This window comes from Podarcis melisellensis (genome assembly GCF_964234715.1).
Source record: "Podarcis melisellensis genome assembly, chromosome: 12".
Classification (NCBI taxonomy): Eukaryota; Metazoa; Chordata; class Lepidosauria; order Squamata; family Lacertidae; genus Podarcis; species Podarcis melisellensis.
In genome coordinates, this window is record NC_138544.1 from 33,560,743 (window position 1) to 33,849,100 (window position 288,358).

The 288,358-nt window shown below is 42.2% G+C and overlaps 3 protein-coding genes and 2 long non-coding RNA genes across 8 annotated transcripts in view; 3 read left to right on the plus strand and 2 right to left on the minus strand.

Moving 5' to 3' along the window:
- Nucleotides 1-27,330: 27,330 nt before the first annotated feature.
- Nucleotides 27,331-166,666, plus strand: CALCR (calcitonin receptor). Of its 4 annotated transcripts, none has more exons than XM_081931249.1 (13): nt 27,331-27,720; nt 97,354-97,440; nt 103,751-103,904; nt 107,932-108,042; nt 114,872-114,984; nt 116,850-116,941; nt 119,420-119,546; nt 135,442-135,595; nt 139,474-139,534; nt 139,633-139,699; nt 146,684-146,902; nt 151,435-151,476; nt 160,997-166,666. In XM_081931249.1, exons 2-13 carry the CDS (start codon nt 97,393-97,395, stop codon nt 161,216-161,218), a joined length of 1,410 nt encoding a protein of 469 aa, XP_081787375.1. In that variant the 5' UTR covers nt 27,331-27,720; nt 97,354-97,392; the 3' UTR covers nt 161,219-166,666. The 4 variants fall into 4 exon arrangements, with proteins under 4 accessions (XP_081787375.1, XP_081787374.1, XP_081787377.1 ...); XM_081931248.1 differs by having other exon boundaries at nt 97,357-97,440; XM_081931250.1 differs by lacking the exon at nt 27,331-27,720 and adding an exon at nt 56,368-56,398.
- Nucleotides 166,667-185,568: 18,902 nt separating this feature from the next.
- Nucleotides 185,569-187,059, plus strand: LOC309381019. Its single transcript, XR_014173264.1, has 2 exons — nt 185,569-186,229; nt 186,597-187,059. It is a non-coding gene; the product is annotated as an uncharacterized lncRNA (long non-coding RNA).
- Nucleotides 187,060-187,104: 45 nt separating this feature from the next.
- On the minus strand, nt 187,105-260,830 carry VPS50 (VPS50 subunit of EARP/GARPII complex). The gene is made up of 28 exons (XM_081931234.1): nt 260,677-260,830; nt 257,463-257,531; nt 245,705-245,827; nt 245,349-245,420; nt 243,300-243,353; nt 242,586-242,656; nt 240,946-241,063; nt 240,824-240,859; nt 240,048-240,130; nt 234,343-234,385; nt 234,059-234,157; nt 232,176-232,316; nt 230,783-230,915; nt 229,775-229,866; nt 228,726-228,820; nt 227,876-227,974; nt 223,667-223,757; nt 222,127-222,303; nt 218,623-218,741; nt 216,397-216,503; nt 210,421-210,542; nt 207,680-207,760; nt 195,333-195,481; nt 194,200-194,296; nt 193,925-194,083; nt 192,244-192,365; nt 190,672-190,861; nt 187,105-187,828 (listed from the first exon to the last, which is right to left on the minus strand). The coding sequence occupies exons 1-28, from the start codon at nt 260,707-260,709 to the stop codon at nt 187,709-187,711; spliced, it is 2,895 nt and encodes a 964-aa protein (XP_081787360.1). The 5' UTR covers nt 260,710-260,830; the 3' UTR covers nt 187,105-187,708.
- Nucleotides 260,831-262,121: 1,291 nt separating this feature from the next.
- HEPACAM2 (HEPACAM family member 2) overlaps nt 262,122-288,358 on the plus strand; it is a 32,196-nt gene continuing 5,959 nt past the window's right edge. Inside the window, 5 exon segments of the mRNA XM_081931258.1 lie at nt 262,122-262,594; nt 262,597-262,641; nt 269,472-269,825; nt 272,926-273,210; nt 280,547-280,846. Coding sequence (XP_081787384.1) covers nt 262,573-262,594; nt 262,597-262,641; nt 269,472-269,825; nt 272,926-273,210; nt 280,547-280,846 — 1,006 coding nt within the window. The 5' untranslated portion in view covers nt 262,122-262,572.
- LOC309381018 lies at nt 269,683-273,121 on the minus strand. The gene is made up of 3 exons (XR_014173263.1): nt 273,036-273,121; nt 270,506-270,641; nt 269,683-269,792 (listed from the first exon to the last, which is right to left on the minus strand). It is a non-coding gene; the product is annotated as an uncharacterized lncRNA (long non-coding RNA).

The window sequence follows — 288,358 nt, forward strand, 5'->3', positions numbered from 1 at the left end:
GTTTCTCTCCTTTTCTCTTTTTCCCAGTCTTAAGTTCTCCACACTTCTACGTCAGTTTTCTTTTAAAAAGTCATTGGGAAAATTCAGCAGCATTTTAGCGGAAATTTCTCTTAGTAGGCACATATCCGTATGCACTTGCCTAATATAGCTTTGCAAAGCAATTTCCCATACTATAATGCATTTTTGTATGTTGGTTTCACCAATATATGCATTTGTATGCATAATTTATCCTAGTATGTGTACTTTAGTACACATTACCTGGCTTAGTTGACTGAAGAATTGCATTACAAAATTAAGAGGTCAAATTTCAATGGTTTGTTTGTTTGTTTGTTTGTTTGTTTGTTTGTTTGTTGAAAGTGTGAGATTAGGTAGGTTCACTTTTAGAAGCCTGTGGCCCAAGAGCTCAGAGGGTTAGACTAGATGACCCTCAGTGTCCCTTCCAACTTTACAATTCTATGAGTCTATGATTCTAAGTACAAAATGAATCAAATTTCTTCTCCATTCCTAGTCCTATCAGAAGTGAATTCAGAAAGTACATTGAGGGTCCCGCTCCACTACACTATATATTTTAGGTTGCAATCCTATTCACATTTAGCAATAAGTAAGTGTGCTCCACAGTTATCCTGAGGATGCTAGCAGGTGTTGACGCAGCCTGTTGTAAGGCTTCAAAGTGTTGCATTGAAGGGGGGGGGGAGCCATTGCATCATGAAAGAAAATGAAACAATGAAATACTTGATCCATGTCATTCTCTATTATGAGGTGGGTTCTGGAAGAAGTAAGCTGTCTAACGAGACATATTTCTATAGACCGTTTCGTAAAGTAAGTTTGTTCTTCGGCAAAGTGGGTGCAACACCAATTAATATAAAACAAATGTCAACTTTCACCAAGAAGGACAGCTTCATTAAAACATATTACAAGTGGTTTTTAACATTTGCAGTATTGCTTTTGACAGAGGGGGCACATGGGGTTAAGAACGTCCATGAGGGAAGTTGCATGCAGCGGCTGCATTTGTTAGGAAATGAAAACTTTCCCGTAGTTAGAATTCATTGCAGATCTTATCCGATCGATTTAGGTATTTCACAAACTCACCCAATGCAAGTTTGCCGTTTTAGAAATTGAGATTTTTGCAGTCCTAAATGGTGCCCTCTTGACATGTTAGCCATCCTTGTCTTTCCCCATCAGTATTACAGTGGTACCTCAGGTTAAGTACTTAATTCGCTCCGGAGGTCCGTTCTTAACCTGAAACTACAGTGGTACCTCGGGTTAAGTACTTAATTCATTCCGGAGGTCCGTTCTTAACCTGAAACTGTTCTTAACCTGAAGCACCACTTTAGCTAATGGGGCCTCCTGCTGCCGCCGCGCCGCCAGAGCACAATTTCTGTTCTCATCCTGAAGCAAAGTTCTTAACCTGAGGTACTTTTCTGGGTTAGCGGAGTCTGTAACCTGAAGTATATGTAACCTGAAGCGTATGTAACCCGAGGTACCACTGTACCGGGGTTTTTTTCAGCTGGAACTCACAGGAACCAAGATCAGCACCTCTCAGGTGGGTGCCATTGCTATCCTAAGAGAATGAGGGAGGTGTTCATGGTGAGTTGTGACACTTCTTTTTCTAGAAAAATACCACCAAGTATTACCTCTGCAAAGATAAGGTAGGTTTGCGTATGTAGTTGCCACATCAAGAGCTATGATATTGTTTGGTGGTGTATTCAAGATGAGCGCCACACCCCATAGTTGCCTTTGACTGGACTTAACCGTCCAGGGGTCTTTTACCTTTACCTATTCCCAAACCATTGATGTTGGTTAATAATAATAATAATAATAATAATAATAATAATAATAATAATATAAATAAATAAATACCCCACCCATCTGGTTGGGTTCCCTCAGCCACACCAGGTGGCTTCCAGCACATATAAAAACAGAATAAAACGTCAAACATTTAAAAACTTCCCAATACAAGGCTTACTTGTATGGCATAGGAATTCTGGTCACAGGTACATGTCTAATCACCCGTCTGCTTCTAGCCTTTCACTCAATTCACTACATTATAGTTGCTGCGCCCTGTGGCACCCCCAAGGCATGGCGCACATTGCGGCAGAACCAGTCGCACGGCCCTAAATCCACTTCTGCTTAAGAGTATGGCCTTTGCACATGCACTGTAGCACATACACAGGTAACAATATAAGCCAAATTTTTTGCTGGCCTGGAACTAGTAAAGATGCTCAAAAGCTGTTGATGAGTTCAGGGTGTTGCGTTAGGGCTGCCATATGTCCTCTTTTTCCAGGACACACCCTCTTTTTCATGGGTCTGTAAAATAGAGTCATCATAAAGATACATAGTTAAAAGTAGAAGTTGGCAAATGTGTCCTCTTTATTGCTCTTCAAAATATGACAACCCTACCTTTCATTGTTCCTGTGGTTAAGTTGCACAGGACCAGCAGTAATGACCGCACCCTGCATAAAAACGGGGGGCGCCCTTTGCATGGATGCACGCAGCCCCTGGATTTGGAGTGGCTCCATCAGCATAGGCTTGGCTTCGCCTTCCCTCAGGTGGGATACCTGGAGGTCTCCGCCTACCTCAGTCAGTTGTCCAATCCTGCCTGGGGGAAGCGTTGCCAAGGAGATCAGGCCAGGTAGGGGAGGGATTACCTGCCCGTACAATAGAGGGAGGATCTTAGCTAGGAATCCTCACTTGGCTCCAGAGCTTCTCCCACCCTACCCACCCTCAGTTAATGTCTTATTTTGCAGGTTAAATTTTCTTCACAGGTTTTGCAGGTTAACCTTTCTTCACAGATATGCAGGCGCTGCTACGTTAAGGTTGCTGTTAAAGGGCCGGAAAGGAATTTCCCTGCATTGGCAGGTTTCGCCCTTCCCGTAGCAAAACCTCACAACTTTGGCGGTATCAGGCCTTGGGTGGAATCCTTTAGTCCATCTTCCTCTTTGCAGCAGCGATACCAGGGTTCCCTGTTAAAGGGGTTTCTGAAGGGAGGCTTTGACCGTACGCTGAAAGGTCGTCATTGCTCTCCCCTGCGGCGGCAGCTTAACGGGGGCGGCTATCTCTGCTTGAACATATGTTCTCCAGAGCCGGCCCATTCCCCCCCCCCCACTGGATAACCCTGATGCTCCCTAGGTCCCCGGCTGGGGACTGGGGAGGAAGAACACCCAATGCCTGAGCCAAGGTCTACCCACATTTGAAATTTAATAAAGTTGTGGCCAATTTAATCCCATAGCACGTTGTCTTGAGTCGTTATTCCACATGACGGGGGGGGCGTTCGGGATCTGGGGGACTCCGCCTGTCGACGCAAAAGTTATTTCAACAGTAGCTGATGAAACAAGCTTGGACTAAACCTTGGTTTGCAGCTGATTTTATAGATGGAAGGAGGCGAGTTAAAGTTGAAATACAGTGGCTTGTGAGTTCGGTTGCTGGCATGAAACTGCAAAACTGGACCATCGTCCTCTATAATTTTGTATGCTAACATTAATCCTACATGCTGGAACAGGATCCAGGCAAGACAGCTGGCAATCCTGATGAAATTATATGAAATCAGCACAGATGGTAAGAAATCCTTCAGAGCTCAACGAAGTCCAGGGATGCAACCAACAATGAATAGTTCTATCTTCTTGCAAAACCCCATTCATTTCAGAGTGGGGGTAAGTCTTTTGGCTGGTTGTGCTTCATGATTCCAATAAAAAAAGATACAATACATCAATAAAATGAAAATATAAAATCTTATAAATAAATATTTCTGAATGTTATGATGTTTTAATGGATTGTAACCAACTAAGTTATATTGAAATAAATGGGCCAAAGATAGACATGTCCAATAATTTCAATTCCCTTTTAAAATGACCTTGGACAAACCCAGAATGCCCTGCAAAATGTCCTGCTTCCATTCAGGATTCATCTGAATCTGCTGCACAAAATATATAGATAGATGTTTTTGCTGCCCTTTGGGAAGAAAGGTGAGATATAAATTTAGAGAGCAGCCAGGTGAGGACTTACAATTTTTTATTTAAGAGGGACCTTTTGTACTACTTTTCCACATCCTTTCCCTCATTATTTTTTGCTCATATAAATATTTAATTTCTGGACCTTAGACCTCCAGTAATATTCTATTCCTGCCAATCCAAGCAATGCGGAAAGATTTCCAGCTAATATATTACTGTACATTCTACTGGAGGTAGAACAACTTATTTATTTATTGAGTCCGGCCCCATCAGAAATGGACCCATAACTTCTTGAATGCCTGATGAGGGATCCCCTGATGTCATCCCTGAATGTGGTCATTTACTTTTGGTGAATTAATCCAGAATGCTGCAGCTAGACTGGTGACTGGGAGTGGCCGCCGAGACCACATAACACCGGTCTTGAAAGACCTACATTGACTTCCAGTACGTTTCTGAGCACAATTCAAAGGCTTGGTGCTCACCTTGAAAGCCCTAAAAGACCTCGGTCCAGTATATCTGAAGGAGCGTCTCCACCCTCATTGTTCTACCTGGACACTGAGGTCCAACGCTGAGGGCCTTCTGGCAGTTCCCTCACTGCGAGAAGCCAAGTTACAGGGAACCAGGCAGAGGGCCTTCTCCGTAGTGGTACCCGCCCTGTGGAACATCCTCCCACCAAATGTCAAAGAGAACAACAACTACCAGACTTTTAGAAGACATCTGAAGGCAGCCCTGTTTAGGGAAGCTTTTACTGTATTTTAATATTTTGTTGGAAGCCACCCAGAGTGGCTGGGGAAGCCCAGCCAGATGGGAGGGGTATAAAAAAATAAATTATTATTATTATTATTATTATTATTATTATTATTATTATTATGGATGGGGAGGAGAACTCCAAGGAATGTCCCAACAGGACATAGCATTTCAATCGACTGGATCCTGAATTCAGGTTAATTGTGAGGGCATCTAGCAGACATCCAGGAATTTAACCTCGGTACTCTAGATGAATTATGAAATAGATTTGGTTGGATCTGCCCATTACTCTTCACAAGTCTCCAAGCATAGCTTGTGTATTCCAGTTCTGATTTTTATATTAGCTAGAACCTCTCTTCAGGCATGGGAGTGATTAGCAATTAATTATTCAAATGGTGATGGCAAAAGTAACAGTCTGCAGATGTCAGCAGAGTCCAGGCCAACACTCCTCTGGTGCAGAATGCTACATCAAGACGGGGACCATGTTTTTACCGTGATGGCAATGCATGAATAGCACAATAAGCAGAAATGGAGGCTTCATGTCATAATTTTGCTTCTTGAATATCAATTATTCCGACTGCTACTGCTGAAGCAGCCTCATTGAGCTGAATGGCAATCACTCTCCTGATCAGCTTCTAGCAGATGAATGTGAGGCACCAAAACAATTATTCAACTCCTATTTGCATCTCCTGGATTACTAATTAGCTCAGAGATAGACTTATATCTATTCACGCTGCTGGCCCAGCTTGCAAATTGCTCGAGTGATCTCCTTGAAATCAGCAAATCTCTCCCATGCAGGGTACTGAGTGCATGGCAGCGATTTGGTTTCTAACATTTTAAAAGACCACAATGTAATTCCTTGTTACAGCTCATGATTTAAAAGTCTGAAATTACTAAGATTGGACTGATCATTTACAACCCAAATCTTCTACATGTTTACTTGGAAGTATGGCCCACATGTTCAGTTGGGGCCTTTATCCAGGTGGATGAGCATTGGATTGCAGCATCAGTCTCATTCAGGGAACCCCAGATGTTTTGCTCTGCAAAATTCACCAAGACCAAAGGCAAGATGGAAAAGGTATGACTGTTGTAGGCCTTCTAAAAACCAGTAAGGAGGAGGAATGAAGAATTTGCTTGTCCATAGTTTTGGAGAAATTGGTGGAAAGGCTGTGCTTCTAAGACTGGGCTAAGATCCTCCCCAATTCTCCCAAAATATTCTCAGCCAGGGAAAACAGTAGCCATTTTTCTGCTCCAATTTTGTTTTGTAGGAGAGTTGTCTCTTACTTTACTGCAGTGGTGGCTCATCTGTTGGTGGCAGACTACATCCAGCGACAGAGTGTTATGCCCCCCTCCAAATTTGTCAATTTTTAGAAAAAACAGCAACTGCTCCTATAGTTTACGGCTATGTTGCCTTTTTTCTGACTTAGTTCCTTACGTGAACATGAGTGATGAGAATGATACCTTCTGCCCACCACCGCATGTTCTGTTGAGTCAATCATGACTGTAAATAAATAAAAGTGTGGCCTTGTGATACTCCGAGACTAGTGTCCATCCACCCCTTTCTTGATGATCACAAAGACCTCTTATACTTATACTGCATACAACACTGATGTCTCACAACAACTGATCTGTAGAAAACACAACCTGGAAAAAGAGACAATGCACGTACTTTTGTAAACTAGGAAAATCTTCAATAAAAATTATTTTTTTAAAAAAGAGGACCTCTGCTTGAGTCCCAAGAGAGCTGCTGGCAGTCTGAGTTGACCATGAGCAGATAGATGGACAAATAGCAAGGCAGCTACTCTGTTCATGTGGAGTTCGAAAAATGACACAGAGCCTGCTGAGGTTACTAGAGTTGACATAAGGACCAGTATCAGGGAGATGTGATCTCTGACATGGCATGGCCCCGGACAAAACAAAGCAGATACATTTTGATCCTGAAAAACCACACCGTTACATTAGCAATAACGTAGCAGGAGTAACTTAAAAACCCTGTCCTCAGATCTACCATGTATGCAAAAGGGCCAACACAGGAAGGAAAATGTCTCATCGCAAGCATAAGTCTTTGGGATAGCCATGAGAAACATACTGCAAATTCCTCAGATATGCTCTAATTGCTACCGGAGCCACGTTTGTCGGGCAGCTATAAATAATATACATTTTTTCCTATCTAGTAAAGACCCTGGACTAGGGATCTTGGTGGAGCTGTATAAATCATGACGTGTTATTTAAAATGTACTTTAAACAAACAGAATATATATATACGTATCATATATCACAAAGGACTTGTCAAAGCAGTAGAACCAGCATGTAGCTTATCTTGTTTAAAGACACAGATGCAAATATAGCTGGAGAGGCAAAAGTCAAGAACCAACATAATTATAAATGTTATGAAAAATAATGTTACCAGAAATATTCGTACCAGAAGGGTAGCTGCAGCAAAGACAAAAACAAAACAAAACAGATTCTTCTGGTATCTTTAAGAATCACAGAGTGGGCATGGAATCCTATATACACTTTCATGGCAGTAAGTCCCATTGAATTGAATGGTACTTACTTCTGAGTATATAGGTCTAGGGTTGCATATTGTAGCAAAGGTTTTTGTAGCTTAGAGTCATTTCTGGGCTCTGGCCCATAAAAACCTGGTTGGTTGGTTTTATTGATCAGTTTTCCTGGCAGAGAGGCAAACTTTGCATTAGGAACATGAGATCATGGATCATGGCAATGGCCCATCTAGTCCAGCATTCTGTTCTCACAGTGGCCAATGAGATGCTTATGGGAAATCCGTAAGACCTGAATGAAACATTCTTCTAAACCAGGGGCAAAAGGTAAAAGTAAAGGGACCCCTGACCATTAGGTCCAGTTGTGACCGACTCTGGGGTTGCGGCGCTCATCTCGCTTTATTGGCCAAGAGAGCCGGCGTACAGCTTCCGGGTCATGTGGCCAGCATGACTAAGCCACTTCTAGTGAACCAGAGCAGCACACGGAAATGCCATTTACCTTCCTGCCGGAGTGGTAACTATTTATCTACTTGCACTTTGACGTGCTTTCAAACTGCTAGGTTGGCAGGAGCTGGGACTGAGCAATGGGAACTCACTCCGTCGTGGGGATTCGAACTGCCGACCTTCTGATCGGCAAGTCCTAGGCTCTGTGGTTTAGACCACAGCACCACCCACATCCCATAAAACCAGGGGTGGTGAACCTTTCTATACCTACCGCCCACTAATGCATCTTTCTTGATGGTAAAATTAACTTACCACCCACCAGCGCTCAATAGAAGGAGGATTCAGCTTGTGCCGTAGAACCCCCTACCGCCCACCTAGACTCCTGAAATGCCCACTAGTGGGCAGTAGTGACCAGGTTGACAACCCCTGTTCTAACTCAGACAGTGGATCTTCAATGGGATCCTACAGTATCATTGTTGGCATTCATCCATCTCTAGAGAAAATGGAGTGCACCTCCAGGAATGAAGTGAAACCGCTACATTAGCAGCAGCAGCCCAGGGCATTACCCCTCCCCTAACACTCCATACACCCCTACAGTATAGGAACAGGAGAAATCATAACATATCCCGATGCAACTCGATGAATCATTGCTGTGAGCCATCCTTACAGTGCTAGGAGTTAAACAACTGATTGAAATGTATGTTGCTTCTCAGAGGCACACCATCACGCAGGGCAATCCATCTCTACCTACACAAAGAAATCTTAAGCCATGGGCATCAATTGGTTGCAGAGGTTATTATTTATTCTGCAGATACTGTAAGGAGAAAATTACTTCATGCTGGAGAGCCCACATTTAATATACCACATCGTAATCAATTACTTGAACTTAAAGCAAGCAGTGCAATGCAGCTAAAGGATGAATTTGCCTGGATGTAAGTGTTTTGATTACATTTAAGTGAAGTTAGTTTTCTTAGCTGTTTGCCAGACAGAAAACAGGATTTTCTTCAATGTCCGCTTCCTAGGTAAGGAACTGAATAGATGTCTGCCCCCAGTTAAATGTCTACACAAAATTGCACAGAACAGGGGTATCCAATCTGGTTCTTGCATCAGGCCCAACTAGCGTGGCTAATGGACAGGTATAGTGAAAACTGTAGCATACAACTTCTGGAGGGCAACACTTTGGTACAGAAATTCCATTCATTTTCAGTTGAGTTCTTGCTGTGACAATGGTTATGCTTAAGTTACTGAAAGTTAATTGCACATCATGTATTCTGTGAACTTAACTGCTGCAAGGATGATGAAAAAGGGTAGAAGTGTGTTATGTCTAGAATATCCAGCCAGAAGCCAAAATCTAAGAAACTGAATTTAACATATATGAGGAGAAGGGCTTAGCTGGAGAGGTGTCAGGGAAGCCCTGGAGTTGCAGTCCCCCATGTCCGCCTAGTTACTGGGTAGATGTGGGGAACAAGTGTGACCACTGTTGTGGTATCCTCCTTGTGTTTCCTCTGGAGGGGGTAAAAGGTGGGCTGGAAGGAGAAGCCCAGGATTTGCTCAGCGACACAACGCCTGGGACTTAAAGCTAGCAGGATGAGAATCTCAGGGTGTGGGTTGGCTTGGAATGCTACGGTGATGCGTCTAGAGCAGGTAAAGCAAACATGAGAGGAATAGGGAAATTGAGAGCCTTGTGTGAAGAGGAGATCGAGGTTATGTGAGGGAGAGAGAGCAAACTTAGACACAAGGTGTGTTGGGGTTGCCAATAATGCATGGTTATGGAGGAACCAGGAGAATCAGACTAGAAGACTCTTTCTGGAGAGTGGAAGGAGGATGGAAGGAAATAGAAGTTGCTTGGCAAGGCAGGAGTCTGAACAATATGCTCCGTTAGTGAGCCAGAGAAGTATCTGTAATGTAAAGAAGCCTACTGGCAGAAGAAGTCAGCTGATGAACTAGGTTCTGAGCTCCTTCTGGAACTAGGGAACCCACCAGGTGAACTGTGAGGAAAGGGAACTGTTTACTAGAGACTTTTGAAATATACTGAATAATCCTGCTTTTAGAAAACAAAGAACAAGGGCGTGGCTCATCGTGGATCCACCCCTAAACAAAATTGCCTGCCAACAAATGTAACCAGGCTTCCCTCCTCATCAATGAAAAGGTGCTTGCTATTATTTTTTTCTTAAAGATTTAACATCACTTCATTTATCTACACTATACGCCTTCCATTCCAATTGGCTGCAGTGACACCTGCTGGAGAGGAATGCAATTTCACCAAGCGGATCACAAGCGGAGAGATAATGAGGATGTGTCCCAGCGACTCCAACAAACAACCCGTCAACCCTGGTAGCAGATACAAACATCAACATGACCCCCGGGGCAGCCCCGAAGGCCACCGTCAGCTCAGTTCTTGCAGCAAACTAATGGCTCCACCTCAGTGTGTTTGAAAATTGCTGCAGCAATAAACTCAATGGGAAATGATAAACACAACACTAGAGAGCAAGTTAACAGTCACTCAGTGAACTTTCATGTGTGTACAGACCAATGAAACTATAAAAGGAAATCATGTCGTATTACATGACTTGCACTGCAATGTCCTTTAGTAACAGTTTTTCTCTCTCATAAACCAAAAGAACCCCAATTCTTTAAATGTGCTTTTACATCTTGATAGTGTCAATAGCTATCCTCTCTGCTGTACAGATGTCCATATGCTCTGGAAGACAGGAGCAGTACAAACTGCCTGTAACTGACCACCTCCAAACACACAATTACCTTCTTGCAGTGATGGTAGTTATGCAGTCTGGGATAATGTATTATCCTAGAGTCGGTACAAAGAGGCATAAGTGGTCCTGAGAATACTAAGCCTCTTGTTGTTCAGCTCAAGTATGGAGCTTTCCAAAGGGCAGTTTCCCCTTTATGTTTTGCATACCTGATTCAATAGCTCCTTCAGAAACAGAGCCTGGAAAGTAAATGCAGAACACAATGATTGTGACATGAACATTGGTGAACTAGAGCTTATTGCAATTGAATGTGTTATCCTGAGCTGGCAGATATATATTTATATCAGAGAGAGTGGGGGAGGAAGAAGAGGGGAGCAGGTGGGGAGATACGGCGGGTATAAAGAATTAAGTTGTAAATCATAAAAATGGTTTACCTGAACTGCAATAGATATGGTCTGAGTCATTTGTTTGCAAAGCTTGAACAAAATGTAAGTAGTGCCTAGGAACTAACTTTCTTGTCTACAGTGGGCTGTAGTCAACGGTGACACCAATAGGAATTGGACACATTCAGCCACATTATTAATTACATTGCCTAGCAATTGCAGCTAAGCAAATCAAGGGGACCTAAGCAAGCTATGGGTCTCTTCTGACACAGGTCATGTTCAGAGATTCACCCATAGCTTCATAAACCATAGTCTGTGAACGAACCCCCATGACAACATGCGCTGCCCTGGCCCACTCCCCTTCCTTCCTCCCATTGCACACCAGTGTGGGGTGCTGGTTTGCATCAAGCCAGAGTTCACCATAACACCTGAGCCTGACTTATTGCCCTGGGTTCTTAAGGAACATCAAGGCAGAGTTCACCAGTTTGGACACAGCAAGGAACTCTGGCTTTAACACACAGCAGGATCTTTGCACTGCAGCTGCCAAGTGCCAGAAAGGTAGAGGAGGGAGACAGAAGGAGCACATAGCAAGGGCCCAAATGGTCCAAACATAGCCCCCCATGCAACCAATATCTCTTGTGTGTTTTTATAGGGAATGCTGTTTTGAAAACTGAAGGAGTCTCCTGAACACGGGGCTTTAAGAACAGGCACGGGAAATAAAGGAACAATTGATTAATCATAATTGTTGTGGAGAAAATATTGGGATTAATACTGTTAATTTTGCCCTAAAATTCTATGTACACACACACTACACATATTTATGTATAGACTAAAAGCTAGTCTGTAGGCTAGATATACCTGGCAGCCGCCTGGAACTTGATTTATGATCTCTTCAGAGTTAAGCAAATTGGGAACACTGAAGTTAATATTATACATGAAAGATTTCTCCCCGCCTGACCCTAATGTAGTAAATTTGACTGATAAAGTGGCTTCTGTATACCTCTGTTACATTGTTTCCCATAAAAAGTCCAGTGATAAGATTAATCTTCATCTAAAGGAAGCCCCATGGACAAGGTTATGGTCACCCAGATCAAATTATAGAAGAGTGATATACCTGTGTGGCTCTGGAGCAGATAGATGGGAAGAAACTAAGCACCACAGACAGGACCAAACCATTCTGTAAGTGGATGCACAGAGGGAAGCAGTTCCAGGAAAAACCAACACAACAGTCCTTTTAACTGTGTAGCAACTGTTGCACAATGCAGCAGAGTTAGGTCCTAGTGATGGTCTGTCCCAGTTAACAGTATATCTGCTGGAAGTGTAGCAGAAAAGATCATTCAATTTGTAACTTAAGGATAACTTCTGTTAGTGTTAAAGTCAAACAGCCAAGAGGGCTCGGTGGAGGTGTTGCTTGTTGACCAAGCAGCGTGGAATAAGCTTCACTGAGGTAGCACATGCTCTGATAGGTTGCGTAGTTCTGAGGGAGTTGTCCTCTGTATGTTTGGTAGAATGTCTTCCTGCTATGTACAAGGCCTGAACAAAGAGAGTTCTGTTTATTTCTTCTCAAATTATACACTGTTTCACGTGCCCGGTAAAGTCTTATCAGGACTTCTCTCTCTGCATTTGCATTATTTAAGTGAGTTTGCTAACAAAAGCACTGTTTAAGGCAGTGGAATTTCTCATGAAGGAAACCTGGAAAGGAAACTGGGAAGCTGTCCTTCTAGAATGTACGCTTGAATAAAAGGCCAATCCGTGTTCAAAATATGAAAGAGCAAAGGGTCAAGCTGCAGTAAAACTTCAAGGTTACAGCAACTGCTGATGGATGATTAAACAACTTTAGTGAAGGTTACTCAAGGGGTTTGGGTAGGGCGCCAAATAAGCCCACGATAAAATTAGATAATTGGTGTACTGGAAGACAACTTAGATGAATGCAAGTAATTATATTGCAGAATCAGTTTAAAGTAAAGACTTTCCTGATAAATAAATTTGAAAAAAACCAAAAAACTTTCATGCCGGGCAAATCTACAATGACTTCTTGGGCTGGATTAACCCTCTCCTTGAGTGTATGGAAACTCAAGGGGAAAGGAATGCAAAAGAGGGCAGTTTTCCCACACTGAGGTGGGCTCAGCCTCTTAAACTTCATGGGGGCGGGTGCTGCTTCAGCAAAGTCACTGGTCTTTGAATGGTTTCTTGGGGGGCTTGTGCCAGAAAGAGGGAGGCTGCATATTCAAAATCATTCTTGCATAAATCTCTCTCCGATTCCCTACATACTACAGTGGGTATGAGGTTAATAATCACAATCCCATGCTAAAGAACATACTAATACAAACTTATACGCAATGTACAAATCAAAACGTCATTTTTCCAGATGCTGGTTTCCCTGCCTTGTATCCTTCCAGTCACCACCAACTATAGACTGAGTTAAAGGTAAAGGTAAAGGTACCCCTGACCGTTAGGTCCAGTCGCAGACGACTCTGGGGTTGTGGTGCTCATCTCGCTCTATAGGCTGAGGGAGCCGGCGTTTGTCCGCAGACAGCTTCCAGGTCATGTGGCCAGCATGACTAAGCTGCTTCTGGTGAACCAGAACAGTGCACAGAAACATCGTTTACCTTCCCGCCGGAGCAGTACCTATTTATCTACTTGCACTTTGACGTGCTTTCGAACTGCTAGGTTGGCAGGAGCAGGGACCAAGCAACGGGAGCTCACCCTGTCGCAGGGATTCAAACCGCCAACCTTCTGATTGGCAAGTCCAAAAGGCTCAGTGGTTTAGACCACAGCGCCACCCGCGTCCTGAATAGACTGAGTTACAGTAGGGCAAAAAAAAATATGTTTACCAGATTTGATGGGAACTATGCCTTACAAAGGGTGCTCCCACAATTCCCTCTAAATCTCACCGATGCCACGCCCTACCAAACTGTGAAGACCCCTCTTTGATTTTGTTCCTGGGTTTGTTTTGATGAAGAAAGTTAGCAGCATAAGGAAATACAGCTTGTTCATATCAACATTTCTTCCAGACCTTTAATAATATGGGATACCATCACCTCCTGGCAAATAGAAGGGGAAGAAATGGAGGCAGTGAGAGATTTTACTTTCTTGGGCTCCATGATCACTGCAGATGGTGACAGCAGCCACGAAATTAAAAGATGCCTGCTTCTTGGGAGAAGGGCAATGACAGGCCTAGACAGCATCTTGAGAAGTAGAGACATCACCTTGCCAACAAAAGTTCATATAGTTAAAGCTATGGTTTTCCCAGTAGTGATGTATGGAAGTGAGAGCTGGACCATAAAGAAGGCTGATCGCCGAAGAATTAATGCTTTTGAATTATGGTGCTGGAGGAGACTCTTGAGAGTCCCATGGACTGCAAGAAGATCAAACCTCTCCATTCTGAAGGAAATCAGCCCTGAGTGCTCACTGGAAGGACAGATCGTGAAGCTGAGGCTCCAGTACTTTGGCCACCTCATGAGAAGAGAAGACTCCCTGGAAAAGACCCTGATGTTGGGAAAGATGGAGGGCACAAGGAGAAGGGGGCGACAGAGGACGAGATGGTTGGATAGTGTTTTCGAGGTTACCACCATGAGTTTGACCAAACTGTGGGAGGCAGTGGAGGACAGAGGTGCCTGGCGTTCTCTGGTCCATGGGGTCACGAAGAGTCGGACACGACTAAACGACTAAACAACAACAACAACAACAACCGTTCTCTTACTCTTTTGAGTCCTTAAAGCAGTGGTCTCAGGAGGGCATGAATGTTATTTTAAATCCCAACATCAATCCCTCCTGCTCAAATATATTTCACTACCCCTTCCCCTTCTGGAAAAAACCCATTCAACTAACACCTGGCCTGACAGATCTGACAGCCTAATTTGATGTTAGGCAATCCCAAAATACTTGTCATAAGGGCTTCCACAAATTATGTTTAGCAACTCTAGAATGTTCATGTGACTTTAGTGTCATATCAACCCATTACTTCAGATAGTCAGTTTGTATTAATGTTAGAAAGAATATTACAATGTCTTCTTCTGGGCTTCCAGGAGCAGCCCAAAACATTTTGATGTAGAGCCGCAATTGTCTGCCCCACCCAAGTCAAGGTGCACAGGATACAGGAGGACCAGTCAAGTTATTTTGGCATGTGAGGTTAAAAAAAGGGGGGGATGCTTGTCCCCTTCTATGGCAGCCAATCATTTGTTGCCCTGTCCTAACACAAAAAAATTAGCTGCCTGAGGTAGATTCTTCACCTTGCCTAATGGTAGAGCCGGCCCTTTTGTGTTACACGGAAATTATCAGGAACAGGAACCATCAATGTGCAGACCTATTCATTTAAAGAAAGCTAGAATAAAAGTTCAAAATAAGGTTGGCTGGTTAAAAATAGTAATCCTAACCTGACACAGCCTCTTTTCACACTTAGCTTGAACTTCTTTAATTATTCTTCTTTCCTTTCGAAAGGGATCCCTTCTTTCACACCTGAGTTTTTAAACAGTACCTATTACTACCAGAAGAGCTGGGAGGGTTTCAAATTCAATAAACAACTTTAAGTGGCAAAATGACTTACACTCATGCAAGCTGCAGCTGAGTCACCATGGGGTTGTTAACAGTAGCAATCCTCTCCTTATGCTGAAGGGCTTGAGAGTCATCCATTTTTCTAAATTATGCTGACAGCTAGGACTGCTTTTGCTTTTCTTCTTCAATTTGCTGTACAATAATCTAATCGTTAGCAATGTGCTAAGAGCGCTTTTTAAAAAAGTGACAGGGAGGGGACGACATGGCTGTGATGTTTTGGGGAGATTTCCCTTTGCTATTACCAAGGTGTTTTCTTTTCCTAGAGGGGTATCTTGAACACCAGATGATCTGATGTAAGTCCCTATGGTGGAGGAAATCACTTTCCTATTCCTAGACATGGGATATGAAGTGTGTGGATAAGATTTGCCTACCCCAAATCCAGAGCTATGCATATGTAGACGTGTGCATAAAGACAGCCAGTGTGGCATAGTGGCTAAAGTGTCAGACTAGGACCCAGGAGACCTGGGTTCAAATCCACGCTTGGCCATGAAGCTCACTGGTGACCTTGGGCCAATCCCTAACCTACTTCACAGGTATGTTGTAGGGATTAAATGGGGGGGGGGGAGAACTATGTATGCCACCTTGAGCTCCTTAGAGAAAAAAGTGAGATATAAATGCAATAAATAAATAAATAAATAAGCTCGTGTGTATGTGAGTTTCCCCATTCAGTCCTATGGAGGACAGGTACTTGAGCGTGGGCCTGCCGGGCAGTGGCGTAGCGTGGGTTGTCAGCACCCGGGGCAAGGCAAGTAATTTGCACCCCCTAACCCGTGGATTTGCGCCCCCTAACCCGTGGATTTGTGCCCCCTAACCCTACCCCCCAGATGTTGCGCCCGGTGCAGCCGGCACCCCCACGCTACGCCACTGCTGCTGGGTTCCCCGCACCACATTGAATTGCACTGAAGAGCCCCTTACGCAGCCATAGCAAATCACATTGAAAGTAATGGTCTTTTCTCCAGTACTCTGGGCTGCTGTACCGGATGTGAGGCATACTGAGAGTAGACCCACTGAAAGCAATGGCTGTGACTAGAGTAGTTAGGAGACCCTTCCCAGAGCTACAGGCCTCAGCACCCTTTCTTTGGCGGAAGCGGGGTGTTGTTGTTGTTTTGTTGTTGTTGTTGTTTGCAAAATGGCAGAGGAAACCCTTAACCCCAAAACCATAATCCCTTTTCAAGTGCATCCCTTGAAAAAGGAGGAGCAGGAGGAGGAAACATCACGAGATGGTGGCTCTCCAGCATTTTGTCTAATTTGGCCCCTAGACAAGGTTACAGGGCTTTCTAGGATATGGGCATTCGGAGCTTGCTGGTTTTGAGCTAGTTCCCATGTAATGTCCATGATTCAGCAGCAGCAGCAGCAAAAGAAGAAGCCAGTTTCAGCTTGCAGGGAGAGGGTGGTAGTGGTGGAAATATTGAAAGTATTTCAATACTTTCCCCGTAGGAAAAATACATGGACAACTAGGCAAGAACCCACCTGCTAGGGTTTTTTTTAAAATGTGGTTTGATTTTATTTTTAATGGAGTGGCATTGCAACATATCTTCTTCCACCTGCAGTTTAAAATTGTGCACACCACATGCTTCTCCTGACCTTGTGTCTCCCAGCTCCAGGTTTACTAATTTCTGAGCTGTTTGTTCCATCATCACTGATGTTTAATCTGTTGGTTGAGCTTCCCAGCCTTCAGCCTTGAATGAACACGTTTTCATTTATTTTCCCTAGGATCTTGGGAATTCACTCTTTCCTGAATTCTCTGCCTTGTTCATATTTAGAAGGAATGTCCTTGCAGATGTGACTTCAAAAGTTTGCTGCTCTGTGCAGCCATGAAACAGATGATAATGCCCCCCTGTGCCTTCTTTTCCAGCTATTAGATCGAAACTAGTGTCATGCTGGCTGGCCTCCTGTTCCTGTTATAACTTCATTATAATGTGTGTGTGTGATCTGTACTGTATTTGGCAATGAGTACCAGGCTTCTTTACAGGGTCAAATAGATTCTGTGTGTAGTGTACCCAGTTATTTTCAGAATGATATTAATGATTTTAAAGAACATTTATTTAGTTTAAAAGATTCATTTTTGTATGACCCAGCATATTAAAAAAAAATTATTAAAGATTTCGTGGGTCACATAAAAGTACATATATTGTCTCTATTTTCAGTTCATAAAGTCCTTATTACAGATCAGTTATATTCAATGTGAGACTTTAATGTTGTATACAGTATAAGGTTTGGGGAGGAAGAAGGGAGAGAAAAATACAGTCAGTCAGTCAAGTTTATTGCTTATAGCCAAAGGCTGCTGCAATGTATACAATGTCATTCAATAAAATATATACTAGTTTGATACAAAAACCTAAAACATTTACATTGTCAAAACATGACCTTAATCTGCACAATGCTATAGAAACTCCTTAATATACAAATGGAAACATTAGACAATAAACATTTATAAGCTAAAATCACCGCAGGGCCCCTAATATATTAAAAGTAATATTAAATAATACAATAGACAATTATGTTCAAAGTTTAGTGAGAAAGATACAGCTTGGTGTAGATGGGGTCAAATAAATTCATCTCCTTTACAATTGATAGCTATCTTGGGTATATAATTTTTTCTAATTTTCCTGGCGGCAGTTGCAAAAAGTGCTACACTCCAGGTCACATACTTATCTATGTCTGCAAGAAGATATAGAATCATGTCAGAAAGAATTTGGCCAGGGAACCTTATCATTATAGGTGTCAAAAACCGTTCTCTTGCTTCAATATATAAGGGGCAGCACAAGATATAATGCATAAGATCCCATAATTCCGGGCATCCCCTAATACAAACACGATCAATTACTGGTATGCCTCTATGGAGAAGAATACACTATGTATTCTTTTACATAGTGTACGCGCAAGGTTTTTGTGTCAGCATCATGTGGGTGGGTTCGCTTTCTTTTCATTAATTAATTTTCATTGGCATTGAGAGAGGTTTGGGGGCCCAGGGCATGGTTGGTTGCCTTCAGTTGACTACAGTGAGTTTTGTTGGGGGGGAGGTAACCCAACACATTTTTATTCATCTTAATCACTAACCTCTTCCAACTGAGCTCAAGTTGAGTTCTCCTCGTCTCCTTTGTAACATGTAGGAATGCTCACCTCAAGAATCTAATACTATCAGGGCTCCCATCCCAAACACTGCAAAAAAGGCTGTTAGGTATAAGAAAGAAGGCTTTAGTCAAAGCTCGCTCCTGTACAAGTCAGGCTACAGGTAAGAGCAGGTCTGCATGGAAATAACACAGAGCAGGGTCCAAGATGAAGCCAACAGCTCGCCTGTTCTGCTCACCTGGCTGTGACACCTGATGTTCCAAGTGCTTGCTCTTCTATAATATTGAGAGGTTTTGATCTTGCTCATTTTTATTTTTATTTTGAACTTTGGTTAGATGCCCTTACCCATAGCTATTGTTTATGAGGTCCTGAAATTCTCCACAGGATCATCAGAAATATATCTTCACTGAATTTTTGTGTTTTGGAAATTAATACTTATTTTCCCCATATTAATATTATTTATTTCAATACATTTCTAAACCACTGGGGGAAAAAATTAATTCCCTAAGCAGTATGCACATATATGACATAAAAAAACCCAAACAGCATTATAAAAGCAGATTGTTGTTGTTGTGATTATCTGACAATTTGATAAAGCTAGGATAATTATTCAAACACCGTCAAATGCATCCGCTTTCTTGAGCATGGTCTGCTGTACTCTGCATTTTCCTAGGATGATCAGTGCTGAGTGAGGTGGAACAATCCCACAGAGATTTAGAACTGTGAATATGCTGGTGGTTCTCTGAGCATCTTTGGAAATTGAATGCTTTCCCTACAATAGGATTATAAGATTCAGTCACTTCTCCATGCACAGCTATTCCTCCAGGGCCGAGTATGCTATTAGGCTCACACAGCTTGATCACCGCCACTACAAAAGCAACAGATAAATCAGATAAAGCACATTGTGTCCATTTATCTAGGCTCCCAAATGATTCCTTTTTTAAAATCTCACATTTTGGAGAATCCGAAAGGGGGCAAAAAATCAGCTGGAGCTGCACATTTTAGAATATGTTTTCTGTGGTTATACAATTAATGTTAAGAACTCTCCATCAGGGATGTGTGAAATATATTTTTGGAAAGGTCCCCCATGGGGAAAGGTTTTCACAGTCACTCCTGCCAAGAGACGGGGGGCCTCCTTATGCATAAAGGGATGTTTATGTGTGGGGCTTCCCCTGCTAAGGAAATGAATGGGGAGGGTGTGCTAAGGATGAGACTACATTTCTTTGCACAGACATTTAACCACAATCTAATTCTTACTTGGCCTGTATCCTTGATTCACAAGGAGTGCAGATGAAGTGTAGGTAGGTTCCCATGAGGCAAGACACAGTGATAACAGCAAGAACCATTATTGAATTAGCAGAACTCGACAACAGGGGCAAAGCAACTGCTTATATACATTTCTGAAGCCCTGGGCCACTCCCAACTTGATTTGCTGTCTAAACGTCCAAGCTGCGAATCATAGCTCAGAGTTTAAGGGCCAATGGCAAAGACCCAAATCCTGAAATGTGCTGTGATTGGATATCATGTATCGAATCAGAACACAGGAGCTCAGAATCCTTAGTCCAGGCAAACACAGACCACTGAATACATAACAGCAGAGTTTACTCTTTTACTAGGCAGTGTAAAGCAACTGCCTCAGACAGGGCAGCAGCAGACCTTGGCTTTTGTTCCTGAAACCCACCCCTATCCCCTTCTCCCAGCCATTCCCTTTTGCCATCACACAACTTTTCCTGGAGGCCCTTATCTGGCCTGCTGCCTCAGTCTCCAGATTTGGAAGCCTCCAATGGTCCCCTGTGAAGAACCTGGAGAGCTGTTGCGAGTGAGAACATGTTACTTTAGGCTTGATGGACCAAGGGTCTGACCTAGCAGTTATTTAGTGTCAGGAGCTGGAAGACTCTGAAGAGTGTGGGGTGGAGGCAGGGGACCAGGAAAGTGACCCAGAAGAGGGGACCAATGATTCATGGGGTTTGACACCACCCACAAAGCAGGAGCCAGGGGAGGGGGGTGAGTTAGGACACTCTGAGACAGAGGAAGGTGTGCCAGATGTGGTGGAAGAAGAAGAGGCTGTTCAGGCGACAGATGAGGCAGTAGACTCCCCACCTTCCCCTGCCTTGCTGTCTCCTAGAACCAGGAGGGGCCTGAAGTGGGAAGAGCAGTGGCAACTTCTATACGGGAGAAGTGTCAGGTTGCAGAAGCACAACCCATCAGAGGAGGGTATATAACTAGCAGGAGGCAACTGCTCTGCAGGGCCTAGACCTATGGACAGCTGCCTAAAGGCTAGAAGTGTGTGTGTGTGTGTGTGTGTGTGTGTGTGTGTGTGTGTGTGTATCTGGAGCCCTGGAAGCCGCTGTAAGGGCTTTACTTGTCAATAAAGATGTTAACTATCAGAAGTGTGCCTTCCTTGGCCGGGGAGGGTCAGGACATTTAGACGTAAAACACACTCTTATTTCTATCAATGTCTAAAAAGTGTAGAATGGTAGTTGTCAGCAACGGGCAGACAGAAGTTTTATTTTCAGCTTTTAAAATAAACCTTAACTACTATTTTTAACATAAAAAACTATGATTATTACTATTATCACTTCTGCTATAACTACTAATATTATTATTAGTGGAATCTGCAACAAAATGCTGGAGTACAACATTTCCAACCCATCAGCCAGCCACACCCTCTTCCTGGATAGTCCGTTCCGTTCTGTTCCATTCCACTACCCTCTAATTTTGGTCACCCCCAACAGTCAGTCAGCATTCTTTAGCTCACTAAGCCCACTCAGTCCTCATTGGCTGCCTCTCCCTGCTGTTTGTGTTTCTCTCCCACCTAAATATGCTTTTGTAAAATCTTGGGGTTTCCCCAAGCCCCTCCTTTTGTGCCTGGGTGCTGCCATTTTGAATACATAAGGGCCAGAACTTGGAAAGCTGAGGTTGCTGTGGTGGAGTAATCCTGTCTAAGGTTTGTGAATGAGATTCCATGATGGATTGCCTACTACATCCACCACAGCCTGGGATGGAAATGGAGAGGCACATATTTCCCCCTCCCTTGTGTTGACTCCAATGGGAGGGGAATAATCCTTGATCCAGGGCTGGCATAGGTTTGGGCCAATTTGTTGGGTGTCCCAGGGAAACAAGTGGGCTTTGCATTCTGGTGACTATAGGTGCCCTTGACATACTCTTCCAGCCTCCCACTGACACCAGCAGAGCTTTCAGCAGGTATTCCACAAGAGAGGCCTCTGGCAGCAGTATCCTGCCCACAGACCTCACCCTTCACCAATGGCGCAACATCATCTAGCCGTAATAAGATTGTGGTCTAATTATTATTCTGCTGCTTTTGTTATTTACTCATTTTGAAACTGTGTTCTACGCAAGATGAGGGTTTTTTTCTGACAGTGAGTATAAATGTCAAGTTAATCAAATGGTATCTGGAAGAATTTAACATACTTGGCACCTTCTTCTCCAAGAAGGCCCAGCTCTTGAATAGAAAAGATATTTTAGCCTGGGACTGAAGTGCATTGGCAGAGCGATGTGTGGAAGCTTCCAGCCTTCTCACTGCTTCAAATGCTGCTTGTACTTAAAATAAAGAGACTTCATTTCTCAGAACTATAATTCCATTTCCTCTTTGCCAACAGCTTTCTTTTTGGGAGGAAGAAATGTCCATGGGAGAAAGTGCTGACAATTCTGTACGATATGATTAAAACCAGGAGCATCGATATATTTTCACATGTTTGGAACAGAAAGGACCTACAACACTTGAGCACAACGGGAAGAGGTCAGGCTGTTCAGCAAACGTGTTGCATCCATCAACTAACCAAGAAAGAAAAGTTCCAACAAAATTTATGAGAAACCTTCAAAAACTTACATAACAGATGCTACATAACTCTGAAAACCTCCAGTCTAGACACAGGCTGACTTCCACTCTTCTTTTTGACATCTCTGAACAAGTAGAGCTTTAAACTAGAAGTACGCATGCAGATGGCCTCTCAAAATTATCCACTCTATTTGTAAGCAGATAAATTGAGTGGCTGGGGTTAACATTTCACCAAATTTCCCTTTGGGTAACAGAAATTCTCCAACAGGATGGGACTCACGATTAGCATTAGCATTAAGATAGTTCTGGTTTTTTAAAAAAAATATTTTACTAAGCTTTCCTCCCCAGAATCACCTAGTGAATTTCATGACTTGCCAGATGTGAACGAGCAGTTTCTGGCTCACAATCTTATTCATATCACCTCTTAGTAAGCCCAAGACATTTTGTCACCTGAGGCAAAGTTCTCCATGTACAGAAGCTAATTGGAGTGGCAGCTGAATCTTCCTGGTGATAGAGCCACTGCCACATCTGAGAAAAACCAGACTGGTTTAGGAGCTGCAGGAACTGCAGTATGTCACACACAGCTCTGTCCTTCAACGGAAGAACATGACTGGTGGCTCAGGAGGAACAGCTGGGAAGCTGCCCCTGCTGCCCCCAACATTTCCTTTCTCTACCATGCGGTAGGGCTGGCCTTGATCATGGCATTCATTGTTCATTTTCTGAAAAAAAGAAGCGCTGGAGCTCAAGATTGTAGTGGCTGGCTGTTCCTAACCTAGTACAGTGGTACCTCGGGTTAAGAACTTAATTTGTTCCGGAGGTCCATTCTTAACCTGAAACTGTTCTTAACCTGAAGCACCACTTTAGCTAATGGGGCCTCCCACTGCGCCGCTGCTCCGCAATTTCTGTTCTCATCCTGAAGCAAAGTTCTTAACCCGAGGTACTATTTCTGGGTTAGCAGAGTCTGTAACCTGAAGTGTCTGTAACCTGAAGTGTCTGTAACCCGTGGTGAAAGCTCTCTGCAGATGCTCAGAGGCCCCCTATTTAATTTTCATTTTTCACAGGGTTTAAATTATTCTCTGACATTAATTTTCTACTGCCTTTGATTACGGTTTTCTACCATTCTGCTGCAACATGTAAAAGTCCTTCGTTATCACGTGACTCCTCATCATATAGACTGTTTTCTCATCAACAATATGTTCCTGTGAACAAGGCATCCCCCACTACAATGCACTTGTTCCAGCAGCTATAATGAAGTGACAAATACTTTCTAAGCACTGCACAGGAAGGAGGAAAGCAAGTACAAAGGCAGCTGCTCCTTCACTGGCCAGTGGGCAGGACCAAGGTGGTCTCTCCCTTGCCATAATCTTCTTTGCTGAGAGGCAGAAGGTCTAGTCTTTCTGTGGCCTCAGGTCTCCTGGCTGGTGAAGGTCAGAGTGTGCCAGTTCTTTATCATATTCACAATATCAATTCCAAATGACACTTTTGCTTTTGAAAGCCTTCATGCTTTGGGAGCTTGGGACCAGCCTGGCTAGCTCAATTGGTCAGAGCATGGTGCTGATAACACCAAGCTTGCAGGTTCAATCCTTGTATGGGACAGCTGGATATTCCTGCACCTAGCCCTAATAAGCATCAGAGTCCTTCAACAAGTATGCCCACCAAATGAGGTTTGGTGCACAGCCCCACTTGAGAGAGTCTATTTTTAGCAGCAGTCCCTCAGCTGCCCTCTCCAGAGAAGTCCACCAGGCACCTTCTTTAATGTCATTCTGGCACAATGCAAAAATCACTTTGGTTTCCTTTTTCCTTTCTTTACAGAATTTATATCCTGTCTGTCTGAGGCAGTATGAACTGAGGGTGAGTTGCAGCCATGTAAAATACAATAATCAATAAGTCAAATCATGAAATATGTTTGGAATCATAGCCACCAGTCCTTATGTTAATACAGTGGTACCTCGGGTTAAGAACTTAATTTGTTCTGGAGGTCTGTTCTTAACCTTAAACTGTTCTTAACCTGAGGTACCACTTTAGCTAATGGGGCCTCCCGCTGCTGCCACCATGCGATTTCTGTTCTCATCCTGAAGCAAAGTTCTTAACCCAAGGTACTATTTCTGGGATTAGCGGAGTCTGTAACCTGAAGCGTCTGTAACCCGAGGTACCACTGTATTGGAATACAGTGGTACCTCAGGTTACAAACACCTCAGGTTACAAACACTTCGGGTTACAGACTCTGCTAACCCGGAAGTAGTACCTCGGGTTAAGAACTTTGACCCAGGATGAGAACAGAAATTGTGTGGGGGCGGCAGTGGGAGGCTCCATTAGTTAAAGTGGTACCTCAGGTTAAGAATGGTTTCAGGTTAAGAACGGACTTCTGGAATGAATTAAGTTCATAACCAGAAGTACCACTGTATCCACAAGATGCCCCAACCCCCCCAGGCACATTGTGGATATACACAACCAATTCAGAAAGCCTGTTGGCAGAGGCCTTGGCTCCCTGCTGTTTCAACTTTAGAAAAAAGAAATATATATATTATTTTGCCTTGTGCTTTTAATTGATTTGAGTTGTGCTCATCTATTTTCTGTGTTTAGTGCTTCCAAACTAAAAAGTATCCCAATAAGTAGTGTTTATAATATGTCATAGTTTGCTAATTTTATATCCATACTTATCTGGACATATCTGGACATATCTGGAATCCTGCTGTTGGCACCAGTGTCTGGATGGAAATCAGACAAATGGTCGGGAAAATCCGGACGTATGGCAGCCCATGTCGGCCATGCCGTTTTTGCCGATTTCCCATTTAAAAAAAATAGCTCAAAAACAGCAAAAATCAACAACTTTGCCAACAACATTTCTGTCTGGATTTTGAAATACTGTTTGAAATATGGCAACCCTACCTCTGGCTCCCGAGTTGTATTCTTTTGTAGAATGCTTTCCCTGCCTTTCAATGAATGATTTTTTGCCAGGCTTTCATATACCACCTCGTACCATAAGCTTAGATGGGTCCAGAGAGCCTTCACTTTCTGAAGCACAGCTGGAAAATACCTGCTGATGCTGAGGCAATCGGAAATAGATCTCTTGGAAATTCTCACCACTTTTTTTAAATAAAAAGATACTCATTATTCCTATCCTCCATTCAGTCCAACACCTAATTGTGTGTTTGTGACATCCCCAATTTTTGAAATAAGGTGTACATTTCTGAATTACATAATGCTTACCATAGTATTTTTCGTTCCGTGCATCTTAATATAAATTACATTGGAACAGCTTGAGTCCTCTGGATTCTGTGCCAGCAAATACAGTGAACATGAATATGTATGAGCCAAGCACATTTATATTTTTTTAAAGGGTCATTTCTGTATCACCGCTCTATTCCTTCCCGAGGATGTCCTCGTTCCTAAGGAAGCAAGTAGGTATCCTTGAGATACTGCAAGTTGTTTTTGTTTGTTTGTTTGTTTTTAAATCTGTCGCTCATAATCATTATTTTATGCACTCAATTTCCTCAAGTGTTAGGAAGTTTCACAGTGGCCTTTTGTGGGGCATGGGTTTCTGATTTGTTTTGTTTGTTTGTTTGTTTGTTTTAAAGAGAAAAGGCTTGTGTTTTTGTAGTATTTTGTAATTTACAAATATAGTAGCAGAGCAGAGAGACATAAAAAGAGGCAATTCTACCCCACCCACCCCCGCACCCACCTCCAGCAATATCAAAGCTTTGCAACATCTTACAATTGCTGTTTGGGCAGCTAATTCTAAAAACAGGCAGTCTTGTTTCACAAAACGTTTTAAATGTGTTGTAAAGTGCAGTATACAAATATGGCACTAGATGGCGACAGTGAGCTATGCGAAATTCAGTGTATTTTTCAAAACGTTTTATCTTAAAAAAGCATTTTCACTGCATTTTTTATCTGTGTGCAGATTCCACCTCTTTTTCTGAGGAGATTGAGACTGCAACCTACACACACTTACTAGGGAGTAAGCCCTGATACGGTTGTTTAGAAGGCAATTAATAAATCATTATGGATGATAATAGCATGGTCATTTAAAGGTGTGGCCTCAGACTATTCAAGTCCAGGGTCTAAAATTACTTTGCTGCATCCCTGGGCCCCAGCATGCTGCTGTTTCTCCTCACACAGGTCTGCCTGCTTATTTAGAGGCACTCTGTGGTGTCACAGTGATGCTTTTCTCCTATGATGATGATGGTTTTGCCCTTCTGCAAACCTTACCTTAGGAACACGGGTGGCACTGTGGGTTAAACCACAGAGCCTAGGGCTTGCTGATTAGAAGGTCGGTGGTTTGAATCCCCACGACGGGTTGAGCTCCCGTTATTTGGTCCCAGCTCCTGCCCACCTAGCAGTTTGAAAGCACGCCAGTGCAAGTAGATAAATAGGTACCGCTCCGCCGGGAAGGTAAATGTGCGCTGCTCTGGTTCGCCAGAAGCGGCTTAGTCATGCTGGCCACATGACCCGGGAGCTGTACGCCGGCTCCCTTGGCCAATAAAGCGAGATGAGCGCTGCAACCCCGGAGTCGGCCATGACTGGACCTAATGGTCAGGGGTCCCTTTACCTAAACCTTGCCTTGGGTAGCCTTTTGTGTGTGCGTGAAATGAATTGTGGCTACACTCATACAAACCATTCAGGTTGCATCAGGCACCGTCTTCCTGCCAAGAGGAACAACTGATTGATAGGTGTCAAGGCAAGAGCAGAAAGGGCTTGCAACAAGGCTGCAACAGGAGGGTTGCAAATGCAATCTCTATTTGTCTTTGTGAAGGATTTGCTAGGTAAGTTTGGACTCAATGGTTTGTTTTTGTTTTTTTCTGGGGCGGGTACGGGCACGGGGGTGCCATTGACTCCATCTCCCCATGAAAGATGGCTGGTTTCTCTCTCCTGTGTGATCAAGATCCTTTCATTCTGATCGGCTTGGAAAGGAAGCTCCGCAGAGAGCCAAGGTGGTTTCTGACTCGGGGAGGGGTGTGTGTGTGAAAGGCACTTCACACGCGCTCAGAGGCTCTCCCTTTGTCTTTCTCCTTCGGTTTTGGACTTTTGGAAAGGGGGCGTCCCTCAGTGCTGGGAATAACCGCGCTCCGGCTCTCGGCCCCCTCCTCTTCCCGAGGGAGCCCCCGCCCCTCTCGCCCCCGTGACGGCCGCTCGCCGAGCTCCTGAGCCATTCAGCAGCGCTCTCCCGTCGCCGAGCGTGCGGCTCCTTTAAAGCGCAAGCGGCGCCTGGCTTCTTTGGCTGGGACCGGGGCGAGGAGGCGCTGCTCCTCCTTGGCTGCGCGCTGGCCGCTTGGTGGCTGGGCGTGCAAGCAGCTCGCTTGAGCCTGCAAGGGCTGCTGCCGAGTCTGCGGGAAGACCCGCTGGGCTTGATCTCTGCCCCTGGTCGGTCTTGGGGGCTGGGGGTGCCGGAGCAAGGGCTGCTGGCAGTGGCGATTCCCCCCGTGCGCTCTCTTTGTATGGGATTTAAGGAACCAACTCGCGCCACGACCACTCGACTCTCGGCTTCCTAGGCGGGATTGCAACCAGCTGCTTCGGCGGGGAACCGGAGAACACCGACTCCCTCCTGGCGGATCCATGAGAGCGGTGAGTCCTCGCAAGTTTTCGCCGTTTTCGTTTATTTGGGGCGGAACTAATGTTGGGAAACGCCGGCGATGGGAGCCGCAAGCGGTCGTGCAGGAAAGAGCCAGTGGAGCAAATATATACCTGAAGTATATATTTACCTGAAGACCGTTCTGCCTCAGCTTACCTGATCGCACGAGGGCTCTTTAGTAGGGAGCCTGTTTCCCTTTGAGGAAGCTGGATCTGCAGGTATAAAGGAGATGTGGACGATATCAGGATGCCTGGTGGATTCTCTAAGGCAGTCTTTCCCAGCCTGACGATTTGGGAGTACAGTTCCCATCAGCATGGTCAGTGGTCAAGGATGATGGGAGTTGTAGTCCTTAACATCTGGAGGGCACCAAGTTGGGGGGAAACTGTTCTAAGGTCAGTTCCTGGAGGGGGGAGTTCTTGGTTGGCTATAGTTGCAGATGGATCAGAGTTAACATCAGGCAGTCTGCTGTTGCAGATCCTGGCTGACCTTTTCCTCCTGGAAGTGGGGTGGGTGGATTTTGTTGAGGAAACTTATGCCTTGATGCCCAGACCTTGATGCTGCTCTTTGGTGCCTCTCCCTTGAGTCTAACTTGGGTGAGGATTTCCCAGTGTTGATGTTTACTCTGATCCATCTGGGGAGATGATCTGTGGAGGCAGGTGCCAATCATGTTGAAAACAACTTGATCTTTCTGCAATGCTTAATCAAGGCATGGCAGCCACAGTCTTGGGAGGCACTCACCAATGTCGCACCGTTTGTAGAATGTAGATGGAAATATTAGCAAGCAAATGCTTGGTACGGTTGGAGCTGTGTTAAATGTTGCTCATGAAAAGGAGTTAGAACTGCTCCGTGAAGAAGACTTCAGAGGCAGCAGTGAAGAAAGCGATGGCTGCATTGGCAGGTTGCAGGAAGGACATCATAACTTAGGGGATGGGGGACCCAGCTGAACCTTGCAGTTTTAATCTTGCTTTTGTGACACAGATGCAGAGCAAACTACAGGTGGAAGCAATCTCCAATCACAGGACATTTAAGTGGCACCAGGTTAATGCACAATGACTTGATATTTCACATCTAAGATGATTATTATTATATTACATTTATTCCAGCCACTTAGCAAGCGTCAGTATGTTACATTTTTAAAATAGTATCATTTTATTGTTCGCATCATTCTGCATTTAGCATCTGGGTATTTCTCTTAATGGCAAATAGATTCCACATGTGTGTTTTGTTGCGTGTTCAAATTACAAGGAAAGCCCCTTTTGTGATCCTGGCTCCCTGTTGTTGGGCTTCCCCCTTCCCACCTTCTTCATAAATGGCATTTGAGCAGATTTCTAAGCAAGGGTGTGTGTATATACAGTACTGCTTTAGAAGGAGCAAGAATTGTGTGAGCAGTTGTGAGTTTTGCTCTTATATCGGATACAAAAACCTGGTTCAACCACAGACCACCAGATTTTTAGTTACTTGGTTTGTTTTCTGCCTTTCCATCTGGACCAGACCCACTTGGCTGCTTACCGTGAAAATAACATATGAAGGACTTGCTCCATTGCACAGACTCCTTATGTCAGTGCTCAGTAGTCGGCTTATCACATTTTTCTGTGTCTGACTGCTGCTCTTTGTGTTTATACTCTGAATATGCTTGTTGGCATTCGTGTCAGTTAACAGTAGTAGAGTCCCTGCTACTGTTACCAGAAATATTAGTTCTCTTTGTAGCTGTTTGCAAGATGACTTGAGTGAAATGAGGACAGAATGGGTTTAACAATTGAATTTGCCCGTACATATTCCTCCCTAACCCCTGCAGAAATGGCATAGAGTCTTCTTTTCCTGTGGCTAGGATATGGTGTAGAGGACTGTTCCAGTCTGTCAAAAACTGACTCGTTTGTGGAAATGCATTCTTCTGGAGCTCTCTGCATTTGATGTTTTTATGGGGCTGTTAATAACTTCAGCATAGCTGATCTTTCTTGCATTGTCTTGGTTTTTCCGCTTACTGGGGGAAAAAAATAGTTTTATAGATGGTGACACTGAATAAACCCAGTATTTTATGTCCAGAATTAATTCTTAAATAACATAGCTATTTTAATAAAGTTATCTCTCCTCTGTGAAAAGGCACTTAATATTTATTTCTATTCCAAAACTACTATAATGTCAGTAGATGGTATGCAAACTTATTCATAAAGTTCTACAATTTTTCTTCTTTTTTTAAGAGAGTCCCGCTCAATAAACTTTCTCCCACTTTGATTTCTTCTTGTTGCTAAGAAAATAAGTTCTGAAATTTACACTAGCTGCAGAAACAGCAAAGGTTGATCCTTAAAAATTATACTACTTGCTACAACCATAATTGTATTTCTGGGAGATCCAGCTGTGAGATGACCGTTTGTTACTATCTTTCTGAAAAAATAGTGGGAAAGAGATTATCCCTGCCTGCAAGAATTTATTACATTAACTAGATGGGACAGAGAAGCAGACAGACAGGATATGTACTCAAGAAAGAACACCTAGATGAGAAACCTCTTCTTGAGAATACCAGTCTCTCTTTATAAAGTTACATGGGGCTTGGAGTGGCATTTCATCTAGGGGACTAAACACTCACTGCAACCTGACATCTCTAAACTACAGTATTGAATTACAATCCATCAAGAGGTTCAGTGCTGTTACCTGTGGCTTGAACTGGGACAAAGGTGTTTTGTTTTTGTTTTATCACAGTCTCTGTTAACTAGCTTTCCAATGCTAGGATGCCTTTGTTATTCACAATACTATTGATTATGATCACTGTTTATGATTCAATTATCACTGTTAATGATTGTGCTTTCTGCATATCCTTTCCTTCTGATCTCACTGTTTACAACCTTACTCCAGCCATGTTCCCATAAATCTGTATCTCAGGATACAGATTCTACACTTTCTATATCTGCTGAAGTGGACTCATGTCCATGAAGGCTTGTGACATCATTCATTTGTTAGTCTTTAAGGTGTTACAAGACTAACACTTATCCAAACTGAGCTTATCCAAATTGAGCCTTCAAATTTTCTACAAATTTAAGTACTGTAAATGTAATGCAGGCTAATGAGCACAGTGTGTTCCAGTTGTGTATGTCAAGATGTGTCTCTGGTCTAGAACGCTAATTGTTTCTTAAATTTGCTAATTGCATTTCTGTTGAAAGGAACTCAAGGCAACAGACATAATTTGTGTTTTGTTTTTTTAAAGAACCTCATAACAAAACAGTGTTAAGAATAAAAAACAGAATGTGACAGCATAAAGGGACAGGGATTTATTTATCTTTGAAGTGATTTGTTTTGCACTAAGACGCTAATCATGAGGTCTCTTGGTGAGGCTGCCTGGGATAATTTCAAAGTAAGATGTCTAAACTCAGGTTAGAAAACCAGCATTCTTCAAATGGAGACCTTTTGCTCTGTGACTGGATATTGATTGGCTTTGGGACTTTTATTCAGACTTCAAACTTTGTTTGTGTGTGTGTGTGTGTGTGTGTGTGTGTGTGTGTGTGTGTGTGTGAGTGTTGGTGCTGCAGGAAGAGCCCAGACTGAGAAGACGTTTTCATATCTTGAGAGGAAATAGGGATAGACAGCTATGTTCAGAAGAATATACTATGGGAATATGATGTGCCTTTGTTTCACATCTGCCACTTGATTGTGGCGAATGTGGCCTCTCTCCTTAAGAGACATGCCTAGTCTGTAGTAGAAACTCCTCTTCCTAGGTATAGTTCCTTCTAAAGCTGAGTGGGAATGGGCTGGAGTCTTAGTCTTGCCTGTGTAGCAAGTCCTAGCTGCTGTGCTGAGTAGCTGATCTGTAGTTTACTAATAAATACAGCTACTTGACTGCCTCCTGGCTACTGACTGCTTCTTGGCTCCTGCTGCTTTCTGGTATTGGGGAAGGCTCACTGCAAGTCTTCCTCACACAGTGAGTACGCTTCCCAGATCCACAGATACCACACTGACATTGACTATAGGAAAACCTTGCCTGCTGCAACACCTTCTGGTGTTCCCCACACTCTTGGGATTCCCCCTGAAATTTTGAGGTTACACACGTCCTCTCCCATCCAAGAAAGCCCAGATCTTTGTGGCTTTCTTTAGAAGCATCTTGATATTCCGCATTTGAGAACGTATGCAGTTTTATGGTGTGAAAGGCAGGGGGGCCAACAGTAGGAAGAGCCAGAACCAATGATCCGAGACCAGGGAGAAGAGTCGGTGGAAGAAGATTGGAAGAAATTTACATAAATACTGCAAAATTAATGAATGTTAGAATGATGTCGGAATAAAGTTAAGTGGTTTTAGCAGCAATGTTATAAAGGAGTATGTAAAAATGGATTGTTATTAGGTGAGAATGCAAAGTTATAGTACATTAAGATAAAAACAAGGAGGGAAAGGATTTGCTGAATTAACTAACTGAACTGGAATACAAAAAAGGGAGGTGTGTGGAGGTCAGGGAAACAAGCAAATGAAAGATAAGACATGAAAAGATTGATTTGTTTTTAACTGTTTTTTATTTTTCTGTACTTTGTATTTTTTCTTTTTTCCCCTTCTTTTTCTTATTCTGTAACCTTTTTGAAACTTTAATAAATATCTTTTTTTTAAAAAAGAGTCAGAACCAATGATAGGTGGAGCCAACAGAGTTTACTTTTGTCCCCATCCTCCCAGACTTTCCAAGTGTCCCCATTTTCCAGGGAAAGTCCCAGATTTACAAAAGCCATCCCGGTTTCTGATTTGATCCTAGGATGTCCCGCTTTCCCTTAGGGCATCTCTATTTTCACCAGAGAAATGTTAGAGTACGGATCTCCCACTTGCACCACAGTCCCAACCACAGCACTGCGGCCACCACTTCCAGCGGCTGCTTTGAAAAGGTAACAACACAGAGATGCAAGTGTGAAGACTCATTTAACGTAATGTGTAGTTTGGCTGTCGGGCAGCCATCTCCTGTTGCCTCATAACAGGGCTGCTAATGGGCCCAAGCAATTACTTGGAAGCACGTTCCAAGTATATTTAAAGCAAAGACCATTCTGCTTTTTTGTGTGCGAAAAGGTTCTTTTTATAATCTTGCCACACATTCTACCCAATAACTGTTTGGGCCCCATTAGCAGCCCCAAGCAATCATTTGGAAGCACGTGCAGCAGGATCATAAAAAGAACATTTAAAAATAAGTAGAATGGCACATTATTTGATTTAAATGCCCTTGTTTGCCTATAGCTATTGGGACAGTTAAATAATAGACTTAATTTGCCAATAGCAGTAGGTACAATTAAACAATAAGGACTAATTTGGAGGAGAGGGTATTTCAAAGGAAATGATTTACTTCTGAACATTCAAAGATAATTTTCCCGCCAAAAAGTCCTGGCAGGAGGAAGGCAGGAGAGAAAGAACAATACCATTAACTCAGAGGGGTGCTGCTTTAAAGCTTCTGTTCTCTGTGGATTTAACCTCCAGTATGCCTCAATTACAGGGCCAGCCAAGACATTTCGGTACCTGAGGCGAACCACAAAATGGCTCCTCTCCTGCCACCTGCCAGGGAACAAGGAGAGAGAATCAAATCAACCGTTGAATCAAAGGCCATGGGGGGGGGGGCGAGTTTCCTCACTTTGCCTCATGGGCGGGCCGGCTCTGCTCAAATAGCAACAGTTTGTGAACAGAGCAAGTAGGGCTGCCATTTTGGTTTCCTTGGCGGAAAAAAACCCACCCTTAATATTATCTAAAAGTGAAACCCTGTAGTTTGTCTCACTAGGAGATACCCGTGATAGAGAAAATGGTAGTTTAAAGTAGGGGTGACTAAGGCTGAATGTGGCCCTCAAGCAAAAAACTATTAGTCAACTTTCCAGGGTCTAGCATTGGGTGTTGCCACCCAACACTCTTGCAGGCGTTCCCCTCCACAGGACCCCCACCCACTGCCCTATCTTCGAATAATCAAATGATCAACCTTATCAGCAGAAAGGGTCTACCCAGTATTAGATGGGGTGGGTGTGTTAACTTCTCTGGGCCTCCCAGTGCTGTGTTTACTTTATTCATTTTTCTTTTTACCACTGCTGCTAAAATTGGTAGGGTCTTGGCATTCCAGAAAAAAAATTCTTGGAAGGGTATATCAAACACCTGGGTTGGGGTCTAGCATCCCCTGTTTTAGATTAATAATAATGACACACACACACACACACACACACACACACACACACGTATTAATTCTCTTGGATGTGCCTTGGGGTTTTTTCCTATATCTTTGAGGCCCATGGAGGAAATGAAGAGAAGTGCCTTTTGGTGATAACAGCTATCTCTCTGTGATGCTTGAAGTTTTGGCTGTGTGGCCTGTGAACTGCCCAACTCTGTTCATCACTGCGAAATCTTCCTTTTTTTAGATACAAGAAATTAGACTCTACTTCCACTCTCCATAAACAGCAGCAGAGCCAAAGGGCTGACCCACAAAATTAAGAGCCACATTGTGCCATATTAAAGCTACACCGTTGTGTAGCTTGCAGGAATTTCAGGTTAAATATGGAAAAACACTTGTGGAAGAATCATGCTGAATTATAGGGGCCTAATTAATGGGAAAGCCATGATCAGGTATCCAGGTGTCTTTTTCATCTGTTAAGATCGGCTGTGGGAAGGAGGCTGAGCAAAAAAAATAATTCCAGGGCTGTGGCACAGTGATGGGTGAGGGCTAGGCAGAGCTGATGCTTAGACTGGTCTACCACCCTCTATTCAGTAGCTATTGAACCACAGAGCCTAGGACTTGCTGATCAGAAGGTCGGCAGTTCGAATCCCCACGACGGGGTGAGCGCCCGTTCGGTCCCTGCTCCAAGCCAACTAGCAGTTCGAAAGCACATCAAAGTGCAAGTAGATAAATAGGTACCACTCTGGCGGGAAGGTAAACAGCGTTTCCGTGCGCTGCTCTGGTTTGCCAGAAGCGGCTTAGTCATGCTGGCCACATGACCGGGAAGCTGTACGCCGGCTCCCTCGGCCAATAAAGCGAGATGAGCGCCACAACCCCAGAGTCGGCTATGACTGGACCTAATGGTCAGGGGTCCCTTTACCTATACTTTATTCAGTAGCTATTAAAATTATAGTAATGGAGGATGTTAAGTTTTCTAGAGCAGTAAACTACAATTACCAGTTAGTCCTAACCTTGCTCGTTGTCACTGTGGGAAAAAATGAAACATGTTCGCCTTTTCAAGCAGTGTTTTCAGAGCAACCCTGCGGTGATATTTCATCTCATTTGTTTGTGAGGGTGACATGAGTCAGATTCTACCAGGTATTGCAAAGAGATTAGGTTTTGCAGCACCACCCTAATCAACACTACTCAGAAGATCGCCCATTGAGTTCAATGGAACTTCTTCTCAAGAAAGTAGATACAGGATTGCAGCCTTAAGATACATTTGGCCACTTATGAATTATATTTTCCACTCATTGCCATGCCACAGAGGTTATAACGTTGGTTATATTTATGTTCCTATTCTTTCATTCTATAAGTAGTTCAGGGGAATCCCTGCGCCTGGCAAAAAAAAAAAGTTATCCTCAAAACAACCATGTAAGGTATGCTAAAGTGAGGGAAAGTAACTGACACATGGTTACGTTTCATGGCTAAGCAGAGATTTGAAATTGTCTCCTTGATCTTTATCCAACACAGTATCCACAGTCATAAAAGGCAGTGGTTGGCATGAACAAGAACATATGGCAACAGCTTTATAGAGGTTAGCCAATCACCCAGTTTCATGCCTCTGAAAGTGATAAAACAACTCAATAATGGTTAACAATACTCTATATTAAATACCCTGATTACCAACCTTTCATTCAGCCAGTTTGCACAGCTGGCTATCCTGGGATAATTACCTCTGAACTTACTTAAACCTCCGTATTTTCAAAGCAAGAATGAGATGCTGAATTGATAATATTAACTTTACTATCTTTCATCATGGGGTAAGTGAACATATAGTTCATGGATGAATTGTTTCTTTTGGGCAGTAGTCAGGACAAAGGTGAGTGCTTCCTTGTAAGAAACATCCTTTTATTTATGATGGTTTAAGAAACTGAATTATACACTCCAGATTAAAACAGGCTTTCTTAAACATAAGTACTGTTAATTTTCATGGAATATGATTTCCAGTAAATAAATGCATATGATCACAGCCAGATGCCACTAGGGACATAATTTAAAGGCTAACAATATTGTAGGGATAAAGGTAAAAGGTAAGGGTAAAGGACCCCTGGACAGTTAAGTCCAGTCAAAGGCGACTATGGGGTTGTGGCGCTCATCTCACTTTCAGGCCGAGGGAGCCGGCGTTTGTCCACAGACAGCTTTCCAGGTCATGTGGCCAGCATGACTAAACAGCTACTGGTGCAACAGAACACCGTGACAGAAGCCAGAGCGCACAGAAACACTGTTTACTTTCCTACCGCAGTGGTACCTATTTATCTACTTGCACTGGTGTGCTTTCAAACTGCTAGGTTGGCAGGAGCTGGGACAGAGCAACAGGAGCTCACCCCGTTGCAGGGATTCAAACCACCAACCTTCCAATAATAGACTGGATGGTTTAGACCACAGCGCCACCAGCAGCCCATTGTAGGGATAATCCTAGCAAGAACATCTACATTAGCAACAGTTCCCATCCAAGTAAATTTTATTGGGAATAAAGGAAGGTTAAATTCTCTGTATCTTCCAGCCATCCATAATGAATACAGTACTGCTGAATCTAGCTCCCCAGCTAATCATCTACAATAAGAGCTGAGAACACATCAGATTTCACTTTTACAGGTGAAGAAATGGAGCTGAATACCTGGGTAATTCTCTGCATCGCTTGTTTAGTCACTGATGCTGAATATGTTTAATTATGTTTCAGGGAGTTTATTGGAGTTTTTGGTTTATTTCAAATGATAAATAAAACAGATGTTAAGAGAGTAGGCTGAGATTTTTGCCTCCCCACCTGAAACACCTCAATAGTGTGGCAATACTGAGAACATGCAACTATTAGGTATTTATTTAGATCTAGCTGATTTCTCAGTGGTTTTCCCAGTAGTGATGTATGGAAGTGAGAGCTGGACCATAAAGAAGGCTGATCGCCGAAGAATCGATGCTTTTGAATTATGGTGCTGGAGGAGACTCTTGAGAGTCCCATGGACTGCAAGAAGATCAAACCTATCCATTCTTAAGGAAATAAGCCCTGAGTGCTCATTGGAAGGACAGATCCTGAAGCTGAGACTTCAATACTTTGACCACCTCATGAGAAGAGAAGACTCCCTGGAAAAGACCCCGATGTTGGGAAAGATGGAGGGCACAAGGAGAAGGGGACGACAGAGGATGAGATGGTTGGACAGTGTTCTCGAAGCTACCAGCATGAGTTTGACCAAACTGCGGGAGGCAGTGGAAGACAGGAGTGCCTGGCGTGCTCTGGTCCATGGGGTCACGAAGAGCTGGACACGACTAAACAACAACAGCTGATTTCTCGGTGCTGTGTAAGGCAGAAGTCACACAGACCTTTGCTAGAAGGCTATCATCAAGGTGGCAGAGAATTAAGGAGCACTGTTTTGAGAAGGTTGTGCTGGGTCTTCAACAGGATTTTGGAGGAAGAAATGGCGACAGAGAAAGGCAGAGACACAAAAGTGGGCAAAAGCAACAAAGGGTTAGCTTGAGGTTTAAGAGAGGGAAGGCGTTTATGTAGATAGGAGTGAAGAGAGGCTGTCAGAGATGAAGGAGAGCATTAAAAAAGAGGATTAGAGGAGCAGGAACCTTGAAGTTGACACAGGCGATAGGTATGGTGGTTGCAGCTGTTGAAGATGGTTTAGCAGAGGCATGCTGGAATGAAGCGGGCAGTGCGCTGCAGGGGCCTTTGAGAATATAAACATGAGTACTCTACGCTTTGCCTCTGTGGTTGGAGGCAGTAATCCTTCTGAATACAAGTTGCTGGCAACCAGAAGAGGGGAGAGTGCTCTTGTGCTCAGGACGTGTTTGGGAGTTTCCCAAAGGGATCTGGGTGGCCACTGTGAGAACAGGATGCTGATCTAGCAGGCTCTTCTTATCTTCTCATATTAAACCTGATACAGTTACTCCCACAAACATTTTTAGAGCATCTTTGGTCACTTTGAAAGCGTATGGTGTCAGGTGTGTGTGCAGGAGCCAGGCCCTGTGACCAATAGGACTTTGCAGGACTGGGGCCTTCCTAAGTTTGTTCTGAAGAGGCAAGGGACAGCCTCACAGGGTGAGGCCGATTGGTAACTCACAGCACCTGGTGGCAAGAGCTGGGAAGGGATATAAGGTCAGCATTTCCCTTTGGCTCTTTGCCACAACAACACGCTTCCTGCCTTGCTGCGTTTGGCTTCTTGCTTCCTGATCCTTGAACCTTGGCTTCTTGACTCCTTGCTTCCTGACCCTTGGACCCTTGGCTTCTTGACACCCGGCTCTCTGACCCTCCGACTCTTGGCTTCCTGACTCCTGGCTTCTAGACCCCTGTTCCTTCTCCCACCCCACCATCTTGCCCCCAGTCCTGATGTCCCCAGCTGGGACTTCGATCGCCCATAAACCGGACCGTGACATATGGCTCCCCCCCAAAAAATCCTGGAAACTGTACCCCTTACAAAGCTACAAATATCAGTATGCGTATCAAACTACAGTTCCCAGGACTCTTTGGAGGGAGGCCATATGCATTAAATTGTTTGCCATATCATGTTTAGTCATGTAGCTCTCTTAGAGTCTCCTAAACTGTTAGATTAAAAGAAGCTGGCTCACAATTTACATTAAAACAAGTCTTGCCTGGTGGCAAGCTATTTCTCCCTTCAAGGATTGAGTGGCATGCATTGTTTTGGTAAGCATTCCATAGCAGATGGTGATAGTGATTATGATAAGGATAAATATAAATCTGGCATATTGTAAAATACAAAACGGCATGCTGGGCCAAAAGAAGTATGTAGTGATGGCTGGAACATAATGAGTGATGAGTTGTCTACAGGCTTCTATAACTGAGATTCTTTTCAAGCAACAATAAGTTACCGGTACTTAAGCAAGCATAATTCTTGCAAAGGAGGTGTCTCACCATGTGAACATATCCTTTCATAACTTTTAAGATTGACTACTGTTGGGTACCCCATGTAGGGCTCCTGCTCATAAAGACAACTTGGAACTACAGTTGGTTCAATATGAAGCTGGGTACTGGAGGGCAAGAGCATTTTTATTTATTTTTTGCAGCAAGCATACTGGTTCCCTGTTTAATTCCAGGATGAATTCAGAAGACTCATGCTTCCTTTCACAGCCTGGGCCTATTTATAGTTTGATTATAAAAGTACCCCTATACCATTCTCTCGCAAAACGCCAGGTCACCGTGTAACAACGTAAAAACATGTAAAAGCAAATTGAAGCCATTGCTAAAATAGTTGAGACTGCTTTTGCATGCATGAGCCCCCTTGGTAGCTATTCTGGGTTGTGGTGGGGGTTTTTTTGGACCAAGCAATTTCAGGTTTGAGGTAACAACATTGTCTTCTGTGAGGACCAGGATCTTGATCACAGTTGCCTCAAAGTCCTGGTACCTTCTCTCCAAAGAGATGTGAGGTTGCTCCTTCTCCGTGAACTTCCATAAAAGTTGTAAAAGGTATCTGTTTCAGAAGGCATGTGGCTACTGACTCTAGAATTTGTTGTGTTCATGTTGGTTTGTTTGTTCTGGTTGCTTATGCTTTTCTAACGTATCATTGAAACAATGATTGAATATGTATTTGTGGCACGCATTATGCTTACTGACAATCATCTTGAGCGCTGGAAACATGTTCTAACAATAATTTAACAAACGGGCTGGATTTCAATATTTCTGCTTTCCTACTTCTATTTATTTATGCAAGGTGCTCTTTTCTGAAGGGTCCTTCAGCACAAGCCGTCTTGAAAGCTATAGAGAGGGAGCAGTGCTTGGTACATTGTACTCGATTCATTTGTAGTTTCTAGTGCGATACTTGTGTTTCCTTTTCGTTAGGCAATGCCTTGAGCTGAAGTAAATTTTGTACAGTGGTACCTCGGGTTACAGACGCTTCAGGTTACAGACTCCACTAACCCAGAAATAGTACCTCGGGTTAAGAACTTTGCTTCAGGATGAGAACAGAAATCGTGCAGTGGTGGCGCGGTGGCAGCGAAAAGCCCCATTAGCTAAAGTGGTGCTTCAGGTTAAGAACAGTTTCAGGTTAAGAACGGACATCCGGAATGAATTAAGTTCTTAACCCGAGGTACCACTGTATTTGGATAAATGGGAGAAAATGATTAAGTAAGGTGGGGTTGAGAAGAAAAAAAAACTGAGGTGGAATCTGCCTACTTACTTGCTTTTAATTCAAAAATGGATAAAACACAAAGTGCGTAACTAGAACTCTTCTAGCCTTATCCTAAAATTTGCCTGCAAAGTTTAGGATGGAGCTGACTCAACAACAGTTATAACATGCAGAGGGGCCATAGTTCAGTGACAGAGCACATGCTTTTCCTGTAGAAAGCTCCATGTTCCATTTCTGATATCTCCTGTTAGAAGGATCAGATAGCAGGTAGTGCGAAAGACTTCTGCCTGAGAGAGCTGCTGAAAGCTACTACCAGTCAGAATAGACGAAAATAGAAACAGGAGCAGAAATCAACAATGTTTGCTTATTCTTTCTATGTTCTGCAATGGAAATCAATCCATGGATACAATTGACATTTGCTGTTATGGTTGCTTTTAATCGGCAAATGATATGTAATTAATTATACCCAGCTCATTGGCTTGGCTTTGCACTGAAATGAATGGGGTGGAATAACATAATGGTAACCATAGTTTACGCAATTAATTATACAAATCACAAAATTTTGCTCCAGCAGACAGCAAGACAAACTGTAGTAGAATGGAAACAGTGCTGCGTGTGGCAAATACAGGACAGAATGGAAGATGATACATGTACTAGTAGAAATCCCTAGTAGACAAGACTGGGCTAGATGGACAAATAGGTGACCTGGTAAAAAGCAACTTCCTATGTTCTTCTTGAGCTTCTCTGCCTTGTCAGTGCTCCTCTCCAATAACTCTTTTGATCTTTTAAGAGTCAGCAGAAGCTCTTTGCATTGGGTGTGTGGACCAGTAATCTCTGTCCACCAGATGGATAATCATCACACATACATAACACTTGTTGCAGAAGGAAAGATTGGCCCCACCTTGTCTTTTGGAGTTATATCCGCATTTCAGGTTCTGTCTTGACAGCGTTAGCTTTACATATTGGCTTATAAAAGAGTGTCAGGAAAGTTTAAAAAATACTCTTCATTAATAGGTAGGCTAGAATTGTGATGTCTATATCCCGCACATCTTCCCCTCTTGGCAGTCAAGCTATAATAATTGTATGGCATTTTCTTAGTTGAAGAGAACACTCTGTCCTGCAGTTTAATGCTGGAGCTCTCTTTTCTTGGAGATTAAGTCTTGTGAAGGACTTCATGCCTTCCTCACTGGCACGTTCATTCTATGGTTTTCCTCCTATGCTGAAGACACCCCTCTTTACCCTGGTCACAAACACCCGAGATGTGTGTTTTTAGGACCCACTCTATTCTTTCAATTTCCGTACAATGCTACCTCAGGTTACATACGCTTCAGGTTACAGACTCCTCTAACCCAGAAATAGTGCTTCAGCTTAAGAACTTTGCTTCAGGATGAGAACAGAAATCTTGCTCCAGCGGCACGGTGGCACCAGGAGACCCCATTAGCTAAAGTGGTGCTTCAAGTTAAGAACAGTTTCAGGTTAAGTACGGACCTCCGGAACGAATTAAGTATGTAACCTGAGGTACCACTATATTGTATTTTTCACATTGCTATAACCAGCCCTGAGATCTTATGGTGAAGAGTGGGTGAGAAGTCTAATAAACAGCAACAACGTTACAGTGGTACCTCGGAAGTCGAATGGAATCCGTTCCGGAAGTCCGTTCGAATTCCAAAATGTTCGGAAGCCAAGGTGCGGCTTCTAATTGGCTGCAGAAGCTTCTTGCAGCCAATTGGAAACTGCGGAAGCCCCGTTGGACGTTTGGATTCCAAAAACAGTTTGCAAAACGGAACACTCACTTCTGGGTTTGCAAGGCGTTCATGATCCAAGGTCTGACTGTATTATTAACAACAATAACCAGTGGTTAACTGAGTCTAGGCACCATAAGATAAATAACTTAAGTAACTTTTTCATTAAATGGCATTCTTAGGCACAGTAGATGTCTGCTGTGCTGCATCTTCCAACTTGTATAGTATTGGTTGACCTGTATTGTACTTCTTTTCATTCTTTAAAGCTTGGAAGGGGAACTTGTGGCCTTCCAGGTGTCTTGGGACCGCAACTCCCATCAGCCACAGCCAGTGTGGCCAACGATCAGGGATTATAGAAATTATAGTTTGGCATCTTCTGAAGGGCCCACCAGTTCCCCACTTCTTTTTAAATATGTTACTAAAGCTGGGCCAAGGCTTTGCCAGAGTAATTGCCTTATTTCATCCCACTAGTAGACAATTTGCTTATTCGCCTACGTTGTGCTTTTCTTTTTCTCCTCCAGGGAAAATACCAGCTTTTTTTTTTTTTTTTTGGAGGGGAGGGATTATTTTGCACAAGAAAATGGTATTGTGGGGGAGTGTTAAATACATCACCTTCCTGTATACTGCTGCTTCAGTCAAAGCTGCTTTGATGGAAAAAAAGAAAAGGAAAATGAGACCCGACCACTTTGTCCTTATCGTCGTTTGCTTCAGAGCAATGCAATTTGATCTGTTTTAAACTGCAATATTCAGTGGTACCTAGAATAATTCCAAAATTATTATTTTTCTTAGGACAGATGCTGTTGGCTCAGCTGCACTGGTTAATTGAAGGCAACTTGGCCAGCTGCATCAAAAGCATTTAAGGCTGCAGTGGAGTTCTATTGGTAAATTCATAATGACACAGAGCCCTTAAGTGCTACGATGCCACAAATAAGCAGAATCTTAAATGCTTCTAATTTAGTTGACCTTAGTTGGTCAGCTGCTTTCTTGCCAATTGTTACAGCTTAAAGAAAGAAAATAGGCTGGCCCCATAGAAAACAATACAGTGCTTGGCATTGCTTTGCTTCCAAGCAGTTCCATTTGGAACTAGGCATTCAGCTGCTGTAAAAGGTGTGTATGACAACATGGATCCTGACATTATAGAAAGAGAGAACTTCTGGTTTAATTGGCTTTGAGGTTTTTAAAGAATGCCCCTTGCTGCTCAAATTGATGGCAATTAGAAAATGGATGCAGTAGATACAGAAAGCTATAAAAGCTGCACTTAAGCAAATAGAAATTACCGGTGGCTTCTACAGCTGGGAAGGGTAACAGTATTCTGAAGTTACATTAAAGTGGGTCAAATAATGGAGAATGGTTAAACCCCTAAATCTACTACTGTGTCCTATTGTTTTTCATATGTCTAAGGGGGAGAGTCCTTGAATAGCTTGTTTCTCCATGAAACATTTAGTCCATCATAAGAGATGCACGTTTCAGTCTCATTTTCTCAATTAATAAGCCCAGCTGAACAGAGAAGTGTTCCTCTTCTCTTCTTTTGATCACCATAAATGAATGTTTAATGTCTCATAAGAGCAGGACAGGTGAGAGGAGCACCTCCATTTTATGTGATGTTCATTTCCTAACAAACATTTAAAAATAAAGCTCTGTGTGAATTGTCCCCGTCATACCCCAGTTAAATTACCTTTTGCTCCATTCACAGAAAGAGAGTGGCATTCATGGAAGAGGTCCTTCCCCTCACAAAAGGATCCCTTCCATGAGATCAAGTTGGAGCAAGAACCTGAGATCTAAGCTATTGTCTGTATGGGATTGTAAATTCCACCGTAAGACTTCTATAGCTTCTGTTTTCATCCGCTGGGTTATGGAGTTTGGCTGATGGTTGCAATGGGATGACTATCCTTCCTTTGTCTGATCCTGGCTCTTTCCTTGGTAAAAGGGGTGCTTTTGTCTTCTCCCATTGTCTTGCTGCTGATGGTGTTTGGGATTTAAGCCCCTGTTTGAGGGAAAGCCATGAGAGCTTGTGGCTGAAAACACCCATTGCTGTCGTCTTCTCTACTAGACTGTGGAGTCTTACAAATTGTGTGATCTAGTTCTGGCTATATTCCTGATTTGTAGATGGAACTACAGTCTGTGTAGGGAGGTTTTATTGAGGCATTTGTTCCTTTGTTGTGTGTTGATGGGTACCTTCCATGCAGGTGGTGACATCGGTGTGCACTGTTTTGATTGACAGGTAGCAGCCAAGTTGCCTGGGATACTGTCAGAGAGTTGCTTTAAGAAGTGAGAGATGACATAACTGGTCTTGTGCTTTCTATTTTATTTCTTGCTGTATTTAGGATTGTAACTAGGCTTCACTAACATCCTGGTATAGTGACTGTCAACTTAGCAGAATTTTACGATTGGTCTGCCAATCTCTCCGAATCCCACTCTCCCCCTTTTTTTTCTAGTTTCTGCCAAATTATCACATGTATAACTAAAAACATAAAGTTCTACGTTTATAAGAATAGAATCTTAGAATTGAGTGTTGAAAGGGGCATTCAATCTACTCCCTTGCAATGCATAGATACCCTTGGTTTAAACTGGGTAGAAGTCTAGTACTGTAATGTTCTCATGAATGAAAGAATGTGGGTTTGTGAATAATGTACTGTTTCATTGGTTTAGTTTTATTGATTTGCCTTGATCCTTGGAAGTTCACAGCGGCACAATTTTTAAGCTGCTTACAGAACAAAATATAGGCCTACTTATAGTGACTTTCTTGTCCATTCAGGGAGGGGTGAGAACAGAAAAGGTGTAGATGTCAAAGCTTCATTCCAGCCCGTTTAACCAGCTCTATTTGTCTGCTGCAAGCTCATCCTAATTTCACATCTTCTGATAATATATCACATCATATACTGGTTTGGAATTAGATGCTTAGTTTCATACAGCATAGCAGGAAAGGGTTGCAGAGGTGGCCTTTTCATTGGAATTAATATTGTGTTGGCTATTCTATGCTGGCTTGATTCCCAAGCCTTATCCTAGATGTTGTCTAAGTTACTATGGTTGCTGGTGGCACACAAAAAATAACATACACTGTTCATTTCCCAGCAGCCTAGGGAGTGTGTAGAAGCTTGTTACTTAGCTTCATATAATGAAAGAGTTCTGGGATAGGCAACAGTCAGGCTCTAGGAGCCAGATCATGAGTTTATCTTCCTGGTGTAGCAAAAAGGTCTGATAGTAATTTTGAAGCTATTATTTGTCCGTGTTCACCAGTCTTAAACATCATATGTTATTGTGCATCGTAATGTAATTGTAATTACTCTGGCATTCATTCTCTCTCGTAACTCCAGTCTACAAGTTAAAAATGATATTATTTTGGCAGTTTCATTTTATTTGCTATAATTTATATGCTCATATGCAGCCAAATCTGTAAGTCTATGCAAATGGATTTATATTTTTTTGAACTTAAAAAATCAATAAAAAAGCAAATTTTTAAAAATATCTGATGGTTGCCTGTTGTGGTCCCGTGGCACTGGCGAAAAGCAATATAACTCAAGGTGAAGAGCATGTTGGGAGAGCACAGGTGAGATTAAACTTGTGGGCAACCTGCTCTTTAACAGGTTGGGGGGCATGGAAAAGAGTCCATTTATCACAAAAAGCCATTATTTTTCCACTAGAAATAAGAACTGTGATGCTTATTATTGCAAAAACCAAAAACCAAAACACACACACACATTCTGAGTTAGGTTTATAAATATTATGTAGTACTCTGAGCATGCTGCGATCAGTACGTCACTCAATGTACTTCAGTGCTTTCTGTTTGGAGTCTAAACCTCAGTGTATGGATTTATGGAAGACGTTATCTTGATTTTTTGTTGCTGTGGAAACTAGTAATATATACTCAAGATGTCCCTGACTGTACCCCTTGATAATCCACATGCAGGATCGTGTGTTTGATCTTATTCATGTCAAAATCTCTGTGCACATAAAAAAAAAAAGTTGGCATGATATGTGACTCTGCCTCTGAAGGGCTTTGACGTTCATGAGGTTTCTTGACAAGATAAAGTATTCAGATGTGTAGCTCTAGGGTGGGTGGGTGGGTGAGTGGGTATATGTATCCCAAAGTCTCAGGCAAGTAGGTGCCAACTTGATGGGGCCCTGGTCCCTTCGCCACCCATAAAATATGTTGGTAATACATCTGTAGCCACAGTGCTATTTTTCTTGAAAAGGGGGTGCTGGAACTCACCATGAAGACCTTGTTCTTTTATTGTGGCAAAGGAGCCCAGCCAAGAGGTGCCATTCCAGTGAGTTCCAGTGAGTTTCAGATGGGGAAAAAAGCTCTGTGTAGCCACCTTGCATGGAGCTGAGGTACTGCTTCTCCCTCTACTGCAGTCAGGGCCATTGCGCCCCAAAGCACCCGAGCCCCAAAGTTCCCAGGAGAACAATAAATCACACTGACACGAAATATTTGGTTTATGCATTCAAATAGGCCACAACTTTATTGGTTACAGATATGAGCGGTTTGGCTTAGGCATTGTGGTGAATCCTGCTCGTCTGCAGGGAGTCCATGTAAGGGTAAACCACCAATGGGGGTGCCCTATAGGTTATGTCAGATAGTGACACCATGAGGGGTCCCCTTAGGGGCTGTGACATGGCCCAGGCCATGGGACAGGATTCACACCCCGGATCCCTTTAGTGGGATACCCTTACTGAGGAGGGGCAGGTGAGGCAACAAACTCCCCTCCAACCAAACGAAGGCTTATACTTAACCTCACAAAAGTTGTGACGTTTGCTACTAGGTAGGTGAAAACCCAAATGGCCAGTGCCAGTTTGCCAAGTGGGAAAAATTCCTACCCAGCCGCAACAACACGGCGACCGACAACTGCCATAGCACGGTCATATCAGAGCAAAGCATGAAAAAGAGGTTGGGTGGGTTGGGTGATCCGATGAAGAGGAAAGGAGGAGGGAGCCAGCTGGCCGCACCGAATTTAAATGGCCCGCGACGACACCTGCTCTGCCGGCTGATAGGCTGGGGCTGCCTCAAAAGCTGGGGCTGCTTCAAAAGCCGGTGATGACGTAGGGGTGAGGTAGCGTACCTCTCCCCCCCCCCCACACACAGAGGAAGACTTTGAGGCTCGGCTGCCTGTGCACAATCCCACATACAGGAGAGCAGATTTACTTTTAAAAGTCTTGCTGCTCCATCCAAGTACCAGTTACTTCCTGTATCTATCTGCATAATGCTGTCTGAAGCAGGTCTCTTCACCCTGCTGTATGACAGAGCCAGCCCTGATTCCAGCTAAGCTCAGTCTAATCCTGGTTTGGATGCATCAGGGCTACTACCGTCCTGTATGTGACTGTGTTCTACAGGAGATGGGATGGACGCATTCAAACTTGTCAATGAAATACCAAGCCCAGTAGTTTGTATATATATTTTTATAGAGGATAAAATTCTGCCTACTGTGAGTGTGGTTTATCTTATACACAAAGTTGATTTTTGTATTTAGTGTATTTTTTTAAAAAAACTTCTGTTTTTAAAGGGAAATACTTCCCTTGTTAAATTTTATATTGGTTAGGTCCTATATAAAATTCTATAAATATAAATGCTATATATATATATATATATATATATATATATATATATATATATGCTTTCGTAGATTTTCACGGGTACAGGAATGCAGGTTTTGGTGTCCTCGGGTGTCTTCCCGTGTAAAAGTTGGGGTGTCTAGGCGACGTTTCGACGAGGTCTCACTCGTCATCTTCAGGCTGGTGCTTTCGGCTTCTTGCTACTGGAACAGAGCAGGATCTCAGTGTTTGAGTTCCTATAAATACTGTTGAGGGGGTGTGGTGTATAGCCTCCAATGTTCTGGGCAGAGAGGAAGTTCCCAGGCTAGTGTGCCTTTTCTTCTTTTGTTCCTTAATTACTTGAGGGATATCTTGAGTGATTTCTTGAGTGATATCCTGAGTACCACTTAGGTGGGTCATGACCCACCTAAGTGGTACTCAGGATATCACTCAAGAAATCACTCAAGATATCCCTCAAGTAATTAAGGAACAAAAGAAGAAAAGGCACACTAGCCTGGGAACTTCCTCTCTGCCCAGAACATTGGAGGCTATACACCACACCCCCTCAACAGTATTTATAGGAACTCAAACACTGAGATCCTGCTCTGTTCCAGTAGCAAGAAGCCGAAAGCACCAGCCTGAAGATGACGAGTGAGACCTCGTCGAAACGTCGCCTAGACACCCCAACTTTTACACGGGAAGACACCCGAGGACACCAAAACCTGCGCATATATATATATATATATATGAATAATAGAAAGCAGTTACTATTTTGGAGTAAAATATTTGACAGTATCCCTACCTTAGAGGTTCAGGAGGACAACCAACATTCTTTCTTTTTTCTTTTTCTTCTTTTTCTTCTCGCAAGATTTCACTTCAGCGGCTCATTATTTCAGCTTAGCAGATGGGAACACTGAGGTGAACAGCAATTTCTCCAAGGTCGGCCAACAAGAAAGTACCAGGCTGAGATGGAATTTGAATCTTAAGTTTCAGTCCTGGGCCTTTGGCAAAGCGTTTATGCATTTATCTATTTTGGCAGACCTATCAGTGTTTTGTTTGTGATGCCTTTATTTATTCTCCCTCCAAGTCAACATTTTGACTTCTCATTTACCCACATGGCTGAACCCTGGAAAAGTTTCTCCCCCTTCATTTTAACTAAGTCAAAACCCTCCTCATAGAACAGGAAGGAAGATGTTAAATGAATAAATTCAACCATGAATACTTTCCCATAAATAACTACTGCAAGATTGAGAAAAGAGATATGTGTGAGAAAAGCTGCTGTGAAAATAATAGCTAGCTCCAGACTCTAAGGAATCTCATAGCAAGGAATACCGAGAGCTTCCTTAGAAAATATATATATAAATGTAATGCATTTCTCTGCCAGACTTATTTAAAAAACCCTCCAACCCTCTCAAGTTTATTCCTAACCTCTTATAGGAGGGTGATGAAAATGTCCAGCAGGTGGCAATATATTAACACACTGTGTTTTTTGTATTATTTCAGAACTTTGGTTGAAGAATATTTAGGATCAGACTTAAAAATTTAGGCTTACTGATGCAAAAGGATGTTGATTATATTGTATCAGATTTTTTTAAAATAAACTTTATTACCAAAGTGTTTTAGATCATTTTAACTTGCAGCTTCAAACTAGTGCTTGTACTGTGGTACCTTGGTTCCTGAACAGCTTAGTTGCCGAACAAATCGCCTCCTGAACACCGCAAACCCAGAAGTAAGTGTTCCGGTTTGCGAACATTTTCAGAAGCCGAATGTCCAACGCGGCTTCCGCTTGAATGCAGGAAGCTCCTGCAGCCAATCGGAAACCGCGCCTTGGTTTTCAAACCGTTTCAGGAGTCGAACGGGCTCTCGGAACACATTAAGTTTGAGAACCAAGATACCACTGTACTTGGATTTAAGTAGATTTAGTCTAAGTAAACTATAATTGATTTTAAAATTCCATGTTCTAGTTTATGAAGTGGGCTATAAAGGACTGGACAAAAAAGGACTGGCATTCATACTGTGTTCTTTATTTCACTTCAGATTTGTTTGGACTAGGCTTTGGATACTGCATATTTTCAGATGCCGCATAGTTCTTTAAAGTAAATTTATGGCAATTATTTCACAAATAAAATATAACTATCAAGTTCTTTGGGAAGTATTGTCAAATAGGTGGAAATTAAAACTGGGTAACTAAACCCAATATGTATCAGTCACATAGCTCTGTATTGTTTTGCTAATCCCCTAAATCACTTCTGACATATTTGTGACTTTGTTTCCACTGTGGCTTGACACTGATAACAATGAGCATGAATGCTGCCTCTCTAGACATTCTCTGCTGCATATGAATTATTCTCAACCTTGCAAAAGCGATGTGTCAGATTGTTTGGGAGTCTTATTGACTGTCTAGCCAGGTGTTTAATGTTGCTGGTGCACTTAGCAGGGGGAACTGACCGGAAGCAAAAGAAGTAAAGTCCCAAAATAGTATTGAAAAATGTTAAAAACCTTGCTTAAAGTTCTGAGACTTTGCTTAATCTTCTTTGTGAAACAATGAAATGCTCAACGCAGGTGGTAAGGTCAGGTAGCCTGCTGTCTTTTCAGTCAATAACTCCACTGGACTACTCACAAGTGAAATTCAGATCTATCCCGAAGTATTAGGAGTATATAATATGGGGAATGGATTAACTGATTGTGAATATGCTGCAGCACAAGCTAGAAAATTGCAGATTCAAGTTTTTCCTTCCCTAGCAACATGAAATTGGAAAGAGAAGCAGAAATGGGGGGGGGGTGAAGGGAGTAATCAGACTTTCTTATATCAAAGTTCAACATTTTAAATGAAAACTGGGAATCTTGAATATTATGGTTCATTGGGTGAGGGCAGACTGCCCTTTCCCCATGGATGCCCATGGCAGTGGATTGACCACAAGGAAGGTAATTGTTACCCAACCCCATTTAATAACCATTTGTTGAGAAAATGGGACTCATGAGGCAAGATGCTTGAATATATAGCAGTAAAGATTTATTTGTGAAAAGGCATGCTTAGGATATGATAATATACGGTACATCAATATTTTCAATACCATTTTGTTGCCTCTGTGTTGTGAAGAGAAAATCACAATAGACTCAAGTGATCTGTGGGCAGACAAATCAAGTCATTGGTTGCGCCATGTGTGGAACTCCAGACCCTCCAGCAGGGGTAACACACATGGCGCCCTCCATATGCTTTTTTAGACTACTCTCCCATCATTCCTGACCATTTTATTGATATGAGTGGTATGCACATTTATACATAATATAAATAATGAGCTCTCATAAGGATGATTCTTTAAAACATGAGGCCACTGTAATACTGAAACTTCATTCCTTCTGATGACAGTATAAATATATACACTGGCTACAAACAATAAAAATCTGACTGACAGGCTGACATATATATATGAAGAAGGGAGGGTGAAACATGAATGTAAGATAATTGATCCTGACTGAAAACTGAAAGTATTGTCTCTTAGCTGCATGTATATATTTCTAGCCGTGCTACTAGGCAAGTAAGCATCCTTTTATGCTGTCTTCATATGAAAAACAGAAGCAAAGTCTTGGGAGGACAGAGAGAAAAGGTTCTAAGCAAATATAAATTGGTTCAAGGTTGAACTCCAGAAGGAACCTGGGGAAGCAAGGGGCCAAGTGTGCTGATTTCTAAAGTTGTACTTCAATGCAAAATGGAACAAAAGCTTGAAAGGCAAGTAAAGGCTTAAGTGGTTTAGAGGATCAAGCTGAAGGACTTGTGCTTTGTTCCTATGGTGATATGACCTATCCCAAGGTAAGATGTTTTAACTATTGCAGAGATTAAAGTACTACACTGAGTTTGTTATGCTACCGTGTTGTGGAAAGCTGCTTTATGGAGTGAACATAAGGACAGAAGACAAGGCCTCCTGGAACAGACCAAAGGCCCATCACAGTCCAGCATCCTGTTCTCGCAGTGGCCAGCCAGATCCCTGTGCGAAAGCAGGCAAGCAGGACACCGGAGGGAGATTTAGGGGAGCGCAACCAGTTCTCACTGGGCACTGAGTCAAGAGGACACTGCGAGGTACACCACAACAATGACGAACAATGGAAGTTGAGAGGTGGATGTGGTCTGCTGAATTTTGGCATCGCACAGGGCACTGCTGAAATTTGAAAGCCCAAAGTCCACAACAACACCCTCCCTACTTGTGCTTCCCAGCAAGTGGTATTTAGAGGTATACTGGGCTTTTTATAGTGGAGATTACACATAGCCATCACATCAAGTAGCCATTGGTAGCCTTATCTTCCATAAGTGTCATTTTAGAGGGATAGATGAGCACTAAGACTGTAAATATATCCCCCCCCCAATTACTCTTCAGTGGCTCAAAATGGGCAGGTGGGGCACCAGTGATGTCATAACCACCATGGGCCCATGAGATTCAGGCAAGTCGCATCCCATACAGTCACAATTACAACAGATGCTCTAGAATGGATAGGAGCAAATCACATTTTCCCAGTGGCAAAACATTGCAGTTCAAGTGTTGGGAATATGCTGTTTTCCCTGTTATCAAAAAACACTGCCTGGAGAAAAGACTTTTGTTTTTCAAAATTGAAAAACCTATTATCCGGAAAGGCCTTTAGGTGCAACTTGGCTGCTGAAGGTGTTATGTCACTGTTCATCTTTTTTGATGCTACAGATCAACACTTGCTGCTCTCCTGGAACTTGCTGATATCTGTTGACCCCCAAAGTGCTTGGAAGCAGGCAGGTGGGCTGTTGATAACATCAGGTTGGTCTAATCTGTGGAGAGCTGTGTTGCTGCATGGACAGAAGGTTTTGAGGACTGAATGTTTATGTAACTTGGCTCAAGTTCAAACTGCTGCAACAGTCCGCTAGGACCTAGCAACTAGGAAATCCCATTTGGATTGAATGGAGCTAGTGCAAAACAGTTAATCTCTTATATCCCTCTGGAACACCTATCTGTTTCAAGGGGATATTCAGAGGAGAAATCTGAGGTGCATTTGTTATGGCCAGAGGACCTGGGATTTTTAGAAATTAGAACCTGGATGCGGAATATGCTTAATAGAGTTTATTGTTCCGATTCCTCCCTCATATATAGCCCACAAAAAGACTCCCGTACTTCCTTCTACAATTATCCTTCCTGTCTCTAGAACAGACTAGCTAGCTTCTGACTCTAAAGTACAGGTTTGGATCAATGAATGGCTCTGTCACAAACATTGTGGTGAAGCTGATTGTGCCCACTGCTGATGTGGTAATTGGTATTGATGCGGTAATTGGTACACAACATTTAGAAGACATCTGAAGGCAGCCCTGTATTGGGAAGTTTTTAATGTTTGACGTTTTTATATGCACCGTAAGCCGCCCAGAGTGCCTGGGGAAACCCAGCCAGATGGGCGGGGTATAAATAATAAAATTGTTATTATTGTTATTACTGGCTTTCTTACCTTTTGAGAAGCACAGGATTACAACACTGTTTTCTGTTCAGTTGTTACACAGGATGTGACAGCCTGTTGTTTAGAAAAGTCGGCCATGGGAAGAAATCAGAAATTATTTTGATCACACCCTTAGTTGTGTATTATTTCAGATTCCTTGCAAGCAACTGCATGGCAACCGCTGCATGGTGGCCTTTGGAAACCACTCCTTTTCTTTGGAAAACGCATCTCTGTGCTGAGCATTGAATTTGGAGTGACCTTCTTGCCATGCAAGAAAGCCTAGTGTGGAACCCTAACCCCACAAGCCCTTCAAAAGCAGCTGCCTGCCACAGCTTCTCTGTTTTGATCTTTACTGGATTTCAATAAAACTGATGTCGGGTTTCCACTAGGCATAAGGTAAAAGAATCGGTTTCTATGGAAATCCATTCAGCACTATTATATTCCCTAACTACTGCTTTGTGGAACATTTTGCAGAAATTTGAATAACTGTTAATTTAATAGCATTCAGGTTAAAAAATGAAGTGTTTCTGACTGCCATGCAGCTGCTATGGACTTCATGTTACCCAGTTAATAGCCTGTTTTCTTTCAGTGTAATTTAGCAGCAGGATCAAGAGAACTGGAACATGGGAGAGGGAAGAGAGTTCAAGGCTTTTTAAATAGTTTAGTGTTGTATTTGAATGAGCCCTTCGTTGGTGCATCCATCTCAAACCAGTTTACTTTGGGGAAAGAGGGAAGTGCATATTATTCATTTCAAATCCTAAGGCATTCATGGCAAGAAATATCAATGCCAACTTTTCTACGAAAATGCATTTGTCTCTAACCTCTCTCTTAGTTTATGTGAAAGGAATGAACAGCATATTGTTACTGCAGTTTTTAAATTTACTTTTTGCATATGGTGCTTTGATGTTGGGATGAGCAACTGTCCTCCTCTTCACACCTAAATGAGTCTGTGCTTTGCGTGTCTTCCAAGCAAATGCTTACCAAGCCTCAAGGACCCTTCAGAAGTGTCTTCTGCTCCCACCAAGTCAAAGAAACTTAACCCAGGCACAGGGGGAGACAAAGACAATGGGCACTTACCTAATTCTCTGGATCACCTTTTCCTGCCAGATAATGGCTTACCCCAATCCTGCTCACAAATATTCCAGGAGGGGTATGCAAAAGTACATGGTCAAGAAACCCTACTTAAAAGTCAGGCTATCTATTCCTTATAAGGGTTCAGTTCGTTGGCCTTCGGCCTTCTGTGGTGCAGATGTTAACAAGGAACAGAATGTGACTGATGGCGACAGGTGCTGGTGAATTTCCAGCTGTGAACACATATTGGAACAGAAAGATTCTGGAAAATGTTTCTTGGTGTGCCACCAGCACTGCAGTTTTTATACTGAGGCTTACCTAAAAAATAGGGCCTTAAGGTTAAGTCCAGGGGTTTTCATTAATGTGCCACAGCATGACACTGTCACATCAAGTACCCAAAGGACTTAGACCATACATAATTCAGACCACAGCTGAATGTGTTTCTCAAGGATGATACACAATGTAAAAAGGTAAAGGTAAAGGTACCCCTGCCCGTACGGGCCAGTCTTGACAGACTCTGGGGTTGTGCGCCCATCTCACTTAAGAGGCCAGGGGCCAGCGCTGTCCGGAGACACTTCCGGGTCACATGGCCAGTGTGACATCGCTGCTCTGGTGAGCCAGAGCTGCACACGGAAACGCCGTTTACCTTCCCGCTGGTAAGCGGTCCCTATTTATCTACTTGCACCCGGAGGTGCTTTCGAACTGCTAGGTTGGCAGGCGCTGGGACCGAGCAGCGGGAGCGCACCCCGCCGCAGGGATTCGAACCGCTGACCTTTCGATCGGCAAGTCCTAGGCGCTGAGGCTTTAACCCACAGCGCCACCTGCGTCCCGATACACAATGTAGTTGCCTGTAAATAAATTGGGTAAACTGGAGAGCATGTTATTCATTGGCAAGCTGTGTTGTCTGGTCTGACTTGGATATTCCACATTAAAATTAGTTTTCTGATGTGGCTGCACCCTTGTAAAAATTGATTTATTGTATTTCAGAGGTTTTTACAGTGTATTTTGTCTGTGGCCACTCATTCTGCAGGGTGAATTTATAGCAGGGTGGATTTAATTTATAACTGCTGCTATTGGAGGAATTCCAAACGGATGCCTAAGTAAGCCATGCTTATTTGGGGTCAGAAAGGACTTCTCCCCCCACCCTTCCTGCTTTCTTTCCGAAATCAAAGAGCTCCACAAGATAAATGTTTGGTTTTGTTGACATTTTTGACTGATCACACTATACTTATAGGAGACATGCAAATCAGTTGTGCAGCTCACCTCACCTCTTTGAATCACTGCTTGTTCTAGGTATGTGAGGGTGTTTCATCAAACTCACTGGGTCTCTGGGATGCCGATTCAGTCACACTTAGCTCAGTCGGCTGTTGACTTACCTGCTGCAAGGGGGTAGGATTTGCTAGCGAATGCTGGTCTGTAACAAGTGGAAGCACAAATTGCTTGTTCTGCAGTTGGCCAGTGGAGAGGTACACATACACATACCCACACACCCACACCCACACCCACACCCCTACACCTCAGAATTTGACCGATGAAGACATGAAGCAGCAACTCTTGAGGGCATGATTATTATTACTCCTGTGCAATTCCCATCCATTGCTTGTTCCTCCTCTTCCTCTTCCGGTCCACCTCCCCACCCAGACTGACCTGATAGTGCACAGCCACCAATAAAAGCACAGCATCCAGCTGCCCCACTGGGAGGAAAAGGCACAATGCACAGGTCTCCCAAAATCACAATTGCAACATTTATGGGGCTTTGAGGAAAATATCTGGAATATGAACCCTGTTAGCCTATAGCTGCTGCTTTATGGGTGGGTGGAGAATGGTTAGAAAAGTGTTATGTACTGAAGTTCTCACCCTGGGCCAGCAGGGGGATACTGTAGATAGTTTTCACTCAGGTCCACATATGCAAATAAGGGATTGAAAGTGACGTTCAGTGATTGGATAGTTACAGAAAGTGGTTACTGTTGCATTCTAGTGGAGCTCTATATAAGCAGGCAGGCTGAACCCTTCAGCTCAGTTCCGTTCTGGCCTGTGAATAAACAAGAGCTGTTTGAAGAATCGCTGTGTCGTCTGATATGTTCACCCACAACTTAACAAAAAGGAAGTCCCGATAGCCTATTTTCTTGCTATCTTAACAACAACAACAACAACAACAAAGATGCTCGGCTTAGGAAAGATGAGAGTTGTCCCCTCCCCCATTCTTTATAAAAACTTGATAAGGTAAAGCAAAACAAGAGCAGCCGCCAAAATGTTCTTCTGTGGTTCTGCGCTGCAATGATTCATTTTATTTCCACTGACTATACTGTCTGTTTGGGTACACACAAATTAATGCCTCATTTGGGAGCACTTGCCTCCTGACAGCTGAGAGAGAGAAGAATATGTTCACAAGTGTTAGGACCTGAAATATAAGGAATGCGCAGGAACAATAAATGTCTGCAGATGCTGATAGCTCCTCTGGAGCATGTTTGGCTTAGGAAGCCTCTGTGAAATCAGGACTAGAGTTTCCCAAACTTAACATGTTGGTGTTCCCATGGAGCAAAATCTCCTCCTTACTTCCAGCTGCTCAGTTGCGATGCAGCTAAAAATATATCATCGCCTCCCATAGTGTTCCCTTTCTTATGCCAGCGACTGATGGAGATGTTCCAGGGGAATGCGATCAGTAAGTGGGAAACTGTGGAAAGTATTGTATTATTGTGATGTACCTTGATAAGAGGGAGGCTGGTGCGGGAAGGGAGCCCAGGCTCTTAAAATGTTTTTTAAGTGTGCCGCTGTGATTTTGCATTATTATTAATATTATTGTGTTTTTGCTTGTGGCAGTGAAGGAGGTGGGAGGAAGGAAACAGTGCTGGGGACTGACACATAAATAACACAGAGAAGAAGCAGGGAGTTACTGAAGTCTGGAAGCATCCTGGGTTGCAGTGTGTCCCCTCTGGAAATCTGATGTGCAGTAGATGATCTGCTGATAGAAGTGTCCTGCTTCTGCCCTCCACCTGTGCTCACCTTTGAATAAGTCAAATAGTGCAAGCATGCCATAAGTCTCCGGTGATCTTATCTCCTCCTAAGGAAATCAGGACCTGTTGCCCCTGGAATGTCTCACCATTCAGAAGTCAGGAGCACATAGCAACTGCAGCCAGAGAAGAGTTCCTCCATTATCGAGCTGATACTTGCTATGCTGCTTCAACCGTGACTGAGGTGCCAGGGACCCTGAGAAATACAATTTTCGGGGCATTTGGATCTTACAGCAGTATATGGTGTCGTTATCTGAATAAGTGTGAGGCTAAATGAAATATTATCAACGCCGGCCTACGGATTTGACATGCTCTTTGACTAGTGAATAACAAGTGCGACCTGAGATAAGCAGTCTACAGTGCATTGTGCAAAAAAAAGAGCTTGCCTTCCTTGGTTCCCAGCTTCATGTTACAGGAAAGGCCGTGCACATGAGTGACTGGCCATGCCTACTGCTACTCTTGCAGTTGATCCCTTAAGCCTAGAGCTTCAATAGGAAAGACTGTAGCCAGAGCCATCTTTAGCATATGTGCTGCCTTTGTGCAAAGATCCGCCCAACGCCCCCAAATTTAGTGCTGCCCACGTCTATAGCCAGGATATACTTCTCTGCGGTTGCAGGTGAGGCCATGGTGATGGCGGTGACCTGCTCTTCTGCGTCTCGCTGCCGTTGCCCCTCAAGAACTGGGCACCCGAGCTCCACAAAGCGCACAGCTTCACATCCAGGTGCTTTTAAAATCTCCCCAGGAGGAGGAAGGAGAAGAGGGATGCAGCAGCCACGCCAACGGCGGGCAAGAGAGCAAAGCCTCTCCGTGCAAGGTGGGACTCCGGGGAGGAGAAAGCAGCCAGGGTAGAGACGGCAGTGGCAGACGGCTTTGAATGTCAGCTTGATCAAAATTATTTATTATTTCATAACAGGTAGATAGTTAAGAGCTTAGGCGGCTTCAGTGGCAGGTGCCGGGCGCTCCCCAGAATTCAGCACCCGGATGCCCCGCACCCCTTGCACCCCCGGGTAAAGACGGCCGTGACTGTACCTCAGTGGGAGAGTATCTGCTTTGCGTACAGATGATCCCAGGCAGGACAGGGAAAGGCACTGGTCTGAAACTTTGGAGACTGCTGCCAGTCAGTGTAGAAGAAGAGTTTGGATTTGATATCCCACTTTATCACTACCCGAAGGAGTCTCAAAGTGGCTAACATTCTCCTTTCCCGTTGTTCCCCACAACAAACACTCTGTGGGGTGAGTGGGGCTGAGAGACTTCAGAGAAGTGTGACTAGCCCAAGGTCACCCAGCAGCTGCATGTGGAGGAGCAAGAAATCAAACCCAGTTCCCCAGATTACGAGTCTACAACTCTTAACCACTACACCACACTGTAGACAATGCTGATCTTGAGAGGCCTATGCTCTGACACAGAATAAGGCAACTTTGTATGTCTACATTCACTTGATTTTTTGGGGGGTACAGCAGTTCAGATAGCCAGAGGTAAACCCCAATTTAAACCAAACAGTGGTTTGCCTTTAAAGCAGTAAGAATGCTCTGAAGAAAATACTCAGGAAATCTTTGACAATGTACAGAGGTGTATTTATGGTGCCTGTCACTCCTGGACAGAATAGATTTGTTGCCACCACCCACTCTTCCAGAAGTCACTTTGCCTTCCCTTGCCCAGCAATCCAAGTCTGCTTTTTCTTTTTCTTGAAGCCCCCACAGGTCTGTTGGCCTTTTCTCCTTTCATATTTCCTTCACCAGTCCTTTGCAATAAGAATCTCTTGTTGTCCCTTTCAATCTGACACGGCTCTCATCCATACGTGCATATAATCACTTGTTGGATGCCGATTGTATTCTTGTGTATTGGCCAGGCAGTTGACCATCATTAAGCAACATAATTTGAAGAAGTAATTCAGGGGCAGATCGTAGCTTGGGTCATAAATATGATGGAACTAAAAAACGCAGATTGGTTTTCTTCTCCCCCCCCCCTTCCTTTTATTTTTACCAGGGCTTTGTTGGGAAGACAAAACAATACACAAAAAGACAATAAGGGTAAAGAAGAATCCTTATGAGTGGAGTTGGAAAACTTCATTCATCTACAGTTTTGTACACGTTACTAAATATTCAGCAAGTATAACTCGTTTGTTAGCTGGAGACCTTCTCTTGTCCAAACTTGGAGGATTGGCTCTGCTTCATTTCATAGACTTGGTTTTCATTCTGTCATGCCACATGTTTCCTTCCCCGATGGGGCCATTACTCCTTTTCAGTAGAAAACTGCCGTATTCCAGGTTACCATTCTGTTTGTCCATCTAGGCCAGGCATGTCCAAAATCCATTTTGGGGGCAGAATCCAGCCCGCCGGTCGATTTAATCTGGCCCCTGGGGCAGTATATGCCCTCCGGTAAAATCCTTAAGAAAGCTCAACAACTTTGGCAGTTATCTATCAGGGGATCTCCAGTATTTTAGGCAAAAGTCTTTCCCATCACCTTTCACCTGATCCTTCCTACCCGGAAGGACTAGCAGCTGAACCCAAGACCTTCTGCATGCCAAGCATGTGCTCTCCTCACTGTATTACGGTTGGAAAGGATGCATTATGGTAAGGAAGAGAGAATACAAGAATCTGGCAGAAGCATTTGGCTTTATATGGTGCAGGCAGAAATAACACCTTTTCTCTTGCTTGCAGCCCCCCTGAATTAAAACCCCTAATTTTATTAGATGCCTGCCTACCAAAAATTGTCCCCAAGTTTGACCTTTTATTTCAAAATGTTTATTAAAAATGTTTCTAAAAAGGCACAATTTGTTTTTAACCCATTTGTGTTATTTGTCATCAATGCTGAATATTAATTAAAAAGCTAATGGGTGTTACTAAATGTCACCCACTGACCAGATGACCAGTGGCTGTTAGAGAGTCTTATCCTTCCATGATAGCAAGAGATCCATCCCAACTGGCAGCTTCTCTGCTTTGCATTCTTTTCTTTTCTTTTCTCTCCCCCAAATGGAAATTGTAATTGTAAAATGTGTGAGCCACTCAAAGCCCCTGGGATAAGGATGAGAAAGGAATACAAATGGAAAAGATCAAGCTCTTAAAACCAGAATAGCTGGCTCCGTGCAATTTACATAAAGTTTTCAATTGATTCCATATTGGGTAGTAGGGAAGGATCCTGGATACAGAAATGCATATATGTAGTGTTACTGTGAGCATCCACAAGCACCTGCCTGCCCGACAGATTGTTGGTCTGTCAGCTTTTCAATTGGGGGAGCTTATGGGTCTGAAGCCAAACCTCATTCCTGCACTCAGATAGAAAAGGTAGGGTTTAACAATAATTTCCCTCATGGTGACAGGATATCTTAATTATGACATGTTTTAGTGAATGTAGAGTTCCTTTTGCCAGAACAAAACATGCTCAGAATTTTCCCGAAGTGTAACATTTCTCCTCTCTAGCTAGCCAAAGCTGTGATTATTTAAATAGGTGTAAATTACTGAGACAAGAATGTTACAGTGTTCCACAAAGTTGTCAAGTGATTCTGCAGCTTTGCACACTCGATCTCCATGGATAGAGAATATTTCTTCAATAAAAAAAGGCTACTGCTTGCTGAAACTAGCTTTCTGCCAGATGGGAAATAACTCGGTGGTCACATAAAGTGCCCCTAAATATATAGAGTGATGGTGCGATGCACAGATTTCCATAGACTGTTCTTTCAGAAATTGATCCTTTCGCCCTCCCTTTCACCCTTGAAAGGGAGAATACAAACATCCTCAGCATTGGCACCAGTAATTTTGCAAGTTGAAACAGCATCTTGCCTTCCATGATGGCAGGGCCAGCTCTACTATTACTAGGATGAAGTAGTTGCTTCAGGCGGTAGATGCTGCTGGGAGTAGCTGCAAGTCATTGGAGGGCAGAGCTGTGTGTGCCAAGTGTTAAGTTGTGGGTGAATATATCAGACGACACAGCGATTCTTCAAACAGCTCTTGTTTATTCACAGGCCAGGACAGAACTGAACTGAAGGTTTCAGTCAGCCTGCTTATATAGAGCTCCAGTACAATGTAACTGTAACAATTTTCTAAAATTATCCAATCACTGAGCATCACTTTCGATCCCTTATTTGCATAACTATCTACAGTATCCCCCTGCTGGCCCAGGGTGAGAACTTCAGTACATAACACCAAGTGGTCTGGTCTTTGCCCCTTAAGCTATAGGAGAAGGGCATTAGGTCAGTGGTAGAGGACCCATTTTAAGATTGTAAGAACCAAATGATTCAGCCTTTTGATGAATCATGCAAAAGACCCATCTAGTCTATTATGCCATTCTCACCATGCCCAGCCACACATGTCCGTGGGGAGCCCACAAGCCGACCCTAAGCACAATGGCGCACACACCGCCTCTGATTTCCAGCAGCTGGTGTTCAGAGACATACGTTCTGCATGCAGAAGGTCCCAGGTTCAATTCTAAGCATCTCCAAATAGGACTGAGAGAGGCACCAGTCTAAAACTTTGGGGAGTCACCGCCAGTCAGCACTGAGCTAGATGGATCGGTGCTCTAATTCAGCATCAGGCAACCTCTGCTATGCCCAGTTTCTGCCTTAAACCAGTTAACTGCTGGATGAGCTCAGTCCCATTAAAGTGGGATTTTGGGAAAATATAACAAATTGAAAAAGATGTTTAGATTTTCATTTGGGGAAAAAAACCCAGAATCCTTTCTCCTAGGTATCATGTCAGAGGATATAAAAAGAACGGTCAGACCAATATTTATATAAACAACTACGGCGGCAAGCTTATTGATTGCCAAAAATTGGAAAAGCAGCAGCGTCCCAACTAAAACAGACTGGTCATCTAAAATGATGGAATACTTCCATATTGCCAAACTAACAGGCAGGATAAGAGGAGATACGGTACAAAAAGTGAATAAGGAGTGGGCTATCTTTAAGGAATACATCAAAATTTATGTGGAAAAAGTAGAATTTCTGACAGATATTGAGAGAATCCAGAAAATGATTAGAGTGAAAGGAGAGTGAAGTCAAGAAAGAAGAAGAGATTAAAGAAATAATGAAATGTGTTTAAGCTAGTTGGAAAAATAAAGTAGAGTAACAAGAACAGCTGGAAGTCAAGTCGCTTGGTGGGTGTCCGTGTGGGGTAGGTGTGTAGGTATGTTGATATGTATGGTATAGGTAGGTATTATACAGAGTAATGTAGGTATGTTTTATGTTATAAAAATAAGGTAGTGTGTTGTGTATGTGTATTGTGTAAATGTATATGTATGTGTTTTATATGTTAATAAAATTAAACTTAAAAATTTAAAGAGAGATCAGCCCCATTAACTATTTAAAATAGGAGGCTCTTATAGAGCAGAATGCCAGAGACTAAACACACAGCTATATGCTGCGATCAATTCTTTATTCAATAACCTTTTTCATGAAAACAGTTCCCATAACATACCGCTTCACCTTTGACAATCCCCAAATCCTTCCAATGCTCCCAGCTTTTCTATGGGATTTGTCTGAATCTAATGCACACCCCTGGCAACTATCACTGTGCGCAGCTGTTAATATCCCCAGTGGACAAGCCCATGGATACAACTGATCTGTCCAGTGGTTTAAAATCTGGCTCTGTGAATCTGCTTTCAACCTCCTTCCTAGTCTTGTTTGTTGTTCTTAAATTTGTTACGCTAGCTCTCCCAAAATGGTTGGACAGTTGAGCATATAGATGGCTCAGAAATCCAGCTGTGCTTTGTAGCCAAGCATATCTTAGGATCCTGTTTGTTAAATGGCTGCCAATTCTCGTCCCTACACCAGAGATCCGTTGGTACAATTTAGTGCTATCAATTCTCCTTACTAGGACTGCTTATCTGGAGGAGGGAGGATCTCCCATTGACCTTAGTGAGAACTTTGCTCAAATAAACCCTGCCTCATCAAGCCTCAGAGAATGCTACTCAATAAATCAATTTTAATGAATTCATCAGAGATGTGCCACAAACTCTGATTCAGTTCATATCTCCCACAATCTAATTATAAATCATTAGCTATCTAATCATGAAGGTAATTAAAATAGAATTAATAGCATACATCACTGCAGTCCCCAAATCCTAGGCTTACTTTGTTAAGCTAAATTATGGATGGCAAAAATTGATGGAATAAATATTATTTATGGGCCACTAAAACAAGGGAGGGATATGTATATACACTGTTGCTGTATGTAGGTTTTATTTTATTTGTTTTTATCATATATTTTGGAAATGTACATCCACGTTTTTTTCCTTTAATTTTTTTGGGCCGGCCCCCAAGAGAGTGGGGCCCTAAGCTATAGCTTGTTTAGCTTATACGTCAATCCGGCACTGGCTGCCAGTATTGAATAAATGAATTAAAAGTTTATAATGTCATATCTTGACTAGTTATATAAGCGACATTATTACCCTGAATATAAGATGACTGTGTTGAGTTTTGTTGTTTTTAGCCGGGACCCATTTGACTATGTATGCTGCAGGGACATTTGATTTGTTTTTCTTAAGAGAACAGCCTCCCTGTGGCCAGGCACAAGATGGCTTTTGACAAACTGCTTTCAGAATTAGTTTGTGTTGGTCCCGTGAGGTTTCTGCTGTTTAAAGTTTTAGAAGACATTAAAATCCCACCTAAATTAGTTCTTTGGGTCTTAGCATATGCTTTCCATGGATCCTAAGATGGGATTGTTGACGCTTAATGTACCAGTATAAGTACTTTTGAATACTGCATAAGGCACTCGCCGTTTAATTCACATAAAAGTTGTTTTCCTTATTGCTATTTTGCATTGTTGATGCAAATTTCTTTAGGGCCAGAGCTTTGTACAAAGCCGCAGTGATGCATGCCAGATAAGGATTTGGCTCCAGCTTCTCAGTATAATACTTTTTCCTTCACACTAACCTTATATGTTAAATGATGAATAAATGTGGATAACTTTCTGAATTGAATGCACCGTGGTATGGGAATATAGTTACTTTTATTATGGAAATGAGAAAATGAATTATTTTCTATGGGGACTTGCATTGACTATTAAATTGGGAGTGTGATATTCACCCTAGAACAGTACACATAATTTATTCACACAAAACTTTGCTGAAATATGTAAAATGACAGCCTGGAAAGTATCTCCTTAATTAACATTTCTAATTCTTTTTTTTTTTTTTTAAGGAACAGTTTAGAATATAAGGCTGTTAGGACGGTTTTGATTCAGGCTTCTGTGACATGCTAGTAGAATTGTGTTTCCCCACAGTAATCTTACAGGATTACATTCAAAAACTCTGAGCATTGAGGCAATTCAATATGAAATTTCAGGCTGCAACTGAGTCTGCAAAACAAGTCTCTCAACTGGCTGATTAGACAGTTTAAGCATTGGGAATTGATTTATTTAAAAACTAGAGAATAAATTGGATGTACATAGAGTGGTAACTTATTATACAGAATAAGGACTATTGATTTGTTAGAAAATTAACTTTCTCTTGGTTGTGCTCCTGTAATTCTGCCCTGTTTCTGCAAAGCAAGATTCCCCCACTGTTGGTAACAGCAGAGAAACACATCTTGCATAGCCAGCAATGAGAACTTTGAAGATATGGATATAGATATAAGGTATACATATCTGAATGGAAGATACTTGTTTTAGACAACTTGATAACTACCTGTATACAGGTAAGACAAAATAATTCAGATTTTGTCTGCTTGTTTGTTTATGCAAGTCAAATTGTATTTTCTGAAAATTATGCAGAATAGGTAAAGGTAAAGGGACCCCTGACCATTAGGTCCAGTCATGACCGACTCTGGAGTTGCATGCTCATCTCGCTCTATAGACCAAGGGAGCCGGTGTTTGTCCGCAGACAGCTTCTGGGTCATGTGGCCGCATGACTAAGCCGCTTCTGGCAAACCAGAGCAGCACACAAAAACGGCGTTTACCTTCCTGCCGGAGCTGTCCCTATTTATCTACTTGCACTTTGAAGTGCTTTCAAACTGCTAGGTTGGCAGGAATTATGTAGAATATTAGCATCTAAATGACAGCAAGAATCAACATGTAAATATTATAAAATGTGTAATTTTTAGGAGCTTGAATTAGACTTATGTAAACAGACAGAAGTTTAAGTCTAATGCTTGAACCCTTTTCTAAAGCTGTTGCCTGTTATGTAGCTGGACACTCGAGCTTGGTGTGCTACTATAGCCAGTCAGTCCATAGGTGCCAGCTCCGTGGGACGCCGGGTGCCCGAGCACCCACAAAATTCCCCATGAAGGGGCTGGGCACCCACAAATTTTGGTGCCAGGGCCATGCACGCTGCCCTAGGTACCCACAGCTGTGTGACACACCTGCCAGTCACTAACCCAAAATGTCCCACTACATTCATATAATCGTAACTGGCTCAGTTAATACTTGCCTACTATTCAAGTAAAGTATTGGAAGAAAAGAGAAGTTAGATGTTCAATGGTGGTACCTGGATGTTCCACCTACCTTTATCATGAGAGATGTGTTGATCTGTAAGAGATACAGTGGTACCTCTGGTTACAAACTTAATTCATTCTGGAGGTCTGTTCTTAACCTGAAACAGTTCTTAACCTGAGGTACCACTATAGCTAATAGGGCCTCCCACTGCTGCCAGGCCACCGTGCCGCCAGCGCACGATTTCTGTTCTCATCCTGAGGTAAAGTTCTCAACCCGAGGTACTACTTCTGGGTTAGTGGAGTCTGTAACGCAAAGTGTTTGTAACCCGAGGTGTTTGTAACCCAAGGTACCACTGTAGTAAGGTAAGGACAGGTTTGTTTTAAAGGTTAAAGGGTCTTGGGAGGCAGGATTAGGAAGGACTTCTGCTTCTTGAGTCCTTGAATATCAATTGCTAGTCAGACTCGGCAGCATTGGGCTAGATCCAGAATGGGGAACCTTTGGCCCTCTTGATGTTGTTGAACTACAACTCCCATCGTTCATAGTCATTGGCCATGATGGCTGGAGCTGATGGGAGTTGTCATTCAGTAACATCTGGAGGACCAGAAGTTCCCTACACCTGGGTCTAGATGGAACATTTACCCAACACGGCATATGAAGCATCTTCAAACATTGGTTGTCTGCAGAAACCAATAAGATGTTTCTGGCATAAAGGCTTATTGTTGTACAGGTGCTTAATGTAAAGCTTACTGAAGAAGATGGGGAAAGGGGGGTGTTGTTGTTTGTTTAAAAAAACCCTTATAGAAAATGGGTGAATAACCCCAGTAATCAAGATATCATAGTACTTAACAATTGAGTTGACCTCAGTTTCAAGAGATACTTACAACCTTTATCAAGATGTCTGTGATGATGTGTTAGTCCCTATGGCTTACTTGGATAATAAGTTATGCAGAACATTTTTATAGAGAAAGCTGTTAAACAAAGAATGCTGAAGAAGCAACCGTTTCCCTTTTGGGTATTGCTAACAGCTGGAAGCTATGAATATTCTTCCTTGATTTACTAGAATTCTGTTGAAAACTTTAAACATTTATTCTTTTTTACCATTGTTTTGGTGCAAAATGAAACCTGCCTGAAAAAGTAACGGAGGAGGGAGAGGAACATTTTTGGGACGGGCTTCTTCTTTTTTAAAATAATATTTATGACTTTTAATTGGGAGGGGCTTCCTGCTTATTGTTATTTTTAATCTATAACATTTATTACCCGCCTTTCACAATGGGCAGAGCAACATCAATTCAGCAAAACAGATAAATTATTATAAATTATTTAACAAAACCTATTTGGCAAAAGCTGTACAATGAAAGTGCTAGACACACTTTTGTGGGGAGGGAGTTCCACAATTTAAGGGCTGCGACAGAGATAATTTTTTCATGGGCTGCCATTTCCCACACAGAGCCTCCGAAGTGGAGGTTAAACATAGCCGTTGTGGCAAATACTTCAAAAATTCAGAGACATTTCCTTTCTCCAAGAAAGAAGCAAAAAATAAATTGGCTCTTGTTTTCACAGAGAATATTATAACTGTATTTAATATTTTGTTGCAAGGAAACCCCCTCATGCAGAATTAAGGCATATGCAAAGAGCAGAGTAGGGCGAAACCCCTCACCTCATCCTATGACATTTTGTGTCCTTTAAGGTAACGCTTGATTGGCCCGCCATTTTTAAAAGCCACTTCATTGCACTAGTTTTGAGCTTCTGGTTTCAAGGACTAGTGGTGTGGAAGTATGTTGAAAGGGAAGGAAGGCACAACACAGCACAGCCACCCAAGCAATAAACAAAAGATAATCACGATTCTGATTAACTACTGTATTTTTTTAAAACTGCTGTCCCTAATAAATGTCACATTTGGCTAATAATAAATCCGGAGACTTCTGATTTTTTTCTTTACCCCAGTAAAGTACTTATCACAGAGCAGCCAAAATAACTTTCTGACCTTTCATCAAATCAGTCCAATCAAATATCTAATGGCATTTTAAAGCTTCTCAAAGGAAAGATGTTTCTTCACAATTAAGTCTCAGCAATATTAATAAATTTGATATCACATTAGTATTCCAGAAAAATCAAAAATTCCTCCCCCATACTCTCTGTTCCTGTATGCATCATGCATTCATTAATTGATGAAATGGATTTCTCTAACAAAATAATAATGATAACAAGCTTTCCCGTAAAACCCAAAGGGGTGGCTGTAGCTCCCTCGCCCCATAATTCTATGGGAGTTAAATTGTTTTTAAAAATATTCTTGTTTTATTTAGGAATGATGTCTGAGCCTAATTTGACTATCTTTTGAAAATTACAGCCAAGCCTTCTAGCTTTCTGGTGACCCTATGATGGGGAGAAGGGTGGCATTCATTATGATTCAATGGGAGAGGGAGTTTAAAGTTCTTGCAGGAGCAGCCAGGTAGGCATATGTGATTTCATAGATGGTGTGGGTTGGCCGGCAGGCATTGCAAGTTTGCTGCTCATGAGCTGCAAGAGTCCACATAACACCAAGGCTGAACTTGCTCCAGTTATAGTCAGAACTGGATATAATTTGGTTTGGGGCAAGCTTCTTTCTCCCTGTCCCCCACATGCCAGTGGTGGGCAGGGCCAGGGGCAGAAGTGGGTGGAGCAAAGAATGTAATTTTTACCTTTGTGCAGCAGGTTAGTTTCCACACACACACACACACACACACACACCTACTTCTGTTCTTCATTCAGGCAAGCAGGAGTCATAATCACGAACACATTTCCAGTCAGGCAAAAATATTCAAGGAAGGTGTGAAGCATGGGCTGTGGTGGGGCAGTGGTGGAGAGGGGTGAGATAGTAAGGCTTTAAGGACCACATTTGTACTTTGGGCCTGAGGTTGCCCAGCCATGTTCTGTGGACTGGGCCACCCTAGTGACTGGTGTGGGTGGGTTCATCCTACCCTTATCTTTCTCAGTTCTAGGATCTATCTCAGGGATGAGCAATCTTTATGCCACCCTCCTGATGATGAGGTTGAACTTCAACTCTCATCTTTCCTGCCCATTGACCATGCTTTTTGGGCACATAGTCCAACAACATCTGTAGGCGATCTAGTGTCTCCCTACTCTATAGAGCCATGACAGGTTGTAGAAAAATTGCCAGTGGCAAAGACTTCAGAATTTCCAAAGAGGACCACTACCCAATGGTATGAAGCTCTAGGAATTTGACATAAATGCTATAGGTTCCCGTCACACAAAGTGACCAGCTGTGTGTTATCAATGCCAATTGATGCACAGGATAAATATTATATAAAATATCACACACACAAACATTCCAAGTGATCAAGGGTCACTTGGATTGAGCGTAGATTGCGTTTCCTGACTTCTGGACTTTGCTTGTGTGGATTGACCTTCGGACTTTGAACTTTGGACCTGGCATACTGACTTGCTGCCAGGTAGGCCAGGGTTTCAGGATATAGTGCTGGAAAACTTCCTAAGCGGCAAGGAAGCTTCATAGGTTAGGGAAGAGCCATATGCTACCTGGTACTAGACAATTCATTGACTGAGGCTGCAATTCTATACTCACTTACCTGTTCCATTCAGGGGCAGACCTCTAGCTCAAAAATATGACAGGACCCACAGACAATATGATTAGGGGTCCCTCTTTGTCATCCATTGTTAAGCACCCAGACCAAGAGGTGAACCAGACATACAACAACAAAAGTCTGAGGTTCTTGAGCCTATTGTTGTCTATTTGACTGTGTGTGTGTATACACACTTTGTTTACAATTTAAAATTTTATTAAATTTTCTAAATATTTCTATTTCTGTTAACCTAACACAAACAGAGCTAAAATACTGAGACACCAAGATAATAATAGCCAGATAGACTGGACTCATCCTTTAAAATACAGTAACTAGATAGGCCAGGCTTGCCATACTGAACTTAGTGGGACTTAATTTTGAGTAAACATGCATAGAATTGCACAGAGGCAAAAACCCATCATGCAGAAACACTTGGCTCTGTTAATTCAACCCGTAGAGTGCCTCTTAGAGGTAATGATCTGTAATGACTCACCATAGAGCACCATTTTGGGCATACGGAGCTGATTTTCAACTGGTTGTGTAGCAATGCTCAGCTTGTATTCATTACTGCGTATGATGAAATAGTGGTTTGTGCATGAACACTCTGTTACTTTCTGGTTCTTCTTGCAACCTCCTGCAGTTTTTTAAGCACATTATTTATCTTGCTAGACCCTTTGAGCCATGAATCATGTCAAAGCTTCAGCCGAAGCAACCTTAGTCTTCTAGTTAAAAAAGGAAAGGAGGGGGGAAAAGAGCTCTTTGGATTATTTCTCCCTCTGACTGACCTTTTGCAAATGCTCGAAGGAGATTTCTTTCCCTTCCACCATTGACCAGAAAGCACCAGCAAACATCTGCTGAGGCAGCAGGACCTGAAATTCAGCCAATACATTTTCAGTTTATATTCTTCCATATATCGTACTTACATATCTGACAGGCCTTTGCACAGCAGCATAGCTGGAAATATTGCAATGCATTGTCAGTGAGCTGTGTCTTACCCTTGGAGCAAGCGCCAACTGAAGCATCCAAGGAAAGCTATTTTTAATAGCATCATTAGAAGGAGATTTATCTTGAGCACCCTTCAGTGTGAACAGGCTGCAGGATTATTTAAAAGGCAATTAAGCTCACCATAGTAATGCTGTTGTGTTGTTGTTGTTTTTTTAAAAATAGAAAATATTAAGCCGATGTGTGGACATTTTTTTCATGTATATTGACACACAAACTAAGTGAGCTGCAGTTTAGGGCAGGCATCCCCAAACTCAGCCCTCCAGATGTTTTGGGACTACAACTCCCACCATCCCTAGCTAGCAGGACCAGTGGTCAGGGATGATGGGAGTTGTAGTCCCAAAACATCTGGAGGGCTGAGTTTGGGGGTGCTTGGTTTAGGGTCTCAGATTATGAGGAGCCCATGAATGAATGAATGAATGTCCCTAAATTTCAGCTTTTACAGAATTGGGTAAAAAATATAAACAGGTTAAAAAAGACATCATTCTGATGTGACAAAAAATATACTTAGAGGCCGCACAATTATTAGCCATATTGTACTGATAATTCTTTGTAGAAATAGCTGTAATTTATATTTTAAAAATTCATTAAGCCAGGTATCTATATGCTGCCAACCAGCACTGGTGGCAGGTGAGGTCTGGTTCAGGCTCTGGAGCATCTTAAGAGCACCTTCTGTACTCTGGGGCACCTTCTGTAGTGTGAATCTACTCTGTCCACCCGTCCTTCCTTCCCCAAAAACCTCCTCCACCCACCTTGGCGCGCTCGGGTCAGCAGCAGCAGGTAGCGGAGCTCCGCTGGTCCCGTGCCCCCGCCCCGCGCTCAGAGAATGTATAAAATATTTCCTTTTTCCCCCATTAACAACATTCACACATTTCACAAATGGTATGAAAGAGACTCAGGCACAAGCCCACTTACCTGGGAGTAAGTCACATTGAGCTGAATAGGCCGTTTTCTGAGTTTGTAAATCACCCAAAGGACTTACGGTATATGGATAGTACAGTACATAAATATAATACATAAAAATATAAATTAAAAGGAGATGTAGGATCATAGAATTGGAAGGGACCCATCTAGTAATCATCTAGTCCGGTGTAGGAATCTCAACTAAAGCATCCATGACAGATAGCCATCTAACCACTGCTTAAAATCCTCCAAGGAAGGAGAGTCTACCACTATTTGAGGGAGCCCTTTCAACTGTTGAGCAGCTCTTATTGTCAGGAAGTTATTCCGTATGTTCAGTTGGAATCTCTTTTCTTATAACTCGAATCCATTGGTTTGGGTCCTGACCTTGGGAGCAGATGCTCCCAGGGGCTCTTGTGTGGCCCTAGCCCCTTGACAGGGGTTCGGACAAGAGCATGGTGAACCCCTGGATTCCTTTAATGTAATAAATAGCCTTGCAGCAGCAGCATTGGAGGAGCAGGCACAGCCAGTCCTTACCCCTCCACCAACCAAATTTAACCAATGCCTAACCACAGCCTTACAAGTTGTGATGATTTTGCTACGCAGTAGGCAAAAAACCAAATGGCACTGGCCAATCAGCCAAATGGAAAAAATCCTACCAGGCCCCTGCCCCAACCCAAAGCAGACGACCCCATGACAGGCATAGCAAGGTCAACGCAAACAGCCCTAAATATAGGGAGGGTGGGCGGGTGATCCGATGCGTACAGCTCAACACTTCACGCAGGGAATAAATAGCCCCTTGGCCGTCAATCATAAATTGCAACATCAGATTCTCCCCAATGTCCAAGAGGTGCCCAATAAGATTTGTTGCCATCCAAACTAACCTGCGCAGCAACAGAGGGATGTCTTGTTTACATTCTGCCCATTGGCCCAGCTTGCATGCCTCCCCAGCTTTCAGACTCTATTCTCATACATCCCCTTGCAATTTCAATATTACATTATGATTTGCAACATTGCACTCTAGCTGCACAGTTACATACTCATCTCTTTCCCCAATATACCTGTTTGCTTGTAGAATGACCTTTCTGCTGGAAAATGTCGGTTCAACGTATGCATGGTGCATACAAAACAAGAAGTGTTGTGTCTTCATTCTATTTCTGTTTGAACGCTGTTATATAAAGGTAATCTTTTTAAAAACACAGTATTTTTGCAGTCCATGTATACTCCAGGCAGTGGGGAAGGAGGGAAGAGATTAAATGTCTTCCACCAGCTGCCTAAACATATTAGTTGCAGTGAGGATAATATTTAATTTCACCATAGACCTCCAGATGTTTGCATTTCACATGGTGACCTTTTACTAAAAGTTCATAGTTTTGGGGGGTTATATGGTATTCTTTACCATGGTTAATTTTCACAAATGATTTAATTTAAGCCATAAAATGTTGATCAGTAGGTCTACAGGAATGAAATGAGCAATCTTCCACCTGTTCCTACTGCATTCATTCCCAAAATACCAGCTTAATTGGTCCCCACTAGAGATCTGTCATTATAGCTGAAGTGCAAATCACTTCCGGCCAGCAGTTTAGCCTTCCCCTTTACTCATTAAAAGAACTTATGTCAGAGTACTTTAGGAAATGCTGCAGGGATTGATCAAATATAATCTGAAGGTGCTATTGCTGCAAGACCCACCCCATAAACCCAAGGCAGTGTAGTTTGATATCATGCATTGATGATGATGATGATAAATTGTTGTTATTGTTATTATTTCTAACCCGCCCATCTGTCTGCAAAACATCTCATGGAGAGCCACATGGCAAAGCCCACACATTTGTGATAGTCACTCACCCCAATTTATCTATGACAAATGCAAACAATGGAATATTGAAATGACAAATGGATCATAATTCCATTACTACAGCAGGGACGCTGAAAGAAAATCAAATGACTAAACATAGCTTTCACTTCTAAGTAGCATGCAGTTATCCAGAAGCTTAAATTCTATTTTGTAATATCCACCCCATCTGGCAGAGTAAGATGAAAGCAATGCTAAACACAGTTCTTTATTAACACTGGCCCAATAGCGACCCAGTAGTGTAAGCCTGTTTGTTTCGTGAGTCATATTATTGCACCCAGGTCTAGTCACACTAGTTGACCCAGTGAGGCAGTGGCGGAAAGCTCAGAAAGGTTCCTCACTCCCTGTGTCCTCACTCACTGCCCTCTCCAGATGACCCAGTGTATAGATCTATAAACATTTCATGGAACTATAGACCAGGGCATTGTATTTTAGGAAAAGTAAACTGGTGAGCAGCCACCACAAATGGGAGTCAAGCACCCATTTAAAAGTGGCTCTGTTGCCCACCCAGCACTGACATGGCACATGGAAGGCATTCAAGGGAAGAGGCGATGAGTTATGTTGTTGCAGTGGTGGCAGCTGTAAAAAAAAATTAAAAATTCTGCACAATTGTAGATGTTGGAATGGATGAAAGCCTCATTCCAATGGCCCCCTGGAATCTGCTACTGGCCCTGATAGTACCACATGGTATCTAGTGCTTTACAGACTACGGTATGTTCAGACAAAGCGTGTTCTCACTAAAGGAGAGCATGTGTTGCGGATGGGGCCGGACAAAGCACCCTGTAGTAATTAGGCAGGCTGGAATTAAGGCGCCTAACGTTGGTTGGTGTTGTTGCTGGGGCAAATTTGATGTTTCAAATTTAGGGGTGGGATCAGAGGATATTTAAGCAGGGTCCACAGCAGGCTACTTTCTCTTTCGCTGTGGACATCGGATCACCCGCCCGCCCTCCCTTGTTTTGGGCTTGCGCCTTGACCTTGCTATGCCTGTCATGGGGTCGTCCGCATTGGTGCGGGGGCCTGGTAGGAATTTTTCCAATTGGCTGATTAGTGTGTGCCTTTTGGGTTTTGCCTACTGCTTAGCAAATCGTCACAACTTGTAAGGTTGGCGGTTAGGCATTGGTTTAAATTGGTTGGTGGAGGGGTATGGATTGGCTGTGCCTGCCCCTCCAATGCTGCTGCTGCACGGGAATTCCGTTAAAGGAATTCAGGGGCTTACCATCCTTTCGTCCAATCTCCTGGAATCAGGTTTGGGCCGTGTAAGCCCCTAGGAGCATGCGGGGAGAAGCTGAGGGTCTGTGTCGCAGCTCCAGTTATCCCTGAACTTGTTCCTCCACACTGGCTTTCGCTGGAATCTGGGAGCCAGTGCTGTCCCCAAGGTGGGGGGGGGGACAGATAGTCATAACCAATGCCTAAGCAACCACTCACAATTTGTATGCTAATAAAGTTGTGGCCAAAATTATGCCAAAAACCTTAAACAAAAATTATGTGTGATGTGTGAGTTATTGGGGTAAGGGTGTTTTGGGGGACCTCAGCACGCAACTTCATTTTAGTTTATTAAGCCCAGATATGATCAAGCCTTTTGCTTGCCCCTTCACTCCCCCCTTTGCCAAAAACTGCAATTATGCTCTGAGCAGGACTAGGATTGAATGCCACCTACAGGTTTCTTATCTCTCAGATAAACTCTCTGCACTCGTTCCTAGAGTTTTATCCATTTCCTGTTCTCCTTGAAGTGTTTGAATTTTCTCCTCTTCTTTAACATAATTGATTGCATCTTGCATTCCCCCCCCCCTCCATTTTTCTCCATGGCTTGGTGGGGGGAATTCGGGAGGAAAAGTGGTTTAAAAATAAATGTTGGCTTTCTTCCGTTTATTCTTCTGCTAACTTTTTATAGATATTTTTAATCACTCTTTGATGGATCAGAAGCCCATTTTACATATTGTCTCAAGACGCCACTTAGCAAAATCTGAATTTTACTTTTCCTTCCTGATTCTTCACAGTGAGTAGCACCAACAGTTTGAATCTTACCCAGAAACTAATTGACAAAGGGCGAAGTTCTCTCAACCATGAATTAATACGGTTTTTATTATTTATGCCTGTTAGTTATTTAGCTGCTATGCTTTTAATAGTTGAAGTTTTGGAGTGTCTTATTCCATATAGTGCATATTGCACTTTCCTAATCTGAAGTTTCTCAGGTATGTATGACAGAGACAAGGTCTCCCAGGAACGCGGCTATGAACCAACCTATGCCAGTGAAATGCACTTAAGAGGTAGCCATTAGTGTCTCTATTCAGAACAGGCAAAACACGAACTACCTGTGGATTTTGCTACCTAGCAGGAACAATATTCTTTCCAAGAGTTTTTTTAAATAGAATTTTCTGGGAAATAACCTCACACTGACTTAATGGCCCAGAGAAGTTAACAAATTACAAACTCACAGAATCTTTGTACTAGCAGTTTCCTGTTTGTGTAAGTTTAGGGGCTAATAATGGCTGAAAGAGAAAGCCTTGCTTTGTGCAGAAGCAACTTATCAGGTGGGGTGGAGCTGCTATGCGAGCTTACCAACAAGTTGGTCACTGTTGCTTATCAGGAGGATAGCGCAGTGCAAATGCACCAGCAGAACCAATCCGGCACTTGTGCCAGTGGGTTTGCACCACACTGATCTCCTTGTTGCCTTGCACTCTTCTTCCTCCTGGAAAGCAACAGTGACCCACCTGCTAGGAAACTAGCAATGTGGCTTTGCCTTAACCTGTAAGTTACTTCTCTGCCCCTATGCTACCCCTATTGCTAGGGTGGCCATCTCTTCTGATTTACAGGGTCACTTCCTCTCTTCGAAATACAGAATCTGCCATGTGTGCCTGTGCAGAATGCCTACTCAGAAGAGTGACTGCTGTGGGTTTTTCTGGAGCCCTCATTGACAGCTCTGGGTTTTAGGCATTACTATCAGTTGGATACTCCTTTCTTCACAAAAACACCATTCCAGGCATGTGGGCATTGCTGGGCACACTGTAATGTTTGGCCAATAACAACTATGTGTCCAGCTGTTACAGGCTGCTTGAGCACTTCAAGAATGCTGCTAGGATAATTTCCAGTGTTTAGGCTGGAGGATGTTATATCACTTGAACAAACTATTCTCCCGTTCTGAGTTGTGTTTTGGGCCAGCGATGATATGTCATGCAGAGCGGAAATTCCTATTTAAAGCGTGGAAGCTTCTGGAGAAGGCCCATTTCTAGGTTCTCACACAGATAAGCCAGATTATTTTTGTGTTTATCTGCTATCACACTTTTTACAAGAGAGGTTTGTTCCCTCAGGCTGAACAATGTGTCCCTTTCAGCTTTATAATCTCATAGTCATAACCACCAAACCACTCAAGTCAGTTTTTAATAAGAGCTGTGGTGGCAAAAGACATATATTTGTATCATGGGAGAATCGTCAAATGCCTCCATGGAGGAGAAAATTCAAAAATACTTACAAAAGACACGCGGGACTTAGCAGCTGTAGGTCTTAAAACGAAGTGAAGGAATGCAAAACATTTCTAATAGCAGTGAATTAGAATAAACAAGTTGAAGCTGACGTACCAAGTGTAAAATTAGTAAATGTTTTATGCTGCGTTCAAGTATTATTTCCTAGTGAAGTTGATTGAAACTGCTGGCTACAGGTGTTATTTATGGGAGATCAAGTTCCAGTAGGAAGCTGTGTGCTTGGATTTAGCTTATCAGCAACTTAAATGTAGTCAGCCTGTGTGTGTGTGTGTGTGTGTGTGTGTGTGTGTTCAACAACTCCCCCCCCCCCCCAGCTTCTTTATTGTAGAAGAAAATATTTTCAATTACGATTCTGACAGTAACCCAGATTGGATTATTTCAATGGACTCTACATGGAGCTACCTTTTGAAGAGGCTTTGAAGACTTCAGTTCATTCAGAATGTGACAGTAAGGGTGCTAGTGGTTTACCCACACACCCCAGAATGTATTAGATTACATTTATTTTACAGCAGCTCCATGGGTTGTCAATTCATTTCTGGACGCAATTCAGTGTGTCAGTGATTACCTAAATGACTTGGTTGCAGGAGATTTCTCCGATAACCAGCCTGCCCACTCCCCAAGAACTCATGGCGAGCCTCTCTCTCTTCTTCGTATATGTGGCCAAGACATAGCTGATTTGGATGCAGAAGATGGATTTAGTGGTGCACTTTGGCTCCCAAATATCAGTGGCACCCTGTATGTTGCTAAAATTTGGCGCCTCCCTCCCTCCTTGTATTCTATTATTGTTGTGGCGCCTCCAGTGGTGATAGTGCCCAGTGCGACCAAACCAGTCATGCTAGTCTAAAACTGCCTCTGATGGATTTATCTGTGTCTCTGACTAAACACCCGACCTCATTGTTAGGTGGTCTCTTTCTCCTTCCTCTGCCCTTCCATTCCCTTTTAGGTCTCTTTGCATGAATTTTCTGTTCCAGTAGGCTTGCTTGAGAATTCTTTTGTGTCTGATTTTGGTGTGTGAAAGACAAAGAATGACCCCCCCCCCGGTTCATATTTTTATTGTTGATTAATTTTTGCTGGATTTTATTGTTTTTCGATATTTTAGCAGCCGTCTTGAGAGCTGCAAGTGCAGTGACAGGGTGGGTTGTAAATATTTCAACTAAAGAAATCCAAAAATGACAGCCAAATATGTTGTTGATTTCCAGGGAATGCATGTCTAAAATGGAGGGGCTACATTCACAGATTATACGAGATGCTTTGGATCGATTGCAGATAGTTGCAAAATATCAGCTATTCTATTTTTAGCTGTTGCAGCTTGGGGAAAAAATGGGATGCTCCTCATTCTCCCTCTCCCTCACCCCCCCCCCTTGATATGTCTATTTCATATCTGATAAATTTGCCTCACTATTACAAAGGCATTGTAATTCACATTTTGCAAGAGGCAGTTCGTTTGCCACCGGCCATCATCCATCAGTAAACGTCTCTCTTAACTGTGCTTCTGCTATCAAGCTAAGCATCATTTTTTATCCAACTTCATACAATCACTCTAGACACCCAGAGATTGTTCCTTTCTGTGGTGAAAAAATACACTTGGCTACATATCTGTTTTTGCTCAGGCTTGTAGGAGAAATGGAGCGATTGTCCCCTGGCCATTTTAAACAATGCAGGACTGATATTTGAATCCAGAAAATATTTTTGGAAAAGAAAGGTTTTTGTTTTTTTTTCTAAAATGTGGGGGGAAAGTTCTCGAAGGAAATTCTAGAATAAACAGCTTGGGTTGGGGAGAAATTGTCAAGCCAACATTTCTCACCTGTCTAGTTACTCACTACTAGTTATGATGAGCTAGACATTCCTCCTTCCCCTGAGTAGGACAGGATATAAACATGGTGCTGAATTTTAGAATGTGGCTTTGGGGGGGTTATTGAGTTACTGCTTTTGGTTCAATTTTATATATTGTGGTATTTTTGGGAACCACCCTGAGGCCTCTGGGTATAGGGCGGTGTATAAGTTAAATTATTATTATTATTAATAATAATAATAATAATAATAGAGTACCTTTACAGGCTGTGTTCAAAGAAGGTTTCAGTGGATTTCCTGTATTGCCAGTTAACAGTTGTTTCCAAATCTATCATTTGAAGACTGGATAGACTGTCAGAGGGAATGATGAGTAGATAGGGTAGGTCCCAGCTTCAGATCATGACGTTACTGCAGGTCAAACCACAGAATTCCTACTTGTATGCTTATCAGCACAGCAAAAGTATAAGTTCAGGCTGTTCAAGCACTATTAAATAAGACAGATTATCTGTGCTACCTGCACCCTGCAACAGGTAAAGGTAAAGGGACCCCTGACCATTAGGTCCAGTATTGGCTGACTCTGGGGTTGTGGCGCTCATCTCGCTTTATTGGCCGAGGGAGCCGGTGTACAGCTTCCAGGTCTTGTGGCTAGCATGACTAAGCCGCTTCTGGTGAACCAGAGCAGTGCACGGAAACGCCGTTTACCTTCCCGCCAGAGCGGTACCTATTTATCTACTTGCACTTTGATGTGCTTTCGAACTGCTAAGTTGGCAGGAGCAGGGACCGAGCAACGGGAGCTCACCCCATTGCAGGAATTCAAACTGCCGACCTTCTGATCGGCAAGTCCTAGACTCTGTGGTTTAACCCACAGCGCCACCCGTGTCCCTTACCCTGCTACAGAAGTAACATTAAATTGTACATAATAAGGGAGCATATGAGTGTAACGATTGCATTTTTTAAAGAGGTCGCAAGAAAATCAGAATTGTGCACCACAGGAGAAGAAAAGTTGAGGAAAAACCATTTGATAGACAAGTCTGTCCTGCATTTTATGTAGTTGTGTGACTGGATCCTTTAAGCGTGACCAATGAGTTCGTGAACTCAGTGTGTTTGATGCGGCGAGTCAATGTTCTTTGGTGGAGTGCTTTTCACACATAAGTGGGTGTAAACTTTTGCCACATTTAGCCTAGCGTATTGATCGCTGCTTTACTCGACTCAGTAATGGAGAGGACAGCAAAACTGTTGCACATGGGTCTTAGCAACCCAGCAGCTTTGAGTGCCTCAAAATACTTCCAAGCATTGAGCTACTTTTTTTTTTTTTTAGGAGAATGCTCATTACATTAGAAACTGGAGTTCATACAGATGCTTGAAGCAAAACTTAGCACTACAGAAACCACTTGGGCTGCTTTGTATTGCGTCTCCTTGACAGGACAGCAGATAGCTTTAATATGTGTGCACTGATATAGCTGATCATGGTCTGAAAGGTATTTTGTTTTCTTTCATTTTTCTGTTCATTTCAGGCATCCTTTCTGCCATGCTTAGAAAAGACCTTCTACACATAATCTGACACAGGAACATTTTTATTTGGATTGGATTTTCTTCTTTTTCCACAGGTTTATGATTTCCAAGCTGCAGAAACAACCCAGCATGCTCTGGGCTGCTGACTTTAATACCACTAGAAAGCAAAGTTGGATCGTAGAAGTTTTCTATAACATGGGTAGGCAAACCAAGGCCCGGGGGCCGGATCCGGCCCAATCGCTTTCTAAATCCAGCCTGCGGATGGTCTGGGAATCAGCGTGTTTTTACACGAGTAGAATGTGTCCTTTTATTTAAAATGCATCTCTGAGTTATTTGTGGGGCATAGGAATTCATTCTTTTTCCCCCCTTCAAAATATAGTCTGGTGCCCCACAAGGTCTGAGGGACATTGGCCCGCCCCCTGCTGAAAAGGTTTGCTGACCCCTGGTCTATAAGAACAAAGCAGATATTGTTGTTGTGTGTGTTTTTGTGTGGTTCTCTTTCTCCCTGTAAATATTTGTAAGCATCTAAGGGTAAATGCAACCTAACAGTTCGAAAGCACGTCAAAGTGCAAGTAGATAAATAGGTACCGCTCCAGCGGGAAGGTAAACAGCATTTCCGTGCGCTGCTCTGGTTTGCCAGAAGTGGCTTAGTCATGCTGGCCACATGACCCGGAAGCTGTATGCCAGCTCCCTTGGCCAATAAAGCGAGATGAGCACCACAACCCCAGAGTCGGCCACGACTGGACCAAATGGTCAGGGGTCCCTTTACCTTTACCTATAAGGGTAAAAAAGACAGTGAAATTAATGGAGCTAACTTATTCATATTCATAAATTTCAGTGGGTGCAAAATTTAGCTGCTCAGTCTTACAGCTACAGCATGCTTGACATATGGCCACCCAGCCTCAGCTTCAACACATCCAGTGAAGGAAAGCTCACAACCTCCTGCAGCAAGTCTGTTCCACTGTTGAACAGCTCTTACCATTAGGAATTTTCTCCTGGTATTTATCCAAAATCTGTTTCTTGAAAATTTGGCATGGAAATTCTAATGCTTCTGAGGTCAATTATACATTGCCACACACTGTCAGGAAGCTGTTATGATAGCTAAGAGGTTGGTTTATATGTAATACTCTAAGAATACCACGATACTGGGAAAAGATTTGGCTCTTTAGCACTTCTTTTGCTAGAAAGGTAAACAGTAAGTCAGCATTAGACACATACCTTCTGCATAGCATAGGCAAACATGATAAAGCAACTTCCTTTTTTGTTTTGCTATTGTCTCCCTCAATATTATATGATCAGATCTAGTCACTGGAATCATTGGAAAACAGAGTTTGACAATACAGAAGCAGGACAAGGTAGCAAAAAATGGAAAATAGATGTATTGTATGGGTAAGATAAGATTTCATCAAGCTGTGTTATTTAAAAATCTTAGCTGCTTTATTGTGTATCAAAATAAATAAAAAACCCACAGTGTGAAATCTGCCAGACACAGGAAAGCTATTTTACTCATAATATAGCAATCAAAAAGGACAATCTCTGAGAAAAATAGAAATTCCTTTTCTCAATTTGATTTTTGCTAGGGAGTTAAAATTGTTTTCTTGAGTCATATTTTGTCTGTATACCATATCTGTAATTTTTTGAAAATGGGGGTGGGGTGGGGGAGGGGAGGGGAAAATCCATGCTTCCTTGGGAAGGCAAGAGCACAGAAGGTTTACAAAAAACATAAGTTATTCAATAGCATTAACAGCCTTGAGATGTAATAATGATGGAAGGTTTGAAGAATCTTCCCTTCTTTGATGAGATATATTTGATATACATGTCGCCAGGAACTACTAGTTCATAGTAGCGTAAAGAATGGCAAGCTTTTAGAGATACATGATACCAAGTCAGGGCATTGGAACATCTAGCACATTACCATGAGCTCTGAGTCTCAAGACATAGATATTTTCCAACCATCTTCAAGTATTTGAAGGGCTTCAGAGGCTAAGACCAGATCCAGTGGGTTTAAATTGCCAGAAAAAGAATTCAGGCTAAACTTTAGGAAGAACTTCCTGATGGTGTGAGTTGTCTGAAAGTAGGAACAGACTGCCTCACAAAATGGTGGAGTCTTCTTCTTTTGGGGTGTCTGCCTATTTGGGGTGCTGTATTAGTGGGCGTCCTGCATCAGGACATAAATGGTGTCATGGCTCTGCATCCGGGTCCCAGGGTTGCCCTGACGAGGACTCAGATTCAAGTCGCTTCACTTAGGAGGGAGCCATCAACACCCACTTCTATGCTATTCCAGCGTGAAGATGTGGTTCTTCCATAATCCTCAGATTTTGAGGTTGACTCCCCTGCAACTTCTCCTACTGCACAACCATGTCACTATGTGACTGCAGAATGGGTTACAGACCCTTTAAGTATTGCAGATCCAAGGGGGCTGAGTCATTGGAAGGCAAGACTTTGAATGCCTACATAAACCTTCAGATGACTCTAGTTCTTTGCCAAGTTCAGCCAAAGTTCTTCTGAAGTTCAGCCAGCAGGCTCCCGTGGGAGCTATCCAGGGTCCTGATTTGACTTCATTTGCCTTTCTTGAAGAGACTGGCAATTCCTAGTACAGTGGTACTCGGTTTATGATCTTAATCCGTTCCGGAAGTCTGTTCTGCCCTTCCACCATTCGGATTCCGTTCTTATACCGAGGGAAAGTTCAAAAACTGGGACACTACTTCTGGTTTTGCGGAGTTCATAAACCGAATAGTTTGTAAACAGGGCTGTTCTTAAACCGAGGTACCACTGTACTTAACCATCAGAACAGGAGCTGGGTTAGGTCTCTACCAAGCCTTTTCCAACTGTATAATTGTGCTGCCTATAACTGCAAAATCAAAGAAGGAACTTGATTAGAGACCTACTTCTTGTGAAATATGTTGCTGAACACAAAAAACAAACAAATTTACACACATTTATGGATGCAGTCAGTGACTGTATAAAACAGTGCATTTTAAAACATAGAATTATGGGGAAATTGCTTCTCTGTCCATCTTCTGCCCCTTGTCAACAATCCCCTTAAGTGCCCTTTTCACATCACCCCCTCCAAACTATTGCTCAGTAGGTCTCTCACATTACCCAACATGCTTTTCAAAGAAACAGCTTTTGTTTTCTGTTTCAGTTGTAGATGTCACACATTCAGGCCTCTATGCATTTGCATTTATATTTTGCCAGGTTTCTCTTTGTGTTAGGTGGCAACACTCCTGTTTTCTTCACGAAGGCCAGAATCCAACAAACCCTTTTTGGTGCGTGGTAGAGAGTTTTCAGGCACTTGTATAGTTTTCTCTTGTCTTTTTGTGTGTTGGGGTTTGCGGGTGGGTGAAACTTCCAAGGCTGCATTTGAAATTTCAATAGCAATTTGAGAGGTGAAGCAAACCATTATTCCCCTCCCCCAAAAAGAGAGTATTTCCAGAGTCACTAGTTTTCACTACATTGACATAGCTTCGATGCTGAACTTTGGGCCCAGGGTGGTTCGTAAAATGCAGAAAGACTTTCTGCTAATTTCATTCTTGACTTGCCTGCTATGAGATGGTTTGGTTTGGTTTAGACCATTTGGTTTAGACATGTGTGTTGTGGCATTGAAGAAAGACCCTATCAGATGCTGGAGGTGAGTTTTCAAGTAATATTAAAAAATCTAGAGGTTGACTGCATTAGCATGTAACACTAAACAGTGGTTTAGGACTACTTGGATCACCTTGTTACCACTGGGAGAAGAGTAAGGACTAACTGACTGCATTCACACTAATGCTAAACTACAGGTTAGTCCTCTGTGGGTGAGCTGCAGCAAGTCTGAGCATGCATGGTGTCAAGCTTACATGCAGACCTCCTAGGAAATTAGCTTCCATCTCAAAGAACATCAGCTTTTCCTGTTACAGGGGCCAGGATCCCTGCCTTGCTAGAAAATCTGGTTGGTTTCATAACAAGCCAACTTCACACCATGGGTTATGAAGCTGGGTAGTTTAACTAACCGAGTCTGTTTTAATTCAGGATTCCTGTTTCATAGGACACAACGGGTAGGCATTATTTGAAATTGAAACAGATCTCTGCAGAAGTCTTCCTCCAGTGCACACAGGGGAAAGGGGAAGAGTGCAGGCTCCAAGCTGAGCTTTCTGCAGCTCTTTGCATTGCAATAAAGCTCAAGGACCACCTCTCCCCATATGGACCGACCCAGACCTGTGGTCATCATTGGAGGCCCTTCTTCATGTGCCTCCTTCACAAGAGGTCGGGAGGGTGGCAACATGAAAGTGGACCTTTTCTGCAGTGGCTCCCTGTTTGTGAAATGGTCTTCCTAGGGAGGATCACCTGGCACAATCATTATATATCTTTAGGCTCTGGGCATTATATATCTTTAGGCTCTATAACCAGGCCTTTGCCCTTTACCTATTTGTGGTCTTTTAGAAGTGGTTGGGATGTTTTTTAATGTATTTATTTTCCTCTTGGTTTTAATGTATCTATTACAGGAGGGGTTGTCTGTTTGATTGATAGTCATCCTGGGCTGCCCTGGGCAAGATATGGTAAATAACTACTTCAATAAATAATGATACTGTTTTGCATTACATGCAAATACAGCCACTGTTTCCATACTTTTCTCCTAGCAGTAACAAAATCAAGCAGAAAGTAGGTTGAAGTGCTTAAAATGGGTATTACAAAGTTCAGATACCTGGAAAGACTGGTGCCTTTGACATGAGATGAAATGTCACACCTGAAAGCTGCAAGCATCCATCCATAATGAAGTGTTACTTGATTAGTATGTTCCTTGACCACTTTCATCTGCAGCAATGCAACTTAAAATTAGGGTAGTGTTCAATGCTAGCCCTATTCATAGCAGACGTGACTAACTTAGTTGAATTGACCCATTGAAATAAGGAACCTAAGTCCTGACTTAGGACTTAGTTGAACACAACTTGTGTAATTTCTCTCTCTCGTGTAAGGCACATGATGACTTGATGCTGCCCATTGCCCATGCTGACCATCTGGAGTGTTGGAAGGCAGAATAAGGAAGCATGCTGCTTTCCTTTTGCTGTGTAATGCAGGGAATAGTATAGCTGGGTCACAGATAGACCACAGAACTAAAAGAGCCTAAAGATGAATTGCTAATTAATTGTGTGTGTTTGTAAGAAAAGAAAAGAAAACTCTGGGCAGATTAAGTGAGTGTAAATTGGGTATATTTCATGTGGCATCCATAAAAGTTTGATGGTTTGCTTTTCCATTTTTTAATTTAAAAAAAAATGTTATCTGCTTGCCAAAACTGTACTGCTATGCATACTGCATATCCATCTCTTTTAAATCTGAATACCAGTGGAAGCAGCAGTTGACCTACCTGTCATTTGTTTCTGCATTTGGGTTATACTGCATGTTATCTTAAACATGCACTAGAAAGTGTGTGCATGGTTGCAACTGCCTGCTGTCTGTCTTTTACAGAAAGCAACCATGGGGATCTGAACCAATCTGGGACCACGGCATGGCAATGGGAATGTTAACACTACTTTCCCCATATCATTTATCTTTTTCAGTTCCCCAAACGGGGGTCAGTAAAACATAGGCACCATAATCAATACCATAAAATAATGGATTCCCTTACATTTTTGTCTGCAGTTGGATGCCTTTTGGAATTGGTGCCTGTCCCATTCATGTTTACTCATGCAATTAATGGACCTAATTTAGTAATGCTCATTAATTTCAAGAGGTCTCCTTTGAGTTTGACGAGTATTGGATAAAACCCATTGATGGCGCTTGTTTCCAGGTAGATGGATAGAGGGCAGCAATCTTAGAATAGCTGAGAGTTTCTTAACTTCCAGTAAAACCAGCAGGACTTGCAAGCACTTAACTTTGACAAAATCAGGCCCAGAATCATTTAAAAAAGGAAAGGCTATTAAATCTGTTGCTTCCATTCTATCATTCAGCCGTCTCACAGGACTAAATACAATACTAATGGTTTCTGCAGTGAAGCATTAATGTCTAACTTTCAGTGCTAATTTGCATTTGATTTTAATTATATACTGACAGGCTGCTCCAGTTGGCAACATTTCCCTTAATTTGTATTGCCTTCTTACTCCCTTTGCCGTGCCCTGTTACCCACCCCCACTCCCCTACACCAGGCATAGTTTATAAAGGGTAGTTTCAGCATCCATAAAGAAATGATTATATCATAAATATTAGCATATAAATGGACATGAGCCTAGTATAAATGGGATTCAAATCTATAGTAAAACTGGAACTCAGCCATAAATTCTTAACAGCACCTGCTGAGTGGAGTCTAGAAATTAAACTGGATTCTTACTGCGCTCCGTTGTGTATTACTGATCTTTTCCCCACTTCATAGATATGTCATAATACTAAAACATCTGACTATTATGAATCTGCCAGAATGATGGTGTAAGAAAGTGTTTTACATGCATAATATTTTCTTTGAAAATAAAGTAGGTAATATGCTATAGAAATTTCAAACTGCAAAAGAACTTTAAATTATTGGAAGTACAGTGTGGAATGAGAACAGGTGAATGACTCCATGATTAAATGGGCTCAAGATGTAGGCAAAAGCACCCCAGTGAATGCATGGGGAAAGCTTTGGAATAGTGCGCTTAGATTCTCTTTGAATATGGCTGTACATATTTGATTTCCTATACAATAATGTGCAGATGGCACAATTACCCCAGCGGTAATAAAATAAAAACTATCCAGCTACATGTTAGAATGCCAGTAAAAAGGCGAGGATTTTTACTGCATGTGGTAGGAATGAAAAGAAGAAGAAAAAGTTCTGGGAAATTATTAGGAATCAAATAGTGAGGGTTGGGAAAGGATGAGAAATCTGATTTTATCTGAATTTTAATGAGAAACTACTTAATTTACATTCTTGGAGCAGTGTGTAAACCAAAACACAATCTTCCTTCAAAATTCAGACTTCTCTGATGTGATGAAGTTATCTCATTGGATGACATGTTCAAAAATGCATATATCTGGACAATTCTGGAGATTCTCCCCTTCCTCATTTAATCCCCACAATAACTTTGCGAGGTAGATTAATCTGAGAGTGAGTGACTGGCCCAAGGTCACCCAGTGAGCTTCAGGGACAAGTGGGGATCCAAGGCCTTGTCTCCAAGGTCCTTTTCCAACACTCTATAGTGGCTCTAAACTAATGCCTGAATAAGTCAGCATTGCAAAAGGCTTTAAGCTCTCTACCCCTCTGAGATACCAAAATGAAGGGAGTTACAAATTTACATGCAGATCAGAAAGCCGCTGTTTATCTCGCACTCTGCCCTGCAGCTGGGAGTCATATCTGCTGTGTTGTTATTAGGTTCTCATAGTTCATCTCACCTTCTCAGGAAGAAGAATATTGTTATCTCCAATACCAAACCCTGGAAAGCAGCCTGGTAACTATGTCGGAGATTGCCTCCTGGAATCACATTTCAAGGAAGCGATAGCGTGAGCGTTGGTGTAGACATAAGCCGTTCCTGCATTTGAAGTGACGTATAGTCATCAGGCGTGTACTGTTGATTGATTTAAAACCCTCTGGAGTGAGCAGAGCTCCGTGTTGTATTTTGATGAGAAGGCCTCTCAAAATGAGTACAGTTCCCCACTCTCTGGGGCCTTGCAAGCTAACAGCTACAGAAGTAAGAGTGCTTCTGAAGCAGAACCTTTTTATTCCTTTTGTCAATTGAGGAAATTGTCCACATTTTCTCTGCGGTAATATGAACACAGAGGGGCACAGGGAGAAAGACACAAACGTAGAGCATGGGTATATGGACACGGGTTGCCTCTAGATGGTCAGTATTTTTCAGGCAGGAGTCAAATGCATAACGAAAATTTAGATTTGTACAATTAAAATGCTGTGGCACAAAAATTGTGTGTGTGGTATTGTTGTTGTTGTTATTACAGATAGGAAAGTGATAAGGAAAGTGTGGAATAAATGACTGTTTGATGGGAAGGTATATAACCTCAGCACGAGCAAATGCCCATGAATGTTCAGTGTTCCATAACGTCCCAACAAATAAATCACAGTGGATGCGCAGTTAAGAGAGGACTTCAGATAGCATCTCCTTAAGCTTTTTGCTAGCAAATCAGGGTGAATGTTCAATAAACAAGCCATATTGATTTGCCCAGGGATGCTAGCAAATGAGGCCTGGGAGAGAAAAATGCACAGAAAGGGTATGTAGAAAACTCGCTTCCTGGTGTCACTTCCCATGAGGCTGTCTACCACCCGCTCTTTCTTGTCCATTGAGGACACGTCTAGGAATTTGTGCCAGCCAAGGAAAAGTGTGACAAAATCAGACTCAAGGATGTGGGCGCACACAGGCTGTGTAGTCATGGTAGTCGTCACAGTTGGCATGCATATATTTCTTCATGGCAGAGCTCTTTGGGGATGTTCCCCATGATGCATTCAAGGCGGGTCATCTCTGTACTTGTGACATGAATAATTGAACTGAACAACCATACAGTCATTCACTTGCAATGTTCAAAGAGTGTACAGCTTGTGTACTGTGTTCACAGTAGTTGAGCCGATCAACAATCTTTCACAAAAACACACACATGTGCAGAGGCAACTTGTACCTGTGTTCTGTGTAATGTGTAAGACTTTTATTTTGTTCCTTCCTTTCCCAAACCAGAGAGTGTTTGTTGTAGTAATGTGCTATGCAAGTACAGTGGTACCTCGGGTTACAGACTCTTCAGGTTATGCTTTTATGGGTTGCGCACTGTGCTGAACCCGGAAGTACCAGAACGGGTTACTTCTGGGTTTCGGCGCATGTGCAGAAGTGCCAAATTGCAACCCGCATGTGTGCAGACACGGTGCTGTGGGTTGCGAACGCTGTGGGTTGCGAATGTTTCTCCCGCACAATTCATGTTTGCAACCCAAGGTTCCACTGTAACAATGTATAACTCTAGTTTCCTGTGTTTTAGTTATGTTCTAGTTTAGTTATGTTCTAGTTTAGTTCATTTTAATTTGTCTTTCAGGGGAGTCCTCACAAGATAGGTTATCACAATAAATTAAAAAGCAACATAATAACAGAAACAACAGTGCAAATTTAAAATAAAACAAACAGGTTAATAAAACCAGATGGCAACTTAAAATACTCTGCAAAAGGCCGCCATGTGCTTTGATGGAGCGTCTGTATTTTCTGATTCTGCACAGTCATGTCACTACTTTCCCACTGCTTAAAAATTAGCACTCAAACACTGTGGTGCTAATTCACAGCAGACCACAGTATCTACAAAATAGTGTTTTGTCAGGCAAGGCATAAACTCCAGGCCTTTTCAAATGTACAGACATAGTCCATTGTTCTTGCTTTTCCTGCCCCTCTGTATTCTGTATGGAATATCAGGTACTGAATACCTCTTATGAACTACAAAGTAGAATTGATTCTGAATGCCCTTTTAGTGCCTCAAATTCAAGGGATCAGAGATTCCTAGTCGCAACAGCAGAGGTTCACCCTGTGGCCCAGACAAATGGCTAAGGAAGGCTAGAGCATGAAATGGTGCTCAGTTTTAACCCAGCAATAAACAGAAAAGAGGCCAGCCAAATTTTCATAGCATAACTAGGGGGAGTGAAGCTGTGTGTCTGGGTGTGGCAGAACCAACCTCTCCTTGCATGCATTTAGTTGAATGTCTGTATTACAATAGCTCTCTCTACAGGATTGTGAACCTCAGGAAAAACACCAGGGGCCCTGATGAAGGAAAGGAAGAAGCTTTGTGGCAGAAAGCTCCACCCTACAATATTTCATAAAACAGGGGTAGTCAAAATGGTGCCCTCTGGGTGTTGTTGGGCAACAACTCCCATCATCCCTAACCACTGCCATTCTGGCTGGGGCTGCTGGGAGTTGTAGTTCAGCAGCATCTGGGTGGAGGGGTGTGCTTCCCTGAGGCTCTCTGTGGTTCATCTGCTCTTGCATGCTGCACTAAACTCTATGGTTTAGCGCAGGCCTAGGCAAACTCGGCCCTCCAGATGTTTTTGGCCTACAACTCCCATCATCCCTAGCTAACAGGACCAGTGGTCAGGGATGATGGGAACTGTAATCTCAAAACATCTGGCAGGTCGAGTTTGCCTAGGCCTGGTTTAGCATGATTGCAGCCGAAGCCTTTATTTGATTTTCCCTTTGTTTAATTTTATGATCCATCTTCTTTTGTGAGCGGCAGAAATAGAAGGGGTGGGGGAGTTCCCTTATGGCTGCTGCAGAAAATTATATTCTAACTGAACATTACCAGTTGAAAAGAACTTTTTTGATTACTGTCCTGCTGGCTTGCAATCAGAGACCATGCCTGCAATTAGTTTCATTCACGGCTGTGATACATTGCATATGGATGTGTTTTTTAAGATAACAATATAAAGTTACTAATATCTGGAGATCCCCAGACTGAACTGTGTTTGGTCAGAAGAAGGTCACACTGATTTACACTGAGACATATGTCCAAGTGTTATTAGGATATGATCCTCATTTTCACATTTCTGATCCTGAAATCTGAAATAATTTATGAAGAACCTTAAATGCGCCGAAGTATGGCTCTCCTTCAGCTGCTGTCTTTAAAAATAAAATTTGAAGATCGAGCCTTGCCAAATGTGGTATGTTCCAAAGCAGTGGGGATAATAAACGCAACATCAACCTATGTATTGTGCTAAAAGCATTATATAAAGACATGCTAATGATTTATTACTTGAGGCCTTTCTTTGTTTCAAATGCCAATTTAATTTGAAATTCCCCTTCTGTGCAGACAGATACTATGTGGAAGGGGGCTCTGCATAATCCTGATGCCAGAAGCCACGCCACACGCTGTCATTGGAGAGCCAATGCAAAGCTTAAATGTTTTGAGGATGTGGAAAAGAGATTAGCAAAATGCTAGAATCCCTGTTTAGCTAAGTAAATAATAGTAACAGCAGCCATTTATAGTTATCATTATTTGCCCTTTAAATTGTTCAGTTTGTATAGCTTAACGGTGTACTCCTCTGCATTGGTTTTTTGGGACTGTTTGACACTTAAGCACAACAGAAAATCAACAACACACACACATCCTCTCAGTCCTCATTCCCAGATGAGGCTAAGGCAAAAGCTGTCCAGGAAAGGTAGGCTTATAGGAGGAATTTGAAGGAAAGGCAAGTGGTGGCACTATATGCATCTTCGGAGATGGAGCTCCATATGTCAAGTTTCACCTTGCTGACTTTGCTGTTGAGCAGCAAGTTGAAAGCATATTTTCCCTGTACCTATTCCTCCTGTTTGCCCGCCTGCCTTGGCATACCTTTGGTTGCCATCCTTTGAAACCTGCCCTGCCATTAGGCAAAGTGAGAAAACTGCCTCAGGCAGCAAGCATCTGGGGCCGGCCCCTGCCACCTTTCAAGGTTAGGTATTGCTTGACGGGGGTGTGTGATGCTGATTAGCCTGATTTCTGCCTTTGCCGAACATCAGACTGCCAGTGGCAAATTGCTGCGTACAAATTACCATATGGAAATACAAATTGTTGTCTTTTGAAATCTCTAGGAGAGGTGGCAACCTTGATTACTATTATTACGACATTTGAACATTTATAAAAGGGCAAACAGCATGCTAGGACTTAATGTATGGGCTGGGCAAAGCAGATCTTAGATTAGCCGCTTCTATATTTATCATGTATGAATGGCTTCAGCATGATAGGATGAAGCCAAGGTAAGTGAGAGAATGTGAATTAGATCTGCAGGCAGGAGCAGCAAGAAGCCAAAGGGACTGATAAATTATCCTTTGGTACATTTTCCCAGCATGTGAGAAAAAGCTCTTGGCATAGTGAACGGCAGTCAACCCCTTCCCTCCTCGCTCTGTTTTTGTTTGTTTCTTTTTATTGTCAAAAGCAGCCTTGTTTCTCCATGAAGCACACTTAATTGTTAGGAAGATCCAATATGCTCCTCCACCTAGTCTTTCCCTTTGGTAAAGCAGTGGTAGGTTAGGGGCTTCTGGTAATGTTGATCCACTGCAATGTCTTTGTCCTCCTGGCTGGATATGGTTAATTGCCTCCTCTGTGTTGCCAGATGTAGAAGACATCTGCGCAGTGCATGTACTGCTGCTTTGTGCCCTTGATCTGCTTTCCCTTCCACTGTGCTACTTCTGAGGAAGGCCAATTTCACTTTGGTTTGTTGGCACACTTGTTCAATGTGCCCAGGCATATTTTGGTAACCTGAGCATTGCACGTTTCCGAAATGGCAGGCAAGCCATTCACGGACTCGGCCAGAGCTCTTACACTACTGGAGAAGCTTATCTAGATTTCAAGAGTTTCTGCAGCTGATCAGCTATTTATTGCATAGCACCCTATGGATGCCCAGTAATTATAGCTCAGTAATTGTAGTTCAGCATCTTTAGCTAGTTGGGTTTCTGAGCAAGGTAAATTCCTTATGACGTGCACTTCTTGTGTGCTTGCTGCTGCTGCTGCTTTCAGTAGTCAGAGGGCTGGTATTGCAGAAATGGTTTCTCAGGCCCAATCCTGATCAGGATCAGCATCATGGGCCAAATTTGACAGGTGAGCACAGCCACCCACCTGTTAATCACATGATGACATCATTGATGCATGAAGGTGAGGGCCTGTACGTTGCGACACACTCCCTAGAGAGAGACTTGGTGGTCATCAACTTTACAATTCTTTCAGTGCCAGGTTAAATCTTTCCTTTTTTTTACCCAGGACTGTTAAAGGGGTTACATTTTGTCTGTGGTTTTAAAAAATGATTTTTAGCTGTTTATCATTGTCTGATGATGGGTTATGTTTTGTCTTTTACAATCGTAACTTGGAAGTCAAAGGGAATCCTTTCTGGAAGTCCATTCAACTTCCAAAACATTCAGAAACCAAAGTGCAGCTTTTGATTGGCTGCAGGAAGCTCCTGCAGCCAATCGGAAGCCACAGAAGCCCCATCAGATGTTCAGCTTCCAAAAATAGTTGGCAAACCAGAACAACCACTTATGGGTTTGTAGCGTTCGGGAACCAAAACATTCAAGAACTAAGCTTTTTGAAACCAAGGTATGACTGTATTTCATTTTGTTGTTATGTATGCCTAATTCACTGAACCATACCCTCGGCAGCTGTGTGGACTGAGACCATTTATGTTGGCCTTTTGGTAAATAAACTTTTTGCTCACTTTTAAGGTTTTCCCCGGGCCTTTCATAATCTGTGGACTCAGAAATTAGCACCATACATCTTACAAAATATATATAGGCAGACTAATATTATCCATTCTGGTTGTTTTGCTTTGCTTTGGTTCTTATGTGATTGGTAGCTTTGAAATGCATGCTAAAGAAAAGCATTCTCTTTTCCACCAATGCTATATCAAAATGGAGAGCAAAACAATGGTTTGTTGTCAGGCGTTCAGGCCCAAGAGGCAGGAAGATCGACCTTAAGGCTAACAGGCAGATAGCAGGAATCAGGCAGATAGGAACCATACAGGTAGCAGGTAGCTCTCAGGCAGGTGGTAGAACTCTGATTGTGTAGGGTACATAAGCAGACATTACTCACTTAATCAGTCATTTTTAAATGAACGTAAAAGCCAATCTATGTCCTTCCCCAGCTCGTATAGATAAAAAAAAAAAGACTAAGCCAAAAAATGACATGGCTTTAATATTGCCACTTCTCTATATAATTTAAAATTAGCTTTCCCATTCTGCTCCTGGGAAATTTAGCTGAGTTAAGGAAATCTTTTGATATCTGGCAAAACACTCAACCCTATATTCCTATCATTTAGCAGAGATGAAAGCAAGAACTCTAATTGGAGCAACACATCACAGATCTAGTTATTTCCGCCCATGCAGGCCCAGCCACTAGGAATTAAGACCTGCTTATTCTCAGTGCTTTGATCTAACATGACAGAAACAATTCCCAGTTTCAATTAGGACAAAATCATCACTTTGCTAAACAGCCCATTAAACATTTTTTACAACTCCTGACATGGCTCTCTCTATTAATTTTTGAATTGAACCCGCAGAAAAATATATGCCGCACTGAGGATAAAATTCACCATTTAATTTAAAAACAAAAACAAACAAACATTTATATAGAACCTTCCAAGCATAGATTGACTTTTGCTAATTTGTTGTAAATTACATGTCAGGAAGTGCTCTAAATGAATGCAATTATATTTCAAACTATACTGGAAGGATGCTATTACTCAATTTGAGATTGTCATCTTTATTTTGCATTGACCTTTGAAACAAGCTTCTTGACATCATGTCCATCCTTTTTCTTTTTTCTTTTTGTCCCCTAAATAGCCCCACTTAAGTGGACAACTTCTGCAAAACCACCCAAACTCTGGCCACCCCCGATCTCTGCCAAGTGGTAGCAGAATTCTAGGGGGTCATAGGTGCATAATCAGGGTGATGTTTCTGTTGGGAATTCAGGCACAGCAGAGACTGTAGTGTTTTAAGGTATATGGTTTATTTTACACCTATACAGTGGCACCTCTGGTTAAGAACTTAATTGGTTCTGGAGGTCCGTTCTTAACCTGAAACTGTTCTTAACCTGAGGTACCACCTTAGCTAATGGGGCCTCCCGCTGCCACCGCACAATTTCTGTTCTCATCCTGAAGCAAAGTTCTTAACCCGAGGTACTATTTCTGGGTTACTGGAGTCTGTAACCTGAAGCGTCTGTAACCTGAGGTACCACTGTATACTCCTGGGTCTAGAGAGAAGATGAGAGTTCACAGCATTACTTCTTGAGAGGGATTCGTTCCCTACAGCAGCACAGCATTCCCGTGCCTCAGTCCCAGCCTGCCAAGGTGGTTCTGCCCTGCATCAACTCTGCCTATTACCTCCTTCTTCTTCCCAGAACACCTTGCTCAAAGCCTCCGTAAAAGGACACTTTTGTTCCTGTGGGTACAGCCTCCCCCCCTCCCCAGTTTTAAAGCCCAAACCTTTATCCACCCACAATAACCACGGCAACTCTGTTTTGCACAGAACTTCACTTCACTTCACTCCTCCTTGCTCTACATCAGGCATAGGCAAACTCTGGCCCTCCAGATGTTTGGGACTACAATTCCCATCATACCTGACTACTGGTCCTGTTAGCTAGGGATGATGGGAATTGTAGTCCCAAACATCTGGAGGGCCAGAGTTTGCCTATGCCTGCTCTATATCTTCTTCTGAAGTAAACGAGAGATCCAAAACATACAGGAACTCCGTGTGCAGATCGCTGAATACACCTGACTGAATACACCTTCCTCACTGCTGCAAATAATATATATAAGTATTGGACAAGTAGTAGCTAGGGACACATCTGTTCAAAGTTAAGCACTTTAAAAAAAAGAAAAACCCCATTGATTTCTCTGGATGTGTTATACATGTGCTTTAAGCTGTCTCACAAATCATGGCGGCTTAGAAGAGCTTCACTTTGGCTGGACCATTCCCCCAGAACAGGTTATAAAAAGCGTTATGAAATATTATTGTGATTTAATTTAATAGTATCCTTAAAGGCTTAATAACTGAACATTAACTGTTATAAAAATTAAGTATGTGGAACTTGCTGCTTTAAAGACATAAAAACGTACATTACTAGACTATTTTATTGCACCAGTGATCTTAAAGAGCATGTAGCACAGATTTACTTATTTATTTTTAAGAACAAAGCAGGGGTAGGGATGAGGAGCAGCCTACCTTACTTGTAAGCCAATAAAAACGTATTATTTGGCTTCCAGATTATTCAGGTTGCAATCCTAACCACAGTTACTAAGGAGTGGTCCACAGTGCATCCAGCCGAAGAAATGGATGGGACTATGCCATCATGCACACCTACAAACTACATCAACGCTCTAGTCACTGTTGTGACAAAAACCAGCCCAGTGGGTCCCCAGCTCCCTAGGCTTGTGGTGGGATGGATTTTATGACGATTGCAGTTGGGGTGTGAAGGGTTAAATGCCCCTCTCCGCATGCCATGATGACTGCTAACCCTGCCTCTCGCACACCTGGTATTACATCATTATTTTTAAAAATCCCCAAATGTAGTTGCAAGTTACACATTTAGGATAACATTGTAACTTGCATATTTTCCTCTCACTTTAAAGTCAGGTGTTTGGTGGTACAATAAATTAAAAGCCACACTTAAAGCAATGTACAATACAAACTCAGAATTGTATATTGGGGCAGCAGAGAGATCTGCATAATACCTCCACTAATACTAGGTTTCGTGGCTACTGGGAACTGTACCCAAGTTATCCCACAGGGTGCAGCCCACAGAATATTCATGTCTTTGGGAGCTATGCAGTCTTTGAGCTTCTCTAATTAAACTTGGAAAAATTCTTGAGCAAAAGTTGTACAGACTTTTTTATACCCTCTCTAAGCCCTCCCTCTCCTATAGCCGTAAGTCTGCAGAAAGCAGTTGGGATTGGGACTGTTTCTGGTCACTTTGGTGGTTGAGGCAGGTTCACAGAGAGTATATAAAAAGGCATGCCAAACCTTTGGTATGGTGGAGTCAGATAAGTTCCCTGGGTGCTGTGGCTTTCCCTGTTTTGGAATCAGCCCTGTGGGCCAATAGTTCAGTTTTAAAGATCCCCTTTCAGAGCATTTTCATTGCTGTGCCTGCACTGTGATGTTTAGAACTAGGATAAAGAGATTTTTTTATTATTAGTGTGCAATTTGCTTAGTCGCTTGACTAAAGGCTATCCCTCATTGAACATGCAAATCTCATGCTGAAAATAGAAAGCCATAATAATTCAGCTCAGCGCTAGCTTAAATGGCATTTCACATTCTGTGCTTCACTGACATATTTAGCAAATTACATATTATGAAGAAAAATTAATGAGAAAACTTTTAAGGTGCCATATTGGGACAACTTTCTTAGCACCTATATTGCCATTTTTAAAAATGTGCACACCTGTTCAGGCTACCTGTTGACATTATGCTAAACCATAGTTTAGTGTGACAGTACCAATCCACAGAGACCCCTGGGTTTGTGTACTTCTCCGCTGGCGCTGCTGTGAGGAGGAGTTCAGAATCTACTGCTTCCAGTTTAGATTAATGGTGGATTGTTGTGTCATCTGAAAGCAACAACAAACTGTGGTTAATCACTAAGGTTTATTTGAAATTAATCAACTTCAAATTAATCAACAGACCGTAGGTAATGAAGTTGGCATGTTTAAACAAGCCATTATTAGCACACTTTAGAGTTCAATTTAACCACTGTTTAGCATGCAATATTAGGCAGAAGCAAAGACTTCTGTTCTCCCACTCACAGCTGTGCTGATGGAAGACAACAGGAGGGAGCATGCAGGTCTGAAGTTTTCTGCAGCACATTTTCATCACACTCAGTTATAGTATAGTGCAGGGGTAGAAAAGCCATGACTCATGGGCAAGCCACTTGCAACGGAACACCGAAAACTGGATGCGTCCTCCTCGTGCCCTTGGCTTGCACAGATACCTTTTCTTCCTCTGGTGCGGTTTCCTGCATTCTCAGCGCTAATACCTCCTGGCTGTGATGCTGCACTGGAGGTAAAAGAGGCAACTTTGCACCGTAAGCCGAGACTTCCTTCCCTATTGCAGTGCTGGCCTGGGAGGACAACTACGGTCTCCTTGTTTGTATATGCATGCAAAAAAAAATTCCTTCCAGTAGCACCTTAAAGACCAACTAAGTTAGTTTTCTTGGTATGAGCTTTCGTGTGCATGCACACTTCTTCAGATACACAGAGCTTTTGTGCATGCACACGAAAGCTCATACCAAGAACTAACTTAGTTGGTCTTTAAGGTGCTACTGGAAGGAATTTTTTTTGTTTTGACTATGGCAGACCAACACGGCTACCTATCTGTAACTGTATATGCATGCATGGGTTATGTTTTGTGAATGTGTTACATGCTTGCTAATCCTCAGTGTATCCAAACAAACCCCTGTGTTGCAAAGTTTGGTACCTCACTTCATTCAAAGACTTTCAGAAACTTTGAGTCTCAGATTTCATTTTGAACTTGTTATTGTTTGAAGGAATTCTATAAAGATTGTCTATTACGTATGTATATGGTCATTGTGTTGCCTAATCCTCAATGTGGCAGTTGGGATGAAAAGTGTTAGCCACTCCTGGTAACACCTGAATATGCACACTGTGTTTAAGAAAGAAACTTGTATACATTTTAATGAGGATGTTGATAAATAAAATCTAATGATAGTGGTTGTTGTTTTTCTAATTCCCAGTAGGGCCTGGGAGATACATTGCTCCAGAAAGGATCTGCAATGGATAAAAAAAGCAAGGGTTGCTTCTTACTGATTATTCTACTAAATGTAAGTAAAAGCAAACCGCGTAACAAAATTACTTCTAGTTGCATAATAAAAACTAACAGAAGGCTTTTAGAATTGCATGTATATTGTTGTGAAATGGATTGATACTGTTTGCATTGTGCTAGTTCACTTTGTTCTAAAATCAGGCTCACCAATTCAAATGACTATGAACAGAAGTGATCAGGGGTCTCCTGGGTTGTTGTTTTTTACCTTTCTTGGGAAATACTTGTAAGGCAATGGTCTGGTTCACTTGGGGAATAACCATGGCTCAGTGCAGAGCTTCTGCCTCGCAAGCAAAAGGTCCCAGGTTCAGCCAGTTATCGATTCAGAGGCACCAGCTTCCAAAGGAGAAATGCAGGGGGCGGTGTTGGGTCCCGAAGTCCCGATGTCTCTATGATGTGCACATGTTGTCAGGACGTTGGAGGAGTCGGTGTCAGAGCTGAATGTGGCAGCAGCACTCAGTGGCCAGCAGGTTCTTGTCCTCCTGCTTCCCTGCTCCTTCTCCTCCGTGGCAGGAGGAGGAGGAGGAAGAGGAGGAGTCGGCCATTGAAGCCACACTGTGCTTGCCTACTCAACCTCACCAGCCCCTTATTTGGGGGACATGGGGGCCCAAAAGGGCTCGGCCCCCATGACCTAGCCCCCCTGTATCTGTGTTTGAATACAGCAATGGTGGCATGAGGGACAGCTGAGTGACTGTGTAAGCCTAACCATGTCTACTCAGAGGTAAGTACTGTTGAAATTCAGTGGGTCTTGCTCCCAAGTAAGTGAGGGTAGGTTTACAACCTTAGGTTCACGAACCCCTCTTCCTTAAGGAAAGGCAAGAGCGTACATTGCATGTGGAAAGTCTTAGGTTCAATCCCTGATATTTTCAGATAGGGCAGGAAAAGAACCCCCGGCTGAAATTTAAACTCAGTTGCTTAATTATATGAGTGACAGGACTGAAGTGACATTGGGACATAAAATGAGTCTGAAAAGGTGGTTGGTTGGTTGGTTGGTTTTAGCAGACCTGATTAAAAGCAGTTATTTGGTAGTGCAACAGCCTCATTCATTCTTAGCCTGCTTTTCCATGGACAAATTACAAGATAAAGTAATATAATTATGCTTCAGGCTGGTGGTAGAGAATGTGCAGTGTAATTTTAAATAGCTAGCAATAATTGGTTAGAATTACTTGCAAAATATAATTCACATTTGTCAGGTAGCGCTTGTTGGACCTACGTGTGATCTGTTTTCACTGCAGTAAAGTTACCTAAACTATATTGTAAAAAAATCAAAAATCAGCTGCGCAGTGTTAACACTAAGTAATCTTGATTTTTAAAAAAGAATGACAGTATTGTTACAAAGGTTGTGCACCAGCCCCAATCTCTGCCAAATGGTAACAAGCTCCATTGAGCTCAGTGAGGCTTACTCCCTAGCTCTGTTTTTTTAAAGGGGTTGGAAGGAAAACTCACTTGATATGTGGCATCTGCTTTAAAGGTCACAAAAAATGATATTCCATATTATGCCTGCATTATTGATGGATTTTCTTTTCGGATGCTTGCGCATCGTCTGAAGTATTGGGGGGGGGGAGGATTTTCTTTTCCCAGGATTTGTGTGTGATATTTTCATCATCCAAAGAATTGGTCATAAAGACCATGCCCCCATGTTGGGCAAAAGATTCCTGCACTGTAGGGATTTGAACTAGATGACCCTCATGGTCCCTTCCAATTCTACCACTCTGTTACCTTTTGCTGTTGATTGTTAGTTATGAATTATTCTGAGAGTATATAATATAGCAAGTCTTAATATTAATTCGCGGGGAGCGCGGTTGCTTCAATCTAAAAGACGCGACTATCATCTTTTAGGTATAAAGTGGTTGCCAGCATTCAAAGAAATCTGTTTGTTTGTTTTTACTCCATAGTAATGCACCTTTTATAACAATCATTTAATGCGTGGTGGCTTGGTGGTCGTATGTATGACGTCATTTACTTGTACTTTTAGGAGTGACATCATATGTACGGCTGCTAAACTGCCACATGGGACATCATTTAATCTGTTCTCTTCAGGAAGATTATTGCTGACCCTTTTCATTAAAAAAAATTACAGTTATGAAGCTGTGAATCATTTATTTTTAATAAATAATCATTGTCTACATGCTCAGTGTATTCTTCCACTTTCTTATATGTGGTAACATTCATTCCTCTATTGAAAATATTGCCCTGGATGCCCATTATTTCAGGGAGTAATTAATCTGTTCTTGTTCAATATTATATGCAGTGACTGGCATTCAAAGAACTGTACACCCAGAGTGGTATTTGTCTTTCTCAAATACTAGCACTCAAAACTGAAGAAACTCTCAAGGGTAATTTATTCTATGGAATGGGTATCTGCTATTCAAAGAAAATGTAAACAAACAAACAAAATCAACTGGGCACGCCATGCTTCAGGCAGCTCTTTGGATCTCAGTGATGATACAGTATTTTATCCAACCTGACCTTAAAATGGGTATAGTTTTCTTGGGATCGGGGGGGGGGCACTACAAGATACAGAAGATGTGAATATGTATGTTGAAGCTATGCACTTTACTTTGGACAAGAGACTGTAACACTACTTTCTTCTCAAAACCCAAAGTAATGCAAGGAATGTTCCTCCTACTGCATGTATGCCATCTCAAATTATGAACTGAGAGTGGGAAAACAAGAATGCCATATACTTCAACTTATTCCATCAATACACTGTATTAAAACCAATCTCAGATACTGGTTTTTTGGTCCCTAGTCACTCAAAAGTTAGATGGATGCTGACCAGTGACAGGGTCTTTTCTGTTTTGGCTCCAACTTTGAAAAGCAAAGTCTGCCTGGCATAACTTTGATGTGTTTTAGTGACAGGTAAAAACATTATTTTTCCTGGCCTTTTTGATGTTGAATTTGCCTAGGTTTTGCTCTGCACTGGCGAGTCTGTTTTATGCTTGCATTTTCATAAAGTGTTGTGTTTTATGATTTATGGTGGTGTTTAACTGTTGACTGATTTGCTGAATGAATGAATAACATTTATTCAAAATCCTTGATAAAAGAAAGCTTAAACACTTATTACCTACATAGGTTTCTCTAGGCTTTGAATAAATATTATGAGTGCTGAATGTAAGACTGGAAATACAACAGTTAATGTGATTCCATATCATGTTTCAATCCCCAGGATATTTTTGTGGTCATCTAAAAGTATTTAGTCAAACTGAATACAGTGTTAGCAAGTAGGATGATGACATAGAATGCTTCTTTATGAAAAAAAAGCTGGTATTTAATTCTATAAGTGTTAATGTTTCCTCCTTGCACAACTGCAAACCTCTGTTTAAATCATTAAATTTTATAAAACCGCAGAGGTGAAGTGAATGGCTTATGAAAGAGACAGATAACCATATTTCCAAGACTCCTCATGGGAGAGCTCTACTCTAGTTTAAGCCAAGACTAATATAATCAAAAAGAAATATTTTAACACTGGCGGTAGATTCACCTGCTCACTTTTGTTTCAAAAAAGGCAAGTGCCCAAAATATAAAAGTAAACATTAAAATCACCTGATCTTTCGTAGGTTGTTTTCAATGTGCATTTGCCATTCGGTCTTTGAACCACTGCCACTGAGGAAAGCACATAAATTTTGACAATGTTTTTAAACCCAAAACATGCTTTGTTCAAAACAGAAGAAGATGGCTGAAACAGACAAGTCAGCGGTGAATGATTGTGTCCACTGAGTTAAGATGTGCTCAGATGTGCACGCAAAACTCTTGACTGGACAAGATGTCCTAATATGAGGAAAAGAAAGGGAATGACAGGAATAACTTGGCATTTCAACAGACCAATCCTAGGTATGTTTACTTGGTTGGAAGTAAGTCCCGCTGATTTGAATGGGACTTCTTCTCTGGTAAGTTTGCCTAGGATTGCAGCCTGAAATACCTTGATGCATTCAGTAAAAATATTTCATTTAAAACAAATGAATCCTGTGTATTTCAGGAGAGTAAGATAATTCTCATGTGCAGAGCGTTGCACACATGAATCTACTTCTTCCACTGAATTTAATGGGTTCTGTAGATTGAAATGGGAAATTATGAAAATATATACTTATCAATTCCTGGTTGTAGGTCATGGTGCTTGCTATACTTTCTTGTTCCTGACAGCGGAAGACTATTTCCAGTCAAGCCCTCTTTAGCTAGTACCGCTGCCAACCTCTCTTATTTTCCCTTGGTCGTCGGCCTTGAAAACCAAGGCAATGGGTGGCCAGTGTGGCTGAAATATGACTGCCTGCAGGTCTGAAAGTATCTTCCTTATTCAGGAATAGGGAACCTGTGGCCTTTCAGATGTTGCTGGGCTGCAACTACCATCACCCTGTTCATGGGGCATGTTGGCTGGGGCTGATGGGAGTTGGAGTCCAACAACATCTGGAGATCTATGGTCAGGTCTGCCTTGTGTAATTTCCATTTACCATTCTATTACTGTCCAGCACAAATTATATTAAGCACAGCCAATGAAGTGGAGAAAAAAACCTCCTAGTTTATGCCAGCATTTAGCTAATTACGGTACACTTTGTGGAAACTCATAAAGGCTTGCAGTCATTTCTGTTTGAGCTCTTTATCATTGCAATCCCTAACTGATGGACCGTACCAGGTCCTCTAGCAATCAAATGACAAGAGTCTTTGCCTCTTCTCTATCTGCTCCCCTTTCTCTGTTCTCAGTGTTTGTTAGTTGTACATTTGAGCCTGCACAGTACAGTGGTACCTCGGGTTACATACGCTTCTGGTTACAGACTCCACTAACCCAGAAATAGTCCTTCAGGTTAAGAACTTTGCTTCAGGATGAGAAGAGAAATCGTGCTCCGGTGGCGCTGCAGCAGCGGGAGGCCCCATTAGCTAAAGTGGTGCGTCAGGTTAAGAACAGTTTCAGGTTAAGAACGGACCTCCGGAACGAATTAAGTACTTAACCCGAGGTACCACTGTATCAGAAGAAAAGAGGGAGGGCTTAGGTTTGGGGTGTTAGCAGAATGGCTAGAATAAAGGTGAAGGAGTCCAGAGAGAAAAGAAAGTGATAATAAACTTTACTGAGGTAAACTGAACAAAACAGTACTATACTTAATATGAGGAGAAATAAGGCAGGAATTCAGGCTTACACAGGGGAAAAATACCTTCAGAACCACTCTTCCCTCCAACTCCTCCAGCTGTCAAATCTCAACTGCCATCTTCCAGCCGCTTCTGAACAGTAGATTACTCATTCCACGAAGGCTAGGGTCCCTTAAGTTATCGAATCCAATGGTGTGCTTGCCGACAATTTAATTGTGTACCAGTGGGCTTTAAATCACAGCAGTTTTCATTAAATGTAATACACACGATGCAAATTCATTGTATGGACAGAAAGTGAAAGCTGAATTATTCACAAGAGGTTGTCCTCTCACAAAACCTCAGAGTAGTAACCCCTTCAGTGTGTAGCATGCTGTATGCCTCGGAGCTGTGTTCTTGAGCCTTGGGTCCCCAAATGTTGCTAGACCGCTGCTCCCATCATCCCTAACCATTGACTAGCCTGGCTGTAGCTGGGGACCCAAGGTTGAAGAACACTGTTTTGGAGAATATGAAAACTGGTAACTTAGATAGAAGAGTTTGGATTTGATATCCCGCTTTATCACTACTCGAAGGAGTCTCAAAGCGGCTAACAATCTCCTTTCACTTCCTCCCCCACAACAAACACTCTGTGAGGTGAGTGGGGCTGAGAGACTTCAAAGAAGTGTGACTGGCCCAAGGTCACCCAGCAACTGCATGTGGAGGAGCGGAGACGCGAACCCGGTTCATCAGATTACGAGTCTACCGCTCTTAACCACTACACCACACTGGCTCTAGTTCAGTCATTGGTGTTAGGGAAATACCTAATGACAACATTTAAATGTGTGAACTTAATTTTTGCCAATGGGAAGATTTGGAGACTCACAGTGGGCTTCCATTTCCCCCCAAAATGTATTTGCAATATGGAATTGTGTGTGTGAAATTCACTATGCCTTACCACTGTTCAGCTTCCATTCCATTTAGCTGCAGTTGCCACGCTGATTGCTTCCCCATAGGGAGAAGCAATAAAAACTCTCATAATCAAAGCAAGCAGTCCTTTGCACAGCCATATTTAATCCTGTGTTTTGTATGTCCTGGAGAGAAGGTACTACATGTTTTTGCAAGCAAAACATCAAAATCTCCATAGCAACATTTAAGTATACAATGAGATAAAAGTAAGAATGATGGGCACCTCGTGTTTTTGATGTTACTCTCCTGGTTTTACTCGCATCCATTAACAGTTTTTCCTCTTTGCACAGAGAATGGCTCCAAGTCTCTCTTCTACTGTAAGTTATACTGATCCCACATTAGAGCCTATAGAAACTGAACATTCAGCAATACGCCAGAAGATAGTAGATTCCCAGTTCAAATGCTATGAGAGGATGAACAGGCAGCCTCCTTACAAGAAAAAAGGTAAGGAAAAGACAGATGCTTTAAAATTACTTTAATGCATTTCTGAAATACTACCATGAAAAAACATAAAAATAACCTGTGTGAATGCCCACAAAAGCAAATGGATATATCAGCTTCCAAAATGGGGGGGGGAGGGGAGAGAGATTTGGAATAGCTTTCCTACAACACCTCCGAGAACTTAATTTTGGAACTGAGCTGGATACATCCAGTGAAGCAAGATGTCTTCAAAACAGGCTTGTTGACGAAACCAAGTTGCCTGCTGGCTCTTGCTTCTCCACTAGCCTTTTAAGGAGTTGACATCATAAGTTCACCATGCTTTACAGAGAACGTGGGTGGCAAACTTGCCAGATCATTACATTCCTGTGTTTTTTTCCCCCCCAGACCTGAGTTGGGGCAGGGTCTTTCTTTAAAAAAAGAAAAGAAAATGCAACTGCAGCGCTTATCTTGCTGAGGGTGGACATGCAAAGTTTGTTGAATGTGGGCAGGAATTAAAGGACTACTGTGCCTTTAATTAAAAGCTTCCTCTTAGCAAGTTTTCACCCCACTCAGCACATTGCAACAATAAAATAAAATGCCTGGCAACTTGAAGGGATAGCAGCCGATCTGCTTCAGGCAACATCTGACTGCCTCAGGGAAAACTGCATTTCTGGTTAATCTGAGGCGTTTGAAAAAAAGGAACCACGAGAAGTGTGCTGTCTTTGGGCAGTTTAATTGTGCACATATGCCAAAAGAAGGCCTTTGAGCTTGACCATGTCAGTCATATCCCCGCTCTCACACTAAGGGCTTGACAGCAAGTCAGTTTCTTAGAAGTAAATACCACTGAATATAAGGGACTTGTTTCCATTTGGTATGTGTAGAATAGAGATACTAGCTTCACATTCCCCTCACAGAGCTACAGTTCCCACTATTATTGAACAACCAATCCCTCTTTCAAAGCAACTCTGATAATTTTAGCTCTGGGAGGAGAATAGGGGTCCCCCAAGAACCCTTGGCATCCTCGACAAACTACAGGCCCCAGGGTGTTTGGGGGGAAGGCCGTTATAATAAGTTTTAATAATAATATTTTATTATTTATACCCCACCCATCTGGCTGGGTTTGATACTGTTTTAAATGCTCAGTGCATTTTGAGCCAGAGAATGAATTCTGTGTAACTAGAAGTGACCATTTAGTTTTATTACATCGCTGTCAATTTCAAACGCCACAGTCAAGACTGCATTGCATAAAACTAAACTGAAGAGACTTTTCTGGATAGGGGGGGAAAGCATCAGAAAAACAGTGATTATTTTAATGAGACAAATAACTGGGGATAACAAATAAGAAGGTAATTCCTTCCCAAAATAACATAATATTGAAATAAACCTTGGTTTACTCTTTTTCATAAAACAAGAATAATATCCAGGGGAGGGGAGGGACAAATACTTATTTCCCCTGGGTGAGAAACTTGGTGTAGTGTACTGAAAAATGCAACTGTTTCTCATTTTACAGAATGGCAAATGTTTGCAAAATTAAAAACATGACCTCTAATGTATCCCACCCTGCCGTGTTTTCATTGCAGGTGGGTTCTCCTGCTGATCTTTCCCCCTGATTTCATCTCATAGAAAATATATCCCAAAATGGAGTGAAAACTGAGTATTTGTTGAAAAGAAAGATTATTTTCTGGGGAAGGGTGTTGTTAGATTCGAAACCACAGTGCTGTTATTGAAATGCTGTTAGGATTTATTAATAATCTGAACAAATATTTTAGAACCTCTGTATTTCTAAGGGGAAATCATATGCTTACACATAATGAGAAAAATGCACTTGGAAAAGGGAAAACTTAACACAGCTACAAAGTTTTTTTAAAAAAAATTGTTGTTTTCAAGTACAACAGTATCTGCCTTGGAATGTTTGCTTGTCTACAAGCAGAGAAGTTCGATTTTCTTCCGTAATCATTGCCAAGTTTCTGTAACTTTTGTCATCGCCTAAAATCTACAAGCAGCCGTTATTCTGACTGTTATGTTTCTTTATGAACTTTCAGAGAGGAGGCTGAGTTTGCGGCAATAAAAACAACAAAGAGCTTTGTGGCAACTAATAGATTTTATTATGGAATAAGCTTTAAAAGAGGAGAGTCAACTTTATCAGATGCATAAAGTATTATCCCAAGTTACAGAATAATTATGTAATATGGTTTGGAGAAGGGGGTTGTAAAACTGTGTGAAGGAAATTATATGCAGAAAATACAGGAAGTGGCATTGATTTTATTTTATTTATTTATATACCACCCTTCATTGAAAGACCACATTATTTACATTATTCTCAGTGGTCATTCACAAAAGCAGATGCTGATGATAACATGGCGATCCTGACATTGGTAAGCTTCTTGACACATATAATGTAATAATTTTTTAAAAAAACCTTTGTCACAGTTCAAGCCACAGGTGATAGCACTGAGCTTCTTGATGAATTTGGTTTCATGTTAAGAGTCCATTTTGTTGGAGTTTGTATATATCACAGCAGAATGCAGAAATAAATACCCTATCTACGTGAATCTAAAGCGCCATTGAATCTAATGCGCACCTCGATTTTCAAAACCTTGAAACCAAAAAAGGATTTGCTGGTGAATGTAAATGTGCCATCAAATCTAATGCGCACCCTAATTTTTGTGACATAATTTGTCCAAAAAAGGTGTGCATTGCCTTTGTATAAATACGGTAGTCTGATAAGGCAGCTAGTTGAAAAGATAAAGAAACCTAAGGCATATTAATAATAGTAAGCTCACATGAAGCCAGCATGGAGTCCAGAGGTTACCACTAACACATGCTATGAACTATCTCAACGTGGAACAGAAAGAAGGAAAGCCCCCCAAAAGCAATTTAAATGTCAATAAGCCCAGGGGCATAGGAAGGGGGGCGGGGGGTGGTCTACCCCAGGTTCCATCATGGAGGGGGGTGACAAATTATCAAGGAACAATTACTGCCCTACTAGGACAGTTCATAAAAAAAAATTATTATTTTTTAAATGCCTGCTCCAAAGGTCTTCTCTTACTACACTAGGGATTATATAGCTATATATGAAATTTCATACATATCAGTTAATATCTTGACCCTCCACAAAAATAGCTGTTTACTTGGCCATTTTCCTATGTTGTGAAGGCTGAAATTTCAATTCAGTGGAGCACTTACTGTTCCCAACCCTAACCCTGCTGAAAGCCATCTAACGAGACTTTAATTTGATTTTGACATGTTTTTAGGAGGTAATTTAATTCTAGTTTGATTTTATACCAATGTTATGTATCTGATGTTAGCTGCCCTGAGCCCGACTTCGTCTGGGGAGGGCGGGATATAAATAAAAGTTGTTTATTATTATTATTCCTTTGTAAGAAAATATGAAATAACGTAAAACCATTTTTGCAGGCAAAAAGAAAAAAATCAGGGGGGGGGGGGTGACAAGAAATTTTCCGCACCGGGTACCACTAGACCTTCCTATGCCTCTGAATAAGCCATTACTAAGGAGGAATCTGAGAGGGAAGAATAGATTGCCTTTCTATCTGTCACCCCCAACTGGGTCATGTAACTTATTGCAAGTGTTGTAGCTTTAATCCCAACACCTTTGAAATTATAGGCATAGATACAATCTGTGTATCTACACCTCTAAGCTTTTATGCATCTGATGAAGTGGACTCAGCCCCAAAGGTTCCAGCGTGAACTTGTCTTTCAGCCTAACCACCTCGTGAGATTGTTCTAAGGATGGAATTAGGTGTGCCCAAGTCATATTCTTGCAGTCTAACTACCTCACAGGGTTGTAAAGAGGATAAAAAAAAAAACAGGTAATCCCCACGGGTGCTATCCTAACCTATTTGGAGAAAAGGCAGGATACAGCGTGAGAAGTACCAATGAGTAATATGCTGCTTCCAGGTTTAAAAACACTAGCAGCACAAGATGTTTCTGTGAGTCTTACAAACATTTAACAAAAGAAAGAAAAAAGAGAAGGCTAGTGGTTTCACCACCACTTTTAAATAATACAGCTTGATTCTTTCTGAATTTCTAGGACTATTCTGCAACCGGACATGGGATGGATGGCTTTGCTGGGATGACACACCTGCTGGAGAATTTGCTGATCAAAATTGCCCTGATTATTTCCCAGACTTTGATCCAACTGGTAGAGTGTTTACTTTTATCTTCATTGAATGCAGAATGTGTTTAGTGTTTGAAAGTGAAAGGTGAATGCTATCCAAAATAACGGTGGTGTTGTAACTTTTAAAAATGGACTATAATACAGTCTTACCTTGGATCTCGAATGCCTTGGCTCCCGAACCAATCGGCGCCCAAACATTGCAAACCCGGAAGTGAGTGTTCCGGTTTTCGAACGTTCTTTTGAAAGCTGAATGTCTGACGGGGCTTTTGCAGCCTCCGGTTGGCTGTAGGAGCTTCCTGCAGCCAATCAGAATGCACGCTTCAGTTTTCGAATGTTTTGGAAATCAAACGGACTTCCGGAATAGCTTCCGTTCGACTTCCAAGGTATGACTGTAATTAACATATATTCATAGCTTTCCTGCCCACCAACTCAGTGCCTTGGCAAATTCCTTTGCTTTATAGTATATTGTCTGACTTATCCATGCCTTCCCTTGAAACCAGCATAATGGAAGTGGCACTGTTTGTTTTTATATGCTGGTCTGCTTTTTATAATCATTCCATTTTTAGGCGTAGTGATCTGAACAGCAGCTGCTAAAGAGCTGGTTCATTTTGGTAAAATGCTTGTCATTATTCCCAGGGTCTCTCTCCTATATTTTACAGTCCAAGACAGATTTTTAAAAAGTTCTTGGAAGAACAGAAGCAAAAAAGAAAAAGAAAACCACTTTATTAAGTCACTGATGCCTATTTCCCCATATTGCTGCATGAGTCATTTATTGAGATATATATAACCAATTACATAGATTCTGGAGCCTTTGACAAACATGTGGGTGTGGACAGATAGATGTGTAAAAAAAAGAAAGAGTGAGAGTATGGAGTAGTGGTTAGAGTGTTAGGCTAGGACCTGGGAGACCAGGGTTAAAATCCCTGCTGTGCCATCAGATTAACTGGGCAACTTTGGGCTAGTCACAGTCTAGCCCTAACCTACCTCACTGGGTTGTTCTGCGGATAAAATGGGAAGAGAAACATGTATGCCACCCTGCGCTCCTTGAACAAAAGATGGACTACAAAAGTAATAAATAAATACATAGTGGTCAGCCAGATGTGCCAATCTGAAAGTAGCATTTTAAGGGGAAAGTCTGTATGGTTTTTCAGTGTTGCTACTGGGTTTTTCTGTCTGGGGCCTCGCATTCAGTGGGTGATACACCAGCATACTTGTGTGGGAACGTCTATACCTCCACTGACGTAGTCTGAAACGCAAGCTGGGGGAGAGCAGGAATACTATGACCAAAAAACACATGAAATCAAGGATTTTGATTATTAGCAGTTCTGTAGAGCTGGACAGCAAATATGGTACCCTCTAGACAATTGGCTATGTTGGCTGGGGTTGATGGGAGTTGGAGTCCTAAAACATCTGGACGGCACCACAGTGGCTACCCCTAAAGTAGGGAATTTGTAACAGTTTCAACTTGTTATTCAGAAACTGAACCAACCCCCAACCCCCCCCCCAAAAGACAACCATTGCAGATCCAACCAAAATCTTCTCGTGTGTGTGTGTGAGAGAGAGGGAGAGGGGGGAGGGGGGAGAGAGAGAGATATGGATGAGAAATTTGTTCAGTTTTGCATTTCAAGTTGAACTTACCAAATTTGCATTTTTTTAAAAAAAAAAACATTGAGCAAACCAAAACACAGCTATTATTTGAAATTCTCACTCATCCAAATCTTACAGGGGCGTAAAAGTACAGTGGACCCTCTGGATACGAATGTAATTCATTCCAGGGGTCTGTATGCACCCTGAAAAATCTGTAAGCAGAGACGCTGCTTCTGTCCACATGTGTGGTGCGATAGAACGCTTCTGCTCATACACGCGCGGTGAAACCCGGAAGAATATACTTCCGGGTTTGCTGCATTCGCAACCCGAAAGTTTTGTTCCCTGAAAGTAACGTAACCTGAGGGTCCACTGTATACAAAAATGCATGTACTGTGGTAAGGTATGCATACAGGAATGTGTATATTAGTGAAAATAGCATTCAATAATGTATTATGTATAGTGAAACGGTTTTGGAAATATAAGAATATTAGGCAAAATTGCATATAAAAATGTATATATTAGAAGAAATTAGCACTAAAATATTGACACGTTTTCATCAGGACTTTAAAAAAGGAAACGTGTAGAAATGTAGAGAACTGAACATAAGATTCCCATCCCTAACTCTCCATACACACCTGTGGATGAATAGATGATAGATACACGATGATAGATAGATAGATAGATAGATAGATAGATAGATAGATAGATAGATAGATGATAGATAGATAGATGATAGATAGATAGATAGATAGATAGATAGATAGATAGATAGATAGATATAGATATAGATGATAGATAGATAGATAGATAGATAGATAGATAGATAGATGATAGATAGATGATAGATAGATAGATATAGATAGATGATAGAAGATAGATGATAGATAGATGATGATATAGATAGATAGATGATAGATAGATAGATAGATAGATAGATAGATAGATAGATGATAGATAGATGATAGATAGATAGATAGATAGATAGATAGATAGATAGATAGATAGATGATAGATAGATAGATGATAGATAGATAGATCGATAGATCGATAGATAGATAGATAGATAGATAGATAGATAGATAGATAGATGATAGATAGATAGATGATAGATAGATAGATAGAGATAGATAGATAGATAGATAGATAGATAGATAGATAGAGATAGATGATAGAAGATAGATGATAGATAGATGATGATATAGATAGATAGATGATAGATAGATAGATAGATAGATAGATAGATAGATAGATAGATAGATAGATAGATAGATGATAGATGATAGATGATAGATAGATAGATAGATGATAGATAGATAGATAGATAGATAGATAGATAGATAGATAGATGATATAGATAGATGATAGATAGATGATAGGTGACTGATCTTCACTGGAAGATTTAATCAAAAGTGGGTGAATTGGGGAAACTTGAAGTTGACGGCAAGCCAGTCCTTGCTGATGGAGGTGGTCATCGCTTGATGGTGCAGGTTTCACTGTAACAAAGAAATGTGTTAGGTACGGATGCACAGGTCTTGAACTCCAATTTGTTCGTGCTCTGGAAAAAAGGTCATAGATTTCAGGACGTGTGTTTCTATGGTTTCCTGCTTTTCATAACTTGGATGTGCTATGTGTTAAATTAGTGAGATCTAGGGGCATTTTCGGGACACAGGTGGCGCTGTGGGTTAAAGCCTCAGTGCCTAGGACTTGCCGATCGAAAGGTCGGCGGTTCGAAGCCCTGCGGCGGGGTGCGCTCCCGCTGCTCGGTCCCAGCGCCTGCCAACCTAGCAGTTCGAAAGCACCTCCGGGTGCAAGTAGATAAATAGGGACCGCTTACCAGCGGGAAGGTAAACGGCGTTTCCGTGTGCGGCTCTGGCTCGCCAGATGCAGCTTTGTCACGCTGGCCACGTGACCCAGAAGTGTCTCCGGACAGCGCTGGCCCCTGGCCTCTTAAGTGAGATGGGCGCACAACCCCAGAGTCTGTCAAGACTGGCCCGTACGGGCAGGGGTACCTTTACCTTTACCTTTAGGGGCATTTTCAAGGACGCGGGTGGTGCTGTGGGTTAAACACAGAGCCTAGGACTTGCCGATCAGAAGGTTGGCAGTTCGAATCCCTGTGACGGCGTGATCTCCCGTTGCTCGGTCCCTGCTCCTGCCAACCTAGCAGTTCAAAAGCACATCAAAGTGCAAGTAGATAAATAGGCACCGCTTCGATGGGAAGGTAAACAGCATTTCTGTGCGCTGCTCTGGTTCACCAGAAGCGGCTTAGTCATGCTGGCCACATGACCTGTAAGCTGTACGCCGGCTCCCTCGGCCAGTAAAGCGAGACGAGTGCCGCAACCCCAGAGTCGTTCGCAACAGGACCTAACGGTCAGGGGTCCCTTTACTCCCAAAGCAGTCATAGTTCAAGGCTGCAACATCATGCCCTTTATTGCCTAGTCCTGGTATAGACCCACGACCTCCTTTCCCACAGAAGAAACAACAACAATATTAGAAGTAGACAGTTTAATACAAATACACATACTGCCCCACCAGACTTCCTTTCTACACAGTGTATTGGGACAAATCTTCCATACTGAGGTAGTTAAAGTTATCATATAGCTCCTTATTATAGTGCTACAGAGCAGAGGGTTGTCAGGAAAAATTTCGTCTGATTGATTATCCTTGCTCATTGCCAGTGAGACAGGCTTGTTGAATAGGGTCTGGGGAAAAGAGATATACTGCTTAGGCTTCATAATTACTAGACCAAAGATTTTCTCTCTCCCTCCTCCACCCACCCCCTGGAGTCACAGGCATTTTCAAAGTGGCTGGAGCAATATACCTCTCCAGCCATTGGAAGAGAAAAAATATATGTTGTTAATGTAATGATCCCTTGGATAACAGCGCAAGGACATTTAGGTGAAATGTTGGTACATTCTGTTCTATCACATAGTCACCTTTAATCTCTGTTTAAGACTTCAGATGTTTTCCAGCCCTAGATAGTATCTGGCAACAGATGCGATGGAGGAGATAGGAGGAAAGCAAGTCTAGGATGATCTGCAAGTTAAATTGATGGGCAGCCGAAAGACAATGTTCTTTTCATTTCTTGTGTTTTGCTTGGGCACGTATTCACATTTAAACACTGGATCCGCAGAGCTGTTGTGCTGAAGCTGTAGTTAATCCAAAAGACTTTTCCTTTGGACCGCTTGGAGTGTGCTTATTCCAAGTGTTTCTATATAAAGTTGTGTTCCTGGTCATAGGAAGAGAACACGTCTCCCTCAGTTTTTGGCTCGCTTCTTTCGTTAAAAGCGGAGGATACCGTCATGAAAATGAAATGAAACCAACCCAATTTTTAGATGGATATAGTCGGGGGGGGGGGGGGGAGAATGATAGAATCAAACAATTCTGCCGAAACTTGAACTGCTCTTAATAGGTTAGTTGGTAAAATATATATATAAATAAATAAATAATAGGTTAGTTAGTTGGTGTGATTGCTGGATAGTGTTATGTGTGGTGTTGCAATGTGCTGCTCTAACAATTCCCGTTGAAATCAATGTGATTTGTAAAGATGAGCAAAGCTACGTAAATACTTAGACTCATGAAATTATGAGAGTGTAAAGAACCACTTTTAAAAGCTATTAAAGTTACACACTTCCACCCCACCCGCACTCATAAATTTCCTAGAAAATAACCTAATGTGTTTCATTTATTTATTTTATTTATTCGTTTATTATGCTTGTATCCTCCCTCAACTCCAAGGAGCTCCAAGTGGCGTTGATGGTTTTCCTTTCCTATTAAGATTGGTTAAGCTAAGAGAGAGTGACTGGCTCATGGTCACTGAGTAAGCTTCATGTGCCAGTGGCAGCTTGAACCTAGGTCTTCCCAATTCTAGTCTAGCACTAGAATCGTTAAGCCATATGTCTTATATTTTCTACCTGGTTAGGTATACAAGACAGGACACATAGTCATAACACAGATCTCGGCGCTATAAAACCGCCAGCAGTTAACGCAGATTATCAACCAAAAAAGCAAATTTAAAAATATTAAATATTAAAAAACTATTTAAATGTTATATACCAAAAACTTTTCCAAGAACACTAGCCCACCAGAGCTCTGGGCCTTGTTCTGTGTGCCTACGGAACAAAAAAATACTAGATGAATTTATATTCCTGTTCTGCAGATGAATTTCTGTTCTGGGAGTATTTTAATAAATAGTTCCGACTATTTTAATAAATAGTCCTGGGGAATCAAATGGAGTGGCTTAGTATTTAGGATGCATTCATTGCCTACGTTATATGTATTAAACTCAAATGTCAATTGCATATTATGATTTCTGAGGGAAATCAGGACCCATCTACCTTACAATTTCATATGGTGCTTGTTACTACGGTTATTAAATACTTATTTCTAAGGTTATATTGTACTAGTTCCTTTATGCAGAAACAGCCCTTAACTGCTTCAATAGCTTTCAACAGCCGGTATTGTGAGAATAATTCCACCCCCTCCCAGCGCCATATTTCCTCACCCACCTCCTCTTAATTCTTTTAAGTTAATATATAGATGGCATTTAAAACTTGTAAGACTCAGTTATATAGATAAAGTATCCTCTTCGGCATGCTGGATAGGGTGCAAGGTAATTGCCACAACTTTTCATATGTGATGGACATGTGAATTAGTGCCACCATTTTGGGAAAGGGTCTTTACAGAAATAATCAAAATCAGGAACCAAGATGTAATCTATGCCTAGGTTTATTAACAATCTTCAAAGATTCCCAAATTATTAGATAAGGAACTTGTCGTTTTTCTTTTGGTAGCTACACAATTACCTTTAGAAAGGATTTGATCGCCTATATATCACAAGATGGAAACAGAACGTATGGACAATTGCTTTATCTGAGAAACTAACTAAGAGATTTCATGCCTTGAATGACATATCCGATACAGATGATTTTGTTGAAATATGGCACCCCTTTATAAAATACTCCTGATGTCTGGCACCAACCAACCTACACATATAGATTTATGGGACAAGTTGACACATTTGTCTTCTGGGTTTTTGGGGGGGGGAAGGTGGGAAGGGGCTAAATCAATTGTATAGTTAATGCTTATCTTTTTCTTGAAAATTAATACACTATTTATAAAATAAAAAAATTGAAGAAAAGGAATAAATAGATCGGCTTTATTTTAAATGTGACCTAAAATTATTGAAATGTGCCAGATCTAGCAAGGTTTGGTATCTGGGCGTAGGGTTCTGGTATGAATTACAAACTCTTGCCTTTTTAATTCACAGAAACAGCAACAAAATACTGTGACAAGACTGGGACCTGGTTCCGGCATCCTGAAAGTAATCGTACCTGGTCCAACTACACACGGTGCAATTCCTTCACAAATGAAAAGCGTAAGGTAGGCTTCTAAAGTTTGATGCAACGGCTGCCACTATCCAAATTTGACTCCTACACATTTGCTGCCTACGATTTAGGATGCAATATAAAATAGTGCTAGCCCCTTCCCTATGTTTCAAGTGACATAGGCCTCAGAGACACATTCTGCGCACTATTGTTTAAAATTAAAGCTGGTACTTAATTGTGGATGCTAAGGGCAAATCCCTGTAGTATCTAGACAAAGAGAGTCTTGAGCAAGCAAACTCTGTTTTTCTCAGCTTTGGAATATGCCGGGTGTGCGGAGGGGGGTTGTTTTGTAATGTAGCCCATTTCTCAACTTTCCATCCATATGATAAGAGATGATAAATTTACACACCTAGATTTGATCACAACAATCTCTTGTCACATTGGCACTGATGCTGCACATATTCCTGCAAATTAAAACAATGTTGTTTACCAAAGGAACATGGTCATACAGGTCCGTGCTGCCATTTTGCAACTGAAGATCAAATTGCTTATCTGGTTTATTTCAGCTGTTGAGTAGACCAGTTGAGTAGACCCATAACAGGGGCCCACTGTGCCTCTTGCCATTGGCAGCTGCCTGGATCATCTGCTGATTAATCCAACCCTTCTGATAACATCATTGTAGTTATTATAAGGTATGAAAAAGCTGGCAATGGCAGTAGATAGAGCAGAATTTTGCCAAAGGGCTACGAGCTTCCACCACTGAGCACCACTTCATGTGGGAAGAAGCACCAAGGCGATCAGCATGTGCTAGACAAGTCTACCTGCTCAGTAGCCATGTATCTACATAGCACTGCGTGTTGGGGTAGCAGCTCCAGGATCTCTGCCACCACCTAGTGCCAGCCTCCAGAATAGCACTCGGCAGTTGAAGCTTGTTGCCTATCACTGGATAGGGAATAATCCTTCCCACGCTCCCCTTTTTTCCCATTTTGTAAACTTGTAGGCTGCTGTTGGTTAGAGGACTTTTCCATTTTGTTTGTGACATTTAGACCCAGCTGTGGCCTAATACTCAGCACATAATTCTGTGAAAAAGTCTAATTAGATTGATAAATATGGCTTTTAATATTCTAATGAAATCTGTATCCCTTTGTAAGAAGAAGTAATGATATTCTATTCTCGGTGAGAACTCTGGCAATCATTTATCCTAAATGCAGAGACAAATAAAATAGAAATGATGTGCAGTAGAGCATCAAAGTAGTCCAGGCATCTGAAACCAACTGCAATTTATTTGGGGGGGGGGAGAGAGAGAGAAAGAAAGAAAGAGAGTGATCCCTTTGTAGAAAAATGATTTCTGTTTCCTCTGTGGTTTTTAATTATTTTGTTTCAATGAGAGTGGCTGAAACAAATTCTTCCAGCTTCAACGTGGTTATATGAAGAATGACTAGAGTCCTAGTTGCTATCAGGCATCTCCCCCCCCCCCTGCACTGCCCCCAAAGTACCTTGAGTGAAGCAGGAAGCATTTTCCTCCGTTCACTTGGCTTTGGAAGGATGATGAGCCAAATCATCCTTCAAAAGCGTACCGTGCTTATAGCTATATCAGTACCATACTATAGGGGTCTATTTTAGTAATATAAAGTTTGTACGTTTTGATCCATTTCCTTCCAAAATGTTATAGAATTCTATAACAATTCATGGGATAAGGCTCAGAAATGAATATGAAGGGACGTGTTCTTCCTGACCCATGACTACATATGGTCTTATAGCTCTTTAACTAAATCTATGTACATTTAAATCTTCAACACATGGAGGAACGTCAACTTTAGCATTTTTCAAATGAGAATATACATGTCTAATATCTATGTCTCAAAAGGATGTCTAAGCAAACAAAAATATTGCCATTTGTTGCTTCTCTTTAAATTTCAGATGGTATTCATCCTTTACTATATGACTATAGTAGGACACGCTTTGTCTATAACCTCCCTGTTGATTTCCTTGGGAATCTTCTTCCATTTCAAGTGAGTATTCTTTTCTTTCTTTTCTTCAATGACTTCTTTTCTTCAGCGACAGCAACCAGTCACCCTCAGTTCCATGCAATGCAACAATTCGCTCATCAGCCTACAGTGACTAGAAATAACCTTATTCAAATTCCATTTTGTTCCATCTCATTGAAGGTACAGCACCATGCCTACCTGAAATTATGCAAAAAAATTCAAAACAGACAAATTCTGATGTGCTATTCTGTGTAACTGAGGATTGCATACTGCTTTCCCTACCAAAGTAGATCTACAGCGCCACCCTGTGCATGTTTACTTGGAAGTAAATCCCACTGTACTCTGTAGGACTTCCTTCCAGGTTACATACGTCTAGCTCAAATAAATTAGCTCAAAAAGCGCCACCCTGTGCATGTTTACTTGGAAGTAAATCCCACTGTACTCTGTAGGACTTCCTTCCAGGTTACATACACCTAGCTCAAATAAATTATCTTACCTGTTGTAAACTGCACATGCAGAATGGAGACACAATGAACCTAGAACTTGCACTCTCCCCTTCTCCCCACACCTCCTTCTCTTGCAAGTCTTGTAGGAGGACTTTGACAGTGTTTCTTTTCAGTTTCTCTGAATCTCAGCTTGCCATGCTGCCTAGATGAGGAATCGTGTTTTATTCCTAACAATGATTAGTTTCAAAATAATCCATTCTGAAATAATTTGTTATGAAGCTTACTGGTTTGGAATGAATTGCGATTCCTTGTTCCAAAAGACACAACAAGCCAAGATTCAAGGAAACTGAAATTAAACGCTGCCAAAATCCTCCTCCCAGCTGCAAAAGAGGAAGAGAGGGGAGAGTACATGAGCCCAAGTCTCAGTTCTGTTTCACTAAACCATGGTTTTGTGTGACGTACCGATGCAACCGGCCATTCCATTCATGCACAACATGGAATGCTGTTATAGTGCTTCAGTTTATTATTCTTAAATAATTCTCTCCTGCTCCAAATGAGGGCTAAATAAAAATGTCTCCTCCAAATTCACTAGCCTATTTGCAGGTATCTAATTTGTGTGGAGCATTTCAGTGATTTGAGGAGGGAAAAATTCACTGCAGTGTTTAGGGGCTACTCACCCATGGTTGCAGGCATGGTGTTTTCTTAATGTTTTCTTAAACAACAACAACATTCTTTTAGTTTTACTGCCTCCACTAACAGCATACGGTCCTAAACATGGGGCTTATTTTGATCCTTGGGCTAAAAGGTGGTTCACTGCTTGTCTGCTGAGTTTGCTCCTCTGATGAAACTTGCTTCATAGTTTGTGAGAATAATAGTCTGGATATTTGTACGTTCCAGACTTGCCTCTGTCCCTCCACCTTCTGGTAAGCAACTGCAATTCACCTGCTCAGAAGCTAGTGTTACATTTCCTCCCACCTGGTGAGCCACTTCTGGCATATTCCTGTTCATGCTTTCTGCAGTCATTACAGAAACAGAAATGAATAGCCTGAGCATGAATAAGAAAGGACATGGGTATGTGCCCCAATAGTCTATTTACAGAAATAGGAAACAGAGGATAGAATTAAGTGGTCATAAAGGAAGGAAGTCAGCAGCTTCTATTTAGTGTACTGGATGATCTGCAATCAGGATGCCAAGTTGGGTGGACAGGGTGGGTACCCTAAATTATTTAGGCTAGCAACTTCCAATGCAGGTTGTAAAGAACTTCAGAAGGAACTCTTCACACTGGGATGAATGGGCAACAAAATAGCAGATGAAATTCAATGTAAGCAATTCTATCACTTTGTCCACATTCTAGTATACATGTAGGAGCTTTTTTTGGTTGTTCTACTATCCCAACTACTGATGGCCAGTTCAAACATACAATAGCACTGCTGTTCTCTGTGTCAATGAGTCTAGTGATTTAATGACACAATAATTTGTGATTAGTTCAAGTAAAATTTTGGCTGTAGAGTGTGGAAATCTTGAAAAATAGGTCACTTCCTTGATTATGTTGGCCACAATCAAGCAGGAAATAAGTCTCTCATTCTTGTGGAATCCAAGAAGGAATAAAAACCATGCAGAATATGAATACAAATCTCCCAGACATCCAGGGAAATTCCAGGTTAAAATTCCTTGCTTAGTTGATTACCCATTCCTACGGCATTATGTAATTTCCATCTAAGTGTTCTGAAGAACATCTCCTCATTTGCTGTTTGCAATTTGTATGTACACAAAAATGCCACTTAGTATCAGGGCACCTTTCTGCCTGTAGTGTACAGTTTGAGCCTATAGGGCTCAGACAGAAAGCAGGTTTGAGAGGTCCTTTTAAGTGTGATTTGGAAAGCATGCATCTTTAAGCAAAATGTTTGGCTCCCATGGGTTCATTGCCAGCCATGGGTTTCCAACTGCCTGTTGCCAGATTGCATTCTTCAGAAAAAAAACCTGCCAGCATGTGCTTGCTAAAAAGTGACATAAGAATCCAAACACTAATTTACAATTTGTGGTGCGTATTTTTCAGGAGCCTCAGCTGTCAAAGGATAACACTGCACAAGAATTTGTTTCTTTCTTACGTTCTTAACTCTGTGTTTACACTCGCCCACCTCATTGCAGTAGTGTCTGATCGAAACCTGGTAAAAAAGGACCCGGTAAGTATTCTTTCCTTTACATTGCTAGGTGGTGAATCTGTTACAAACAGGAGGGTTTTGAACTCTTGGCTCTGAAAGCTAAGAGGACAAATGTCTTGCCATCACAGAATCTTCCTTTAAAGTAAGATCCTGGATTATTGTTCAGGGGGAAATTTCATGTTGCAAAGAACATTGGGCTGATCCACAAAACTGCCTTGTATCAAATTTATCCGATTCCATAACTCCTCACAGACCCCTAATGTCCCTGTAGCACCCCTTATGGAGTACATTTTCCGTAGGATGTGCCCCATGTTGTTGATTGGTGGTGAAATGTACAGGACATGGGTGAGAGACTGATTGCTGTGGTGTTGGCCCATATTCTTATTTGTCTTGCAAAAAGAGCCACATAAGGTTATGGTCATCTGCAGGAATTTTAGTGGTTCAGAAAAGAGAAAGAACACCTTCAATACAACCCGATCCAATGCCTATCTGCTTCCACTTAAGTCCCACTCAGTTCAACGCAGCTTACTCCTAGGTAACTGTGCGTAGGACTGCAGCCTTAGGCTACAATCCTCTGTCCATTGGACTTCTGAGTAGATATGTGGTACCACTATCTATGCCACATATGTCTGCTATTATGGCAATTTGCTACTTAATGCTCTATGCAGACAGTTCCCTTTGCTGCTTGACACATTCCCTTATAGGATAAAGCTGTTAGGTGTCTCATTTTTCCTAAGCCTTTAGTTTAAGCCAACAAATGTTTGTACATCTTTGTTAATGCACGGGGCCAGTGATTCATATTAAGTTCACTAGAGGTCCATTTGTATCTCTGCATGTATTAAGCTACAGAAAATGTTTTATGTTTTTGGAGACATTTTCCTCCATTGAGAATTCTCTAAAAGTATCTTGCATTTGTTCCCACTGCCATGTTTCCATTTTTATGCAAATAGTTGGATCAAAGTACTTTTGATATCAGAAGATAAATATGCCAGGTAAAATTGAAGATATGCAAGGTGAAATGTGGTTTCATTGTGAGAACCTTTTGTAAATTGCTTGAGGAGCCTCTTGGGGCTGCAAAGTGGGGTGTAAATATTCTAAATAAAGAGACTAATGTCAGGCTTCTGGCAGTAAATGGCACTTTAGGAAGGCAATTATTTCTGGATATATGTAAAAAAAATAATCTAAAAGACCTTCTCCAGATGACCTATTTATTAGCAATCATCCTGATTTACTTGCATAGAGTTTACACAGCAGTTAGATTGCTTCCAGTATTTATTGAGCATTCACCTTCATTTACTTTTGGGGTGTTTATACATCTTCCTATCAGTCCCTGGCATCTCCAGTTAAAAAGATCAGGTAGTGCGGTGAGGTGGATCACTTTGCCCTGAGAGCCAGCCAGTGGGCCAGATCTTTAACTCTCCCACCCACTTGTGAGTGAAGTTTGACAGGTTGGTGAGACCACCCTCCTGCCAATTAGCTGATGCCATTATGTCATGGTTGTTGAGGCTTGCAAAGTGCTGTACAAGGGACCTGGCACAGGGCTTTGGAGCTGCCACCAATCAGCACCTCATATCATCATACAGGGACCCCAAGGTCTCCTGCAACCTCCTGAAGTTCAGCAGTCTCTACTAAAGCATCCATGACAGGTGGTCACCCAACCTCTGCTTAAAAACTGTCAAGGAAGGAAAGTCCACCACCTCTTTTGGGAGTCAATTCCATTGTCAAACAGCTCTTACTGTCAGAAAGTTCTTGATGTTTAGTCAGAATCTGCTTTCTTATAACTTGAATCCATTGGTTTGGGTTCTACCCTCTGGAGCAGGAGAAAACAAGCTTGCTCCATCCTCCATGTGACAGCCCTTTAGATATTTGAAGATGGCTATCGTATCTCATCCCAGTCTCCCCTTTACTAGGCTAAACATACCCAATTCCCTCAAACATTCCTCATAAGGCTGGGTTTCCAGACCCTTTATGATCCCACATTTGATACCACGTAGGGCAGATGGAGGCCTAGCAGGCCTCATGAGACCCACATGCTAGAGGTTCTCCACCACTGCCCTAGAGAGCAACTGCAATCAGAGTAGACAATACAGGGCTAGATGGAGTAATAGTCTGACTAGATATATCATGTAGCTTCCTGGGTTTCTAAGACATAGCTTTGTTCTTTTTCCATATTTTATTTATTTGATTTTCTGATAGCATTCCACATCAACAAAGCATCAACAAAAATGATACAACAAAGAGAAATCTTTCCTTTCAAAGATTTTAAATAATCGACAAAAAAATCAGAAAACATTCATTGACTTCTCCTCTTCTTCTATGGTTCCCTTTAGCCCCTCTTTTCATCATGTTTTGTTAGTTCACCTTGTCTATTGTGACCACTTTTATATACTTTATTGATGTCTTACTCTGCTGAAAAAGTTACCATCCTGCTAGGTAAATTGTTTGCTTATAGTTCTTTTCCATATATTCTGTAAATAGTATCCAGTCTTCTTTATATCTTAGATCGTTTTGATTTCTTATTCTAGTGGTCATCCCTGCTAACTCTGCACATTCTAACAGTTTAATATGCCAGTCTTCTTTTCTTGGCACTTTATCTGTTTTCCATTTTGGTGCTAATAATACACAGCCGGCCGTTGTAGCATATAGAAACAAATTGCTTTCTCTTTTGGAAACTTCTGTAGTTTTTAGCCCTAACAGTAGTGCTACTGGGTTTTTAACAAAAGATTTTTAAAACATATTTTAAGTTCAGTATAAATCATTTCCCAATAATTTTTAATTATGCTACATGACCACCACATGTCGTAGAAGCTTCCTTCTGTTGTTTTACACTTCTAACAGTTACCTTTTATTGATTTTGACATTTTTGCTAATCTGTTGGGTATCAGATACCACCTATGCTGCACCTTCATAAACTTTTCTCTTAACGTATAACATGCCGTAAATCTTATATTTACTTTCCACAGTTGTTCCCATAGTATAAAATCTATATTGTGTCCAACGTCCCTAGCCCAACTTATCATCGTAGATTTTACTGTTTCCTCCATAGTTTCCCACTCAAGTAATAAATTATACATTTTTGACAATATTTAGGCATTGGATCGTAATATCCTCAAACTGTGAGGTCTTTCCAGCAAAAACTGTATATTTTGTCTAATTTAAATTTTGCCCTTAACTGGTAATAACTTAACCAATCTGTCATTTGGGCTTTTATCTCATATTCTTTCAGTTTGTATTCCTCCCCAATGAGATTTAGAAGATCTCTATATGTACTCTAGTTTGTTTCTGTGTTAATGTTTTTCTTTCTAATAGGTTTTTTATATTTTTCCCAAACTGTATAGAGGTTTTTTCTGATTATATGGTTTGAGAAGCTCATATATATAATTGCCTTTCCATACCATAGGCATGCATGCCATCCAAATAAAATGTAATCATCAATTTAAAATTTGAGACATAGCTTTGTTAATCCACAAAGAAGAGCCTAAAGCTCAGAGCTTGTTATAAATTTCAGGCAAATATGATGGACTGCATCATTTCTCTGTTCCCACCCCTGCCAAAGAAGAGCAGTAATGCATTGGTCAATTGATATACATTACCTTGAGTGAGCGTTGGACAGTCTTTCAGCCCAACCTACCTCACAGGGTTGTTGTGAGGATAAAATGGGTATCGGGAGAACCATACAAACCACTTTGAACTCCTTAGAGGAAAGAAATGGAAATGTAAGAAATTAAATAAAACAACGATAGGAATGGCAGGTAGACATTGATAACAATTATTACAATTAGTATAAACAAAAAAAAATACAATTAGTATGTCACTGTAGCTCAATTCTAATGGAGTTTTTTGTACAAAGAGGTGAGAATGAGAGGACAGAGAGAAAGCACTGCAGTTTGTTCTGTTAAATTGCAAAGAGAAATTCCTGTGTAATTTATGGAACAAAAGACAAAATTGATTTTTCTGTATTACCTGAGGGTGCAGCTGAAATGAGTACACAGACGAGAAAGGAAAAGGATAGTGCTGTAAAGACAGAAATATGTACTTCCGTTTTTGTTTGTTTTTACTAGGTAAATGTTCACTTTTTCCCAATTGAAATTCAGCAGGAAACATTTGTTACACTGCCTCACAATGCCTTTGAGAACAGTTTTTTTTTAAAAAACCCTTTTCTCGTAGCAAGGCTGAATCCTAGGCCCATGAAAATAAACTAGAGATCTCAGTCTGAACTGCGTTTTTACTTCAGTGATTTAAAAACACTGTGGTGTTCTCCCTCCCCACCACCAACCCAACACTGGATGTAGCTGAAGCCAAACATCTTGCAAGGAGCTTGTTGCAATTTCTAAAGGGCAGCCAGGGCCACCTCAAATACCTGAATAATTCAGGTGTGAATTTCTGACATAGTGCTGACCTGCAGTCTATTGGCAGAAACCTTCAGCAGACAGGGCTGAGATGTGACCTTACTCTATCTTGAGAAATAGACAGGCATCTATAATAGATCACGGTGCACCTAGATTTTCCTCAGAGAAAGATAAAAAGAAGTTAAAGGTAATTGAAATTGATAGCATTTGTTGAAGGTTTTCAGACCAAGCTAGCCACAGCTAAGTCCTACCATGACCATTTGTTCCACTGAACAAATATGTACCAGTTTGGATATCCTGATCAGTGGAAGAGGTCTTGTTGGTAGTGCCACAGCCGTCAGGGATCTGTGGGGAGTGTCGCAGCCCTCATCTGCAGGGGAGGCAGTAAAAGAGCTTTCTCTGTGGCAGCCCCAAAGCAGTAAACTCCTTCCCCCATCGAGGTGCATGTGGCTATCTCTGTCCAGATAAGGGTGCAACTGGACCACCAGCCAAAGTTGATGGAAAGCACTCAGTAACCTGAGCCAAGCAACAGCAGAGGATCCAGGAATGCCCTCAAATTTCATACTCACTCCTTTAAGGGAAGTGGGTAACCCCATCTATCCGGTGTAGGGAACCACCCACTAACAGGGCCTGAGTCTTATCTGGATTGAGCTTCAGTTTGTTGACTCTTGTCTAGTTCATTACCAAAACAAGACAAGGGTCCAACACATCCACTGCCTCATCTGTAGATGAAAAGGAGAAGTAGAGCTGTGTGTCACCAGCATATTGCTGACCACATATTCCAAAACTCTGGATAAACCCACTCACTGGCTTCATGTAGATGTTAAACAGCATAGGGGGTAAAATAGAACCCAGAGGAACCACACATTGAAGTTTCCACCACAAAACAGGGCCACCTGCCCCCAACTCAGACAGTCACTCCAGACGGGCCCATAGCCAATGGTATTGAAAGCCACTGAGAGGTTGAGGAGTATTAACAGGGACACATTCCCCCCGCCCCAGCTCTCTCCCAACTGAGGTTGTCGTACTGGGTGATCACAGCAGTTTCTGTGCCAAAAGTGGACCTAAACTCCAATTGAAATGCATCTAGAAAACCAGTTTCCTCTTAGAGCGCCTGGAGCCATGCATCTCTTTTAAGCGACTAGGTGTGGAGAGCTTTAAGACAGTACCTGCTCTCCTGCTCTCAAAAAAAGGGGCTTTGAAGTTTGCCTGACTTCATTAATGCTTGTTAATTTGGCTAGGATTACAATGTAAAATGCACTGTGCCTAGAATACTACGGTTCCTTCGATTCTAACCTCTAGGTAGTCTGACACTTAATTTTTAAAGCAAGCGTAATTAAACACCTCATGCAGGAGGCTAGTCTTGACTTAATTGACTTTTGACACTTAATTACATGCATGAATCTAACTATCACAGGCACTAGCATGATCTGAAAGTTAGACGGTCTTTCACCCCCAAATTCATAACACATTTTTAGTTGTCCACCTTGCAAATGGTGTTTTTAGTTCCTTTATTAAAATAGTTGAATGGTTTGTTGACTATTCTTTTCTTATGGGATCTTAGTTTATGTAACCTGCCCAGCAGCCTTAGGGTGAAGAAGAAAATAAAGTTAGTCCTGACTAGTTTAAGGAACGTTGTTTTCCATTGGACACAACTCACGTTGCCTGGATCAGAGCCTTTTTCTTACTATTATTTTTCCATATACCTTCTGCTCACATTCATTTGTTTGATGAGCTTCATACAGATATATTTTCATCCTGCTCTTCAAAGTCCCCAAGTCAGAAAAGATCTCCAGCCATGCTGTTCTCAGCAAAAGCATTCTCTTGTCTCTGTGGCACGTCAGATAAGCTGAGCAAACCCTTATCACTCTCCCACTGCTTCTGAGAGCTATTTTGATCTGTCCCCATTTGCAGTAAAGTGACTCCAGCTGAGAATTTAGGTTCAGCCAGAGAGCGGGAATTGGGGGGGGGGGATTCCCACAAGACTTTCTGCTAATTATACATACCCTTCTCTGTTGTCACATCCTCTCTACAAAGGGAATTGCATTAATTAACTGCTCTTATCGCTCTTAACTGGAGGGAAGTTTTTCAACTTCTTTATCTTATCTGACACGCCATCCTTTTTATTTTGTAATTCTGAGTTTTCCATCCTTGTTGTAATATTTCTGCTAAATATAAAAAACGTTGCCCCTCGCATATTTTTTTTTAATTACATAAAATATACCAGATCACTTTAGGCTTCTATCACATTAAAAAAATATATCTTCTAAAACGTTTGTCACCTTGGCAGTTCTATTCTGAGTCCTTGGCATGGGTGGGTAACCCTGTAGCCTTCCAAATGTTGTTGGGTGCTAGTCCTAGCCGCCATGGCCAGTGGTCAGGGATGATGGGAGTTGTAGTCCTGTAGCAAATAAAAGGCCATAGGTTTTCCACCCCTGTTTTACTGCAATGCTGTGCAAATGAGACTTTACTAGGTTTTTTAGAACATTGCTAATAACATTACCCCAGGCTTCTCTGGTTCCATTTCCAGCTCCTTTTGATATTACTTGCAGATTTAATACACACTACACCCTAGCTAAGAATAACTTGAGCTGTACTAGAACCAACCTAAAACTGTCTAGAAGACTGTTGAAATAGATCAATGAGAAAAAGCGAATTGAAATCTATTTGCCCTTTATTTCAGTGCAAGGGTTAAGCATATATTAGGGTTGTTTTGGGTTACAGTTTGCAAAGAAAAGCAACTAAAAAGTGTGATATAATGGACAATGATGATAATAATAATAATAATCAATTCTCTTGAGTAGCATTAGAAAGGAAATGTTAAACAATCCCTCAGAGTGAAATTAGAAAAAGTGTAATATTTTTATATTCTTTTGAAAAGTGCCACACTGAGTCTTTTAGCACGACAGGCCATTATTTGAATCCATATAGAGGATATATATATATATTTGAAGCCGGGTTGGTAATGAGGCCTGACTCAGCAGGAATTTGCTGTTCCCCAATTACAATTACTTTTGATCTGTTTTAGTGAATCCTTTGCAAGGCAAAGTTTAAAAGATAGTCCCTTTTATATCCCAGTTAGCATTCGTTAGCCTTCACACAATCCACTTGTATTTGAATGCAAAGATTTAGTGTTCACATAGAAGTTAAAGTATAGAAAATTGCTATAAGATTTCTGCCAGCGAATAGCTGGTCGCAACCCTCACCTCTTGTGAATGACATCTGCCTGGCCATATAGGAATCCAGGGGATGGGGTCTTAACTTCTCTGCTGGGCAAAGAATCAGACTGACAAAACTGCAAACAGTTATTAGATTTTCTACTCCTACTTTCCCCTCATTCCTCTTCGCTTTGTTTCCTCTTCCTCTTGGTTCAATCTTCATACTGCCATATCTTGTGGTAGTGAGGAGCTCTTAGATTCATTGCTCCAGCTTAGGTTGGCACCCGGCTATGCCCCTACTTGGGTGTGGATAACAAGTCTTCGGTGGTCTTGTGTTCCAGGAAACCCACAAATTGCTACAATGCATTTTACATGGAACTGCCTTTAGAACGGTTCAGAAACTGCAGCTGTGGCAGAATACTGTGGTCAGAAGGCTAAGAGGGATGAGACAGTCTGAGCGTCCACCTGCATTGGTTTCTGATCATTTTCTTGGCCCAATTCAAAGTGCTGGTTTTAACTGATAGGCCTTACATGGCTCAAGACCCCAATACCTCTCTTCCTGTATGAGCCTGTATGGTTCTAATGTCATCTTCAGAGGCCTTCCTCCAAGTTCACCCACAGGTAGAAGTAGTCTGATCAGTTTTAGTGGTGATTGTGTTGACGGTGCTTGGAGTGGGGAGTGGTTCTGATGCTTGTGATAATTATTTTTAGAGGTTAGGCTGAGTCTCTCTTTCACACACACATACACACATTTAACTGTTTGTTACTGGGCTGTATTAGGTGTTTTTTGTGTAACTAATGAATGAATGAATGAATGAATAATAGCAGCATCAATTTATAAAATTTTATCCCATTCAGGGTGGCACACATGACGTTATCCCATTCTAACCTCACAATAACTCTGTGGGGTAAACTGGAGAAAGCGACTTACCATTAAGTTACCGCTGGGAGTCTACCTACTACAACACAGTGGTGAAAGTCAAAGGTCAAATTACACATTACATGTCCTGCCTTATAGATTTCCTCTCCTTTTTAAATGAAAAGCAGCTAGTGGAGATTGCAGTCAGGAGCACAGGATGGGTGTCTGAAAAGAACATTACTTACTTTTGCCAGCCAACTCTTCCCCCACCCTCAGAATCACCCAAGCTGTTTCCTTCCACTACTACCCTCCAAGAAGAAAGACACAGAACCCCATATCTTTACTTGAGGAGGGTTATTGTGAGAAAATAAGAAGAACTTGCTGGATCAGGCCAATGGCCCATGTAGTCCAGCATCCTTTTTCTAACAGTGGCCAACCACAAGCAGAACCTGAGCACAAGACCATTGGTCCTTTCAGTGGCTTCCAGCAGCTGGTGTTCAGAAGCATTATAGTCTCCAACCATGGAGGCAGAACATAGTTGTAATGGCTAGTAACCATGGTAGTAGAGAAGACAATAGCCAGCAGAAAACTGATTGAGTAACCCACCCCACCAGGGATCTGCCCTCCTTCTGCTATAGGAATCTCTCTTATTTCCTCCATATTACCAGCAGCTCTGCATGGCGATAAGATCTTTGCTGTTCATCTGCTGTCACTAAATGAGTCACAGAATTTAGGAAACAATCTGGCAGGCAGAAACCTAGAAGCTTAAGTGGATTTCAGGAATCTGTAAATCTACATTTAAGCTCTGTCAGTAAGCACAATATGTGATCAGTGTTTTAAAGATCAGCACGCTTAATAAGGCAAGGGCAGACTGACCTGGCTTCTATAGTGTTTGCCATTGTGTTTCTTCTGGCATCTTGATGGAGAAGGTATTTTCTTCCAATTTATCATCATTAGTCTCTCCATTTGCATTGGACTTAATTTCCCTCTTCCATTAGGCTTGTATGCTAAGGGAACATCGTTCAAAGTAGCCTTCTGGAATCTTATCCAGTTTTGAACATTCACCCAAAAAATATAGCGATTACCATTAATGTTTTGTGGAGACTGAGTCTCTTGGGGGGGAGTGTTGTTTGGAGTGTAGTAACTGTTAAAATAGATTTTGACACTGATCCACCATTTCTGTACTGTGTTGACATACTAAACTCTCCTTTTCATCAGCCTTGGGTGCTGATAACTGCTGGATATGATTTCTGCTTCTTGTCGTTAGAATAAGAAGTACTGGTCATCTATAGCAAGAGGATCCAGTTGATAATGTTAAAAACTAGTAGCCTCGTACAGTGCTGCTTGGGAATTCTAAGAATCCAAAAAATCAGCACATTTTTTAAATCAGTGGTTAAAGATCAAGCAGTTTTGAAAGGTTTAGCCAGCCCCCTTGATTCAAAATGGTGTCCATTTGTACCCAAACACAGAGGAAAACCTCTCTGATCTCAGGAATCGAATCATCACCTTTTATAGACAAATTATTTTGCCCTCTTCAGGCATTATAGAACCCTGACTACATAGAAGGCGCAGAACTTTTAAGTAGGGGTGAGAGGAATCTGTCCAAGACAGGGCTCTTGTGTTCTTACGATGTAGATTGCATAGGCATGTACTATTCTAATTCGGCCTGTAGCTTTTTGGATAATGTTGTGAATGGCTGTAAAGACCCGCGACACACTGGTCACATCCATACCATATATTTAAAGCATATGACTTGCCTCCAAGAATCCTGGGAACTGTAGTTTGTTGGTGCTGCTGGAAATTACAGCTCTGTGGTGGGTAAACTACAGATCCCAGGATTCTTTGGGGGAAGCCATGTGCTTTAAATGTATGGTGTGGATGCGACCACTGGGGGGGGGGGTTGGAGGTGTTTAACATGGATAAAAAGTAAATGAAATCATCACTCTTGGGAGGAGTCCTCAACTTACACTTTGCTAACTGAAATAGGTTTTAGTGAACAGCTCAAAATCTGAAAACAGGTAATGATGGGTATAATACGTTCTGACAGAAAACTGATTTAAAGCTGCACTGTTGAGCCTTGTGTTATTTTGGAAAAGGTCTGTTGCTTATTTATTAGAATCTATGGACACTTGGAATTTAAGCATGCTGTCCTAGAGCGCTGATCTAATAAGCAGAGGGAGCTTAGCGATCCAAACCCAACGCAAACTCATTTAAGACTGAATTATATTGTCTGCGGAAAATCTCCTGATGTCTTATGATCTGAAATCAAATGACAAATGTAATAAAATGATGAGCCATTTTCAATACTAACAGACAGCGGAGCAAATTTTTCAGCAGTTGTCCATCAACATAGCTCAGTTGCTAGAGCATGAGGCTCTTAATCTCAGGGATGTGTGTTTGAACCCCACATTGGGAAAAATATTCCTGCATTGCAGGGGGTTGGACTTAGATGACCCTCCTGGTCCCTTCCAACTCCACTTCTCTATGATTCTATGATTTACTAGAACTTTAGCACTGTTGAATTTTGAGACAGGGGCATGTGAATGTTGAGGGCTCTAACAGATGTCTCATGTAACAGCTCTTTGCAGCTTACCTGTGATTTCTAGCCTGGTCTACATACGCAGTAGAACGAAGTGAGATTTCTGGCATAGCAGAATAGTCTGACTGTGGGGGATTGCCTTTCTTTGTTTGTTATTGCTCTCCCATATAACAAGCTTCATCCAGTTAAGAACTAGCATGACAAGGGAAAAGGTTCTGTCCCAGCTTATTTCCTGCCGCATTAGTTTTCTGATTGTAGAGTGTCTTGTTAGAGTAATGGAGCATTCTTTTTTCCCCTTTTTAAAAAGTGATTCTCCGTCCATAAATTGAAATAAATACAGTCCATTCTACCACCTTAAAACTTTTCCACTGCATTTCCACCTCACTTTGCTGCATAGTGCAGACAAGTCCCAAAACCCATTGGAACACAGAAGTAACGTTTATAGACTTAAGTGGATTTGCAGGGAACCAGTGCATCTTGTCATGTTGTTTTTCGGCATACTAGATACATAAGTAGTGCTGGATTGGCTCTGTGCCAAGCAAAATTCATTCAGGATTCTGCTTTTCCTACACTTGATTCCTCTAAGTTTACCACTTAGACACTTCTTCACATCCCTAGAGCCGCATAATAACATTATACTGCACCCAGTGGTGGTGGTTGGAAGGCATCTAGGACAGGGCTGGCCCAAGACATTTTGGCACTTGTGGCGAGCCACAAAATGGTACCTCCCTTCCTGCTAGGGAAGAAGGGTAAGTGAAGATCTACATCAGTAACAAGGGAGGAATAAATAGCTACCTTGGGATTTGCTGCCCCTGTGGATCCTGCCACCCGAGGCTGCTGCCCCACCTTGCCTCACGGGTGGGCCACCCCTGATCTTGGAGCACCACTAAGCTATACTGCCTAGCCCACCATGAAGTCCTGGCTCTGCTCACATCACTCCCTTTTGCTGAATAGCAATGATGCAGCAGCTACTACATCTCACCCTAAATGCTTATACGCAATTCAACAACTCACAGGGTTTATGTAGGATGTACAGGGCGAGTCCTTTAAGAGAGACCCCATGGATACAGAGTACACATGTTCCACGGGGCCTCTTTTAAAAGACACACCCTGTATAATTGCAGCATATCTTCATTGCAACTTCCTTGTTCCTCTGGGCTGTTAGAAGAAGACATCTTCTGCTGAAATATAGGTGGGTGAATGAGTGAATGAGTGAATGAGTGAGTGAGTGAGTGAGTGAGTGAGTGAGTGAGTCATAGCAGCAGCAGGCTCTGACACTGAGAAGACTGGAAATGAGTTCCTTTAGCTATTGATCTTCCTCAAACTCGGCCCTCCAGATGTTTTTGGCCTACAACTCCGATGATCCCTAGCTAGCAGGACCAGTGGTCAGGGATGATGGGAACTGTAGTCTCAAAACATCTGGAGGGCTGAGGTTGAGGAAGCCTGATCTTGAGGGCTGCCTCTACAGGTACTTGGAAGCTTATTAGTACATAGTGGCTGACTGAGAGAGGCTAATTAATTAAAATGAAATTCCTTTTAAACCACTTCAGCATGAATGAAAAATTCCGTAAATATTTGCAAGTGAAGACTGATGTTTACCATGTCCTCAACACTATTTCTTTCAACGCAGTTCATCTTGATGTATTGCTAGGTCTGAACTCTTCATTCTAATATTTTCTAATATATTTTCAAATTGATGAGACGCGACTCTAAGCGCTAGCCAGATGCATCCCTCATGCCCTGTCTAATAGCTTTCCCAAAGCTATTACACATCAAGAGACTAAGCTTCTCAGAAAGCCATAAATAACTCAGAAGATGGATGCAGAATTTAAATCAGAAAACAAACTGCAATCGCTGCATGTGACCGAGAGAATGGAAATACAGAAGACATGTAGGAACATGGGGCAACATAATGAAATTAAGTGTCCTAAAAGCTCACAGTGTCTGGACACTGAACCGTATGACTGGAAAAGGCCGTCACATTGAGCTCTGATCAGCAATAAATACATCAGCCTCCAACAGATGACACCATGGAATCTAAACAACTCTGTATCACAAGCAGAGAGCATATCTTCCTAAAGGACATTCGGATTAAGTCCTTCTGAATGACATATAACAGTAAATTAAGCCACAAGCAAAGAACCCCAGGATTAGAAATAATTCAGATTTTAGGAAAATTTTCTTCTTTTTCCACCCATTTTTTTAAAACTGATTTGGCTCAGATTACAATGGAGCTGCAGGCCAGTCGGCAGAAATTTAATAGGATCTCCTTTAAGAGACACTTTAGGATAGTCATATGTGACCCAACTCTACAGAGACCCCCAGTCTGGTATAGTGGTTAAGGTGTTTGACTAGAAATCTAGTAGAGATCTGGGTTCAAATCCCCATTTGGCCTCACTGCATGACGTCTTAGTGTACCTCAGCCCAATCCACTTCACCGCGTTGTTCTGACGACCTGCTTCAGGAGAAGCAGGGGAAATGCTTTTGAATAAGCAGTACAACCCAACTCCACAGAGAAAGCCAGTGTTGTATAGTGGTTAAAATGTTGGATTGGGAATATAGAGATCTGGGTTCAAATTCAGTCTCACTGCATTACTAGTTTAGTCAGTCTGCCTCGGTGCAGCCCACCTCACTAGGTTGTTGTGAGGGCAACATCTATGCCACTCTGTGCCCATTGGAGGAACAATGAGATGAAATAGAAATAGCAGTAACTCCTTAGCTCTTTGGGATGCTCACATGCTGTACCTCTCAGACAAGCTGGACTCCTCCAGATAACTCCCTCTTTCTCTATTTCCACTGCTTCATTCAACTCTGCTCTCATGGCTGCATTCAATTATTGTTGCAAAAGGCTTTATCCATGCGGAAAAAGTAACACTGGGGCTTCAGTAGCTAGCTTTCTTTTGCAATCTTGTTTTATCAAGAGCAAAGGACAAGTTGACAAAGGCGTCAAAGTATATCAGAAGTGGCCTTTTGCAGTTCTTGAATTACTGAGGGCACCTGCTCTCAATACCTTTTGCAGTGGTCCTCTTAGCTACTGTTCTTAGAAAGCTATCAAGTGGCATGATTTTGGATAAAACCTGAGGAAGTCAAGGGCCCAGAGTCCCATAATTGAGAACCGACCTGTTGTTGATTGCTGAGTCTCAATGCCACTTTTTGGGTGAAAGTGCTCTATTTACTACATATGCAGTGTCCGGATGGATGTGTGTGTCTCTAAAAACATTATCTTTAAGAAAGAAAGATGCAGACATTTTGATAAGATCAGATGACCTGCATAGGGTACTTCATATGGTATATACACTTTACGTTGTTTCTTTTTGACCACTTGCCATATCCCAGCTGGCATCCATTTGGCCTGCCCCATGGTACTGTTTTCAGAACCAGAAGTTTCCTAGTAGCACTAGGTGATGTTGCTATATCCCCTGCCTTACATTGCAAAGAGAGATTAAGAGAGAGATGGGGCCTAAATCATTTGACAGGTGGTTCTCCGCATCTGTGTATGGTGGCCATGTGTCCTTTACAGAGGACAGTCCTATATGGAGGGCTGTCTAAGAACAGTCCTCTATTTGAAGATGACTTCTAGTTGAAGAACTGTCTGGTTTAAATATAAAGAAGAGAGAGCAGGGGCATTGAAATTGACAATCGATATCACCGTGGTGAACATTCTGAGACGGCACGTAGGTTACCTGGTCTTCCTCATTATGGTAACGTGCATTTGTGTTTAAATGATAGCCATTCTTTATAAACTTGCTTCTATACATATTAAACCAACATACATAAATTGTATACAAATTTGTGCCCTCTTTTTGTTCTCTTTTGCTCCCCCCCCCTTTGGTGATATATAAGTGGCCACCCTAATCTGTGCTCAATAGGTTCATGGAATGAACAAACACATTTTTAGATAATTGCATGTCTTCTTAGGCCCAAATTTTCTCTTGTAATGATTTTGGGAGCAGCTGGCTGTCAGTCAAATAGAAGAAACTAAAGTTATCTACCGACAGGCACTGCCGAGTTCACAGAGGCTGTTTATTGGCAGTTTTGAGAGACAGATATGTTTTGGTTTGATAAAGTCCCATCATGACTGAAGAGCAGTATGTACAGAGCTCTGTGTGTCTGTCAGTCACCGCAATGCTCAACAGGCTGTGATCAATAAGAACGTGAAGAGGGTGTCTTGAACACCAGCTGAGAGACTCATTCAGTATACAAAGGACAAGTCATAGAACATATTGACCCATGCTTTAGGAAAACAGTCTGGGGAAGCTTTAGGGACCTTACATTTTGGCTGGTACATAACATGCAGATATTTGCTTTCTTCTTACATGCAATTCTTTTGTCTCAGTGCTTCATTTGTGAAAAGTAGGTTTTCATGGCTCATATCAGCTTGGAAGTTTCAGGCTGAGAATGCCCATCCAGCCTTATTCCAAAATGTATAGAGCCTGATTATTGATGCACTTTCCCCCATACTCAGTTTCCCCTACTTCATATTTTAAACAGGAATCCTGAGGTCTCATGAGAGTTTCCTTTTGATAACTAGTCCATTTCTCCAAAACAGTCATACGTAACTTTGGAAATCAATTCTAGCTTTTAGAAGCAGAGCACCACTTAATGTTTATAATTACAAGAGGAAGGATCAGGAAAGCCAGGTTAACGTGACCTTTGAAGGATCCAGCTAGCATCTCTCCAGGAACTTAGCTGGCCTCTAGGTCTACTTATTTGTTAGCTCTGCAGAACTTCAGAGTGAAGGAAAAGAATTCTAAAGTGTGAGTTGTTGGTAGTAGCTTTTGGAATTTTGGCTCATTGTGCCTGATGCCTGGTGATTTAGGAGGTCCATGTACTCAATATATCTGATTTATTTGTAGCTCACAGTCTGTGGCAGCTGTTGAAAGATTCCAACAAACACTAGGCATGGAAAATCCTTTTGGATCTTAGCACCGATATTTTTGTTTGCTTGCTTACCTATGGCATTCATATGGTTGTCTGTCTACAGTTTAATGCTTTTCTGTTTGTCTGACAGGTAAGCTGCAAAGTGCTTCAGTTTTTTCACCAATACATGATGGGCTGTAACTACTTCTGGATGCTTTGTGAAGGCATTTATCTTCATACTCTCATTGTGGTGGCAGTATTTGCTGAAGAGCAGCGTCTGCACTGGTATTACCTCTTGGGTTGGGGTATGTGGCATTTCCTCTCCTTCCTGTTCTTTACTTTCTTCTGTTCTTCTGTCTTCTGGTTTCCAGTGGCTGGAAGTGTGAGGGCCCCTAGACCAGCTGGTGACGAAGGGAGCAAGGTGTTTTTTTTCTGTTAAGTATTAGGCAGTGCTCCTGATGAATCATTAAACATAGTACTGATATTCTACTTTGAAAAATATTTGTTTTAAGAGGAGACATAAGACACTTACAAATTTACCGGTACAAAAGCCCCCCACAGAAATTAGAAGTTAAGGCACCTGGGCTTAAAAGTCTGTGTCCTTTAAGCAGGACCTTTATGCACACTACAGTTTGAAAGTTTGTGCTTGCATAAAATCATTAATTTGTTTATATAATAATATTATTATTATTTTACAATATATTTACAAATATATAAATGCACACACACACCTACAGATAAACACATAGAAAAAGGAAGGGAAATGCTAAAGCCAGGTCTTGTCTATTGTTAATCGCAGTGTTCCTAGCAGTGATTATAGTTCAACAATACATTGCGTTTTATTGCACCAACAAATAAATGCCATTTATCAATAAAGCAGTTGCTAACTTATCTTCTTTTCCTTACTCCAGAAGGGTTTTCTTCTTGCAGTCTGCATACTTTATAACCATGATCACTCAGTGTGCAGAAGCAGTGAGCTGGCCAGAAATATAGGGGCCCCTGAGAAATAATCACGCCTGGTTGGAAGCATGAGGAGCAATGATTCCCTTGTCCTTTTTAAATGATCCCTGCATGCTATTCCCAGAAATGGTGCCTAGGATGGGTTGAGGTGGGAACAGTGGTATTCAGGGAAAGCCTTTGCATTAGATGAATTGCTTTTTAGACAGATTGTCAGAAGAATAATCTCCTAGAGGTTACCACAGCTTCCAGCTATAGTAACTCCCTCCCATAGCATGTTACGCCCCACATGAACCAACTGGAATCAGCTTAGCAAAATGGCCTCTCACGTTAGAGCAAATAGATTGTGCATCTCAGTAAGTGGGCCAAATTGCATAGTATGCCCAAAATATTTATTTTGACATTGGGTCCGATACATTTGACTAAAAACCTTGAGACAGTAGCTGGCTTAATCTTGTATTTGGTGGCTTAATCTTGTATTGTGGTAATATGCCAACCCTGCGTGTATTTTAACATGAATCAATATCCATGAGAATGCTAATTGGGAGAAGACTAAATGAACTATCTGAATTTTATTAAGGAGAGCTGTTAAAAATGCAAAACTGATTCCTGCCATACTTCCATGGCAGACAAACCATTGCCTATTTTGCCTTTGTCATACTGACAGCTTTGCACATTACAATTTCACTTCAGTAGATGTAAAACCACTCAGGTGGAGCAAGAAAGCAAGAGTTATCAGTGTTGTCTGAGGCTGAAATTAGAACTGCTTGCAAGAAGAATGGTCTTGTTTTTATTCAAGCAATCTGAATACAGATTGTTTCCATAAAACTTTCAAACGTCGCTCCAATATCATCAGCAGTAATGACATATCACAGACATTAACATACCAGAATGCTGATGTTTGGATAAGTTTTGAAATCATTTGCAAGCCTTCACCCAAAATCCACATAACTCAACTACATATTGGTTTTTTATTGAAAGCACATTCTAGTTTTGAAATGTTTATACACTAACAAAAACAAAGTGTAAAAAAGTTACGCTGGCCGTGGTTTTTTGAAATGTGAAATTAGACTCCAGTCCTTTTTATGCTTACCTAGGAGTAAGTCCAACTCATCTCAGAGTAGACGTGTATAAAATTGCACTCTCAGAATCATTTTCTGTCTTTATCCTCAAATCAGCCCAGTTACTGTTGCCAGTTCCGATGAATTTATTTTCAGTTACAGCAAAAAGAGAGCAGGGCTCATTGCTTAAACCTGAAGAATACGAGAAGGCATAGACTCAGCTGAGAAGTGATGCCAAACCATGGTTTAGCATTATGGGGACAAGCAAGCAGCAGCCTTGGATTCACACGCTCCCATCTCCTCCTCCTTTACAAATGACAGGAGGTGATTAAAAGCTTTGGCCTTCGATTTCGAAGGAACCAGAGTTTCTTGAGTCATGCAAGCCCAGGGACGGTGGTTTGTTCTGACTTGCTAGTTAAAACAAAGCAGGACCAAGCCAACTGTATTCATGTAAATAAAAGCCAAAGAACCCTGTTGAATCAAACCAAAACTCCATCTATTCCAGCATCCTATTCCCACAGTGGCCAACCAGATGCCTATGGAAAGCCTGCAATCAGGCCATTAGTCCAACAGCAGTCTCCTCTCTCCTATTCCCCAGTGGCTGCTTTTCAGAGGCAGACCACCCTCAGAACTGAAGCCATCATGATTAGTAGCTACTGATAGCACTGTCTCCCTAATTTGTCAAATCTCCTTTTAAAGCCATCTCAGTTGGTGGTCGACATCATCACTACATCTTGCAGTAGCAAATTCCATAGTCTTTGTGCTCTGTGATGAATGGCAGAAAACCTTAACAGCAACACTTTCTTCAAAGAACTAAAGTCCTATGAAGCACATGTATACTTGCAGCATTAGCCATTTGCCTTGGAAAACATTTGAGGCAGGGAGCATGCTTTCAAAGTGTAGAAGACTTTGGCAATCTACTTTATTGGCCTGAATATAAGCCGCACCTGAATATAAGCTGCACCTTTAAAATTGATGGGGGGGATACCTGAATTTAAGCCACTCCATTCCTTGCTGCTCCTGGCTGCACACTGGGCGGGGGGGGGGGAGCTGTGCTGTGTTTCCCCTTCCTCGCTCTCTCCCTTCCTGGCCTTGGGGGAGAGGATGGGGTACTACGAATGGGGCGGGCGCTGCTTTGCCGCGCTGTTTGCCCCATGCTCCTGGCTGCATACCATAAGGTCGCGAATATAAGCCACACTTTAACTATTCACAGTCGGAATTGGGGGGGGGGGAGTATAGGCTTATATTCAGGCCAATACGGTATTTAGAGGCACACGACTCTGAACATTATTATAGAAAAGAATAGCTCTTAAAATGAGTGACAGCAGTTTGCTTTAAAATGGCAGTGTTTTATTTTTTAAAAAACAGATGGAAATCAATAACCAAAGAAAGTATTCCATGCTCCACTACACCTCACCCCCAAATGTTAGTATAATCAATATCTGTAAGCAGTCCCTCCAACTGAATTCCCTGACATTTATTTATTTTTAGTTATTTCAGCATTTTTGGAGGCTTACCAGAGCAATGATTTGAGTGCAAAAACTTTTCGCTCCTTCAGACACCCTGAGCCTGCACTTAATTTGACAGGGGCAAGCTTGTCAGGGCAGTGTTAAAAGAAAAATGCTTTGGAAAAATAACTGTATGTATGTGCTTGTCAGCCTTAACTCCATGGCTTGCCTCAGCCAGCAGCGCTAACATCTCTCGCACTGACAAGGCATATTCATTACAAGACTCGCTTGTAAAGGTTCTTTCGTACAGCTAGAGTGAGAAATATATTTACAGTCAGTGGTCATGTTACCATGGCTGCATGCACAACATACATTTAAAGCACAAACAATGCTGGGAACTATAGTGTGCTGGGAATTGTAGCATGGTAAACCACATTTCCCAGGATTCTTTGGGGGAAGTCTCTTGCTGTGCCTCTCTCCTTTAGTAAGAACTAACAGGATCTGGAAAGCTGCAGGTTCCTCACACTTTAAGGCCTTCATATGTAGTAGCTGTCTTGTGGGAACATTCTTTATCACATAGCTGCTGCACTTTACACAGAGAGATAGGCTTGTTATTCCTTAATTCACATTTCTTTATGATTTTCATAAGGTTTTTTCAGCCTGACATAGATTGCATTACAAAAACTGAAATGTGATGCATATAATTATCCATTCTAGGGTTTCCTTTAGTGCCGGCATCAATTCATGCTGTGGCAAGAACCAAATACTTCAATGATAAGTAAGTATTGTGTTTGTTCTTTATAGTTTACTTCGCATTTCTTTATAAAAACAAAGCAATTTTGCTCTTTTAGTAAATGTTTTTTTCTCTCCTTCCAGCTGCTGGATTAGTGTGGACACTCACTTGCTGTATGTTGTTCATGGGCCTGTGATGGCAGCTTTATTGGTGAGAAAATCATTTGCTACTGCATTAAGAGCACTGTATTATTATTATTTTGCCTATTATTATTATTATTACTACTACTACTACCGTATTGGCCCAGGTATAAGCCGCACCTGCAATAAGTTGCACCTTTAAAATTAAAATTTGGTGGCCCCTTCGTTCCTTTGGGGGGGGGAGCCGAGCTGTTTTGCTGGCAGCGTGAGGTCACGAATATAAGCCGCACTTTAACTTTTCCCAGTCGGAAACTGGAAAAAAGTGTGGCTTATATTCAGGCCAATACGGTATCTAAATCCAAGTAAATGGTACTCAGAGTCGACCCACTGAAATTAATAGGCCTAAATTAGCTATGGCCATTAATTTCAGTTGGTCTGCTCTGAATCAGACTAACATTAGATACAACCTGTTATTTTTTCTAAAAAAAAATTATTAATGATTACAGTTATGACTTAGTATTTTTACCCCCCTTTTCTGCATGGCACCCAACACTGCTAATAGCAGTTTAGATTAATTAAATTTTAAAGTAACACGGTAATCGCGCCGGTCTCCCCAGGCTTGCGGATATCTGCCCGCACTGAGCGCGCCCCAAGCTTCGGGATGCAGGCAGCTCTCCGCAAGCCGCGGGAGAGCTACGCAACTTTGCGCAGCTCTCCCACGGCTTGCGGAGAGCTGCGCGAAGCTCAAAGCTTGGGGCGCGCTGAGCTCAGCTCTGCAAGCTGTGGGAGAGTTGCGCGACTTCGCGCCGGGCTCCCATGGCTTGCAGAGAGCTTCCTGAAGCCTGGAGAGTGAGAGGGGTCGGTGTGCACCAACCCCTCTCACTCTCCAGGCTTCAGCGAAAGCCTGCATTTGTCCGATAGGACGCACACACATTTCCCCTTCATTTTTGGAGGGGGAAAAGTGCATCCTATAGGGCGAAAAATACGGCACACATTTTTCTCAGCTTTTTCTTATGTGTTCTTCCTTCAGCTCCTTTTATTATCCTTGCAGCTTGATACGTCTTTGTTTTCTTGTTAATTGGCTCCGTGTGATCTTTTGAAGGAGCTGACTCATTATTTTGGGATATTTGTAGTTCCTGGTTGACTCCAGATACCTGGAAATCACGGGTGGCAGCAGGGAGCTTCTCAGTATGCCAGACATGGTTTCAGCAACATGATTGTATTGATTATGTGGTTATATATCTATATATCTATAGCATTAGGCCAACATATTTTAGCCCAGTGGTTTTTGGTCCTTTCAAATGATGCAAAAGTCATCTCAGAGACTGGATTAATATTCAGGAGGCAGGGAGAAACTAAGGAACTTCCAGTTGGGAGTGGATCTCTTACGTTTAAAGATGAAATTGTTATTTCCTCCCCCCCTTTTTTTTTTCATAACTAGAAGAGGGAGAAAGCTTTGTTGCTGCTTCAAGTAGCATATTGGCTGCCCTCAGGAACCCAGAAGTTTTCCTTCTGAAATTTAGGGAATAAGGCCCTGTGTGAACAACTCTATTTAATGTGTTTGTATGCCGTTTTTCATTACATCAAAATAACCTTAAAGAAATTTAACATAAGAATAAATAAACCACATCATTAAGGATCACATAACAAAATAGAAGTACAGTGGACGCTTGGGTTGTGAACACGATCCGTGTGGGATGCACGTTCACAACCCGGAACGTTCGCAACCTGGAGCGGCGCGTCTGCGCACGCACGGGTTTTGATTCGGCACTTCTGCGCATACGCGACTGCCGAAACCCGGAAGTAACTCGTTCTGGTACTTCCGGGTTTCGGCGGTTCGTAACCTGAAAAAACGCAACCTGAAGCATCTGTAACCTGAGGTATGACTGTAATAGTAAGATGTCAATAACAGAACACAGACATAAAATCAGCACTACAATACAAGACAGACACAAGGTTCAAAACCATCTAACCCAAGTCTCCAAAAGTGATAGAATTTTTTTAAAAAAAATTAATGTGCCAAAGTGTCTCACAACAGCATACCAAATGAACAATAAATATAACAGTTCAGAAAACATACTCCCTAAAAATAACCAGACTGAGTTGTACTCAGTGTGCCGCTAAGACTGAGGTTCCATCATTGAAAAGATTTCTCCTTGAGCAACACAATCTTGAGCAACACTACACTTCTGGTGTAGTGGTTAAGAGCGGTAGTCTCATAAACTGGGGGACCGGGTTCGCGTCTCCGCTCCTCCACATGCAGCTGCTGGGTGACCTTGGGCTAGTCGCACTTCTCGGAAGTCTCTCAGCCCCACTCACCCCACAGAGTGTTTGTTGTGGGGGAGGAAGGGAAAGGAGAATGTTAGCCGCTTTGAGACTCCTTAAAGGGAGTGAAAGGCAGGATATCAAATCCAAACTCTTCTTCTTCTTCTTCCCCCATCTCTTCCCCCAACACATCCACAAAATCTGTTCCAAAGATGATTTGGGGGTGGTGTGGGGCATGCAGGAGTGAGGAGAGGGAGGAAATCCCCTTGCGCTAGCGCTAAGAAGTGCACTAATGCAAAGCATTAGTAAGTTGAATACTGCCCAAAGTCAATAAATAGAGAAAGGAATTCTATACAGTATTATTTAAAACAATACAAAAAAAGCTAACCTAATTCAACAGCTTGGAACTGAAAAAGAGAAAGAATGGCGTCCAACACAGAAATAAAATGGTGGTATACAAAATGGCACACTATTCCCATAGGACCTTCCACAAAAGCTCACCACCCAAGCATAAGGCAGGAATGGCCAGCCTTAATACGGATTGTAGCGGCTACGGCCAAGCAAAGCTCTTGAACTGGCTACCACGAATCCTGAATCTGTTCCATGCCTGTGTACTGTTTCCTGCCTAGATTTTGATAGCAACTGTTTCTAATAGGATTGCAACTGGCAAGACTGGCCAAGTCAGACCATCTCTCTCAGCACAGTCTACACCAAATGGCAGGAGCTCTCCAGAGTTTCAGGCAGGGAATCTCTCCTGCTGAGGACTGAACCTGGGACCTTCTAGATGCAAAGCACCTTCCCCACAGCTTTATATATATAACCTGTGTAAGATCAGCATGTTGACACCCAGAAGATTCAAAACGGGATGACCTGGTATTTAGCTTTTGCCTGCAGACATGTGCATTATAAGCAGAAATACTCTGGCGATGAGTAAGGCGAAAATGGCGATGGAAGTAGCCTCAGTCTGTCTTCACAAAGTTAATTTAGCTTTCAGTTTTCCGACAGAGTTTTGATGCCTTTTTTTAAAAAATAAAACAATAATATATCTGGAGAAATAGTAGGTTGCTTATAGTAGTCAGGCTTCAATGACTCAATTCATTTACCCAGAATGGAAACGACACATGATCGTTTTCCGTGTAACGGTCTGTGAAAGAAGGCTGCTGTGCTTAATGCCATACCAAATTTTATCATCTGGATGGGAATACTTTGCATGCCCTCTGGCCTCTCGAGAACCACAACCAGCTCAAGATTTATTGCAGCAGTCTGATTTTTCCCCCCTCCGCTCTGGGATCCTAAAGACCAAGGTTGGCTGATGATGTGCAAACCTTTTCCTATTTCTGAACTCCACCACCACTACCCACAAGCTTTATGCTTTGGTTACTCTGCAAAGTAAAGCCCATCATCTTTTTTAAAAGGAACTCTAATCACTTTCAGAAAAGAAACGAAAGAAAGGGGAAAAAACAGGTGTGATGATTGCTGGCTTCAAATCGTCTCCTTTACTATCTGGCTTGCTCATTACAGCACTGCCTTTCCAAAAATACATTGGCTATGAGCTCAGAAGCCACTGAAGGAGAGATAATAGTACTTGGGCTCAAAGCAGACATGTATTTTCTTTTCTTAATTGGTGCAGTGTCTGTGTTGCTTCCAGAATCATATGATTTCGGCTTAAGCAATCTGAGGAACTGAGCTCACAAAACCAGTACAGGGCCCTGATTCAGGTTGTGATCCCAATGGGTATCTTCTGTTTGCCCCCTGAATGAACCATTTCCTGTAAAACTGCATACTTGGGAACAAATGGGGCAAGGGGATTTTCAGCAGGAAACCAGTACAGAGCCCCTGTCCAGACAAGGAGTGGATTCTGGATCAGGGTGGATCTGTGGTCTAAACCACTAAGCCTCTTGGGCTTGCTGATCGGAAGGTCGGCGGTTCGAATCCCCGTGATGAAGTGAGCTCCCGTTGCTCTGTCCCAGCTTCTGCCAACCTAGCAGTTTGAAAGCCTACCAACATGAGTAGATAAATAGGTACGCTCTGGTGGGAAGGTAAATGGCGTTTCCATGCGCTCTGGCTTCCATCATGGTGGTCTGTTGTGCCAGAAGTGGTTTAGTCATGCTGGCCACATGACCCAGAAAGCTGGCTCCCTCAGCCTGAAAGCAAGATGAGCACCACAACCCCATAGTCGCCTTTGACTGGCCTTCACCGTCCAGGGGTCCTTTACCATTACCTTATTACTGCTCACGTGCTTTGTCATCAAAATAAAGTAGACAGTTTAAGCACCTGTTTTTAAAACAAAAACAAACCAATAATTCTGCCTTTATACAGGGGCAGAGACCTTTTTGTCCATCTTGCTCAGTTCTCTCCACACCACTGGTCTTCAGCTGATGGGTTGGGACCCAGTGGATCACAGCCTGATCCAAGGTGGGTCACAGCAGGAGCACTACCACCAGTATATGGTAAAAGATTAAGAAATGAGTCTTCAAGTGCATATTTGGATTATGAGTGAGTCCTGAAAAAAATTGAAGATGCCTGATCTACATTAACCAACAGTGGGGTTTTTCCAAGATTTCAAATAGGGAGTCTTTCCCAGCCCTACCTGCAGATGCTGAGGATTGAACCTGGGCCTTCTGCATGCAAAACAGATGCTCTGTCACTGAGCTATAGCCCTTCCCCTAAAAGGCACTTAGGGACTAAATGTGTAGCTGTTCGAAAAGGAATTTTTGGTGCTGGGGGAGCAACCATCCCATGCCAAATAGCAGAGGGTAATTTTAGTTGGAACAATTACACCAGAAAGCTTGTGTCTTCCTTCCCATGAACTGTTGTCCTGATTCGCTCCAATTGCGCGCGCGCACACACCCACCCGCTAATTAATGTTAGAAAATGAAATTACTCAACTGCAAATTACATTTCTAGTGTCACAAGTAGTTTGGCCCTAAGGTGGCAGGTTTTTTTGAATAAGCACCAATTACGAGCATTCCTCAGCAACTTAAAGACTATAAAATTATAATCGCCCCCACAGCACACACACATGCCTAAGCATTGTTTCAGTGCTGAAAGGGGAAAAGGTGTACATTTGTTCTCTGGTTTCTATATATGTGTTTTAGTTTCTAATGTATCTGTGATTAAGTGCAGCACTTTTAGCAGAGAGCTTCAGAAAGACACTTCAGATAACATGGTGTGGAGCAGGGAAAGGAACATTTTTAAACAGTGTTATTTTCAAAAAAAAAATACAGAAAAAACAAGAACAATTTATTCCTTCTGAATATTGGAGAGGGTGTAATAGAGGAACAGACAGAGGGTGGCAAAGCACCTGTCTCTACATGGTTTTGTTCTCCAGATGTCTCTATTGCAGCCTTCCTCAGCCTTGTGCTCCCCAGATACTGTACCTAGAACTACAATTCCAGTCAACCCAGCTAGCATAGCCAGTGCACAGGTGTTATGGGATTTGTAGTCTGATGACTTCTGGAAGGCACCAGCATGTGCCTTGCCTCCTTACAGCCTTTGGCCTCTTTGACTGGGGACTATCCCCTGCTAAACACACCCAGTTGTTAGTTCTACGTTACCTGCATTTAGACAGTCAGCAACATTTTTCACCTTCATCTAACCAAGGAGGATTCATCCTGAACCAGATGCTATTGGCTATTCCCCAGTGATCAGTCGACAGTGATTAGGGAGCATCCAGTTCAGGGATGCCGATAATACAGTGGTGCCCCGCAAGACGAATGCCTCGCAAGACGGAAAACCCGCAAGACGAAAGGGTTTCCCGTTTGCGAGTTGCTTCGCAAGATGAATTTCCCTATGGGCTTGCTTCGCAAGAAGAAAGCCCATAGGGAAATCTCCGGGGACCTCTTTTAAATGCTGGCGGTAGGGAGCAAAGCCTTTCCCCCCCCCCTCCGGCCTTCAGAAGAGGTCCAGGAAGCCAGCGGGGGCCGAAAGGCTTTGCTCCCCACCGCCAGCATTTTAAAAGCGGTCCGGGATAGCAGGGAAGCGCTTCCCGCTATCCCGGACGGCTTTTGAAGGCAGATGGGGGGGAGCAAAAACTTTTGCCCCCCGCCGGCCTTCAGAAGAGGTCCTGGACCTCTTCTGAAAGCCGGCGGGGGGGGCAAAAGTCTTTGCTTCCCCCTGCCTGCCTTCCCGGGAGAGCGGAGAAACGCAGCGCGTTTCTCCGCTATCCCGGGCGGCTTTTGAAGGCAGGCGGGGGGGGAGCAAAGCCTTTCGGCCCCCGCCGGCCTTCCTGGACCTCTTCTGAAGGCCGGGGGGGGGGAAGGCTTTGCTCCCCGGACCTGGTCTGAAGGCGGTTTCCATAGGAACGTATTGATTGATTTTCAATGCATTCCTATGGGAAACCGTGCTTCGCAAGACGAAAAACTTGCAAGACGAAAAAACTTGCGGAACGAATTAATTTCGTCTTGCGAGGCACCACTATCTTACAGGTCATAAACCCAGTCTGATCCTGAGAATACAATTTGCGGAGTCCTAAAACATGTCACCTAGGAAACTGGACCATTGGTTCTTGTTATTTTCCCTTGCTCCCAGCTCTACTCTTATTATTTATTTTTACAAAGTTCCAGAGGGTCATCTTCATGTTTGATTCCATTTAATTTTACATATCAGTGATATGAGTTATGCACTGTTTTCATGTAATGCAATTTCAATTGATCTCGTTTCAAAATGTCTGTGGAAACAAAATATATGTGTGCGTGATATTTTAATGTTTTACAAGTTCTGTTGTTTTTTTTTGTAAATAGAATAAATCTAAAATGATGGTTGATTAATAAAGCATTTGTTCTTACAGGTCAATTTTTTCTTTTTGCTTAACATTGTGCGAGTTCTAGTAACCAAGCTAAGAGACACTCATCGCGCCGAGTCCAACATGTACATGAAAGCTGTCAGAGCCACTTTAATCCTTGTGCCCTTATTAGGAATTCAGTTTGTCATTATTCCATGGAGGCCAGAAAACAAGCTTGCAGGCGAAGTATATGATTACATCATGCATATATTAATGCATTACCAGGTATGGGTCTGGTAACACTATGGTTTTTATGTTGTGGTTGTTATTTTTTTAGTTAGGTATGTAAAGATGGGGGAGAAATTTGTTCGGATATCTACCCAATTTGCATTTGCTTGAACCGACATGTGAACTGAATCACAAGCATCCCTTTTCAATGTGTACTTCTCTGAATTTTGTGGTGCAGTTCACCAACCAAGGAATGCACACCGAGTATTAAGTCAAAGTGCACGCAAAAATACCTATCTTAGTGAAAACAACATACAGTGGTACCTCGGGTTACATACGCTTCAGGTTACAGACTCCACTAACTCAGAAATAGTGCTTCAGGTTAAGAACTTTGCTTCAGGATGAGAAAAGAAATCGTGCTCCGGCGGCAGCAGGAGGCCCCATTAGCTAAAGTGGTGCTTCAGGTTAAGAACAGTTTCAGGTTAACAACGGACCTCCAGAACAAATTAAGTACTTAAACCGAGGTACCACTGTACAAAAAAACCCCCACTGAATTAGGGGAAATTGCTTGTAACTTGCTATCCTGATGGTCTCCCGAGTTAACAAAGAAGCTACAAGGGGCTGAAATAGAGACTGCCTGTTGCCATTTAGAAATGTAATAGCGTTTTCTCTGCAGAATAACATCCTCATCTAGAAAATAACACCAGGTTTCCCATACTAGAAGTGGCTCTGAACTATGAGAGTCAATTCATCTCTAGCTCTTTACATCATCTGCCCTCTTTAGGAGATTGTCCTTATCACATAGCAGTTTCAGTCAGAGCATTTGATGAGGATCCTGCCTCACTGTTCGGTAAGCTCATAACTGCTTTAGTAGCATGAGCTAGTTTTGTTGCAACAAATGGGGCAAAATTGCCAAATGAAGAAAGTGGACAGCTTAAAAATAAGTGGTAAAAACAAAGTGGTCTGAGATCCACCTCTCTATACCCAGTTCAAATCCTATAGCTCCGCGTTAGGAGGCTTGAGAAGTTCTGTTTTTGTTAATCTTGATGCAAACTGACCAGATCTCTGCCTCCATGATGTGTGTGGAGATGGGAACATAATTCTCCTTAGGACTCTGCCCTTCTCTGTATTTTGTGATACAAAATTCTTCCTCGAAAAATGGTCCCTATAATGTTGTTTTTGAAAAACACATATTTTAAGATAAAACACATTTAGAAACACAAATATTGAGATAAAACATGCACTTCATTGGCATTTTGTGATAAAATAGAATTTATTTGTGCAGGATTTTTTTTTAAAAAAATGATTACTGTAGAAACTGAAAAGAACATACAAATGAACAAGCACGCGGAATTGGCGTGGGTTGGAAATAGATTGCTCCATCTATCTGCAGTTACACAGGTGGTACTTAACAAGAATAAGCAAAAACAAAGTAAGTGAAGTGCTGCATTATTCAGAGACAGGTATTTAATTAGATACAGATATAGAAATGTGGAAGACTGAACTCAAGATTGGAAAAACAAGACACCTGAGAGAAATCAAAATTAACAGATTCGCCCAACCCTGTTTCTTCATTAGATTACATGACAGATAAATAATGGTATATATTAATTAAGGCACAGGAAGCTGCCTTTCTGACAGGCCAGACTATTTGTCCGTCTAGCCTACTATTGCTTAATTAGACATCTTTCTCCTCAGCTACTGTCAGAAGCAGCTCATCAGGTGAGGCCAAGCTGCTTATGCTAGCTTCACAGCAGGTGGGTCACTACTGGTTATTGGGAGGGGCAACAGGGAAGTCAGCATGGTGCAAACACACCAGCAGGAGTGCCAGATTGGCTGTGCAGGTGTTTGTACTGCAGCAAACTCTACACCAGCTCATTCCTCCCCCTTCGGATAAGCAACAGTGATCTACCTGCTGCGAAGCCAGCATAAGCAGCCCGGTCTCACCTGGCAAGCTGCCTCTGAGAGCAGGAGATGAGAAAGATCTGCCTGCCTGGCAAGCCACTTCTGCTTGCTACCTGAGATGCCAGGGATTGATCCTGGAACTTTCCACATGCAAAGCATGTACTCTACTACTGAGGCATGGCCCATTCTCAAACAAATTTATATATTAATGAATTAAATCCTTGTTAATTAGGATTTATTAGCAATTATTGCTATTGACTTAAATAAGTGAAATGCAATACAAGCTGGGCAACTTAAACTAAGTAATAAGGCACAGTCTTTATATGGTGGTTTAGAATGTTCAGACCATTTCATATACCTTAGCTCAAGCCAAATGTAATGACAAACCATAGTTTATCACTGAGTGAGCAAGTACAAACCTTGGCGGAAAAGGGATTGTGTGTGCTGCTATAATTCCATTATAATGTGGATGTTAGTGCATGCATGGAAATTGGGTCTCACAATCCCAATTCTGCCCTAGGCAGGGGTGTAGGAAGGGGGGCAGGGGGGACTCACCCCAGATTTCACCTGGTCGGGGGTGACAAAATGGCGGGCAGTACTCACTGCAAGGCCTGCGGTGTGCCTGAGCCACGCGTCTCAGGCGCCCACAGGCTCTGTGCTGTCTGCCCTCCCTAAGTGCTGTCATCCCTCCCTAAGGGCACCGTGTGCCCCAGGGCCTCAGCTGCCCTACAGCTGGGGGGGAAGGCAGTGGGTGGAGAGCGAATGGGACGGGGACGCAGTGTGGTGCGGAGCCCATAGGGATGGCCCATCTCTATGGGTGCCGCTTGCCCCGCCTCTATGGGCATTTCGCCCCAGGTGCCTGAGAGGCTTCCTATGCCGTTGCCCCTAGGTGTTTATATTAGCATCTGAATGTGGTTTTTCTCTAATGAAAATGGTGACACGTCATTCCCTAGATATGTATGAGTCCCAACTGCAGATTTACTGCAAATTAGCTGTAACATAATGTGGGGGTCTGACAACAACTACTGTTGAATAACACTGCTTTGTCGTGGGGTAAATGTCGTTAAATGTCGTGTTCAGTGGTCAGATCATGGGAATTGTTTAGCTATAGGGTGAGTTTTTTAAAAGAGGCCCCGTGAAACATGTGTACTCTGTATCCACGGGGCCTCTTTTAAAGGACTCACCCTGTATTTCTCACTGTGGGTGTCTGGCATTTTTGCACCATCTTCCTTAATATCTTAATATAATATAGCCACCAAATATCTGCAATATACCGGTAATTACCAATTAAGCAAGGACAATAGTGTCGGGGTCAAACTGTCAAGCATTTACAGATCTGAATTCCATGCCATTTCACCTTTTTAAACAAGTCATAAACAGAGGCCTCTCTTCACCTTCCTGTACAATGTACAATGGCAAGGTTCTTTACTGTGCATGTATTTTTATTACTCATTTACTGCTGTTACCTTTTGTCTTGTAGAAATAACATCACTTTTGGACACATTTTGCCCTCCACATCGGGCTCCTTTTCTCACCTCAGACAAACTCCTCTACAGAACAGTTAACTAAAATCTAATTTCAAGGCCATCTGAGCAAACCCGTTGTCTTTAAGCCATGATCCCCGTTATCCTCTTGTGAAAGACAATATGGCTATATAACTGCAAACGAGAAGAGAATTTAGAGGGATAAGAGCAGGAAAGGAGGAAATTGTGTGACCCAAAGTGTCTTTCGTTAGAGAGGATAGGGCCACAAATGAGAAAGACCTGCGTTTTGGTGTTGGAAAAGTATATCTGGCTGCAGTCTGATGAACACCTGTAAATACTCGATTGAACACAAGAAGGTTTACTTCCAAGGCCACATCGATTGAATTGCCTTGTACTACACATTTTGGTAGTACAATATAGTTTACTATTGTGTGTGCCTTGTGAGGTGTCTTTTTCAAATATGAGCTGCAAGGGGGATGAGGATCACAGGAACACCTAGGAAGCTGCCTGATACTGAGTCAGAATACTGGTCCATCTAGCTCAGTGCTGTCTACACTGGCTTGGCAGCAACTCTCCAGGATTTCTCACAGGGCTGCCAGGGATGGGACCCGAGACCTTCTGCATGCAAAGCAGATGCTCTACCATTGAGCTACAGCCCCTGTCCCTCTGTCCTTAAGAACAATGGTGTGGGGAGAGGTTAACCCATTCCTCATGCAAATATGTTCATGACAAAAATACACTCCAAATCAGGAGTGAAGATGCTACTGGCAAAAACAGAAGCTTATGCCACAATAGATCTGCTTGTCTTTTAGGGGTCATACATGATGTGTTTCTGGTACTTTTTTCTTTTCTTTTTGAGAATGTATAGCAGCTTTTAAACCAATGTACCACAGATTTCCATCTCTCATTTAGTGGATATGTTTCTCACACAAAGACGCCCACTTTCTTGATTCTCTTAGTTGAGGATGGCTTTGATGCGGGGGTAAGGGGGATATAACCTGGCAGATATAACTGTTTTGTCTTTCAACAATGAGAAGCTGTAATTGTAGGACAGTTTTCTTTAGCTACATTAGAGTCCAACTATACAGCATGAAATGAAGGCGGCATTAAATTTTGTATCATTACTTTGCACCCTAAGCAGCCATGGCATAGAAAAAGAAAGAGTCTGAATAATTTTCTCTCTTTTCTTCTTCTTCTTAGGGTTTACTTGTGGCAACTATTTTCTGTTTCTTCAATGGAGAGGTAAGCATATGAAACAGTGGAACTTTATGTTATGGCAATTTACAAGGCTGTTGTTCACTCTTAGTATAATAAGGAGACATGGATTACTTTCTCCCAAGCTCATGTCAGATTGGCTTGGATAATCAACCAAGCTGCTTCTTTGAAAACATGGAAGTCCATGTTAAGAAATTGCTGCTGGGAAAACTGCATTTCCCAAGGGTTACTGGGGCATTTCTTTCTGGCAGCACACTGGTCAAGAGAAGGGAGGGATCTCTCTCCTTCCTTCCTTCTTGGGGCTGGAACAACATCATTACTGCTGCCCAGCCAGGTATGTGCTCTTTAAAGGGGGAAAAGCCATTTTGGTGTGTCAGTGCAGAATAGAGTGCTGCAGATAGAGGAGGAACTTTTCTCCCATAAACTTTGTTAACGTATCTTAGGATCAAAGTCCAGTGGTTATTCTTCCTCCCCACCTTTCCAACAGGGCTCAGGAGATGGTTGTGAGGGGGGTGGGACTTCATCCCTTGCACTGTCTTAAGCTGATTTATCTTAGGATCCAATGTCATAGACTCTTTTCATTTTTTGAATAAATCGTGACATTTTTGAAAGCTCTTTTTTTAAAAAAAAAACTTGATTTGTGGCAGGCACTGTAAAGACACACTTTGAGAAACACAAGCCCAACATCCCTTATCACATCTGGAAATAGTTGCATGACTGTTTGGATCTTGGCTATAAAATATAATGCCATAAAATGGTGACACAGAAAGTGTATGTATATGTCATTAATGTGTCTGAGTACTGACTGCAAACGTTGTCCATTTATATGATGGAACCCATACATACAAATTCCTTGTTCTAAATATTCTGAGAAGCATTGAAAGGCTGGCTACTTAGCATTCATGTTGTCCAACCTTTCGTTCATGCATTTAATAACTAGCACTTGCCTTCCAGAAGTCCATGGAAAGCACACACACACCCGCCGCCACCCCCCCAAAAATCATTGAACCAGTGTTCTCTCACACTCTCATCTTGTTGCATCAATATTTTATATGACTTTATGTTTAGATTCCTCCTCTACTATAATGATTTAAAAAACATTGGGGGAAGAATGTCAAACATCCCTTCGATATCTATTAGAAGTATTTCTTGAAAGGCCATGTAAGAAAAGGGGAGAAAGAAACTTAATGATGCTGCAAGATTATTTGACTTCCTGCTGGAAAGCAAAAACTCACACTCCCCTTACTGATGTGTTCATTCAGTATCTCGGAAAGAGCAAAATTGCAACCACTACCTTTAACCCTGGGCAGAATGTGACAACAGACATAGAGTCTGTATGAGTGGTTGGGAACTCTGGCTCTGCCCATTAAACTCTCATCAACCCTTTTATAATCCTAACGTCTGCAAGCTGAAATATAAGAATAGAGGTTGGTGGCTCATGACAGGAGTGGGGAACCTCACTCAGGCCTGGGGTGGAATGTGGCCCTCCAGATCTCTTTATCAGGCCCTGGGAACTCTTCCCTACTCTCTCCAAGCTCGTATCTCTCACTGGCCCTATTTTGCCCCACAAGTGTTTTTTACCTGACTGGAATGTGTTGAACTGTGGCACTGCCTCTTTGCTCATCTGGATGGAAGACTGGGGGGGGGGGGCGTGTAGAAACTAGTTTGCTGTACCAAGGTAAAATTTACACTTCTGCTCCACCTGCTTTTGCCTGTGGCGCCAGGAAAGTCCTTGGACTAAAAGAGGTTCCTGACCCCTGGCTCAGAGGAGATCAGTATCCACACAAAGCCACAGTGGCTGTTGTGAGAGCCAGTGTGGTGTAGTGGTTAAGAGCGGTGGACTCGTAATCTGGTGAACCGGGTTCGATTCCCCACTCCTCCACATGCAGCTGCTGGGTGACCTTGGGCTAGTCACACTTCTCTGAGGTCTCTCAGCCCCACTCACCTCACAGAGTGTTTGTGGTGGGGGAGGAAGGGAAAGGAGAATGTTAGCCGCTTTGAGACTCCTTCAGGTAGTGATAAAGCGGGATATCAAATCCAAACTCCTCTTCTTCTTTTTCTATTCTCAAGAAGGGCGTGCATAAACTGGGGGTCCATTTGAACATCAAGTTGCCCCTGTTGTCATTGTGTGACAGCTCTCACAGAAGGACCCCAACCTGGAAGTGAGGCATCACCAAAGGTTCCTCCAGCTGCCATGGTCTCCCTCTTCCAAACTTGGCATCATGTTCTGCATAATTAAGCTGCTCAAAACTGCCACATTGGGGTTTTGCTAACACACCAGTGCCAACAGCCACCATTCCATTTTGTTGCACTAGCACTGTAGCGACATGAGGAAGCCCTGCGGCCATTTTACAGGCTGCTATGTGCATTGGACCCACCCAGACATAATTGCCACAACATCCTCGCAAACAGCTGCCTGACATAAAGAGATGCATTTTATCTTTTATTTACACAGGAAGGCTTAATGAAATGAAAGCTAAGAGGAAAGGAGGAAATCCTAAAATTGCTTGTTGTCGTTTTCTAGCTATAATGAAGAAGCAGCCAATGACACATTCTTAGTGAAGGGGGAAATACTGTATGCCATCGTTCTGAAGCTTTGCCAATGTATTAATTAGGATATACAAGTTGCGAGATAGGAATTCCTGTTGGAGCTGTCAACTTTTTCATTATCTGTTCGTACGCAGAAACCCAAAGGCCTAGTTTTCAGATCAGAGCTGTGCATGAATACATTATCTCCCATAGACAGGTTTAAAATATTAAATATCCATACAAAATGTGTTTCCCAAGGTCTAAAGCATTTGGGTTTGCAATCTGTGCGTTTCCTTTGACTGGTTAGAATCCATACAGGTGTTTACAATGCGAGCCTGTGCATGTGTGCTGAGAAGTAAGGCCCATTGAGTTCAGTGGGCTTTATTCCCAGGAAAGTGTTTGAGGGATTGCAGGCCTCAATCTGAATATTAAAAACTGCATTTTATTGATTTATCGTTTAGAGCCTAAAACTAAAGCTTTAATATTAAGCTGACTTCCAAGAATTGGGCTGAAATCCTTCAGTCGGAAAGGCAGTGGAATTTTAAGGCAATTAACATCTAAGCAAATGTGTTTCCGGTTAGGCTGTATATTATTTTAAACTCAGATATCCCAGCTTTACTGATTTTTTGGCATAGGTGTTAGTATATATAGATTTTTCTTCTTTTCTAAAATCTTAACTCATATAAAAGGAGAGAGGGAACCTGTGCTCTCCAGATGTTGTAGGATTACAGTTTATAACATAAACAGGATGGGGAGGAGAAGACAGTGGGAAAACCAATGCATCAGCGTTGCCAATCTGGCAGTCAGGCCAGTGTGTTGGCACTGCACTGCTGCCTAGCCCCTTCCCTCCTGCTAAATTGCAGCAATGCTGCTGATGAGCGGTCAGGTAAGTGCTGCCATTGCTTCAACCACTGCAGGAATTAGCTAGAGGGATAAATGGGTCTGTCTTGTTATAAAGCGGCTCCTTATGTTCCTTCACTTTGGCAGGGCAAAACTGATCCTGGTTGTTGAAGGAAAATAAATTGGCCCCTCTGGTTGTCTCTTCTGGAATGAGGGATTCTAAGAGATTTCCAGAGGCTCTGAACTGGGAAAACAGAATAATCGGAATCTGAATTGTTTTATCCGGCACCTGCACAAGTTCTCTTCTAATTATACAGTTCTCGGGGGGAGGACACCTATGTTATTATAAAAAAACCCCATTATATATCTATAAAATCCAATATATTCTCTGACCAATATAAAAACCCAATATATTCTCTGACCCAAAAAGAAACTTGACCCGCATGAAGTCTGGCCATAATTTCTCACCTCTAAGGGAAGGGGAAAACAATGTGCAATCTTTTTCCTGCTGACTTAGAAATCACATGGTTTTATCTCCCACCCCAAATTTGGATCCGATCAGTTTTAAGCACAAAATTGATGTGTGTGTTCTTATTGAGCAAATTGCTTACTTGAAATGTGTCTCTTCTACTGATTACTTCATCACTTAAGGCCATCTTTAGATGTACATTGCGTTTTCCCAATATGCAGATATATGGGCAGGCATTTGTCTGTCTCAGGAGACAATGAAGTCAAACTGTTGCAAGGTTGCAGCACCTGCTGCGGCTGTAGAGACTGATACGGGAGATACATGTTTTGTTGCAGCTGGGGCAAATAAAGGTGTCTGGTGTGCTGCTACAAATGCACCACATAACGGTGGTGCAGACGTAACAGTGGCATCAACCTACTGATATTTTTCTGAGTCTAGATACTGAACTTAACATTACACTATAGTTTCATAATATTCTGTGGTTTCTCTTATTGGAAGTGCTGAGAGTTGAGATGTTACATGTCTTATGACCTGAGGTCAAGGCCAGGATCCAGGAACCACAGACTTCACATCCCAGTTTTACTAAGAACTCACTGTGTGGCATTTGGAAGCCCTGTCTACATAGGCTCCAGAGGTACAGGCACTGCTAATTTTGCTGGAATCTGTGCTTCATGCTACTACTTCCTAAGCAAATAGAACTATCCCATATTTTTTCCAGGGAGCTTTCAGCTATCGAATTGGCCTAAAGCAAACTGAGTTTGAGGGCAAAAAGTATAAACCAGAAAGAGATATGTCAACTTCCTCACCTTCCCCATTTTTTAGTTGCACAAGAAGTTGTTTTACATCGTGTCACCCCACTGACCCATCTAGTTCAGTATTGTCTACACTGATTGGCAGAAGCGCCCTCTGTTTTCAGAATGGGGTCACTGTCAGCCCTACCAGGAGATGCTCAGGATTAGACCTGGGACCTTCTGTATGCAGAGTATAGGCTGTACCACAGAGCTATGGTCCTTCCCCAATAAGAATATAAGAGCCCTGATGGATCAGGCATAAAGTTCATCTTATCCTGTATTCAATTAGATGCCACTAGAAAACTCCCAAACAGGGCATTAAAGGCAATTGCCTGATGTTGCCTCCCATCGTGGTAACTGGTTTTCAGTGACATGGAAGTCCTATTTTGCTACCACAGCTATTAGTCATTTGATAGACCTGCATGAAGTCTCTTTAATCTCTTTTAAAAGTTAGGCCGCTACCTAAGCTAGTGGCAATCCCCACATCTTGTAGCAGCAGAAAACTCCCTAAGTTAATTCCTGCCAGTTATTCTTGTCCCTGTGAGCTAGCATCTTAGTGCCAGTAGTGCTTGCTTGTTGCTAGCTTGGACCGGCTATTTAGCTTAGTCAGTTTTCCCTCAAAGCAATTCGTGAAGTGGGGCAGAGCTGCTACCCTCAATTTCCAGCACGTGGGTAATTGTTGCCTACTGAGAAGGAAAGAGGTGAGGCAGCAGGGAGGCTGGCACGGTGCAAACACTGGCAGGAGTGCTGGATTCGTTTTGCCCATGCATTTGCACCACACTGCCCTCGTACCTGAACTCCTGACCAACTGCCACCTCATTGTGCTTCCTGCCCTCTACTTCCTCAGCTAGGCTGCTGCCCTCACATGAACTGGAGGATGTCATATGATTCCACCACTAGTCTGTAGGTCCCTGGGGAAGCATCACATAGGAAAAGTCTTAGACCAACCCTGGTTGAGTGATAATCTAGTTTCTGTGTTCATTTTGCAGGAAAACACAGTTGATTTTTTCAGCACACTTTCAGAGAACCTGGAAGAATTCTGGTTTCCTCTCCCAAAATTTCGATGTTGTGCCTTAGATTCAGTGCAACCAGTTAGCTTAAAGCTTGGGAGCCGCAGCTCTCCATTCCTTCCAGTGAAATTGTCCAGCTAGCCCTTGCCAGGTGCATAGAGATCAAAGTTTTGTTTTCTGGTATGGCTCAGGAAAGGAATTAATAATAGTGCAAGAGGAGCTCAGTTTCTCAGTGATTTATTGCTTATTACTGGACTGTTTGCATGAAGGCAGAATCAGGTGAAACTGATCCAAAATAAATGGTTTCAAAAACAATGTTCCATATCTGCGTTTGGAACAAGTGATTCAGCCTTATTTATTCACACATGTTCAGTACCAGAAAAGCTTTGTCTAGAACACTGAAATAATAGCTCTATTTCATGTCTTATAAGCCTAGCCGTGTCAGATGTAAGTCCAATGTAATTCAATAGGGCTTACTCCCAGGTAAGTGACATTAGGATTGGAGCTTTAATCAGTGGGAAAACATAATGTCATTTGTGTTCAGCCCTTGTCATGGGAGGTCTGAGGACATACCAATTAGGAAGCTAGGCAAGCACTGTATTGCCTCTCTTAAACAAGAACAGAACAGTAACTGGAAACTCATGATTCTATCCAACTACCAGTAACTAAGTCCAGTGCCACCTAGTGTCTAAACTGTATGGTGACGCTATCCACACAGCCCTCTAAGAGCATCAGTCTCACTGTTACTGAAAGGGGAATGTCTATTGGCTGGCCGTCTCCTCTTTGTGAGATCAGTTTGAGAGGACCAGGCAAAAGTGAATGAACGCAAAATGACATTTATAATACTAAAATGGTGCCTGTACACCTGCTGCTACCATGTTGATGGTGTTTATGCAGCCTGCCTGCTTTGCATAGATAATATGTGTTTACAGAGACTGTGAGGAGGAGATAATAAATTACTGAAATTTTATTTCAGTAGTTTACTGGAATTTTTTTACTAGAACCTCAAGCTCCACCAACTGGAGTGTGGTACAAAATAGTGGATTGGGTTCTGACAAATTAACATATCTAGAAATAAGAAACAAGATGGCTCAAAGAAAAATTTCATTTTTACAACATCCTAATCCTTTCAGATATAAATTTGGATGTCTTCCTGGTTGTCCGCCCAAGCTTTTCAGCACCCTACTTTGGAGCAGGCTGCAGGCTTTTTGCTATTACTGTTGTGAGCCAGAAATCTTTGCAGGTCTGTTGCAAATATTAATCTCCTAGCCTACTCTGGCTTATATGCACAGGGTTTTAAAAACTCTTGTTTATTAATATTAAGTCTGATCTTTTAGCACAAAGCCTTCCCAATTAGACTGCAGTCCCTTAGGGAGATTCAATTAGGCCAGCATATTTATAAATAACTGGTGCAGTGCGTCGTAGCTGAGAGAGTGAGCCATGATATAAGAAGCCCCCTAGGCAGACAGGCAAATTCTCCATTCCTTTGCTTCACCTCTTCCCCTACAATCAAGGGATTATGACACTCTCTTTCCATGTATACTGTAAGAAATAGAGAGATAATGTGTGTGAAACATTTTGAATATTCAGAAGTATAAACAGTAGGGTTGTGTCTATGTAGAGTATATTCACTGAAATTATTAGGTTAGTCAAGGTAATCAATTTCAGTGGGTCTCCTCTGAGTAGGACTAATGTCGGATAAAACCTGACAGCTACAATCCTATACATATATACCTGGACATAAGTCCCTTCTATGGCATTTATTTTTCAACAGACATAAGTAGGATTGCATCATATTGTTATCCCTCTGCCGGTTCATTCAAAACAGATGTATACTATAAACAATGCCTTCCTCGGGTGAGGAGGGTGAAACTAATGGGAGACTGTGATCCCCCATCAGGAGGCCATTCTGGAGCTACTTTTTCTTCAAAATACAATTGCTTAAGCCTGATTTTTAAAAAGTGTTTATAGTAACATACAGTCAGATTCCAGTTGTGTTAGGTAGGGTTTTCTAATAGTAACACTGTTGGGCAGGTAGCCTTATGCTCATTTGCCTATCAGTCATGTTCTTTGGCATTAATTTCCACCATGAAAAATCCAGCCAGCAAATTACATTACATTTACATTTCTCTCACACACTTTTCCTCCAAGGAACTCAAGGTGGTCTCTTCCATTCCTCATTTTATCCTCACACAATCATCACGTGAGGGAGGTTAGGCTGAGAGACTAGCCCAGTGAGTTTTGCAGTCAAGTAGGCATGAACCTTGGGTCTCCCAAGTCCCTAATAACACCACACTGGCTTTCCAGTGTTCATGGTCTGTTTGGGGGGAAATAAGCTAATGCCTTCCATAATCAAGAATTGTGCATTAATGAGACAGAATGAATAGAGAGATGATTTGTGAATCTTAAACAAAATGCGTGGTGTTTGGGGGAACAGCCATTATTCAGCAACGCGCTTTGAAATCTGCATATGAACCACTTTGAACAGATGGAAATTAGGATCTCTTTCATATTGCTCAGTCTCTGCCCTTTCAACATTCTTCAAATACTTCATTTTGTATTTGAATAGCAAATGGCTAGACTCAGAATATATTATCAAATATTGCAGGGGAGGAAATCTATTAACAATGCTAACAAAGTGGTGTTGGTAATGCTTGTTGTATCCACAGCCTTTAAGAATCAAGAAATGAAGAATAAACAGCTGAACAAATGCCTTTCAGCTTTGCCGCATTACTAGTTTTAGATTCAATGCTTTAAAATTTCTATTCAGTTTAATTTTCAAAACATAACTTTCTTTTTTTCTTTTTTACTTCCTGACTGGACCAAAACAATCCTTATGCATATGTCTCCTTTTGCATTGTGGCTTTTGTTGATAACCAGCAACATGGTTGGCTACCTGTTGTTCTTTTCTGGACTTTAGCAGCTTAATCTGGGAAAACCATTTGTTCTGCATCCACATTATTTACATTGCAATTATTTGCTCAGAAGTAAGCCCCATTGTGTTTGGTGGGGCTTACATCCAGACAGATCTGCATAGGATTGCAGCCTTCAAACCTTTTGCTGGGTCTCATTTTAAAATAAATTGCTTTCTTTTTAAGAAAAAGAAAGATTCTAGCTTCATGGTTGCATTATGAAAATTAATATTATTATTTTATTTTGAGGGGGCCTTAGGCAAAAGGAACTTCAGAAAAGGTTCATACTGTCAAAACTTATTTAACTAAGGAATAGCAAACCTCTTATGAGACAACATTCTTGTCAATGCCATTTTATGTTCTCCACAATTGACTGGACCAACATCCAGTACATTATTGGGGGGGGGGATGGTGATGACCATAAAAACATATCACTCAAGTCTACCTGTGGCAGCCTCAGTGCACATCCAAAGAACTCAAGAGTGCTGGGCCTCTGCCCATGAATGCCAAAAGCTGGTGCCAGACCTGATCTTCAGCAGCATGATCCCCATTTATGAAAAGCTAAGCACGCTCATTTAATCCTTTTTTAAAAGCATGCACTGCGAGTATATGGTTTACTGTAGAATATATACAGTAGACTGGATCCAGAAAGCCCCATGCATGAATGGGAGGGATTTCTGCTCACACATAAGGTGGGTTGTCAACTGTCCCTTCTGCCGCTCCCAGTACCCCTTCCCACATCATTCTGGAGGGTCCCCTGCCTAACAGGAGCGTTAGGACTTGCACTTGCACGCCAGTTCTTTGGATCTCACCTAATGTATTAAGCCTTCCAAGATTTCACCATCACCTTTTGCAGTTATACCCCCAATGAAAGTAGCCACCGTACCAGCTGGTTTTTTAGAGGGAAGGCAAGATTTATCAGCCACTGTGTTAGAATCAATTCAGATTATCCCCTTCTGTTGCACTAGCCTAAACTCTATTGTCTTATATCTGCAGGTCCAAGGAGCTTTGAAGAGGCAGTGGATGCAGTATAAGACCCAGTGGGGTCAAAGACGGCGAGAACATTGTTCTACGCGATCTACCTCCTACACAGCCACTTCCATCACGGAGGTTCCAATTTATCCGTACCACCACGACTCCAACAGTGAACAGTTTAATGGAAAGTATATAGAAGACTCTGAACTTGTTGCATTAAAATCTGGAGAGACGTCTGCTTAGCTTACGAATGAAGGACTTCTTATTTATACAAGGAGGAGAAGACTTCAAGGCGACTGCAAAAGTATGCTCAGTCAGGTGCATATACAAGCAACAGGTGGCAACAGCTCGAGTCTGAAAGAAACAGATGTGGCAGATGGCTCCAGTACTCTTAAAGGCCAATAGGTCCAAGGCTAGAGCTAGCCAGTGAGAAGCATGGAATTTCACTAGTTTTCAGAACTTGACCATATGAAATGAGGGATGCACTAATAAAAACAACAAGCATCCATTAGCTGTCCCATGACAACCTGGGAGATGCCATTGTTTCTATACATGGATCTTTGTTCTCCAAGCTGAGCTAAAAGCGTATAGGAGATGGTTAACAGCTATTACATTAGATACTTTCTTTTTACACTCAACCTTGGAACCATAAACATGAACTATTTCTCAGCATCCTGGAAAGATTTTGATCTTTGAATTTAAGTAAAAAAATCTTAAAGATTTTTTGCATTTAGAGCAAAACAATAGGAATCATTCCATTATATTTAAATCCTCACTGTCTCAAGAGGATTCCATGCAGTATTATTCTGACATCAAGCACAGTCAGAAATGAAGGTAAAATATTTATTGTGCCACAAGCATTCAAAAAGACTAGCTTGCCTAAGAAACAGACGGTTCTGTCAGAGTATAATGAGCGAACCCAAGAGACTTTGTTCAGCATTCCATATACTGGTTGCTTGATATTAATCATTTATTGGGAAATTGTCAGCCATATTTTTCAGTCCAGCAGATATAGGGAACAATTTTTCTCTACAAATAAACTGTGAAATGTACTTCAAAATTAGTTTTTTTTCCTTTTTAAAATTGATACTTCTGAGCTTCTGAATACTTACAATTTTACAGTTGCTTCTAAATATTCATCATTTATTTTGCTAATGAAATCATAACTCTTAAGGATAAGGAATACATAGAGGGGTTGTCCACTAGGTACTTAAACTTTTGGACCCCATTTATACCTCATTGCACATGCCAGTTCAATGTGGCTTCTAAACACACACGCGTATTCAAATGAAAGAACCATATTGGAGGGGGAAGAATTTAGTGGGTTGTCCAATTTCTGCATTTCTTTTCCTGTGGACTAACAAATGCAAAAGTCAGAGGTTCTACAAACACATCCCATCTCTCCCTCCAGCATCAGATAAGCAAGAGGCATTATTACAGTTAAAGGACCCATTCAAGCCAGTCAAAAGCATTTCAGTCCCAGTAAATTTTGTCATACATTCATGTTCAAAGCACTTCCCATAAAAAACCAAAATCTGAATTATTGAGATAACTGGATCCATAAAATAAGTAATATCATTATTATATTAACACTTGATTTAGCATATACCAACATTTAAGTGATTATCAAGGTCAGATAAGAATACCCACCTTCACATCCAAAAGTAGTCCCGAAGCTGATGACCTTAGTACCTAGTAACTGCTCCCCTCCCCAAACACATTACAGTGGTACCTCAGGGTGTGAACGGGATCCGTTCCGGAGCCCCATTCGCATCCTGAAGCGAACGCAACCCATGACTGCGCGTCTGTGCGTGCGTGGGTCACAATTCACCACTTCCGCGCATGTGTATGACGTCATTTTGAGCGTCTGAGCATGCGCGAGTGGCAAAACCCAGAAGTAACGCATTCCGTTACTTCCAGGTCGCCACAGAGCACAACCCGAAAGCGCTCAACCTGAAGCATATTCAACCCGAGGTATGACTGTATTAAATTACTCAAACAAAATAGCAAGAAAACTCCCCTCAGAGTTCTTCAGGAAGCAATTCCATTATGCAGACTTTGGAGGGTTGGGCAAGGTAGGTGGGAACATGTGTTCCCCATGATGGCCAACACCAGAGTCTCTTTCCCCTCACAATTTGAAGCAACACTCTTATGAGGAGAGCAAGAAACAGGGGTCCAGCCTGGAGAAGGGGCGTGTTCTGGGAAGGGTCCCAGGGACCAGCTAGAAAGGCTGGCTAATACCATCCATTAGCCTTGGCGTTTTAGCATTGTTAGATCTACTTAAGACTAACATTACACTCATTGTCCTAAAGAGAACACGAGGTAGTTGTATTGCTCCCGAGTGTTTGATGAGAGAGTATTACTGATTATTTTTCAGTATTCAGCAAATGGCCCAAATCTCTCAGGAAACTTTAAAGGTAAATTCTTTTCACAAGGAAGTGTTTTGAGGGTTCTAAAACTGTTTTGTGGCTCTAAGTCAGCCTCTCCTCCTGCATTCAGGAGGTTGGACTAGAGGACCCTTAGGAGCCCTTCCAACTCTAGAATTCTATGACTCTTCAACCTGATGTTTTGGACTACAACTCCCATCACCCCTGACCATTGGCCATAAGCTTCTACACACAGGATGGGAGTAGAGGCTCCTCCAGCCCATGTGGAACATTTTGCACAGCCCTCCCACATAATCCCATTTAACGTGTGCAGTACAAAGTGTACTGATAGGCATTAGATTGCCAAATGTTAATCAAGTGATAGGAGGGTCTGTGATCTACAGTGAATAGAACTGCAGTGAACAGAACAATACCAGGCCATGATGAACCGACTTGAACAAAAATTCACAGAAACATTTCTGCATATTGTAAATTTGGGGTCACAACCCTATGCAGACTGTGTCCTGAACAGCTGAAAGTGTGCAATTTGTGAGACTACACCTTTTCTCTGAAGAGAGAAATGAAGAAAAGGGAGATTGTGCAGAGGTTTTGAGGTAAAAGAAACCAGATAATCCATCCAATGTTATTGAAATCCCATTTATTTCAACAGAAGTCATTTAGGTATATCCATAACAATGGAATCTATATATGATTGGTAATGTCAACTCCTCTATGTTCAATAGTACTTACACCTAGGTAAATGTGTATAGGATTGCAGTATAAGACTCCTTCCATAGAAATCAGTGAGATTTTAAAATGTGTAACTTTGGTTCGATCGTGGCCATAAAGTATGTTCCATCTGGTGTCATAGTTTCTCTCCAGTAAATTATCAACCAATTGTACATGCAAAGTATATAATAAACTATATGCTTGCATTTTAAAAAATCATTCTTGCCTTGGCACTAGAATTGTTAGATTGAGATACTGGTGACCAGAATACATCAGATCTACAAAGATTCAAGTCACTGAGGTTGAAATTCAATTTAGTGGCTGGCTTGGTGAAGAAAATATAGCCTGTCAGATTCATTAAATGCATAATTACATCATACATCACAGAATGGGACCAGATTTGCTTGAAGTGTTTTTTTGTTTTGTTTTTTACCAACAAGATCATCTTCTTAAACTTTATTCCTAACTTTGCTAGGATGTAGTGAACAAAACCGAGAAACAGTTTTAAAAATCAGATCACCTTTACTGGGAATGTTATACTTCTGATCCCTTTTATCCTTATTGAGATTTAGCATATTGGTACAGTAGTTATATAACTTTTCTTAGTGCAAAAAAATGGGCTATTGAAACAGAAATGTACATAACGCATAAAAGTCCTGAAACCTGTAACATACATATCTGTACGGAATTATTCACACAGTGTATTATATCATTGGGAATTTATTATATTGCCATGTTTTTGTATGGAACAATGTTCAGCTTTGTGATTCATCAGCTCATTCTACTCATTGAACTTTGTTCATATTACGAAAGATACTTCTGAAGATCATTATTATTTTTTGTACAATAGATCTGTTGTATATCAAAAGCTACTTCTGAAGGTTACCATTGCCAAAACTCTTCATCTTATAAGCCTTTAATGCTGGGTGCAGTCTTGTAGACTATACATTAAGATGAAATACCTCATGCTTACATAATATGTTCTTTATTATCAATGTATCATGTTGCATTAGGGTGCCCTGGTACCCTAGGTCATAAAGTTAATGGTAATAACACTGAGAATGTGCAAAATAAACTCAATTGGGAAGGACAATAGACCTACACCAAAGAGGTTGGTCAGGTTTGCACTGTTGGAACACCAAATCTCAATAGTTCAGTCATGGACACCAGTAGGATCTGAACTCTTGTATAACTGGAGTGCTCATTTAAATGCTGTCAAATTAAGCTTTGCACCATAGTGCACAAATACACAATGGCTTATATTGTAAGATAAGCAAACATAAGGAAGTTTAGAAAATGAAAGTATTCCATCCCTTCCTTTCTTTGCAGTCACTTTCAAACACAAATACACACAGATCAGAGTCCCTGCTGGACAATGTGTGCCCTAGCTCACCCCAGCTAAGAAAGGCATTTACCTGATAGTTAAGTCTTTATTGACAAAAGCACTTAAAACAATTCCTTCTGCGTGCGCATGCACGCATGCACACTCACACACACACACACACACACATTCCAGCCACTAGGCAGTTGTCCCTCACATCTGTGCCCCACGAAGCAATTGCAGCAACAGTGAGAGTTCACCCCTCTGCCTGCTTATATAATAATGCAGGCTTCCTCAAACTCGGCCCTCCAGATGTTTTGAAACTACAATTCCCACCATCCCTGTCCACTGGTCCTGCTAGCTAGGGATCATGGGAGCTGTAGGCCAAAAACATCTGGAGGACCAAGTCTGAGGAAGCCTGTACTAATGGGTTGCACACTCACAACCTGAGATCTCCTGCATGGAAGTTGCCTTCATGGTGGAGGAAGGTGGGGAATCTATTGACCCTTCTGTCACCAGAACAGCTGCTTCTTCCACCACATCCTGCGCACCTTCCTTCTTCTCAGACTGCCCTGACTCTTCCCCAACTCCTGCCTTGTGGGCAGCACCAAACCTTATAAATTACTGGTGCCCTCTCCTGGGTCTCTCCTTTAGCCCCCTACCTCAACAACACACTATTCGGAGCCCTAACAGTGGGGTGGAAGATTTGCCTTAAATCAGACTTAGGATCCAAGACAAAGTTCACAGAAGAAGAGTTTCCTGTCCCCACCCCATCCTATGTTGTTCAGGAAGAATGTCCCCTGATTCTGTTGTGAGACTTTTGCAGAGGTGGGGAAATGGGGGTCAACTCCTTCCATATGTTTCCTTAAGTTTATTTATCTTAGAGTCCAAGCCACTGTGTACAATGTGGGGATATTGCTGAAAAGGGGAATCCCATAAATACATTCTATCTCCCATATTCGTTCCTCCTTTTATTGGCCAATCCTGTGGCAAAGAGCCTGAAATATGGGGACTGAAAATCGAAAGAACAGCTGTATCCTATACTGCAACTCTTCTGTGAGGAAAGGTTGCAACATTTGGAACTTCTATTTTTGAGAAAAGGTGAGGAAGAGGTGGCATGGTAGAAGTTTATAAAATCATCTTTTATCAGGCTTTTTATTGTATTTTTTTTCAGAATTCAAAAATAGCTACCAAATACAAAGTTGTCTAATGCATAAAATGCAGTGGAAAGGGTGGGCATTCTTGGTGAGACAAATAAACAGAATAAAAAAGGCATTCCTTTTTTCTTTCTTTTTTTGAGGCCCTGTATAACATTTCTGCAATGAGCACCTGCTAACCAAAAAAGATACATTGGGCATATTCTACAGTCATTCATAAACCAAGAGCATAATGAAATATGTATTCACACAAAAAGGATATAGATGTTAATTGGGTGTCTCTGGGCTCCGAGTTAGTTGTACATCATGTCAATATTGCAAGAGCAAAGGATTTTATAACCTTAGTATTGAGCAGGCTGATAAAATACATCTGCACTGCATAAAACAATACATTTCCAAGGTTACTGAGCTTGAGAAGCTGACATTCAGTCTGTTAAAATTAATTATAATAATGTTCCTTTTGTTTATATAAACCAGGGTTTTTTTTATTCTTATTAATTAACTGCTCTACTTTTATCCTGTCAAAATGTTGGTAGCTTTGTACAATGGGAAATGTTAATTGCTGACAGTTAAATTTGCTGCTCCATTGCATTAGCAGCGTATTCAAATTATGTAATTGAACTAATCCATCAGACATACTAAGGCAGGTGCCTCAGGTGCCAGGTGCCAGAGCTGAGAGTGGCAACAAGATTTTGGAGGGAAGAGTTTTGTGCCACACTGCCTGCCCTACATCCCCTAAGCGAGCCTTCAAGTGTTGTGAAGGACTCCTTCCTATCACCAGTGCTGACATCCAGTTTGAAGGGCACCATCTTGTTTTTCACAAAATGTCTTGAATGGCTGGAGAACCTCCATCACTAGCCCACTGACAAAACAAAGTGTCCTGTAAGAAGAGCTCTGTAGAGAGATAAGGCCAAGGCTCCATCTAGTCCCTAGTCTGACTAGTCAGGTGCTTCTGATAATGATAAAGTCATGAGGTCACAAAGTCAACCATTGCTGCTCCTCCATTTTGTGCTATAAGAAGCCTGCTGTTACAGCCATCTTGTATTATGCCACCGACACACACACACACACACACACACACACACACACACGAATGCATTTCAGGAGAAGCAGCCAACACTTTAAAGACGAGGACTACTGCTCTCTGCTAGCTGCGAACACACCATCTTCTCCTATTGGAACCAAGGTTTCAAAATGGTCAGGGAGCCTCTCAAATAAGGTTGGCCTCCAACTCAGGGAGGGTAAACAGAATGGCAACAAGGGAGTAGAGCTAACATACTCATCCCCACTTCCAACCCCACCACCTTGAGGAGGCTGACATGTTTTTTATATGTCTCAACAAACCAGGTTGCTGGGATTCCATCAAAATATACCTGCTTGCAATACCAAAACAAACATAACTGATAACAAGCTTTGTATGCTGTTGAATCTGCATCTATTTGAATAGCTTTTAGAATGATTGTAGGTACATAGTAGAGAGAAATAGAGCCATGGTTAAAAAACACACCTCAGAACAAGGTATAGAAATAGTTGCATTGCGCCTCTGTAGTATGTTTCTTTTCATCTGCATTTATAATTTGTATACCGCCTTTCAACATTGTAAACAGAAGGCTGTTTACAAGCCACAGAAATGGCAAAATATACCACAAAAGAACACACATCCTATAACAATCTGATCCAACACAAAACAAGTCATAATGGAAAATATGACAATCAACATAAACAACTTAAACCAATTAAAGTAATATTCAGTAATCAATTCAAATAGAATATTAAATGACAAAATTAATTCTCAAACCATCAACAGATCAGAATTTAACAGAAAATCACTCCCAGCAATTACAATAGATCATCACTAAACTAATCAATAAAAACAACTGCAAAGTCACTACACAAAATACCACAGACCATGTGAAAAAAAGGAAAAAAAGCTGAGCAGCCAAGTCGCATAGCTTCTAAAATTGCAAAACACAGCTCATCCTCTGGTCCAGGTCCAATATCTAATCCTCGAGCAGATGACCAAAAAAGTTTAGTCTCTGTACCGAAACAATAATGATTTCAATATTGCTCTAAGTGGCCTGGAGTCATCTGTCCTAGTGCACTCCATCTCTGGAGACTGGGCTTTCTGGCAATGTCATTACAGTCTCAGTAGTCTCCTCCTAGGCTAGGGCACCAAACAGAAATTGATGTTGTTACCAGCATCCTGTGTCAAGAGCATCTGCATCTTTGCACTTGGCCTGGACTCAGGTCAATGTCTTAAATGGTGTAGCAGAGAAGAATATGGACAGCCTTCCTAGTCCAGTATCAATCCTGCACCTGACTCTGGCCAACACATTGCTGGCTGCCTCACCAAAATACAGCAAGCAACCCGCCTTTCTGAGTTGCCCCACAAGAGCTGAATTCAGAGCACACAGAAATTTTTATGAAGCTTCACAATGTTAAAATGCATCCACCCTTTTACTGTCAAAATCTATTAAGTGAAATGAGAAGTAGAAGCAACATATACCGCCTATTGTTTGTGAGAGAAATTCTGTGTAATAATCAGCCGGAAAGAAGCAAGCAATATTGCAGAACTGCATACTCTAGCAAATATTCGTTCCCTAAATAAATAAATTTCTCAAGGTTGGAATGGCAATAACAGACAAATCATTACTAATTTCATTTTTGCATGGCATTTTGAAGGGACCAAGAACTTTTAACGTACTTAACTGCTCAGAGGGGATAAAGCAAATCTCAGTTGGTTTTGATCAAGAGAATTCTTTTGCAACTTTTAAAGTCAGAATGCCAACTACCAGATATTGAAGTTTTGTCAATTGTTCTGCCTCATATATATATTTACTTATTCAAAAAATATTGAGGGGCTGCTTTGGTGGTAAAGTAGCTTCCAATGGCAGAACAAGAAAAAATATATAATTTTTAAACATAAGCATGAACCAATGATGCGCAACCTGTGGACCCCACCCTGAGTGACAGCTCTCATTCAAGCTGTTATGTGGTCTAAAAATCAGACCTGCAACCCCCCCCCACCTTATAATACATGATGAATGCTCTAGGAGTTGATCCCACCAAACTGTAGCACCCATGTAGTAGGGCAGAACTACAGAACTGCCTTCCCAACAGGGGCAGAGTGGCAACATACGGTGTCAGGTGTGTGTGGTTTGGGGAAAAGAGCCTGTTGGCCAAATTAGGACCCACACACCAGAGGTTCTCCAACCCTGCCCTATGGTATCAAGTAAGAAAAGGAAGGTATCGATTTCATGCCTTCAGTATTCTAGTCCTGATATCTAAAAAAGGAAACAAATGCTCCTTGCCGATTTTCATTTCTGCTATCCTAAACAGCTGCTTATTCAAATATTATTCAGAAACTGACATAAAGTTGCCTTGCTTTTCATCAGCAAAACTAAAAATAGAATAATGTATAGCCAAACTGGATTGTGCTGCTAAATATAATAATGTTAGAAATGTAAGGACCGCTCACAAAGGAAACGAATGTACTAAATATGGATGTTGTATCAATAACAATGTTGACTACCTCTTACGATGAATTATTTTGCAGGTTTCATCACTTGCTTCATTTATTAAATTTTCAATCTAATTTGAAACTCAGAAGTCAGGGAATTTGTCACAGCATGATCAAGTTCTAAAACCTTTGTGCCATAAATTGACACTTTTGTGGGAGGAAAGTAGAGAATTTCCTTGCAGATTGAAAAGCTGATTTTGTCTGGTTGCACAAGCTATATTAAATACTTTCCAGACTGAAATCCAGTGAAGTGAACAAGATGGAATGGGCATCATCTAGCTCAGAAGTTTCTTTCTTTATGCATCTATATCATAGTGGCTAATCAGAAGAAGTGTCCAACCAGAAACCTTTAAATTGAGCTGTTTAAATTGTGTCCCACACTCCCACATTATAAAAACTACTTTACACATATTTTCTTTCAAAGCATGCTTGAAACTTGACCACTCTTTCTTCAGATAAAGCAGCCATGGGATGGGGGCATGTAGGAATTCCAGCTCAGGGTAATGGTATGGCAGGTCCTCTCACTGAGAAATCAAACACCCACCATTTATTCAGTCCCTTCCTCAGAACAAATAAGGAAAAAATTGGGGAGTAAAATTATATGCTATTGAGGGTCCTGCAGAAAACTTATTTATTGAATATTCATCTTGCTCTGCTTACACAAAGCTTACATGGATGTTAGGTTATTCGGGCTTCCTCAACCTCAGCCCTCCAGATGTTTTTGGCTTACAACTCCCATGATCCCTAGCTAGCAGGACCAGTGGTCAGGGATGCTGGGAATTGTAGTCTCAAAACATCTGGAGGGCCGAGGTTGAGGAAGCCTAGGTTACATCCAGTCTGTATTGACCATTTGTTCTGATTTGTTTGCCGGGCATTTAGATGATACTGAGCCTTCATCCTGATTTGCCTTCCTGTTAATCATTAATCACCCACACACTTTTCAATGCATTTCCCTGTGTCACTTTCCAAAAGAATCACAGAAAGTCCTATTCTTTCTTAAAGTGGATTTGTTGCATGAAGGTGGCATGAAGGTGACAGAACCCTTTAAATCACACAAACCTACAGCAATATGGGCTTGAATCCATCCTGCAAAATTCTTACAGTCTGTAGGACACCCGAAGAGTTTCTTAAACAGACACGGCTTAAAAGTTTGTGTCCTTTCAAACATTACCAGACTACAAGCTCCCACTGCTGTTCACTGGAGACTCACAACATATAGTGTCTCCAGATTCCCCATCCCTGGTCTAAATCATGGGGAACTTGGAGCTGGAGCTGAACATATGGATATACAAATCCTTGTTTTTTATTATTTAAATATTTATGAACAACACTTTCCTTTAAAATATCGCTCTGTCACGCTCAGAGTAGCTACATTGAAATAATGGTCTACCAGGCAAGGGAGCTCACACCAGTGCAGTCCATTCAATCATTTAATGGCATGGAGGATGTCAGTCAAAGGAGGGCCAGTGTGGTGTTGTGGTTAAGAGCGGTAGTCTCGAAATCTGAGGAACCGGGTTCGCATCTCCGCTCCTCCACATGCAGCTGCTGGGTGACCTTGCGCTAGTCACACTTCTCTGAAGTCTCTCAGTCCCACTCACCTCACAGAGTGTTTGTGGTGGGGAGGAAGGGGAAGGAGAATGTTAGCCGCTTTGTGACTCCTTTGGGTAGTGATAAAGCAGGATACCAAATCCAAACTCCTCTTCTCCTCTTCAATGGCCAATTGTCATCTTCTACCTACATGGTCGCAGGCAGTGCGCCTTCAGATAACAGTCACTGGGAATCTCAGGCGAGGAGGGTGATCTTGCACTCTAGTTCTGCTTCCCACACGCATTCATCTGTTTGACCACAGTGAGAATAGGATGCTGGACTCCACCGACCTTTGGTCTGAACCAGCAGGCTCCCCTTTCCATCCTATTGCATGGTTCCATCGTGAATGACTTGTGCCGCCTGACTGCAGTTTCTATTTCATGTTTTATTTTGCAAATCACTTTGGAGACCTTTGGGTCGAAAGGCAAGACTCAAAATGTTTTGAGTGACGCAAATGTTTTCAATGAATAAACAAGGGTCAAAGCTGGGACCGGTTTTGTTCCCACTTCTGCCAGTAGCCGCCTGCAAAGTTTGATTGCCAAAGTCATCTAATCTGATGCAGGCTGCAGATGCAAATGGGGAATTGTGCTAAAATTGGAAGTCAAACCACACTGGGTAGGGGCGGATTCTCCCTGCTGCTATGCTGAGCAGTGGCAAACACAATAGCTCTGAGGTCAGAGAGTTTGGCACAGTGCATCTCATCCTTTGTTGGAGCGCTAGGCAGACACGACAGCATTGGCCCTGCATTATCTCTGGTGCTGTACAAGGATCCACTTTGCTCTTTCAAGCTTTTCCTTCTGCCTGAGACATATGTGTATGGCAAGCAAAGCCTGGTGCCATTACGGACTTCCCCATCTGTTCCTTCCCTTTATTGATAGCAGAATGCAAACAGTGGACCTTATCACGGCAGTGGATAAAGCCAGGGCACGGACATTTACGGCTCTGAGAATATGCTGAGCAGCTCCACACATGCCCTGCATCCAATATATATTCCATTATATATCCAGAGAAAACCGAAATTGTTGGTTGAACTGATTGAATGCTAAAGAGTGCTATTCCTCAGGGTGGGAGTGGGGGGAAACAGCAGGATAAGCCCTCAGAGCAAGTCATTTTGCTCCTCCCTCCCTCCCAGCACTTTCATTTCTGAAACATGGATTGGAGGGTGAAAGGTGTGCGTGGGTGTGTGGGTGTGTGGGTGTGTACACACACACACACACACACATCATTTGCCCATGTTATCTGCCTCTGCCTTTTTTATGCCACACAAGGAGTGTGATCTAACACCACAGATTCACAAAGCAAAACCTTGCCTTGCCACCTTCACAGCCTTCTCAATAAGTGTTAATATCTTTCTGCCAAGCTGTCTCAAAATGTGGAACACTCAAATGGAAGAGTGCTATAACAGTTTGAACAGAGCTTAGTACTTTTCACAGGCCACAAAAGCCATCTGGCAACCAAAACGTCAACATGACAGCTCCTGAAATCAGTTTTAGTTTTAGTTTATATATATATATCCCCAATGGGACCCAAGGCAGCTTACAGATAAAAACAATAATTGATTAAAAGGGAGGACAATAAAAAACAATGAGTCATACAGTCCAATGGTCAAACACAGATTCAGGTGCAATGCAATGAGAAAGATTCAAAGTCAAACCTTGAGGCCGGGTTCCTGTCTCTGAAGAAGATCCAGTGTTGGAATCCCAGGGTCACAGTCTGGTGGAGCTCCCAAAACAGTGAAGTTGTAGTCCATCAAGTGTAGAAGTTGAGCAGACAAAGAATCTTTGCTTTGCTTTGCTTCCCCCCTCCCTCCCAATCTTGTTTGAGGCACCTGAGCTTGCTCCAGCTGAGATACTGTGCCTCTTGTCTTAACGAAGCATGTGATCCTCACCTGCCCTGAGCTCAATCTAGCTGAGTGACCACAAGCCTCTTCCTGGACCTAACGAGTCCCATGATCTTCACCTGATAGTAAGCTGGGCTGGGCTCTCTTGCTTGCCTCAGTCTCTTAAAGTGCACTTCCTGCTGTTCACAACGCCTCAGAGGCCATCATGTTGTCAGAGAAGGGAGCACCTGCACCTCCACTTCTGGTGATGGGTCTACTGCCCCTTTGACATTCTCTGATGTCCACTGAGTACCTCCTAAGCCCCCTGCCTGCCCTTCCCCATCTTCAGCTTGTCCCAGTGTGTACCAATCCTGGCTACACCCCTCGCTAGGATCCTCTTCACCTTCCTCGGTGTCCTGCCAGTTCATGACACCATGGCTGTTTAAAGTGATACTGCTTTGAATATAAAATATAGATGAGTCCAGAATCATGCCTTACCTTTTTATCATCTATGTAGAGGTAGATAAATTCTGGCCTGATCTGGACCCTCCAACGAAGCTTTTGGGCGCCCCAAGACCCCACCAATTTTGGCAGTAGTGGGGGGGGGGGGATAAAAAATGGACACAGTATGTATTGTTTCCTTATTAGATGCTCTTATGTACTGCTTTTATCATAATAATCCCGACATGGTTTCTATACAATAAAAGATTGATGAGAAGATAATATGCGGCTGAAAAAAGTAACAATAAATAATTTCATGATATGTACTAACAGTACTAGAGAGATCCAGCTATAGAAAAATCGGAGCCAGTTTGGTATAGTAATATGAATAGGATTATTCCACCCCGTGGCCTCTATTTGTGACTGCTGGGCCCCAGATCAGGCCATGTGTCCTGCTTCTACCAACCTGAGAACACCGTCCCCTGCCCTGGGTCTGTCTCCAAAGCAATCCAGGGGGTGCAGCTCAGGAGGAGGGTGGGGCTTGTGTGCCTCTGAGTTTGAGAGAGAGTGTGTGAGAATACACCCACTTTTAGCCACACCCACTGCTATCATGTGCCCATCTCCAAAGGGTTGCCCAAGGGTAAATGTGACCCTCAGGCTCAAAGGGGCCTATTCTGGCTCTAGATCAATTCTTGTTCCACATCAACCTTTCCCAACCTTGGGTCCCCATTTGTGGTTGAAGTACAACCAGCATGGCCATTGGGCTGGAATGAAGTGAAGCATAATCCAACCACACCTGGGAAGCCAAGGTTGGGAAAGGCTGCTCTAGATAATGTTTTCTCTCTATGTCTTCCATTTTGTTCGCTCAACCAGTCATCCCTTAGCACTGAGACATTCCACACACACACCCATCTCCATGGATTACGATCGCATGTCTTATCATTTGCAGTTAAACCTTTTTCAAATAACAAAAGGCTCCCCAACGGGTGAACACTTCAAATTAAGCTGCAAGAGACTATAAACCATGACTGCAGCCATCTGCATTTGTTTTGCATTTCATTACTTTCAACTGCGTGACCTCATCTCTCAAGCAGTTGCTGTGAAACACAGTTGCTCAGAAAAGTCATGTGTGCATATAATAATGGCAGGAACCATTCTGTTCTTCATGTTGGTCCTACGACAGCACGTCCAGGAATCAGCTGGGCAGTGGACATAACCACAATCTATGGTCCTTGCAGCAATTATTTGGCTAAAGCAGGGAGAGAACGCTTTTAATTATGGCAACTGGAGGACCTGCCGGTGCAATTAAAAATTCATGGCCAAATTATCAGTAATCCCTTAATCTAGAAATTCTAAGTGTCAGAATTCATGACTCATGATTTGTATTAGCTTATTTATCTAATTGCAATAGCTCTGCACCCATTGTGGGCTACTAACAAACTTACATAACAAAAAAATGGTGATTGCCTTGAGGACAAGATGTAATTTAGATTTCACCCACAGGTGAGATATAATCTTATTATATTGAAAAGTGGGTCTTTGACTCTTACTGTGAAGGCATCATTTTCTCTTCTACTCTGTATTTGTCAGATGTTGTGTTGGTTCTGTTTTGCTGCAGGTCATCTGCCATCAAAAACTACATTGTTCGTCTCACTACCCATTGTGGTGAAATTATGTAAGTTTTATGATTTATGTCAATAACTATGTTAATTGCCTTCCAATAGAAGTTTAAATCTAAAATTTTAGTTTTTCATCTCATCACATTTTTGAGCTATGAGGGTTTGAAATTTCCAAAAAAAACCAAACAACCATTTTGGCTTTGCCAGGCTAAAGAAAAACCTTAAAGGCTCAGGCCAGCATTGAGATACATCAAAAGTAAAAACACCAATCTCTTCAGAACTTCATGGGCTTTAATATGATATGCCACATGATGGACTTACTTTAAAATTTAAACTTTTCCTCTAAACTAAAACATCCCAAATGGTGCAACCTTTCCCCACAAGTTTACCCGTATTTTTTGCTGTATAAGATGCACCAGACCATAAGATGCACCTAGTTTTTGGAGGAGGAAAACAAGAAAAAAAATATTCTGAATCCCAGAAGCCAGGACAGCAAGCGGGATCGCAGTTCAGCTCCCTGGCTTGTGGGATAGCCATGCACAGCCTCTCCCTGGCAGCGGGATGAAGGCTCCTGTTGCCTGGAAGAGGCTACACACAGCTATGGCTCCCCCAAGAGCCGCGCTCCCTTTAAAGAGCGTGGGGGGTGTGTGTGCAGCTCTTGGGGGCTTTTCCCCGAGGAGGGAGAAGGGCTCCACGCGGCTCTTTAAAGGGAGCGCTGAACAGAGCCTCCCACCTTCATTCGCTCCATAAGACGCACACACATTTCCCCTTACTTTTTAAGAGGGGGGGAAGTGCATCTTATAGAGCGAAAAATACGGTATGTGGACCAATATAAACTTCTCTTTCCACATTTGTATGGAAGTAAGTTCATTAGACTTGCAGAATCCAAATAATGTGCTTACAGTTCAAATGGAAAATTGTGAAGCTTGTGCTACACTTATTTTCATCAAGATGTGGGAAATGGTCGATTTGGATGTTTGGGTTGTGAATTTCAGCTTTCTGAAAGTGACAATCATCGCAGGGCAGCCTTATTAAAGCCAATGGGAGGCTTTGGTTGGAAAAATGGATTGCTGGCATAATGAGTTACTAAGATTCCCCCCCCCCCCGGTCATTTTGTTTGCTTCTGCATCCTCTTGCCAATGAGTGCATTTTTTTCCAGAGCCATCTCAAAGGTTTTTCTCTGTTCTACTACAGTGGAAGAATTGATTCATTTGTGAAGGGAAACTTCAGCGGGGGCAGTGGGGGGGACACAGCAAAAGACAGATATATCTATATTTTGCTAAAAATACCTTTTGGTTCAAACCACAAACAGCACATTGACAGTGCTAAAGTGATAATGTCGTAAGACAGAGGGAATCATTTTCAGTGTGTCCCAAATTCAATTTCGTTTGTGGCCTCTGTGCTTTACTTCATGTTTAGAACACTGACATTACATGATTCCTGCACCTTAATTTTTTCATTTACTGGGCTTTGCATTATGAGTAATGTGCGTAGCATGTAACGTGTGTTGTTTATGTGGTGCTTATTTCATTTAGACTTTTCTTCTGGTTGGCTATAAACATCTGGTCTGCAAAATGCTGATGAAATGCACAGCTCTCTCTCTCTCTCTCTCTCTCTCTCTCTCAGTTTACCCTATATGTTGGTGTTAAGGGCACCTGCTGAACTGGAGATGTGGAGTGTCATCAGCTGTTATTGCTAAGCAGAAACCAAACAAAATGGTGGTCCATACATTTTAATGTTCTGTGGTTTATTTACTGAGAGTACAGCCAAATAAATATATGGAAAAATAGGGCGGAGGGCAGGAAGAGAATTAGTGTTAATGGATATATGTCCATTTATATGTAGATAATAATTTGACATGTACCATAGCAGGAGTCTGGGGAGCAGAGGGACTAGGAGAGCATTAAACGGAAACTAGTGCTCACATCCTCCATCTCAGCAGCCCTTGAATGAGAAGCTTCCACTGGCACAATTCTAGCAATTTCAATTATATACTACTCTGGCAGAATCAACTTAGTGGGAGACTCCAATAACTAGAAGACTCACTGGGAAATCTTCCATTGGCTTTACAGTGATGATGCCAGATCTCTATGTACATACATGTGTAGAATGAAGTGCAGATTGTTCAGCCTCTTGTACTCATAAGATTGTAATTCTCAGACAGTGAATCACAGAGACAGTGTGCCTATGTTTATAGTCTCCTGGTGAGTAGCGTGGAAAGAGATACAAGAAACCAAGGGATTGCTTTCCGTGTGTTACCTTATCCCCAAGAGATGCTGCTTCTGCATTGCAGAACACCATGCCCAGCAGGTGTGTTCAGTGCATACCACTACCTGGAGAGCACTTCCATCACATTATGAGATGTTCCACTCATCAGGTGTGCAAATTCTGCCCATCTTCATTACTGTTACTCTTCCAAGACTTGAAGGCAGATTGCCTGAAGTAGGGAGATCACATGTACTCATGTAGACTCTGTGCACAATGCACAACTCTAATTTTCCATGTATATCCCTTATATTACACAGTCATTCTTCAGCTCACCGAAGGTGGTGGGGATGAGGTCAGAGCTTGCACACTCATCCCTGCTTCCTTTCGCTCAGATATTGTATTCCTAGGTCAGAAGAACAGCTGAAGAGGCCTATTGTTTAGGTTCTAACAGGTAAGCCTGAGTAGACATGGGGAAAGTTGACATATGGGTTTGTTGCAGGGCCTGGTCCCTGTCTTTATGTCTTTGTTATCTGCCCTGTTGTTGCTGATTGAGTGACTGCTTTAAGTTTGGGGACTGTCTGTAAGCACCAAGAGGCCTACCACTCAAGGCCTGTGAGAGGCAAGTGTCATTGTCCAATATGAGCTGTAGATCAGAAATTCCTTCCAATTGTTGGACTTCAACTCCATCAGCATGACCAATGGTCAGGGATGATGAAAGCTGTAGTCCAATTGTGGGATGTGAAACATAAAAGCAGTCAAATACAACATTCCTAGAGTGAACATGTTTACACATGCGGAGGGATGTTTGTCCAGCCAGCAGGTAAACTTCCTGTTTTCCTCTGGGCTGGGACAGACTTCTTCTACATGTGACTAGAGGTGGGTGTGGCCTCACCTGTCCAGGTAATGACAAAAGGACAGGGCAGGGCAGCCATCTCTCTCTCTTTCACCACATGCATCGAAGAAGCAACATCAACTGAGAGAAAGAATGCACTCTTGGCTCCCGGCCAAGAGAGGACAAAGGGTCTGCCTTCCTATAAGATAGATTCCAAGTGTATGTTACTTCATTAAGCTTAAGTCTGCCTTCTGGGATCTGATTGTGAACAGAATGTGAGTAAACTCTTATTAGACTTTTGTAAAAGACTGTGTCGTCTATTTTATGAGGGAATAAGGGGAAATTACCAGAATAGTTATTATAGAGGCTTGAGCGAGCCTGAGCAAACGCTGCTGTTGAGAACTTAAAATAAAGGGGAATGTTTTACTCTGCTGAAATTGGGGAACTTGTTAACACAAGTTGGATAAGGATATAATCAGACAATATATCCTCTCCTGCATCCCTGAACATTCCCACACCAATGACACATGGAAGGGTAGCAGTTCTCTATCCCTCCTATAGATTGTGAATGATACATCTGAGTGGCTTTAGTCAGAAATTATAGACCACAAAATTTTCTCATCTAGGTCTTCCCTTTAGTAGATTATTTGTGGGTACCAGTCAGGTCCCATTGTGCTGCTTTTTCACTTCACTGGGTGGGAACTGTAGTCTTAAGAATTGCCTAGTGTAAATCCTCCGGTTCTGAGTCTCATTGAAAGAAAATTCAGCTGAAATGAAGGTATCAAAGCAAAGCACGCTTAGCACCTGAACCGAGTACAAGGTGGTTCATCTCCTGAACTCTTTTAAGTGCAGCGTTTTATTCTACTCTTTATGGCACAATCTTCTTCAAACTACCCACTGTGTGCAATGCTGCTGAGAAAAGATAGCCTGGTCTTCCAGCCTCAGAGCAACCCTTCCAAAATCACAGCCAGCACAAACTCTTTTGAAAGAGACAAAGTAGGGGACGGGAAAGGAGGAATAACAGGAGTGACTTAGAACTATTCCCAGCCAGGCTGTTTCAAGTGCTGGTAGAATAAGACTTTGTGGATAGCTGGGCTGTGAAAATGTGCTCTGTCTCACCTGCCTCAGAACCCAGCAGATCTCTCCACGATGTGCAAGGACTGTATTGTATTTCAGCCAAAGTGGTGTGCCGCATTGAGGACACACACACACACACAACAATATCACATTATATCACTGGGATAAATGAAAAAGGGAATAGATAGAAGAGGTAAAAAGAGGTAAAGAACAAGAGAACAAAATGAAATGAGATGGTGAGAAAGAGAGAGAAGCAGGAAAAGTTGGAGAGGGAATATAATAATGTTTGTGGCATTGTTAAGCAGACATCAGGCATTCATGTCTCCAGCTAACATTCATAGGGTGTGTTCCAAAGGATTCCATCTCACAGTGTGGCATTTTAGCACCCTTTTAAAAGAAAGGCTACCTGTGACAAGATAAAATTGCAGGAAAATGGAACGAGCTATGTGTGGGTGGGTGGAGAAATTCATTCGGCTGATTCCTAGCGTGTCCTTCAATCAATCATCAATACCAGGATGAGTTCCATCATAACAGGAATAAAACAATCAAATGTACCAAAATCAATTTTTAAAAAATGGAAAACCATGATATAAACATTTTAAGTCAGTGCTTTTCTTTTTCTTCTGGTAAAAAATGAGGTGCCGGTACTCATTATTTGATACAAGTGCCATTGGTGACAGTAGAAAATGGCTGACATGGGCAGCGGAAAAAGAGGTAATGAATATTGTCACACAGACAAAAAGCACTTGTCTTAATTTTAGTACAGGTGGATCCTCAGTCAGCAAAAGTGTTACATCAAAGCCCAAACATAAACCTGGGAAAAGAGATGTGTTTTAATCTGGTATCAAAAAGTCAATAAGGTCAGCATCAGCTATGTAAGCACATAAGAGTCCAGCTGGATCTGGCCCAAGTCCTATCTAGTCCAGCATCCTGTTCTCACAATGCAGATGCCTATGGAACTCCCCCAAGCAGGACCCGGGCGCAAAAAGGCTCTTTCCACTTGCAATTCCCAGCAGCTGTTCTCCAAGCTCCACCCAGCTGCCTCTCAGAGGGAAGGCATTCCACAGGCACACTGCTGCCACAGAGAGGGTCCTTGTCTTTAATGAAAAACAAGCCCAATGCATTACTTTAGGCAGGGCACTCTACAGCGTCGCCCCCCGCCCCCCCCCCCAAGCTGCCCTGGGTAGAACAGCCTTCTCCAACCAGGAGTCCCAAAGAAGGACTGAAACTCCCAACAGCTTCAGCTTAGTGTGGCTGATGGGAGTTATAGTCCCAAACCTCTGTTGGGAAGCAGGTTTAGGAGGCTGCCACAGAGCGGTGTAGCAGCAGAGCTTATAATTCAGATATAAGGAAGTTAGTCATTTGAGGATTTGCCTTAAGGCATCTTCCTCTCGGTGTGTGATGGTGAGGGGACACGAAACTGCATCTCTCTGTGGTGATTTTCTTCCCTTCATTATTCTTCAGAAGGAAACTGGGAGTGAAGAAAACCTTTTGTTTGTTTTGCCCGCTTCTTCTGCGGGTGGCGGCAGGGCAGATATGAACTTGCAAGAGAGGGAGGCATCAGTGGAGACTTTTGCCTCCTTTGGCAAAAAAAAATCATAGATCCAGAACTGGGGGGAAAACTGAGATTGAAAGCATGGTCCCATAAATGCCTTACTCCAAAGGCCATCTCATTGTGTTGAGCGGCGTGGGGGTGGCACCGAGGGTTCTCCTGAACTGGCACTGGGTGCTGCCAGGTTACAATAAAATTAATTCACTGGCAAAGTGGGATATGCCAAGATAAGGGTGAAAAGGGTTTGGAGGGGCCTGAAAAGCAAGACCTGTGAGGGAAGGTTGAAGAAGCTGGGTTTGTTTAGCATGGACATAAAATGGTGAAAAGAAGCAAGTTGCAAAGGGAAAATACTGGAGGGAAAGTATTCCTCCCATTTTAGCCTCACAGGGATGTGTGTGTGTGTTTTAAATAAATAAAGTCATTAGGAGGGGTAGAAGCTTTACTGAGTCCCAAGTGGGGTGTCAGTTTAAAATAATCTTTAATTATTTGCTACGGAAGATAAAGATGCACCCAAACTGAATTCTGGACTGGTTGAAAACCTGATATTGCTATTGCTAAATTAATTAGAAGTGAAGGAAAGAAGAGAGGTGAATTTCATCATCATCTGAAAAAATACATGTTATCATAGTTTCATTTTTCCCCCCTCCCCCTACTCTGTCCATGAGCTGATGTACATTTTCAGGCAACAAAATAAAAGAAATTTGTCAGACTTCAGGTTACCCTGCTCTTGGAACATGTAATAGCAAGGCAAAAATTTAAACCTCCCCCCCACATGGCCCAAAGCAAATTGGCCATTTTCATCCGACGACGCGGCACGAACAGCTTCTCTCAATCACATATAATCATTCAGCGCTGTGGTTTTTTGAGAGGAGCAGAGGGAGACACTACATATGCCATTCGGAAAATGACCTTACAATCATACCCACCTCAATTATTGTTGAAAGAGTTAGGGTTTATTGTTTTTCATTTTCAAAAGGATTTATCTTAAAGCTCGTGTCTGTGTTTCCCTTTTGCACTTTTGCAGAGTACTTCTGCTTTTCTTGTTGTTTACCTGCACTTAGATGGGCATGATTTACACGAAGTAAAGAGTGGAAATCTGTGGAAGTGATGAGATGTTTCAGGTCCTGCCTGAAAGAGATCAATCTTTTCCAAAAAGGCAGCCCTTCCTGGTGTTGGTTCCAGTCAGAGGTGATGGAGGTGTAAGTATTCTGAGTCGCGATGGGAGGCCCCTTCAGCCTCTCCTGGATGCAGCCATGAACTGAGTTCCTTTTTCCCTTTTCCCTTCAGACTTTCGGCTGATCCTGTTGATTCCATGCTGGCACAGCATCTGGCTTTTTAAAAAACCCAATTCAAACCCTGACAGTGATTCATTACGGCTCAGGAAGATGGTTATAATAATGCAGATAATTTGCTTCTTTAAGATGCAGCTAATGCAAAAATTAGCCCTGATGAAATGAGGACATGCACACCAGGCATTTGAATCCGCTTGAGCCATCTACTTAATTCTGAGCAATTCTGTTGCTCATTGAGCCAGATTAACTGAGCACAAATGCCAAAGTCAGAGGGCCAGAGGAAGTAATTTCAACTTCTGAACGTGTTAGCCTGTGGCAATTGTTTTAAAGGATAAGGTGGGGGGTGGGCAGACGGACAAGGCCATTTTCCTCAACCAGGGCCAACCAGCCCCAGGTGTCAGGTGTTGGACAGGCAGACACACTTCTGGATCAGCTGTGTGACCAGGTTTCCCATGGGCAACTAGATCATCCAACTAATCCCTGCATAAAAGGAGGATTGAAGTCACTGGCCATCAGCTGAATTCAATTGCACACTTGATCCTGGCAGAAAGCAGCTTTGCCAGCCCTATGCTTGGCACTTTGCTGAGCTGGCCAAACCCCATCAGCAGCTGATCTGTGCAGAAAGCCGCTTTGAAATCACTGCCCATCAGCTGATGAGTGGCAAGTTCCACTCTGCTGGACCAGCTGTACATCAGAATTCTCTGTGAGCAGTTCAATAGGGCAGCTGATTTCTGCAGAAGGCAGCTTTGACGTCTATACACTCGACACGTTGCCCAGAATAGGTCCTGCAAATCATCAATTTTAATTATTTACTTTTCTATACCATGCTTCATCCATGGATTTACAATATAAAAACACACAAATACCTAACACAGACCCTGTTCCCCCGTACACAATTTAAAAGGCCATCAATTGTTTAATTAGCCAAATGCCTGGGAGAAGAGGAATGTTTTTCCCTGGCACAAAAAAGATACGTAATGAAGGCTCCCCGGGGATAGCATTCCTCAAGCGGGGAGCCACCACAGAAAAGGCCCCTTCTCATGTGGAGAAGGCACACAAAGAAAGGCCTCCGATGATGATTGAAGGATCCTGGTTGGTTCATATGGGGTGAGGTGCCTTTAAGGCTTTATAAGTCAAAACCAGCACTTTGAAGTGGCAGGCTGAAGTAGCTTGACCGAATATGTGGTGCAGTGGATTATATGCTCAAACCATCTTGCCCCACCCTCTGGAAATGACCATCCACATAAGAATGGAAGCACTGGAAAGTGATGCCACCCTCCCCTAACCCGGACAGCCACTCTAGAAGGATACCGTTGCTGATGGTATCGAAAGCCACTGAGACACTGAAGAGAATTAACAAGGTCACATTTCCCCCCCCCCCTCTCCCGACAGAGGTCAACATACAGGGCAACCAAAGCAGTTTCTGTGGGAAAAGTGAGCCTAAACCCCAGTTGCAGTGGCTCTAGAAAGCAAGTTTCCTCCAAGAGCGCCTGGATCTGGTCCGCAACTACCTGCTTAAGAGCCTTGCCCAAGAAGGGGAGGTTGGCAACTGGCTCCAAGGTGGAAACTCACCAGTCTGAACCAGTGCTTTTTTTTTCTGGGAGGAGGCAGGGCTACGCATATCCCTAAACATTTTGTGAATCTAGGTTTGGCTTCATTGAGGGGCAGTATTTCAATATGAGTAGGAAAATCAAGAGTACCCCCAAACGTATTTTTTTTAGAAAAGAGCACTGGTCTGAACAATTATTCAGAAGAGCATGCAGATCCCAACTCATCAGTTGAATGTTTTCGAATTCTCAAGGTGGCAGATGCCATCCACCTCTACTTCATCCGTGTTGGGTAATGCTGGTTAAATATAGGCCTTTTATTTTAAAGATGTGTATAGATTTTGAGCACTGTAACGTCAGAGAGTAAAACCAAATTATAGCCTTAGTGCCTCGTGTAACAAGATCCAAATCGTCACCACTGCCAAATAGACCAGATCAACATATGTTCTTGTGTATGTGCTTTTCACAGAATTATGGCCAAATACACTGGCTGCCATACAATGCCAATCAATATTAAGGCCCTAAAATAAATAAACCAGTTCCCAGAAAAAGGACTTTGCAAACAGCTTGAATATATATATATGTATAGTGGGAGTAGCTCTCCAAAATCTACAGTTCAAAGAAAAATATTTCTACTGACAGTTCTGCTAGCTTGAAGAAAGAACCGCAAAAAAAAAGTTTTGGCAGCAGTTGAATCATTTGGCTTACCTTAAACATACCAGCCAGTGTTGGCAGCTGAGGACCATGGAGCAACTCAGCGGTCAAGCTAATTCACAGAGGTGATGTTATTTCTATCCTTACATAATAATAATAATAATAGAGAACAAGTGAAAAGAAGTTGAAATGAGCCACAGCTCAATTTTAAGCCGGCAGGCAAACACACCAAAGAAATTGCAACAAAAAGGAAAGGCTACAAAGTAAGTCCGTAGTATTCCCACGACGACAGATGCTGAAGTAGCTCGACCGAATGTGTGGTGCATTGGAGGTGGAAAAACAGGGACATTCCAGTTCGTAAGTCACACGCTTAATGAATATGCTACTCTGGCAAACCCAACCAACACATGGAGTGGCATGGAAGAATGTTATAGGCTGACAGCGGTGCCAACTTGAATAAAATACTGGGGATGGGGCAGGTAAGCCTTGCTCCACATAATTGATCACAAGACGTGGCGGGTACCATTTGCATGGCAATGCCCATCAACTTGGGGGGGGGGGTGGCTGGCCCCCTCAAATATTGGGGGGGGGGGCGCAAAGGGACCTCAGTCCCTAGGAGTTTGCTCCTCTGTAGGCTGATGTCTTTTCCATCAACCCCAGCCAGCATAGTAAATGATCAGAGGTGATGTAGTCAAATATCTATAGGCCCACAGCTTCCCCACACCTGCTGTAAAGAGATATACAACAAAGCTAAGAAACAAAAAGCAGATGTTATTGCAGGTTTGACCACACACACACACACACACACACACACACGTACGTGTCTTGTAGCCCAGTAAATCTGGTATTTGGTTAGTGATTTGATGTCTGCTTCTGCCAAAATCTAACTCTTAAATATTCCCATATGCTGCTGTTTACAACCTGTTGATAAGCTGTGTCCCTAGAGAGTCCCCTAGCTGTGAAAAATAGCATTATTACTTGCATGAAGAGGAATATTAATGCACATTGCTGGCAGGGGGGCGTTGTTACTATTCAGTGGCCCGCAGCAGTTTAATAAATGCTTTCTCCTTTATAGAAATTGATAACAGGTACCACATTATATTGAAACAAGCACTGCTATAAGAAAAAGTGCTGCTGCCTTGATACAAACAGGAATACAATTGCAGTATGCAATGACCCAAGAAAGTGAATTATTTCAAGCATCGCTCAACGTGAGCAGCAGCCCTCAAGGTACATAAAAGCACAGACAGATGTCCATCTCTAATGGCAGCATTAATATCCAGAGGTCCAAATTCAAGGCATACTTTATATTTCACAGATCCAATCATTATTTTGTTTCCTTTCTTTGGTTCAGTTGTTTGCTCTGCGTGAAATGCATTGTGATGGAGCTGAGAAAAAGAATCTGCTTTGCGAGGGCAATTTTGCCAAGAGAAAGTGAGGTCTATTGCTCACTAGTCATTTTCTTCCTTGAATTCCAGATAAATGTTATGGATTCACCAAAGCTCAGCTTCACCTCCTGGATGAACTCTTCACGTGGCCATTGGATAGATGTGTTGGCTATTTGCAGTTTAGTAGCGCTGCAGAGAGCTTGCTGGGGAGACCATGCATTAAAAAGGGACTCAAAAATAAATTAAACAAGGTTTTAATAACAAAACAAAAACTCCATTTACACTAAATACATCAACAACCATGACCCAACCACCAACCCATCCCCCAGGGTAATGGGAGAGCTAGGTGCTGCTCCTTATATACTATACCCAATTGCTGACACAGCTTGATTAACACAACTCAGCAGCACCTGCTATGTTTCACAGCTGCAAAGCTGGGTCTCGTTATTTTGCTCTGGCGCCTTAAAGACATACACATCGGGTGGAACAATGATGAACCTTTACATTTAAAGAAACCATACAACAAGATTAAGACAGCAGAGCTCAAAATCATTGCCCACAGAAGTTTTAATATGAGGATGGATACTTTTTAAAAATATATTGAGTCTCAGATTTTATATATGCTGCTGAAAAGATTTATCCCCTAAGCAATAGAGTTTCCTAGGAAGCATAAAGTAATGCTTGGAATATCCTTCTTGAAATTCTATTACTGAGCGGGATCCTGGGATCTGACACACCCTGGAGTGTCCGCAATGGCATCTTGATGGTGGAATGACAACCCCTTGGGATCCAGCTGGCATTGTCACCTTCCTTTTCTTCTAGGCATTTGAATAATCTGGGAACACGGATCTGTGCAATGGTATGGGGACAATGGATTGATTCTGTACCGTTCCAAGTATTGTTGTTTAAATGCTATTTATGTAATTTTAAATGCTGCAACCCCCCCACTTTGAGATCATCCATGATGAAGGGGGGGGGGGGAAAGTAAGCTACTAGAAAGAGATTCCACAAGCCCATGCATTAGTGTACAATATTTATTACTTTCCCATAATTTGTGGTCAATTCCTTTGACAAGACAGATTTCATTCTGAAATGAACTTACATTTGCAAGGAAATAAAAAGGCAATGAGCTTAAACATTACAGTAATATTTTGCTGATGCACACTCTTAAAGGACATGCACATTTCATAATCTGAAGACTCTGAACAAAGTTCTCTTTATATGGGTTCATAACCGCCTCTGAGCAAAGAAGGGTGAACTACTGCATTAGCAGCCCTTTTACAAAAAAGACACAAAAAACCCCCACAAAAAACACCAACTAAATATATTAATATCTCAGCTTGTTTCCTTCTAATTTGGATTAGCCATATAGTACACAATTAAGGAAAATATACAGCCAAAATGGTACAACAGTGCCTTACTGACAACTGAAGAAACAGAAAAGACAGTATAAAAATTGCATTTGAAAAGCCCACCGCACTGATTCAAAGTGCCTTCAAAGTCAATAGGAATACGGCACACATTTTCCAAATTTAACCAAATTCCATCAGTAGTCCATTAGAGATAACCTCGTTCTCTTCATTGGTTAAAAAAACAAAACAAAAACCCTGCAATCTCTCTCCTATTATCTTTTAGGCCTATCAATGTCGTCGATAGCTGCTAACAGTTTTTGTCGTGCTTTTTTGTTGATGTGGGTCCCCAGACAAACATTCACCAGATTAGTCAACTGCTTGGCAGAATACTCCTGGGCAAAGAAAGCAAATCACATTTTAGTTTCAAGCAAGCGGAATGACACTGCCCAGAAAATAAGAAACGTATTGCTAAAAGAAAAATAAAAGGAAGAAAATGCACCACGGCAGAACCTGTCACTTTCTGAAGAAATATTCAAAGCCACACATATGGCTATTATTTGTGGTTGTGAAGCTTAGAAGAGTGTTTTGCAACAAGTACGGCAGATTATCACGGGGAAATGCTTACAGTTTTAGTCAAGCGTTGGATGGGATGCAGTTCTGTGAATATTTAAACATCTTAAGGCACTTAAAATTTATTTTCCATTCTTCGGGGGAAAATATGCGAAACTGGCTAAGACTGAAAACAACCATGAAAGCAGATACTAAGAAAACAACACTGTTTCGGCAAATCTGTTTTTAGTGCTTCTGCTCACAGTTCCAATTTAGCTTTACCTAAAAGGATTTGAGGGGGGAAATTCAGCAATATTGTACCTGATCAAAAGATGAACACATTTCTTAAATAGTGTATTAAGAAGGATAATTGTTAACTCTTACAAAAACACAGAAATGTGCCAGGGCACAGCTGCCTGTTTAAACAGAGCTCGCTCTTGCTTTAGACACTGCCAGAACATTTGAGTGATTATTTAACAGAGGTAAAGCTTTTAACATTTCTCTTGGGTAAGGGAGAAGGGTGGAAATGCTCTCAAAGTGGGTTTACACTCATCCAAGAAAAGTAAATGTCTAGCCAGATTGAGAGCAATCCAGGATTACTGACTCAGTGCAACATTTGCAAGTTTTAAAAAATAATAATAATAAAAATGCAACCATGCACCGTTCCAACCAATGTATGGTGAGAATAACTAGGATTCTGACTTCATTGTTTAGAAGTTGCAATAGTCTCAGAATGAGGAGTGTACAAAAATAGCACTTTTTAAAAAGGCTTACATTTAGCAGAGCTATATAAGTTTCAACGCAGACTATTTGGATGGATAAAGAAAAGAGGCTGAAACAAGATTTGTGGAAGAAGTCGCTGGGAGCTAGGTAGGGAGTTATTATCCAATGTTAAAAGAAAATAATCTGCCAATACATTTTCCCCCCTTTTGCTCTGGATGATTAATTGGTGACCTTTGGTGGGTTTGCGCACTGTGTGCCTCAGATGTCTCGTTGAGTGAGCAAAGTTAAGCACAGCTCTGACACATCCAATTCACTTTGTTTCCAGGTTTCCTTTGGTGCAAGCATATGGACTCCTTCCCAGCCTATTACCACCCAGAATCTCTTACGAGCTCACAGCTATTGTGCTACAATTATAGCGCATCATCAATAGAGCATAACATGATTGGGGCTCATTTAGGCCAGCCTTGGACAATCTAGCATATAGATATGGAAGTGATTGTTCCAGTTTTTGAACATTCTTTCAGAAGCTGGACGTCCGACAGGGCTTCCGCGGCTTCCGATTGGCTGCAGGAGCTTCCTGCAGCCAATCAGAAGACGTGGTTAGGAAGTCAAACATTTAGGAAGTCGAACAGACTTCCAGAAAAGATTCTGTTCAACTTCCAAGGTAGGACTGCATTAGAGCACCCAAAGAACTTAACAGCCGTGGCCTCATGGATATTGTTTAGATCTGATAAATCCTAAACCTACAAGTAACAGAAGAGAGAATGCTTTTTATGGAAGGTACTTGGAGAATTCTTTATTCTCTTCATTTATTCAGTACTGCATTTACATACCACCCATGTAATTAAGTTCCCAGGGTGGTTTATGAATCTACAGGCTTACAGTGATCTATTCTAACTTTCATGATTTTAAAATAAATTGATTTAATAGTTTAATATCTATAAGCTTTCATGTGTATAGTAAAACAAGGTATAAAAATAGTTATAGGATAAATAACCAGAAAATGAGAAAGCAGTTGTTTTTCTGACTGATGTATTGTTCTCATTGCTTTCTTATACAACAACGCCAAAGTTATGGGTCAATTCCTTAATGATGCAACCAACCGCGGAAATAATCAAGAACTGTTCCTAATGGGCCTTCTAAACTTAGTATATTAAGCAGAAAGGAAGCAGTACAGGGAACAGACTGTTACAGAACGGAAAAGCACCAATCAAAAAGGAAGGGAAAAACACAGAAGCCAGGATAGGGGGTGGGGGGAGAGACACGCACCTCCATTATGCTAGGAAAATAGCTTCTTGAAAGGAGCCCAACCCATTTCAGTTGTCAGACCCTTCTTTAGGGTCTCATATCAGCCTGGGAGCCTATACCCTTCCTTGAAAGATTTAAACCCTATTTGGAAATCTCCCCTCTCATGTGATTACAATCACTAGCAAGAAAGTGCTGGGAAGTCCATCTGTCCCCAAGCACATTTTTTCTAAACCAGGGATCCCCATATGATTTCCAACATTCGCTGTTGTAAATAGTAGAGGCTCCTAGCTCCAATCAAATGCCCTTCAGTTCTCAATATGGGGCCTGTAATGCGTCTGAGGAGGGTGGGGCTTGCCAGTGTGCCCCCCCCCCATTCTCCCTCACATGACTGTAATGACATGAGGGAAATAAGCCTAGGGCTTATTCTCTCTCTCTCTCTCTCTCTCTCTCTCTCTCTCTCTCTCTCTCTCTTTCTTTCTCTCTCTCTCTCTCTCTCTCTCTCTCTCTCTCTCTCTCACACACACACACACACACACACACACAGGCCTTTTTATCATGGGGCAAGTGACTTTAGACCAAGTGGATGGGGAAGAGAGCAAGTTTATCGCTTTCCTTGCCAGCCACCTGTGCTTAAATTACATGGCCTCCACTGTTGCCTCAAGGATATTCCCCACAATCCCCACCCAATGAGAGGAACTAAAAATCCATGCCTTACCCTGTGCTCCTTGATCCAGCGTTCCATGTCATTTTCAGTCAAATAATAAGCCTTGATGTAGGTTTCAACAAATTCCTTATCCGGAATAGGTCTAATATCCGTGAGTTTCTCCAGCTTCATTAAAAATTGCTGAAAGTCCAGTTGCATCAAGGCACGCCCCTCGTTGCTACACTTTTTGACATTTGCGTAACTAAGACAGACAAGCAACAGATAAGTGTGCAGTCGTGGTTGCGCGGTAACTACTCTGACGTCCTCATCTTTGTGGGCAAATTGCCACAGAATGCAGTTATCAAGATATCAAGCTGCTATTGGAGACTGATATATTTACAAAGGACTAAAGGGACAACTCTCACTTCACTTGTGAATACTCTTCTCTTGCCTTTCAAGACGGCAATTGGTTTGGAAAATGAATGGTCTGAATTTGACTCTAGGGAACAAGTATGGGGTGCACCTAAACAGCCAAAGGTGATATTAATACTTCTGTAGTGATAAATTAGAGGGACACGGGTGGTGCTGTGGGTTAAAGCACAGAGCCTAGGACTTGCCGATCAGAAGGTTGGTGGTTCGAATCCCCGCAACGGGGTGAGCTCCTGTTGCTCGGTCCCTGCTCCTGCCAACCTAGCAGTTCAAAAGCACGTCAAAGTCCAAGTAGATAAATAGGTACCACTTCGGCGGGAAGGTAAATGGTGTTTCCGTGCGCTGCTCTGGTTCGCCAGAAGCAGCTTAGTCATGCTTGCCACATGACCTGGAAGCTGTACGCCAGCTCCCTCGGCCAATAAAGTGAGATGAGCACCGCAATCCCAGACTCGGCCACGACTGGACCTAATGGTCAGGGGTCCCTTTACCTTTAGTGATAAATTCTCTTGGTTAAATTGATGTTGGAAGGGCTGTAGGTTAGTGGGAGAGCATCTGCCTTGCTTGCAGACATTCCCAGGTGAACCCCTGGCATCTCCAGGTAGGGCTGGGAATGGTGATGTCAGAAACCCTGGAGAGCCACTGCTGGACTGAGCTAGATGGGCCAATTGTTTGATTACTATGTTCCTAAGAACCTTGAGGTGCCATAGCAGCCGTTCTGACCCGGTAATGAAGTGAGCAAGGAAAAGTTTCCCCTAATAATTAATATTGTTAAACATGCACAGTGGCTCTGTGCTCAAGCTCAGCTCAAGGATTCTATTCCTCATGGATCCTATGCAAGGCAGCTCATGGTGACATGTGGTGTGATCACTGCAGAACTTGAGATATAACCTGGATATGATCTTCCCAAGGAATGGGGACCCCTGGCCCTCCAGATGTTGTTGGACTTCAACTCCCTTCATCCTTGACCACTGGCTATGCTGGCTGGATCTGATGAGAGTTAGAGATCCACAGCATATAGGAGGCCTGCAGACTCCTTATCCTTGATCCAACTCAAGGCTAAAGCAGGGTCCACACAGTCCAAGCATCTCTGATTAATTAGCGCACATCATCCAAATTTTAAGGTTTTACAGGAAAAGAGCAGGGTTGAACCATGTGCTACAAGGCAGGGAGGGGGACCCACAAAAAAATTTAGAAAAGGTGTCATAACCCACTTACCCTTCTACAATAGTTCTATTAGCTAGTCGTATACAATGCTCCCAAAGAATATTTGACACTGGCAATGGAATACGAACTCTCTTAGAAACCTCATTCAGCTGCCTGTTAAACTGTTCAAATTCCTAATAAAACATAAAGGGAATATTAGTCAGTGGTGGCAATACATACAAAACACACCTATTTAGACATGAAAGCTCATTTATATAGAGGGAGGAAAGGGAGGCACAAATCTCAATGATACAAAATGGAGAGAAAATGGATTATACTTCATCTCATTTATGGTTATTATGAGGGTTGCCACATCTAAAATTCTGTAGCTGAATTAGATATGCTTTTGGAACATGGAGAATGTTCATAGAATGTTCATATGGCATGAATTGTGTTCACACTGCTACTTTATCCTTGGTCAGCCCATTGGTCCAGCTAGGTCTGCTCTGATTGGCAGAAGGCTTTGCAGGGTCTCAGGTAGGAGGCGGGTCTTTCATGTCACCTGATACTTTAACTGGTGATGCCAGAGATTGAACCTGGAGCTTTCTGCATGGAGGCTTACCTAACTCAACCTAGGCTAGTATGTGCTGATGCTTCTAGTGCACTCCAGGGCATGCCACCACTTTTCATACTGTAGCTTCCATAGTTTTGGAGCAATTAAATAGTCCAGCTGGGTGTGTGGCAAGAACCTGGTTCACACTGTACTATCCTGCACATATGTGGGAGTATCCTAGACCACACAGCTCATGGGAGCTACAGCTCCAATGATACTTCACAAACATGGATATGGAGTATCCAATCCAGTAAATTCAACTTATTACTGAATCAGAATTGGCAGGATTTGTCCATCCCTAAAGAATACAAATATAAACTCATAAAATGCACTACATGCAACACACACTAAACATATTTTTATTATAGTCCGCCTGCGTGAAGTGTGAGTTACTAAGGAAAAAAGTTAGTCTCAGTTAAGGATTAAAATAGGGAAGAATTAGTACGGAATAGTAGCCCACAAATGGAATTCATAAAAATATATAATTTGGAGATTGGATAAAATTAATTCACATATCCCCAAGTCTGTTATTCTTGCCCAGGAAATGTAAGGACAACAGAAGACAAAGGCTACCATCCTATGCACACTCACTTGGCAGTAAAGTGGGACTTACTTCTGCTTATGATTGTACTAGTGAAGGACTAATGCTTACAGGTAAGTCTGGGAACACTGATAGTCTTTAACAGATAGACATAAAACTCATAGTGGAAACGAAAAGAGGGAAGGTAATTACAGATGATTACTCCTCAAGGTCAATCTGACCAGATTCTGGCACCACCAACAATTAATTAAATTAAGCTTGGCTTTCCTTCTATATTTGTGGTCTCTTGTGACAGCCTTTTCATATTTCCAGCTAAGAGAGTCCCATAATGCTCTTTGTTAATGATATATCCCAACTACTGACCCAAATTGAACTCCAGCAGGTCTCCTACTCTCACTGCTGGCAGGCTACCCACAAGTCTTCAGCTTTAATAATGGGAAAACAAATATTTTTAGCTCTAGCAACGCCAACAAAAAATTGGTTAGAGCAAAACATCCAGCTGAGAATGTGTTGCATGGGATATATAAGAAGGCACCAACAGAAATGATTTCTGTCTTTGTTAGGTGATTAAAATGCAATGCAAGAAAAGAGATACTCACCTTTAAAAGAGAATCTACATAAATGTTGTGTTGTGACATGATTTCTTTCACATCCCATTTCACATTTGCCATTAGCAGCAGCATCTGTTCATAATCAATTGCTTTAGCAGCTACAATCCAGTATATAGGCTTACGGAGTTCACTGGCTGTTGAAACCGTCTGGAACGCAAGGAGAATCTGGTGTAATTAACAGCATTTTCTTCCTATGGTACAGGAAAACTTCAGATAAACTGCACAACACATCACTGTGTAGTGGATGTGTGCAGAATCCTGACCTGCGAATAGAACTGCTGGAGAAAAGGTTTCTTGGCTGGAGGCATTACAGCATCAAGATGAGACTGGAGGAACTCAAACTGCTCAGCCAAAAACACTCTGAGAAACAAAAGAGAAAAATCCATTGTGACCTCAGTACAAATATTAGAAAAAGTTGTATTGTCTCTGGAAGACAATACAAGAGCCTTTTGGACTAGATGCCTGTCTACGTTGTATCTTGCAGATGCAACTCCCAATATTTTGTGTGATGACTTCTAGCTTTAACGGCTTTAAAAGGGAATTAGTTAAATTCATGAAGCATAAGCCGACCAGTGGCTATTAGTCATGATGGCCATATGAACACCCCCCACCCAGCTTCAGAGATAATATGCTTCCAAATACAGTAGTAATTGCTAGGGAACAACAGCAAGAGAGGCCTTCTGCGCCCTGCACGCAGCTATCTCTTAAGGACCTGGTTTGCCCCTGACGCAAAGAGGATGCTAGACTAGGGAGGCCTAGGCTAGGGGGCTCAATTCTTTTAGCTCTTGCTCACTAATTTTATGAACCACATATCTCTGTAAGAAATCTCCCAATGGCACCAACGCTGTTACAAAGTGTTAACGAATTATTTCTGAATTAAAATGCTCTGTTTGCTATGAGCACGAACACAGACAAAAATGTAAACAACAGAACACGGTGAAACAAAGCAGTTGGCAACACAACCAGGCAACTGAATATAGCTGGAGACGTTCAGGCAAGTATGTTGTCTGATATGGAGTGGCACTCTCAGGAGGCTGCGGTCCAGCGCTACCCAGTGGGCCAAAAGAGCTGATCTAATATTGATCTTAAAAATAAGATACATTTTTAAGTCAAAGGGATGCAGAAAAGCTGGGAATGCATCCATTTTAAGCATCGCCACAGACAGAGAAATATGGGGTTCAGGATATATTAGTATAGTCTGAACCATGAATCCCTTGTTTAACCCCAAGCGATTTATGCTGTTATAGTGCACAAAGCGTCATAGCCAATGACAGAAAGCTAATACCACAAAGACCCCACTTGAAGCGGTTCAACAATCGGAGGATGAATCTAAAAACTAATCTGCAAGTGTCCATCATAATAATTAGAAAGAAACACGGTTTGACAGTCAACGCACAAGGATTCTGTGGCGACCACTCTCTCTGCCAAGCCATATAAAGTGCTGCCTGATGTCAAGACGACAAGGTGGCTGAGATGGGGGGTTGGAACCTTTTCCTTTCTTTCTTCAACAGCAGTCAGCGTTCCAGCAGCATCCGAGGAGACCTCCTGCAGGGGGTATGGGGGAAGAGAGGGAGGAAGGAAATAAGGAAAGCAAGACAGGCATCAGAGTTATTGAAACATGATGAACACAGCCTAAGGTATTCAGGCAACAGAAACTGGCACGTCTCGTTTCTATCTAGTTGAAATCCAGCTGAAACACAGGGTCCTCTGGGGACTAAACCACGCTATTGCTGAAATTTAAGAATCCAGGAGGCAGATAATCTGACCACAAGAACCCACACACTTCAATGGGCTTCTAAAGGCCGGGAAGCCTGAGATTTGAGAAGCATAATTAATAAGACAGCTCTTCGTCCTCAAGGGTAGCAAAATTAATGTGTTCATTCAGGAACTTTATACTACTCACCTTCAACCCTGCAGCTGTTTTGTGGATAATCAAGGAATCCATTTACTAAGCTATGATTTTGTTAAATCTCGCAAACACTGCATATATACACAAAAATGTGGGGGGTTTTTTTTTTGGGGGGGGGGTTTAAAGCAATGGCCTTCTGGCTTTGTTCAGCAGGGAAGTCTGTTTCTGATGAATCCTCACCTTCATGTTATTCAAATGACTACCTAGAAAAGAAACCTGACTGGAATACATTCATCCCTCACAGCGGAAGAGATTCATCATGTACTAGAATTCTCTGTGGGTTTCTCGTTGCTCCAAGCAAATAAAATGCACAAAGTTTTAGGAAAGAATCAATTACTATAAGTAAGTTATATGAAACCACCAAGATTAGAGGGAAGAGAAACATGGGCAACAAATAAATAATGCTCTCTCGCGGTATTTGGAACAGGGATATATAACCCCAAAATTAATCTGAATGATTTACAGCATAGTAAGTTTCGATAAAGTCATTTTCTGTCCACATCCACAATAAAATGGAAACCTAGATCATATTTAAAGCTCCAAGAGGGTCTATTTTCTAGATACACTACTGGATAGCAGGTGTCAAGCAGATACATATTTCAACCACTATTTTGATTATACAGAATGACTGAGGCTGGGATTCAAATGGCTGTTTAAAATTACAATCACCTGCACTAGCTCAATGGGTTTCTTTTTTAAAACAAACAAACAACAACGTTTTCTTTGGACAGCTCATCTCACTATACTTCAAACTCCCATTGAATTTCTACAGTGAAATACATCGATAAATGCAGAATATAGCCGCTCAGTGCTTTTTTTATAAAATCATTTTTATAGGTACTCTCACTTTGACTCAAGAAAATCACCATTTTATAGTTCAAATCGGGGAAAATAAATACAGTAAATGGACAAAAGTACAAAGATTCACAAAATGTTTAGGTGTATGCCAACTTTGCTGCTCCTGTCCTAATTTACTGTTGGTGGGCAGAATGCAGGTACTACATCAGTTGAAGAGGCCCCATGCAGCACAGAATGCCATTCAAGCCACCCATGGCAGCAGGGGAGTCTATGAATAAAGAAGAGGTTGCATAGCATTCATGAAGACAGGGCTTTCAATCTAACTATACAGTGGTACCTCAGGTTACATACGCTTCAGGTTACACACTCCGCTAACCCAGAAATAGTGCTTCAGGTTAAGAACTTTGCTTCAGGATGAGAACAGAAATCATGCTCCGGTGGCACGGCAGCAGCAGGAGGCCCCATTAGCTAAAATGGTGCTTCAGCTTAAGAACAGTTTCAGGTTAAGTATGGACCTCCGGAACGAATTAAGTTTAGGAGGACCTGAGGTACCACTGTACAAGGATTGTGATGAAAAATGAACTTTCCAAAGGTCTGCTTTGCTGGGATACAGCAGTTTTGCAATTTTAAAGCCATAGATGTGTCAAGATGACAGTGGCAAATAAACTACATTAAATTGGAGCACCCAACTGTTTGTGGATATTTTCACCAGCATTGAAAAGCCCCCCGCTCTCAGTATTTTTTATGGCTGTATTGAAATGAGGCAAAGGTATCCATCTATTGGGATTGAGGTTAATGGCTTAGTCTGTCGTCAGTGACATCAGCACGTAGCCGGATCTCACTGGCTATGTAGTGTCATGAAATTGTCCTATTTATGATGAGTTGGGATTAGGATTGCCCATGTGACTAACAGAAGGTGATGGCAATATGGTGTGTGGATGGGAGGAGTTGCCAGAATAGCAGCAGAGCAATGGGAGTGAAAAATATGGGGCGGGTGGGGGAAGAGGAGATTAACATCCACAGAATTTAGGATTCTTTCAAGAAGTATATTGGTCCTCTGAAAGCAAGCTTTTGACCCCACCCCCCCAAAAAAAAATGAAAGAGGAGAACATTCAGTGCAGCCCAAGCAACAGTGCTCCAAAGTGACAAATTGATTTGATATAGAGTAAGAAAAGAACAAAGGCAGGCTTCTAGCATCCAGAGACATAAAATTCCTGAACAAACACAACCCATTGACCCAATATGTCGAGGACATATACAGACTGCCTGACCCTTAATGACACTTTGCTTCTTTAGGGTATCGTTCCATGCTTCTACAATACACTGAGAAAGGTTTTTACTTTTGAGATAGCAAAAAGCAAGTAGGCGTTGCAAAAAGCCTTTCATTATACAGCTAGCATTTGTGCCTTTAAAAAACACCCAAAAAATGAGGTGGGGGAGATTTTCTGTCTCAAGTGTTTCCCACTTTCAAAAGAGTGACATTTCCTTCTTTCATTTTCTCCTTCATTGAGCAGGAAAACAAGAAGGACCTTTGAGCAACTGTCAGGTTTACAGGTGCCATTCAGGTTGAAAAAGCATCAAGTCTCAGCAGCTTTTGTACTGTATCACTCCTTGTAATGAGAAAGGAGGTAGACAGATCATTGACTGGTACGTTACAAAGGATTTTGGAGTATGTAATTTTCACCACTGGCACAGGAACAAACTTGATGAAGAGCTCCTTTTCACATTTAGCAGTATTTGTACTACACACACACACACACACACACACACACACCATCTAGGAATATGATGCCATCTTTCTTTAACATACATTGTGAAACAAGTGGTAAAATCCAAGAATTCTGGAACTAACCATTCACAAAAAATAAAACCTAACAGTGGAGGCCCAGACAGGTTACTGGACTCACCTGAGATAGAAATTGTTAATCTACTCAACCATACTGAAAATAACTGAGATGCAAGTTGAGCCAACTACTGGTCTCACAAACTGGATTCCAAGTATATAAATCCACTTGAGTTTGGGTCACTCAAGTTATGTGTCCACATCCTACATTTCCCAGGGTTCTTTTTTAAGGGAGCAGGCCTCCACTCGCACTGAATTATACAGATGAATGTTTATATGAAAGATTCCTTCTAATAAGTTTGGGTTCAACAGCTTGAGACAAGCTTTTGTGGGATAACCAGCCTCATATAACCAACATGTTTAATTAATGCATGAAGGAAGGGGTTGTGCCATAGAGTAAGCTGTCCTGCCAGGCTTAGCAGGTAATCAAGACCTTGTTCCCCTTCATTCTACCTGAGAAGCTGAAAGTGTGAGGAGATCTGAGATGGCTGCTCCATTCAGGACCACATGGCTCTTACAAGCCACTCTTGAGTTCCTATATCAATAATTTAGTGATTTTAAATCTCTGCTGGGGTTCTCACCAAAGAGTACTTGTCTCAAACTTGGATTTTGGAATTCTCCTTTTATACCTAAGTTTTATCTTGCAACCGACATAACATTTTTATTAATTAGTAGTGAGGACAGCAGCTAGTTTTCTGATGGAGCTTCTACAGCGAGGCAGACTTCACACACACACACACACCTTACACCATTTTGCAGCAATCATCTTTAAACTCCTATCCTAATGTTTCTTGTAATGAAGTGTTTCTAAATGACAACAACCACTACTTTCCTTTTATATCTCCCAGTTGTAAAGCCCGGGAGAAATATTCAGCAACTTCTACAAACTCTTGGAGTAAGAATTCATAATGTGGGTTTTCTCTGACTTATACCAGAGAATGCAGTAACCTATTTAAGGTTACATGAGAACTGAGAATTCTTTTAAGGTTCCTGGAAGTCAAAGAAAAATTTACCTTAATAAATCCATAAAACTAGGGTCATATTCAACTGGCACATAAAACTAGCCATAAAAAAATTAATGAGTAGCACAATCTTAGAATCATAGAATCATAGAATCATAGAGTTGGAAGAGACCACAAGGGCCATCGAGTCCAACCCCCTGTCAAGGGGGGTTCTGAAACTTCACTCAGAAGTCAGTCCCCAAAAGTTGAAAGGTACATACTAGCAGCTAAGTATTAGTCAATGAAACAATTACACAAAGTTTTCATTAGTCCACTTCCTGTTTTGCCAAATAGATGACAAAAGGTATACATTACTCTTCAACGATTCTTCCCACTAAATAGGAAAAGGAGACTGCTACTTTTCTAAAGTCTAATTATATTCAGCCTAGAAAATCTAAAAATTTACATCTGCCTCCTCAAAGGAATTATCTGCATGCACTTCAGTGCAGAACCATCAAAATATACAAGCACAAGTACAGGAACTAATATCTCACCCTTCATGGTGATGGATGATGTTAATTAAAGCTTTATTTACTAACCAATGCGTCCCCTGGGCAAGAACAATTTTGCAAAACCAAATGTGCCCTTTTTCTACTATCAGTCCTAAAAGTTGTCTTTCAGTTTAATGTAAAACAATCGATGACTGAGAACAATATGGCCTGAGTTTGAAGACACAACTGGGAATAGCAAGAGCTTTTTACCTATATACTGACTAGTGTCCAATTTAACACACAAAACAAACCTGGCGGGTAAAATAAAGGCCACATAATCAGTCTGGGTTCAAATTTTCCCATTGCCATTGCAACGTATGACAGTACCTGAAACCAAGTCAAACCGTTAGTCAGTCTAGTACAGTACTGTTTACTCTAACTAGAAACAGTTATAAAAGGGAATGGCGGCTGGTGTTCACTGACACTGGTGGGGTGGAAAGCAGGGAGGCCAACAGTAGGTGGCACCAGAACCAAATGACTGGGGAGCTGACTAATTCTAGCTTTGCCTCCTCCCTGTTGAGTTCTGCAAAGGCAACACTGAACTGAGCGCTAAGGAGGAAGAAGCTAACTGCCAGTCCCACCCCGTAGAGCGGTTGTAATAAGAAGGCAGGTAGGCAGACTGCAGTTGGCAGGGCAGCACCCTACTGGCTCTAATGGGCCAGCATATGCTGCTCAAAAGTCTCAAGCAGAAGTCCTTCCTGGCTCTGCTACATAAAGGGAAAGGTCATTAGCAGAGCACCAGTCCTGAACACAGAAGGTCCCAGGTTCAAACCCCAGCGTCTCTAGGTAGGGGTGGGAGAGACCCTTGTCCAAAATGCTGGAGAGCTGCAACCGGTTAACGTGGGCAACACTGAGCTAGCTTGGTCTGACTCAGTATAGAGGAGCTTTCAATTATCTTTATAAACCAGAGATATTGAAACTAGGAGGAGCACAACACTGTGCCTTTCTTTTGAACACCAAAGTACTTGCAGATAGACTAACCCATCAAGTGCTCTACTATATGCTAAAAGCAATAAAACTGACCATGATTAAAATGAAATTTAAAATATAATGAACAAAATTCGTATCAGTCATGATGGCTACATATGCTAATCAATTAAGCTCAATCATTAAAATAATTAGTTTGTGGGGGGAACACATTTGGTACAAACACCACCACCATGTAAGTTATAAAAACAATTTATTCTTAGTATCTCAATCACAGCATCTTGTGGTGTTTAACTCAAATACTGAGACAGAACAGGCAACCAGATTTTTTTCAATGGATCGACATATAATGGGTAAAATAAATAAAGTAATTAGTAGCATATTCGATTTGGCGGCAACAACAACAATAAACATTTTCACTCCTACATTGGAATACCAGTAGTCATCCCTTCAAGATACAGTGGTACCTCTGGTTACAAACTTAATTCGTTCCGGAGGTCCGTACTTAACCTGAAACTGTTCTTAACCTGAAGCAGCACTTTAGCTAATGGGGCCTCCTGCTGCTGCCGCGCCGCCGGAGCCCGATTTCTGTTCTCATCCTGAAGCAAAGTTATTAACCTGAAGCACTATTTCTAGGTTAGTGGAGTCTGTAACCTGAAGCGTATGTAACCTGAAGTGTATGTAACCCAAGGTACCACTGTACCCGAGGTACCACTGTATCTACTATGGTCTTACTTAAAATCCATAAAAGGCCTACATAAGGAGGGTCAGTATTTGAAGGTAATGTGCCCTGATGTGATCTTTCTTAAACTTGCAACATCACCACAAGAAATACATGCTATTCATAGCCATAACTATGTTTGTGGACATCACTGCCAGAAACCCATTCCGTCAGGTCACAACAATGAATGGCCTAACACCAAAAACCCTTCAACAGTTACAATTGCCAGTTTATTTTGACATCTCTGTGCCCAGCACTCCACCCTTCATTTTCCATCCGGCATAGCTTGAAAGGATGTTACCATCCATTTAACTTATTTTCAACTCTGGTTGCGATAGATGGCAACCCAAGTTTAGCTCCGAGAACAGCAGATATGTCCTACTTTTCTCCCTCAAAAGTTCACCCTGCAAGATTTCCAAATGCGATTTTGGCCATTTCTCCAGAGCTTGGCCTCATGGAATAACCGAACTAAGACAAAATCTTCAACACAATGATCTCCAGTTGTCATTCTTTGCTAAGTAATTTTTTGGAAACTGACAAACTGGTGTTTAAACAGTTGCTGTTGTTTCTAGGAGAACCAATTGTTCAATATAAAACTCAAATATCTAAATGACTGGGCTTGATGCATTACTTGATCATCAAGCCGCCATTTACATTTCTGGAATCTGCTACCAAAAAACCTCGGCTGCTCCTTCTGACTCGGAAACTTCACCTAGTTCAAAATGTAGCAGCCATTATTACTGATGCAACTAATGGTTGCCGGTTAGTTTCCAGGTCAATTTCCAGGTGCTCATTTTGGGGTTCAAACTCTAAATAATTTAGCCCCCCAATATCTGAAAATACCACCTCCTTCCCTTCAGACCCCCTGGGGAGAAGGACTCTTGGTAGTTCTACTGCCCCTAGTAGTTCAAGGTGATGGTGTCCCAGGAGGGGGAACTCTCTGTGGTAGCCCAAAAGCTGTGAAATTCGCTCCCCAGAGATGCTTCTGAGGCCTCTATTAAATGTCCCTAGCCTCTGACACCTGAGATACATATTTTTCAGATCCACCCTATCTTTGTGACTATAATTTGTTTTAAATAGTTTCAGTGTTGTAGTTTTAAATTGCTATAACCTGTCCTGGGACCTCATGGTGAAATGTGAGTAAGAAATTAAAACTGAAATAAAAAACTGAAGTCTTTCTCCAATGTGGGAGAGGGAAGAAGATATTCAGATGAACAGTTTAAGAGGTGAAGTGACGCCAGAGGTGGTTTAATTACCTATTTTTCACTTTTTTAGAAGGTGCATTAAAAGAATTAGGCCCCCTTATCATTAACTGTATTTAGAATTAAATTCTCAATCCTTTTCCTGCGAACAGATGACCTTAGAGTTATCTTAATTCATAAAGAGTATGCCAGACTCCCTCAAATCTAAATGTAACAGGATCCAAAATTGCTTTTGTTTGATGCAACTCATTACTTTTTTGCCACTGACAAAATTGATCAAGAATTTGCCTAACTTAAAAGCAAAATTAGAGTTATTAAAGTTAATGGAGCAATTCACAGTCAACACTGAGCAGGAAGCCATCCAAAATACAGTTGGTCAAAAAGGTAATAGCTAGACGTCATTGCCAATGCAAGATTTCTCAGAAAATTAAGGAATAGAAAGAATAAAGGATCACGGCATTTTACATGCACAAATCTTTCCTAGAGAGCTGTAAAGTGTCAGTGGTAACTTTCTAGTTTTTAAAAAATCTGCTACAGAGAACAGCCTAGAATCTACTAAGGTAAAGGTAAAGGGACCCCTGACCATTAGGTCCAGTCGCAGACGACTCTGGGGTTGTGGCACTCATCTCGCTTTATTGGCCGAGGAAGCCGGCGTACAGCTTCTGGGTCATGTGGCCAGCATGACTAAGCTGCTTCTGGCGAACCAGAGCAGCGCACGGAAATGCCATTTACCTTCCCGCCGGAGTGATACCTATTGATCTACTTGCACTTTGACGTGCTTTCGAACTGCTAGGTTGGCAGGAGCAGGGACCGAGCAACGGGAGCTCACCCCGTCACGGGGATTTGAACTGCCAACCTTCTGATCAGCAAGTCCTAGGCTCTGTGGTTTAACCCACAGCACCACCCGCGTCCCTAGAATTTACTAGGAAAACTTATAAATGCCATAGTCAAGCATTCAGTGACCCAATTCTAACTTAAAACAAAAATTTTTTCCCTTCCAGTAGCACCTTAAAGACCAACTAAGTTAGTTCTTGGTATGAGCTTTCGTGTGCATGCACACTTCTTCAGATACACGTGCACACGAAAGCTCATACCAAGAACTAACTTAGTTGGTCTTTAAGGTGCTACTGGAAGGGGGAAAAAATTTGTTTTGACTATGGCAGACCAACACGGCTACCTATCTGTAACCAATTCTAACTTGACGCTATGCCAAACCATGGCTTAGGTTGAACAAGCAGACTCCTGGAGCAAACCTCCCCCAGTCCTGTTGGAGCTGTGCTACTCTGAGCTAGCACTACACCCAGACTTGTGCTTTGTTTTGCTCCAAACAAAAACCACAAGCCAATAAACCAAAGATTATTTTTAGTTTACCACTCGAAGTTTATCTGAAGCAAACAAGCCATGAGCTGCCTGGGTATAGATGCAACCATAAGCCAAGTCATGGCTTAGTCATAGATGCTGTGGTGGCAGCAGAACCAAGGGAGGACCTCAGAACTTACCACCTTCAATGCAGGAACCTGCATATGTGCTTGGCTCCCCCTAAGCCATGGTTTGGCCTACCATTATGTGCAAATGGAGTCGTTAAGCCTTCTGCTACCCTCAACACTGGTGCATTCAGGAAACTGTCAGAAGGGAGAACCTACAGGTGCACCTGCCCCCCACATGTACAGTGTACACATGGAGAAATATAGCAGCAAGTACTTTAGGAATGGCTTGATAGTCCAATTTGTTACCCCTTGGCAAATATGGCTGATTGTGTCAGGGAACTGCCATCGGAGCCAAGGTAAGGCTCCCCAATGATGCCGGAGAGGGAACTAGCAAGGAGAGAGGGAGAGCTTCCGCTGGGGAAGGAAATCAAGGTGACAACAGGAAGAAAGGGGAGGCTGAGAGTACTTCGGAGGGAAGGCTCCGAGACTCTTCCAGTGAGATCAGCGGGGAGAGCACAGGACCTCTGCTTGGCACGCCTACGCTGCGCAGAAAGCTTCCGCGCAGAGAAGCTAGGAGGAGACTGGGAGTCAAGGAATTTCTATGTTGGAAAAAGTTTAGGAAACACCCACTGACGGATTCTGCCAGTGACTGAGACAGTCGAGTTTTAAGGGCTGTCAAGCCAGGGAAAGGTTTAGCCATACAACCAGCGTGTAGCAGTTGGTGGCTTACGCACAAGCAACCCCAATTCCCATTACAGATTGTATAGGGATGTGAGACAAAGCCTTCTCTGTAGTAATGTCTTGGTTTTGAAAATTCCCTTGCCCTGGTGGCATAAACAGCCACATCCCTGATGAACATCCGCCACTACTTAAGACATTTTTACTCGCCCTGGTTTAAGACGGATCTAGTTAGCAGCTCTGGATTCTTAAATATGAACGCTGTCAATTTTGATAGGTTTTCTGATATTTCATTTCCTTTAGACTTTATGGGGAAAGGCTTCCAATTCTGATCTTGTAAGAGCAGCTCCCCCCCCCCATTAAGCATGTACAGCATAAGTTCACTGTAATGAAAAACAAACTAAATGAAAAACAAATAAGATTTTCTCTCACATACGGAAAAAACTAAGGTCCATCTTTCTGTTTCTACCCCTGGAAATCCCATTGCTCTGACAAGCTCCTCCGCTTACATATTAACTGCTCTCATTTTTGTTCGGTCACAGAAGTAAAACTGTACCTAGGCTGAAACACAATATATAGATAAAATATACTGTGGGAAGTAAAAAAAAAACCACCTTGGTGAGTACCTTTTAGACCAGCCTTCCACAACCTACTGCCCTCCAGATGTACTGAGCTACAACTCCCATCAGGGGTGGGGGTAATGAATCAGCATGCATAGTGAAGGCGATCACCACCCAGAAACTGTAGGATGTAATGGAAGGAAATTTTGCTCACATAACCAAAATAACAGAGACACCAGGGATTAAACACAGAACCCTCTCCGGAAAAAGGAAGCCATAGCTTCCCCCATATAGAAGTTTATGGACTCTTGTAGTGCTTTACAAATCACTTTTATCACATGGGTTTCACAGAAGGTATCTGTGTGCAGGAGCTATCAGGAATCTAGCACACCTGGTTACATATCTTTCCTGGAGAATCCACCTTGGTTTTCAATTCCAATGTGTTTTCTATACGCGTCTGTCCACACCTGGGTTTATTATGAAGCCACACCCATAGAGGGGGGGACTATATCAAAACGACCTCCAAATTAACAAAGATAAAGCCACTCCAAGGTTGCCAGCAGCTCTATGATGCTTGAACCAGGAACTTGTTCTGTTCCCTAGTACCATTCTATTGAAAGCAAACAGCAGCGCACCAGAGCTGGTAAATAATTTGTCACCCTCTCCATTGAGGAAAGAAGGATTTGCCTGGTTTTATTGATCTGTTGCATTTGTGGTTTCCCCTTCCAGAAGGAGCTCCATTTAACCTGCCTAGTTAATTCCATTGCAGAATGTGATCACAGAATTGGTACCACATTACTTATCAGGGATATGTGCTTTTACGTTCTTTCAACAGTTGACAGGATAAACCGTGGTTCTTATACAGTAGATTCAATTCTTCCTGGAAGGAGGAGACCCATTTATACCAGCTGCTGACATAAAAGAGATGCAGTGTATCACGGTGGTATGAATAATGTCTTAGCTAAAAACAACAACAGCCAAATTAGGTTGGTGTTTGGCTATAAGAAAAGACACACAAACAAATAAATCAACATCCATCAAATATTTCCACTGGCAGCTAACATGCTCTCAGAGGACGAGAGATAGATGGCAAGGCAAAAGTGGTTAGACTGACTTTTGGGTAGCCATTTTAGCACTGTAACATACAGCTTTTATAATCACACTTGAGACCAGACCTTCTATTATTAATAAAACATACTGCACTGAGTTTGGAAGAAATGCCTGTGATTCTCCGCTGGAGAAAGGGGGGGAGAGGCAATTTCCATCAATTGCTCCTGCAGAACCCCATGCTCCAGGGGCCCCTGGAGTTCCCCCCACCACACACACACAGTTGTTCGAGGGGGTCAGGGGCCTTCTGTAACAGCATGGGAAACTGGAAACATAAAAAACCTCTGGACTGATGGTTCCTACTTATGTGATTCTGTGAAGGTACCTGAGTTGAAGTCATTAGGCTTTATTTCACATCACTGATACCAATGAATGTGGGTATCACATTGTGAAGCACAGAGAGCGAGAACTGAACTGTCTCATGTTTGGTCTCTCTAGGCTTATAATCACTAAAGGGGCTGTAGCCGATTGCTGAAACCTTAGGCCCCAAAGAATGGGCATCTTCTGGAGGACTGTTGAGACAGAAGGATTCACAGGTAATGCAAGTGCTGTGAAAAAACAGGCAGTGATTCCTAAAGGGAAGATCTTGTTGAATGCATGTTTTTTTAGCTTTCCATCTTTAAAAGACATCTTGATGGCTTTGCTGAGGTAGGGGTATGAAATATAGGATAAAATCCCAATTATCATTGTAGGTTTTCAACCACCACCGTTTCACCACAGACAGTCTCATGCTGTTTCTGAAATATACGCAGGCATCAACTTTGCCAAGTTTCTTCATTATTGTGGATCACCCAGTGGTATGGGTCAAGAGGAACCAACAAGAGGGCCTAGCTGGCAGCCAGGGCAGTCAAGCCAGGATTGGTGTAATATGCTCAAGCCGTCTTCCTGGCTGCTGAACTCTGCACCAGCTGAAGTTACCAAACCATCTTCAGAGCCATCTCCACAAACCATGTGTTGTTGTAATCTAACATGGATTTAGTGCAATTACTCAGGATGGTGTACATCTGGTGCAGCAACCAATGCAAAGCAGAAATTCCTATTACTCTTCCATTTCAATTACTCAAAGTCCTACAACTTACCAGATCAATCAGGCTCTCCTGTATTCTGTTGAGTGTGGTTCGAAGCCGGCTGCTGCTGAGTCCCAGTCCTGTCGTTTCAAACTGGAAGTGAGAAGGGAATTCTAAGCAACACAATTTGGATAGCATACAAATAATGCAAAGCAATTTTCCCATTTGCCTACATTCCATTGCCACATTGGATAAAAGCTCAGCATGACATGGTATTTCAATCAAAATTAAAAATGGAAAAAGAGGTGGGATGGGGAGGGAAGGCAGCAGCAACACACCCAACATTGCACTCATATAAGAAGAAAAACTAAGTTTCATACACTAGAACGACCACACACAATTCGTACCGGACACATGAATTATCCACTGTATTAGGGGATAATTTTTTTCCAGAATACTTTATATTGCACTTTGGGAAGCCTTGTGCTTTGTATTCTTTGTGAGAATGGCATCAAATGGCACCAGACACCTTTGCTACATGAAGAACAAATTTTTAATGTAAATCAGAATGAAGAACTGTACTTGCTACTTAGTAGCAATTACCTTCGTGCTCTAAGATAACTAGTTACATAAGGAAGATTTCCTTTTGAAAAGATTCAGTGAAGTTACACCTACACAAACATTTGTGATTATGAATCAAGCAGAAAATGTTCCAGTGTCATGGTTCACAAAGACCCAAAGCCATTCCATTAGAGGAATGAATTATACTAGCTCATCCTGTTGCAACTTACCACATTTTAAATTCAGTGGGAATTATAAGAGACCCAGACAGAGCTGCTCAGTTGACAAAACTATAGCGCAAGAACTAAGAAACATACATGCATTTCAAGGGTCAACTTCAACCATATTGTCAAAATATGGGTATGTATTTCACACCAGGAATATATTTGTCAGTTCAGGAAGACACTCCTTTGCTTTGGATTCAACAGAGCAGACCTTAACTATCATTCAAAAGCCACTCAAGCTAATGTACCTGTGCAATGGCCAAGTTACTCCCACTGGGTAAGTGGTTTGAAGTAAACAAATGGGCTTGAATGATGGAAAAGGCTGAATATTTTAAATAGCGTGCCACTGTTACATGGGCAACTGAATACGGAAGAACACTTAAGGCAATCTGTGTTTCTTTATAGCACACACTTCTGCAGTGTGCGGGCTGAGATGACAGACTTTCACTTAGAGAAGTTTACAATAAAATTATTAATGTCTTCGGTCTTCAAAGGTTCAAAAACATTTCCTTTTCAATTTAGTGGGATTGACCCTCCTCAATGGTATCCCCAACACAGGCAGCATATTGCGGGGGGGGGGGTGCACTCTATGGCCCTCAGGGGCCCCTCCCACACTACAATTCTATCATTATTTTATTCTACTGGCCTAAAGGGCATACCAAATTATTATTATTATTATTATTATTATTATTATTGGCAAAGTTGTTTGAAGTCTTCAGAGATGCTAGATAATCATATCATCTTTACAAGAAGGCTACATTAAATTCATAGACCCTTTTCGTAAGCTGTATGTTTCCCATGGGAACTGCTCTTCAAAAAGCCAAACAATAAGGAGCACTACAGTAGGAAACACAATGTTCAAAAATCCAACTCTTGCGCATTTACCTGCCTAGCACTGTGTTGTTCTCTGCTAGATGTGGAAAGTGTAGAACTGGGTAAAAGCTTTAAAATGCAAACAGGAGGTGCAAAGGGGGGGTGGGGAATTAAAGAAAGAGCAGCAGAAACAGCCAATGAAAATCAAGTCAATGTTAAAAAAACCTATTTGCTGTTCATCTCTGTAAACAACCAAATCTCAATGTTATTACTCCTGCCAAAAGAACAGCCCTAGACAATTTGGAACCATGTGTGGATCTGTCAAGCAAATAAATGACTGATTTAAGATCCCATCCTGTTAAAGCTCGTGGGGCACTTGATTCTAGTATTTGCATTGCTTCTGGGATTCTCGCAACATGGAAAACATTGTTCCTTAGTACTAATATTCTGAACATACCTTTCAGATTTGCAAGTTATAAATGAATAAACAAATGATCTGTGGCATGTGTGAAATGTATCCAGCTATTTAACACCTAGCTTCTCAATGCTGCGAGGTGCCTTCAGATTTGAAGAGTAGAGTGGGCACCGCCCTATATTCTTCTCCTAGTGTTATCTTAAAAGGAGCAAGAGAGCCTCATCCCTCCTTTGTACACTTTCAGTCACTGTAAGCAAAACAGCAGCATATCCCAGTACCGCTTGGCACTTACATGCCATTGATTTCCATTGGAACTGCAGCTTACTCAGTCCTTATTATTACCACACAGCCACTACCCTGCATGTCTCATCCAAATTCCTCTTATTAGTCTGCCTGTGGGCAAGCTTGTGTAGGGTTGTTGTTGTTATGGGTTTTTTATGAGGGTTTCTTTCCTTGTTATGTTATGACATATTGAGAGAGCCCCCAATTTATAGGAACACCATATCTGAAAAGCAATTAGCTGAACAAAATGAATTATTCCAGCGAAACCTCCATCTTCTCTCTCACAATATCACAAACCAGAAACCAATTTTTCCATAATCCTCAGATTGTTTCCTCATAACAACTTTTCTTTCTCTATGACATCTGGGAAGCAGAGATAGGTGTAAACCCTCACACAGACCTTATACCATTTATACTTCTAGAATTGCAAATTAATATTCCAGCTATCGCTACCCCCTTATACTATTCCCCTTCACCATCCATGCACGCACACTGATTAAACAGCAATGTTTACTTACCGTGTCATTTCGGCCAAAAAACATATATATTGCATACATGTAGTAGTCAAAAAGCTGGGACATGAAGTGGATCACATCAAATGCAATTGGCTTCAAGATGTTCATCATCTGCATGTATTTGCCTTCAAAGACAAAAAGGAACACCACAAAAGGTTCAACTGCCATGTTTGTACGCTGATGTCAAACCAGCTTTTATACATACTTATTATTAGTGAAATGTCCATACTCTACTGGTGATTGGTAAGGTGAGTACGAAGGGATGCTAGAGGACTGAGTGTCTGTGTCCATCCCATGAAAATACAATAAACAATCCATGCTGGGCCTGCCCATTCTGCAATATTGCCCGCCCCCCCAATATTAGACAGAATAGCAGCTATTTCCTAGCATAACTGAAAGCAAAGGTCACCATAGGTTAGGAGCTAAACCAGAGCTTTCCAAACTTTTCATGTTGGTGACACACCTTTTAGACATGCATCATTTCACAACACAATAATTCAGTTTTACTAGCAAACCAGAGGTTAAACTAACCACTTTCCAGCCCTGGGGAGCATTTCCACGCACTGGTGGAGGAAGAGGGGGGCAGGGGGAGCACACCGCCCCCGGCACCACAATCCCGGTGGGGTGCCATCATGGCTGCCCTACCCCCTGCGCTGGGTGCCACGCCCCCGCAGGCGGCGCATCATGCCCCCAGGACACGTGCCATGCCCCCCGGGACACGCGACAGCCACGCCCCCACCTGCTTGAGCATGAAGCTCTGCCACTGTTTCCACGACACACCGAAACACTGCAGCCAACACACTAACGTGTCGCGACACACAGTTTGGGAAGCTCCGAGCTTATTCCTTCTCCTCGTTGTCCCTGGTTATAAACAGTTAAGCTTCTTCCCAACTTCTTCACTCCATCCTAGGTTCCAATTCTTGATCATATTTAGGCTGTTTACAGACTAAACCTTTAAAGCACCTCCCCCTCACCCAAAGAATCACAGGAACTGTAATATACTCCTCAGAGAGCTACAATTCCCAGTACCTTTCACAAACTACAGTTCCTAGGATTCTTTTTTAGAGGGTGGGAAGAATGTGCTTTGAACATATGGTTGTGTGCACAGCCTAGACGTGTGGTGGAATGTTGCAAACTGGCATAGATAGGACAACCTTGCCGTGCAACAAAGTGTTGGCAGCGTGAAGCACTTCCCTGCTCAGGTTTCCAGCCCCTCAGCTATCAATCAGTATTAAAGAGCCATGGAGCACTCTCAATTCTCACTGGGCTGTTTTGTGGTCCCCCCACTTAGGTTTTATTTCTAATACTGTTGCTGTTGTTGTTTTGCACTTCTGCAAATTACAAAGGCCTGCTAATACCTCTCCTCGGATGTGGGTGGCACCTACATAAAAAGTGGCAATCACAGCCTGGACATCAGAAATAGAGGAAATGATAATCAACCTTGCAAAATCAGAACCCTGAAAGTTTAAGCACATTTATGGGGAAAAAACCATATCACCGTTTTTTAGCTTAAGGCAGCATCTCATTTATTATAATACATTGCACTAGCCCATTAAATCTGCAACGAAAACTGTTAAGGCAATGAAATGACCTAAGGATTTTATGTTCATAGATTACAAACATCATTCTAAGCCTTAGTAGTCTTGAACATTTCCTAAAATTCGGCTCATTCTCCCTTTTTCTCTGGGGTTGCACATCCTTGCACCTGTGAGCAGTCCCAACGTTCCTGATCACATTTATGGAGAGAAATAACATCTGAAGCTGTTGGTAACTGATATGTATGTCAACGATTTCAATAACACCCAAGATAATCCCATGGGCCTGGATTTTCCAAACATCTCTTTCAATAAGAACATCTACTTAACAGAAAGGCTAGAAGATAGGACTTAAGAGTCTATGAGGAAGACAAGGAACTCTTCCCTAAATCTTGCCCCTGTAAAATCTTTTCTCCCTTAGATGCCAAGAACATTTCTCTATCACTACATCACTCTGCATCTTGACACTGTGCAGGCTCCAGGAACATTTCTTCTTCATTCCTTCCATAAGATAATGCCAATTTTTAAAATCTCTCCTTTAAACTTAGTAGACAACCTTCTTTTTTTGCGCACTAAACAGGTATTTTGAAAAGGAACCACCAGAAAAGTCACCAACAGGACCATCAGCAGAGTGTGCCCCCCCCCCCAAAATCCCCTAGAATAACTAGAAGGGAAGGGAAGAACATTATGAGCAGCACTTGCAGTGAAACCAGACTTTTACAAAGATGCAATCAACTACACGCTTTTTTGACAAATTGTTTGCCATTGGCACATATTTCTTGGCAATCTGGATTCTAAAACAAGTGTGATATTAAGACTTCCAGGCAAAACTATATGGGGTGAGTTACTTTTTAATATTTAAAAGCCTGCAACTTTTATGTTTTCGGTTTACTATATAATTTGTCAAGTGCTTATGGAAGCGTTTAGAATGATTTCATGATAGGCTCTCACAGTAACAGGGTTTACATGGCCGTGGGTAATTCTTACATAGCATAGAATCCTACAGTTATGATTATCACAGTTAAAATTTCCATTACACGATGGTTCACTGCAAGACGTCTTTTCCAGCTCTCACAAGCTGGAACCATCAAGGGGAGGGGGCAATAGCTCACATTAACCTTATCTCAAATAGATCATGGAGGAGTTATCCAAGTCTGCCCTTAAAGTCTGGCAGAAAAAGAGATAACAGAAATGTATTTCTGCTTTGTGTTTTGTGTGAGAAATTAAGCAGCAGAACACATAATGAACCATATAGTAATATCTTAGAGGTGTTACTCAAGGTGTTTGTAAATTGCAATATAGCTTCAAGAAAAATCGCAGTGGCCCATGCAAGATTGATTTATTTATTTTCATTGCAATGTACTGCTTGATTGTAAAAACAACAACCAAAAAACACAAAAGCTCAAAGCAGTTTTTAAAAACCTCAAAGCATCCCAGATTTCTAAGTCAGTGTTCACTGCCTTTTTCGTGCTTTTTTTTAAAAAAAGGATATCCATGCATTTTACTCTTTGCATATCTTCACCTAGAAATTTCCTTTCATGCTGGAGTTGGATAATGCATGAAAAGCCCAGTTTAACAATTTCTTACCCTAACGTGTCTCACAGGGTTATTGAAAGTATATATAGATTCTACAAGACTTTTTGTGCAACAAAAGCACAACGGACATGCCAATTAGTAATTATCAAATACAGAATAGGGAAAAGCATTTTTAACCCCTTCCCCCGCCTTTAGAACACTGACACAGCAAAATATTTCATGGTAGGGTTAGTTTCAACAAATAACTTTTGCATATCCACTATTCTTTATTTAGGGACCTGTTTATAAAACCATGGCTGCAGTCCAAAGAGCCTATTAAGGCATATAAAGTTCAGGGATAGAATCACAGAATTGTAGAGACCCTGAGAGTCATCTAGTTCAACTCCCTACAATGAAGGAATCTCAACTAAAGATAACAGATGGCCATCCAACCTCTGCTTACAAAACTCAGTTGAAGTCTCCCATGACTACTATATTTCTCCTTTTTGAATGTCTGGTATTCTGCTCTAGGAAGGCATCATCCAAGTCTTCAGTCTGACTTGGAGATCCATAGCAGACACACACAGTAAGGTCACTGATGTTTCCCTCTACCACAATTTTTACCCATATACTTTCTATCTGCCTTCCATGCTCCAGGTCATTGATCTGAGAGACAACACTTTATCATCTGTGCTTTAGATAATGGATTCTTTCAATATTCCCTAAATACACTGGAATATGGCCAGTTCTACCCCATAATGGCCAACCTAGCTAGGGATATCCTTTAAAGAAGCTATGAAGGAAGGAAATAAAGAACAACCAAAGAACTGGGAGTTCGGGCACAAAAATCTTTCCTCACATTTCTGGCTTGTAACTAATGAACAACATAATCTTTGCCAAATTAATCTAAACTCTGTAAAGAACGAAGTGCCCGCTTAGATTTTTAGACAGCAATTCTTCATATTCTTCAACCAGATGTGTCAACAGTCTTATTAGTTCAGAGAAAGATACCATGCGTTTGGCCAAGAAATATTGAGCAATATTTATCAAATTATTACTGCAGCATCCCAGAAGAGCTCAGAGTGCGTAGGTCATGCTCACAAAGGCAATGTTTTCCCCAGAGTCTAACGAAGTTTCAGGTAACAGCATGGGGAGAACAAGATTGCTGGCAAGGATGCATGGAAATGAGGTTCCACACAACACAATTCAATTACATTCCCTCGTGTCCATCAGATGAAAATCCATTTACCTACATTGTAGATTAAGGTAATGACTTCGTGTGATAACTTTTTGTTCTAAGCATCGTAAAAGGCAATAAAAAGCCCCCAAACACTGAAGGACTTTCTGTTACACCAGTCAGTGGCAAAGCACATTTGTGGGCACGTAACGTTGGCTCAGTACAAGTATTCTCCGAGGTTTGCATCCTAGCTAACATTAAGTAGTAGGCGTTGTAACCAAATTACAGCATGTCTGACACATCGCTGCCTGTTAAATAAAACCTTACATCCACAAGAACATAAGAAGAGCTCTGCTAGCTCAGGCCAGTGGCCTGTCTAGCCCATCATCTTGTTCTCAGTGGCCAAACCAGATGCCTATGGGAAGCCTGAAAGCAGGACCTGCTCTCCCATCTGATTCCAGCAACTGCTGCTCAGAAGCACACTGCATCTGGTATGGAGACAGCATACAGGCCTGAGGGTTTGTAGGCACCCTCCATGAACTTATCTAATCTTCTACTGAAGCCATAGGAGCCAACTCCTAGGGGCCAGGGTCCCTTCAACCCCCCCAAATAAAACATTTGAGGGGGCTTCCCCCAAAGGTTGATGGCATTGCCATTCAAATGGTGTCTGTGTGCCGCGTTGTATGATCAATTATGTGGTTATGTGGGGCGGGACTTACCTGCCTAGGCCCCCATATTTTATTTAACAGCACCCCTGATTGAAGCCATCCGAGTTGGCAGCCATCGCTGCTTCTTCTGGGAAAGAATTCCATAGTTTATCTAGGCCAGTGATGGCCAAACTTGGCCCTCCTGCTGTTTTGGGACTACAATTCCCATCATCCCTGACCACTGGACCTGTTAGCTAGGGATGATGGGAGTTGTAGTCCCAAAACAGCTGGAGGGCCAAGTTTGGACATCACTGATCTAGGCTCCGTGCAAAGAAGTACTTCCTTTTGTCTGTCCTGAATCCATGGGATGTACTTGAGTTCTATTATTATAAGAGATGGGGAGGGGAATGCACTCTATCCATTTTCTTTATACCACACATAATTTTATACACTTCCTATCATGTCGCCTCTTAGGAAAATAAAGAAAGTTGAACACGTGCCAGATATACTCCAATCAGCATGGATACTATATGCCAGACACTGGAAAGACTACAGAAAAACAGCTAAAATATGGGAGCAGTTGAGAGATAATGAAGCTAAAAAGGGTGGAAGGAAAAGGAAGAGCACTATAAGGAGGCATCGACTGCCTGAGAACCCCCCGTTAATTACATTAAACAATAGCTAGGGACTGATTGCACACACCTGTGAAAATGTTGTAAGATAATGTGGTGGATTACTAAATGGGAATATTTTCATGAAGCCTTTTTGAAATGAAGCATATTCCATTCTTTGAATTAATCGTTATTACTAGTTCTCGCCTCCTGGTGTGCTTTTGCCGTGCTTTTCTTTTGTGAATATACTGCAGAATCTCTTCATGATAAATTATCTTGCAATCTTTTATCATTTTTGTTTCACATTGTAATTTTTGTATTTTTTGGTAACAAAAATATAACAGCAATGGCAACTCAGAACTATTCAAAGATGAGACCATGACACTCCTGCTATAAAGTTTTAAAAGCCAGGCAATTCTAAATAAAAAACACACACACACACACTGATAAAACATGCAGATTGTATTAAGAAAGCAAGAAACCATTTCACTTACCAACAAGTCTTATTACATTCAGTGTAGTGTTGGTCAAAATGGGAGCGTTCACCTTACTGAGGCAATAATCTGATCGCTTCCTGCTTCTCAAAGTTTCTCGAGAAATACTAGGTAGAAAAATTATTAGGTATAAGTGCACAGATATGGACCACACAGATGGGGAAGTTAATGTTCCGTTTATATTTTGTTCTTGCCACTAAAGGAGCAGAGTATAATAATGTTTTGTAAGTAAACACACTGCCATGCGGCCCCTTGGAAAGCTGCCCAGAAGGAAATACGGCCCTTCAGGCTAAAACAAGTTCTCTAGCCCAGATCTAGAAATGAAGGGGCTTAAGCTTCCTTCTGAACAATTTGCATTTGGGGTGGATATGGGTGGCCCAGTAATGGCAAGGCTTTGACTGGAATTAAGAAGTACAGTGGTACCTCGGGTTAAGTACTTAATTCGATCCCAAGGTCCGCTCTTAACCTGAAACTGTTCTTAACCTGAAGCACCACTTTAGTTAATGGGGCCTCCTGCTGCCGCACTGCCGCTGCGCAATTTCTGTTCTCATCCTGAAGCAAAGTTCTTAACCTGAGGTACTATTTCAGGGTCAGTGGAGTCTGTAACCTGAAGCGTATGTAACCCGAGGCACCACTGTATTGGGAGTTAGGTAAAATGTTACTTTCATTTTGAGAGAATAAAATAAAAGATGGCTCCTTTAGTCAGAACAGAGCATCACTTCCTAGTAGCCTCGGGCTTCCACACCTGTTTATCTATCTTCTACAACAGGAATACATTTATCACCTCATACCCTTAGTAATTAAGTCATACTGAAGTCATGCCTAATTTCAATTTTGCCAATTAACAAAAGGATGAAAAAAAAGGTCTTAGCCCAAGAGCTTAAAATGATAAATGGCTTTATTTTAGCTGGAGCGTGCAGCAGTTTAATTTCTTCATGGAATAATTATCGGAGCTACAAAGGCCAAGCAAAGCTCTTGCTGACTTTTTAGCTATGAAGATCATGTGGATGTAAAAGCTCTAACGCTAATGCCTCCATTTGCAAAGATCTATTTTCTGATTCCCAAAGTAGCATTCATTTGCCTCCAAGTTGTTACTAATTTGCCTTGTAAGATGCTCAACGGAGTTGTGCAGCTTCCACCCATTTTAGATCTCCACCTTCTCTATTCTAAGAACATCAGAAGAGCCCTATTGGAACAGGTGAGTGGAGCACCTGTCCAGCATCCTGCTCTCACAGTGGCCAACCCAGATGCCTGTGGGAAACCAGCAAGCCAGACCTGAGTACAACACTGCTCTCGCCTCCTGCGGTTTCCAAGCAATTGAAATTCAGACGCATACTCCCTCCAACAGTGGCGGTAGAACACAAAAATATCAGATTTAGGAGCCTTTGACAACCTTTTATCCTCCATGAATTGGTTTTTTTAAACCCATCCAAGCTGGTGGCCATTGCTGAGAGAAGGACTGCTTGCTCCTATATGAACCCGGCTGCTCTCTAGACATAGTCAGATGTTCTGCTTTGCGTACCACCACCTCCTTCAGAACTAATGCAGGTCACAACCAGATGTGGGGCTTTTTCCTGTAACAGTTTCCAAACGTCCAAGGGGGCGGATAAAAAGCATGAACGTCAAATAGTGGTTTTCCAAACAGTGTCCCGGAGTTCCTCAGTTGACTATCAAGGGTTCCCTAGTGAGAAGATCAGTAATAGCAGACAAGCTTTGCTTAACCATCACTTGTCCATCACTGCCAAGAGCAGCTGTAGAAGCTTGCTTGCTTCCTGTCCTTTAACATGCATGCTCAGTTTACACAGGTACATGGTTAACAACTAACAGGCCTAGGCAATTCTCTCTTTATACCAAGGGTGGCTATCCTGTGGCTATCCCAGATAATGCTGGACTCCAGCTCCCATCATCCCTGACAACTGGCCATGCTGGCTGAGGCTGATGGGAGCTAGAGTCCAAAAATAACACGAGCGTCGCAGATGACGCATCCCTGCTTTTAAACAGATGGCATCCTAGAACATGGAGGCAGAATACTCTGCACTACGCAGGGGCTTTCGTGGCACATATCTGGCACATAGGGAGTGTTCCCCGCTAGACAAATGGATGTAGAAAGAGTTAGCTTAAGATATGGGGGGCTTTCAAAGTCCCACTAAGGATGAGTTGACAGTATATATGTTTATGCTTAAGCATGTCAGAAAAAATAAGTTATGAAATGTATGTTCAAGGTACCTTTTTACCGGGGCATCTCCAGTCTGTTCATCAACATAGTCTCTCTTCAGTTCTTCAGGAACGTCGCTATCGCTGTCATACTCTTGATAGGCACTCTTTTCCTGCTCATCCGATTCATACTATCAAAATAAACCGTAAGCGCTTTCAGCTCCTGTGCAGTAACTCAGAAGGCACATAAAACGCCTCAGTGGTCCTTAGACTTTAATTCCGTACACGGAGCAACGTTGTCTGAAGTTAAGATACTGTTCCTGTCATTCTTCCCCTGGTGAAGATACCTTGCTCACCAGACAAAAACTTCTTCTTCAAAAAAGACAACTACAGTCCTATAGGTTTTTTACACAGCAAATAACATATGGACTAGTCAGATTCAGTTCTGGATAGATAGATAGATAGATAGATAGATAGATAGATAGATGATAGATAGATAGATAGATAGATAGATAGATAGATAGATGATAGATAGATAGATGATAGATACAGTGGTGCCTCGCAAGACGAAATTAATTCGTTCCGTAAGTCTTTTCGTCTTGCGAGTTTTTCGTCTTGCGAAGCACGGTTTCCCATAGGAATGCATTGAAAATCAATCAATGCGTTCCTATGCAAACCGCCTTCAGACCAGGTCCGGGGACAGTCTGTCCCCCGACCTCTTCTGAAGGCCGGCGGGGGGCGAAAGCCTTTGCTCCCCCCCGCCTGCCTTCCCGGGACAACGGAGACTTCTCCGCTGTCCCGGGGCGGTCTTAAAATGCTGGCGGGTCCTGGACCTCTTCTGAAGGCCGGTGGGGGGTCTAGCGGGTTTTTCGTCTTGCGAGGCGTTCGGCTTGCGGGGCACCACTGTAGATAGATGATAGATAGATAGATAGATAGATAGATAGATAGATAGATAGATGATAGATAGATAGATAGACAGATAGATGATAGATAGATAGATAGATAGATAGATAGATAGATAGATAGATAGACAGACAGACAGCCTGGAACTTGCACTCATTTTCTTTACACAATTGTAACCTTACAATTGTGGCAGATTAAATAACTAAATGGAGAGCTGGGAAAACCCACTGTTCTCTGCTCCCCATTTATTCACACACCCACCCCACACACATACTGGGTCCCAGTGAGTTTTTCTTACAGGCTTCGGGAAGAGAGGGGGGCTCTGACAGCATTCCAGAGCTCCCCCCCGCCATCTTCCCTAAGCCCAGCAAGCATGGCGGTGCCTTCCTTACCAGACTCTAGGAAGGGGGTGTGAGGGCTCTGAGACTGTCCTAGAGGCCGGTAAGAAAAGTGCCTCCTCACTTACCACAGTCTGAGAAGGTCATGGGAAAGCCCATGGAATATCATGGGTCCCTCTCATGACCTCCCTAGACCCCGGTATGCAGCTTTCTGCCTCATGGGGGTAGGGGGCGATTTCAGGGGTTCCTGACTTTGCGCGATTTTGCCTTTTCATGTGGGACCCTGGAACTGAACCCTCATGTAAGTGGCGGGCCCACTGCACTGAATGAGCCACAGGGTGGGACAGACGAGAAATTTAAGCAAAACAAGCATAATTGTGATAAATTGTTTGAAAGAAAAATGCTGAACGCTGAACCACTACCAACAGCAGCTTTCAGTTAAGTAAGAGAAACAATGCAACTAAACGTTTGATCCGAATATAAGAGGCTGCATAATGACAATAAATTGCAAACCACCATAATTTAAAATATTTGCTAAGTGCTGCCCAAGAAATTAAAGCCACATGTAAGATTAATAAAACTCATTTTTTAATGTCTGCAGATCTAACAACTGCCCAACCAAATTTGAGGAAAACATGCATATAACTCATTTTATTCAGCGTTCTAGTTCCTTCCTCACAGAATGTTCTGTATCCCAAGTGTCACAGAGAACACAAAACAGAAAGAAAGAAAGAAAGAAAGAAAGAAAGAAAGAAAGAAAGAAAGAAAGAAAGAAAAAAAGAAAGAAAGAAAGAAAGAAAGAAAGAGAGCCCTGTACAAAATCATTTTCACGACAGCCTGATAATTCACTAATTATGCAGATGCTGGAGAGTGGGGATGCACCACAGCAAGTACTAACCAAATGTCAGCCTCCATAATAAATAGAATAGAACTCAGTATTACCATGGGCAATCCAAAACAAGGTTGCAGAAAATATATACTACAGCTTACAGAAAGTCATAGCCGGTTGCTGGTATATGTGATTATTGCGCCCCCTAGCGATCTGAGAATGTGTCAGTTCCATGATGATAGTAGGACCAATCAGTTACTTATAGGAAAACACAACGCGACTCTCATTTTAGCAACAGAAAGGCCAGTCCTTGACAGTGACCATGAATCTGAATATTAATTCATTAGGAACTGTACAAGAAAAAAATTAAACCACCACTATGGGATTTGTTGAAGCTGAGGCTCCAATACTTTGGCCACCTCATGAGAAGAGAAGACTCCCTGGAAAAGACCCTGATGTTGGGAAAGATGGAGGGCACAAGGAGAAGGGGACGACAGAGGACGAGATGGTTGGACAGTGTTCTCGAAGCTACCAGCATGAGTTTGATCAAACTGCGGGAGGCAGTAGAAGACAGGAGTGCCTGGCATGCTCTGGTCCATGGGGTCACGAAGAGTCGGACACGACTAAACGACTAAACAACAACATGGGATTTGTGTGGCAGAGGCTCATTTGCCCTTCAGCTATTGGCTGCTTTAGACAAGATGCATACGTAAACAGGGCCAGATTGCAACAGGCCAGTTTTTTAGTCTGTAGCAGCAATAACAACAGACAGTCTTATGCAGCCCTAAAGCCTAACAAAGTCATTGTGGCATAAGCTTTCATGGATCAGAGCTCACTTCATCGGGTGCACAAAGTATTCACCGGTGAACAGGTATACAAATCCTGAGTACCACAGAGGAGGAGAAATGCGTTTTTGATTTTATACAGAGAGTCTAGGTCAACCAAAGCACAAGTAAATAATCTAATCAACTGAATGGAAGTTTAAACAGATTTAGTAATGACCCGCTCCCGACCTGGAGTTTGCGTTACAGAGTGAATCCAGTCTGTCCTGGAAGATAGACCCCCCAAAATAGTCCTGAGAGGCCACTGCTCTGCTATTTTGTCACCCCAATCTCCCTCATAGACCAAGGTTCTAACTGGGTTCTTACAGGTGGGCAGGTGTGTCTAGGAGCATTTGTGTTAAGTAACCAGGATGCTGTGATTCCCAACATGGAACCATAGACTTGTAAAGTTGGAAGGGACCACGAGGGTCACCCAGTCTGACCCTCTGTAATGCAGGAATCTTTTTGCCCAATGTGGGGCTCAAACTCACAACCCTGACATTTGAGATTCTCGTGCTCTATCAACTGAGCTGTCCTGAATCAAGGTTTCTACAGTAACACCAGGCATGTCGACAGGGAATTCCCAGTTTGAAGGATTATTACTTTGCAACCTCCATTTTGGAAATTAACTGGTTAGAAATAACGTGTCTCACAGAATACTAAGAGCTCATCAGTGTTCCCTTACCCCATTGGAAGCCAGCACATCCTCAGTCTCATCATCTCTGTTGTTGGCTTGGATTTCAAAGGGATTCCCTCCATTACAGTACTGCTCAAACAGAGTTATGGTTCTTTCTATTTCTGAAGCAGGCTGCTTGCTTGGCGACACAGAAGGGGAACGGGACTGTGCCATGAACTTAAATTCCTATTAACACAAAACAGGTGATTTATAGGCTCTGCCATGTAGTTTAAATATTGATCCACATAATAAAGGAGCGGTTTCTTAACAAGCACTGCGGTGTTTGTCTTTCAGCTAACATGGCTTTCCTTCTTTCATTTTATTTTATTTTTAAAGACTGCAAATGTAACCATTAATTTGATGCTTGTCTAATTCTAACACACTTGCCCAATTACTTCAGGCAAAACACCCCCTGCAGCTTGGAAATGAAAGACTTTCAAAACACATATTAAGTTCATTAGTGAAGCATCGTGATGAATTACGTTACAGCCGACTTTTAAAAAAGCAAATTATGAGAATTACAATGCCCCTGCATTTACAGCTGCTTAAAAATCAATCAATATAAATGGCTGCTAAAAGTGAATTTTAACAAGTTTTCTTTTTATCATAGCATCTGGTTTTATCACTACCTTGAATGCTGGAAATAGCATGGGATGCACAAATGCTGACTCTATTTGGACATCATGCAAAGCCATTGTTTAGCATAAAAAGAACGAGCCACTGTTACCCTCATGTTCCCTATATTGCTCCACTGCAAGTTTGGAAGCTTTTGCTTCCAGTTTAATCACAGTTTGTCTCATCATCCAGACTTAACAAACTATGGTTCACCTTAACTGTGGTTCATCTTAAACAAGCCAAATTCAAAACACTGGCTATGAAGCTTGCTTGCTTAAAAAAGCCATAGTTAACATTACACATAGTTTAGGTTTGTATAACATGCTGAACTGTGCTAAGCTTCCATCAGAAGTGATAACTTCCAGTCCTCACAGTCACACTAAAGGAGGAATACATGCAAGGTTCACTGCAGCTTGTTCTTATCAAACAAAACAATTGCTTGGAATGATGTCCAAAGGCAGCAGAAGGGCTGAATCCAGTAAACAAAAAGACCACTCCCACATATATACCTTGCCCCAAGTTCACACACTGCTGTTAGCAGGTAGGCTCCACAACAGTTGTCATGCTTCCATTTGTGCAAGACAATGCATACAATCTGTAGCACAAGCAAAACATCACATTTGAACTTATTTTTATCTTTCTCATGTCGTTTTACAGCACAAGGTGAAAAAGAGCTTATTGGCAAGTGAAAACACCTTGCACATCCAATAACTTCCTTTAAAATTTGGTCCTTCCATTCTGAATACAAAATGCATACGGTGCTTTAAGGTATCACCGCATTGTGTTTTGTTTCCCTAGCACAACACAGTCACTGCAAATGTACAGCGAAAGTCAAGATAGCGGCAAACCCTTCAACCGTCTTGGCCAAAGTAGCCTTAACCATTTATGTTAAGCATTCGTCCCATTCCTGCTTTTTAACATGGCTAGGACTTACATGAAGCTGTAATATGCTGAAGCTTGATTTCACAGGACAAAGCTCCCACGTCTCGTTCTCCAAGAACATTCGCAGTTCTTCGAGGCGGGTTCTGAAACAAAGTTTAGCGTCAGCAAAGGCAAAGGGTGTAACAAGTCAACTATATTGAGAAATTAAGAACCTAGCTGCAGTTCCATTAAATCAAATTCTGCTATTCTTTAATGATCCTCCGTTAATGAGCTAATCACGTTTCTACTACATGGTTCTCCAAAACGTATCTCTTGCAGCCACATAGGAGCCAAATGAGAAGGAAAGGACTGAGGGGTGAGATAAACTGTTTCCTATCCATGTTTCCGTAAAGCTTAAGCAACAGCAAAAAAGGAAACACCTACACAAGCCCTCGCTGGGTAGAGTGATGAACAGAGTAGTAGATCCTCTGCAATAAAAATATGTACCAATTGTGTACTGGAAAAATTTAGTACAGTGGTATCTTGGTTCTCAAACTTCATCCGTTCCGGAAATCTGTTCCAAAACCAAAAGCGTTCCAAAACCAAGGCAAGCTTTCCCATAGAAAGTAATGCAAAATGGATTAATCTGTACCAGACTTTTAAAAGCAACCCCTAAAATAGCAATTTAACATGAATTTTACTATCTAATGAGACCATTGATCCTTAAAATGAAAGCAATAAACAATGTACTGCAGTCACACAATCAATCAATCAATCAGTTTCTGAACTGGTTTCCACAGTCGCGAAAACAAAACAAAAAGAGCTGCAAAAACGCAAAATAAATAGCAAAAACAGACAGACCTCAGCATAACACTTAAAACAGAAGTGTGGCACTCAAAGTGGAGCACATTCAGCTTCCAAAAAAAGCACACAAACCGGAAAACTTACTTCTGGGTTTGCAGTGTTTGGGTTCCAAGTTGTTTGAGTACCAAGGTGTTTGAGAACCAAGGTGCTGCTGTATGTCTTTTTGTGCTCAGTTTACAAAAATTACTGTACTTCCATGATCTGCCTTTTGGGAAAGGGAAATGAAATTCCTTCATCAAGGATTATGGGCTATCTCCAAAGGTGTTTTGTGTAAGAGGATATTTCACAGCTGCTTGTGCAAGGACGACACTGGGGACACTGGACTTAAGTGGAGGGAGGAAGCCCCACAATGGAAACATTATTCTTATCATTATTATTATTGTTTGAAGCTGGCTCACTTAGCAACTAGCTATTGCTTACTGTAAAAGCACAATGTGTCACAATGCTAAACATGAGATTCTTTGAAAACAAAAATAAACTTGGTAGAAGTCTTCTTTCCACCTGTACAGAAGGAGGGAAGGGGAATGCATGAGCCCAGTGTTTCACTCAGGCACGTTGTCACCCAGAAAGCATTCAAACCTAGCCAGTCTCTTACAAAACCAGATTAAAAGACACAGTTCTCTGTATTTCCTTTGTATGATGCAAAAGCACAAATGCACATTTTGTTCTGTTTCCAGTAGTTCTTTTTCCTTACATCTAAACAGTCATCCCAAGAATTCAAGAAAAATGGGGGGGGGAGGCAAATTGGCGGCAATGAAATATTCTCAGACAAGAACAAAGCTTTAAAAACCAAAAGTCTTGAGTCTGAAAAAGAAACATTAATTGGCAGTGCTTTCCAGGCAATCGATAAAAAACACTGCTTAAATAAAATTGCATAAGCTTTGGTAAGGTAACATGTTCACCACTGTTTGCATATTGCAAGGAGAAACATGCTTTGAGTTAATTGATATCCTCATTTGGCTAAAAAGGGTGGGGAAGGGGAACACAATTTTCAAAGGGTATGACATAATCACATGTCTTTTTACCAGGAGCTATAGAAGCTGTCCATCAATCAACAAGTGCAATTCAACAGGTATCTAGAAGAGGCTTTGTTTGGGTGGCCAACAAGATAACAGCTCTAATAATCTTAATCACTCTGAATCCCAGGAAGTTTGTTCCTACTCTAACTCTGCGTTTTGAAATGGAGCATTATGAGCTTTTCAGCTCTTCTGCTTCTCACTCTCTGTCTTTCCAGAAGTCAATCTGTTGGTCCAGGCAGAGCAATGCCTATAAACCCCTTGCATATATTATGCACTGGTTTACTATTTTTATGCTTTGTAAGTGGCCTTCTATTTCAAAAGCGATTTAATGTAAGAGATTTACATTGTAATAAAGGTAACCTCTGTTTTAATCCAAAATGGGACTTGCCCCTTTCTAACCACTATGCAAGGCAACATTCCCATGGTGTGCCACAAACCTAAGTCCAAGATCTGGAGAAATCAGACTTTAGCTGGTGATATGTGTACACTTGTGTTTCCAGTAATGTAGTGTAGGCTTGGCAACAAGGCATGCTCTGTTTCCAAAAGGCATGTATTACTTGAGTTCCCAAATCGCAGAGGCAAATCTACCAGTTCCTTCCTTCTGAATCCCTGAGCCACTCTTACCTGAAAGGTCCTTTATGAGTAAGGTTGTCAATTATCACCCCCAGCACTCAAACACTTATTCTCAAAAATAATGCTACTTCCCAATAAAATTGCTTAATACATTCAGTCTATGTCATAGGTTATATAAATCAATGTTCTTAATGGCAACTCTATATTACAGCTTTTTGATGGAATCACTGTATCTATAGCCCACCTGTCTACATATGTCAAGATGAACAAATGCAAGACAATGCTCTTTAAAGAGCTACCAGCTGGGTAGCTCTTATGAACTAATGCATCTACAAAAGTATCTAACAGTTCTTAATTAAAGCACACAATGAGGAGTAAGAGCCGTATCCACTTGAAGTCAAAAGCCTAAAACTCCTGAAAGCTTTAGGTGATTCAGGCTCTAATACACATACAATATTTTTACAGTCCAATGGAAATTGCTACGTCTTCAAAGGGCTTTGTAGACAACATTAGCCAATCAAATCTCTACAGCACCCATTCAACATCAGTACGCAACAATCATCGTCAGTCCAAATTATTACCCAGTAGGTAAAAGCACTGAAATGGATCAAGTTTCTTCCTCAATAGCCTATGCAAAAACAATGATAAATATTTTAAAATTACCTTTTGGCAGCAATTGCCAAACCCTGTATATTCAACAGTCACAATATTCTCCCTATATTTTCTGTTATGTGTTTGAAAATACAAGGCAGTATTCTCTGAAGCAAGCATTTAGAGACTTAAGCAGCGACATATTTAAAGTAGACCAGGGTACACAATGTGGTGCCCTCCTGATGTTGTTGGACTTCAGTTCCCATCAGCCCCAGCCGACATGGGCAACAGTCAAGAGATTATGTGAGCTAGGAGTCCATGGACACCTGGAGGGCACAGTGCTAGCTCTCCCTGCAATAGACAATAGCTCAAATGGCAGACCAAATGAAGAAAGTCCCCAGTTGAGTCTCAGTCATCTCCAGTTGTAGGTGTAGGAAACCTGTGGCCCTCTGGAGTTGCTGAAGTACCATTCTCATCATTCCTGGCCACTGGCCATGGTGGCTTGGGCTGATGGGAACTGTTTACATTCAGCAACATCTGGAGGGCCAAAGGTTCCCCATCAAAGAGCAGGTGACATGGAAGACCTCCACCTGAGACCCTGATGTGCTCCTGCAAGTTGGATTAGACAACACAGGTGCACAGGTGGTCAAACAGCCTGCCCTGGTATAAGGCATCTTCCTCCGTCCCTGTGGGAAATCTAGCCTTGCTTCTATGTAGTGAAAACAGTAGCTGGGAACCAGGCACGAGACAGGAATTTACGGGAAATGTTACTGAAAATATGTCCCCATAACACCAATGCATTGAAGTAAACTACAGTAAGCCTGCAACTTGCACACATTTAACTTGTGTGCATTCAGCTTTATGTGTGTGGCAAATAGATAGATAGATGATAGATAGATAGATGATAGACAGACAGACAGATGGTGGAGTTCTGAGAAAAATGACTTTGGCAATCCCACCTGCCAATGAGCCCAATGCATTTTGACTATACATGATCTTGGCTTTAGGCACGATCCATGGAACGCAAGCCCCACTTAAGTTGCAGGCTTACTGTACTATGCACCTTGTAAAATAAAGTTTTCAGAAAGAACATTGATAAAATTTAAACATTTTATACAGAGCATTTATTTTGCAAACATAAAACGTTTTGCATTTATGGTCTGCATTTAACGACTTGAAAACTTGAAAGGGACATCGACCTCTTACAACAACTAGCCTACTATTGTAGCTCTTACCTGTGATAGTTCTTGAAATAATTCACACTTTGTTTTCTAATGGATTCTTGCAAAACTTCTGATTTGCTGCCACAAAACTCTTCACCAACCTGCATCAGCCTACGGAAGAGGATTTTCTGATTATACATTCAAGTCAAGAATTAGAGTATTCATTTCAACTACAGGTTAGGCTTCAGGTAGGCACTGTTGAAAGAGAAGCCCACATAGAACGGCCTGCATCCTCTTTTCATACTGTGGACCATCTGTCTGTATAAAGCAACCCTCATTCCTTCAACTCTGGAAGTTATATTTCAGTCAAGGAACTTCTACAATTTTCTCAGCAGATTAAACATAAAATGGTGACGGATCCCCAAAGAAAGACATGCAGTTAAGACTCCTACTGGTCTGGTGCAGATGAGACCTAAGGCTAGTAGACACTAAGATTGCTCCGAGGCACATTAAGGCATTTGATTCTCCTAAAACATAGTGGTCTGATTTAAATCAGAATATTTGGAACATAAAGCAGATGCAGTTTCCTCAAAGTAAAGCAATGTACGTAATTTTATTTCGGCATTTCCTAACCTAGCGCCCGCCAGAGGCTTTTGGACTAGAACTGCAATCAGCCCCAGCAAGGCTGGTTTAAAGTACACCAAGAATGACTCAGATTTTGGAAATACCAGTCCAGTTAATCAGTGAAGCAATTTTAAATAGCACAGAAGTGAAGAAACAGCCATGCTATGACTTATGCTGCCTGCCGCAACCAAACAATATTTGGAAAAAAAACTCTTAGAATTCAATGCACACACAAAAAGCTTTATTGTGTTAACTTCCACTTTGTCTCTTTATCAGAACAAATGGCGCCTCAAAATACCTGCTGACAATATCCAGGACGAAGATGAAGTCATCGTATTTGAAGTTAGACATGTCTGTGCCAAGCAAATAGGTCTTCACTTTCAGCTGGACATCCTGCAGAAAAGCAAACGTATTGAAATTGGGTATGCTGAGCCCACAGAAGATATGGTTAAGAGGCAATATAATAGCAGTCTTCAAGGATCTGAAGAGTTCTCTCATAGATGACAGCGCAAATTTGTTTCTGCCGCTCCAGAGCAATAGGCCCAAATCCCACATGTTCAAGATAAGAAAAGGGATTTAGACGAAATGTTTGGCACAACTTCCTGACACTATGCATTGTTCAACAGTGGAGCAGATTGCCTTAGAAGGCTGGACAGCCACCTACTGGGGATATAGCATGGTTAGGATGGTCCTTGAGCTCTCTTCCAACTCTATGATGAACCAGATGCCTTCATAGCATTTGATGTATTTGCTACCTATGATAAATGGCTGAAACCTGTCGAGGGATACTCAGTCCTGGATCTAAACAAATCAAAAAGCCAACACTTGAGGAGTGGGTTAAAGTGGTTTATTCAAAGTTACTTCTAATTTGTGAAGAACTTGCAGCCTCCATATATAATATAGTCTGCATCTAACCGGTTTTGCAATCACATTGCTACCATTACATTTTATAAGGCAAAACATCCATGAACAAGAGGGGAGATGTCATGAGGCTTGGGGATTCCTAAGGTTTGGAGAGGTAGTGTTTGGGGTGGGGGAAACAGAAAACCAGAGGTAGGCAGTGGGAAATGGAGTACCTGGAATCAACAAGAGAAACATTCTTTCCCAAAGAATGTTCTATCTACTGTCCATTCAAGAGAAATTGACGTTTTCATCATTTCATGCTCTTTAAACTCAATTTTAAGAACATGAAACTATGCGACAGAAACGAACCTATTTTTCTCTGATGCTATGAACAACCAGAGATAATGGGGTTTTTTTTACATTCTTTCCTAAAAGTCCAATTAATGTTTTTCAAAAACAAGCATTTGCTGGGGCCGGAAAGCATTTCGCCAATTTAAAACGAACCTGCCATATTCGCGAAAGTCCATGTTCCAATTTCTTTTTCACGTAGCTGCGGTCAAAATTGGTCTCCTCAGCACCCATGACATTGCTTCCATCTGGAAAATAATGTATGTGTTTTACATGTAAGCCGACAAGGAAGGGGGATTCACTCTGTGTATGCGAGCACATGTGCGCTTTATTTTAATGTGAGACAAAATTTCACATCCTTTAGGCTCACTTCACACTCCACGACAATAATAGCAAGCCCACACCCCAAATCCCATCATGTGGCAGAGACAATGCCACCACACTGACCTAAAATGAAGGGCATTAACCAAGACTGGCTGATCTGGGCAGTGAGGCGATGATAGCAGGCCCACTCAACATGCACCACACACACAATGTCCCACCACCCCCACCCAACACATGGTTCCTCCATAGCAAAGGCATAAAAAGTAGTAATAATAACAATAATGCTCTAATAAGGTGTGTCGCACAATCCTTTTGTGTGCTTACTCAGAAACAGGGCTTTTTTTCAACCGGAACTCAGTTCCGGCACCTCTCAGGTAGGCACTATTGCCATTCTAAGAGAACAAGGAAGGCATTCACGGTGAGTTCAGGCACCTCTTTTTCTAGAAAAACAGCGCTGTTCAGAAGTAATTCTCATTTTCTCCTGGAGGATTACTCGCTAAAAAGTTTGTTTAGGATTTCAGTTTCGGAGCGTTCACAGAGGATAGATATTCACTATTATAATGCTTCATGAGGTAACAACTGCAAAATCCCTCAAGCTCCTGAAATAGTAGGTTGAGAGAGATCAACTGTGCCTAACAATTTTCTTTTACAAAAAAAAAATCATAAATTGCATTTTATACAGGTTCCCGATTCCAAATCTTACTGTTACCCTGATGGCTATTGGAAGAGCTTTTGTCCTATTGTTCATACAGCCCCGCCTACATTTTTCACATTCTGAAACTAACTCAAAATACATATTTTATTCAGATAATACATTTAGATAGCATAACCAGTTCCTACCAGAAGACGAAGGAGGTTCACCGTGATCGTACTTTTCATGCCACTCCATGGTTCGGTAGTAACTGAGCATGACCTCCCACAGGGCTTTGCAGAGGTCAGCAAGGCAAGGAATGTAACTGTCTGACGTGATGTGCTAAGGAACATACAAGCAAGATCTGTGATGTTTTTCTTCATTCTAAGTTTTGTCAAATGCAGAATTTGTATGCAGAAGGAATATGACAAATACACACATACAACATCTGTACAATATGGCATATATGCTGTACTGTTTTTAAATGCTGTACTGTTTTTAACATTTGATTGGGAGCCGCCCAGAGTGGCTGGGGAGACTCAGCCAGAAGGGTGGGGTATAAATAAATTATTATCATTATTATTACTATTATTATATTATTAGTAGTAGATGTCACACACAATGAAAAGAATAATACAGAATGAGGGGAACCACCCTATTCCCTAGATTTTTTTAAACGCACACATATACTTTCCCCCTTTCAAGCTGTGGAATGCCCCATGGACTGCAGTTAAAACAAAAAACTGTTTGCTTTCAGTAACAAATGAAATGGGCAAGTGCACGTGCCAATAATTTAGTTTAAAGTATTAGTTAATTTTGTATTGGTTAAGAGGCAGAAGAGCCTAAATGCATTCAAGAACACTTCCAATTTGCCAAGAGATTGTACATAACAATTAACAGGGCTTTAAATACACCATTGATCTAAAAACGCCGTGGTTTTTGGCACTCCAAAACTTGAAGTGTTCTTCCAGTCCTGCCAATAAAGCTAAATAAATTAAGGAGGCGCAACATTTTAAACACTTCAGTGAAAGAAAGAATTATTTTGAAGTGTCCAAAATAAGCTAGGATGCTGATTTGGTATATAAACCATTCTTTTCACGGAAAGGCTGCTAAGAGTGAATTCACACCACAATATTCTTCTCACACAGTTTTTAATGGATGAGAAGCATTCATGCAGCAGAGCTACCCAAGTCTAGAGAAAAAAAGTATTTGATAAAATCTCCCCACCCACTGCCCCCAGGGGGTCTCTCCCCCACTCATCCATTAAGCTTTCTTAAAAGCTTAAAAGCTCCCATTGACTCCCCCCCCCAACTAATTGCTGTGCAGAAGGGCCAATTCCAGGGTGGGTCAGTGCACAGGAAAGGAAGGGTTAACACTTCCCTTCCAGCCATGATCCCCACCCCCACCAAATCCCCCACTACAACGAAGCATTTAAAACGCTCCCATTGGCTACTAATCCTGATGACTATGTTCTACCTTCATGGTGAGAGACAATATGCTTCTGAGTATCAGTTGCTAGAAATTCCTCGCCATTTTTTTTTCTTCCAATGTGGCCTATACATGCAAACACAAAATGTCCCAAGCCTTTATACGACTACGTACCATGCACAGGTCCTTGTACTGAAGCTTCTGAAACTTGGTGTCTGTGTTTCCCGCACACAGCTCTACGTAACCGAGAACAACTTGGAATACAGTGTTGTGAATGGCTTGAGTAAAGTGCATGTGCAGTTGGTCCATGGCTGTCTGAAGAGAAAGGATGGGGAGAGTCATTAATGCATAATGGAAAGCCAGTTCCCCAGTTCCTCTTCCTTAAGTCACAGACTGTCATTCTAGGCAATAGCCTTCAGACACTCAAGCAGCTTCCGTGGCACTTAGTGGCTTTTTCAGCTTCAGGTGATAAGCCAGCAATGACCATACTTGGTTGGAGATAACTTAGACACATTTGCCCATACTCTAGTAACTTTTAGGCTATTGCATTGTATTGTATGTAAGATTGCCTTTAAAAATGGCTCAGAAACTGTGGTTGGTTCGAAACAGAGCCACAAGACTATTAACCGGGACTGAGCAACGCTTTACCAGCTGCACTGGCCCACAGTAATCTCCCAAGCCCCATTTAAACTGCTGGCTTTAAATAGTTTGGGACCTGATTAAAAGAAAGATCATCTCCCCCCCACACACATGTCTACCTAAATCTTATCAACAGAGGACCTGGCATGGGTGCCCCCACCAAGCAAAGTGAGACTACAAAGGCCTTTTTAGTGGTGGCACCACCAGACTATGAAACAGCCTCTGCAGAGAGGCTGGTCTGCCACCTTCTTGACACCTTTTTGGCATCAGGTGAATATATTTTTTATTCCACCAGGATTTTAATAGTGTTTTGGGTTATTGTGGCTTAGTGTGGTTTTAACCGGAGCTATAACCTGTTTCTGCTCTGCAGTCTGTTTGTTTTGCAGGGCAAAATTTTAGTTGTGAGTTTGTTTTTGCTTATTGCAAATTTAAATTGCCCTTATTATTGATAGGCGGAGATAGAAATCTTCTCTTCCTCTTAGCCCAAGAACCAAAACAATCAATCAATCACACACAGCCTCCGCTGAAGCAAAATGTAAAGAGAAGGAGTAACGCTGGACCTGGAAGCGGCAGAGCAGGTGTAATTTTGAAAAGTACCCTTTAGTGGGCTGTTTGTATGTGTGAGGCAGGGGGCTATAAGCCTTACAAAAGAAAACACCCAAGGCTTAATAACGCAGCTGGAAATCAGATGAGCTGTAGATAAGGAAATGAATGGACTATAAAAGATTATTGCAAATGTGAAACTAGAGAACAGTAAATCCTCTTGTGGTCTAGTCAAACACACAATTATCATATTTCCCCCCAAAAACAGGGTTCAACGAATGGAGAGGTCCTTTAAGGAAAGCAGACCCAAGAAACGGAGCGAAGGAAAAGAATAAATGTGCAGTAGGTGATTGGCAAGCCTGCCACTGAGCAAAAGCCAGCCAGGCTCGGTTGCCAACACAATACACCCTGAGCATTCTTGCCCAGATATATTCCGTCTGCCAGCCAGAGAACCAGTGAGCATGTGCCATAAACATTTATATTTCCAACTGGGGAGCACTGGATGCAATGCTAGTACACTTAACAGCAGATAGGTGCATGTGCAAGGCATCCATCTTGGGTGGTTCAACTGCTGAACAAACCAGGGATAAGAGCTCTAAGGGAGTAATCATTTACTAAGAACTGATTTGCTTTCAGTTGTGTTTTTATTTTATTTACTCCCAGGGTCTGTATGTATTCCATCACTAGTGTCTATTGACAGAAGCAACCTGCCTATAATCTGTTAGATAGTACTGAGTTTGCAGAGAATGTATTTGAACATTTTGGTTGTTTTTACATTATAAGCACTTTTCGCCACCAAAGCAGATAGCTCACATGATTAAGACAAGCTAGCCTGATTCATAAGCAAGACGTAACAACAAACAGGGAACGCTCACCTGCGTTTTCCCAAGTAGTCTGTAAGCCTGCTGCACCTTGGTATAGTGGCTGATGTCAAAGTTCTTGCAGATTTTGGAAAGCGCGACATCTAACTGCTCCTAAAATGTCAAGTCATGAATATTCAGTAAAATGAAATAGCTATACAGAATGAAAAGATATGATTTATATGGAGACATTCATGTATCATAAGAAAGCAAAATGCAATATAATCATCTGAACAGATGAAGCGCCCCTTAGCCAAGGTATTCACTCTGTCAAAAAAATCAATAGGCTGCATTCTCACCTCAATTTGCTCCAAAGTGTCCTGTAGTTTTGAATTCAATTCACTGCGAAACAATAAAGTCCAACATTAGATCATTTAGAACTAAGCCAACAAGTTATACAAGTGCTTTGGGCTATGATGAATGTTGTGGTACATCAGTGCAATTGGGCAGATCTTTTATAGAATAGAGTTTCTGCCAGCAATGCTGTAAGATGACTGAAGAGACACACACCCCACCACCCGCCAAAACCACATCTCTAAAAGAGATCTATTATCCTCAAATCATCTCTGTAGGCCATTAGACACAGAAGCGCCCATGCTCAAGTGGGCAGCTTATTTATTTTTATATAAGATTTCTTACCCACCCTTCACCTTATGGTCCCAGAACTACTTACAGTAATAAAACATGCAACTTTAGAAACAAATAAAGCTATTGCAATTATAAAACACATGAAACTGTTGAAAATGGAAAAGCCTACTGTGTGTCCCATGCAACCCCCAAGAATTCTCTCTGAATCTTAGAATCTTTCATTCTGTGACAAAATTTTGACATTTGCTCAGACCCTGAACAGAAATCTACCAAAAGCTGATGGATTTTCCATATTGCAATTTTCCTCACATCTAGACTTGCATTGCATGACAAAACTAAATCAGGGAAAGGAAATAATAAAAGTATTATTATAAAACCCAGTTATTTTTCTCCTCCCCCCCTTTTAAGCTTCATGATCACAATGATAAGCTAAGGAAGGCATTGCAAAATAGCTTAATTTTGCAACACAGCTAAGCCACATGCACTGAAATGATGCCTCGCAGTTAATGAGCACTGTGTATTTTATGGGTGGTTTAAACAGCAAAAGCAACCCAAGTATGGATGTCTTTTTAAAGTGTGCAAGCTGAATTTTATGCTGAATTTTAATACTTGCGCTCTGTGCATTGCACTTTTCAGTTAATTTGATACATGCATGCATGCATGCATGAATTAATGAGTAAAGGTACAAGGAGAAATCCTGGATGGTCATTCAATATTTTGCAAGACAACCCACCCCCAAAGAAACGTTTTAAAGCAGCACCATAATGTGCTACATATATCAATAGTATAGTATAGTATAGTATAGTATAGTATAGTATAGTATAGTATAGTATAGTATAGTATAGTATAGTATAGCATAGTAAGAAGAACCTTGCTGGATGAGGCCAAAGGCTCCTCTAGCCAAGCATCCAATTCTCACAGCAGCCCATCAACCAGGCACCTATGATACCTGAGTTCAACAGCACTCTCTTCACTCGTGATTGCCAGCAACTGATATTCAGAGGTATGATGCCTCCAACACTGGAGGGTAGAAGAGAGCCTTATCCTCGAGCTCAGAGCTTTCCAAACATTTCACACTGGTGACACACTTTTAAGACTTGCATAATTTCGTGACACAGTAACTCAGTTTTTCTAGCAAACCAGAGGTTAAACTAACCTCTTTCCAGCCCTGGGAGGAGCGGGGGGGGCGGCAATCGTATGACACACCTACACGCTGCAGCCAACACACTTAACATGTCGCGGTACACAGTTAGGAAAGATCTGCTCTAGGTGGTGAACCCGCAGCCTATGGGCACCATGTTTGGTGCCAGCCCCTGGCAAAATCAGACACCTTTTTTAACCTCTGATGAGACTTTGCTGCTGGATGGTCTTGGCTCTTCCGTAGTCTTATATGCTTTACCTTACAAAGGGACTTCTTCTGCCTATGGCGCAGCACTACTGTTAGAGGAGGTCTTAGTTCTCATGCTTCAGGGAGGAATGGTACTGGAATGCAAAAACATTCAAGCAATGTTGGCGCACCAGAGGGAGAAGAGGCGCCTTTGAAAGGTAAGCAGATGGAGCTCTGTGAGTTAGGTTTTCTTCCCTACATGTCAAAGTGCAAGTAGATAAATAGGTACCACTCCTGCGGGAAGGTAAACGGCGTTTCCGTATGCTGCTCTGGTTCGCCAGAAGCGGCTTAGTCATGCTGGACACACAACCCGGAAGCTGTACGCCGGCTCCCTCGGCCAATAAAGCGAGATGAGCGCCGCAACCCCAGAGTCGGTCACGACTGGACCTAATGGTCAGGGGTCCCTTTACCTTTACAGCCCTGTAACTTCCTGAAAGGCTGGGTTGGGCCTTGAATTCATACAGGATACAAACCATGCCAGAAATAGTCTATGAGTGTTGTTGCATGCTGCCACTGACTATGGCTGGCGCACCCTGCACCCCCCCACTAAGGGAAAGGCACCCTGCGCCATCACAGAGGACTGCAGGACACATATCTGAGTATTTGCTGGGTGCAGACATGGTGAAAGCCATGGGAGACACATTCATTTCCTCTGCTTCTGGCATAGTACAACCAGAACGCAGTATCCATTTCAGATACAAAATATATACAATCCAAAAAATTTTTTTAAAAAAATACTTGATCCATCTCTGATAGTGGGGAAAATATAGTCAGGAGGAGGAATAAAAGAAAAGAAAGCTTATTTTACAAGCCTCCTTTTGTTCTTGCCACTCCTTTCCACACCGGGCTTTTCACATATAGGCTCTGTGAGAATAATTCATTCCATCTAGAGCTGATTATTTTCCAGACAAATTGTTTCTTTGGTGCATCGTGTATTATAGCGGAGGGGAGGGATATACCTCAAATTCGCTTTGTTCATATCAAGAGCAAATTGACAGAATTCCACAGCGCACAGCTCAAATCCATAACACGCGACAAAATGAAATATAACAATCCCTGGGCGTAACAATTTGATCTTTCAAAGACGCAATTAACTGTGCCAACATGTTAATTCATGGCATTCATTTTATTCAGCCAATTAATTAAGGCATATTAAGAAGGCCCTGTTTGTATCCTTGCCTGCCTTAATCTGGCATGAAACAAAAGGGAGCGATATCATGCCAGCACAGAAAAAGCAGCAAAAAGTACAATCAAGAATATTAAAGAAACTCCAATTATGGATCTATCTAATTTCAGTATTTACTTAAAAAATAAATAAATCACAATACACTTCGAGATACATGTCCAAGACAACATATTTATAATAATATTGTTTAACTTAACTGATTTCATTTTTTTATTATTATTCTTATATTCTGCTTTTCTCATTTTGGCAATAGAAAACCTACTGAAAAATGTGGCCGGCAGAGCAGGACTGGGCTGGGCAGAGCCATCCATCTGCTACTACCTGCAAAGTAACAGCAGCATCACTCTGCTAGCAGGGAGCTCCCCCTTCTCCTGTCTATTGGATGGCTGTGTGGCGATCACCCAGGGTCCCCGGACGTTTGACGGTCTATTGATCCCTGTGCCACCACTGTGATCGCTTCCCTGCTGCAACCAACTCTGGGGTACACACTGAGTCCAGACAGTTGTTAACATTAAACCAAATAAACAAGTTTATTTTATAAGCATTAACAAGTTTATGGTTTCAGATAATTTTTCTTGTCAGTTTCTTAACCTTAGTTTCTTTACCGGCCTATACCTTTCTACTACCTTCTGACTGATTATTCCAACTGTTTAACTGACTCCTCCTTAACAGATTCTCTCACATCAAACCAGCCCAACCCACAGACTTAGCCTCCCTCTCTCTTCTCTAACTCCTCCCCTTGGGTTCCTATAGGTTAGTCATTTTACAATTAGTTAACCCTTTCCTTATGAACCCAGTATGATGTCACACACCTAGGAGGGCAAACGCCACAGGCTGAAAGTGCTGCCAGGAGGATACCCTCCCAGCAGAAAGCTCCCAAACAGGGCTTTCCAAGGGTGGGACTGAGGTGGCTCAAGCTTCATTGGATTCTGTGATGGCATCAAGCCCAATTCAGGCCTGATCACAGCGCTGTGATCTGCTTCCTTCACCCCACCCGTGTGGAAGTGCTGTAGATCTGTAAAGCCCCAGTAGACAGGGAGGAAGAAGTTTAGATTGCTCCATAAGAAATAAATATAAAATATAGATGGGTGAGAGAAGGCCAGAGCTTAAGGGCCTCATTCCCCCTTTCCTTCAGCAACCAGATGCTGCAAAAGGAGTCCTGATTGGCAGTTGGGCCAGACAAGCAACTGGAAGGGGCAGGATTCTGGCTTCTCTTCTCCACTTAATTAGCTAAACTGGGGCTTTACTCAGTGGACTGGGCTTGCACTTTTGACTCTGCCAATATTTTTCACTTCTCCCGCTAACCTGAAGTACAATGCAATGAAACAGAACACCTGTTCAATAATTAAGCAGCATCAATATACAAATTTCACTAGCAAACCCATCAATGATGTATAGTTTTATGCATTTTAATGCCTGCAAGATTAATAAGGCTGCTGTGCATTTATTTCAATTACAAGAGTCTAGCCCATTGTTAAATACACAGACATATGTACAAAGAGGTACAAAAGATTAATGGTGTGCCAAGGCAATCGGCTAGGAATTTTTATTTATAAATATGCAAGAAGCATTTGGCACACCCGCACAATTGTTGCCCAGACTATGCCCACCTCTTGTCACTTGGATGAACGTTTGCCACTCTCTCATACCAACGCTGAGCCCTGACATTTTGTGGTGGCTCCAAAAACATTCTATCTAGCAGCAGCAATCAGAACACCTAGGAAGCTGGGAAACAGCACTTCTAAGCACTGCCACCTCCCAGCACTTCTCTGCTCCTTGATCTTAGGAATCATCATGCAAAATTTAATTATGATAGATTAAGAGGTGGCCATATGCACAGCCAACAGATGAGCAACTTTCTACCGGAAAGCCTGGGGATTCTTAGAAACCAAAAAGTACTAAGATTTGGAAAGAGATAAGTGTAATTTGTTAGATTCTAGGACGCGGGTGGCGCTGTGGGTTAAACCTCGGCGCCTAGGACTTGCCGATCTCATGGTCGGCGGTTCGAATCCCCGCGGCGGGGTGCGCTCCCGTTGCTCGGTCCCAGCGCCTGTCAACCTAGCAGTTCGAAAGCACCCCCAGGTGCAAGTAGATAAATAGGGACCGCTTACTAGTGGGAAGGTAAACGGTGTTTCCGTGTGCTGCGCTGGCTTGCCAGAGCAGCTTCGTCACGCTGGCCACGTGACCCGGAAGTGTCTGCAGACAGCACTGGCTCCCAGCCTTTAGAGTGAGATGAGCGCACAACCCTAGAGTCTGGCCCGTACTGGCAGGGGTACCTTTACCTTTAGGGCTGGTACACGCATATGCACACACACGCACACACACCCACACAATCTGTGGGCCCAGATCAGTACTAAATCTGGATCCTGCACTGAATCCATTGCTTTAAATGTGTTTTAAATTTACAGTGTGTATTCAGCCTCAGATGCAAATCCAACTGCATCCAGATTATATGTGTTTGGGATTGCAGCTGTACACAGCTACCAAAAGGAACACACTATACAGCGCCACTTTTTAGCCTTTGGTGGCAATCAGTTCATGTTAAAAAGAAAGTGCTACCTTGCAAAACCGTTCAGCCATGTGGCGCTTTCATTATGAGCAGCCGCTATATGCAGCAAGTCAGGAAATTATACAAAACGTTAATTGCACTTTACAGGCCTTTTAAAAACAAACACCACACACACACACCAAAACTTGTTTTTTCAAGATGGAAAATTAATCTCCAGTACTGGGGCCCAGTAAATTATAATTTGCGAGCCGTTCCCTAAAGAATTGCACGCTCCTTCATTGTCCTGTGTGCCTGAAGGACAAAAACCAACTCTGGAAGACGCCTGTTGTGTTACCTGATGCAACTGTAGTGTTTGAAAGTGCTAGCTGCTTTCTGGCATTCCAGGCAGAGCTGGATAGCCCCAGGGTAATCCTCCTCCTGTGGGAAATAAGACGTAGAATAAGAACTCAACAACCCTGACACTAAGTTTATTAAAGAAAAAAGCCTGTGAGCACTGCATTTCCCGAAAGAAGGCTTTCTGATCTGCTCAAGACAGCTGTGCTTGGTGTTTCCAGTCTTTGCAACCCAACAGTATAGCTCAGTTGGTAGAGCATGAGGCTCTTAATCTCGAAGGTCATGGGTTCGAGCCCCATGTCGGGCAAAAAGGTCTCCGCACTGCAGGGGGTTGGACCAGATGACCCTCAAGGTCCCTTCCCATTATGATTCTGTGATTCTATCCTGCACTGCAGGGGGTTGGACTAGATCAGGGTCCCTTCCAACTATACAGTTCTATGGCTTGCTATAGGTGGTTACCAAAGCACAAACTATTGACCTTCAGACACAGGAGGGGTAAGTCCCCAACCCAGGAGGCTGCCAAACATTTATAAAATAGTAACAATTTCACCTCTCTCCCACGTAAGCCTAATCTGTGATTGGTTCTTCTTAAAAGTAGGCATAACAATTAACACAGCTGATCAACACAGGAGCAGCCAAGGCCTGGCCTTGCTCTTCAAAGGGAGTTATAGCCCACAGATGGGCCAAGATGGCAGCCCCTAATACAGTTAGAATGCATGTGAACAAAAAGATGTTCCCTTCAATTACAATTAAATTATAGTACGGTTATATTCTTACCTCCAACATTTCACTTAAGCGGACATCAGTTTGTTGCTGGAAATTAAAAGGAAGGACAGGTCACTGCACAGCACACTAGAGAAATGATTTCTATAGTTGAAAACATGAAACTCTGCTCCTACCAGGGTTTTTATCGTTCTCAGTGATTTTAGCAGCCCCATCAGCAACTGGCGTTTTCGTTGATTGGCAAGAAGGCCCAAGCTGGCTTGAGTAAAACCCTCTTTTGCTGTGCTCAGATGTCTGCAAAAGTCAAATAACATTTTTTTTTCAAAATGAAAGAGTAACTCTCATGGAATACAATAAGCTTTGTGTATAAAAATGGGCAATGCTGTGCTAAGTCTGTGTTCTAAAGCAAAGACCAGTACTAATAAACAATGCAGAGAAAAGAATTATAAAACACACACATATGCACGCACACATCTGCCCCAAAGGCAAAGGAATCTCTTCACACACCCTTCAAAGAATATTTGCAAAATATTGCTTCATTTATACTAATTCCAGGCCACCAAGAAGGCTTGTCACATATCATCAAATTACTCCCCACACAAAGAATACCCAATAAAAATCCTCAGCCAGCCAATTAACACACTTTCCATACCAATGACAAACCACAATACAGACCGTAAAACCTCAATAATGAATCAGCTACTCAGAAGAGGTATGTCTTTAGGGCAGGCTTCCTCAAACTCGGCCCTCCAGATGTTTTGAGGCTACAATTCCCAGCATCCCTGACCACTGGTCCTGCTAGCTAGGAATCATGGGAATTGTAGGCCAAAAACGTCTGGAGGGCCGAGTTTGAGGAAGCCTGCTTTAGGGCTTTCTGAAAGGCCTGAAGCATGGGAAGCCAGAACAGATCAATTGGCTGAGAGATCCAAAGCAACAAGGCTACCACAAAAGATCCCATGCCTTGTGGCCACTAATCTCACTGATCTAAGAGGTGGACGTACGAAGAGAGCATCTGTTTTTTATCACAATGTGTGGGCAACTAGTATGGTGCTAATGGTCAACAAAATAGCTTGAGCCCAAAGTAGCCCCTTAAATTGGGTTCCGATAGGCTCCTGCCGCTGGTCCAGTAAGTGTGTTACAGAATCTGAATGTCTCCATCCCATCAGGGTGATGGCAACCATGTTCTGAACCAGCTTTAAACACGATTTTCAAAAAGTCTCCAAAGGCAGTCCAATGGCCACAGGTGGAGGAAATGTCACCTAACACTGTCCTTTGAGAATAACTATTTATGTAGGAAGAGTCGCCATAAAACAGTGGCCCCCTAAACCCACCCCAGAAGCATACAATGGTATCAAAAGCTACTGAGATGTCCAGGAGAACACTAACATTCCCTCCCATGCATTCTCTGGTATATCATCCATCAGGGTAACAAAGGCTGTTTCCGTTCAGTACCTAGGTCTGAACCCAGATTGGAGTGGATCCAAACAGAGGCAAACTCTTGATTCAGATATCACATCAAAACAGGGTTAAAGACGATTAACTTTGATCTGGCACAATGTCTACAGTCAGCCTTGTAAGTAAGCACACAGAAGTTACTAGCCTGCAAAAATGTTTACCAGCTTGTAGCTAATAAATGTAGCCAATAAAGACATTCACAAGAGGTGAAGTTTTAAATTGCCTATTTTTGTCTAAACCTGAAATATATAGCTAAAGGAAAGTAGCAGCAAAAGTAAAGGCAGCTAGAAAAACTACTTTGAAATGATACTTTTTTCATTTTGTAAAGCAAAACAAGCATCAGTAAAAGGGCGCACTATACCGTCTTCCATTTGTGCAAATAACAGCAGCTAATTGGAGGCTAGTCTGCAAGGATGTAACTCGTTCAAGCTCCTGCAGAAATATAAAAGCAGCAATTTATTTCTCCAAGGATACAAAGCAATTGGCTTGAAAGGAGACGCCCTCTTACAAAATGTACTCTTAATTTACATTCAGTCCATTCTTTTTTTTAAAAAAAGTTAAAATAAAAATTGAACATCATAGTAAGTAAAGAGCTGTGTACTGGTATGATGTCTTGGTTTAGGTCCATGTATGCACCAAGATGACTCACAGTACAATTCGGCACACACATAAAGCACTTGGCTCACACTGAAGCTTTGAAAGATTATGACCTCCATGGAGTTAAGCTCTACAATTTATAGACTTGTCATTTTGAAAATAAAATCACATTTCAAACTGCACAGTTTGCGATCCATTTTTATTTTTATTTATTTGGTCATACTGGAAATCTCTAAATGACAGAATTCAGCATTTGCTTTTTCATAAACCATAAATAATATATTAAGTTCATGAGACAGGAAAAGAAGAAAATAGGGCTGCTGGATCAGGCCAATAGCCCAGCACAGGGCAGCATCCTGATCTCACAGTGGCAGCCATATGCCTACAGGAAGACCACAGCCAGGTCCTGAGTGCAGCCGCATTCTCCTCTCTTACTTAAAAATAATAAACAAGCACACAGTGGATTTCATTAATTTACCTTGACATATGAAGGTTGTTTTTCAAGTATCAAGTCTGCAACTTTTTTAGATACCTTAAAGAAAACATTCAAGTTACGAAGCAGCAAATATAAGCAGAGTACTATTTTAAAAGAACAGCTTGACAGGAAGCGCTTAGAACCTCTTCAAAAAAATTCAGTAAGTCCTCCACAACATTAGATTATATCTACATTAAAATATTTGCATGTAAAAAATGATAAACACTCCAAAAATGATGGCCATATATAGAGCAAATACATGAGAACTTACAGGCTCTCGTTGGAAACCAGTAGCAGAACCTAAATTAACCTCCCACCCCATTTCAAATTGAAAGATACTCTTGAATAAAAACTGAGAGACATACAACAATGAAGCTTAATATAGTCATTTTACCTTGCCATTAATATATAATCATTTATGATTCATCTATAAAAGAGATTTAAATAAATCCACATTTGTGGCAGAGATGCCATCCTAAAAGCAATTTACGGAATGCAGCAATGACTATTTGTGTACCAATGTTAATTTATTACTTTTCTTTTAATGCGCTGAATGTTTTTTCCTCTTTCCACTACTTCTGAGTTCCAGTAAATGCAATGCGAGTGCACCTGGTACTCAGCTAGCAAGGAACAAAATAAGCGTAGTTAAGCCATCATCTGTGGTACTAGAAGAGACACACAAGTCACGACACTGGATTCTTTGCCTTAAAAAGCATTAACATCTGGAAATTTGCCCATACCATCCAGATTATAATGCGCATCCTCAAGAGAACTGGAATCTCTCTTCCCGTGTGTGTGTGTGTGTGTGTGTGTGTCGTGCTTGCACAATTCAATGGATGCCTTAAATAACATAAACTAGTCCACCCAAGCAGGCCAAGCCCAAACCTATAAGAGATGCAGAATAGCTAGCTAATCCAAACTGTCTAGTTCGGACTGGCCCTCCAGATGTGGATGAACTACAAACCTCATCATCCCACACCATTGGTCATGCTTGCTGGGGCTGATGGGATGTGCAGTTCAGCAACATCCAAAAGGTTCCCCACCCTGACCAGTTAAGGAACCATGTGAAAAGCAATTGTTCATGCTACATCAGAAGTTGGATCCAGAGATTGCCCTTCTGTGAACGATAGGATTGCTGCCCTTTGTGGAAGGGAGAGCCAAAGGAGGTTCGCAATGGAGGAAAGGCGGCGTGGAGGCAAATTTCTGATTCCTCCTTCCCCCTGTTGCCCCCACGTGCCAGATGCAGAGCAGATTTTTAGGGGGCATGGGAAATCAGCAAAAGTCATATTACCCTGCCACCATTTCTCCAACAGGAGTGTCCCATATGTGGACCACTACCGTTGAGAAGTCTGGATCCAACCCCATAGAAACAAAGGGAAACACAATCAGAGTCTGCCTTCTCCCACCCTGAGCTTTAGATTTTGCTTTGACATAAAAACACACAAACCTGTCTTATACCAAGCAAAATTACTAGTCCTTATACCACAGGCAACAGTTATCTGAGGTCTCTTTCAATTGGGCATGCCAGGGATTGACTATGGAACCTTCTGCATGCAGGGCCTACGCCAACATTACTCAACCTGGTGTGCACCATATATTCTTCAGGTTCCAAGCTCCCGTTCAACATGGCCAATGGTCTGGAATTATGGGAGTTGGAGTCGAAGAACCTCTGGAAGACACCAGGTTGAAGAAGGTAGTCCCATGCTATGATATAGACTGATAGCTCTCCCCCACAAAATTCCCAACGCACAGGGCTCCTTGAAGCAAGGAGGGACACATAAGAGTATCTGAAGAAGGAGGAAAGAAAGCAAGGATTGGAGCACAAGCTAAGGCCCAGACAGGAGCTAAACTCAGATAGAAAAGTGGTAGACAGTGGCCCTTGCCGCAATTAAAATTTGCAGGTCTGCACCGAAATATGTGGCATTGTTTTCAGAGGTTGTGTTAAAGCCATCTCTTTTTTTTTAGTTCTAACAACAACAAAAAAGAGAGAAGTTTATGTGGCTCTCATTGAAGGGATTGGAGAAGAGGGGAGAGAAAGCAGTTCCGACTCACAGCAGCTTGCTGTTGCTTTAGTTTGTCTCTGTATTCTTCCAGTTCTTGAAGACTAAGAACAGGAGGCAGCTTCTGCAGGTAAAGCATAAATAAAATCCAATTAAATCCCCTGATATAAACATCACACAATTGTTGAATTATTTAAAAGGCCCAAAGAGCACTGGGACAACACCCACCCAGCATCGCCACCATGGGTGTTAGTGGGCTTTGGAGGAGTTCTACCAAAACAGCAAAAGGACAGATAGATTTAATTTGAACATTAAAATGGAAAACAAAAGCAGATTCAGTACTATGAAGCCCAGCATGTGTGTGTACATCAGAAATCTCTGTCATTCTAATCCTAATAATTCTCTTACCTCCAACTCATACTTAACAATGTCAAAGGAATCACTGGAAAAATAGACTTCTTCAATGCTGTTAATTAATTCTTGCTGAGCCTGAGGATCAGTTGGTTGTTCCCGGAGCTCTCTAAGTTCCTCCTTAAACACACAATAGGTTCAAATAAAGTGTTATACATTGGACAGTGATGTACCGCCAACGCAACTTAGCCTTCCAAAGGATATTCGCAATACAAACTCGGACAGAGGATTAGGTATGCAGCAAATGGGAACTGTATTTTCTTATATTTTGAATAAAGAAACACTTTTTGACACTTCCTCTTGGCGAAATGTCGCTACCTTTCTCTCAAAATGCAGAATGTTATTTTGTAAAGCTTCACTACACCTACTGGCAAATTAAGACCAGATTACCATAAGACATATCACAACCCTAAAGTGTATCAAGTGTATCATAGTGTTACACACACACACACAGCATATTCTATCATTTTTAACCAGTTATGCAAAACCTGAAAGTTAAACTGTTCTGCATTAAGAGGTGCCTCACAATCTGAGGCCCTAAAATGTAGCTTGCTTAGTTTGTGAGCAAATCTGTCACTGCCATTGGAGGAAAGCGGGTTTCCCTTCAGGTCTTCCAAAGTTCAAGCACTGACAGTTGAGGTTCCTCAGAGGCAGACCCAGAAGCAATGTGTCCCCACTTCACTAGGGCATGTGACAAATGTCTGTCACACACTCTCTAAATGGTTGCCAGACCAATCAAGTGAAACTTGAGGTGGCACCATCGACCACCTAAGCCACAGGGTGTCCCAAACCAATCTTGCCCCCCTTCTAATAGCAAAGGAAAAAAAGATTTTCGCTGTCCCATGCTGCGTACCTTATGCAGCCCTGTGTCTAACGGGAGGCCAACATAAGCTAGAGACAGCTGCCTCGATGAGTTTTCTTTTATGCTGGCTAAACATTTGTTTTCTTTACTTAGTGAAGTTCTGTCAGACTCCTTCCCTTCCCCAGGGCTACAACTGTTTTGCACAATGATACGGCAACTTGGGCTTTCAGAGGATCTTCTGGGTACTGCGGCTTTCCCAATGGCCAAGGCCATGTTAAAAACTAGGCTGTGGGACATAGATCACCAGGAACTAATCTCAGCTGCGGGAAAAACATGTTCCCCTCTTTATTTTCGACTCTCTTGGGCACAGGAATTTAACCTTAATTATTTACAATTTTTGTTTAACCCGCAAAAAAGAAGGGCCTTTTCACTGGCTAGGTTCAATTCTAATCTTTCTAACCTCCTTTGGGGTAGGTTTGCGGGTATGGCAGAAGGAGATAGCATCTGCCCATGCGATGCCCACCTGGTGGAAACTCTAGCTCACATGGCCCTTAAATGTAAAATGTATGATGATCTCCGCCAACAATTTCTAGACCATCTATGTATTCCAACATGGAAACCAGAGACAGAGGTTATACGCTTCTTATTACAGGGGAGAGACCAGGAGCTCACCAAGACAGTAGCTAAGTTCCTCTATTTGGTTTTTTTTTTGTCGCTACAGGATCCTGCCCTTGCTGGAGATCCACAGAGATGAAATAGATTGCTTGCCTCTTCTTCCCTTTGGCAAATGACGGTACTGTTGAAATGGCGACGAGATCGCACTGGCCTATTTATTCTGAGTGTGTGTATGTCATGCCAATAAAGGTTTGATGATGATGATGAATAGCAAAGGGGAGAAAGGGGGGCCCTACATTTGCTGCTCTCTGTTGCCCTAAGAAAAACAGACCTGCTCTATTAAGGCAAAATGAAACAGTGGGATATTCTGCTAATCTTCCAGCAGAACATGGAGGGCCGATTTCGGCAGCTCCCAACACTATCATTATGTGGCCGTGCACCTACACATACAATTATATATCTCATTAGTACGGCAGCCTCTATGCCGAGCAACAGTAAAGTTGCTAGCGGATAGTTTTAATATATTTTATGAGACACAGAGATATTTAATTTGTCACTTTTCAATTTCACACAGCTGCAGAACACATCCAGCATGTTACTTGAAAACAGAATAATAGTTCTACAACAGCTCAGATTTAATTAACAGTACCTGAATATTTAATAGACCTCTTCCTGAAATAAAAAAAATAAGATTTTCTCTAGTCTAATCATCACAGTACGATTGCATAAAACATTAATTTGACTGCTCTAAAGCTATTCCATTAATTTCTCAACTTGAGCTCACCGTGCATGACTAATTAACAGCTTAACCAAAGAGAAACCAATCAAGAAATAGACAGAAAGCAGCAATCGCACAATGATCAGTTCACATGTAACACTAAGCAAACCACAGGGGAGAGAGGCTCCATCTCCTTGGTCATTTTGGTTGCCCTATTCTGAACTTTTCCCAACTTCACAATATTCTTTTTGAAGTGAGGTGGCCACAACACAGTATTCCAAATGCAGACACACCCTATAATGGCACTATATTGCCAGTTTTATTTTCAATTCCTTTCCTAATGATCCCTAGCATGGAATTTGCCTCCTTTTTGCAGCTGCTGAACACTGGGTCAACATCTGCATCAAGCTATCCACTATAACCCCAAGGTCTCATTCCTGGTCAGTCACCACCAGTTCAGTTCCCATGAGAGTAGATGTGAAATTAAGATTTATTTATCTTTGTCCCGGCATGCATCAAGATTGTGTCTGAGTTTGCTCTTGCTACTGCGATGATACGGTAAGCCAAGTCATGGTTTCACTTAGCTGAAGGTAAGGTTTGTCCTATTAACGGCCTCAAAAAAATAGCATGGTGGCAGCAGAACCATAGGAAAAAGGCAGACGCAATCTCCTCTCTGAGAATATGCCCATTTGCGTGTTCACACTAAATCACACATGGAAGTTAAACAAGAACTGGGCCACTAAAACCTCAACATTTGCACCAAAATGGAAAGGTGTGACCATTCTATGTATTGCAAGACTCCTATATAGGAAGTCAAAAATATAAAGAGCAAATTACAAAGTCAATTGGATCCTTAACGGAACAGAAAAGAGAAGCTGAAAAGAACAATAAAAGAGGACTTGAACAATGTTTACATGCTGCTACTTTTTTTTAAAGCAGGGGATTTTGTAAAGCAGGGGATTCACAACGGGAGGGAAAAAAGAAACTGTATACAAACTCACAGAGCGCTCTGCTCCCACTAACACGAACACTGGCATTGGGTGGTATGGAAAATGCAGCTCTGTCCAAAGCAGCAAAACAAAACACCTCCATACCCAAAATAATCTCTCTCCCTACTGTTAACAAGTGGGTGCAAAGGCATTGCTATTTTTTAAACGAAAGTGCTTGTACACCCATCCATCATCATAAATTGGGCCACAAAGGTCCAATGCCAAGGTAACTTTCCCGTTGTTGGAGACTGCGCTTATACAATTTCTCTTTCTCTTTCCTATTTGAATCCTTTCACTTCCCACCTGAGACCGAAGTCTTAACTGCAGACCAACTGCAGATGCAACTGCCTGTTTTGCAGCGTTGTGCGTTGATGTTAGCACAAACAACAGAGTTCACGGTATTGGCCTAACAACATGTTCTCTTATACCATAGAGAATCTTGGGGTACTATCTGAAGGAGATACCTCAATAGGATTAAACAGGGGAAACTACATTTCTAAACCCCAGAAACAAGAAAACACTCAAAATTTCCTTGTGCCAAAACAGCTCAGAAGTTACAGTGGTACCTCAGGTTACATACGCTTCAGGTTACAGACTCCGCTAACCCAGAAATAGTGCTTCAGGTTAAGAACTTTGCTTCAGGATGAGAACAGAAATCGTGCTCTGGCAGCATGGCAGCAGCGGGAGGCCCCATTAGCTAAAGTGGTGCTTCAGGTTAAGAACAGTTTCAGGTTAAGAACGGACCTCCAGAACGAATTAAGTACTTAACCCAAGGTACCACTGTATTTCTAAACCCCCAGGAAACCAGACATGTTCTTTGTTGAATGGAAGGATGTTGACAGATCTCATTTTCTCCTCTCCCTAATCCTTGGTCAGGAAACATGAAGGCACCTCTTTTTTTCTCATGCTGCCTACCAGAGTCAAGACTGAGAGGCTAGTCTTAGCAGGAGGGAAAGATAAGAAGCAGGAGGGGCAGAGGAGAATAGAAAAATGGGGCCAAGCAGGATGGTCCGCCCTCCCTGAAAACACTGAGCAGCAAATTGCCCAGGAGGACAATTAAATGAACTGTAACTATTCAAGTGGTGAATTTGCAAAGAAATGGGGGCTTAACTTGATTGCGGGGGAGTTAAGATTTAGAAGTGCTTTTGATTCAACTACACATCGCTAGACATAAAAACAGGAGAGCAAATTCAAATAATTGCCAACTGGTATGTGAATCTACTTTTTATGCATCATCTAAAATTTCAGGAATTAAAACACACATACTCCTCTGAAACATTGAGTGCAGGTTCAGACTTTGGCTGTCTCAATTAGTTATATTAATGTGCCACCTTGTGGACGATCTATGAAATTGCAGTTTCAAAAAGCAATGCTAATATTTTGGTTTCTGATGTATGGAAGTGACAGCTGGACCATAAAGAAGGCTGATCGCCGAAGAATTGATGCTTTTGAATTATGGTGCTGGAGGAGACTCTTGAGAGTCCCATGGACTGCAAGAAGATCAAACCTCTCCATGCTGAAGGAAATCAACCCTGAGTGCTCATTGGAAGGACAGATTGTGAAGCTGAGACTCCACTACTTTGGCCACCTCATGAGAAGAGAAGACTCCCTGGAGAAGACCCTGATGTTGGGAAAGATGGAGGGCACAAGGAGAAGGGGGCGACAGAGGATGAGATGGCTGGATAGTGTTTTCGAGGTTACCAGCATGAGTTTGACCAAACTGCGGGAGGCAGTGGAGGACAGGGGTGCCTGGCGTTCTCTGGTCCATGTGGTCACGAAGAGTCGGACACGACTAAACGACTAAACAACAACAAACACAAAGCAAAGGTGATGTTCAACTTCGCAGAACGGAAGCTTCTACATAGCTCCACAGTAGCAACTCCTAATATATTTTTCAAAAATCTGATGGAGTGAAAATCCGTGGACCACAGATCCTACAAATGCCCCCAAATTTAACAACAGACCATGAATAAATCCACTTGATTCTGGCAAAAGGATACAAAAAATGCCACCTTCTAACAACCAACCAAGTATCACTCAGGAGTTCTTCAGCATCTAACACATATCTATTTAGCATAATGGCTAATGAAATGTATCCACCAGTGACAGAGGTGGATAGAAATTTATTTTGTGGTGGATTTTGTTGTTTTACTATTAATTAGATTTAGGTTTTATTTGTTTTAAAAGTATTTTTTCCCCTTTGGTTTAAAAAGAAATCTAGATTTAATATAAACATGTTAAAGCATGTTAACAAAAATATTTAATGCCTTCAAAGTGAGACATGAACAATAACACATGTGCAATGGCAGTAAGTTGCTTTTCTTCCTAAGAGAGAGAGCTGGGGAGAGCGGAAAATATCTGCCTTCTGAGGTACAGCATTATGACCCAAACAATAAGTGTGGTATTCTTGTGGGCTTCCTAATAAACCTAGGGATTAGAAAGTCAACACAGGCACAATTTTTAAAAATATGCTACCCTGGATCACACAAGAATAATTCTTCAGGTCCAACCAAGTGACCCTGTTTGACTAGTTTATGCCCTCAAGCTACTGGAGCTTGCCAATATTTTCAAGGACAGGCAACCCCAAAATTGTGTGTCACTTCAAGAACCATCAGGGCTACCTCGTCCCATTTTCAGAAGCCCCTTCTGTACCCACATGTACCGTAACAGAGATCCTCTCCATTTTTAAGTCCCTTAGAGTCGTTTTGCCTTTGCGATAGAGATCTTGGGGTAGCGGAATGATGTGCAAATTCAGAATTGTGAGAATGCACACAGTTGCACAAACTGCTGTGAACGCTGCTGGATGCACCTGACGTTTCTCTACATCAGGGGTGGGAGAACGGTGTTGTTGCTCTCCAGTTCCCATCAGCCGCAGTCGGCATGGCCAAGAGTCATAAATTATAGGAGTTGAGACTCTTAGGGTTGTGGGTTTGAGCCCCAGGTTGGGCACAAGATCTCTGCATCCCTGTTCCCCATCCCTGCTCTGAAGATGGCTAGGTGAAATCATGGGGAGCCTACACAGTCCCAAGCCTTTCAGTAAGGAAGGTATGAAGTTATCCTAGAAGACTGATCCATCAACAATGGCACAGATATGCCTTCTGCTGCGTTCCTAAAGGTAAAGGGACCCCTGACCATTAGGTCCAGTCATGACCGACTCTGGGGTTGCGGCGCTCATCTCGCTTTACTGGCTGAGGGAGCAGGCGTACAGCTTCCGGGTCATGTGGCCAGCATGACTAAGCCGCTTCTGGCGAACCAGAGCAGCGCATGGAAACGCCGTTTACCTTCCCGCCGGAGCGGTACCTATTTATCTACTTGCACTTTGATGTGCTTTCAAACTGCTAGGTTGGCAGGAGCAGGGACTGAGGAACGGGAGCTCACCCTTTACCTGCTCAGCCTCAAAGCACCGTTGTGGATTTCCATCCTACTGAATTACCTCCGCAGTCCCCAGCCTACTCATGAAAGTGACTCACTTTTTTTGCTGTGTTAATTACTAGCTTTTTCATGTCTCAACATATTAACACCCTCATGGGTGAGCAGGTAAACAAAACAGTCATTATGATTTACAGGGTTGCCTCTGATCTGAACGAACTCTGCAAGCATTTAATTAACAATCCTCAGGGATTCTGACCACCAGCTTCCTTGGGTACACAGAAAGGTCTCCAGATTTTCCTGAACTATAATTCCCTCTATCTCTAATTATTGGCCATGCTTGCTGGAGCTGATGGAAGCTGCAAGTCAGCAACATCTGGAGGGGCTAAAGTTTGCCCATACCTGTTTTTGATAAAAGAGCTAGCAGTAAGCAAAGATGTCGGAAGCTGGTGGCAGCAGTTTTTACTGATTTTTTGTTTAAAACTCAAACATGAGTTTTACAAAGGAGTTTTTCATCACAATACAATTTTTAAACCCCATAAAGAACAACACCATACCATAACAATTTCAAGCACAGAATATAACTAAAACCAGTACAAGCTACGAAAAGGAATTCCCAGCATCACATGGTCCTATTAAAACCAGTGTACTCAAAAAACGCACAATTAAAACCGACAGTATAAATGTGGGTGTGTCTTTTAAGCCCATTCAAGGAGCAGGGATAATATGAGATCAAATTCCAAAACTCTGCAGGCAACTTGCTGGTAATTCTCCTTTCAAAACAGCTTTCTCTGCACAGAAAGCCTATGGACTTCACAGATCCTAAGATGTCAGTATTGTCCAACAGACAGTGTGGACTCGGTGAACCTGCCATGGATGCTATTTGACTGGAACAAAAACAACAACCACAACACTCCTGAAACCCATGAAAAGAAAAGAATTAACAGGTGTCATGTTTGCTGAAGCAAGAATAGCTGAGGCTTTCCTCCCATCAACTACAATTAGCAATCCAACTGCTGGGAAACTGTGATTTACAGACAAGAACACTTGCTTGAAGTGGTGATATCATCTGGGTGGATTAGTGATGTCTGCACATTCTGCCTAGGAGGACGTTGTTGGTATGGCCAGAAGACTTGCGGTTTTCTGAATTAAAAAAAACTAAAGTCCTCCAAAGCAAGAACCAACAGGTGATTAAGTTAACACGTTTTCCTGTCAATCCAGTCCTGTGCATTTTAAAAACAACAACCCAACAAAGGATGTCCAATCCTATAACATAAAAAGTGATAGATAAACCACTACCACACATACAAAAAAGTAGATGGGAAAAATAGATCACCCAATGATGAGCAAGGCAGAATTTTGAAATTAAAGGTATGAAACACTGAGGGAGGGAGGGAGGGAGGGAGGGAGGGAGGGAGGGAGGGAGGGAGGAAGTTGATTGTAAATCTGGACAGCCTCTAGAGTTTCTTTTTTAATTCAGCATGCCTCATCCTCTTTAACTAAAGGCCACACAACAAACATAGCCCAACTACCCAAACCACATTCCTAACTAGCATGAGGGAACAACAAAACAAAGGGTTCAGGTGGCTTCGCCAGGCTACTTCCTCAACCTGCCTCCAGCTGTCCTTTGAACATTAATGAGTTGCTACAACAAATGTGTGATAAAGCCTAAGCAGCATTCTTGTGCAAATGGATGGTAACAAACATTATGCTCCCTATTCTAATCAGCCACCCTCACCGTCACAAGTTAAGGACACAGTGGCCCAGCAATGCAGGGGGAACATATTTGTGTGTACATTCAAGGAGCTGGAGAGGAGTTGCCTTCTGCTGGTGGACTCTGGCCAATGGGGCACAGAACCTAGGAGTCAAACCGTTGGGCCATCTGGCTCAGTACTGTCTACACTGACTGGCAGAAGCTCTCTGGGATTTCAGGCAGGGATATCTCTCCCAGTTCTACCTGAAGATGCTGGAGACTGAATCTACAAAGCAGATACTCTATTACTATGCTATGGCCCTTCTTTAGCAGCATCTGGAGGTCCTTTCCATTCCTTGAAGATTAAAGACAGTAAAAACTCTTGCTCAAGCTTTCTTGGAAAGTCCTCTTATATTCTGTTAAGGTTCTCTCTTTTCTGCCTGAAGCCATTAATACAATTGTGGTCTTTATACACTGCCCCAAATTACTACAGTCCAAAGAGGATTTAGCTCATTTTTGATCATGATATCATGATGACATTTTAATGTGTGGTCATCTCAGGCTCTATAGCATCTGTACGCCAAAAGACATAAAGAAAAAAAACAGGAAAACAATGTGAAAAATGGGAAGACCAACCTAGCTCCACCCATCAGCAAGAGAAGGACTAGCTGCAGGGAGTATGCTTTGGCCCTCCCTGCAGGAAAGAACACTAATAAGAACATTGTAATTAGAAGCAGTGGCTGGGTTTAGTTTTTTCCTCCTCCCTCCCAATCCTTTTGCCTTTCACATCATGTATTTTAGCTACTAAACCTGAGGGCAAGGCCTTTTCTTATTCCCAATTGTTGCACAATGCTTTGGGAGCCCTTTTTTAAAAAGAAAAAAGAGAAGCAGGTAAAAATATCTGAAACAAATGTACAGTCTACATATGAGACTTATACTAGATCAAAACTGGTGACAGCAAAAGCCAAGTTGTTGCGATCCAGCAAAATTCTGCATAATCTGGTAAATGCTTGTTGATTTCAGGAAAGAGTAGAATGAGTACCAGAATGTCCTTTTTAAAGGAGTCGCTGAGTACTTAGAAATTATACCCAGTCAGGGCAGTGGTTCATCTACCGCATTACTGCTCATTAAAATTCACAGCAGCTTCCCAAGATTTCAGACAGAGCTACCTTTTGCTGGAGAGTGAACATGAGACCTTGAATATGCATGGCACACCATTGTACCCTTCCACTGAACTGTGTCCCTCTTTGCTCACTCAGGTATTCATTTCTGCACAGGCAGGCATGAAGATTCTCTCACACAACGGTACAGCAGAAGAAACTGCATATTCTTCTAAGTGCCAACATGGGTAGTGAGTGCCAACACGGCTGTAGCCAAAACAGACCCACTGAGAATCAAAAAGGACGTATCAACATGCTTGGAAGAATCCTTTTCACAGAAACAGAAACAAACAAACAAAAACGTTGAAGGCGGAGGGGAACTGATCGTGCTAAGTGACCACAGAATGCAAAGTGCCTGTTGGGAGATGGAAAAACAGTGGAGTATTCTGGAAGGGGGCATGACTGGCTAGAAAACTGCGCACACAGCCCAAAAATGGAAAGAAGATAAAGTCCCTACCAAAGAAGAATGGCAAATTAAATTGTTGGACTATGATGAAATGGCAAAACTGACCGGAAAGCTCAGGAACCAGGAAGATCAAAACTTTAATAAAGAATGGGAAAATGTTATCATTTATCTTGGAGACCACTGTAAGCAGTTGAAAACACTAGCAGGCTTCCAATAACACTTGTCATGTAACAAGAGATAGGGTCATAAAGGAGTCATAAAAAATAGGGATTATTGAAAAAAAGATGCAGTAGAAAACGTTTAACAACAGAAACCATGCAGGGGAAGGTGGGAAGTCCAAAGATTCAGAGGAATCTTTTAATTGTGGATGTGTTGTGGTATCATTATAACTTTAATTTTGTAAAACCAAATAAAAAATTACAATATTTTTCACTCTATAAGACGTACAAGACCTAGATGTACCTAGTTTTTGGAGGAGGAAAACAAGAAAAAAAATATTCTGAATCTCAAAAGCCAGTGAAAGCAGCAATCCCTCTTGCTGTTCTGGCTTCTGGGATAGCTGCACAGCATGCATTCACTCCATAAGACGCACACACATTTCCCCTTACTTTTTAGGAGGGAAAAAGTGAGTCTTATAGAGCAAAAAATACGGTATTTGAGAAGTAAAACTGCGCACACGCACACACACACACCCTTGAATAAACAGCAATTGAATAAAGCAAAGGAGAAACCTCTGTTCCTCCCACGAAAAAAATCAAAAATAGAATCTGGGATCTATTTGTATTGACTGCACAGACTTGTATCGCACACAATAATCCATCAACCTTCTAAGCAACTCACATAAGAATAAAAATAAATATCAAAGATTCAGAGACTAGGAGCACTAAGCAGCCTCTGCATAATACAGAATCAAAAGATCAAGATCTAAAAACTGGAGCTCCAAAAGGTCTGAGCGAATAAAGCAATCTTCCACTGATGCTTAAAAGACAGAGTGTCACCCAATTGGATGCCAAAACAAAGAAAATCCTATCCATCCCATAATCTCTCAATGTGGGGGGTGGAAGAAGGCTATACACTAATGATCTCAGTATTGTGAGGCAGGGAGAGATACATTTGAAAAGAAACATCCCCTCCTGTCCTATTCCTGCCCAATCTAACTTCCTCCTTTGAATGAACAGCCACAGAAGGTTTATTCATTCATCAAGTGTATGGTGTGGTTTGTTGCAAGCTCTGAGGCAGAGCAGAGCACACACAAAAAAACAACAACTGAGAATACGCTGTCCTCGTTTTAAAAGACATCTTTTTTTAAAGAAAGCTCACTGCTCATTAACACAATGACACAAACAAAGCCCAAGAGAACCACAAAACAATGACAACAGCAAAACCCCATCTCTTAAGCTGAAAGAGGTGTCTTTTGCTGAAATATTATAAGAAATAAAGCACGTACAGTTCAAAGAGGCTACCAGTAACTAAAAAATGCATCCTTTAAGTTAATAGGGAAACATTTTTCTCTGGCTTACACAACCCACCAGAGATATACATCATAGTGTAGACAATGTAAAATAGGCAAGGGGGCAGAAGGGATAAGGGGCAACTACCCAAACATCTTCTAATACTTCCTGCTAGCCCAGAAGCAAGGAGAGAGACTTTGAATGGTTGCCCAGAAACCACACGATCCCCTCTGTTTGTTTCCTCTTTTCCACCCCAGTTTAGCTCTTGCTGAGCTCAGTTGGCATGAAACCTATCAGAAAGAATGCAACAGGCAATAGCAGGGCCTTACTTCAAAATGGTGGCAAACACAACCAAGACTCACAAAGCACACCAGGGCCTGCTAGCAGCCTTCCACAGGCTAGATTCTGCCCACAGGCCACCACTGCAAACAATTAATGTGATAAGTTAACTTTGCAGTTTGAATAAGGAGCGATTCACAAGTACAAGAGCACAAAAAATGACAGAAACTATGATAGTTCACAGTACCTACTATATATATATATATACCATACCTTGCTTGGAATTCTGAAGTTCTCCAGGGGGCTCAGATCATGAATACTCTCCTGAGGACTTTTCAGACCCTTAAGGGAGGGAAAGACAGTTTATGTAATACAGTCTGCAACCGCCACAGAAATACTTCAGAAATGCTTTGGTTTGGACTCAGTCTGACCCTTATGTTTCCCTCCCCTTATGGTTTTGATTCATGGGCTACTTTTAAAATGAGGCTGCATTTTAAATTGCATGTTAATCTATATTTTAAATTGGGGTTTTCCCCCCTATTAGGTTTTTACTGTAATTTTACTGGTGTTAGCCACCCTGAGCCCAGCTCTGGCCAGGGAGGGTGGGGTATAAATAAAAATATTATATTATTATTATTATTATTATTACCCACAAATAAGTTTGCAGGAGAATGTGTGTGGTGTCAGAAATTTATTGCAGCCATTGCCAACCCGATGCCCTCTGAACATTTTGGACTGCAACTCACATCAGCCCCTGCCAGCACAGCCATTCTAGCTGGGACCGGTGCTCAAACAACCAGTGGGCACCAGGCTTGTAACGGTTGATTTATTGACACTGTGCAGTAAAATAATTTGATTCCTGCACTACGGGGGTTGGGCTTGATGACCCGTGGGGTCCCTTTCTCATCTACAGTTCTATGATTCACCTGAGTTCAGTGCTGCGGCATTCCCAGCTTCCAGCAGCTCTGGATCAAACGAGCGTCTGATTTGTTTTCCCCTCTGCTTCCAATCTGGAGCTCCCCATTTTCATTCTATCAGTCCCACTAGTCCAGAAGAAGGTTGCCACAACCCATCCGTATTGCTCCTCCCCTGCGGCTGAAAGCCACCTTACCACCCATCCCCGGCTTCAGATCCCAGTTGTGAACAGTGGTACCTCACCCACTGCAATTTGTGATTCCTGCCCTGCATTGCAGTTGTTGGACTAGAGGGCTCTTGGAGTCCCTTCTAACTGTACAATTCCATGATTCTGCAATTTCCTGAAAAGAGTGACTATGTATGGTACCAGGTCATACCTTTAACAATATTGAACCTGAAAGTTATTTGAAAACACAGTGGGCTCTGTTGTCCTAATCAGGCAGCTAATGGTATAACAAGTGTAAAAAAGACAAAATGCTTTCTACATGGCACTGGCTGCCAATAAGTTACTGGGCGAGATTCAAAGTGATGGTACTGGTGCACAAGGCCCTATACAGTTTAAGTCCTGAATACCTAAAAAATTGTCCCACCCACTACATACCAATCACTGTGTTCTGCAGATACCATTCTGTTAGGGGGTCCATTCTGCACTATGTCCTTTAGTGTGGCAACACCTACCCTTTGTAAATCCCATTATATTCTCTATTGCCTATTCTCAATATTATATTCTCTATATACATTATATTATCTATATTCTCATACTGGGCACCTGCTAAATATGCTCCTTTTTCAACAAACCTTCTAAATCATGGAACCTTCTTGATGCCAGCTGGTATCTGTATTGAATCTGAAAAGATCTTATGTGCTATAATTGCTTTAAACTGTAAATTTAATTGTTTTATATATTCCACGGTTTAACTTTTTTATATATGTTTTTATTATATTGCAAATTGTTTTGGGATGCCTGTGTAAAGCAAATCATTAATAAAATAGATATAGTAATGGCCGATCCCAAGGAACAAAGAAACAATATTTACTGAAATAAATGCTATTGTCTAACTCCATAGTATTTAAATTTAATATATATATTTAAAATATATATGAAAAGCAATATACTTTGAGAAGCAAAATGAGAGCATCCTAATCCATTGAAGTACTGAGGACATACTATGTCATCCCTTTAATAGCAAAATCAGGAGTGGACACACAGAGATATTCCACATGTTTCTCTCATGCTTCTACAAGCAAGCATAGCTCTATTCTTTTTCAACTGGGATCTTTCCGGGAACAAATCATTGGGCAGTTGCAATCCCTTCAGAGCATTACATTTTGCAAGTTGATCAATGTAGCCCAGTCCACACACACTCCAGAGAAAAGATTTCCTCTGATGTTTATTGTGCCTTTATAGAAAAACCTACCTCACATGAAACAAATTACCATAAAAACAATAGCATCTGTTTTACAAAGATTACTGTCATCTCTGTTTCCCCATTCTGTGCTACACTTCCCCAGAAAACCTACAACCTCACTGTATGAGTTCACCAGCTTGGTAGGTCCTAAAGGCAGCTTTACTTGCACAGATAACATATGGCTCCTTCTGTCATCAAGCACAGAAAAAGAAATTACGGTAACAAGTACATATGGCTCCCAATCACCAATACCATTACATCACCCATAGAATTCAATGGATGGGAGAAAACCTCAAACTGACCAACCCACGGCCCATATGGATAACGGAAAATGTATCTGAAGACCAGGTCAGTCCCTAAGCCTAAGGATTTGGGAAGCATGCATTAAGGAAAAAATGTGGACAGCCCAGAAGGCGGTAGCTCCCCCTTTCTTTCAGGAAAGCCCACGCCTATCTCCTTCATTCACTAACTCCTTCCCACAATGTGTCACGCTCATTCAGAAACCCTTCTCGCCAAAAAGAAAGCAATGGAGAGTACCTAGCTATTTTTTACTCAAAGCAGACATAGACCCACTTGAAACTGAAGGGCCTTAGTCATCATGCTCTTCAATCTACTCTGGATGTGACTAGCAATGGATACAACGCCAATGCATGGCAAGTTCCCATCCCTGTTCATCCTTACTGGAAAAGATCCCCTGCCCTCTCGGAAGCCCTAAGAAAACTCGACACTTGTATGCTTGTGAATTCCTGCCCTCCCCCACACTGAAATTTCCCTAGGAAAATTCATCACAACATTCCAATGAGGCTACCACCTTATGGGCAAGTCCAATTAAAAAGACAACAGGATTCCCTGCAGAGGAGAAAACACGCACAGAAATTGTGGCGCGTGTATTTTAATGGTTTCCCGTGTCTTTCTTTATGCGACACATTCACATGGCCACCCTGCCGCTTATTCCTATCACCCGAATGCCGCCCGCGTCCAAAGCCTTCCTTTCAGTTACGGGGAATCTGGCCTTGTCCTACAACCGCAAAGACCCCCCTCCCACGACGCGGGGACCCTCCCACCACCCGCCCTTGGCACCGCCGGCTCCGCTCTTTGCCGCCCTTTCCTCGCCGCCCGTGCAAAACCTCCGCGCCCCGACCCGCTTGCCCTCCCGGCGGTACCTGTCGGGTCATCAGAGACTTGATCTTCTGCATGGCAACGCAGCGCCGGTCGCTTCACAAGCTCCTGTCACCCATCGCGCTCCGCTCCCTCCGACACAGGGAAGCCATTTTGTACGTCACGTGATACGCTCTTTCGCTTCCCTGTTGCATTATGGGATCGGTAGTCCAGGAAGGACACGCTCCTTCCCACACTCTGGACCTGAAGATGTAGATACACTACAACTCCCATCACGCTCAGCGGGACGTCTCTCCGCTCACCTCGCAGAGTAGACGTTCCAGGACGGAGGAAGCTGCATAGAGATAGGAACAGTTAGAGGGGCAATCCGATTCACGGAGACGGAACTTCCTGGTTTCTTCCTGGCTGTCTCCGTCCCCCGACTTTAAATGAATGGTGACCCTAGAAAACAATCGGGATTTTAGTAGATGCAACTGGACAGCAGGGCTTGTTTGTTTTCTCGTTTAAACGTATTAAAATGCCTTGCTTCTGGAGACACACTCCACTATCCTCCTATTGGGGTGGGGGCCCTGAAATGTTTAATATTTATCACGTTTAGTATTTCGGGTCAGAGATGGAGCTGAGCTTGGGTTGCCTTGGAGTAACAAATTCCCTGTACAAAAAACAAACAAACTTCAAACTGCAGCAAATCTATTTAAATTACTCACTCTGATTCCTCCCAACCCTAATCCAGAATGCAGTTTCACGTCAAAGTCTTGCTTTTCTTAAATAAAATCGCATGAAATTGCGTTACAAAAATGGTGAACTCCTTTGCTGCTGGTGCTGCGCTTTGGTGGGGGGTGGCTGACTCAATCACAGCTACCGTTAAATCCCAAATCACTCCATTTTTGGTGGGTTGACAGCTGTCACTTCCGCCTCGTGAGAGACCAAAGCAAACACGCAAACTTGTAATTCTGAGGTTGCGGCGGAGGGCGAGGGAGACGGGCACAGCGAAGCGCAAAGGTCCTGGGCTTACCGTGCAAAGCAACGGCGCCTCCCGCCGGCCAAAAGGACATTTCTTCCGAAAGCTGAACTCCTATTACTTTTATTCCTGCTATAGTACTTTGTTCAGAGGCAGATATCCCTTGACTTTAGGCTTGACGATCCCAAACAAGATCTTGCATGTTGAGTAGACTGTCCGGGTACAAGTTGTAGGGCCTGCTAAGAATCCTTTGCGCAAGGGTAACTATAAGAATATAGAAAGAGGCACATATATTTTAACATTAATCTTCCATGGTCCCCCTTTGGGCTAACAACCAATCTAAAACATTTATTATCTAATATAGCGAATATGATGTCCCAGAGCTGGCACAGAGATGAACCATAGTATGTGTTTAAAAGGAATACTTTTTGCACACGCACACACACAGCTCCTTTGGGGCTAAGAACTGATTTCATGCAGGTTTATTATATAATATCGTGGAGAACAATTATGTCCGACCATTTCTGAACAGAATAAGCTGGCTAACTGACAAAAACACTTCCATTTCTAACACTTATGAGCATGCACAAGTCAAAACGTTATTCCTCCGGGTAGCTGTTTAGCTGTCAGCTGTAAGAAGGTGAATGTAACCTGCGTGCCGCTCTGGGCTCATTTATTTTTTATCAGTGTTGAGTGATTCATTCTGTATGCCCCATTTATCATGCTCTGTGTTTGCTGTGAATATAACCGGAGCGGGGAACTTAGGGTCACAGGCAATGAAGATGTCGAACACTAATCCAACAGGTGTTCCCACTCCCTCTGCCTTTTGTATACACATATTCAAATCACCTAAGGCAAGCCAGGGTAGGGGCTGATAAACTCGCTGCTGATTTCCCTAGCAAATAAGGCCCACGGCTGCTGGACCAAACTCTGGCTTCACAAGCACACCAGAAAGAAAGGGCTGCTTGCATGAGACAGGATGCTTTCATGGAGCCCTTTAGCACCACATTTTGTGACTTGCAATGCAAAATCTGTGTTCTGCTTTTAGGTAAGATCTCAAATTTCTTCTTCTGATACGTATTTAATCCAGGTATAAGGTTTTGTTTCAGTTCCATACTTTTGAATGTTTTTAACTTTAGTAACTTTACCATTATAAAACAACCAGGAACTGTCAGTTTTCAAACCATGTGGATTTTTTTTAATCCTACAAACATATATGATTTGTACAGAAAAACTGGAAATAGATAGAAGGGTAAGTAGGTAGGTGCTAACTGCAGTGGGTAGTGTTGGGACAACCTTGGTGTTTTCACTCTGGAAGGCTGCAATCCTACACCCACTTACCTGGGAGTAAGCCCTGCTGAATGCAGTGGACCTTACTTCTGAGTGTGCTGTAATACGGAATCTTTCGTGGAGCCTTAGAAAAGCAGCAGGAAAATTTGAGGTATCAATTATTCTCCCTGCCGTTTTGAAAAATACGCCATGCAAATAAGGTTGTTCCCTTTCAGTTTTCCATATGTAATGGCCCAGTATTATCAATAGATCCTTCTGCCTAAGACATTATGGTTTTTGTATAAAGAAAAGTATACTTAGCATTAAAAATGAATGGCTTTTCATAAAACACCACACACAAAAATTAATAAGATGGGCATTCAGCAAGATGGGTATGTTTCCCTAGGAGAAACATTTATTATCATTATTAATGAACTTTTTAAAAGTTGCAGTGCTTGTGAATGAAATAAATTTTATGGCTATTTTATGTAATTTTATACATTGCAATTAAATTGGCTTTTTACTTTCATTTCTCATGTGAGGTCTGATGTAGTCCATTAATATCTGCAAACTTGAACCCATTTGTGATGTTTTGGTTTCCAAAGTTGACACATTTAGCACATTTTATCTTACTATGATTTGTAATAATTTACTTGATTTCAAGTCCAATATGTGTTGTACTAGATGTAGAACGGGGAGCAGGATGGGAGGAAGCTTACCATGCCACCAAAATTCTCAGTTTTATAAGCTTTTATAAACTTCTTCCAAATAACGAGAGCTGTGCACAAATGACAATGAGAATTCTCCACTTTGTGGACAGAAAAACTGGAGTGAAACCATCTCACAATTTTTTGTAGGGGAGCGGGGCTCTCCAACAGCTCCTCAGGCTTACCATTTGCTGTGACAATGGCCCATGGCACAACAAGTCCCCCTTCCTAAGTTTTGTTTTGTTGCTGCCGCTCAAGAAGCAGCAACAACCTGCCCACCATTTTGCATCCTCCATAATGCCCCAGACCAAACATTATTCCAGGCATTGCAGAAGGGGAAATGGTTGCTGCCTCACACAAAACTGGTGGGAAAAAATTGTAGAAAAACATGCAGAGTGGCCTTCTTTTTATGGAGCGTATCAGAATAAGAAATATCAGTCTTCGCTGGAGTTGGGAGAAAAAGAAGAGGACATAATTCTGATTGATCAAGGTTTCTGCCCTCTTAGCTCAACTGTCAGCAAACACCTCACCCTAGCTGACCCCACCTTGTGCAAAATTGTCCCACCACCCATCCATTTTCAGTTATGCCCAAGTTCTTTACTTCATCCTGAATTAAATTACAAACGACTTGGGGTTTTACTACCACCAAGGTTCAGTATAAGATCCTTTAAACCAGTGCACAGATGATAAAGAGGAGAGGGACTCGGGGGCAGATGGGAATAGGAGATTGTTTCAATCATTTTAGGGGCTTTATGGGTTAAAACCAGAATTTTGAAATATGTGCAGAAAACTACAGATAGAATACAGGAAGATAAAACTGACCATCACCAAAAAGCAGAGCTGCTAAATCAGGGGTGGCTAAATAGTCACCAAATTTCCTTGGGGAGTGTGGATCTTAAAGGTGTGATTTAGGCAGGCTCATCCCCTAGATGTGCTATGGAGGAAAGATGTTTCTTACCAGGTATTTTCTTATACAGAGACTGGTACAGAGTGTTTGAATTCCTGGCTCTATGAATGAAGAACTGACTTACTGCTGCTGTTAAATCATGTCCTGTGGAAAATGGGAGCAAGACTGAACTTAGTGCAGCTTCTGAGCAGTTGTGTGTAGGATTGTACTGTAAAACACTACCATTCTAATGGTAAAGCATTCTGCTTTACTTGGCTTGGAACTATATGCTCATAAGCATATAGACAGGGCTTTTTTTCGGGGGGGAAGGCAGGGGTACACATACCCCTAAACATTTTGTGACTCTTTGTACTTTTGTCCATTTACTGTATTTACTTTTCCCAATTTGAACTATAAAATGGTGATTTTCTTGAGTCAAAATGAGAGTACCCCAAAACATTTTTTTAAAAGGAAAAAAAAGCACCGCACATAGATCACTAGAGAATTGAGCTTTTAGGATCAGAATGCGACCTGTACTTATTTTTTGAAAAAGAAAAGGAAATCTTCCCACGGAGATCTTAAGTTTATGCATTAAACTCAAAATATGATGTCATGGTTTTTATTTAAACAGAAAAAGCTGCAGGATGTTTCCAGTCAACAAGGGTGGTGTTGTGCTTACTAATACTTAAAGCCGGATATAGAAGCAAAATGCAGCCTACGCTCTGGTTGGAGGTCACTTTGGAGAAACCTAGCCTGTTTATATCCAATACACATAAACGGCTCTGAAGAGATAACCTGAGCCAAGAAAGGGAGTGGTTTGCTTAGAAAGCTTATTGCCTGTCGTCTCCACTCCTGTTTACACCAGCTATACAGAAGATGCACAGGACTACGTTTCTTGTGCAGAGGGAACCACTGTAAAATAACACCTGGTCTCAGAAATCCTCCCTTGTCTGGAAGGAATAATACACTAAGGATGAAACTGTAGCCTTTCAAGAGTGAAACGTGGTTGCGTTTAACAGATCTGCCAACTCTTGACTTTTGGGGGCAGATTTAAAGTTAACCTCCCTTCCATGATTTTGAAATCTGACCTCTCTGGCTTTGATCAGTTTCACCCTGGACTTCTCTAGATGATTTTTCAAACATGCATTCGGGATGAATTTGTGCTATTGATGGTATGGGGTGGTCAAACACACTCCCTCATTCAAGTCTATTTGAGCCTTCAAAATGATCTGGACAGTCACGGTTCACACAGCATCTGCGGCAATCTGTGCATGGTCTGTAGCTTCTTGCCGAAATCCTGTAACATTTCATACTAAAAATGGTGTTTGGGATTTTTGGTCCCGCTTTTGTCACTCTATAGTGCTAGGGTGCCTTTGACAATGAGCTGAATTAATTTCACTTCTTTATTTTATATTTCCTGTTTAGGATTCTGGTGTTCCTGTGGTTTGTGGAAACAAATGAAGGTTTAATAGAGCAACTGCAGCTCTATTAAACTTATGTTTTTTTAAAAAAATGGTGGAGAGTGAAGCTGGTGCTAGTGCACCCCAGAAATTTGCAGACTTAGGCCACATTCACACCATACGTTTTAAGTACTCTTATACAACTTTGACAGCCGTAGCTTCTGCCAAAGAATTCTGGGAGATCTAGTGCTGAGATGGTTAAAATTCTCAGAGTATTTTAAAAGTCCCAGGGAACTCTGGGAATTGTAGTTCTGAGAGGGGGCTAGGGGTCTTTGAACAATGGCAGGCAATCAGTCTTTCTTAGCTAGCAATTTTCAGCAGCTTTGCTCAGAAGCAATTCCACTTGAGTTCAATGTTATTCGCTAGTGAGTGTGTTTAGCTCAGGATTACAGCCTCGTGTCCGTTATAAGAACTGAGCTGGAACCTCTGAAATCAATTACCAGAGAAAAGTCCACAGAAATACGGGGAAGTAAGACAGCTCAACTCTTTCTTAGTTCATGTAGTGCTGCAAATGGGCTTAGTTATCGGCGGTATCTAGTTAAAACACGATCGTGCCAGGCACTAATTAAATATTTGTACTTGTATTTTTCTTATTATTTTGAGACAGTTTACCTTCCTTCCCAGCGCAGCTCACAAGGTTGCCTCTGAGGTGATACTTGGACCAAATTTTAAATCCCAACACTGTTCCCATAGCAAATAAACAGACCAAACAAGGAGGATTTGTTGTATATCAGCAACTTCCTTAATTCCTGCTTCCTTCTGGCTTTGCAGAAGTTCTCACATAGTGATTATACCTGAATAAATCATCAGGTCATATTCATACAGAACAAATTTACATCCCCTGGAGGCAACTCCACCCTTTTTGACAGCAAAAACAAAAGGGTTCCTTTTCAGCTGTTTTTTTTTTTTTTTTTTTTTGCTTGGACGTTTTCCATGTCTGTAAACAGGGCAGGTTTCACAAGCAGGAGAAGCTACATAGAAACGTATGTTATGGTTGTATATATTATTGGCCCACATTCTGCAGTCCTGCATCGCCTTCCCAAGAGGCAGGCGTACACAGGGTACTTTCATACATGAACTTTATAGAAGCACCCAACCATTGTCCTGCTTTCAGCTGGCTTGGAATAGCAACTAAGCTTCCATTTAAATGGGCAGGTCCCCTTTCCCCAGCTCCTGTGTGACACACAAGGGCATTATTCATCAGGATCACTGTTAGTGGGGATAGGATTAAATAGTACTCCCCACTCCCCGTCCCCTGGCCACATTTCTCTGCCTTCTGCAATTGAAGGGGGGAGAGAAAATAAATGGATATAGAGACAATGCTACTCAGAAAGGGAAGAGTTAAAATAATAGAGTGTATGACAGACCATATGGAAGGAAATGACTTTATGCAGGAAGAGCCATGCCATAGACCATATATATCTGGAGAAATTACACAGGATTTTTTTTATAAAAAAAAAATAAAAAAATTCCATAATACAGTAAAATTACAACAACAAAAAATGCAAATCAGATAAGTAGAATACAGTGGTACCTCAGGTTACATACGCTTCAGGTTACATATGCTTCAGGTTACAGACTCCGCTAACCCAGAAATAGTACCTCGGGTTAAGAACTTTGCTTCAGGATGAGAACAGAAATCGTGCAGCAGCAGCGGGAGGCCCCACCAGCTAAAGTGGTGCTTCAGGTTAAGAACAGTTTCAGGTTAAGAACAGACCTCTGGAACAAATTAAGTACTTAACCTGAGGTACCACTGTACAGAGTTTGCGCTTAAAAGTAATTATTAGCCCTTACTGCCCATTAAGGATTTATTTATTTTAAGGAATCTTTTTTGAATTGGGATGGATGGGAACAGAAACCAAAAGGCAAAAACATCACGTCGATGCACTGTAAAAAAAAGGGAATGAGCAAAGCATGGTTATTCCAGAGTAAATTTCCAGTGTGGAAGTAGCGACACACAGATGCCTGTAAATCTTAATTTGAACTGCTGCTCTTGCTCCAAGGGATCGTGGTAGCAGCCTACCCATGAACCAAGCTGAAGTATGAGCAATGAGTGAATAAGTCTTAAGTGTCAGGCTGATCACATAAATGGTTGCTATGGGCCATGGTTCCTTCTCATTGTATTTCCATGTATTCTGGCTATAGCAGGCTTATTAAGTAGTAAATGATAAAATCAATTGCTGTGTTTAAATCTGGGGTGAAGAGTTGAAGTGAGAAATGCTGACATCAAGAAGATTCCAAAGTTATTTAAAATTTGACATACTAATTTTACTCCCAGAAAGTTTTTGAGATGGGCTGTCTCTTACCGCAGTGGTGCATAAAGCAAAGTGGGTTCTCCTTCATGGAGAGCACGTGTTGCGGTGGGAGCAACCATGACATCCCTTGTTGCTGGATGGCCACAAATTTGATTAGGCACCTCCAATGTTGCTGGGGGAAATTGATTGTTGCAATTTTATTTGATTGACGGGGGTTCTATATAGGTCCCTGTGCGCAGCGTTGAGCTTCCTCTTTTCGCTGCGCACATCGGATCACCCGCCCACCCTCCCTTTATTTAGGGTTTGTTTGCACTGATCTTGCTATGCCTGTCATGGGGTCGTCTGCTTTGGAGCAGGGACCTTGTAGGAATTTTACCATTTGGCTGATTGCCTGGTGCCATTTGGGTTTTGCATACTGCATAGCAAATCGTCACACTTGTAAGGTTGTGGTTAAAAAGGTAAAGGGACCCCTGACCATTAGGTCCAGTTGTGGCCGACTCTGGGGTTGCAGCGCTCATCTCGTTTTATTGGCCAAGGGAGCCGGCGTACAGCTTTCGGGTCATGTGGCCAGCAGGACTCAGCCGCTTCTGGCGAACCAGAGCAGTGCACAGAAACGCCGTTTACCTTCCCACTGGAGCGGTACCTATTTATCTACTTGCACTTTGACGTGCTTTCGAACTGCTAGGTTGGCAGGAGCTGGGACCGAGCAACGGGAGCTCACCCCGTCGCGGGGATTCGAACCGCCAACCTTCTGATCGGCAAGTCCTAGGCTCTGTGGTTTAACCCACAGTGCCACCCACGTATCTAAAGGTTGTGGTTAGCATTGGTTAATTTTTGTTTGGTGGAGGAGATGTGGTTGGCTGTGCCTGCCCTTCCAATGCTGCTGCTGCAAGGGTATTCCGTTAAAGGAATCCAGGGGCTCGCCATGCTTTTGTCCGTATCCCTGGCAAAGGGCTAGGGCCACGCAAGAGCCCCTGGGACTAGGGGAGAGCTTGGCACCCAGTTTTATTCTCTCCCCAAAATTGCTTACCCTTACTGACTTCTGCACGGGTGTGGTTGTCAGTACTGTTCCTACCTCCAAGTGGGAACACATAGTCGCTAACCAATGCCTAGGCAACCACTCACATACTGTTATTCAATAAAGTTGTGGCCAAAATTATGCCAAAAACCAAAACAAAAATGATGTGTGAATGTGTTTTTATTCAGGGGCGGGGGTCCTTGACACACAACCATTGTTTGTGGCCTATTTGCATTGCAAATTATAATCTTTTCTCATTTTCAAAATTTCTTTCCCCCTGCAGGTATTTGTTCTGCCTTGAAGTTGACAGTCCCATCACATACCATCCGTGGTATTAAAGGGCAGTCCCTCACTCTCCCAGTTGACTACAATTTCAACATTACAGTTTCCAATATCCAGATAATATGGCTGTTTGAGAAGCCACCAACAACCCCCATATTTCTGATTGGCTGCTTGGTAAATCACTCAGTAGTTCCAGACTTGGAATATAGGCACAAAATTGCACTTAAGCCTCCAAATGCATCCTTGCAGATAAGATCTCTGAACTTCAGCGATGAAGGCAATTATATTATCAAAATCAATATCGATGGAAACCGAACGATACCTGCAAGTGCAAAGGTTCAAGTTACCGTGGATGGTAAGTAATATAAAATGTTGGAATCTAAAGGTTCAACCAGAATGGCTACATAGAGGTTCTGTGGCCATCTCCTATGAGGGTTTAAAAATGTATTAATAGCAGCCACTGAGGGTACAATTGGCAGCACACTGTGCTCTGGGGAAGGGGGCTATTTAACTCTTTTCTGTGGGCCCTTCTAGTACCAGCATAGCAAGTCCCACCAGCGCCTGGGGTACCAGTGGCGGGGAGGGAGGTATGCATACGGGCAGCGACAGAGCATGCCCCACCAACACCCAAGATTGTGCAAGAGATCCTTATCTTCTACAGCATGTTTTGTTGAGCCCAGATTCCCCAAATACAACTGCAACTATGATAAGACTGCTATTTGGTCTTAATTCCAGCAGAGGTGTTTTGAATCACACCAGGATTCAATAAATTGCGTCCTGGCTAAGGGCTCATCCACACTTAACCTTTCCATACTTTCTAGATACAGGACTACTCTGTGTCTTAGCACTTCCTCCCTCACTGCCATTTCCGCCCAGAAATGCCACTCTTTGACTCTGACTCGGAACAAATGGCAATTCAGGTTTTCCGTGGATTGGTGTTTGCTCTGATTCAGCAGTAGAGAGCTGGTTTTTGAAGGGAAAGCACCCAGGACGTCAACAACAAAGCGCTCAGACACAGAGCTTTAAGGCACATACCTGGATGAGGCCTTGTTCTGTTACAGGTAAGCAGAATAAGATGGCCGAAAGCTTTATCTTGCTGAACAGACTGTGACAAGTTGGACTGCAAATATGAAAGTGCTGTCTTAAATGTTACCCACAAGGGGATGAATTCCTGAAAGGAGAAATTGGGAACTCTGTACATCAGTAGAAAAGGTTCTAATCCTCTGCAATTAATGTATTTTTTTTTGGGGGGGGGAGAATTCACAAGACTGCATTCAGCAATATTAAATACACACACACACACGTGTATGAAATCATACCATTCATTCTACTACCTCAGACACTTAACTAGCTCATTCCCACTATTTTACTTTATGTGGCAGACTTTGGGCTTATCCACCCTTACCTTTTGTGCTGCTCTTTCCAGGCAAAAGGCCATGTTTTAACGCTTCGTGTCTGAGTGTGCAGTTGTTGTTGTTCTTTTGCTCCTCCTTCGGAAATCCTGCTCTTTAAAGCTGAATTGGAGCAAACGTCAATTTGAGTTTTCCACAGATTGATGTTTGTTCTGATTGAACTTCAAAGAGCAGGTTTTCACGAACAAAAAGGGCTCAGACATGGGTACCTTGAATTGCAGGGAAATTACACTTTGCCAAAAAAAAAAAAAAGGATATTAGACAAAATCACACACAAAGAAACATAGATTGCGTGTCGAGGTCCCCAATCCACCCCCCAAAATAACTCACAACGGACACGTAATTTTTGTTTAAGATTTTTGGCATGATTTTGGCCACAACTTTATTAAAATACAAACTGTGAGTGGTTGTTTAGGCATTGGTTAAGACTATCTGTCTCCCCGCCTGGGGACAGAACTGACTTCCGGGCACCACCGAAAGACAGTGCGGGGGAAAGCAAGTCGGGGAAGAATTGGAGCTGAGACACAGACCCTCAACTCTCACCCACCTGCTCCCCGAAGGCTTGCCGGCCCTAGTCCCATTCCAGGGATTGGACGAAAAGATGGCAAGCCCCAGGATTCCTTTAACAAAATTCCCTTTCCGCACCAACCATGGAGGGGCAGGCCCAGCCTATCCTAACCCCTCCTCCACCAGATTTATAACCAATGCCTAACCACAACCTTACAAGTTGTGACAATTTGCTACGCAGTAGGCAAAAACCACCCAGCCAGCCAATTTGCCAGGTGGAAAAATTCCTACCAGGCCCCTGCTCAAAGGCAGACGACCCCATGACAGGCATAGCAAGGTCAACGCAACAACCCCTTATTCTAGGGCGGGTGGGCGGGTGATCCGTTGCACGCAGCAAAAGAGAAAGTACAAGGCTGCGTGCAGAGTATTTAAACCTTTCACCCCTCCCACCAAAATTGCAACATAACTTTTCCCCCAGCAACTCGGCAATCCAATCAATGCCCCCTGGCCATCTTGGAGAACTTACCCAGCAACAAAGGGGGTGGCTCATTAGACCCCACCGCAACACGTGCTCTCCCTGAAGGAGAACACGCTTTAGGAGAAATTTGCAAAATGCTGGTGAATTTTCATGTGGACTTTGAAGCACTGCTCACTGATGTGGAATACTGAACGTAGATTGAAAAAAATGAGAGAAACCAAAAAAGATAGATTCACCCACTCCTTGCTGTTGTGCATGGTGGCCATATTTACTGGTGCAAATGGCAGAAATTATTTGCTATCGGGAGAAGTGTGTTCAGACAGAATGAAATGGCTCTGCCCAGCTACTAATGGATATGGGCAAAGCTCTCCCATACATGGAGGGGGACTCTGATAGAGCTAAAGTCCGCACATGCAGACATAGAGGAGCTCTACTTGCATACATTTATACCCAGGGAGAGCATTTTCCCACATTGTGTGAATGCATGGATCGCTGGGAAGCATTTCTGCCACCTGCTGTAGTGGGAGGTGGGGCTGCACAAATTTCTACAATGTATGCAGGGAGCACACCTGTGGTGCTTGTTAGTAGCAGGCTTGGGATTAGCCCACCTGGCTCCAGGACTCCCCTCATGTGATATTCCCCTACACAGTGGCAGAGCAACATGCTGCAGCCCCCGGAGCAGAGAACTGGCGGGGACGTGGATGGTGCACGTCCCAGGGGCATGGCACACATCCCAAGGTTGTGTGGCGTGTGGCGCATGTCCCAGGATGCTGTGGCACACGGCGCACTTTTGGGGGGCAGCTGCAATGGCACCCTTTCCCCAAATGGTACCCGGTGCAGTGCGCTCTCCCCGCCCCGCCCCCCGGCACACCAGTGCCCCCACATGGGTGGAGGAAAGTCAAGCAGTTTCCCCTCGGTTCCTAAATTATTCAGCAAATAAATTGTAAACCCATTGGCCATGTTGCCAGGGGAATCTGGGAGGGGGGGGTCTAGCAACATCTACCCGCTCCTTGGTTAAAATACATTGATCCTAACTTCAAAGATTTTTTATATTGCAGTTCCTGTCACAAAGCCAGTCATATACATTGAACCCTTTGCTGGAGTCGTGGAGAACAGTGGGAACATTACTTTGAACTGCACTGTGGAGGAAGGCACACGGGTCGCTTACCAGTGGTTGAAAAATGGAAATCCCATTGAAGCTGGCACTATCTATTCCTTGTCAGCAAACAACAGCACGCTTCGGATTGTCCCTGTCGTCAAAGAAGCCATTGGGAATTACAGCTGTTTAGCAGAAAACCCAGTCAGTGCAATGGAGAGTGACGTGATCGTCCCAACTATATATTGTGAGTAGCATATAATGTAGACCGTATGTTGCCTATAGCAGCTGAATTGAAAGAATGAGGTGGGGGGATTAAGAGTGATAGTGGACAAATGGTAGCTCTTTGCCATTAGATTATCTGTTTATAATAATTTAATAATCATAATAATTTTTTATTTATACCCATTGTTATTTATTTATTTATACCCATTTATAGCCCATCTGAATGGGCTTCCCCAGCCACTCTGGGCAGCTTCCAACAAAATATTATAATACCATAATACATCAAATATTAAAAGCTTCCCTAAACAGGGCTGCCTTCAGATGTCTTCTAAAAGTCTGGTAGTTGTTGTTCTCTTTGACATCTTGTGGTAGGGCGTTCCACAAGGAGGGCACCACTACTGAGAAGGCCCTCTGCCTAGTTCCTTGTAACTTGGCTTCTCGCAGTGAGGGAACTGCCAGAAGGCCCTCGGCGCTGGACCTCAGTGTCCGGGTAGAAGGATGGGGGTGGAGACGCTCCTTCAGATATACTGGGCCGAGGCCATTTAGGGCTTTAAAGGTCAGCACCAACACTTTGAATTGTGCTCAGAAACGTACTGGGAGCCAATGTAGGTTTTTCAAGACCGGTGTTATGTGGTTCGGCGGCCGCTCCCAGTCACCAGTCTAGCGGGCACGTTTATATCCCACATACAGTATTCTCCAAGCAGCTGAAGGTCATATACATGACACCCACCCTCCCCTTTTAACCTCACATCAGCCCTGTGAGGTAGGCTATAAGAGAGAGTGGCTATCCCCAACCCATAACCTTTGTGACTGAGTGACGGTTTGAACCATGGTTGTCTGCAGCCCTGGGCTGCATTCACATAGAAGTTTATTCTGTTTCCTCCACTAACCCAGAAAATTATAGGAGTAAAGTGTCAACATTTGGGGCAGTATAGCAACATACAGTTCTTTCCAACCATGTTCATGAGTGAATCACTGAGGAACAGAATCACACATGTGCAGAAATAGTAGGGGAGCAGCAATTTTGTCCAACATTGTTCACTGTTGTGTCACACTGTACCCACAGATGTGAATGAAATTTAACACGACATGCTTGTATAGCAGTCAAAAAGTTACATTTCCATAGCACAACAGGTACTGTAGTGTGAAAGGAATGTTAGAAAACAGGACAGAAGCACTAGGATGTATAATCGGGGAAACTAATACAATATTCCGCCTAGGACTTGCCGATTGCGCCTAGGACTTGCCGATCGCATGGTCGGCGGTTCGAATCCCCGCGGCGGGGTGAGCTCCCATCATTTGGTCCCAGCTCCTGCCCACCTAGCAGTTTGAAAGCACCCCAGGGTTCAAGTAGATAAATAGGTACTGTTTTATAGCGGGAAGGTAAACGGCGTTTCCGTGTGCTGCTCTAGTGCCGGTTCGCCAGAGCAGCTTCGTCACGCTGGCCACGTGACCCGGAAGTGTCTGCGGACAGCGCTGGCTCCTGGCCTCTAGAGTGAGATGAGCGCACAACCCTAGAGTCTGTCAAGACTGGCCCGTACGGGCAGGGGTACCTTTACCTTTACCTTAATACAATATTCCTCCCATCTGAATGCAAACCCTAGTCTGCCTTTTGGACCATAGTAAACTTCCATCGAGCTCTTATGATGGCACCTTCTCATTATGACAGAAGGCCTGTTCCAGGTAAGGCTAAAGAGAACTGAAGTACAGAATGGTTAGAAAACCAATGTTTCACCTGTCTCTTTGTCCATGCAGATAATGATAATGATAATAATAATAATATTCCATCTGACTGGGTTGCTCCAGCCATACTGGGCAGCTCCCAACAAAATGTCACCCATCTGAATGGATACAACTAGAAACTAGTTGCTGGGTTAGTTATATGTGTTAATTATATGCAATATTTTGGAAACTGGAATGATTTGACCGACAAGATAATGGATAACTTTGTTTAACCAAGCTGTAAGCAAACCGGTTTACTTGATCCACTCTTGAAAGAAGCTTTGTTGACTCAGAAGGTGTTGGAAGCATGTCAAAAACTGGCGACATTAAGTAAATATGGGGTTTAGAGATGAAATGATGGAAGTTGAGAAAACATGGTGGGTGCACTTCCAAGAGAAGAATTACCTTATGAGCCAAAATATGGAAATGCCATTTACAGGAACCAAAACTAAGGTGTATAAATCCCCAAACCAAACACTAGCAACAAAATGGGCAGGGACAGAAGTGAGAATTATGTGAACAATTACTGCTAATTTGAGGAGATCTAAATGACTTTAATACAAAAGCAAATAAACAATAATCTGTACCAAATACCAAATCCAGTTCAACCATACTGGTCTCCTTTGGTGGTTTAATAAAGCATCCCAAAAATTTGTCACAATGAATTTTGTCTCTTAGCTAATATGCCTGAACGGTGTGATGAAACTACATATAAAATTAAAATACACACTAATACCTGATTGATAAACATTCTAAGCAGAAGTATAACCATAAATATAATAAACTCACTCACTGCCCATAAAAATCAATTTGTTGTGAAGAATTAACAGTCATGTTGATGTAAAATGGTTGGATAGTGGGATTGCCTAATCTGCAAATACGATTAGAAATGAACTTAAATATAACAATTTTGGAAATAATAACTGAAAAATTACGCAATTCATCTATGCTCTCACCACAGGTAGTTCGAGAAATATTCCAAAATTCTTCTTGTAAACATTGAGTATAGGCTACATAGGGTAAGGAGCTAGCAGCTGATGTTTGCCTTTGGACACCATTCATTAGTCTGACAGATATGAAGAACTATTTTGTGAAGGTACCATCAGCACAGATGACCCATAACAGCAAGCTATAACCATGGATCATTTAAAACACCAATAAATGGACCCTTTTGTTCATATTCAGCAACAAGGCGAACAGGCCTTCAGAAAGCCATTTTGTAGGTAGACCTAAACAAATCTGAATGTTTAAATGGATCCAGATCAAGTACTTCTAGTCATAAAACTTTGGAAGATATTAATAGTGTTCTTCTTGGGACCACCCTCAGATATTACTGGATATTATGAAATAAGTATGTGAAATCGTGGCAGCACCTCCTCTCGCATCCTTCCTGCCCCTAAGGTTACCTGGCCATCGCCATGGGCTTCCTAATACCACAGGTCAACTAATAATAAGAATAATAATGCATTTTATTATTTATACCTCACCCATCTGGCTGGGTTTCCCCAGCCACTCTGGGCAGCTTACACCATATCTGAAAACATACTAAACACATCAAGCATTTAAAACTACCTAATACAGGGCTGCCTTCAGATGTCTTCCAAAAGTTGTGTAATACTTTATCTCCTTGACATTTGAAGGAAGGGCATTCCACAGGGCGGGCGCCACTACCGAGAAGGCCCTTTGCCTGGTTCCCTGTAACTGGTTCCCTGTAACTCGCTTCTCACAGTGAGGGAACCAGCAGAAGACGCTCAGAGGAAGACCTCAGTGTATGGGCTGAGTAATGGGGTGGAGACACTCCTTCAGGTATACTGGGCTGAAGCCATTTAGGGCTTTAAAGGTCAGCACCAACTAGCTTTTGCCAGACTCCTTGGCTCATCCTCCTGTCGCATCTCTGAATGAGTCATAAGCATCACATATACGATGGGCTATATATGATGGGCTTTGGATTGACTGAATGCTTCTTTCCATCCTAGTCACATCCATGCCATTTACGGCTTCTCTCCTCTGAGAATCCTGGGAACCATAGTTTGTTAAGGATTCTGGGAATTGTAGCTCAAACTGCAGTTCCCAGGATTTGCGGAGGGGCGGAGCTAGAACTTTCAAAGTGGTATAAGAGTGCTTTAATTGTATGCTATGGGTGTGACTTGATACCGTGCAGCACACTGCAGTATCCATTACTATTACAACCATTGGTGCTAATTTGAGGCTTTCCATAATGGGTATTTTGTAACAGTGTTGAGTGCCAATGTGAACTTTCTATTTAGCTTTGGTTATGCAGTATTTGGTCACGAAGGCCAATCTGCCCTTCCTAGTTTTACACTAAGCGATTTCCGTACGAAAGTACAATTGGCTTTTAGTACATTTGTTTTGCAGGTGGCGCAGTTCAAAATCATGTCAAAGTGCAAGTAGATAAATAGGTACCGCTCCAGCGGGAAGGTAAACAGCGTTTCCGTGTGCTGCTCTGGTTCGCCAGAAGCGGCTTAATCATGCTGGCCACATGACCAGCTGTACGCCGGCTTCCTCGGCCAATAAACGAGATGAGCGCCGCTACTCCAGAGTCAGCCATGACTGGACCTAATAGTCAGGGGTCCCTTTACCTTAACCTTTACATTTGTTTTGCAATTAGCAGACAAACCAAACAGACCAGGAGTAGTACTGATTTTTATTTTTATTTAATCTTCTAAAAACATTTTATTTTATTTTTAGATGAAATACTTCTAGCTTTTAAAGGACATTTTCAGAATCATTCTTCTCTGGCAGGGATACCGCTTTTCCGATGCCGTTCTCCAAAGAGGGAACCTTTCCTTTTGACTCCGTAAATGCTATTTACTAAATGACTTGTAAAATAATAAATCACCACTTCTTAGCAACGATTTACGTCTCAGTGGGAACATGACCAATTGGCTCCTGTCACCACAAAACTGTTATCCATCTTGTTTCTGAGCAGATGGCAAGTATTTACTGTGAGTGACCTTTATTATTACTGCAATTCTCCTGGCGGCAATGGCATATGGTATATGTGGACCCTGGAGCCAGGACTGGGAGAACTGGTAGCTGGCATACAGGGCTTGTTTTTTTTACTGTGCTAATGATAAAGTTCATATTGAATTATATGACTTGAAAGGAGAATTTGGTAGATGAGATCACTTCAGGTAAGCGTAGCCTCTGTGCTATTACAGGAAGACCTTTTACCTTGCTAGCCATCGGCTCCATGTTGGTAACCGTGCAAAACCATTTTATAAAGAAAAAGCAGAAACAAGGCATGTGTAGATTAAACTGTGCGGCAAGTGCGATGAGGCATTTGTTTTAGTTCAGCAGGCAACCTGGGCTTTACTTTCATTGAGTTCTGGAACTGCCCACAAAATAGCAGATCTTGCAAAAGTTATGTCTTTCTACACAGCACAAGATGAGGCCAGAAGGAGAAGCAACTTTCCCCCTTACACAGATAGCAGTACGTTTGCTGTGAAGATGGTGGCCCCATGGTAGCACCCTGTTCTACCACAGACTCTCCCATTTCCTGGTGCTGACTAACCCTTTCTCTAGCTGATGCAGGTGGTGCTGTGGTCTAAACCACTGAGCCTCTTGAGCTTGCTGATTGGAAGGTTGGCAGTTCGAATCCCCATGACAGGGTGAGCTCCCGTTGCTCTGTCACAGCTCCTGCCAACCTAGCAGTTCGAAAGCACACCAGTACAAGTAGATAAATAGGTACTGCTCTGGCGGGAAGGTAAACGGTGTTTCCATGCACTCTGGTTTCTGTCATGGTGTTCCATTGCGCCAGAAGTGGTTTAGTCATGCTGGCCACATGACCCAGAAAGCTGTCTGTGGACAAACGCCAGCTCTCTTGGCCTGAAGCGAGATGAGCGCCGCAACCGCATAGTCGCCTTTGACTGGACTTAACCATCCAGGGGTCCTTTACCTTTTACCTAGCCGTCTGAACACCTGTGTGCAAGCACATACATGTGCTGGCTTCATTCTGCCCTGAAGATTCAGGGTGACTGGAGAACCAATGCCCTCTCGTTCCTATCTGATACCTGAGATTGAGCAGGTTAGACCAGGAAAGGATGTCAGGTTTGTTGGCATTTTACCAAACTTAGCAAATCCAGAAGCTGCAGGCATCCTGCCAATTTCAGGAGCCTCATTTGCATATCCTCATTTCCTCAGGTGCCCAAAGAAGGCTCCGAAGCTTAAGTGCACCCAGTCATAAGCTCCAAACCAAGCCCAGGTAGTTTTCAGTTCAGCCACAGTCCCTGACAATATGGTTGCTTTGATACATATGGCCTCATCAGCTCATGTTTGCCCTTTGAAGACACCAGGCATGCCAGCTCCAGGGGGCTAAGCCCTTTTGGGGGGGCCCCTATATTTTGGGGGGAGGCTGCCCCCCAAATGAGGGGGAATGAGGGTTGAAGCAACCTCCCACTGGTGGCGGCACCAAGAGGAGGCAGAGGAGCAGCCATTGAAACTGTGCAACTGCTGCATTTGGCTCCGACCCCAGCTCCTCCCAATGTCCTGACGTCACACACACGTTTCCCCACCCTTCGCAATCGCCTTCACAAGCTGGTGCCTCTGGAAGAGAGAGTCATATGAAGAAGTAAGGAATCCTTGGTTGATTGGCTAGGGTGCATCTCCTGGGTCTATAGCGCAATTGTTCAGTAAATAAAAACCCAGATGCAAGCACCATAAACTCTATTTACCCTAGTGTTATTCCAGAACTAATTTATCTCTCTCCTCCCCCTGTAAATAGACATCTTATGTAATTTACCTTGATATGTAAATAGAGGAGTTTCACCCTTGTGTTTCACCCTGTGCAAGGTTCATACAAGTTTTCGTGGTTTTAGAGCCACTGTTCTGTTGTGTAAAATGAAGAAATGGCCATTTATCCCAGCTTTGCTATAGTGTTGTAGCGAAAGATGCTTGTTTAATGGGCAGCGAAGTTGTCTTTGGTAGATGGAATTCAGGTCACATCTCCCTGGCACCCTGGCGGCTGAAACCAGAGCAGTCAGGATGATTGAAAGAAAGAGTTTTGCAATTTGAATGTGACAGTAGTCCTGATTTGTACATATGCTTATGGTAAGTCAATACTTTTTAGAGGGAAAAACCAATGCCCTCTTTTTTTGGATTTGGCTTGTAAGCTACCCCTTATGAGAACTATGTTATTGTCTGGGTGGAATAAGGTCCAACCTAGATATGACATTAAGTATGTCAATAGAAGTAGCTTTTCGTAGGTCTTTTTTCCTGTTAATAGCTACATTTGTGGGGAGCCGCATTTGTTTCAACAAACCATAGTTTAACAGTTTAGGATTAAGTGGTAAAGCTAAACTATGGTTAATCAGAAATGTCTGATCTCTTCCTCACAGCCTCCACAAAGGAGAGAAGGGGTGGTTGAAAGCCAGTGTCTCACTGTGGCTCATCCTCATAAAACTAAATCACAGTACATGCAGAGGAGGACTCAGAATGGAAAGAAAGTTTAAAATGCAATGAATCCAAAGATCATCTTTATATGGATTTAAGATACAGCTAGAAATAACAGCATGTGAAAGAGAAATATTGCAGTTGGAAGATCTGACATAACAGTCATTTGTCATGTTTCTCTGTTGAGTTTATATTCTCTCTCTTTAATTGTTATATTCACACAGATGGACCCTATGGACTTACAATAAATTCTGACAATGGCCAGAAGTTAGGGGATTATTTTACGTTTAACAAAGGGGAAGCAGTCCAGCTTTACTGCTCAGCAGATTCCAATCCACCAAATATTTTTTATTCATGGACCCAGAGGGCTGACAATTCCACGCGCCTCATTAAGTACGGAAGGTCCCTGGAAGTTGTATCTGAGAAGGTGACGCAGAAAACAGAAGAATACAGGTGCAGAGCTCTCAACAACAAGACTGGGAAGTGGAAAGAAACCCACATATTTGTGATTATGATGCCAAAAGGTAAGAATGAATGCTCACATGTCAACCTACAAGGTCTGTACAAAGCTTCTAAGCCACTGTCAGAAAATTCAGCCAGACAATATCTTAGAGACAGAAGGGAAAGCCTCACCAAACTTGTTTAATCATAGTTCCCTATCACCAAAGGGGTCCTAGGAAGTGAAATTTTATGGTTTCCGCAGAGGAGAGCATTGTAATTCAATAGGTACAAATGAGACCAAAGTTTATAGCATGGAGGTGCCCTTTATGAAAGGTTCAGCATCTTTAGCACACAAAACAACACTGATGCAGTGACTAATTTATGTAGTCGGATCAATCAATATAACTATATTTACTTACTGAAGAATAACATGAAAGGGAACCTATATAGGAAGAAATCAAGGGTGCTCTCTGAAATTTTGCTCTTTTCTCCACTCCTTATCCAAACTAGAATTGTTGGCCTTTAATACACGTTCTGTTCCTGGCGTAGAGGTAAATAGTATGTTAGGTAATTCAGCTGTGAATGAAACACTTGAGCCAAAGTTGACGAGGAAACAGTAGAGCCAACATTGCTGTTGTTCTACCTGCCCATGACTGCTGCAGTGTAACTACATTCCAGCCCTTGAACATCACAGTAGCTTAATGCAGTTATTAGTATACGCCTATGCAGATCATGAGGAGACTTAAGAGTTTCCAGAACCCTAAATATAGGCAGCACTGATAAATCAAGCAACCTCTTCTTTCGTACTATTTGCCATAGTGAATGGTCTAGGATGGGGTGGGGGATTTGTGGCTCTCCAGGAGTTGTTGGACTCCAGCTCCCAGGATCCCTGTTCAAAGGTCATGCTAGCTAAGGCTGATGGAACCTGTAGTCCAGTGTTTCCCAACCTTGTGCCTCCAGCTGTTTTTGAACTACAACTCCCATCATCCCTGACTACCAAGACCAGTGGCAAGGGATGATGGGAATTGTAGTCCAAAAACAACTGGAGGCACAAGGTTGGGAAACACTGCTGTAGTCAACAATGTATGGAGAGCTGGAAGTTCCCCATTCTTGCACTAGCAGCACTCAATGAACATTACTGATGTTTGGAGGATGTGGAACTTACTAATATCTCAGAGAGAGACCAAATGAGATCCACGTAAGCTGCTTTTCTATTGGGATATAAGCAGGATAAATAAATAAGAATCAACAAGGCTACAATACTATTCACGCTTACCTGGGAGGGAGGGAGTCCCATTGACCCCAAGGGGATTACTCCAAAGTTGACCCATATGGTGCTTTAAACAAGAAAACTGCTAAGGTAATTTTTCCCCCCTATCATATTATAGCTGATATGTATAGTTACAGATATATTTTTTCTTTATTAATTAGTTAATAAACGTTTAAAATGCATTGTGTAAAATTGTGCAAGTTCCGTCTCCTTCCCTACCTCCCATTTTTATATAGAAAAAAATATTTGTTAGAATGAGGATAACTCTTACATGCTGCCCTGTTATTAAGTATATATCTTTTTCACATAGCCATTACATTAATGTAAACTCAAGTTATTCAGATGTTGCCTTACAGGACATTTCACAAGCTTGTTTGGCTTTGAGAACACAAAGACCTGAGCCTTTATGCTTAAGATAAATACGGTCAGCAGCTGCCTATTGTACAAAGGGATTTAATATAATCACAGATGAAAGTTCTGTGTTTTCAAACACACTGAAAGGAAAATAGGTTACAATTTTACAGTGAAACCTATGCAGGGTTTTTTAAATGACGCCTGGAAAGAAAAACATAATCAAAGGTTTTGCGTTGGGTAAAATTACATATTTCCTATTCATGAAAGTAAAGTAGGACTCAATTGAATAGGATAATAAAAGCACCAATATTACAGTTTATGGTAAGATCTGAAAAGCTAGCAAAACCTGCAAAATGCAGATCTGTACACTTTCTATTTACACTTTTAAGAATATATTGCCAATCATATCTTAGTTAACTCATACTATTTAAAAACTTGGCTCATATATACAATTACATATCATTGGGTTTGCTTCACATCAAACCAATATTTGTTGCTTATAAGTGCTATGAAAATAAAGAAGAAACCAGCTGGAACTTTTGGCAAGATAGCCAATCTAGTTTGTGTTAGAGAGATCTAACAGCACTGGTTAGAGAGGATTTCACTGGGATTTTGCAGGGACCCCCTGATCTGTCTGTGGCCCCAATATGTAGCCCCCAGATCAGGGTTATTCACCCTGTGCCTGACCAAACCAGATCCAGCCCTGGAACAAATCAGGGGGTGGGGCCAAGGGTCTTTCTAAAATGGTTTTTAAATTGAGGCAGGCATGCCCAGGCCTGATGGCTCCTTAGTATCACTGGATCACCATGGAGATCTGCTGGAGTATCCATCTCCCCTTGGACCTCATCTGAGGAGACCATACTTAGCCATACATACCAGAGAGGAGGGATCTGTAGCTCAGCAACATAGGGAGGGCCTAATGTTCCCCACTTTATAACGCAAAGTAGGTGTCAGGGTTCAGTTCTGCCCCAGACCTCAAATCTAAGGTCTCCTCAGATGAGAAGCAAGGAGATTTGGAGAATCTCCCTGCTGCTAATGGTCCTGAGAAACAATCAGATCTAGACTTTCCTGTCTTGGGACCAGAGGTTCCTACACCGGCTGCCTGGGTACCTGGCAGCTCTCAGATCCACTCCACCCCACCAGGGCCATAGGAGCAGAGGGGATGGTGAGCCAGACAGGAACTTCAGAGTGGTCACCAAAGGATGCTTTGATGTCAAGGATGCTTCCCAGCCAAAGGAATGCACATGGCAGATAGTTGTTGTCAAATATAGCACAGTCGCTTCTACAGCTCTGGACTCCATGGAGCAGTTGCAGCAACTGGCAACCACGTCCCCTCAACCAGCAACCAGATTATGTACCTTCAAAATGAAGGTACATAATTTCAGGATGAAATTAATAAGCATATTTTGTCTAAGGATATAAATCACAATTAGCAATGAGTTCTGTAATGTCTAACTTGTGACCTTCAGAGTTTTACAGTTTGTGACTAATGGTGTTATTGGTTTCTATGGTGTCAATATTAGCAGACTTGTAAAAGGAGGCAACAGTTTATGGTTCCTTATCTTGCAAAGCGAGGCCTCAAACAACTAAAATAAATTAGTCATAAATATAGGAAGCACGTAGGAATATACACCCCATACCACGGTGGCTTGTGCTTCTGCTTAGAGAAGTATTTAGAACTGTCAGTCTTATGACCGATCTCAAGTGCAACTTTCCTGAACTAAGGAATCGAAGCTCCATTTAGAAAATACTGAACAAGGAAACGTGTGGTGGGTTGTATATGCAAAAGATTTAAAACACATGGAGTCACCAGGTCATCTGCAGAACTCTTGGGTGGATTCAGATCTCTGGGAGCTAATTGATCACTGTATTAACTTTGCACATTACACCAGAAGAGTGGAAGAAGAAGACTGACTATCTGTGAGGGCCACTTTTCCCCAGTAATAGGCCAATGCTTCTCTCTGAACTAAAGCTCCCAAAGTAGACAGAAAGTTCAACTGTGTATGTCTTCCTCCTGGCTTCCCCCTTCCTAATGCCGCCATTGGCAACTGTCAGTTTCAATGGAGGAAGGGTGGGCTGGAGGCAGGGGAGAATGTTGCTTAACACTTTCCCTTCGGGGGTGTTTTCCTCTCAAAATTCACACACACACCGATTTTCTTCTCTTCTACATATGGAAGGGAAATCTATGGAGAGTGGGAAGATGTGGATATCCCTATATATTTCCCCTGTGTGTGAAAGCAGTAGGAGGAATTTTGAGTGGCAAAATGGCCAGAGGGGCAAGGGCCTTCTTCCAGGTGGCCCACACAACATGAGATCTTGAGATTTCTCCTGCAGGGAGATGAACTAAGGGGACACTTCCAGACTGTTGCTATTTTGAGGTGGGATTCAATCACATACCAGCAAATTCAGGTTAAAATGAAGTTGATTGGTAGCTCTTGAGCAACAAAACCCACTTCCCTCCCCCTCAAAAAAAGGAACTTTGTTTATTGTGATAAAGAAAGTGATGGAAAAATGCACTAGAAAGTGTGGGGTGACCCTTGCTTTGAGGCAACATGGCATAAACTCCCTGTAAACAAATTGGAATATACGCTTGATAAATAGCAGATGTTGTCTAGGTAAAGGTAAAGGGACCCCTGACCATTAGGTCCAGTCGTGGCCAACTCTGGGGTTGCGGTGCTCATCTCGCTTTATTGGCCGAGGGAGCTGGCATACAGCTTCCGGGTCATGTGGCAGCATGACTAAGCCGCTTCTGGCGAACCAGAGCAGTGCACGGAAACGCCGTTTACCTCCCCACCGGAGCGGTGCCTATTTATCTACTTTGATGTGCTTTCGAACCGCTAGGTGGGCAGGAGCAGGGACCAAGCAATGGGAGCTCACCCCATCGCGGGGATTCGAACCGCCGACCTTTTGATCAGCAAGTCCTAGGCTCTGTGGGTTTAACCCACAGCGCCATCCGCGTCCCTGATGTCGTCTAACCTCCCCACAAATTTTGGGCAAATGAATCAGGATGAATGCTCAATAAGCAGGTTGTCTGGATGCCACCACTGCCTTCACATCTAGAGCTCATGTGACCCTCCACAGGAGGGTTCCTCCATTCCACATTATCCTGAAAAATTGGGGGGGCAGATGTGCAGTTGCGCATTAATTTTCTACAGCTTCTCCTGGAGTATGGCCGCACTCAATCTGGATGCTGGCTACTCTCAGATTGTTGTAAAGTTTCTCGACCCTATTATTAGTGCCAAAAATGGAAGTCTTTTATTTATTCTAGGGCATATCATTGTACCGTTACTAAGAGTAGTTGCTCAAATTCGTTTGCAATTTTGCGAAGCCATGGCTACAGCTTATCTCCCTCTTATTTGCTCATAGTGAGATATGGGATTATATATATTTAACTAAAAAGAGACACTCTGAGAGACAAATATAACATGAACTGGCACTCGGCAAAGGGCCGACTCATGTTACAAAATCTGTGCACATCATAAGATAGCACATAATATATTTGGGGTATGTACAGATACACATAAAAGGGTTTTTTCAGATAGAAAGAAAGAAAGAGAAAGAAAGAAAGAAAGAAAGAAAGAAAGAAAGAAAGAAAGAAAGAAAGAAAGAAAGAAAGAAGAAAAGGGGGTGGGAGCAGATGCTGCAGTCTAAAACTGCAAGTCTAAAACTGCATTCTTCATGTTGTTAACATTCATACTGATTCCTGTCCAGAGTCTAGCTCAGAGAAAACTGGTTCTGAGGTAATGCAGCAAAAACAACAGGGCACTGCACTGACTAGCCAGTATCTGTGACATCACAACCTCTCCTCCCCTTGGGTCCTCCGAGCAGACTATGACTCTCAGCATAACCTACATCACAGGACCATTACAAGAATAATATGGGGGTGGGATCAGCTCCTTGGAGAAAATACGGGATATAAATGTAACACTTCACACAAAAATATGGCTAGAAGCAGAGAAACATAAGCAGTAAATGTCTGAAAACTGTCAGTGTTGAATTGCTGGTAGGAATAACAATATTTAACAAAGCAAAAGTGGAAGTAACCTACATCCAAGACACACCCTTTATTCTTAATCTAGTGTGTCTGGTATATGTTTAACTTGATGACACATTTCACATTACTCCCCCCCCCCACACACACACAATAAAAACAGTGATTTTGCAAAGATTTTTAAAAATGTCATGTGCCAGGGTTCTTCCCTGATTTCCCCCATGCGCCAGTCAACAGTCTTTAGGGTGTGGCATCATTCCATATATCAAAAAAGCTAAAGGGAGATAATGAATCAGATGTGATGCTGAACATGTGCTCTGAGTTACAGTTCAATTTTTACTCGAAAATTCCTATGTCCACAGAAGTAACATTTGTCTCATCTCTGTGCCTCAATTTATTGTGGGTGATGTGGGTGTTGTCAACATGGTTTAATGCTATTTACCTGTCTCCTGGGAGCTGTAATTCTATGGGGTGGGGGAAGGGTATATGTGAACAAAAATGCATATATTGAGGTAAAATGTGCATAAAAATGGATATATTGCTGAAAATGCATACAAAAATGCATTATATTAGGAGAAATATAAATATAAGAGGAAATATGCTTTGGAAAAATGTGTTTATTAGGCAAGGTTGCATGCAAAATTGTGCACATGAATAGAAATTTGTACTAAAATGCTGGTCAATTTTCATGATGACTTCTTGAAATAAATTCAGAAACTGATGTGGAAATGTGGAAAACTAGGAATTTAAGATTGGACAAATTAGAAACTGAAATGAGCAGATTCATCCGTCCCTAAGGAAGATACATGTGAAGTGAGCATGATAAGAAATTAGGGTTGGCATACATCTGGATTTTCCCGGACATATCCGGAATACAGCAGTCAGCAGCAGTGTCCGGGTGGAAATCGGGAAAATGTCTGAAATATGGCAACCCCTATAAGAAGTGGGCTGAAATTCTAGGAAGATGCCGATAAATATATAGTTAACTTGGTCTCCTACCTGGTAAGTAGATTTCCTTGCATGAAGGAACCCTTCTACTTACCCAACCCTTCTAACTAAAGAAACAATACTTTTTAAGTCTGAATTGCTAAACAGCTCCAGTGAAAATATAAATGAAGCATAGAGCAAATCCTATCTGAAAGTATAATGTTTCGCTAAACTATGAACGGAAATATCTATCAACTTCAAATATATAGCTGGATTGAAGAAACACACATTTTTTTTCTTAAACAAACCCATCTTCTCTGCGTCACCCACGACACTCCCCAACTGTGCCAACAGCTGTTAGATATAAAAAGCAGCAAATGAAGCAACATCAGCTGCATTGTTAAGTAAGCGTCACAAAGCTGTTGCGGGTGCATTCATTTTGAAGGGTGCATCGCACTGCAACAGCCTGCAAGGCAGCTGGCAAACGTGGATCCAGATCACAAATAATCTGGGCTGGCTTTCTCCTAGGCTGGTGGTTGCTGCCAGTGCCAAAGCAAGGGAAGTTAGGAGGTTGGAGATTTGAAGGAGGGAGGTGTGCCCTTGACAAGACACTCTGGGGCGGTTCTAAGATGTTACTATGAATTTTCGCTTGTCTTACAAGCGAAGCCAGAACTGAAGTAATGAGAACGAGGTGTGAGTGCCCTCTAGCGGCTGCATGCAGCCACAGCATGTGCAACCCATGAGGAACAGTTCCAACATTGAAAGGTGAAGAGATATTTTAAAATAATGAAAGCAGAGCATAACAGTTTTGTAGAAAATAGCCTAGGGCTGGCTATTTTCATTCCTGGCTTAACCCAGAACGAAAGCAAATCCAGTATCCATCTTGTGAATTGACACTGCCAAAAAGGAATCTGTCTACAAATTATATTTCATCTAACAATTCATTACATTTGATTCCACAGTTTGGGTCTCGTTACTGCTGACTGACAGTGGCAGCCTGATTATATGCTAATTAAGGCATATGCCTAAGCACATTTATCTGCACAGAATCAG

Coding starts and splice junctions, on each gene's coding strand:
- VPS50 (XM_081931234.1), bottom strand. CDS start 260,709: ATGCAGAAGATCAAGTCTCTGATGACCCGACAG. Junction 195,482..207,679: donor AGGAGAGCCTGATTGATCTG/GTAAGTTGTAGG, acceptor TACCCCCTGCAG/GAGGTCTCCTCGGATGCTGC. Junction 190,862..192,243: donor AATAGAACTATTGTAGAAGG/GTAAGTGGGTTA, acceptor TGTCTGTCTTAG/TTACGCAAATGTCAAAAAGT.
- CALCR (XM_081931248.1), top strand. Junction 97,441..103,750: donor TACTGATTATTCTACTAAAT/GTAAGTAAAAGC, acceptor CTCTTTGCACAG/AGAATGGCTCCAAGTCTCTC. Junction 108,043..114,871: donor CCCAGACTTTGATCCAACTG/GTAGAGTGTTTA, acceptor TTTAATTCACAG/AAACAGCAACAAAATACTGT.